Genomic DNA, 288358 nt, shown 5'->3' with positions numbered 1-288358 from the left:
TTTTCTAAAATGGAAAAACAAACGGTAAGTGTTTTTTTTCTATGCTTCAATTAATAAGATTAGTTAAGCATCTACGAATTCGCCATAGACTTAGATAAAATTGCGTTGTGGCGAACGTGGATATGATATTGAGGATGATCGAATTTTGAAACATAATTGTCTCTCTCAATATCGGGAAGTTGAACTGATGGGCTTTTACGTATACCCCCCTCCTGCTAGAGGTAGGTACATATCAGTACTCTTTATAGAATAAAATTTTCTAAAATCAAATGCTGATCTATCAATATTTTAGGATGTAAAAAAAATAATGCATCTTATATATCTACTGATTCCGAGACTTGGATCAGAGTTGAAGAATCTCCAATTGCATCTTGTAATTCTGAACCGGCTAATCCACGACAGGAAGCTGCAGAGTCGTTGTTAACTCCTTCAAGTCCAGTTGCAGTATTCAGTGATGTGACGAATTTAAATCAAGCTAGTACATATGGTACAACTAATGACAACCAAACAGATGGTGATCAAGCTTTCTTCAAAGAGTCTAAAATCTTCAAGTGGACAGATAACAGCGTAAAACTGTTTCTAAACTTATTTGGCCAGTATCAACATCTTTGTGATCAGTGAAAATTGAGTTAAAAAAAAATGTACAAGAAAATAAGTCGTGCAATGTTTATTCAAGAAAATTATACCGTTTCTGATGAACAAATTGCTAATAAAATGAAATTATTGAAAAAATCTTACAATAAAAAATTGACAGCCAGGGGCCTAAAAAAAGTGGAAGAGGAAGAATAGACATTCCTTCTTTAAGTATATGAATATAATCAACTGTAATAGTATTTTAAAATAAATGTTAACAATTTTACTTATGTACATTAATGTTCCTTGCTAGTGAACTACAAGATCTTTTCGGTGAGAAACATGCAGTCCATCCCTTTCATCTTCTCACTCAAGATTGGGAGCAATCCTTAGATGAAGAGGAATCAACGAATTTTTTGGATGAGTCTATAGATAAGTAAGTCATAAATTTTATTAAATAAAATAATATACATTTTTTACTTCTCTTTATATTGATTTTTAGGTATAATGGCAATCATGACAAAGTACAAAATAAAAAAGTTAAACGAACCAAAGTCAACATAAATCTTACTGAATCACAAGAATCTATAAAAAAACGTAGATACCAGGAGCTGCTAACCAGACAAGATGCCTTTTTACAATTGCAGTCTAAAAAATTACAATTGAAGAAAAAAAATTAAAGTACAAAGCAAAGTACAAAGTTAGTGTAGAATCTGATGGAGATACGGAGTAGATTTGTTCGATTAAGGTGTTCGGAGTAACTCAAAGTGTCTTTTTCTGTAACCAAGTATTACATTCGTTTGATCAAGGTGTTCGTAGCATTCCAAGGAATTTAAAAGTCATTGAGGTGTTTTCGTACACCGATTTATGGCCAGTATAAAAAATACGAATATGTATCTCAACGGCTTCTGGATTGATTAGAGTACTCTGAACAGCTTAATCGAATAAATCTGTTATAAGTATGAGCAGTCAAATAAGAAAAACATAAACAAAGTCTTTTTTCTGTGATTAAGGATATAAAGATTCTACATTATTAAAGTTAGTAGTTTAAGAAGTTGAATGGTATAAAATTTATATAATATTTATTATTACAAATTAATACTTTTGATGTATGATGATTATGAAAAAATTGTGTTCAATTGAGTTCCTTTTTTACAATGTGATTTTAAGTAATAATTAGCTTAACAATTAATTATTTGCTTAACTTTAAAAAATTATTAAGTAATTATTTTTTTTTTTTATATTTTAATACCTTATCGCTGAAAGTACATTAAGCTACATGTAAGAATATTTGTGTTCTTCAAGATCTCATTGAGCCATGATTGTGGAAATAAAACTCTTCATATTTTGTATTTACTTTATTTATTGCAAACATTCTTAAAAAATTTTTACAATGTTAAAAATAAAATAAATATTAATACATATCAGTAAAATTTTTCAGTGAGCATTCGCCTTAAAGCAAATCCATCAGCACAAAAATCTTCAGACTCAAATTAGTCTGATGATTCCTCAAAGAGTTGATCATTTTGATACTCCTCACAGTCTCTAACCGCACTTTCGCTATCTGCAGAAGACTCGAGATATTCTACATTTTTCTTCAGTGCCATATTGTGTAAAACAACGCATGCTCGAATAACTTTGAGCCTTTTCATTCCAGGCTTCAGTCGAATGTGATACAGAAGTTGAAATCTACAAGATATTATTCTTATATGCATGTGTACGTGTTTTTATATCCAAACGATACTGTACTTAATTTCTGTAAGACTTACCTCTGCTTAAGCAATCCAATAGCGTGCTCAATGTCAACTCTAGTTTTTAATAGAGCCTTATTAAATCGTCACTCACATGGTTTCATATGACCATTATCTTTATAAGGCACAAAAAGGTCTGGGCGACAGGGATAGGCAGCATCCCCCAATAAATAATTTCCTGTCAAGTGAAATAAAAATTATATAAGGTAATCATCAGTTGTATTATTCCATAATTTCTGTCATACCTATTGCTTTTTCGACCATTCTCCTATAGAGGGGAGAGTTTCTGAAAACCCTTGAGTTGTGGACACTTCCTGGATATCCAAGCACAAAATCTAAAATCTTAAGATCTTGTTCACAAACAAACTGTCCTTGAATAAAAAAGTAGCATTTTCGGTTGTAGTAACTTTGTTGGCTCACTGATAGTCTGTCTATTTTAAAGTTCGTTCCATCAATGATTCCCACAATGTTCGGTAAGCCGAATTTGTCTTTGTAATGCCTATTACTCAGTGACGTTCCACTTTCTGTGGGCCACTTTATGTATTCTGAAGCTTTGCTTCCAAGAAAATCAGAAACTCGGGTGATAATAGAGTGGAGAGCACTAAGGGACAGGTCAAACCTGTCTGATAGTACTCTGTAACTCGAGACTTGGTGGCCCACAAACCACAAAAAAACATACCATTTGCTTATAAGGAAGTGTTTCTGGTTTTCCTGTAAAACGAAATTAAACAATAAGATAAACGAACATTTTAACAAACTTATCATTAACCTTTGACAAAACCTTTGTAATATCCAGATTCTGAATATTCCTGGATCAAAAAATTGACAGTGTTTCTGTCTAAGCGAAAATGCCGAACGAACTCTTCATCACTATACTCTTGTACTGTTTTTTCACAAAAATTCTGTATGCAAACTCTCTTTTTCGGCACGATTCCTTCATGTTCATCTTCACTGTCAAACTCTAATTTTGAAAAACCAAAAAAATCAAAATATTCTAACTCTTCCAAAGAATTATCTGAGCAACTTGATGAAAGGGATTTCGATGATCTCGATGAAGGAGACGATGATGAAGATGTGAATGACAATCGCTCTCTTTTTCTTTGCTAAATCTCAGAACGGGAATTTTACTTTGAAAAATTTGATAACATGCAAATACTTTTATATTTCCATATGAAGTTTATATTTTTAAACATTAATATAATACTAACATTTTCTGGTGTCATAAAAAACAATAGAAAACCTTCCGACTATGCTATCAAAATAAAAAAAAAGTTTGTTTACTCGCGATTACGTTGAGCTGAATCTTACACGGCTATCCACAGGCAGCCTGAGTCACGTGCGCTTGGAGCACTCCGAGAACTCGGAACCTCTTAATCGAACAAATCTAGAATCTCAATTCTAACTGTACTGTCCGAACTCCTTTTATAACCTGTAAGTTGTACCAGTAGTCACGTAGGCTACTTGTTTGCCATAGTTTGTCCTTGAGTTCTCTTGAACGAATTTATTTTGTCTTTTTAGAAATCTTCAAAGGTACACCCAAGGGAAAGTGATTCTTTCCAGGCACTGACTCTAAATGGCAACATCGCGTATTGTTTCTCTTGGTTGACCAGAAATGGCGTTAGAGTCTGTAGGGTAGCAAGTCTTTTGCCATAAAAGCAAAGAGAGAGTAGTGCACCTTTGCGTCGTCTGCTAGTGTTGACGTTTAAAAGTTTCTGGAGTCATGATAATCGTAAACGTTGGTTATCTTGGAATTGGAGTCAGCATATTGAGAAGTGAGGGTACACTAGATCTGCTGCAAGAAGAACATACTTAATAAAGTTGCTACCGAGTGTTCAAGGTTCTCCCTTTATAGTGGCTTGATGTCAACGATAACTGTCAGATAAGTAACAATAATTATTTGTTGTAAAGAAATGCACCAGAATAATTTGATACTTTGTGTGTGTGTTAAACTTTTTTTGTTTCAGGATTAAAACCATGTAACTTTTACTATTTTATCATCGCAATGCACAAGTTATTGACAAGCAATAAGATACGCTGAGGAACAACTGTCTATTCATCTAGTGAGTTGCCAGCAAGACCAAGTTATGTTCAAAAAGCATGACTATTCTTGACAACATGCCTGTTTGCTCAAACTGTTTCTTTATATTTGTATAGTAATAGGACAAATAAGAAAAAGGAGAGTCCTGAAACCTATGCAACACAGTTTCCTGATTTTCCTGTGAGCCAATTATTCGTTTGAATCCTGCGATGGAAAGTCTCAACGCCTTCTTCGTGCAGCAGTCAGTTGGAATGCAAATAAAATAGTGTAGAGTTACGAGCAACAACGATAAGTGGTATTCTAGCAGTCTTGGTGGTCGTGGTATTCGTCTATTTGTTGCTCGATTCGACAACGCCAATTTTTCCATGACCATGCTCCTGGTTGCTTCACCGTAGTTGAAAATAGTGCTTGTAAGCAGGTAAATTGTTACTGGGTAAAGATTGTTTAAGAAATCTTGCACATTTTACTTGGTACTCATTCATCGCTTTCATCCACTTTTTGATTTATAATAAACCACTACATTGTATTTGTGTGACTATAGTTCATGTTTGTATTTGAGCGAAGGTTAGTAGATCACAACAGAAAAAAATCTTTTCCCTAACTTTCTGTAAATGATAAAATGTTGCATTTTATTCCCCTTCTACAGTTGCAGTAAAAGTATTACCAAAAGGTAGCTGTATATCCAGATCTTAAGTTATTAACAACGATGGAAATGAAGTTCATCACGAGTAAAGGAAAATACTTTAAAGACAAGTGGGCATCTCAGAGAGGCTGGACTATTTTCTTCAAGGCTAGTTCCAGTATAACCAAGAGTCACCATTTATCAGGGGCTGTTGAAAAAAAAAGAGCAAGTGGAATGGCATTAAAGTGGACTGCAAGTACTTCTGTAGTGATCGACTCAGGTGATGCAAAAGCCTGGACTAGAACCAGTAGCTTTAATAAGCAAATAATTACACAAATTTTTGAATACTGTTCAGGGCTTGTATCCTACACTAGTATTTGTTCAGGGAATTTTTTTTATCCGTACTTATGGATCAATATGTAATAAATTCCGTACATAACGTTGAATCATTAAATAAAGATAGGAAATGAAACGATTGAAACGTAGAAACCGATTCTCTCTGTATTAAATTTTTATTAATGAAAAAAAATCCTAACAATTTTAATGATTTTAACTTCTTAATAATTATCAAAAACTGTGTAGAAGGTACACAATCAAAAAAACATAAGAAACTCGTATAGTTAAAAGATTACAAACCATACTGTGGACTCTTAACTAAAGCAATCATTTATTTTCTTATAAAAAGCATTGTCTATCATTGACTTAATACGATAACATTTAACTTTAACTGTACTTATTTAATAATTACATCTCATATAATACTTAGCTTACATGATTGTAACAATAGAGAATTTTGATCTATTAAATAATAATCCGATAACACATCATGTTGTAAACAACTAACATGGTCTTATAAAATGAAAAAACTTTAGCTGGATTAATGCATAACAATAATAGACAAATAAAAGTAACATGCCAGATTGTAATAATATTAAGCTTACCCAAGACTGCATGATTCACCTACATGTATTTCTGTTCTTTACTTAACAATTTTGCTTTATTAATAATTTATATAGCCTCCTTCTGCATTAATCACAGCATTCAAGCGAGTTGGCATTGATCGAGCAAGAGTCCCGAAGAATGCTGGCTTATCGGTGAGGTCTTGCCAAGAAGCTGTTACTAGCTCGTGCAGTTCATTAGCATTTTGTGCCACGCCAGGTCCCCATTCTCTCACCATGTCTGACCAAATGTTCTCGATGATATTTAAATCGGGCGAGCGAGCTGGCCATGACATTCGCTGAAAACGTGGATGATTCTGGTACCAAGTTTAAACTGCACGAGCTGGGTGCACCGCACTGTCTTCGACAACTCTGATTACCTCTTCGTTTGGAAAAAGCGGTATTACAGACCCACAAGAAACCGTTCCAGGATCGCCACGTAACGATCGGCATTCATATGCCGACCGATTTCGACGATATTACCAGCACCATGCCCAGAACACCATCCCCAATATGCCTCGTTGATTCTACCACTATGGTGATTCGGAATAACACATTGCGGCAGATACTGGGAATTCGGAGGTCTATATAATATATCATGTTGTAAACAACTTACATGGTCTTATAAAATGAAAGAACTTTAGCTGGATTAATGCGTAACAAAAATAGACAATTAACAGTAACATGCCAGATTGTAACAATATTAAGCTTACTTAATAGTCATATTTATTGTCAGTATGTAAAATGTAAAGTAGTGGAAGTTTTTAATCATAATTTTGGTATTATATCTTTAAAGTCGAGAAGAAGATGTTGTTGAATTTTGTTGAGCCAGTCGCTCTTGACGAAACCGAAGGCAATATCGCTTTTTAAGCGCATATAATCCTGCTTCATTGTATAATAAATTTCACGTACCATCCTTGCTGTAATTAAATAAAAATAAGTTTAGAACTAACAAAAATATACGGAAAATTTTTTTTTTTTAAATCGCAGGATCACTTCGTTTTTCTTTGAAGATTTTAAAACAAATTATTACTCACTTACCATGATTTGGAAACCAAAACAGCTATTATATTCTGAAGAGTTTAAGTCAAATACAACTCCTTCCCATAGCCGATCTGGTAAGTCATTTGTAAGGTCAACTACACTACGCACGTTGAAATCAGATCTGAGCTTTGACATATGCACTCCAACCACCTTCGGTATATAATTTCTCATGTTCAGAATTTGTTGCTCAGAAAACCCTTTTGCGGTGAGCTCGATTGAGTAATGGTCCATCTACAATGTGAACATGCGTCTCTATTTTCATATATTTTATTGAGCGAACAATAATGATTTTTTACTAGTACTATCATGCAACTCATGTAAGCTAAATTTGTGTTATTTAACTAACTTACGTTAATGCAAATTTGATAGTCAGCTTGGCCTTTACAACAGTTGTCTTACGTTTTTCTCTACGAGACTGTATTGAAATTTTTAGTAACGGTATATTTACTACTTGGAACACGTGTATTCACAAAAAACAAACGTGCGCCCTCGTAAAACAAAGAGCGAATACTGCTATGAGAACTTGTAAAACGTGTTAGTGTGAATATTCGATTAGAAGGAGACACTAGTATATCTTATATAGTCACAAATACTTTAACTATACTGTAATTTAACGCCAGGCAAAACGCGTTTTTTATACAGAACTCACGATATTGTATAAACAAAGGAGAGTAACCACTTCTACTTACGAAAGTTCTTACGTCGTATTTAAAGACGCCATACAATTAACTATTACAAGTGTTTTTATAGAGAACATTAATTTGTCGTAATGGCAGTCGCATTCTCCCCTCTCCTACGGAAGTAAATATAGCACGCATGAGAACCTTATTGGAAATAGGTGACAGCATACAAGTGATTTCTCAGACAGTGAATTGCTGCCTGACGACGGCAGCCAAGTAGACGCAACGGTTTGAAATTGAGGAAGAAATCGAGGGATATGTAGCTAAAGATCAAAGACGTAGTCAGTATTATGTATTCGTTTAAAATTGATATTTTTAAATTTCTCTGTATCATGACTTGTTTTAATTTTGAAAAACTTATTTGTGTGTATAGATAACGGATCAGTTCGAAAACTAAGTCAACAAAATCTTTTGCAAGTACTGAAAGAATTATTTGTATTTAATTGCCAGGCTTAAATTCGCCAATAATCACCTATACCTTACGCCTGATCAGTAAATAAACACCGTCTTTTTGGACGAAAAGGTTTTCTCAACAAACAAGGATGGCCGGTACATAGAATGGAGACGAATTCCCAGTATCTGCCGCAATGTGTTATTCCGAATCACCATAGTGGTAGAATCAACGAGGCATATTGGGGATGGTGTTCTGGGCATGGTGCTGGTAATATCGTCGAAATCGGTCGGCATATGAATGCCGATCGTTACGTGGCGATCCTGGAACGGTTTCTTGTGGGTCTGTAATACCGCTTTTTCCAAACGAAGAGGTAATCAGAGTTGTCGAAGACAGTGCGGTGCACCCAGCTCGTGCAGTTCAAACTTGGTACCAGAATCATCCACGTTTTCAGCGAATGTCATGGCCAGCTCGCTCGCCCGATTTAAATATCATCGAGAACATTTGGTCAGACATGGTGAGAGAATGGGGCCCTGGCATGGCACAAAATGCGAATGAACTGCACGAGCTAGTAACAGCTTATTGGCAAGACCTTACCGAAAAGCCAGCATTCTTCGGGACTCTTGCTCGATCAATGCCAACTCGCTTGAATGCTGTGATTAATGCAGAAGGAGGCTATATAAATTATTAATAAAGCAAAATTGTTAAGTAAAATACAGAAATAGATGTAGGTGAATCATGTAGTCTTAGGTAAGCTTAATATTATTACAATCTGGCATGTTACTTTTATTTGTCTATTTTTGTTATGCATTAATCCAGCTAAAGTTCTTCCATTTTATAAGACCATGTAAGTTGTTTACAACATGATGTAATATCGGATTATTATTTAATAGATCAAAATTCTCTATTGTTACAATCATGTAAGCTAAGTATTTAATCAGATGTAATTATTAAATAAATACAGTTAAAGTTGAATGTTATCGTATTGAGTCGATGATAGACAATGCTTTTTATAAGAAAATAAATGATTGCTTTAGTTGAGAGTCCATAGTATGGTTTGTAATCTTTTAACTATACGAGTTTCTTATGATTTTTTGATTGTGTACCTTTTACAAAGTTTTTGATAATTATTAAGGAGTTAAAATCATTGAAATTGTTAGGATTTTTTTTCATTAATAAAAATTTAATACAGAGAGAATCGGTTTCTACGTTTCAATCGTTTTATTTCCTATCTTTATTTAATGATTCAACGTTATGTACGGAATTTATTACATATTGATCCATAAGTACGGATAAAAAAAATTCCCTGAACAAATACTAGTGTAGGATACAAGCCCTGAACAGTATTCAAAAATTTGTGTAATTATTTGCTTATTAAAGCTACTGGTTCTAGTCCAGGCTTTTGCATCACCTGAGTCGATCACTACAGAAGTACTTGCAGTCCACTTTAATGCCATTCCACTTGCTCTTAATTTTTTTTTTCAACAGCCCCTGATAAATGGTGACTCTTTGTTATACTGGAACTAGCCTTGAAGAAAATAGTCCAGCCTCTCTGAGATGCCTACTTGTCTTTGAAGTATTTTCCTTTGCTCGTGATGAACTTCATTTCCATCGTTGTTAATAATATAAGATCTGGATATACAGCTTCTTTTTGGTAATACTTTTACTGCAACTGTAGGGGGGGAATAAAATGCAACATTTTATCATTTACAGAAAGCTAGGGAAAAGATTTTTTTCTGTTGTGATCTACTCACCTTCGCTCAAATACAAACATGAACTATTGAAACAGTTATATATAGTCAAGGTATCAAATGTGGGTGAATATATATGATTATGTATTCTTTTAATTAAATTTGATAAAAGGGGAGAAACAGGGCTGTACAGAATAGAGGGATGATAATGAATTTCTTAAACTCATTTATTCATTTGAAACATAAACTTTTACAATAGAGTTGCCATTTGTTCGACTGAGGCTTAGGCGATTTACGCATTTGGCCGCCAATACTTAATAAAAAACAATGTATAGAAATAAAACGAATTTACAAGGCCGACCGTAGTCTTGGCTCTCGCGTCCCTTAATGCTTTTCGAATATTTAAATTTTAAGAACGTCGGAGGCTTACGCTCATGTCACGATCGAGTTTGAGGAGGGCGACCTGGAAGGCGGTCCCGTGGAAATCGGCGTGTTAGGCTCGATGTTAGAAGATGGCTCGACGGTGTTTAGCGCCCCGCTGGCGCGTTTCCTCTCGTACCCTTCTCCGGCCTGCCCTGGTTGGGGCAGCACGTTGGCGAGGTCCGGTTTTTCTTTTGAGCAGGTTGGGGGGCACTGCTCGGGACACCTCTCGGCTCGGCCTTTCTTCCGTCTTCTTTTGGAAGTGGCCTTGGCTCTCACCAGACAATGCTCCCAGACAACGGTGTTGTGCGGACTTGCCGGTTACGGGTTGGATGGACGGCGGTGCCAACCTTTTCGACTCGATAATTAGGACGAGGGCCCTTCTCTCTTGGGTACATTCGACGACTACCTTCTTTTTCCTTCTTTTCTCCTAACGCTCGCCTCTTCCCCACTATTTGCCACTATGGCGTCATCGTCTTACCGCCGATTCTCTCGCGGCCTGACCAATACCTCCAGGCGCCCCCTCTCACACATACACCGTCACACTATAGTCACACAAATACAATGTAGTGGTTTATTATAGATCAGAAAGTGGATGAAAGCGATGAATGAGTACCAAGTAAAATGTGCAAGATTTTTTAAACAATCTTTACCCAGTAACAATTTACCTGCTTACAAGCACTATTTTCAACTACGGTGAAGCAACCAGGAGCATGGTCATGGAAAAATTGGCGTTGTCGAATCGAGCAACAAATAGACGAATACCACGACCACCAAGACTGCTAGAATACCACTTATCGTTGTTGCTCGTAACTCTACACTTTTTTATTTGCATTCCAACTGACGGCTGCACGAAGAAGGCGTTGAGACTTTCCATCGCAGGATTCAAACGAATAATTGGCTCACAGGAAAATCAGGAAACTGTGTTGCATTGGTTCCAGGACTCTCCTTTTTCTTGTTTGTCCCATTACTTAACAAATAAAAAGAAACAGTTTGAGCAAACAGGCATGTTGTCAAGAGTAGTCATGCTTTTCGAACATAACTTGGTCTTGCTGGCAACTCACTAGATGAATAGACAGTTGTTCCTCATCGTATCTTATTGCTTGTCAATAACTTGTGCATTGCGATGATAAAATAGTAGAAGTTACATGGTTTTAATCCTGAAACGAAAAAAGTTTCACACACACACAAAGTATCAAATTATTCTGGTGCATTTCTTTACAACAAATAATTATTGTTACTTATCTAAAAGTGTTCGTTGACATCAAGCCACTTTAAAGGGAGAACCTTGAACACTCGGTAGCAACTTTATTAAGTATGTTCTTCTTGCAGCAGATCTAGTGTGCCCTCACTTCTCAATATGCTGACTCCAATTCCAAGATAACCAACGTTGACGATTATCATGACTCCAGGAACTTTTAAACGTCAACACTAGCAGACGACGCAAAGGTGCACTGCTCTCTCTTTGCTTTTATGGCAAAAGACTGGCTACCCTACAGACTCTAACGCCATTTCTGGTCAACCAAGAGAAACAATACGCGATGTTGCCATTTAGAGTCAGTGCCTGGAAAGAATCACTTTCCCTTGGGTGTACATGTGGATGTAAACTCAAGTCTACGCTTGTTTTTGTTAACGTTGATTCATGCCACAGGCTGAGCTTGTTCATATTAACTTGATTTCGGCAGATGAATCTCCTGTTAACTTTGAAAATAAAGTAATATTTTTGATCCAACTTATGGTGATTATCATTATCGTAACTATCCTAAGTATAATTGCCATTTAGATATTCAAGTCTTCCCATTAGAATGGGAAAGTAATAGTGTCGCCAATGTTGGTTTAGACGATTATCTCCTAACACTACGGCTTACCTGGTTCAATGATCTGGTCACTTATTTTCTGGTTCAGGCATTATTAAGAGCTGGAAAGATTCGTTGTATTTTACTCAGGATTCTTGCCATTCTACCGTTTTTTTCACCTCATTTTCCAACTGCCTTTTGACTGCACTGCATATTTATGTATTACCTGACGTTAATTCATTTGCATTACCGTTCTCTGCTGCAGTAGTTGGGGCGTTAGGGTTAAGTTGGTGTATTATTTTCAAGTCATCGAGTTTTGTGTAGGTTAAGTTTTTAATTTACGTGTATATTTTTTTAACGAGTACTTTTTATTAATAACGTACGTTCGAATATGTTATACAACGCAGACACCCCTGTTTAAATTTAGTTTCTTTTTATACTCTCTAGTTAATTTTTAGCTTTTATTCAATTTATTAAACGTTTGATGAGTTTAATTGATGCACTTGTGATACGCGTGACGCGCGATATTTTTTTGTTCTTTTCGAGCGATTGGGCAGTAAAAAAGTTGCTGGTGCTAAAAAAGAACACCATTGATTTCTTAAATTTTTCTCTAGTAGTCGTTTCATCGGCTAAATTACCTAAAATAGTTTTTGATGACGTAAGGTGCTCTTGGAAAACTGTTGCTCAAAAAATACTCAATCGTTTGCGGCTAGCTTTTCTGCTGCTTCAGTGCCATGGCTAGCATCATTTACTTATACTATCACGTATTTGTCACCCTCTGGGGATCTATACGCATAGTTTTGTGTTGTTTTTTTTTCTTGTGCCAAAACTACACGCATTTATCACGCTAAAACTAAATTTAAAACTACTAAAGAGACTTAAGATACCGTCATAAGATCTACAGACCCTATTGTCCTTATTAACATGAAAGTATCTTACCTTATCTGGATGATTGTGTTATAGTTAAGAGTCCAGCGATTAGTTCCTCTTTTGTTGAAAAATCTTCTTATCGTTTGAAATCTTGGGTTTTAAGTTGAAGCTTAATATCAAGCTTTTACCTTGAACTTTTATGTATCTAAACTCTGTTGACATCAAAAAGGATGAAATTCTTAGATGTGTGCGTGAATAAAAGGAAAGGAAAGCATCCGTTGATTCCGTCGGAGCTGTCTTCTTATATCCTAAAGATAAAAAAAATACCATTCTTGCGTGTTGGAGGTCAACCAAAATTGTTGTATTTGCTTTTTTTAAACTTAGTTGTGTAAGAATAGGTTGGAATCTCTGTCGGTCGAGGGGTCATGTTTTGCTTTTTCGATACGTTGATTTCTGAAGTTCCAAACATGTAGCCAAAGATTGCAGTAAAAAAATTCTGTGAATTTTGTGCAGGTCATTATTCTGGTCATTATTGCCCTATTACAGATAGAAAATTACATAAATGTAGAAATTCTTCAGATTTTAAGTCTACTGCTGTAGCACATGCAACTTCTGATAGACCTACATACCCTACTCTGCTTCTTATGATTGATCACAATCTCTGAACTTTTTATTTGTTTTTCCCTTTTTTTATCGGTTTCGTTTGATAACCACCTTTTATTTTCTTGTTTACAACTTTTATTATTATTACTTATTTTTTAATTATCTATCATTTTTAAACAATGTAATTTGAAAGCATGGAACTCAAGCGTGAGTCCAGCCATTATCTGCTATTTGTACTGCAATCCAATGTTTTCGGACCTTGAGTCTTTTGTCGTCAATAAAGCTTTAATCTGCTCTACTCAAACTTTTTTTTTATAATAATAGAATAATGTTGCTTGAATAATTTGTTTTTTAACAACTGTTTATTTTTCTAATTTTTGATGTTTTTTTTATTTTCTGTTTAGCTTTACTTTTTTCCATATATTTTATTTAGGTTGACTCCCATTTAACAGATTTTATAGCATATAATATCTTATTAGTTATTATCTTTTACTTTGAAATGTTGTGTAAGAATTAAAAAATCACTTATTTTTGAACGAGCCAATAAACGTTTGCAAGATTAGTCAAGAACATCATATTATATCAATATTCATATTAGTATCATAGTTCTGACTTTCTATCGAAGTATATATAAAATACCATTTGATACAATAATTAGTAAACTAATTGCCATGCCATACAGTGAAAACGCTTCTCTAGTCAGGATCTCTATTTGCGACATGAGTTTTTGAGTTTGTTCTTTGATACAAACCTTATTACAAAAACTTTCTTTCTTCACCTTAGCCATACATACATACAATTAGGTTGTACATGGCAACTGCTCTGATTTATGCACAAAAAATATAAATTAAATATTTTGGTATCGTTGTTGATTACTTAGCTTGTGCATGATATTTTGTGTACAAAAGTTTATGCAAAACGAAACCACACATACCATGAATGCATTGGACGTGGTCTGCCCCCTTGATGAAAAAATAACGTTTGCCACTTGTGATAATTCACCCAGATCAACTGCTTAGCCCAAGGGTACTTGGATACATCTTCTTCTGGGCGATCGCAAGTGTAATTGAGCTTAGCAATGATATCCTGGAGGAAGTTTTCACTAGTTAAGAAAACTATTATTTCATCCTTATTATGGCAAGTTCAATATTATACAAGTAACAGAGTTGGAATTTCAATTCAAACACAATTCATGTAATAAAATTAATTATTGCAGCAACATGTATTCTCTCATCTAGTTGTACAATACAAGCATAATAATATCGATCGTTTGCTCCCACGTATCGTCAGATATGATTGAAAGCATAATTTATTGCGAAAAAGTATCCCACCCAGCCATCTGAAAATGTGTCCACGTAGAAATAATTCCAGCTCTGCTCCTACACTCGGAAATACAATTTGCGCGGTACCTACGAAGAAATAAAAAAAAAAAAAAAAAAAAAAAAACTCAAGTTAAAAGAAGCATACAGAGGGATACTGGTCAGTATAACGGCAAGTCGATGCCAAGGAAGTAGGTACCACGAGCCTCAGTCACATTAAATTTGTATTTTTACGCTGATTCCACGGGGTTACCCGTGCCTACGTGCTGAGAAAGAAAATCACCCTGGCCGATTAACGATCGTCGGTCCCCCAGGGATGAGCCTTCCTTTCCCTTTTTAAGCTAAAAATTCTAGCCATCTCTGTATGATACGTACGTATATACATAAATATGTACGTTTGGACGATGGAGCAGGTGATGCGCGCCCTTTGAGCTCTTTCGACTCACGAAAAACGGTGCCCTTTTACTTAAACTTTTAGAAACAGCTGGATGTTTCCAGCCTATATACTTCTTTCGCATAATATTGAGGAACTATTAATATTTCTGGATTCCATGCCTATAAAGGTAACAAAAGCACAGAAAAATAGAAAGACTTTCTTGTGTAACTGTTCGTGATTTTAATGAATGGTACACTTTTTTTAACTTACGCATTTGTGTGTGTATACCTAATAAATTAATTCTCATCTATATAAAATCAAACATATGTAAGTGTATTTACCTGGTTATTTGAAAGTGTGGTGGACAAAACTAAGTATGTAAGCAAATAAATAGCAAAATCAAATTGACTTGGTAAATGTATGTATTTTATGTGATTATTGTAGTAATATGGTCGTAAAAATTTCTTACAAGATTGAAATTTTATTACAGAAAACCATTTTGATTCCGGTAGTAACACTATTCTACTACAAAAACATCAAAAAGCTTGTATTTGGAAATAATATATCAGCGTTTGATATGTTTATTTAAACAATGATTTATTCCACCTCTTTACTTTGAACCAATAGTATCTTATATCCAAGCTATTACAATCTAATACAAATACAAACACGCATTGGCAGATTGTACCTCTCCATATTAAATGATTACACATTTGTCAGAGCAAGAGAGGGAAACCAAGGGAGGGGGTGGTAAGTCGAGTGGAGAGAAGAAATAGAAATTGCGAGTACACAAGAGAAAAAGACACTGGGAATTCATTTGAAACTTGACGCATTGCCATAGTGAAATACTGCTAATTTATTCGGAGATCGAGAAAGTCGCAGCAGTGGGGAAGGAAAAAGAATACGGAGAAGGAACTGCAGCGATTTATAACAGGAGCGAGATAATTCATGAAAGAAGAGCGCGTACGGGAATAAAGAAGCTCACGCTGCAGGAGGAGAAGAAACAAGTACGAGAGACAGCGCGAGCGTGGCTGAAATTATCCCCTCGTGTATTGTAAATGCCGCTCGTCTGCTCGCGAGAAAAAGATGCGAGTCGCGCGGATGATTATATACCAGCACTACTACTGCACGTCTACATACGATCACGCGTCACTTGAGACTGCCTGCAACGATCTAGAACTTATGGTGGTATACATCTACCATACGATTTGGTCCGTGGAAATTTAATGATATTTCTTACTTTTACTAGAACGTATGTAATCTGAGAAACTTTTCATATATAAGTATTGATAGAAAGTTAAAATGATGGTGATAGTAGTGGCCGTTGCATCTATTCTATGTAAAAATATCATAGTAGAAAACTTATCAACACTTTTATTTTTTGCGGTCGAAGTGGTGAGAATAACCGTTCATTCCACATGAACTTCGTAGTTTTACCGATAACTGACCTGCTCTGCAACACTACAATTTGCATTAATACAGAATAACATTTTGTGTATACCTACATCCAGCCTAATTCAACTTTTCTGAAATAGTGTTAAATTATTACCTGGGAAGGTGCTGATATACTTTATACAGCCCAGACGAATTCATCAATTCAGAGAAGTAAAAACCATTAACGTAGAAAGTTCATTATGAACGTACTGTTATTATTAACGTACTACGTTGACTATCACATTTTCTTTTCGACGAGTATTATATTAGTTTGAACTCATAGACATTAGGATCACTTAATGTAAATGATCCCACTGATTGTATCAATGTCAACTATGAAAATAATTATACAAGTCTCGAAGACTTTTGGATACCCTGTATTTTAAAACTAATCTACTTAATTAAATTTTTAGCAAGTAGTACCCATGATCCGATGGTTCGGAAGCCATGTAAAATAAGGTCCCCAGTGCTATGTGAGTGATTGATCATATCAAATCTGAGGCGGCTTTTTAATATGCCAATGACGATACCATATACATACAGAGTAGTACAATAATATGACAAAATTTGTTTTCTACATATTCAATTTTGATTGTTTAAATCGCTCAAAAACATACTACTTAAAGTTAGTAAAATTTTGGTGCACAATATGACTATATTTGTTTTCTTCATGTTCAATTTTCATTGATCAAATCGCTCAAAACCATAAGTACTACTTAAAGTTAGAAAAACTTTGGTACACGAGAACGTTGTAAGTATATGAAAATCTACAGTCTCTCTTGTATTAATTTGCTCCTTTCTTTTTTATTGGAATAAACAACTGCATCCAATATGATAGCGAGAACAAACCCTTTCTCCTAATCTCTATACTTTTTACGAATAAAAACTCTTTATTCCGACGGTTCATCGGAGTCAAGCCCTTACACTAATAGTCACTAATGAATGTCTTCTTGTACATGCTGTTACCCACACATTAATTGCTTAACGATACAATTCAGTCTCCTTTCCTTTTCTCTTAATATGCATACACATGCACTAAAAATACGTACATGCAACTCTCAGATGCATGCTTATTTACTTTTTATCTGGAAATAAAGCATAAACAAGTGAAAATCGTAACTTAACTTTTTTTATCTGATACTTCCCATTGTACCCAGAGAAACTTCCGTTTAAATCGAAAACGTATCTCGGACGTATTTCAAAAGACCACGATGGCAATCGAAAAGGCATTAAACGCTATCTGTTTGCGGTTTCGTACGTGTAGAGCTGGACAGGCTTTTGAATCCCCATTTTAATTTCTCTACAAGACCACTTAATCTCCCTCTGTGTCCCCATCGTGGTCGTCGTAGATGGGGTGCTGGTTGTATTATTCAAACAAAGCGCGAGGGCTTGACCACTGACCCACTTGATTTTCATTGTTGGGAAGAGTAAGAGAAAGGGGAGGGGAGAAAAAGCGTTTCAACCATTTAGAGCTGGCCACTCGGATGGAGAGACAATTGTATTATACGATCCAAAGTCATGGGATTAGATAACGATTAGGGATACATCCACGTTTTGTAGGTAGTTGAGATTTTTAACCTGTGTTTCGATGTTTAGATTGGGAGTAGATATGATATCTGATGAGACTAACTTTGCAAAAGAATCGAGCCGTAAGCCTATATACCATGGTTGTTACGAATCACCTTTATTTTAGTACAAATTTTGAACGTTGAGAAAATTACACATACATCTGTTACTTTCACGATATATAAAAGAAGTAACCGACAAAACTGTGATTAAAATTATTTTTAATAAAACAACTATAACAGCTGTATTGAATGCATTTGAAATATTAATATAATCATCACACACTGATACCTCACTAGTTATACAGTTATTTCGTCACAATTGTCTAACGTACATGCTATTAACGATGTATGAATAGAGATCCGTAATTATATATACATTTTAAATGGATATACTATTAAAGTTCAACAATCTGTTGATTGAAATATTAAATTAAAAAAAAAAAAAAAAAGAAAATCCCAAAGTCTAATTTCTACTGGAATAACTGCATTAACTGTTAGTTACCTAAAAGTAAGTTATAAAAACTTCTTCCAAATTTAACACCCGTGACAGTTAAATTGAAAAAATGGGAACATCCATAATTAGCCCATTTAAGGTAAGATAGCAACACGTTCTTATTAAAATTTTTCCGTTATGAAACGTTTCCTGCAAATATTGGAATCACAGTACACTTTAATTAGACATAGATAAGATAATGATTGTAAAGACTACAAGTCTCAATTTAAAAAAAGTTTTCGGGTTCCTTTTTCTCTAAACGCAGCAAACAGTCGTAAAAAAATGCGACTGAAATTACGACTGCGAAAAGTCCATACCATTTGTTCTTCCACAACTCGTGGGCCAATTTATTTGAGAACCCTCGTGTGTACACTCACGAATATACGTCAAACTAACGTATGAGCCTAGAGAAAAAGAGCCGCTTGACCAGGCCCGTCGGCTTTCTGTCGTGACGCTTGGGCAGATATTGTGAGAGGTAATGAAGCCAAGAGAGTAAACGCCGAAATATACTCGTGGGCTTGTAGCCGCAACTTTGGACGAGAGGACAGTGCGAGAGAGAAATAAATAAGTTTTGGATACGTGGGTGGGTGTGCATATATAGTCCCTTGACCCGTGTCACCAGGATTACCTTCGGCTTTAGACGAGAACAGTGCATGTGTGTTTACGGCTTTTGGACTTTGATCACGCGATTTGGCTCTTGTTTGGAGGACGAAGGCGTATGTGACATGCGAGGGGTTGAGCCGAAATATTCTAAAAGTGTATGAATTAGTACGAGATGTTTGTTGAAATAATGGGAGGATTGTAGTTTCACTGTTCTACGAATGTAGGAATTAAAACAAAGGAACATAATTTAATACTCTTAAATACTTATTGTCTTGCATACCATGATAATTAGAAGATCATACTTAAAACTTTTGTAATGCAATAGTTCGAAGGGCTTTTGTTTGTCATTATCTTTACAGTAATAATTAATAAGAAACTATAGCCTTTAAGTATATAAAGCTTAATGACATAACAAAAATTCTACAATACAAAATAATCATTTTTTAAAATACTTAGTCTTGATCTAATAATTGAAATCCTCTACTGAATAAGATAAATATAGTCATGCTCTGAATACAAAATTGTTATTGTACGTAGGGGTAGACTGTAAGTATTTTCTTTAAATTTTTTTTTTAGATTGTGTCTGTATATGTACAGATCGAGCAATGAGTATTTTTCCTCGTTATAATATATAAATTAGTGCATAATAGGCAGTGGTTACTTTTGTATACAGTAAGATATGTTGTATTTATATGGTAACTTTTTTTTCAAATGAGTGCGGTAGATACGGTTGTAACATACTGCCTGGGTACGGTTGTGACACAAGTAAAATTCGTTTTTTTCTTTTCAGATGCCTTTTGAACGTTCCAGGAGAACGAAAAGAGGTGCGTGTAATGTTTAAAGGCATACAATGATACAAAGCAGGGGATTTTTGTACGAAAAGCTGCAGAAATGCACCAAGTAAATCACATGACATTATTGCGATACGCTCGTAAACGTGATGCAGCGAATACCAACGGCAATAATGGAGGTACCATCAGTATAAGTTGCGTTGTTCACAACAAAGTCTTTTCTAAGGAGCAGGAACCGCGGTTGTCGAAATACCTACTACGTTGCGCGGATATATACTTTGGGTATATAATATCTATAATAATAAATTATACTGTTCAAAAGTAGGTATAAGACATAAAGTGTTCCAAATTTGATGCCTTTAATTAAAAATTGATGTTAAATTTTCCAAAAAGAAGGTGCTGTTATGTTATGTTCAACATAAGATACAATAAAAATGATTTAAAACGGGTTTAATGTATTTTTTTAACCTGTCACCGTCATCCCCAGGCATTGTCATAACCGCCCCTGGGGTGTGGTCGGTTGTGACAAATTTTTTTTTTCTAACAGCTTGTACGTGTAAACGGCTGTTTCTGCAGTCACAATTTTTGTACACATGTAGAGGAGTCTTCAATTTATCATGCCTAGCAATTTTCATTCCACTGAGTATCATACTTTTAAAGTTACGGGCTCTCAAGTAAAAATTGGCACAACCGTACCCAGTCTCCCCCTACTTTGTTTATTTCACAACAAAGGAGCAAGTCATGTTAGGAGACATATACGTACATTGATAAAAAAAATTTACTGGATTAGCTCACTGTATTCATCAAAGTATTAGACGCTCTATGTGTACAATAATTATACTTTTGATATTTTATAAATAATAAACCAAAGGATCGATTATTCCTTTCGTAGCATCAAACTACAAGCAAACCGAAAGCATCTTAAAGAAATTCTATACCTATAAGCATTGGACTTATATATCTAAGAGTCGTCTGGCAGTAGAAAGCTGTGTAACTTACGAAAAAGAAGGGAGCAGAGAGATTTTACCGCAAACTCTGAGGAAGACAGTGGCAGAACCTAGCAGTTACTCACAGAACAGCATCAAATATGCATTTTTATAGCTACACGCGCGCTGTCCCTTAACTCAAACGAATTACTCTCCCAAACCTCCTTTACCTGGGAAAGTGCGCTCCTCCTTGGTCCGATATCTTTATGTGTACATACACTTCCACGACTACGTAGCTCTTACAAGCTCAAGGGTCTGTTTTGCTATACTTTTCATGTTTTCCCGAGTTTTCGGAAAAACATTAAAACGAGCTCACGTAAAGCATGTAAAATGTCATATAGCAGCGTGCAACTTGTCATTAGAAATATTGTTCATGGTCATGCATAGTGATATTCAGACATGCACGAGGAAGAGTAAATTTTGTAGATGATTATGTTATATGTTTGCAAGATAAAAAAATGTACAATTATTCGACAAACAAATTCTAGAGCTAAGAATCTTATTTTGCAGAGTTTGAGTATTACATCTCATGAATCGAAGCTTGTTGAAATACTAGCACCGGACACCGTAGGATCTTTAAATATGCACAGGTCTAACTTCGTCAAAGTTATGCTCAAAGTGGGCATACAGAAAAGGAGGGTAAGATGCAACTTCGTCATTGCGTCTTTCCCTTTCCAGGAGGAAATCGATGATGAAGAAGATTCCCTCATCCCTAGTATACGCAGGAGTCAGCTGCTTCGATGGAGTAACCACGTCACGTTACCGCGTCCTGGCATAGCTGAGCTTGGTTGCACGTCCCAGTTAAAACGGAGATACAGCAAAGCAGACGAGGTCAGCATAAATAAGCCTTGGACTTTACGACTACCTGCCACCGCTGCTACTGCCGTTCACTTCGCTCTTTGCCATTTTGTTTTCCCTCTCTCTCGCTCTCTCTATATGTTTCTGACTTTTGGACCAAACCTTAGTACTAAGGAAGTAGACACTGCCTATATTTTTGTGTATACAATGTGAAGAGGGAGATGGGGGATAAGAACTCGCGTGACCAGGAGTTCAAGAGCTCGTAAAAGCTTTGTTGCTTGTACTCTTCACGTGCAGACTAACTGCAACTCATGCTTTTTGTCGTTGAATAGTTGACTCCCTCCGTCAGTCTACTTTCTTTATGTGTACATACCAAGTTTTTATAGCGCGGGCTAATCGAAACTTTTTTACTTATTTGAATTAGGAAACGGAGTGAGCGACATAGTAGGTGTTGATAAGATTTGGCAATATTAAAAATGATAAAAGAATAACAAAAATAGCTTGTTCATCGGCTCGTTGGGTTAGTAACTTTGTTGTTTTATGATACTTAGAGCTTTTTTCCTACGTAATGCTTTTATTTACTTTATTTTATTTTAATGTAGGAATGACATACTGCTCGATTCCGATAGAAAGATGTACGAATTTAATTAAAACTGGGGATACAACTGAAAACTCTAATGTTTTATGCTATTAATTAAACATTTAAACATAAATTTAAACTCCAACAATTCATGAAAATTTAATTTACTTTTGAAAAGTGAAAAATTCTCAATGAAATGTTACCATTTTTTGGATTTTATTGAGATAAACATTGCTTTTTAATAAGAAAATTTTGGTATTGTAGTTATATTAAAAGAATACAAAAAGTAAAATTATCGTTATCATAAGTATCGATAGGCAAAATAATAACAGTATTCATACTATTATGCACAGGAAATTTAAAAATGCGTAAAAATTGATGAAATATAAATAGAGTCGACTTTGTACAGCCACAAAGTAGAAATGGTTGATTAGCCTTTAATGACTCATAACCCAGCAGAGTTGTGAAGTCGTTGCCACACTCATTCAAATACCATTAGACTAGTTCAGAGGCACTTTTAGTTTATGGCTGATCGTTTAGTCGATCGTAAGCTTTTTGTAGTCTTTTACTTTTCCAAGATTTCTACACGGATAAAAAGTACTACTTGTATTAAAGACCAAGTATGGACTTATTTTTAAGGAATGTGGACTTAAATCTGAGCAGATTTTTGTTCATTGATGATTAATAAAAGCTTGTTAATAGTTAAAAATTTGAATTAAAAGCCACCTTACTTTTCGTTAATACTAATTCAAAATCTTAAGCTGTTGTAGATACATGATTCATGATCTACAAATTGTCCATTTTTTAATTAATTATAATGACGAAAATATTTGATATCATACATGAAAAAATCTACTGAAATTTCTGCCAAACATGTCATCCATTTGAAAGAAATGTTTTTTTTAATTGACGGCACACCCTTGAGATGGGGCTTATATTACTCGTAACGTCATGTACAAACAACCGAATGAGCAAGGCATAGAAAAATAGCGAATAAGCCAAAGTGAGATAATTACGAGGAACGTGTTTTCATCGCCTTAAAATATGATCCCATTATTGGGACTAATAGTTTTGTCCAACCAAAGCGTGTCCTTAAATTTTTATCAAATACTAAAAAAAAACAACTTAGTTTTTTTTCAATCTTTTGATTGTAACTTTTTTCCTTGCAGTCAGATTTGAAAAAAACCGAAATAATTAGTTCTTTGTTTAAATTATCTATCAATCTGCGTTGGTTTGATTATCCAAACCGTTTTTTCCAAAGTTATAGTGTAAAAATGTTTAAAAATTGTCATTTATAATTTCAATTTTTAAGCATTCATAACTTCCACATTTTTTACGAAACTTAACCAGACTGGTAAATTATACAGATTTAATAATTTTGCAAAATATTGACATGTTTTTCTCTGTTATAAAATATTTACCTTATTTAAGTATTTTAATAATTGTTATATGGATTTAGGATGGTGTATAAAAAACTTGACTTTTTTTGTTGATCTCATTTACTTTGTGAATATTAAATTTTGTTGAATACTTTCAAAAAGTAACATTAGGAATATTATTCATCTTTAAAAAGGTACTTTATATTATTATGGTTTCTGATATTAAAATTATCATACTGTATCACATACCACTGTATTAGATCATTATTTTTATAGTCTTGATTTTTTTTTTTTTTTCGATGGATACCGAACACAAAAAATCCATCTAAACTTTCACTTTGAAAAGTTATTTTATGGTATAATATGTATACGTTATTATTGTACGCAATATAACTCTGCATGCAACATACGAAATGACGAATCACTCCTAAGTGTTGTATTTTTTTAGAGATAGGATACCCGATTATTGTGATAAACTCCCTTTACAGTGCATCGTTCACAGGCATAGTATAAACTATGGCTTTTGATGCACTCCATGAATGCATAAATGATCGAACAGGTCTATCGCAAATAAAACACATTACCTTTACAGTATTTTTCTTGTACAGTGACTTCTTTTTTCAGTAAGTTATTCAACTTTGTTATAAAGTCTGCCAAATATTTTGTTATCGGCTTCGGTTTTCCAATTCCATAGTCAACAGCGATAATAAATAGTTTCTAAATTACTGTTTTAGTAAACACTTTTATCAATAGTGGCCAAAATTCAACAGAACTTGTTTAAAAAATAGGAATACCGTTTACATTAAACTGTTGTTCTACAATTTTATCTTGATGATAAGTAGGATTGTGCAGGGATTGGCTTGTGCGTTATTTAATTTATTTTCAATAAATAAAGCGACTCGTACGCGCTCTGGGTTGTGCGGGGATTCGCGCTTCTGTTAATTGATTAATTTTAAGTAAATAAAAAGATTAGTAAGTGACCCGGGTAGCTCGGAGATTAATGCTCGTGTTATTCGATTTGTTTTAAATAAATAAAGCGACCAGTAGACACCCCGGGTTGTGTGGGAATGAGCGCTTGAGTTATTTAATTTATTTTAAATAATTTCAGCGACCAGTTAGCACCTTGGTTGTGTGGGGATAGGTGCTTGAGTTATTAGATTTATTATAAATAAATAAAGTGACCAGTAAGACAAACTCTAGCAAATGTCTAGTTACGCTTAAAAAGACAAGTTGAGATTTATCATTTTTACCATCCAAATAAAATGTAGTTAATAATGATTAAAAATGACTATTACTTTTTAAGAAAGTTTTTGATAAAAGTGGTGCATCTGAATGGTGGTACTTCAATATTTTAAGTAACTTTATAGTTTACATTTCTGTACTTATACATGTAAGTAAATTATAATCAAGTAGAAATTGATATCGTATAACGCATACTGGTATATTAGGTTCGTTGATTATAGTTTTGACCGGATATGGTAATGTGATATTAATGTTACAAAGATTTTTTACAAATTTGTCTTGATTGTGTTCACACTACCATAATATATGATTCTAAATTTTTCTTGGGCTTACCGCTTTTTCAAAAGGGATCTTTAACAATTTGAATACGATGAAGAGATTCAGCTGAATTGTAGTGATTTAATTTAGTTCTGCTTGCAGTGGTAATACATTTTTGAGGAAGTTTTTGGTTGTCATACCAAGATTTTGTTTGATTTTTATAACTATTAAAAAATATAATACCATTTGATGTTATGCCTTATGTCGTATTAAATTATTTGTTAAATTATACATTTGGCTCTTAAATTTTTCAGAAAGATCAGTAAAAGGTGTTTTGCAAATAACAAGAGAATTTTTGATGTTGCTTGTTTTAATAGTTCATCTACTTTTTCATGACCTCTGATTTTGATGTGGGATGGTATCAGAAAAAATTTTATGGAAAAAATACGGTTTTTTCTAAATATAGATGATACTTTTCTTTTATTTCAAATACATAGCTGTTAGTTTTAATTTTGAGGTTGGGCAATTTTAAATTTAGTAGAGCCCTAGGGGAGTGAGAGGAAATGTTGGAATGTGTCAGCATAAGGAACACGATTTTGAATATTTGCTTCTAGCTTCTACAGCGTTGTTAATAGTTAGGCATTCACCTGTGTACATGAAAGCCTGCGGGAATATATTTAAAGAAGGGCAACTGAACGCAGAGCCTACAAATTTGGTGTTTGTTACTTTTCTGCTATCAGTGAAAAAAACTATTACTTAAATCAAACATTATATAATCCGTCTCATCTTGGTTTGTTCCACTTCTATTCTTACTATCAAGCTTAATTCTTTTTTCCTTTTTTTTAATGACAGTTTCAAAGGGTGGAAGACTTGACAGCATTAATTTTTATCGGTAGGGATCAGAGTATTGAATGCAGATTTTCAAAGACGGAGAGTTAGACTTGAATAGTTTTGGAAGTGAAGAGCAGCGGAGGTGAAATAATTAATCCACTTGCCTTTCAAAGAGAGGCTTTGGTTTTCCGTTTTCTAAAGATGAGCTCCACGTGACTGTTTTCCAAACACCAGAGACTTATCAATGTCAGTGTAAGAAGAAACGTTTCAGGGATAAGATCATAGGATCAAAAGGTCCAGAAAAATAAGTTAGAATTGAGAAGCAGTACGGTAAAGCTTATTATTATCAGTATGGCGGTCATCTGTATCAATGTATGACTTGTTCTGGATTCAACAAAAAGTAATTTGAATCGTTTTCATAATTTTCAAAGTAGATGTATGATAAATTCTACAAATTTATCAATAGAGTGTGTACCATTTAGATCAAGTTTTTTTTCAAATTTTTGGTAAAATTATTATTTCGTCATTGTACAGTTACTGAGATTTGTAAATGAAAAACTGAGCCAAGAGATTCTTACAAGCCTCTTTTAAAGCCAACTTCAGAATATTAACAGAGTTTTGGGGACTGAAACAAATGATAGTTAGACAATGCCTTTTCTGTTGATCAATTCTATTTGTTTGTTTTTTTTAATTCTTTTTTTCTAGTCACCTACTATAATCACATTAGTTATTGATAGTAAATAGTTGAATAAATGGTTTGTCCAGGTTCAAGCAGCTGATGGTGAACAATACGAACAGTTTATTCTTAAGAGGTTGTATAAATGTATTAATTGAAATACTAAGTAAGATAAATTAGTATGCATCTTTCCATCAGAAACCCCAATCAAATGGTATATACAAGCCTACACGCATCACTCGGCTTTCGTTCCGCATTCATTGCAATATTCCAAAGCACACAAAATTACGTAGGCAGAGCGTACAGGAATGCGTAAATAGGCTTGCTATGTGGTATCAGGGGGAAAAGGGTGGGTAAGATATAGTACGCACAACAGTACACATACAGATACGTTATGTTAGGGGTTGGCACAAACGAACGCAATTGCAGCCGCACGCGTACATGGACGTTGTATTATGCGTTTGCGCGCCACTTTATATACCCGAACCTAATGCAGGTTCTAGCTGCAATTGCGCATCACAGACACGCCTTGGTGTGGCGGCACCTGCATGATTGTTTCGTATGCTAATTTCTCCTTCTCTTTTGGCTTGCGGTGAAGCTCATCTGCTGTATTACTACAACTGCATGCTTACTATACTTGATATACCGACGGAATGGCTAAACAGTTCCTGATCGAAATTCCAGTGGCTTTTTGCTCTTTCCCAGTTTATGTATAGTTTTCCACTTTTGGTGTATGCCATGGCTGTTGGTTTGCTTCATTGCAACGCAATCACTTGTGGGTGTGTTTTTGCATTTTAATACTACTACATGGTTTAATTTGTATTCTCATGGTAATTATTAATCTCTAAGAATGAAATAACAGCAATTAAAAAAGTTAAAGACATCAAATTTAAAAAGATTAAGCAATATATTTTTAAAGTCATGAGATTTTAAGTAAGACGTTTTGTTATGAATTTTAATGATGACTTATGTAAAACCCTCCAGCTAAAGCAGCAAAACTCATAAGTAATAGAAAGTGGAAGCGCTTTAACTTATTTAAGTTGGCAAAGGAGGTAACGTTTGATGAAATTACACAATTAAAGGTGCAATTTTTCTTTAGATTTAAAGTCATAGTGGAGGAAAACAAGGTATGTTTGATTATTTATTGACAGTCTCTAAAATCCAATCTCTTTACCATCGTGTTCTCGATCATATTCTTCTGCTCCTTTTTTAGTACCTTGATAACAAAGAATTTTTCGTAAGAGCTTTAAATACTTTCGATATAACTAGAAGATTGAAAGTTTCAATATAAAATATTCGTATTGTTTTGTACCCCACTTTCTCTGAATTCTGTCAGATAGACCAAATTTTCATAGATGTATAATGTATATGATAAATAACATATTTGAAACATACTTTCTTCTACTTTAATTACATATTTTATGATGTACTTATTACGAAACCTCATAACATTCGTTAAATTAATACAATAGATTAAACAATGACATCATAAACACAACGCAATATTTTGAATAACTTTTCTAAAATTAAACCTGAATAACTAATGTTTTACCAGAAGGGCCGACGCTCTGGTATTGTTTCTGATAATATAGCTCAGACTTTCTTTTATATATATATGTTTAATAATATAGTTTCATCCTATACTCAATGTTTTGTGCGCTCAAATAAATGTGAAATCATGTTTATAAATTATATTAAGTCCTATATAATCCTATACTACAATTTTTAGATGTCCCAAGTGACCGTGTAAAAACTAATTTTAAAACAGAGGTAAGGTGATACTTGTATCAACCTATCAGAAAAATTGTGAAGTCAATTTCTTTAGTAACTATAAACTGTATATAACTGATTCTTTACAAATTCTTTAAGATCAGAAGTCAACTAGTGGATCTGGGTTATTGGATACAGAGAATATCATGTTCACATTTAACGACAAATAAAAAGCACCAGCCAGTTGTTGCTTATGGTTTATTTGTTCAAACAGGAGGACGATGAATGGAAAAATAAATTAATAAATAAGGATAACAAAGGTTAGGGATGTGGGTACGTTAAAACCCCGAAACTCAATACACGTTAGATTTTAATACTGCACTCTACTTTACTACTTTTGTATATTTGAAAAAAAAAATTTGTATCTGTATTCATAAATTAAACAGACATTTAAAAAGTCAATCTTTTAAAAGTTACGATGAGCACAGCAACAGGTCTTGCTGGCCATGCATGAGTTTCCCCTTGTGTGTGTGCTAGCTAAATGAAGCTGTTTGTTTTTCCTTTTTTTTTTATTTCTTTGTGTTTATTTATATTTTTAAAACGTTAACGCCAGCAATATAAAGGTCTTAAGAAGATCCCTTGACTACAACAAGAGTTTATCTGATGGATGTAAGTGTTTATAGGTAGGTATATATGATCTTTATATTTAATAGAAGTATTACCAAGGACGCATAACTTTAGAACGTTTGCTTATCGTAGCGTTAAATAGATTTTTTTAAAGATTTTAAAGGTGCTGAAGAGATTTAATATAGTATTATTGGGATTTAATATGATATTAATATTCCAAATCCAAAAATCCAGTGTATAATAAATCTTATGTGAATCAAATCCAGTGTATTTGTATTCATGATACGTGGTACATAAGATCCGTTTATAAACATTCATAAAAAATAATGAGGTCTTTATGAGCCACGTTGTTAACAGTTGTACCTCAAGGGTGCAAATAAAAACTACTAACGTAAAATAATTTTATTCCATCTTTACTTGCGAAGTGCACAGAAAAATGAGATAGAGCAAAAAAAGTATTTTGAAAAATTTAAGAAACCATCGTTTGCTCGAACAGGAGAAATATTCATCTGTCTACACTTTTAGTAATTTATTCGTAATTTAAACTGCCTTTATATGATTAGATAGAGAAGATACATGTTTCATATGTATAAGTTAATTCCTTCGTGTGCTGGGTCTCAAGAAAAAAAATACATATCAAGGAGTGGCACTTGAGTGATTAAACTTTCTGATACTAAAAAAAACGTTTCTAAGCATTTTTAGATCGAATGTTTACATAGTAAAAAAAAAATTTGTAACGATTCCTTGATATTAAAATAATTTAGTTTTTAAGATTTTCAAAACCTTTATAAACGATGGCCGAAGTATACTAGAATCATACAAAATATCATAACTTATCTGTTAGTCTTTTTTATATTTAAAACTTGATTTGATGAAAACACAAGTTATAAAATAGAACTTTATACGTATAAAAATAAATATAAGACCATGAATTGTAAAAAAATATCAAAACTGGCTCGATTATCAGTGTTATTAGCTCTGTTCGTCTGAAAATACGTAAATTAGTATAATAATTTATTTTTTATTTTCAATTATTATCTTTTTAGTTAACTAGAAAGTTTTACAAACGTGCATAGCTTGGTGGAAAAATGAATAGTCTTTAAAATTAATTTAACAGCTGCATCATTCCGTTGTAACAAATTTGAAAAACTTTTTAGTATACTTTTACAATATTTCTGAATAACAAATCATCAACAATTATTTAGAAAAATACTTTATCACATAAAATGCAGTGAATGTCAAATATTGTGAAGAACAATCAAGTGTACTGTATATTCTTTTTTGTACAGTCTAAATCGATAAAAATTAAAAAAATATTGTTCTGACATGTTTTTTTTCTCCAGCGATGAGGCTCACTTGAAAAAATTTGTAGTTGAATTTTATAAATAGTACATGAGGTGAAAGAGAGGGACGGTGGAAAGAAAAAAAAATCATTTTTTATGTATTTATTTTAAAATCAATTATTAAAAAACATATGTAATGATTTTATACGACAAAATTCATCTTAACCTTATACTGCTTGATACTAAGGGCACAAAAGTGCCTTATACATAATACACACTTCCATTGCTACTTAAAATGGTCGAACGGCACTGTAAAAATAGATGCAATACAATTTTGAACACATTATTCAAAACATTCTGTATAAGGGAATCAAATATTAAGACTGATTTAATAACTCATACTCTTATTAGCTTCAAAATAAATTTTGAATCCAGAGTTCATTGGAATTTAACTGGCATGGCTGAATTTCTAAAATTTTGTATCATAAATAAAATAAAATCTTTCCAACAAATTTTTAAGAGTAAAAATATGGCTTATGTTTGTCGTAAAAATAATAACAGGTACGATCCACAACACATTTAAATAGTTCAAATGTTACAAGAATAAAATACCTGTTTTGTACCGATTGTCCGACATTTAAGTGACTTAAGTTTTTTGATTATTTAATACCCTTATAAACACGGACGAAGTATACTCAAGACGCATCAAAAATTACTACGGCACTTAATAAAAAAAAAAAAAAAAAAGAAATAGACCCTCAATTCACCTTGTAAGTAAATATATTTCCTTGTATGTAAATAAAATAGGCAATTCCTATTAATATGTTCCTTGACTGTCACAAGTACCTCATAACATAACTTGGAAGTCAGTCTAAAAAAACAACGTTATTGTCGCTACGCTGGATACTTTATTGTTTCATACTTTACTTTTTGGCCTCGTTAAAACGATCGTCGTGGAAGAAAACGTATTTGGAAATATCATACATTCTTAAATTTTGTAGTTTCAAAGCTTCTTAATAACGTAGGCTACAGACAATAACTTTATCACTAGAAATCGTTTTCTAATGACCAAATCATTATAGCTCTATCGTATGAGCACGAAGCGTGCAGTTCCTTTGTTGAATCCAGTTGTACCAGGTCGTATTATTTATAATTCATAGATACACGTCCTTTTACATAATTTAGTCAGTGGGTTCGATTTTTTTAAGCGTTAAACGAAATTCTGGCTATCAAAATTGTTTAACCTGTTTGTGTGGAGAAAAAGAATAAGCGCTTGACTACTATTAAAAATAAAGTGGAAATACAAACTTAAAAGATGGCTGAAAGGAGAAGTTGTGAATTAAGTGCATCCACAAAAAAAGAGCAGCTTGAGGACTTGAAGGATTGTGACAAAGGTAAAATAGTATTTGTGATACTTATAACATATACGCTGATAACTCTTGGTACTTTTTTAAGTTTTAACAGACTCAGACAGTCTCAAATTTTTGTTATATAATTTTTTTTTCTATTATTACTCATTACTGATAAGGTAGTGAATACATACATTATATTATAGACAACTAAATATTAAAATCGGTAAAAACTTGTCTACTGACCTCTAAGTTGTATATCACACTATATTTATATTATATATTGTGGCGTGTGACTTGCTAAACACGTGCAAGCAAAGAAGAAGCTTCGATTCTTTGCTCTTACAATATTCGTAAAATACGTTTATTTAAATAAAAGATACATATGCGTTTCTCGAATGTATCCTATTTAATATTTTTGTACGTATAACAATTCGCGCCAACAAAGTAAAAACATTTTCACCCTATAAATATTGATAGCAGCAAGGAGAGAGAAAAATTAAAATTTAAGCTACTGTTATCTGGAGTGAAATTTCGTACTTAATTTTCAGACCTCGAGTCGTAAATATTTATTAGCAATATAATAGCAATTTTTTAAATCTATTATCTGTTTGTTTGTTTTTTATTACCAACACCCTTGTGAATTTTTTTTTGTTCGGTGGCATTCAGAAATGGGTACTCAATTCACAGTATAAAAAAATTTTTTTTTTTCTACAATGTTATTAAGAAAATATACAACAGCTAAAAGTGTCAACTTTTTTATGATGAGGAGGACATACTTTTTTTACAAAATGCATTGTTAAGTGAAGGTTTGTAAGTTTGTATTGTCCTAAAGTATATTAATACTATACGCTTGCGTGAATCTAAAAAACAGATTGTAGCGATAAATGACTAAGCAACAGCCACCCATACCTAATATTTTCTTTGAATAGACCGATAGGTGCGTATATATACATCTATATGTATGTTAAAATCATATGTATAAATATCACTTGCACAGATATAATTTTTACATGTATGTCGTGTAAAAATGGTGTCACCTTTACTGCAACCCGTACTTAAAATTTTTTCCTCAAAGTAAATAAGATTACGTGTAAAATGAGACCAGTTTAATGGGTATGCCTCAACAAAATAATATTGTCCCAAAGTGGGGGCTAAAATATTTTTTGTGGATTTTTTCAATTAAATGTTTGTGACTGTGGATGGTTGGCACATATTATATGGACGTTTTCTAATGTGTGGCTCCATTTGTCCTTAAAAAAAAGAAAAAAAATTCTCACACTTTTCCACGTACAAGTAGGCTTGATTGTGTCACCATTCATTGAGAGCTTGAGCAAAAGGAAGAAGCTTCCTTGACTGTGACGGGACAAGTTCTAGGAATATATAATACTTTGAAGAAATAATCAGCATGGCTTTGTTTCCCAAATAAAAAATAAAACTTTCAAAACTATTCAACACGAAGACAATCCAATAATATGCCTTTTGTTTGTTTCCTGTTGATAATAAAAAAAATCTTACAGCCGTACTATTAGCATATACCTGAACTTTTATATACGTAAATATTTTTATGCCATGGACGCAAAGTTTAACTTTAGCACCCGATGAACACAATCGCTGTACGTTTATGCCGGAGTTGCAAGGGATGTTTGTTATGTTAAGGACGTAAAAAAATAATCTTTAGTTCTGTATATGAATCCTGACAAGTTGTTGATACAAAGGGCACAAAAGTGCCTTATACATAATACACACTTCCATTGCTACTTAAAATGGTCGAACGGCACTGTAAAAATAGATGCAATACAATTTTGAACACATTATTCAAAACATTCTGTATAAGGGAATCGAATATTTAGACTGATTTAATAACTCATACTCTTATTAGCTTCAAAATAAATTTTGAATTCAGAGTTCATTGGAATTTAACTGGCATGGCTGAATTTCTAAAACTTTGTATCATAAATAAAATAAAATCTTTTTAACAAATTTTTGTGAGTAAAAATATGGCTTATGTTTGTCGTAAAAATAATAACAGGTACGATCCACAACACATTTAAATAGTTCAAATGTTACAAGAATAAAATACCTGTTTTGTACCGATTGTCCGACATTTAAGTGACTTAAGTTTTTTGATTATTTAATACCCTTATAAACATGGACGAAGTATACTCAAGACGCATCAAAGATTACTACGGCACTTAATAAAAAAAAAAAAAAAAGAAATAGACCCTCGACTCACCTTGTAAGTAAATATATATCCTTGTATGTAAATAAAATAGGCAATTCCTATTAATATGTTCCTTGACTGTCACAAGTACCTCATAACATAACTTGGAAGTCAGTCTAGAAAAACAACGTTATTGTCGCTAGACTGGATACTTTATTGTTTCATACTTTACTTTTTGGCCTCGTTAAAACGATCGTCGTGGAAGAAAACGTATTTGGAAATATCATACATTCTTAAATTTTGTAGTTTCAAAGCTTCTTAATAACGTAGGCTGCAGACAATAACTTTATCACTAGAAATCGTTTTCTAATGGCCAAATCATTATAGCTCTATCGTATGAGCACTGTGCGTTCAGTTCCTTTGTTGAATCCAGTTGTACCAGGTCGTATTATTTATAATTCATAGATACACGTCCTTTTACATAATTTGGTCAGTGGGTTTAATTTTTTTGAACGTTAAACGAAATTCTGGCTATCAAAATTGTTTAACCTGTTTGTGTGGAGAAAAAGATTAAGCGCTTGACAACTTTTAAAAATAAAGTGAAAATAAGAACTTAAAAGATGGCTGAAAGGAAAAGTTGCGAATTTAGTGCATCTACAAAAATAGAGCAGCTTGAGGACTTGAAGGATTGTGACGAAGGTAAAATAGTATTTGTGATACTTATAACATATACGCTGATAACTCTTGGTACTTTTTTAAGTTTTAACAGACTCAGACAGTCTCAAATTCTTGTTATATAACTTTTTTTTCTATTATTACTCATTACTAATAAGGTAGCGAATACATACATTGTATTATAGACAACTAAATATTAAAATCGGTAAAAACTTGTCTACTGACCTCTAAGTTGTATATCACACTATATTAATATTATATATTGTGGCGTGTTACTTGCTAAACACGTGCAAGCAAAGAAAAAGCTTTGATTCTTTGCTCTTACAATATTCGTAAAATACGTTTATTTAAATAAAAGATACATATGCGTTTCTCGAATGTATCCTATTTAATATTTTTGTACGTATGAGGCTCTTTTACCGTCAAACTTGAATCAGATGGCGCCAGGGCACGTCGCGGCTGTCATGGCCGTCTCACTCACACAACATTACTTTTCAGTATTGTATGTACATAGGAAATTAAAGTGTAGTGGTGAAGCGCAATATTTGAAATTTTAAATTGAATAAGGAAGACAAGAAAAAATATTATGGGAGCTTAAAAGTTTCAGAATTGAAAAAGCTATTAAAAGGAAAAGGAGCAAGAGTCAGTGAAAGAAAAGCAAAACTCGTGGTCAGGTGAGCCATGACTTGGGAACGGCAAAAATGTTGGTCTTCCAATTGCTTCGAGCCACTTTTTTTATCACACAATCAGAAGGAAATTTAAATTTCACTTTCTCATCGCAGGATATTACACTGCACTTCATTTTCTCTACTATCTTTAAACGTAAATGCAAACAAAAATTGTCTGCAAACAACAGCAATCATTTACAAAGGTTATGTCTTCTGCTTTGCTCATCACACAGATAGGCTTACGGACACAATACACAACTGTAAATTTGACGGTGTGTAAGTACGACAGGCGCGACGTGCCCTGGCGCCATCTGATTCAAGCTTGACGGTAAAAGAGCCGCATAACAATTTGCGCCGACAAAGTAAAAACATTTCCACCCTATAAATATTGATAGCAGCAAGGAGAGAGAAAAATTGAGATTTAAGCTACTGTTATCTGGTGTGAAATTTTGTACTTAATTTTCAGACCTCGAGTCGTAAATATTTATTAGCAATATAATGGCAATTTTTTAAATCTATTATCTGTTTGTTTGTTTTTTATTACCAACACCCTTGTGAATTTTTTTTTGTCCGGTGGCATTCAGAAATGGGTACTCAATTTACAGTATCAAAAAATATTTTTTTCTCTACAATGTTATTAAGAAAATATACAACAGCTAAAAGTGTCAACTTTTTTATGATGAGGAGGACATACTTTTTTTACAAAATGCATTGTTAGGTGAAGGTTTGTAAGTTTGTATTGTCCTAAAGTGTATTTATACTATACGCTTGCGTCAATCTAAAAAACAGATTGTAGCGATAAATGACTAAGCAACAGCCACCCATACATAATATTTTCTTTGAATAGACCGATAGGTGCGTATATATACATCTATATGTATGTTAAAATCATATGTATCGATATCACTTGCACAGATATAATTTTTACATGTATGTCGTATAAAAATAGTGTCACCTTCACTGCAACCCGTACTCAAAATTTCTCCCTCAACGTAGATAAGATTACGTGTAAAATGAGACCAGTTTAAAGGATATGCCTCAACAAAAAAATATTGTCTCAAAGTAGGGGCTAAAATATTTTTTGTGGATTTTGTCAATTTCAATGTTTGTGACTGTGGATAATCGTTATGATTCAGAGGGATTACCGTATATTAAAATAATCCAGAAATGAGAAACTAGGCAGAGTAGTTCAAGTTATTGAACTAAACGTCATCCGACTCGCGGTAGACACACACATAATTCATTTGTAAACATGTATTCCTCATAATTAATGCATTAAGTTTGCAATTAGAAGAAAAACAAATTAAAAAATATTACACGCTCACTGGTGAATAGTTAGAATATGTTATCTGATGTAATGTGTATGTAGCGAGAATTTTACTCGTGTACATCGAAATGTAATGAGCACTTCTGTTGGCACATATTATATGGATATGTGTGTGACGTATCATAGGTAACTAAAAGCGATAAGCAACTTTTCTGGACATGGCTAAGTTCTCATATCGTTAAACTTTCTCTTCGCTTACTAAAGAAATAAATATTATTTCATCTTCAGAGTTTTCTAATGTGTGGCTCCATTTGTCCTTAAAAAAAAGGAAAAAAAATTCTCACACTTTTCCACGTACAAGTAGGCTTGATTGTGCCACCATTCATTGAGAGCTTGAGCAAAAGGAAGAAGCTTCCTTGACTGTGACGGGACAAGTACTAGGAATATATAATACTTTGAAGAAATAATCAGCATGGCTTTGTTTCCTAAATAAAAAATAAAACTTTCAAAACTATTCAACACGAAGACAATCCAATAATATGGCTTTTGTTTGTTTCCTGTTGATAATAAAAAAAATCTTACAGCCGTACTATTAGCATCCACCCGAACTTTTATATACGTAAATATTTTTATGCCATGGACGCAAAGTTTAACTTTAGCACCCGATGAACACAATCGCTGTACGTTTGTGCTGGAGTCGCAAGGAATGTTTGTTATGTTAAGGACGTAAAAAAATAGTCTTTACTTTTGTATATGAATCCTGACAAGTTGTTATACTCTGTGTTTTGTGCCACCTTTTTTCCTTTCATTTATTTTTAAGCATAATTAATTAACTCATAGAAGGCCTTTGTGTATAATTAATATTCTATTAAGACCTTCGAGACTAGGTTTTTCTTTTTTTATTTATTAGATTTTTCTTTGCATCTTATCCCGTGTTGATTTCAGTTTTTAAATATATATTTTACCGAGGTAGCTCATGGTTTGACATCTTTTGTACTTATCAACTATTAAAGTCTCAATCTAGACTAGTGTCTAATATATTGCTCCTGGAATTTTATCATTAACATCCAATGAAGGAACATTAAAAAAATTGTACGAAGTGTACGAAGTTTCAATTTTGCAAAGTTATTAAAAAACTGAGTATTTTAAATCTTTTGTAACTTTCGTTATCACACAACATACGCACGAAAAATATTTTTATCTTCGTAGGCTTCGAAATAAACGAGATATTAAAATTCAATCAAAAACAAATATCGTAAATTTTTTATTGTTTTCGTCATTCAAGCTACATCTATATAATTACTTACAAGAATTTATCGTGTGCGTGATATCTCTTAATGCTGCGTTTATGGATAGTAAAATAAATTCGTGTTGACACGCGTTTTTTAAAAAAAATCTTCGTATGTATGTATTGCGCGGACTGTTGTATCAAATAAACTGGTTTAACAAATGCTTTTAAAATAATCAAATTTTTCCTTAAGTTATTCCACTTTGTATGATTAATATATTTCAATGCCTTTGAATAGTGTACAGTTTTCTTAACATTTTTAATTACCACAGTCAAAGATTTTAAATCACCAGAATTTTCGATTCCATTTTGTGATTTTTTCTGAAAGACTAGAAGCATGACCTATCTAGATTTTATTTTATTTATTCTCAGTAAGGGCCTCTGGAGGCAAAGGGAGAGTAATTTGAACTAGGATTTTCTAATGAATAAATTAATTATCAGCAATAAACGTTATTATTTTTAGTAACAGACGTAAATTATTACTCGAACCATTTTGCTGTCTTCGTAGACAAATTAATTGTCGAAAGAGTTTAATTATTTATAATAAATATGAAATACGATGATAAATAATCAGTAATCCAGAGAACTTAATTATTTTTCATCTTGAAAATGAAATTATTTTGAGTATTTAGTTAACTATCTAAATTTGTTAAAAAATTAACTGTTTCATTAGAAAAAGAAATATTACTGCTGAACTTTACCGTTTTGCATATTTAATCAAGCCCATATTTGGCAATATAATTTAGTGCTCAAGGAAAAAATAACATGTGAGATGATTGAAATATAACCTTATTTCTCATTTTTTTTAACTGTCAAAGACGCAATCAAGAAATTAAGTGATTTATGTATCGTTCAATAAAATAGCTATACTTTAATAAGTCGTGTTACACCGCTGTAATTTTATCAACATAATCTGATCGATACGATAGGAAACCTCAACATCATCCTGGGGTGCCCTGAATAAGATGCTGCGTAAACCTAAGCTTCATTAAACTTAGTGATTTGAATGGTTGATAATCATACAAAAATAATTTATTTTTAAAGTAGTAGAACGAGAAATTGTTTAATAAAAATAATTGTTTAAGTAACTTATACATCGCTTTTACGGTTTTCGTACGTATTTTCGCAATAAACAATTCTTTGTTGTAAGAATTAATTGATTATGAAACAACTATAACTTTATTCATTATTATGTCTTTTTAACAAAAATAAAAGATTAGGTAATTTTGGTGAAGTGAATTAATATTTTGTAAAAATTTTTTAAAGCCTTTAAATATACTGACAATAAATAAAATCTGTAGCCCTGTAGATCTCTCTCTCTAAAAAATCTGTAGCTCTGTAATGTTATGAAATCAAAGTTTAAAAAAGATCAAGTTTTTTTTTTTTCTTTTGGCGAAACATACATTTTGTAGGACAGTCTTTGAATAATACTGTCTAGAACTCATATTTTAACAAAATCAAACTAAGTAATATTGACTGTTGACAGGTACTTCATGCAAGCCTTACATCAAATAAATTAATGCCTTGCTATGTCAGAAGAATATGAAAGTATTAGGGCGTTACTTTGAACCATTTAATAAAAGATTTATGTACAGTCAATTCTTCTTTTGAAGCTGATAAAATCGCAAAGAAATGTCTTTATGTAAACCGAAATCAACAACTTTTTAAAATTACAACGCTCGTCGCTTACAATATATTTTTCGTATTTTAGAATACATACTGTGACGTTCTCTTGTGTTTTTGTATAAATAATTGCCGCGAAGAGAGTCACTATGTTGACTATTAGGAAGTCGTGGGGTCACGGTCGCACGTATACTATAACGTTCTGCTTTATAAGTATATTTTGTGATGATTTAATCGCCCGCTCTTCTAATAACCCATGTAAAAGTGATAAGGTAGAAAAATATGGAAAGTTTTGGTGCTTTTCAGTCCTCAATATCACGAGTACATCAAACAGTTCAAAGAAAGATTATAGAATCCCTCACCCACAAACCTGAAAATAGCATCTTTAAGGAATCATGATCGTTTCATCTTAAGAGATGGCATAATATTAATAAAGTCTTTTAGAAATGAAATAATTACCATAAAAAATGTATGTAAAAATCATCAAATCTTATCCTAAAAGAATGACTATAACGTGACTGTCGACGGGATACGTCGTGGTCTGATTGGTCGTGAGTGACGAAAGGCAGTACGTTTAAATGTAGGGGAGATCAGGGCACGCAGGGCACTCTAACTTTATTGAGCTGTACTTCTTAAAGATATGAGGATTAGAGTAGCTGAAAATTGTGTTGTAAAACTATGATACTTGTGAACGTAGCCTACAAGTTAAAAAATTATTGTGCAACATTTAAAATTCAAAATAAAAAAAATTTCTCTTTCTCAAAAAGCTCTACTATGCCCCATGGGTGGAGATGGTGTAGTACAGGCAGAAGCATTCGTAGCGTAAGGGATACATAATAGTTAAAAGGTGTGTGCTATAGAAAAAAAAGTTAAGTAATTTAATTTTTTATTTTCGAATCTTTCTTTACATTGTAAGTGAACTTATTACACTAAATCATGAACACATTAAATTTCTGTAATAACATTCTTTGGCTTTTGAATATGTTATTTACCGCATTAAATCAAAGTAAATTATTTAATAAATTCTGTTTCTCTGAAAAATCAGTAACAAAAAGGGTTGGGCAGTCTGGAATCGATATATTATTTCGATTGCAAATAGTAGCATTCGCACTCCGATGTTCATTTAATTGTACTATTTTGTTAATATTTAAAGCTTTCAGTGAATTTCTTCGCGTATTTTTTGTAATCTTAACAGGTAAACTACATATTGTTTACGTTGTTCTGCAAAAAACTTCACCTTAAAATCAGCTGTGTAACGCTCGCGCCAGCGCTCGCACTGCCGTGGCCAGGCTACGCTCTGCCCCAGCCAGATGCTACGCTGTGCCCCATATGACACGCTTGCTTGTTTTTGTTATAACTTTGTTGTTTCTTATTTTCTTAAAAAAATTAAAAAAAGGAAATGGTAGCTAACGAGTCCAGCTTTCAATTAAGCCCGATTGTAAAAATGTTGCTATAATAGGCTATATTTAAACAACTGTTGAAAATGATAATCCGGTCAATGTAAATACGACCAATATAAAACTTTTTTTTAAATGGATAAATACTCATTATAATGCCTAATAATATTTGAAGGAATTAAAGAGACATCAATATAGGTGTTCAAAAAAAAAAAAAAACTTAAAACTCATCATTAGTTTTCTTTTTATTTAAATGCCACGCAGACCCAGACTGCCACGGTTACTCTGGTCTCCCCTATGTATGAGATTGAGTAGACAAGCGCTGGCTACATCTATCGCCCTCAAAGACTAATCAAAGTCGTGTTATTGCTTGGAATTATTTTTAAAATTCAATCATTCTATGTGGATTAAATAATCATTGGAAAAATGTTTAATCAAAAAGTTTGGGGGGTTGGCACGTGGAGCGCGCAGTATGCGAAGCCCCCTAGTATCTATATATATATTCTAGAGCATGCAGTGGCTTAGTCGGCTAAGTCGTGGATTGGCACACAGGAGACCGTGGTTCGATTTCTAGCCAGTGCAACTTTTTCGGGCAAGTACCTCTGTGAATTTTCACATGTGCTTTTTCACCACGCAATGCTCCTCAAGGAAGGCTTAGGCGACCTTCTCGCAGCAAAAATTGCCTAATTACCCCCAACCCCCCTCCCAGTAATGGGAGGCCTCCTATCCCGCTTCACTTCCTTCTCCTAAGTGCTAAGCGCCAATAATATTGCCCTCATCAAAGGAGCCGGACGTAGAGCACTATAATATGAAAAAAAAAATTATTGTACATTCAATTTGACAGCATACAAGAAAACGGATGTTTCAACTTACATCAATATTAACATAAGATGCTTATTTGCAGATAGACTCATAATTAAACGACTTAATAATCATCATATTACAGGTACGATTATTAAGTCAACGGGTTAAAAGGATAGTAATTAACTAATAGTTATAATTAAATAACTTACATTGCCAATCATAATTTTACAACAAAATCTAAATATTGGCGTAATGCGTACGCTGAAGGTTCAAACACAATGTTTTACCAAGCATGTCGCTAAAGGACAGTAATAAAGCATGAGATTAGAATAGAGTCTGAGAAGCTAGGTAAATTTTACCTGCCAGACAGACGATCCAGAGCTGAATTTGGCGTTGCTACTTTCTGCTCGTACAGCAGACCTTGGTTCTTCGGCGGCTCGGTAATTTGCGCCAGGCGTGCAATGCATATGTTTAGTTGTCGCATTTTACATACTAATTCAAATGCATAGTTATAGTCGTAGGTCATGCGAGAACTTAGTTGAAAACCTCCGAGAATTATCCCTAGAAGTTTTGAGAACCAGACCTGTGCACTTCTTACTCAAGGAAGTATAGTATATAGTGAGGAGAGTCATAACGACGTTGTCGCACATTGTGAAGTGAGGTTCAATTTGAGGATAACCTATGTTAAGACTACGCAAAACGCTGACAACTTCTCTATAAGTTAGAAATATACAAGAAAATATTATCTCCCACGAGTTCCGTTAATGCTGCTCTCTGATTGGCTGTCAAAATGATGAACAGTGGTTGCTGAATATGAGAAAAAATATGAGAAAGCTTTATACTCGATGCAGGGAGAAGCTGTTGGATGGGTCTATTTATAGATTATTACGGATAGTTTTTTAAAACAACATTCTTAAGGAATTTAACGAATGATCGAGGAGCACATTTAAAAAAATTAAAGCACGACTGATTTTGGATAATAATCTATGACTGAAGTACTCCTTTCAATTAATAATATACATAAACAATATAATTATTTATTCAATACATATCATTTAAATAGCGAAAATAAATCTTTTGGGAATTAAACATAATTTTAAATACTATTAATTATTTGGAAAACAAAGGTAACTTATACAACAAAAAAGGTATAAAATTTAATATGCATATATAAATTTTAATATACTAAGAGCTTAATCATACACATAACTAAATAAAAACTTAAATACAACAACTAATTTTTCTTATTAGAAATAAATTTTGCAAAATAAAGTAGAACATAATGGTCATATGTGATCATTTGCATCAAACGTTTGTTCACCACAAGTCTGGCAGCAGCATGCGTGATCACAGGGTATTGGCTAGGTGCAAGTGACAGGAGAGGATAGATGACTCGGCGCCAGCGTGCGTAGTGGCGAAAACAGGAAATCCGGGGTACCAAATTACTGTTATTTTTGCTTAATTAAAGAAAGAATGAAAGTATTTCGTCAAATTTACAGATATTATCATCGCGTATGCATAAATAGTATCAATATTAGGAAATTGCAGTTACACAAATCTAAAATTAAATAGAAAAATATAAAATAAGAAAATTAAAATTAAATTAAGGAAACTAAAAAAAAAGAAACAAACTAGGGGGGAATAAATGGATTATAGGACCCATGGTGAGAACGAAGTTCTTTGAACATGAGATGAGTGCCGAAAAATAACTAAACATGAGATGTGTGTCGAAAAACATGAAATAAAGAATTACAATTTTTCAGGTAACAAGGTGGTCACGAGACCTATAGGAAGAACGAAGCTTTATAAAAATAAGAACTGCATTCATGTAGTTCACTAAAACAAGAACTTGAAAAACAAAAAAAAATAAGAAAATTTAACTATCGTAATTAACTATCGTGAGTACTGAACTAAATTTTCTTTTTTTTTTTTTACTCGTTTTTCAAGTTTTTGTTTTTAGTAAACTACATGAATGCAGTTCTTATCTTTATAGAGCTTCATTCTTCCTATAGGTCTGGTGACCCTTGTTACCTGACGGATTGTGTGACTTTATACTCATCTTGTGTTTACAGAACTTCGTTCTTTCCGTGGATCATATGACCCATTTATACCCCATGGTTTGACTCTTTTAATTTGTTTTTTTATTAAACTTCCTTCACTTTATTTTTAATTTTTTTTATTATTTTTTTTCTATTTAATCTCCTTTTTTTCATTTACTTTTTTTGTATTCCATTGTATTTTTTCATGTCTTTTTTGATTTCATTTCATTTTTTTTATGTTTCATTTCATAACTTTTTTTTCTTTAATTTTCGTTTATTTTTTTTTTGTATTTCGTTTTTTTCATTTTTTAAAATTTTATTTCCTGTGTCTTTATTTCATATCCTTTTCCATTTCATTTTATTTTTTATTGTCATTTCTGATTTCATTCCCTTTTTTTAATTTTATTTTTTAATTATTTTTCATGTTATTTTCTATTTTATTTTTTTCATCATTTGATATTTATATTTATTGTATTTTTTTTTTTATTGAATTTTTTTATTTTTATATTAGATCATTCATTTCATTTTTATTTTTACTTGTTTATAATTGCATTTTGTTTGGATTTTTTATATTGAATTTCTGTACATGAATTTTTTTTAAATTATTTTTTTTCTTTCTTATTTTTTTGCAATTCTATAGCCAATTATTACAATTTTTATTTTATTTTTATATTGTTATTTAATTACACTTTGCCATTATTTGTTTATCAAATTCTAAATCAGTGCCCTTAAAAACTATAAAAGCAATATGCAACTCAAAATATTCATATACAATGATCTTGCATATTGATTTATTATTGAATTAATAAATTACTATATTTATATAATTATGAGACATTGTATCATAATTTGTTTGTCGAATTTGAAATAAGCGCCCTTAACAACAATTGATACGTTCTGCAACTATATTGTATATATTTATTTTAATAATTTATGTATTTATCAAATAATTTATTTATTACAGTAATAATTAGCATTATTTCAATGCCAAAAAAACATCATGTTTAAAAAATATCGGTGAATTTCATGCATAAAATACTAATGTTTAATGCGTAATAACACGCCTTATTTGATTTAATCTATATAATCATTTTAAATATTGAGGTAGTTTAATTTTTTGTTTTTTTAAATTTATTATTTAGAAAAAAAATTTTTTTAAAAGGAGGAAGAGACTTCTCATAAGCGACTTCTGTTTTCTGGAAATTTATCGTTTTTAAAATTCCAGTCCCCCAAGCACGTGACATAAAAAACTTCGTTCTAAAAATGAACTATGGGGTGCCAAGAACAGTTGTAAGATGTTCGAATGTAACATTATACTTTTTTTTTTGAACGAAGTTCTTTATATCACGTACTGGGGGAACTAAAATTCTAAAAATCCTCTTCCAACTAAGTTTCCCCCCTTTCCCATAGTCCTCACCTTCAGTTCCCTACACACTTCCCCTCACCCCACCATATATCTTCCAACCTTGCCGCGCTACTCTCCTCCACACTTTGGCCCACCATTCCCCTTCACACTCTCAAGAAATTTATTTTTAATTAATTAATTTTAATTATTAATTTTTAAAAAATTTTCATTTGACTTTCAAATTTTTTCTTTTACAATTCTAAAAAAAAAAAAAAAAAAATTCCAATTAAGAAATGTGAACCCTCGATCTCCTGCACATCAGTCGAGTCTCTTACCCACTCTGCTACGAGCACTGCCAAATTGATATCTTTCGGTTTCTTCTACTTACAGTATGGTTCGTAACTTATTTTTTATTTTCATATGCATACCCTGATAATACATTCAATTAATGATGAATTATTTATTTGATTACTTAGTAAAACGAAGTTCTTTATGTCGTGTGCTTGGGAGGCTGGAACTTTAAAAACGACAGATTTCCAGAAAACGACAGTCACTTACTAGAAGTCTTTTCCTTCTTAAAAAAAATTTTTTTTTTTAATACTAAATTTAAAAAAACAAAAAATTTAATTACCATAAATATGGTTATGTAGATTAAATCGAATAAGGTGTGTTATTACGCATTAAATATTAAAAGCATAAAATACCGACCGATTTTTTTTAAACCTGATGTTTTTTTGGCATTAAAATAAGGCTAATAATTACTGTTATTAATAAATTCTTTGATAATTAACTAAATTCTTAAAATCAACACATACAATAGAGTTGCAGAACGTACCAATGGTTTTTAAGGGCGCTTATTTCGAATTTGACAGAAAAATTATGTAACAATGTCACATAATTCTATAAATATAGTAATTTATAAAATTGATAATATGAAAAATAACTAAAAAATGATATAAAAAAAATAAAATAAAATCAGAAAAGACATTAAACAATGAAATAAAACAAAAAAAAATATAAAAATACAGGAAACAAAATGTTTAAGAATGGAAAAAAAGGAATTGCATTAAAAAAAAATTGAAGAAAAAACAATAATGAAATCAAATACGAAAAAAAATGAAATAAAATACAAACAGAAATAAAAAAATATAATGAAGTGAAAAAAAAAATTAAATAAAAAATGGAATGAAAAAAAAAAGATTAAATAAAAAAATAAATAAAAAAATGAATTAAAGAAAATACAAAAAATAAAAAAAAAATTATGAAATAAATTATGAAACAATAATGATTTGAAGTAGGAAATAAAATGAAACAAGAAATAGAAAAAAAAAAAAAATTAAAGAAACTAGCCAGGGGGTATAAATGGGGCATGGGACCCATGGTAAGAACGAAGTTCTTTAAACATGAGATGAGTATAAAGACATACAATTTCTCAAGTAACTAGGGGGTCACTAGACCCATAGAAAGAACGAAGCTCTATAAAAATTAGTACTGCATTTATGTAATTCACTAAAATAAAAACTTAAAAAACGAATAAAAAAAAAATTGAGTTTAGTACTCACGAAGTTCAACCATGAAGTATACTCATCTCATGGTTAAGGAACTCTGTTCTTACTGTGGGTCTCATGACCCATTTATACCCCCTGGTTTGTTTCTTTTGATTTTTTTTTTTTTTTTTTTCATTTCTTGTTTTGTTTTATTTTATATTTTATACAATTATTTTTTTATATTTCATTTCATAACTTTTTTCCATTTTTTTAAGTTAAAAAGAAGGTCGTTAAGAGTGAATGGACCAAATGAGTCAGTGATTTTAGTGTGTCTTATGTTAGTGTACAGTAATAAATTTTGTTTGGTGTTGTCATGTGTACTACAAGATTGAAAAAAATGAAAATATAGATTGCGACTGAGAACACAGCATATTTGAGTGCATATACATGCTTACACTTGTGTAAAGCTAAAACAACACAAGTAATCCATGGGAACGTAGTATAAATGTGTAAAAGTTAACCTAACCTGTCATTAGTATTAATTTTTATTGAACACTGTGTTGTGAGAAACAGATAAATGTAAGCAGTACTTGTGTTTCTCAAGCTCCATACAAGTGCAAGCATGTATATACACATATGTATGTTGTGTTTGCACAGTCGCAATCCATGTTTATATTTTTCCCAATCTTGTAGTACATATGACAACACTAACCAAAACTTATTACTGTACATTAACATAATACACACTTGAATCACTGATTCATTTGGCCAATCCATTTTTAATAAACTTTCTTTTAACTTATTCAAAAGTTTTCCTATAAGGCTCCATGTATTCTGGCGATTTTAGCGAGGGACAATTTCTCTCACTCGACGGCGCCACCTGACATAGGCGCATAGCGAATTTCCTTCATTTCATTTCTTTTTTTTTTTTTTTATTAGAGTGGTATACGTCCGGCACCTTTTTAAGGGCACTACTATGGGCACTTAGTACTTGGGAAAGGGATAAGGAATGGGATGGGAAGCCTATCATTACTAGGAGGGAGGGTAAAGGGAAGTTAGGCAATTTTTGCTGCAAGAAGGTCGCCTAAACCCTCCTCGAGAAGCATTGTGTGGTGGAAAAGCACATGTGAAAAATCACAGAGGTACTTGCCCGAAAAGATGCACTGGCCGGGAATCGAACCACGGTCTCCCGCGTGCCAATCCACGACCTAGCCAACTGAGCCACCGCGCGTTTAACGATATATTTATTAATGAAGCCGCGTTAATTTTCGATCCAGAACACACTCTCAAAAGCAGACAGCAAAAAGAAAGATAAATACGCGAAACAAGACATGAGCGTTGTGATTTCTATTATTTAAAGATTTATGAAATATGGGTGTAAGAAAGTGCTGTGTTGTTCAGTGTTGCAGTAGCGCAAGGACATATTACAGTAAAATTACATAAATTTCGATGATTATCCAACTGTAAATAAAAGTAATTTTTATGTGCGTTGCAACTTAGACAATATTCAAAACAATCTGAATAAAACGTACATGTAGGTTAACTTTGCAGGGAGCTGAAGTAAATGAGGTCTGCGTTATTACGACGGCAGCTATTAAATTGCTCACTCCATCACTTCGAAATTCTGTAACATCGCACACATGACTATTTTTAACTAACTATTTACCTTTTTTTAAGGCTTCAGAGTTAAAACAAATTGAGTGTGTGATATTACTAAAGCCCGTTTTTACGATAACATATATTATCAGATGAATAAATATACTAATTTTTTGCTAATTGATTGATTATTACTAAAAGTGTGTATTGGTGTATGATGTTGACGTATAATGTGGGTACCCGCGGTTGCATCGTTGCATGATTTGGACACCAAGAGTGGCGCTGCATAACACGCACCTGGCCAATATGGGTGTTGTCATGCAGTATGTGTCTGGACAAATGATATATCTCAATCTTTTGATAAATATAAAATAAAGTTTCTTATGTGAATGCTAGAAATGCTAAATTATAGTAATTTGTTAGGATAGAACAGTATGATTAATAATTAAATATTTTACTGTCATTGTCATGCTCATATTGCTTTTGTCTTGGTAAAGCTTGCTTCTATATTTTTTATATTAGGAGCCGAAGGAGCTTGTACATTGTTTTATAGATGAATAAGAGGTGCTATAACTAGAATTAATGCATTCACCTGTTCTTGTTATTTTTGTTGTCGGTGAATTCAAGCTGCTGCAACAACTTAACCTTTATTTTAAATGTTTCGTTGTCTTCCTGCTCTTTGTCTTCGTCCACCTTTTTTTTGTCTAATACGACCAATTGGATAATATTTAGATTACAATGATTACGATGATCAGCTATTATTAGATACTCACGATCTCGTATATTGTCTGGAATATAGAAATAATTAAGAAAATGTATACATTTACTAAATCAACTCTTGGTCATGTCTTAGGTATATTAGATGTTTATTATACTCGTGTTTATTAAATAATAAATATTTACTATTGTTATTATTATTATTATTATTATTATTATCATTTTTGAACCAAATATTTGTCCATATCGTTATCACAATTCATTATCAATTAATATATGTTCTTAAATTTTGAGCCGATTTTCACTTTTTAAATGCCCATAGCAGAGTAGGTACGGGCCGTAGCCAGAAAGTAAGAGGTTGGGGGTTCAAGTGTCTTTGGGAACTGTATTTTATTTTTTACAATTGGTTTGAAGAAAAAGAAATAAAATTTAAGGTAGTTGTTCAGTTAGGTATATCGTGTGGCATACTGCACTATAGAATATGCATTGGTTATGCAGTCCTTACTGTATACGGCTGTCATTGTCCCTCTCACGCAACTACACAATAGTTCTTAACTTTGGAAAGCTGAAATACAAAAACTATAAGGCTAGGCTATTTGAGACGAAGTATTTAGTTAATTTATAATATCACTTATAACATATCGATATTTTGAAAGGATTGATGGTTTTGTTCAGGAATTATGAATGATTTTGTTTCGAATCCTACCCCAAACCAAGCGCTTTCCTATCTCTCACGTATTTAAAAATCAACAGTTTAACTTTAATACCTCCGAAACTACACGGCAAGGCTACTCCAAATTTGGACTCGTGATGAACTATAGCAAACTTAAGCCACACGCAAAATTTTAGAAAAATTTATTGTCTAGTCGTTTTACTGAACTACTACCTTAAAATGTGTGGCATGCTGATTTGATGTGACATCATGTGGTGTAGAGGAAACTGGAAATACGTCACGAGGGGCGAAGGGGGAAAGGGGGAGTTCCACTTCCATCACACTTTTTCACAAGGTCAAAATCTGAAATCGTTGATTTATTCCCACGCATAACGTGTCTGTAGAAGTATAACTTTGAAAATCGGAATTACGCTGCACATACGCTCTTATAACCACGCTCTTTTTAAACAGTGTATACCTATAGGATTACCTGGCGCCAATGCTAGCCTGTACATTGCCATGGTTCTTACTTTCTTTCAGTAATATTAGAAGAATCTCGAAGTTATACAACATGTTTTCTAGGGTGAGAAAACAAAGTTCAATGAAAATGCTGGCTATGTACGATGATTGTGATAACGGATGGTATAATGTAAATATTTTGTAATATAATTTGCTCATTTATTCGAATTTTTCAATTATTACGTATTATTTTTTTAATTTATTACGTCTTATTATTGGTCTCTTTAGCAATTGCTACGGTTCATGAAAAAAAAAAAAAAAAAAAAAAAAAAAAAAAAAAAAAAAAAAAAGATTTAGGAGGAAAACAAATAGAAGAAAGACAATCAATTAAAAGCAATAAATCTTTTTCTTCCCTGTTTAGATGTTAAGGTTAGCAGCAACGATCACCGTGTGAATTTAGAAGATTTCGATTTGTTGAAGATATTAGGCTCTGGAGCGTATGGCAAAGTCTTTCTGGTGCGTAAACGTTCAGGCATCGACGCAAACAATCTCTATGCCATGAAAGTTATAAAAAAGGCTAAAATTATCCAGGAAAGTGATACGGTTGACCACATGATGGCAGAAAGACAAATTTTAGCGACTATTAGAAAAACACCATTCATCGTTTCACTCCAATATGCTTTTCAAACTCAAGAGAAGCTTCACCTCATATTGGGTAATTTCATTATTAATATATCAATATCCTCTTCAGAACAATATAAAGATTAGAAAAAAAAAATTTTTTTTATCAATTCCCAGATTACGTTAATGGTGGAGAACTGATTACACATCTCCTAAGAGCAAGCAGGTTCAATGAAAATGAAACTAGATTTTACATAGGCGAGGTAATCCTTGCCATCGAACAGCTTCACAGAGTAAGTATACCTACTAGAAAATTAACTATACTTACAAATTATTTTTTCATTTAAATAAGTTTGTGTCTTTTTTTAGTTTGGAATTATCCACCGAGATATAAAATTAGAAAATATTCTGCTAGATAACAAGGGGCATATTGTATTAACCGATTTTGGTTTATCTAAGCAATTCCTGATGCAAGAGAAGACCAAACACAGGACTTACTCATATTGTGGCACACTGGAGTATATGGCGCCTGAAGTCATTGAAGGCAAAGATGGATATGGCTTTGTAAGTATTTTTTCTTCATGTATTATTACAGTGTTACTTATATCTATTATATCTCAAATAAAACAAAAAATCTGGTAAAATTGAAAAAATTCAATAAGTAGAAAAGGGCAATACTAAACTTTTTTAGACTTATTAAATGACGGTATGCAAACTTATTTTAACAGTAGTATATACTTAAGCTTAGTTAATGCCGTGTTATATACGTATCAAAAATACTAACGACATAGTTATATTACAGTAATTGCTATCATATAAATATTTCACGACAAATCGTAAAATCTTTTTTGATTTGTTTTATTTTAACGGTGGAGCTACATAGTTGACAAATGTCACCTAATCCGCTCCGAATTGTCGAAATGTCAAAAAGTAACTAACTAAGATTTAAGTTTTCTCTCACGTTGATAATTTTGCGTATACAAAAAAAAAAAAAAATTAATTATACAGAAAAACTTATAGTCTAACGTAATTGCCTTAAATTTCTGTTTACACATGAAATCAAAAACAGGCAGTTGACTGGTGGGGTATCGGCGTTTTAACGTACGAGTTGGCAACTGGAGTAATGCCATTTTCTCCAGAGCCGATTGAAAAACGTGACAGTGCGGTGATATCTCAGCGGATCGTAAGGTCTGAGATATCATATCCAACAACGATGAGTGAAAGTCTTGGGAGCTTCATTGCGTCCTTACTAGTAAAAATTCCAGACTACCGACTAGGAAGTGGGCCGAGGGGTGCTGAAGAGCTAAAGGAACACGAATTTTTTAAATGTGTTGGCTTTAACTGGGAGAAACTAGCGAAGCGTGAGGTGCCACCACCTAAGGTGCCCCTGATAAATCATGAACTTGACACAAATAACTTCTGTGTGCAGATTGACAACATTAGCGTCCTTGGATATAGCTGCAAAATTTTGAGGAACACCTTCAGGGTAAGCTTTATCACTTAAGTTGCTTACCTTTACCTATTCGTATTTGTATTATTATAAAATGAATAAAAATAAATGTCTTTTTACAGGGCTACACCTACAAACCACCTGTATCAAGTAATCTTTCGCTGGACAACTTTTCACAAATGTTGCCACAGCCTTCATTAAGCCCCCGGTGCTCAATCCTTGAAGCACATCTTTTCTATGAAGAATCTAGATTTTTATTAAAATATGAGCTTGATAAAATTGACATACTGGGGAATGGTTCCTTCTCAGTGTGTCGGCGTTGTAAAGAACGGACGACAAACATCAGCTACGCCGTCAAAATACTCGCCAAACTCGACAATCAGTATAGGAACGAGATTGATATGCTTAATGCTTGTCAGGGTCACCCCAACGTGGTGAAATTGGTTGAAACTTTTGAGGACAGCAAGTATGTGTATATCATAACTGAGCTGTTAGAAGGTGGTGAGCTGCTGGCGCCTCAAAATAAACCGAGGCGGAGCACGGAGGGCCAGGTTGGCATGATCATGGGGCACATCGCTTCAGCCGTTAAGTATATCCATCAGCGAGGTGTCATCCATCGAGATATAAAGCCTGAGAACATTGTATTCCAGAATCAAGGTGAAGATCTCACAGTCAAGGTAATTATTATTTTTATTGCTTTTCTTGTTTTTTTCTTTTTTTTATTGTTGTTTCGGTTTTTGTTCTTGCTGTTATCGTGTTAATTCAATGCTGTTGTTGTACGTGTAATGATTTTCTCACACTATAATATATGTATAAACTTTTTTTTGTTTCTTAAATAGTTAATCGACTTTGGATTCGCCCAGTTTAAAAACGCCTGCCACCGCACTAGCACACCTTGCTTCACGATACCGTACGCGGCACCAGAGGTGACAAATAGTAGCACAGGTTACAACGAGCATTGCGACGTTTGGAGCCTCGGGGCCGTCATGTATGCAATGCTGTCGGGTGAGACGCCATCGCAAATAATCCGAGACAGCGACTTAACCATCTGTATTCAAAAGCGCGATGTCAACTTCAAGTGCCCGAAACAGACGCACAAGCTTTCAGCCCACTGCCGTGGTATACTCCGGGGCTTGTTATCCCCTGACGCCAACAAACGAATGAGCCTCCACGAGCTCATGCAACACCCCTGGTTACTTGACAAGTGCTCTCAAAAAGCTAACGACGACCAACTGTCACAGACAGCGATACTGTATGATCATAAAAACTGGAATCAGAAGCAGTACAATGGTAAATATTAAAAATAAATTTTTTAATGATTCTTACTATGACACAAAACAATGTAAGTGTGTGACTAATGTAGTGTCCTGTATAATTGCAGCAAGAGCAGTGCAGCCAAACAATATGCGAAAGCGGAAGAGGTCTGACTCGGTGGTGTTGGCAGAGGAGAAGATACCAAATTCTTTTATCGAATCTGCCAGACCAGCAGAGTCAGGACGTTGGAAGAGAAGGAGAGTTTCTGACTCGGTGGAGTTGGCTAAAGAAAAGATATCAAGACCTTTGATGGATTCCTTGAGACCAACAGAGTCGAGAAATAGAAAAAGACGGAGAGACTCTGACTTGGTAGAATCGGCAGAGGAGGTAACATCAAGTCCTTTTATCGACTCTCACAGACCAGCAGAGTCGAGAAGTTGGAAGAGACAGAGATACTCTGACTCAGTTAATTTTAAAAAGGAGTTGTCACGCGGGCCTTCTATATCTGTAACTAGAGCAGCTATAGAGCCAATGGGGACAAATAAGCGAAAGCGTTTCGATTCAATCGAATCGGAAGAGGATCGAGGATCTAGAGCTGTGACTCGATTGCGCAAAAGGCGCTTAGATCCATCTTATTTGTCTCTAAACAGCGATCCTTCGCATAAAAGTAGTGATTCTTGTGCCTATGTGGTAACAAGGTCACCTACCACATCTCGACCCATAAAGAAGGCCCGGGTTGATGTTCCAACTAACTAGTCTGTGAGGGTAAAAGTATATTTTAGAAAATTGTATAAGTCTGTATTTAAGTATACCACCAAACCTTTTAGTTAGAAGTTATTAGACACAATTCCAAAGGATTTTACTGAAAACTTATTTCCAATTTATGCAAGAAACATTGTAAGTGATAAAATTAAATTTAATTTTAGACGCAATAAGTTTTAAGTACATGATATTGTTTAAAAAGGTTAGATACACTCTTTCAGACGGGAGGTGGAGCAGGGTAAAGGGTGTGGGAAGCTCATAGCATTACGGACAGAATGTAACATTGCTTATTCTTATGGAATACATGCATCTATTTTATAAACCTAACCAAAGTTTTCACTTTCATTTCAAAAAATCATGATTTTCTCTTTAATTAGTATGGATACTGATAAAAATTAGAGGATCATACGAATCTGCAGTATTTCAAGGATCAAAATATATTTTTTGTCGATTTTTTAACCATTACTAAGGAATGTTATTTTTAGATCACAACATTGTTTTCATAACAGCCAGTGTTAAATTGTTCATTTTTTATTTTGAAATATCTCAATAACTACATGGCTAAGATTACCCAAAAAAAGTACGTTCATTTTTTATAACACATAGAATGAAACAAAAACTAAATTAGAGCCCCTCACTATTGTCGATGATATGTATCCAACCTTCTTAATTGAACATAGTCTTAATTATTATTATCATTAATTACATTTCAAACATATTTTAAATTATAGTTTTTCTCACTTTACAGAAATAAGCTCCCAGTACTTTGAAATCTTGACTTTTAAATTGTCATAACATTTCAAATTTACGAAGATTAACTTTAATATTAATGCTCGAAAACTCACAAATAGCAATACTCTGACGAAAAAAACCATACTTCTAAGAATCCGACAAATAATATCACGAATTTTTGCACTTTAGCTTAAACAATAACTTATGGTAACACTACGACAAAGAAAATCATATGCCCCAGAGTCTTATCAAGAATATCACGACTTACTGCACTTAAATAAAAACTGTAAGGAATTAGCAACATTCTTACGGAGACGTATCGACTTAATAAATCGGCTTCCACACGCTCGCTCACCATAATATAGGTTATTTCAAAATTATGATCATTTAGAGGCCTGGTCTTACTCATTTGCCTCGCACCTCTGAGAATCTACTTCCTCAAGTGCGTATTTTAAAACTGTAATCCGATGGTTTGGAAGCCATGTAAAATAAAGTCCCCACTGGTGTGTAAGTGACTGATCACATTAAAATCTGAGGCGGTTACTTAACATGCTGATGACGATAATATATACACATGCAGAGTAACACAGTAATGCAGAGCCTATTGGACATATTTCTCAAAAATTTCTTAAAATATATATACAAAAAAAAAAAAATTTGATCTTGAATTGAAAGTAACGATCTCAGTCATCGGGCACTTAAAAATTTACATGACATTAAGTATGATGGTACACAATGATCACATTAATTTAATGTAAACTTTTGTACCTAATATAAACGAACGAAATTTTTGTAATGCTCAAACGATTGCTAATAGTTTAAGCTCTATGGTGAATTAATCTTTCTGTGCCCTCTTTATTGTTCAACTCATCATGTAAACTAACCTTTTGCTTTTATCATTGTCTTCTTGACATAAAAAAGCTTCACTGACTAGCGTCTGTGTGTAATATGAAGAGTTTCTTTCGATTCGGATGACTTAAAAATAAATCGTCGTGAAACAATTCTTGTACGCGGTTGAATGCCGGCGAATGTCTGTCTTTCCATTTTCAACTTTTATCTTTTCGGAATAATTCCAGCTGTAGTTCCATTTCTTCCCAAAGAATGAAAAATAAACCACAAAGGGCTGCTTCAAAGCTTTTCTTCACAAACCTTAAAAATATTATTCGCTGAATAACCAAGAACTACGTAAATAAAACTGAATTAAATCGAACTCTTATCATGATAAATTTTAAGGTTCAATGTACAAGCTAACTAATGTCGAAAATGAAATGTAAGTTTTACACTATAATCACTGATTGACAAGTTAACGCAGGTAGAATGTATCACTGTCTTAAATTCAATTCTACCTTTACATAGTTTACATAATTCACATAAATTACTTTAAATCACAGTCCAAATTTTCATTTACTAATCCTACAACCTTTTCACTTCTTATACAGTAACTTTCAATACGCCATTTATCTTACTTGTTACTACATACATATGAATATTCATTCAGCGCTTATTACAGTTTTCAGCCCTTTTTTTCTCATACAAATTACTTAATCTACCCCATATTTTTGCAATTTTACACTCCTTTAACATTTTTTGTACATCTAGCTCTCCGTTTATTAGATTGCATACCTTGTTTTCCTTAACAACTCTACATTCCTTTACTAAATGTTCTAAACTTTCTTTTTTACAATTACACAATTCGCATAGCCTTTTCTCCTTTTCCAACCAATACCTATTTCCTCCATTCAGATTCTCACATCTGGCTTTTGCCACATGACTTATACAAATCCCCCTGATTTACTTGCTTAAATACTTCTCCCTTCCAATCCCCATAATATTTTTATACCGAAGATTTTACTTTGAGTTTTTAATTTTAGCTTCCGTTACCTGATTGCTTATATCACTCATACGCTCTCTTATCCTATCCTCTACTAATATGCCTTGACTTCTCCATATCTCTATTAATTTTTCACTATACCCTAGATTGTTTAGAAATATATTCCTTTCCTTTTTTGACACCCCCCCCCCCTGTTTTGTTTTCATACGCTTCCTTATAGCACAGTTTCGTGAGCCTCTCCTCCCCTGCTTGTAAATTTTTTCATTAAACCTTGTTGCTACTTTTCTAAAATATACGCTTTGCTTTTCTAAGCCTATCTCTTTCAATAAGATGTATCTAGGCGTGCAGAAATCCAACCTTAAAACTCAATGATAATAGTCCATTTGAATTCTTTCCAAAACTTTCCACTCTCTCCACTCAAAGATTTCAGCCCCGTAACTTATTGTACTCCTAACTAGATAATTGAACAGCATCCGTCTCCTCATAAAATATTTCTTACACAACCTTTACCCTAATCCGCACACTTTCCTGACCACAATAGTTCCCTTCCTTTTGAAGTCATTTATGTGATCAGAATAGTTCCCTTTTGTGTTAAATGTGAATCCTAAATACTTAAAGCTTTTTACCTTTTCTATTGTCCCCTCTTTAAATATTCATCCTTCTTTATTTAATTTTTTCTTACTGTTAAAAATCATTACCTTTGATTTCTCAAAACTTATACATAAATTCCTTTCCCTGCTAAATTTTTTTAACGTATCTGTCATATCCACTAGAGCTTCTTTGTTCAAGGCTAACAACACTATGTCATCTGAGTATACTAGCAACCACACCCTTACCTTATTAATCAAAATTTCTCCTACATTCCTCTCTTTTAATACATTTTCTAACTCCGCAATGTATATGCAAAATAGAGCCGGACTTAACAGACATCCCTGTCTTAAACCTTTTAAAGTCCAAAATTCATCTGGAAGACCCTCGTTACCCCGAATCCTTACCTTTGTCTCAGTTAATAATTCTTTGATTCCACTTATTAAATTTTTACTAAATCCCTTCTGCTCAATATTATCCACAGTTTTTCCCTGTTCACCGTGTCAAATGCTGCATTAAAGTCCACAAACAGAACAAATACTTTATCTTTCCTTCTTATTAAGTCTTCCCTTTGCACTATATGATTCAAAATGAGAATATTATCCAAAGTCGATCTACCTTTCCGAAACCCCGCCTGCCTCTCCGGTAACACCCTCTTTTCTTCTATTTCCACTAACAGCTTCACTTTTAGGATCTCTGTATACAACTTATAACCCGTAGGAAGCAAGGATATTCCTCTGTAGTTTTTGGGGTCACAACTGTCCCCCTTCTTATACAAGGGGACTACTACCGCTGTTTTCCAAGCTTCCGGAACCCCTTCCCCCCTCCATACTTTATTTAGTAACTCCTTTAACTTATCCTTAACTCCTGTCTTAGCGTAGATCCAAGCTTCGTTCGGTATCCCATCGTGTCCAGATGCCTTTTTTCTATTTAAATTCCTAATTGCCACCTCTACATCTGCGTTACTTATGCCCTCTTCTTTATTCCTATTAACTCGTTCGTTTTCCCATAAAACTACACATTTCTTTATTTTGCCTCCTGTTGACGTTTTAAGTCAATCGAATTATTGAATATCATACGCGGAGCAACTGCCACAAATTTTGCCATGGTTGATAGTAAAAGAAAGGAAAACAAAATTAACTGCAAGAACAATTTTCTTAACTCATGAAACGAAATTGACTTTATTTGTTTTACCTTTCGAAAGGTCTCGAATAAAATAGTTGCCTGGCCGCTCGCAAAACACTCACCTCCTATCTCTTCTTAGTAAATTTACAAAATACCTGCGCTGTGTTACTAATCTCGCTCGCAGATGTTGAGGTGAGACGAAGGCCTTGATTTGACATAGAAAAAACGATGTATTTGTCAGTGCCTCTAAAAGGCTGCTCGTTGCTGATGAAGTCCATGGCAATTGATAAGTTGTAGTTTTGTCGCTCTCTCGAATCTCCAAGTTTGAAAAAGAGTCGACTCCGTGGCTTCCCAGTCGCTTGCTCCGGCCGAAACAGGACGAAAAACTGAACTCGAATAAGCCTCGCACCACCGACTACCTCAAGAAATTTTCCCCCACGCATAAGGAAAAGCGAGCTATCCTTGTCTGGTTAATACCTAACAACACACAGACTCACACGGAGAGAGCATACCTACTACTCAAATTACAAATTTACTCTCTACTCTTACAGCTCTCTCTCTCTCTTTCTCATACATTCGAACTCCTAAAAGCTCCCTAAAATGTTCTTCCCATGCGCTCAATTTTATGTGATTGATAACATTCTCCCTGTTTTTCTAAATTTATTGAGATATTTCCAAACATCACTCTCGTATTTAATGTTTCTCAGCTCCTCGGCCTGTCTTTTTTTGAATTCTCTTTCCTTTCTCCCACACATTTCTTTCCATTCTTTCCTGGCTTTAAAATATTTCTGTTTTTCTACCCACCCCTTTTTCCACCTACTTAACAGTTTTTTTGCCTTCCTCTTTTTATTTTTTACAGTCTCTGTCCCACCAAATCCTGCAACCTAATTTCTTTTCTCTGATAATTAACTCTTGTTTAATCATGGCAGTCGTAACAGGCTTGTTTAGTTTCCTCCACAATTCCTTCGTTCCTTCTGTTCTAACACATATACTTTCTTCTGTTCCTACCTTGTATAATTCAATGCTCTCCTCTGTCCATGTATACACCTCTTTCTTGCTAATTCTTTGTTTTCTGACTTCGTTAGCTTCTTTGCCGTCTATAACCCCACTCTTGACTGATACTTCTAGCGGAATATGGTCCGACTCAGTCCTTTTTCCTACTTTAAGTCCCTGAACAAACTCAAACACTTTTTCATTTATTAACACATAATTAATCACCGATTTTCTCCTGGCACTTATATATGTGTATTTCCCTCTATAATCCCCCTTCATTGAACCGTTCAACAGAAACCATCCTTTGTTATTTATCAATTCTTTAAGTCGTATGCCTTCGTTACTTATCATGTTATCTTTACTACACTTTTCCTTGCCCGATTCCTCCATTTTTTCTACGTTACCACAGCTCACGTTTCCTATTCTTATATCAAAATTCCTACCTATTGTTCATCTATCTTTCACTACCAGTTCCAATTTTTCTAACGCTTCTGTACTTAGTCCTGTCCTCTCTATTATATATTGAGAAAACTATATATTGAGAAAACATTTATCCTTTTCCCTCTCCTCCCAATCCCATTTAATTCTGATTTAATTATACCATTATCAATTACTTCAACCAGCTTGCAATTTTTCCTGTAAAAACACTTTTTCAGCCCTATAATAAAACCGCCTTTTGCTCTCCCCTTTATGTTACATTGAACCGCGTGCACTGCCTCCCACACAAATTCCCTTCACAGTTTTTCTTTCAAATTAACCCAATCCTTTTCTTCTATCCAGGTTTCAGACAGACTCACGAAATCCGCACCTTCTACATAGTCCTAGAACTAACTATCCTTATACTAACTCCCACCACATTCCAAAAAATAATCTTTCTCATATGATTACTTTCTTTCTTTGCCTTATTAGGTATCACCTTCCGTTCCTGGCTTATGCAAAAATCTCCTGTAAAATTTCCTCTCCTACCTGACCTCCCCCCGTACCTCCTTCTGTCGCTCTTTTTTCACCTACCCCTCCTCTCTTTTCCTGCACCTTTTCTTTTACAACCCTCCCTACCTCCACTTCAGTCCTTTTAATGCTTGCTTCCGTATCCTTTACACCATTACCTTAAAAAAACATTTTCTCACTCCATCCATTCCAAATACCCTTAAATTTTATCTTACCAAACCCAGTCTTCATCTCCCAACCATCCTCTTTTTGCCTTTCAACCCACCTTGTTATCAGCTCTGGCCTTTTTCTCTCATTAAAAGACTAATCATTTTCTATAGACATATTCGTTCCTTTCAACCTATACTTATTTCTAATAATATACATTTTATCTTCGAAGCAATTCAACTTAACAATTAATACCAGGCCACTCACTCTTACACTAAAAATTTTCATTTTAATTTTCAATACATTTTTAAACAAGTTCTCCACCCACACTTTCAAATTTCCCCCATTAACATTTCCTCCCCTTATAATGAAATTATTCGCCCTTTCTTCTTTGTCTCTTTCTTGTACCAACCTTTTAACTCGTAGAACGTCGCTAACTAACAAACGGCTCACCGCACTCGTGCCTGACGTTCTACTCTGCCTTGACGATCTCTCGATGCTGCTGGCACTCGAAGCCCCTCCTACTGACTTCTCATCTTCAGAGTCCACCTCCTGCCATCTAGCGGACCACGCTTCCTCCAAATTCTTCTCCAGCCTTTCCAATGTGCTTGCTGTCTGCAGCTCCCTCTCCTTAACATCGACTATTTCTTTCTCCAACCTCAACATGTTTTGTTTTAATCTCTGTATCTCTTCTGCGTAACTTTGCCTAATTCTTATGATCTCCTTTCTCTTGTCTGCATTTCGTTAATTCTTCTTTTAACTCCTCATACTTCTCTTTTTCCACTGCTCTGTCATCAGTTTTTTCGCGATCTGCTTTCTTTCAATCCTCCATCCTAGTCTGCTTCCAACTCACACTCTTCTCTTTCTTTCTCTTAATATCGTCATCCTTTGTCTTTTCAACAACTGCCTTCCTCGATTACTCCTCTTTTTCCTTTACCTTGTGCTCTGATTGAGATTGAGCAGGTTTCAAAGCTGATTTCAAATGAGTGGTACCTACACGACCTCCAGTGCGTGCGTTTAGCCTTTTGGATGCATTTTTCTGCCTTGATGTCGCCTTTTCTTGTTCTTTCTCCTCCTCTATCGGCCCCATCTCATACTCGTTGCCTATATACGACTCTCCCGTGCTTTGTAGCTGCGGTTTTCTAACCTTCAATTGCACTCTGACTTTTCCAGCCTCGTAACTGTCTTTTTTCCTTCTCCGCCTCCTACGTTCTTACTCAGGATCCTTTCCCTTGCCTTTTTATCTTTTAACCACACTTGTATCACTTTTTAAGCCACATCACACCAGTAATATGCACTCACAGCACGGACACTATTGCCGGGACGTCCGTACGCTGCGGCGCCCTCACACTGAGTCTTACTTGGAAATTGAATAAATAAATTTCTGTACTTCTATTATAAAAAATCATCAAATGATGTACAGAGCAAGACTTCTCACTTTTCACTTTATTGTTATGTTCTAGAACAACACCTACTAATAACGGTATTTTGATTGAGTTAATCTAATTAAGTTGCATTTAAAAAAAATGAAGTTAAATATCTAATAATTTTCAATAATTAAAACTAGCTTTTTTAATTGAACTGTTATATGTATTAAAATTAAATTTTCTTCTATACCCATATATTTGTTGTAGTATATTCAAAGTTTGATCAACTAAATAATTATTTTCTGGTGTTTACGGCTGAATTGCTCTGACAAAGATTGCAGCCTACTCAATACCTATAAAGTTTTTCAAACTTATTACAATTTATTTATGGCCATGCTATTAGTATATTTAAAAAATATTCTTTGTTGTAAAAGAAAAGAAAAATTTTCATGACAGGTAATGCTACGTCACTGTGAGTTCTACACGAATGATGCTTTTTTTGACAGTATAAAATGGATCATGATCTTCTTAAAAATAATGTTAGTTTTAGCTACGAACAAGATCGTTGTACTAGTACTCGTAAGTACTCTTAAATGGTCTTTGTTTTCATCATCCACTGTGATTTAAGTTTGTTTTCATTGTTGCTCATAAACTATGTTGTGTTAGTCTTCGTTAGGGCTGTCAAAATAATGTTACGTTAAAACGTTTTTTTTATTTTTTGTGTGGCAGCCATAAAGTGTAAAGAAACTGGTGCCTTTGCCACGACATAGAGCTCTGAATATATGGTTATGCATCGGAAAAGTACCTCAAAATTACATACTCTGCTTCACTTTAGTAAGGGCTTAACTATTGCTTAATCTTGTCACTCCTAAAACTAGCTTCATGTAACCAAAGTTTTATTGCATGGCAGAGATAAAACAAATCAGCAAAAATTTCCTTAACTCATTCTCTTCATTGATGAAATACTTAAAATTGTAAGATAAAAAAAATTGAATGTTTTTAAAAGCACTTTAAATGGTTCATTACGTCACTAGAACACAAAGGAAAAACATGAGCACTCGAAAGCCATGGTTATTGTAACTATGTTGATGCCCGAGTTGCGTATATTGTTTTTCTTACCATAGGAGCAAAGTGCGATTTTGTGTCCCTGGGCACACTTTACGCCTAGTTAATCATTTTCTGCTCGTGGACACAAAGTTATTGCAAAGTCACAAAGTGTGTCTCGAGGTGCACTTTATGCCCATAGTTAGGCATGGTGCAATGGCGCTTATGTGGTAAATCCTATATTCTCTACCAAGGGCACACGAGCCTCTCAAAAATACTCGAGGTAAAAAATTGTACTTATATAAGTTTAACCTTGCAATTATGATTTTTTTTTGAGTACAATACGCCGAATAGTCTTCGTGTGTTTGTTATCAACCATAACACTATTTTTAAAGACTCTGAGACGTATGTTTTTTCTATGTTGGAGTATTGCCATACGTGATAGTTTTCGTTCAAATACACTAAGTCATGATATTTTTATGAGACTCTGAGACACGTGATTTTCTTTATCTAAGTCTTGTCTTACGTGATAGTTTTCGTCGTTTTGCAGTTAGCTATGATTTATCTAACTACATTAACTATAATTTTTTTCATAAGAGTGTCACTCTGTGAGATTTTCTTTGTCAGTGTACAGGTGTTTAAGTTAGTTTTTGTCAGACTTTGTAAGCTGTTATAGCAGTCGTAAGAAGCCCCAATTTTAGATTCTTTTCATTATCTAAATGACTTGTGATTGTCTTTGTTAGAGCCATAATAAACGTGATACTTTTTGTAGTATGTTTATTACATATTTTTATTGTACAAATTTTCAAAATATTTATTGTAATTTAGATAAAATTTTCATGTACAAAAATTTTTTTTTTTTTTTTACTCAAAGTTGATCAGTCATATTTCTAGAGTTCTTACATGTAATTTATTTAAATGTCATGAAATTATTGTCTATACATAAAATGCAAAAATGAGTGCAGGGTAGTTTTGCATAAAATTTACGATATTGTTAGCGTATATTTTCATGTATCCTCGATTTATTAAATTTAATGCGGAACTTAATTATTAATGTTCTTCTTATCATAATCTTATGATGATTTATATTATTTGTAGCGTATTAATAAGATAATAAAAAATGTAGCTATGGCATTTTATATCGTTTTGACTTAAATTTTGTGTGTTCTAATGCACAATCTAAAAAAAAACTATTGAATTAAATAAAGTTCATTTTATTTACTTAAGACTTTATAACTGTTATATTAAATACTGTTACTGAATGTAAATCATGCAATTTTTCACGTGATTCAGATTGGATAAGTATAAAGTTTAAAGATAGTTTCAACAAATAAGCCTTTTTTTAATTCGAATCTACACGCCGTTCGGATGTGTAAAATCACCTTAACGGCGGACTAAATACTCTTCGCATTTAGCTTAAGTCGGTAATTACTTGAAAAGCTGTGATCTTTTGTCAAAACCTACATTCGAAATAAATATGACTTTTGTTACATGTATTTATTACAGATTTTTTTTTTTTAAAGTAACCCAAGAACGTTGGCAAAGTAGACAGCGACAGAGCTTTTGCATGTCCCCTAATTTTCCTGTATTCTCGTTAACATAAGTGAGGGAATGACTGAATCTCTGGGGCAGTGCGTCCTAGGGGTGGTTCTTCAGGTAAAAAGTTGTTGCCTTGGCTGATTTTCTAGACAGTATGTTCTGGTCGTAATTTTGAAGTAATGTTGAATTATTGTACCTACGTGCAAGTATGAACATGAATTATCTTCTTATATAAAAAATACACCCTGCATAACCGAATCATCTAAGCATTTTTTTTCAAAATACTTACTGTTATTGTTTTGATAGAATGCCTGAAATTAAATAAGTACGATTCACGTGGAAATAAAGATACAATATAATTCAATCCACATAAAGGATACTGAAAAATGTAAGTTGTAACTAAATGACTTCGCAATATATCAAAAGCCATAGATTAAACTAAAATTATCAATAATAAAAGTTTGTCATAAGTACAGTCTTGTATTGGCCAGCCTCCATATTGCTTATATTGTATTGTGTCTCAATATATTATTTATAATTAGTTAGTTATTAACTATAAAAATATTAATAAAAACCATACTTAATCAACGTAGGTATTTCCATTCATACGATAATTGCACCACCTTTGTACACAATATTATTTCATAGGAAGCACATTCATATTTATAATTATATTATCAGCCATACAATTTTATAGAAGTGTAACTTCTTACTTGGATGTTCAAGCATCCACTACCCACAGATTTTTTTGATTTAAAAATCTGATTTTTTTAATTCTGTAAATTTTCGAGGTTGAGAGAAATCAGAGGAGCAATAAACATTACATTTTTTGCATTTATTTTTTCAACATTAATACATAATTTGTTTCTTAGTAATAAACATATTGTCTAATTTTGTAAGTAAATAAAACTTATTCTATTATTATACAAATGGAAAGATTTACAGTTTCTTATGGTATGACGCAGCAAGAGTAAAAATTGAGCCCTGATCGTTGGGGCAGATTACTTGTTACTTGCTGCATCAGTTTCTAACATAATCACACAATATTTTAGCTCTTAAGTTATTGGGCAAAGTAGATATTAAATCTTCAACGAAACATTTGTAGAAGATAAGATTTTATTAAAATAAGCTTAAAAAAGTTTTTTTTTTTTAAACCTGTGTACTTCAGAATTTTCATTGTTATCCTTTCTATCGAATCTGAGTACCTACATTTTTTACCACCATTTTCAACCCAAATAAAATCTATCATCAGCTATAGAAAGTTTTATGCAAAAATATAGTACTTAAAGATAACAGCATAAGCAAATTTGTATCAGTAAAAAATATAGTAACGTTACAAATATTACTATGAACAAAAAGAAATTTTTTATTTTTGTTTTTCGTTAGAAGTCTGGATTTTTCCAAAACTGTGTAAAATTTCGAAAGAGACATTGATAGCGTTAGTAGTATGGTCGTATACTACAACAAGTTGTACTAATATTTTGTCAAATTTTATGCGCTGTTAAAGTATCGATACCCAACTTCTTTGATATTAATAAATGTTATACTGGGTGTAGGAAGAAATATATTGTCATGGTTTGCTTAAATAAAACAAAAGAACTAATTTAACCATGTACTTTAAAGACGAGGTGACCAACTTAACCGTACGTCTTAATCACTATACTAAAAACAGAAAAAAAACTTTACCGTTTTTATAATGTTTGGAATCAGTTTGACCAGGACCCAATTGATAAAGCAAATCATATATAATGAAGTTATTTCAATTCTCAATTTAAAATCAGGATGAGCATGGTCCTAACAATAGTTAAAAGCGGATCTACCGTATTAAAGAAAAGTTCAATCAGTATTGGTACCAAAATCAGAATCGGGACATACATATTTACAAGAAGTTCTGTTTTCTTATCATAATTTTAATCTTCCATATCTAATCAGCTACAAGACTATGTCCAACTATAAATAATTTTAAAGAAGCTTCAGTTGAAAAAATCAAACATTTTGAAACTAAAACAATGAAACACTGCGTTAACTAAAGATATATTTTCAAAACTTTTTGAAAAAATTATGTAAAAAAAGCTTTTATAGTGTATCATTGCTATGCTGAAGTTGCCCTACATATTTCTCTTTTGTAAAGTGATTCATCAAGTTGTTCTTTGACATTCGTTGTTAGATAATATACTGGCACATTTGGAAACTGGTAAGTCATTGGTCCTTTGTTTGAAACTTTTTTCATTCCTGGATGAATTGAATATTGATATTCAATGAAATAATGAAAGCAAGCCTTTCCTTGATGATTAGTTGTGTACAGATTTGCTCCAGCCTTTATCAGTGATTTAACCAAAGGAACATTATAATTTCTTACAGCATGTATCAACGGAATATTACCATACTTATCAGCATCATTGATCAAAGCTCCACTTTTGATAAGTATGCTGGCAAGAGAAATGTTATTGTTTTTTACAGCATAAATTAACGGTGTCAATCCTTTTTTATTTTTAATGTTGACTAAAGCTCCAGCGTCGATGAGCATGATTGCCACAGGAATATTATTTCTTTGCGCAACATATGTCAGTGGCATATCACCCCGTCTATCTGCCATGTTAACATGGACCCCACTATCAATCAGCATTTCAATGATAGCTTCAGATACTCCAAAAAATTAATATTGTTATGTCTAAGACCCATTTTCTTAATTGAACTTCTTTTTTTGATAAGTATTTTTTTAAGATAAATAATAATCTTAAATATGTAGAATAAAATAAAACATGTACTTCTCAATGTTAGTACTATTTTGAAGAAGAGCGTTCATTAATTTCGGCCTTAAATGAGTGCTAATGGGGGGGGTTAACGTATTTACCAAGTTCATTTTAATTTACCATTGAATATACTGTATTCTGCTGGAAACTAGCTACGAAAGCCTCGATTTTTACAGTTACCTTACAATTGTTCAATAACAGCAATTAGCTTTTAAAATTTTGAAAATTTTTTCAAACTTATATCGAATATTATAAAATTTTTTTAACTTAGAAATTTTTCAAACATATCCAATATCTACATGCTTATTGAAAGAGATAAATTTAATCTGTTGAAGTTAGAAGAAATGTTGAAAAAATTTGTAAAAAGTTAGCTTTAAAAAACATTTAAATACAAACTAATCTAATACAAAGTAAACGTTTTAAAGCTAATTTAACAATTTTCATACTTCTTTAACATTGAAGTATGACGAAAAAAACAGTTGATTTGTTAAAACTAAAGATTTTACAATCTCCTACCTCCTCATTCCCCCTGCTCTTCTACCCTTTAGGGCCCAAACTAGAAGGGGTGCACAGACACATCGCTACATACTATCGTACGTAAAATTAGTAAGAAAACTAAGATTGTATTAACTTTTCGAGTGATTCCAAATTTAATAAGCATCTTAACTTGATTTATGATATTTATTACAAGATTATGATTTTTTTTTTGTTGATACAAAATTACCTGATTTCTCCAATGCAATCCACAAAGGAGTGTTACCGTTGTTATTTGAAAGATTGATTCTAACCTTTTTGTCCAATAGAAATCTTACAATATCTGAATTGTTACACGCTACTGCAATTAAAAGAGGTGTGTTCACTTGGAAATCTCGTGCATTATTATCATATCCATCTTTCAACAAACGTTCCATCACAACTGTGCTTTCATTTCTGATGATATGTCTGGAAAACATTTCCTTGTTTGTTGTTTCATAGTAGGGTTTGATATCTTTTTTAAGTATAACTGGACTTCTGTCTAAAAATTTCTATAGTATTTCGAAAACAGGTAAAAACTGCAAGATACAAACAAATCTAGATTAAAAGGTATCTTAAGTATCTGAAAGATAAGAAACGTGATCAGAAGTTAAAAAGTCTTCTCAATGTGTTACAAATGAATTAAAAGATATTCTGGAAACAGCAGGGATGCAATTTTAAAAGAAAATGTAGATTAACAGTGAAGTAAGACACACCTACTAAACATGTTTCATTGCAAAAAATAGTGTTTTAATTAGAATTCGTTATTCAAGTAACGCTTTTTGAGCAGCATAATTTTTTTAATGGCCTTTTTTAAAGCATACGTAACGTACAGCTCCTTCGTTAAGTTGTCGATGTACAACATTTATAGTTTTTTCCATCAGAACTGGTCAATGATATACATAAACATTTATTTGCATGTTAATGTAACATGATTTCTGGTGCTGGATCGCCAGTATTTAAAAAACAGTTAACTCTTCTTTGACATATACATGTTTAAAAGTTACATTCATTACGCAGAATGAGTTACATTGATTGTAAAAAACTGGATACTCTAAACTTGGTAAGTTCCAGTTTTTGAGCATACTATGAATATTACGCTAATCACTAAGAAATTAAACACCAGTATTGACGTTAGAGGTGATGTTAGTACCATATTTAGAAAACTTTGTCTTACTTTCATGAATTCTCATCAGGTTTTTAGAGCTTGCCTGTTAACAAACCAAAATTTTTTCAAGACTGTTTGGTTTATTTTATGCCGAAATGATCCCCTGTAATTTTTGGCAAAATGTACGGTGAACTAAGAAAAATTTATAAAGTTCAAGGAAATCGCGCGCGGGCGCACACACACACACACACGATTTTTTTGAACTTTGCAAATTTTTCTTAATTCACCGTAAATTTTGCAAAAAATTACAGGGGACCTTTACGACGTAAAATAAGCCAAACAATCTTGAAAAAATTTAAGTTTGTCAGAAAATCAATTTATTTGTAAGGAAGGGAGAGGGAGAACCCATACGTTAAGTAAAATAAGCACTATGTACTCAATAAAAATATATTAAAGTCCTTTGTTGGTAACATTTGTAAACTAATACTAAACACAGTAACTACGCAATTGATCAATCATGAAAACTAAAATGGCCAAGCACTAAAGTATACAATTAGACTGCAACATAGAAGCAGACTCAAAGTTTTAAAAAAACGAAAGGGGACATGAGAGTCAGAAAAAGATCGAAATAGAAAAAAGGGCCAAAGAAATAATAGAAAAGGAAAAAAGGAAAAGGGGGTACAGTGTAGGAGGGTGAGATAACAGTGGAGCGGGATCGGAGGCTCGAGGATAAGGTGCATTGCTATACCACGTAGAGTATAAGGTAACTATACATATATGCCTATTTACAGGGGCTGGGGGTTGGCGAGAGAGAAAAACTCGCGCGATTCGCGATGCCAAGCACGTCGCCGACAGACGAGCGTACGTGCGACACGACTACGCTTTTACGTTGCACGGCTCTTTCTCTCTCTCATCTTCGTTGCTTGGATGCTGTCTCTTTTCCGGATTCGAGGGCAACCTTACGCTCTCTCACTCTATTCTTTAGCTGGAGAAATTCGCATTTCCCTTGATCCCCCTCACCACCGTTTTTCCCTTTTTTCTCTTTTTTCACTGACTTTCCTTCTCGGTTTTTGAATTTCAGTATAGTTTCTTCGATTTTAGATCTATTTTGCTTTTTTTTCTTTCATCACAAAAAATCAATAGAATAAAAGTCGTGATGTATCTGAAAAAAGTACTGCAATAAGATGTTCATTAATTTTCAGGGGTTTATTTCTTGGAATGCATAGATCCCCAAAAACGTTAAAACCCACGTTTATATTACAGTAGCATAACTGTTACCTAAATTGATTAAATACCAAAAACAATTTTCCAATCCGCCAGAAAAAAATTTTTTTTCGAAATAAATCAATTATAAAAAAATTTCTATTATTATAAAATAGTAAAAAACTGTTTTGATTTTTTTTTTACCATCTAAAGTAAATTGCTTAAATCCTTTTTTTACATGAAAATGTATTTAAAAATTTATATATATATATATACTTTAAAATCGAAATCCCCATGTGACACCTGTAGGTAATGTAGAACACATGAAACTAATGTATGGTATTATTTTGAATCCATTACCGTAACTTGGTATATTAAACATTATAGTCTCGATATTAGTTTGTACACTATATCAAATATATACAAAATTTTTTAAATACTATACCTTTGTACATGGCTTAAACACGCAGAGCGTAAAAATAACGTAACATTCTTGGATATCTTTTAACTGTCACCTGTGTGAAAGGCTAGAAATATAGATATTATATTGTTCCTGAACTGACTTTCACATTATAGCTACTGTAGGCTGTATGAGGTCCCTACGGTCCATTAACTCAGCATAGATTTGACAATAAAATGTACTATCCGTGATCTTCTGAGGTCAGCGTTACGAAGATATTGTCACAAAAGTACGTTTGCATTACAGTATGTTGTCATCACCAATATAGTAAGAGTTAGTCAGATAGATAAATAGATAGTATCTTTATTGGCATGAAATATACATATACAGCCAGAGTAAATTACAGAGATTTTTACATCAATTCTTATGTAGTACGGTTTTATACAAAGTCGTTCGCTGGCACTTAGATATAATTTGTAATAAGCGGAAAATAAAAATAATAGTAAATAATAAATTTTTTTTTTTTTTTTTTTTTTTTTTTTTTTTTTTTTTCCTCTTTTTTCCTTTCTTTTAAATTTCACTAAGCAAATAAATATGTAAGTAAGCACATTGTTACACTTTCATGGAGAAAATTAAAGCTTAATTTATAACATAATTAAGTTGGATTTGTAAGTTATTCAATTATTTGTTTTATAGCTAATTACAAGTAATTTATATTCTGATACTGATCTTAGTAATAAAATTAGCTATTATGTTTATAATAGTTGGATTTAAGTCAGACAAAAAAGCATTTAATGAATACGGTCCATATAATTGTAACTTTCTTAAATTTTTAAACATTTCTTTTCTTTCTTCGTCGAACAGTTCACATTGCCAAAAAATATGGTCTATAGTTTCTGAGCTTTTTCCGCAATCGCAAAGATCAGAGTTTACTATTTCGTACTTAATAAGACTAGATTTCATAGACGTATGATTAGATCTTATTCTACTTAAGGAAACTATTGCTTTCCTTGACAAGTTGAAGCCGTTGAACCAAGGTTTATGACTGCTATTGAAAAAGTTTTGAAAATACGTGATACCTTTGTTTTCTGCTTCAGCAAGAAGCTTTATTGTATTTAATGCATTGGTTTCTGATTTAAAGGTACTTATTACGTCAGAGAAGGAGATTCTTAAATTTAATAGTAAGCCATGTTTAGCAGCTGCTTTTGCATCTCTATCCGCCATCTCATTTCCATGGATACCTTTATGAGCTGGTATCCATATAAGATCGATTGTTTTACCTAATTCTATCAATAATAAATAAAAATGTTTCAATTCCAAAATCAAAGAAGAAGAAGAATTATGTCTGATTGCTAAGAGCACACTGAGAGAGTCAGAGAAAATTCTGAAATGTATATTGGGGTTTTGTGCTATAAGTTTGAGTGCTTGGATTATGGCTAGACATTCAGCAGTAAAAATTGATGACTCGTCAGGAATATTGCGAGCAAAGCATAGGGAATCAACTGAACTGCATACGGAAAATTCTACTCTACTAATGTTACCTTCTACAATTTTAGATCCGTCGGTGAATACGTTTATATACTTTGACTCTGTTGGATTGTTGAACATGACATGAAAATCATAATTAGGCAATAATGATTGCATCAGAGGCTTACATATATCGAGATCTGTTTTTATATTTGTTAATAAATTTTTATATTGAGTCGAATATTTGTAATGTAGTTCACTGGATTTGATCAATCCATTTAAATGCCAGCTGTTTTGGTAACTTGTAATGAATAAAGATTTGTCATAGTTGTTTTCATATGCAAAATTATTTGATATTTCCATTAGAGAGTCAAGACTATTAATAATTGGGTTATTATCGATTGACAAATTTTTTAGTATATATTTGTAACTAAGTAATTGAAATCTAAATTGTATATATAAAGTTTTAGTTTCAGCAGTTATAACATTAGTAGGCGTACTCATTCTGTAGCCCATTGCAATCCTTATTACACAGTTTTGTATAGCCTGAATTTTATTTAAATAAGTGGACGAGCAAGGAGATAAAAGGAATCCACCATATTCTAATCTCGATCTGACTAATGAGTTATATAGTAAGATTAGTGTTCCAGGATCAGCACCCCACCAGGTTTTTCTCAAGCAGGAAATAACTAAGTTTTCTGACCGTCAGACCGTAGGAGCCTTGTATAAGGTCACTAGTAAGCATTAGTAGTTGACCTCTGCACAGATGTTGCCAGGGAGATAATTTTTTAGTAAATATCATTTCCATACATATAGTAATAGATTTTAGGCCTCGCAAAAAAGGCTTTTTGGTACAAATGCCGATACTAATGTATGATATTTTAGCCCAACAGTGATAAAAAAAAGGTTTGATGGTACTTAATCCATTATTAAGACCAACGCGCGGAGAAGACATGGCCGGAAAAGACATGTCAAGCTTTGTAAAACTCGTACAGTGCGTAGGCACAGTGTGGATTTTTTCCCGCCATTACTTTCTGTACCAATATATTCTTTATTTAAATGAAAAACTAAAAAATTTAAATTTGAATTTTCGCGGATAAAAAGGATGGGAGCTTTTATCTACGCACAATTCGAAAATTCGAGCTTCCGGTAACGTTAGAATTTTGAACATGGACAGATAATGACGCTGCTGATTGTGAATTTGTATACTGTAGTTTAAAAATTTCTTATTATACACTGTTATCAAACGACCCAGAATTGTTGCCAAGGCCTAAAGCATGGTGCACTGCTTTTTCATTGAATTTGGGGCCAAAGTGTACTCATACTTCTCGGATTGTTAATAAAGGAATTGGATTGCAATATTGGTGGCAATAAATCGTTACTACTCCAAAGTAATTACTTTGTACCCACAGTTAGGTATCGATTGGATTTGATTTGATTGATTTTTATTGAGGCCTTATGGCTATATGTCATGTCTGGCCCTGAGGTAAATATACAGAAAAATCATGAACAGTAAATATACATAGAATTAAGGTATAAATAAAAAAGTACAAAAATTTTTATAGATAAGATTCGTAAGATTAAGTAACGCTGCGTAAGCTGTGTATTTAAAAACATAGAAATAATTTGATTTATGCAGGTTGTTAAGAAATTGTGAAGAAAAGTGGTAGAGAGTAAGTATATCAGCTCGATGTCCACACGGCGAAGGTCGATATAGGTGCCAAAACTGTAAGGCAGCACTCAACGAAAAAGACGTTTTGACCGTTTTTTCGTAAATTTGACCACCATCTAGTAATTAGTTTCATAATTGGAACAGAAAAAGTAGAACTTTTTGACATAAATATTATTTTTTACATTAATGCATTTCAGTGCATACGAGCCGAAGACATTGTCTGAGTCAGTTACTGTGGAAACAAGTAACTGTACGTAATATAACTTCCATATAATATTGCACTTATAAATAATTTCATAGCATCTGTGGAAATTAATTATTACCAAATAAAAGTATGTTTAAACAGGAAAAAGAACACGATTCATTTAAATTGGTTGAAGAAATCTTGAGACACAATGTAATGATATCACTTGTAAGTTTAATAGCCAAATACTCACTATTTTTAATACTTTTATTACTTTTATCATCAATTTTCGAAGTAGGAACATTCTTATGTACATAAGATTATGACTAAGTAGCATCAATTTATTCGATGAAAATAAGTGTAAAATTCATTTAATTTGTTCAATGAAAAAAAAAAAAAAAATATAAGATTGATCGACAAAAAAAAAATTTAAAAGGCAATATTTTCTTGCTACAATAAAAGTCATGGATGTATTTTTTTGTTTTTATAGCTACATATTCATACAAAAAAATTAATTCAAGGTTATACTTTTACCTGTTTTTATACATTCATATTTTAATACATCACGTATTTAATTTGTAAAATGGCAGAAGTACAATTATTTTTAATGTTTGATGATAAGGTTAACAAATAAAACACAAAACATTCTGAAATATACTTTTATTATTTTTGAAAAATTGCCAAAAATACAATGCGGTATTCCGTTGAAGTTGAAAAAGAATCGCTCAAAATCTTTCAGTACATGGTTAATTCTAGTAAGCATGCAGTTAAAATCATGAGAGAATGGCACGGCGTAAGATGTGTGGGCGTGGTCATGATTGATGAAGCTGTGTGTACTCTAATGCATGAATAAAGATAAAAAGAAAAAAAATTCAATGATTAGATAAAAAAAGTAGATACATTACGACAGCAGAGAAAACGAAATCTTGAAACTATAGTAAAAGCAATAAAGTACCGGTGAGATGATAAATAATTAATACTAGGAAACTGGCTAAGGAACAAATGCACATTGCTTAATGCTTAGCAGCGTATAGATTAGATGGAAAAAGACGCTGGGCGCACGACTACGGATGCATCTACGGTGCGCTTGTACAGTAAAAGAAAGCGATACTAGTCATCTACTTCGACTTTATAACTATCTTATTTTTCACGTGTGCGAAAATTGTTTCGCACTTCCAGCAAGGCACATTCAATAATGCGTCAACATCATACAGTAGAGCGCATCGACGCAGTTTGCGTTGTGTACTTGCTGCACTGAAAGAACTATGAGTCCTATGAGCAATTCCCCGTACACTCGTCAATGAGATTCCAGTCCCACTTGTATGAGCACCTCGGGTGGCATGTGTAACACACCATGCCTACATCGCTCGAGTTTGCGATCACCGCAGAGCAAAACTAGGCCCTCAAGCGAAGACTAGTTCAACCCTTTGGTGTAGTCGGACGTGTCACGCCTCACATGTAAGTATTATGGTGCTCACCAGTAGTCCACCCGAAGTGCATTTACATCACCAATGGATTTGTGGCCGGATTGTTCGTTGCTCGGGTTGCACATCTTACGGACTAGAATTTTTTCAGCGCGAGCATAACATGCGCGTGCGTCCTTTTTGATCGAAGCAGGTAAAATACGCTCGCGAGAAGTAGAATAGTCAAGCTTGGTGTACTTTATTTTTTCTCTTTTCGAGTGTTGTTAAACATCAGCAGGAGGCAAAGCCATGAGTGCAGCGTGAAATCGTTATTTTGGCGCCGAGTGTGGCCTTTACCCCTTTGCATGTGAGACAGTCTTGGCAATAGTCGAAACGCGTCAATTGGCAGTTGTCGGTTTTTGTTCGTCGATTTTCGATTCGAAGCGTCATCGCTTACCCCCGTGTCTTCGCGTCGCGCCAAGTCAAGCAAACCTTGCGTGAAGCCGTTGGGCTTTTAAAAAATGCTTTTTCAAAAATTCGGCAGTGAAAGCAATCACTCGGTACGTGGACGCGTAATCTCGAGGGAAGCGCGCGTCGCTGAAACGAAATCGTAATCGGCGGCGATCGTCATAGTTTCGGCACACGCTACATACGACTGCCGATCACCGCCCTTAGATCGATGGATTACACGAAAAAAGAAAACCTTAGGAGAGAAGAGAGGATATTAATTTTCCAAGCACTATAGTCGAGAAGTAATTATTTACAGATGGTCGAATACGAATGCTTTCACCCACTGCAATCGAATCTTCGACGCTAGATCTAGCTTACTTTCTTTTTGTTAGAACTTGTTTACTTTACTTTTTTTTTTTTTTACAAAACTCTTAAGCTGAAGGAAAGAAAACGGATTACCACTAAATTTTTACTTATTTTTTTTTTTCTTTTTTTTTTTTTTTTTTTTTTTTAACATAGTAACTTCTTTTTAACCCTACCAACGAGATATCGCGCCATGAAATTGTGGGGCATGCTCGTCAGTGAGGGACGTAAGAGTAGGAAGAAACTTAAGTGGTTAGGGCATGCAACGCTTACGTAGATGTGCTCAACGACGCAATATCATGGCACACTACTTATGTGATGATGGTGCGACGGTGCGCCGCTCGCTTTTCATCTTCATTATCTTACGTACGATGTATACTCATATGCTGTATAGGCTCGATCTCGAACCAACGACGGAGCTTTTCTAGTATTATTTTTGGTTTATCAAAGGTTCCTGTCGTCGTTTCGAGATCGAGGCTTGTTAACATGATCCTTTTTTTTTTTAAATAAAGTTTTAAAGTAACTGATATCAACAGAATAATTATAATAATATTGATTCACTGCATGCAAATTCTCATGCTTCGTATATAAACATCATCTATAAAATAGTAACTAAAAAATAACTTTCAATATATTCAGGTACTTTATACACACAATATCGTTATAAATAAAGTAGACATTGCGCCTTGCAATCTGCAACAATTAAAAGGTAGAAAATATTTTTGTCAGTTTCATCATTTTTTTTTTTTTTTTTTTTTTTTTGGTTTAGTCTCAAACTTTACAGCACTTTAGAAATTTTGTTTTTTCTTAATTGACACATTGTTGAATTTTGTTCCCAAAATATATAAAATTTTTGCATCTACACGATTTAAAGGCAAATTCCTAGCTCTAAGTAAATTATCAAATACGATTATCAAAAATTGTATATTACAATCATATATTGCTAAGATGTAGAAAAATTGCTTATACAACGTTCATATCAAAAGAAATTTACGTTTAACACTAAACTAGTGCCTTTTTCAAATTTTACAAACTCCATTGAAGCTCGTGGTACGAAAAATATGATTATTTTGTGTAAATATACATTTTTTTAAATATTATTTAACAAGTATACCTTAATATCGTGTAGTTTTATTATTGTTCCAAAAGTACAAAAGAAAATCAAAAGATTAAAACTGACAAATAAACATTGAACTAAATATAAATCAGCAGCTATAGATAAAACTCATTACAGGCAACGATAAATCGACACCACAAGATTATTATAGCCCTAAAATATATTTATTTACATATATATATATATTTTTTTTTCTCTTGATAACGACGCAGGTATATATCCAAACGATTACCACGCGATCGTCAAATAGTATACTGGTTTTTACTCGTAAAGTGCAAATATGCAAAATACGTAAGTAAGTACTCTCGTTTTTTTTTCTGTATCTCCGAAGAGCTGTCCATTATCGCAATGGCTACAACTCTTGTGTGTAAATAGTTTGTGCACTCGCTTTCATAACATCTGCGTAAGTCATATATACGCATTTCTTTTTTTTTTTTTTTTTTTCTTTTCCTGAAAGGCAGCTCCTTAGGAAATGTCAACGTTTGGATCCCTACATCACTGCAAAGTTTAAAATTATAATAGAAAACAACAAGATAAAATCATACAAATTCATCAATATGTATATAATATATGCATATAACTTTGATTTCAAGTATAAAAAAAAAATCTTCGTCAGACTCTTAGTCATATATATTGGCTCATTGTATAAATGCCGTTTTTAAGTAGCAAGTTTCAGTTGAAATCTTTTATTATTGCGAATCGATCGTAATGATGATTACCCTTATATAAAAAATCGTATCATCATGAATCGGATGCTTCCGAAAGCTATGTATGTACAGCACTATGTTTACACGGTAAACATTATCTCTTTTTGCTCAAAATACATACAGATATGTTTTTAATGGAGATAAAAAAAAAATTTTTTTCAACTTACAATATGAAACAAGGATTAATTCGATGAATCGCGGATAAGTTATGCGACGGCGAAATCATCACGCGAGAAAATATTAACAATAGGAGCACGAAGGCCTTCTCTCTTCATTTTGAATGACTAGTTTACGGTTTCTCTGAACACAAGTTTATGTTCTGTTTCATTTTATTTTGTTTTTTTTTTCTTTAACAATTATGGTGCAAGGTACTTTTTTCTTATCCGACTATTAACGTGATTCTTTTATTACTTTTAATTGGGATTTTTATAAAAAATACTGTCCCAAAAATATCGATGAAGCGGATGGAAGAATCTATTTAAAAAATATTCTATAAAGCCTGCGTGCCGATAGATGAGAACTAATTTCAAAGAATAACTGCAACTAATTTAGCATGCAATTGGCTTCCTGTACATTTTTTTCTGTAATCACTCAAAAATAGATGTACATCTTTCTGACTCAACGAAATTTGCAGTGTACACGACAAATGTATCTCTTAATGTTATCAGGGACAAAAACTTTGATACATTATGTACAGCGAGAGCAAAAACTGTTTTCCTTTAGGCCACATTTTGGAAAATATCCGTGAATCAAGGCACTTTAGCGCATCATATTGAGCCACTTGTTTCGACTTTACATTAAAATTGGCACGGATTCATAAGCTCAAACTTATTGCTCTAGTCCTATACGATACATATATATAGTTCCTTACTTTTACTTCGTAAAAAAATGCCCCTGATTTATATTTCTTTCATAACTATCGTACGTTTGCTTATTTTTTTTTTCTATCTCACTTTTCTACATTTTCTACATTTCTGCAAAAAATCATTCTCAATTTGCCGTGAATAAGTAATCGATTGATAAAATCAGTCCATCAACTCATCACTGACCAATCGCAATTACTTGTTCATGACAAACGATTAACATAACGTGTAGGTATAACACGACGTCCCGATATCATCGACGCCACACCTAAGATCCGCACTTTCAGGCTCATCGACAGACCAAAATTCGTTTCCCTCAAAATTTTCACTCCCACACAACAAGCGGTACAGCTTGAGAATTAAGTCTCTAATGTTAATATGTTAATCATCAGTCAGTCTGAAAATGCGAATTCGACCGGAAGCACGGCACCCCCAAACAGCGTGACGTACCTCCGGGGGCTGGTAAGATTCTCCTCCACCAGCCAACCCCTCACTCTCTTTCCCTCTACGCCTCCAAACAAAAACCTCGGACCCCTAATTCAAAGGCACGTAGACATTCCACATGGAGCTCCGTCTGTAAACTTCCTTCTTCCCACCATCGTAATTGTAGGCACAGCAGCTCTTGGTATCCTCGTGCAGTGAACGAGCATACTTACCCCCTTTTGACCTGTACCAAAGACCCCAAAGCTCTTCAAAGCCAAGAAACTTGGTTCGAGGCTACCACCTTCACCTCCATCGTCAAAATCGCCAGGCGAGGGCGAGTTGCGTGACTCGCCACATCGGCGACATGAGCGTACTCGGGACCAGGTGTAACCGTTCAAACTGGAGGTGGTCCACGGACGTAGCGTAGCTGCGGAGTCAGCGATAGGTTGAGCGAGTTGCTGGCCTCGCAGCAGTGCGGCTCGAGTAGACAGGCGGCGCAGAAGAGCACGACCAGGGCTAGCTGGAAGGGCAGGGCAGCGCGCAGGATGCGCCAGACCCAGCTGCGGGGCACGCTTGGCTCGCTGTCTGGGTCGTCCGTGGCTGTGGCTGTTGTCGGACGGGCCTCACTCATGACTTTTGTTAGTGTCAGAGACTCGAGCTGCGGGATCTTTTTGCGTTTGCTGCAAGTGATGAATGGCTTGAGTCATTTTTTTTTTCAGAAAAGTTGAACGCGTTGACAATATTAATTTGTAGGACTTCAGTTTTTAGGACTTTTTTAAAAACTATGGAATTTATAATTACAACTTGTTTGGCATATATAATACGCACGCACAGAAGTGTGTACGTAAGCCGTTACATAATAGATATCATCGGTTATCGATATTGACAGATGACATCACAAAATTGATAAAGTGTGAACCTTGTATTGATTGAAATTATGGTTCCCTTTCATTTAATTTAATTCAAAATTTAAATGCCCATTAATCAATAGTTTAACTTAGTTGGGAAGTACCAATCGATCTACAATTCAAATTGATTTGTTGATTAAAATTTAATTCAATAAATAAATAGTTAACGGTTGAAATACGAGCGAAAAGAAGATCTTATACTGCAGAAGAATTCTCTTCTCAACTTATATATTTAGTTGATGCAATTCAAAGGTAGAACTGGAGATTAAATTTGTTTTATTGAAATCTTCTGATACAAAATTAACAAGATATTCGTAAAGTCGTAGAGAAGGGGCCCTTCTGGGCGTAGTAAAAGCAAACGCCAATTGAGTGAATTATCCCGAATGGCTAATACAAATAATGAAAATTGTTAGATTATTAATTCAACGTTAAAAAAAATTTATGTAGAGATTTGGAAGTTCATTACTTAACCGTACATAATATTTTTAAGTTAAAAGTAAAGTAGTTACTATGGACATTTTTACCCTACGAGTTGAGCGTATTTGTTCAGGTGGCTCATTTGGCACGGGCAGATTAAACCAGTTACGATGATGAAAAATGTAATCTTGCATTTATTTGTTACAAATCAAATGAAACTTTTAATAGAAAACAATTACAATAAAAATATAGGGTTTTTGGAGAATCTTGATTATTTATAATCACAGAAACATGTTTCTTATTCCATTCGTTCTCAGCCATTGTTTATGGTGGTTTTGTTTGACCGTATTCGAATAAGAGCAATAAATAGTCATGTTCATCTCTGTCATATACATTGTACACAGTTGACCAGTACAAATGTATAAGCATGTATACCTAATGTATATTTTTGACAAAAGTCTATGAAATTCAGAGATTACGTTAATAAAGTATGCCAAATTTATTTGTAATTAACAAATACTAAGGCCATTGACATAATTTACGAGAATATTACTTTCAAAAATTCACGAATTAAACGCTTAGACTTATGCGGGAATCGTCAAGAAGTTGACTTTAACTCTAAAAGTATGCTATAGACCTTAAGCAATTAAGTTTATATGCAAACTGCTTTTTTAAAGGAATTATTTGGTATTGTAAAAACTATATTTGAGAAAGTCGAGAGAAAAGTGATCTGTCGTATTTCGTGTCCACTAATCATTTCACTAGTGCATTGAAATGAGTAGTAAAAAAATGAACAGGACAAAAGTAAGGTAGAGGTTCTTGTGAAATTTAGTCTACTGTCCAAACCCTTGTAACACGATATATAAGGATTCCCACGTAGGTATGTAATAATCTGATAAAAGTCTGACCCTCATGTAAATAGAAAGGACAAACCAATCAGCTTGTGGCTTTAATCAGAGTAAGGTACAAAGGACTAACCTGGGCACGGGGTGGTTCATGTACACGCTGATGGGCCTGGCAGCATTGGCCCTGGCCTCGACACTGGCGGCGGTGCGCACGATAAGCTCGCGGCATTGACTCTGCAGCTCCCTGAGATCGGCCTCAGCCTCCTCGACGCGCCTCCAGAGCTCAGCCAGTATACCGTCGTCGCTGCTCTCGGGTGCCAGCTGCGACTCCAGAGTACGGGTGAGCCGACGCAGGGCGGCCAGTCGGCGCTCGCGCTCGCTCAGCTCTTGCTCACTGCCGCTGTCCGAGATCCCACTGTCCGAGAGCGAGCCGCCCTCGTGACCCACCAGGACTATAGAGTCGGCGAACGAGGTCTGGTTTTCACCACCGGTTCCACCCGGGGCATTGGTGTCCGTTGGGACGACTGATTGCTGGAGGGGAGAACGAGCGTTGGGTCAGAAGGGTCGTTCCCATGGTTGGCTTTGCCGATAACTTATTGGCAATTCTCGTCTGGAAATGTATACGCAAGCACGTCTTACCTGATTGTTGACCTCGTGCTTCTCCGAAAGTAGCCGAGCCACGTCCTTGACCGAGGAGGCGACCTCCATCGTGGCTCCGGCCTTGAGAGCCGCATCCAGAACGGCCAGCGTGTCCTTGTCCCTTCTGAGGGCGCTCTGCAGCTCCGTGAGGCGCATCCCGAACTGCTGAATCGCTTGTAAGGCGCACAGCTGCTGGTTACCCCTGGGAACGGATTTTTTTTTTTTTTTTTGCGTTCTTACGTTCTTAACCAAACTGTTTCTTTAGTTTTCATTCGATTTGTTTGATTTTGCAAAACGACGTCTCGGTAAAATATTTCTGCACGGTAAAGTTTAATCGTCTCGTATCTAACCCTGCAATAGTAAGATGAGAGCTTGCATTCCCGGACCGTATACCGTGAATTGCCTGCATACGCCAAACGCCTTTTGTATTGATCACGTTTTTGTATGTTTAAGTGGAATGTGAACAAACATTAAAAAACACGACTCGCTAGAACTTTTACTTCACCGTGAAATGAATATGTGCGTTTATTCATAGGTGCGGTCATTTTCAACAAATGATGGTTCCTATATGTCGCGATGAAATTATGTGCAGCGAGAAAAATTGAACTCGTGACTCACTTTTGGAAGGCCTCGTCCCAGAGCCTGTACAGATCCGCAACTCCATCCTTTAGGGCGGCAAATGTAGGCGACGTCTTTTGACCGAGATCCGTGATGAGACGATGTGTTGAAACGTTCAAAGCCAGCATGGCCGGCTTTCGATCTCTTAAATTAGCCAATTCGTTCTGAAATCATTTGAGCACAACATTTGTTTATAAATACCTACGCTTCTTGTCTCCACTACCGCTCGATCGATCGATCGACCCTTGCGTATATTTTTTAACATTGCTCGCATGTGCTCGTATTTTTTTTAATCAAATGATGTTTATAGGTATGGAGGATAGTCTAGCGTGTCCTGCCGAATAAACCTTTAGGACGTTCACTCACGTTGCCTGATTGTAGGTAAACACTATGGGATATAAATGGTGAGCTTTAATCCACGAAATTTTAGTTGGTTTAGTTGGTCAATCAGCCAGTGCGCACGATCACTTTACTCGGTTCGTCTGGCGAGTATTATGAGTGCAATGTTTGGGCCTTAATGGCAACTTTGTCATCAGACCGATCGGAGATGAAACCGAGAACTTTCCAATTGAAATTCCTAACCAGAGTACGCGTACAACAAAGGACCGCGTAAAACGTTCGCTATCGCGCATCGCAGCTACCGAGATCTCTTATCCCTGCATCGCGCGAATCACCCAACTCGCGCTCGGCTCGTCAAACTTTCACCGCGAGCCGGTCGTTAATCAGCCAGTCGCTGCGGTAATCACCCGATCTCCGCGCAAACGAAACCATCTCGACTGGAGGAAAAAAACCACGCACGCATCCCCCGTTGGTATGGATGTAGGATCGCGTGAGCGCTTCTGGTTTTTTTCTTCATCGCGATCGGTGCTTTTCGGCCACTTTTACGTAATGTGCGACGTCTTGCTTTAATTGCCAATGTGGAAGGTCTGGCTCTTTCTTCCAATCGGTGAAAAGAGAAGGCAACGAGACACGCGACTGCACATTGTGCCAGCGAGTTTTTCTCTTTTGTGACGCAATACTTTCTCCTTGGACGAGTGATTCGAGGAAATGCGCGAGCTCATGTTTAGAAAGTACAATATCCACTCGCGATCCACCGGAATGCTAAATTCTGTCGATAAAAGAAAGCCGAGTCCAAGGTATAAGTGATTGTTCCTTGGCAGGAATACGCGGAGCTTGAACGAGCGTTTCACCACGATTCCCCTCTAATGATAATTACGTTCTGCAGAGTTTGGCCATGGACACGACTTCAAAATTCTCCAAAAGGCGCATCAATCACGCAGTGGGGTAAAAAGCACGGCATCGCGAGATCGGGTGTGCATCCACGTGCCGATGCAAGACACAAGTGCGAAATAACAATCCCACCTGTCACGAATCCACATGTTATTTCCCAATCGCAAACACGCAAAGTCCGGGTATTCGTTTCCACTCGGAAGAAGACGCGCCGAACTTTCACTCGCAAAACACCAAAGTCCCACCAAAGAAAAGACTTAAACTGACGTTAAGGAAAAGTCCATAAGAAAAAACCTCCTTCGTTTCTCTGTCCCTTGTTCTCGAGATTGGACAACGCGTCAAACCAGTTGCTCCGGTCTCGCCCTTCGATCATCGCCACCTGTTCTCGGAAACCAGTTTTTCTCCCGGAAAAATCGTCGAGTCGATCGCGAGCCAAAAATAATCGCTACATTAGGGAATTCCTCGGGATTCAGTTTTTTTTTTTTCGAACACGTAGTGTACATAGGGATTCCACGGACTCGTAAGGGTCGTATAGAGCAAGAGATTCGAGTTCTAGGTGACTTTGATTAATAACGGAAAACACAGGAAATGACGAGTAGGCGACTCTGATCGATGGATAACCCCTCGCATAGTAAAGCAGATTCGTGTAATTATACTTGTTTGCTTGAGGATTATTATAATACTGCTCAAATATGAGATGCAACTATGTGCAAATGGTCGTCTTTTATCAATGATTCCGGAAATACATACTGACATATTAAGATTATGAGGTTAGGCAAAAAGTAAGTAATAATAAATTTTGGTTTACTTGGATCAAATGAGTCGGAAAACTCAATCTCATCGTGTTGTTTACCAGGAAATTATACTAAACTGTGGTCTTACCGTAATCCGACTGATGCGATCTTCGATGACGTGCGGCTCCTCGAGAACAACCCTGTGAGCCATCAACCGATCGTGCGCCGCGCAGAACTCCATCTTCATGGCCGCCATCTCCCGGTGTATCGCGTTGACCTTCTGTGCCTCCTCGGCTCTCAGAGAGAGCGACTCCCATCTTTCCATCAAGTCTGGAACCACAGAAAACAAGAGCAAATGTTAATCGGACGAGCGTGGCTTTCCCTTCTATTCCCTAAGATTGAGCGCGAGATCTAATTCTCACTCTTAGTACCCCTACTCCCTTGCCTAAAATGATTTAATTGTTACCCATTGTACTTGAGATTGGATAAAAAGGCGGAAGATCCTTAAATACGTACTCTCAGAAGCGAATCTGGGCTAACTTCCGAGAAGATTCGCAATGCGAACACTCTGACGCTCTGTTTACTCATTTACAGTTTTCTTTGTCGCAATTTGCAATGTGATTCCTTCAGCGAATCATAAAGTAGGCGAGTCTAAAACGGGTCGCCTACAGTCTTTGACGTAATTGCACGCGAGTGTTTTGCAACAACAACTAGCGAAACACACGTCTAATTGTTCCTTCTGATCAGTGAAATATAAATACAAGGAGCGCAGATAGCGAGCGGCCAGTTATAATTGCTGACCACCACGCGCTCTATTCTCGGCGGAGCGCGTCCTCAGGCAATTAAGGAAACGTATGCTTAGCTGCAAAGCGTGCATGCCGGAGTATGCGAGTTTTTCCTGACCAACATTCTAGGGGCAGTGCATAGAGGTTCCCGGGTGTGTATGATTTTTTTCAGAGAATAACAGCTGGATTGGCTTAATAGCACATTTACACAACTGCACAATTCCTACGTTGGCTGGGTTGCGTGCACGCTCTGATTTTTGTTGTCGAGTACACGTGTACACGATACACTGCGAGCTCGCAACTCATTTTCGAACCAATGTAAAATGTTTATTTAGGGACGATTTGTAGGAATTTTAGTTTTTCCGCGGTTTCTTATACTTCCCTGTCTACGCTTGTTTCTCAAAACCTTTGCTTCGGAATTACCGATGCGTATAGGAAATTCGAGGTTGTTGTACTGGCACTGCATTTCATTTTGCTTTGGAGGAGGTGAAAATACCATCATGTTGTCGTAATTTTTGTATTCAATTTGAAAACATTTTAATTTGTTAGATGCTATATTTTACATACCAATCGACAGTCAGTTTTATTGTTTTGCCGATACAAATCAAGTTGTTAGACTCTATGTTGCCAAGTTTGATGTTTACGTGGAAAAAATTTGTGGTATGAAATATAAAATATTACATTTAATGTGTCAATCAAAGTTCAGAAGTTTTTGAGAAATATAATTTATATCACTTTGCAAAAGATCTCGTACTGTATTTTATGATATAAATGGTTATAATCTTAATAGATGAATAGTTTTCCCGACAGATATAATGCAACAAACCAACACCTCAGTTCTTATAACGGACAACAGCATACTACGTCAGAACCAATAAACAACATAATGAAATTAATAGTAAACACAAAGAGAACTTTTTACCAAAAAAGAAATACTTTATTATTCCAATTATGAAGAATAAGCTGACGAACTTATAAAAATCATTGAAGAGAACAGCGTATTTTGTTCATTTTTCTCTTACACTTTCCTCGTAACCGTAAACACTCAAGGTGCACCCGCCTTTAGATGACTACGCTCATTATGCAAAAATACCCATTTGCACACACCACACAAGACGCCTGACCGACCTTCAATCCCTGTTGTAGACCCACTCAATCATCGCAGCCTCCCCAGACGTCCACGACCGCTGGCACAGAGCACGATATCAATCCGCGACCTCATTCCTACCCACCTATACCCAACAGTACACGATCCACATAAATCCCCCTGATTGCGAAATCACCGGCAGAACGCGACGTAACAGTAAAATCGGAGGCTCGGCGAGTTCTCCATTTTCCTTCCAATACTCCAGTAGTGTTTCTCCTTCTGTCCATCCCTTCGCACGTCACGGACGAGACAACGCGTCTGGGTCAGCGTACTTTCCACGAAGCCGACCAACGGGAAAACCACTCGGCGGAAGTGCAACACGCAATCTGGACCTTCCCGCCGACCACGGCGGAACCACTGTACATTATGGTGCGCTCGCGAGTGCCAGACGTAAATTGGAATATTGGTACCTCACATGGATGGGAGACGAAGGGGGATATGGGCTCAGGCCTCTAGAAGTAAAAGTTTCTTCTCACTCTGGCGCAGTGCCTGATGACAAAGCTTCGATAAACCTACAATGATGGAAAAAAATGATCTGCATTTATTCAATCGTTGCGTGTATACAGGTGGGACGGTGGAACTTATTCAAGACGTTGGGCAAATGCTACAGGGATGCATATTCTTAAACATCTGTCGAGATGTTTCTGGTCGATAGCAGAAAGTTAAAAAGGATGAAAGTTTGGTAGTAGCTTTTTTCAGTGAAACAAAAATACCGTCTTTATCGAGTATTCACCTGTTGCCCGGATGTCGGTGATTGCCAGGAGGCATTATTTCATGTTTATCGCGTACTTTGGGAGTAAAGTGACTCGTGGAGAGGAATTTCGCGTCTTTGGGCAGTTGCGGCGATGATGGTTTTTAAAACAGGTAAGTACAGGTGAGCGCACGAGGGGAGATTTGCATGAGAATCGGAACGCCATGTGCGTGCGAAACTCACTTTTTACAGTTACGAAAATTTTACCCGCAACGAAAGTCGGAACATAGGGCAATTAAGTTTTCCGTAATAACCGTATGACAGCGATAAATGGTCATTTGCATGCGTCCGAAAAATATCGAGCGATTAATTACGCGCGTCCTCGGCGTTGCCGTTTTTAAATGAGAGCCCATTGTGCCAGGATTTTCTCTCGAGCGATGCGATCTTTCATCGATGCAGCTTTTCTAATCTCGTGAAACCGGTACAGGATTGCCGTTTGGCGCGAGCTTGTCATTACAAAAAAACAATTTTGTAAGCGAGAAGCACGCTCAACGTGATTACTTTTCGATCTCTAATTATGCATCCACTCCTGCTAATAACACGTTTTAGATATTAATCTTTGTCACATACGCTTTGTGTGACCTCCACAATTTCATTTTTATTTGAAATTGAATTTAACAAGGTAAACCGGAAATAGCACGTATTTATCTGATTACTAGTGGTTCCTTAGTTTCTACTTTTAAAATTTTTAAAAATCATGCAAGATTTGGTGCTAGATAAAATACATAGTGTTTTTGTATATTTAAATTAATCTTTATAAATGTTCAAGATTGGCGTAAAAGCTCACTAACTAATATAGTAGTACTGATACCTTAACTGACGTTCAGATATCCATGAAACTAGTAAATAACAAACTGTTTATTGAACTTTTTTTATCGAACGTAAAGACTCCAAAACGTATTTACGGAGTTTAAATTGATAATGCTAATTAAAAAAATTCTCAATTCTCAAAACTTTATCATTTACTTATTAAAATTATCATGGAAAAAGGTCCCAAAATTTTTTGTGCAAGCACACAAATTTTTTAACTTTTAGCAAAGAGCAAGTGAATAAATATAGTGAACTTTTCCTATGAATTTTTGCAATAATTTTTTATTGATGATTAAAGTATGATTATTTTTGGTACAACTTTCGATTGAGTTTTGAACGAGATTATATACACTTACATGCCAATATACACTGATATTACTGCCTTAAATAAAATTGGAAAATAAAGTCATGAAAATATTTAAACAATGTTCATATCGAATAGAGAGAACATGCTCATTAATCAATGGTTATCGGGAAGACTTGATAATAATTTATGAGCTAAGATCAAGCCTCATAATTGTAAAAGGTATATCGTACGTTAAAGATACATCATACCCTGCATCGATTTGCTTAAATTAACCCACCTACGCTTCCATCTAATTCACGTATGAATGTGAAATTTATCATCCCCACGCTGGATGCTCGTTTTAAATGACATGTAGGATGTATGTGAATCGTATGCTAATCCGTATATGACAAGTACGAAAATGGATGTCTCTCATAGCCAACCTTTTTATTGCGAAGGAATAAATTATATCGATACTCGGAAACTCGCAGACGTCACCATTAAGATTTTTAGATACCTCGTAAAATCTAAGAAGTAATCTTAATCCTTGGTATAAGATCAAAGGAGTATCACATCATCTCATATCACAAACGTGATACTCTCTGGTATTACGCTCATGATTAATATGTGACAAAGTGGAGATATTAGGAAATGATAGAAGATCCGATGAGAAGCAGTTTCAAGCTGGCACATCAAAATGATCAAAGGAGGCGTTAAAACCACGACATGCATACAAGCATTTCAAATGACAAAGAAGTATTTTATGTCTCATAAACAACGAAACACTTAACAATTGGTTCTAAGACTTTAGTCGTTTAATCGTCGAATTTACAAAATAAAACACGTCAGTGCTAGGCATCAAAATATTCGGACTCACAGCAGTAATCAGTTGTACACAACCAGTGAAATGCAAAACAACTGGTAATACGCGACGAAACCTGAAAACACAATCGAATCAAGTGTATGTATATTTGTCTTGCGGCGTAAGCAGGTAGCTACAAAATTATGCCACACGCAACCCACCGAGAGCCAAATTTATTTGATTCGCAAACAACACGTCTCAATCACCTTCCACCAGCCAAATCTTCAAGAGGTAAGTAACGTGACACCGGCCCGTGGCATAAATTAACGCGCCACTTCCACGATTCATCGGACGGTGGCTTGAATGGCTATCTTGGTTGTGGCGCGAGCGTAAACACACCGATCAAAAGAGTCGGGGCTGACGTCAACACTAAAAACGAGCCACAACCTCAAGTGACGGTGGTAGTGCAGGTAGCCAAATGTTAAGTAGACCGGTAAGATACTCTCGATTCATCTCTCCCCCTTTTTTCTGGCTCATCTCCCACGCGAGGCTACGAAAAAAAAAAAGCAGAAAAAAAGCTCCCTCGACCAGTCGAGGACGGCCCTCCATCCGATCCCCAAAATCCGGTTTAGCCTTGACATACATACCGCACGGTTACAGCGATCTCTTATGACGCATGACTTATACGAGGGTAAACATTGCGCGTCACGCGAAAAGTCATTCAGATCACAAGGTACATGTACATTTTATGCGCGTGTAGAACAGAGCCAGGGTTTTCCTGGGGCATCGTGTCGTACCGATACACGTTGCACGCATGGCACACAAATAACGAGAAAGCCGATTTTCGTACTGCACACCGTTTGGCCAGCAGCCTGCAGCTAAAATTTACGGGCGCGGTGAGCTCTCGGCAAGTTTATGCGCGCGATATACTTAATGGTCGGAACATCTCATAAGCAACCCAAGTAGAGCACGATCTCGATCCGACGTTGCCCATGAGTAGGTATACAGGTATCTTCTAGGCTCGTTTTTCGTGGATTTTTGCGCGATCAGGGTCGTTAGTAGAGCACCGCTATGCAACACCCATCCACCCATCCATCAGGTCGACGAGTTGCATTCCACCATCTGACTTTACAATGCTCGCGCGGGCGTGATGGAAATTGTACATCCGTCCTATATACACAGCCCACAGGTATAACAATGCAGCGTAGCGGTAAAACTTTGTGGGCCAGATCGAGCAACGAGAATCTAAAACGCCGAATAACATTAACCGTGCATGCAACGACGATAATCTTGGTGTAAATGTGTATTATGGACTTATTTTGAGAAAGTCTCCGACGATGCGGCCACTATGGTCGGGATATTTTGGAACAAAGTCAGTATTTGATTCGTGATCGGTTACCTTTGGGCTATGTGTACAAGTACAGTGCAGAAACGATTGTTGCATGTGCAGAAGTTTACCACCTCGCGCAAAGTGTTTTTCTGGATATAATGACTTGTGCGATTGCGTGCAAATGACATGAAAATTGTCGTGCCAATAGCAAATACTGCACCGCTCGGTCGAATGAATTTGCGCGTCTGTGGAATCGGTTCGTCAAAGTAATGTGTCCATGAAAAATTTTCCTACTACTTTTCGCGTCCTCGACGCTTTTAGGTATCGCGACTAAGTTGGATGATAATGAGAGAAACGCGGAGGTGGAGGCAGCGTTTGAAGTATAGAAAGTCAACCGATTCTATTCGCTGAGATCGGTACAAAAAAAGTTAGGACTGCTTATCGCGTTTTTAATTTATGAAAATGGGTGACTTTCCTACGAGGCATTTGTGAAAATCGATCTCTTTAATTGCCCACGCGAGTGCAGTGAAATCTCTAGTGCTAAAAACAGCTCGGGGGATTAACGCTGCGCAAACGGTTTGTTTTTACAACAAGGCTTGCGAGATTTTGGTAGAGAATCCGCGTAAAAATGTCAAGGTAATAGGTATAGATTAAAAAGCTCATGCGCGAGTAAACAATGAGACTCTTGTTCCATGAAAGTTTCCTCGTACAATCGACAAGTGGAAAATCATAGAAACGTGAATGCAATTATGTATCGTCGCACATGAGCAACAGACCGAGCTTGTGCCTTACCAATGACAATGAAAGCCATCACAGCATTGGTAATTGTTATTTAAACTCGAAAAGTACGTACGATTGTCCCCGACGGCAGTCCCTGCACTGATGTAGTCAGTTTGCACGGACATGTCACGCAGGTATGCTCGGCGATCCTTGCGAAAACCACAAGACGCACACAGTTCGCCACTCGCTTACAAACTCATGAAGCCAAAGGCGTGCAATATCGACGTCAGAGATTTATCAGATTTTTTTTTCTTTTCTTGCGACGTGACAACTACGTACAGAGGCTTGTTCGCGAGATGCAGCTCGAGACAGTTCGCCGTCGAGGCTGTGACGATACTGCCGCCCGACTGCCGCTGGCGCGAGAAAGCCGGAGTCGAGCCGATACTTACACCGCAGCGCTCTCTGCTCGCGTACCTACTTTTTTATTACACCTAGATACATGGTTCATTTCACGAAAAATTCAATACTTTCACGTGTGATGTGAGATTTTTTCAATTCAACATTTAGAATTTTCTCGTTATTCGTAAAGTCTAAACTAGTTGATAACTTTTAGTCCCAATTCTATTATTATTAAAAAACCCATGCTTATTTCAGTAAATGTTTTTTTTTTACTGTTGAAGAAGTATTACAGTCACGATAGGTAATAGTACTTTTCTGAAAATTTTTAAGCCATAAACGAGAGTTTTTAAATTAAATACATAATATTGTTTGTCACACATGAATTGTGGTCAAAAGCTTTTTATTCGGAACAACACTGCAACTAACCACTTTTGAATTTGAGGCTACCAGAAAATTTATTGTGTTTTCATTCACTCCAAAATATAAAACAATTTATTCCAAGTATTTAAAAACCGATCAGTTGGGCAAATTAATAAATTGGTTTTGCGCATTTCAAAAGTGTTTAAAGTTGGCTTAACACCTGAAAACGGAAACGTCTCGTACTTTTTCAACAATTAATTTTTTATTTTTATAAACTGCTAGAAAACAATCTCTAAGATTCAGACCTTCACTTAATAGGCACAGTGGAAAAAAATAAGAAAAAGTAAATGCCTTGGCACCAAGGAGTTGAAAATAAAGTATTCAAAATCTTCGCGTTACGGTAATATTGGCCTGTTTTTCTCTTCTCAAAACCACGTAAAAATAATTCCGATTGAATTTCGAATACGTACATTAGGGACAATTAGTTTACACCTTTTTAAAAAACTCTTACTCGAAATAATTAAATCCACTGTTTTCAAGCATATAGGCTCCATGAAATATCGCGGTTTTTGTGAAATGACCCATGTATGTATACACGTAAGTGCATTGCGATGGCGAAGAGGCGATCGAGCCAAATGCCATATGTACCTGCCATCAGCCAATTAATTTGCATGATACACGCGTCTGTGTGTGTATTGTACGCATGTAAGGGAGTAAGTACAGGGAGATAACGATAGTGGCTATTCACCGTACGATATATATTGGACTGGTTTGCGAAACTGTGTAAAACTCAGCTGGTGCTTCTGTCAAGAGGTTTTTCTCCTCTGCAGAAGATTTCTCACTTACTAGTTTCAAAATATTTCGCACAGGTGTGCCACGCAGATGGCCCATAAATGGTTTCGAAGCTCGTAAAAATCGTATGATTTTATCATAAAATACGTGCTTGACGTAACTATATCTGCTGATTACGATTGCATGAAAAAAATGATTAAAGTATTAGTTACAAGATAATCATTTTTTTAGAGTTTTTACTCGTTCACGTCGATAGTCTGTAGTGTTACTGACCATAATTTTTATTTCTACAACGAGTAATAATAATAACATGTGCTGAAGCTCCTTGCTTACGAGGTATTATCGACCCACGCCAGATAATTTGCTGCTCGTTTATTTAGCAACTTGCACTCCTACGCTGCGTTGTGCTACGACTTTGATTAACGTCACTACTTTTTCTGAGCTGGCCATATTTGCTAGTGACATTAGGCATATACTTGAGCCATGACTGGTTTACTTACATTGTATGCAACAGTGAAATTTAAAAAGAATATGACCACAGTGGCATGGAAAAAGAAAGATGCGTGATACTGAATAATGATGTACCTTAAAAAAATGTGCGTAGGTATGGCTTATTTCGAAACGCATGTTAGAACGCGCAGTTGTAGGAAGACGATGAATAAGAATTAAAAACTAGAAAGGAAGCATTAGCATTAAATGGTGGTAGTAGTATAAATAACAGTAACAAGTACAAGACCATAAAGTAATTTAAATTTTTTTAAATAGAAATTAACAGGGAATTAATCATATGTGTATTGTATACAAAAAATATACTAAATTGGAAAGCTTTTTTTGTAATTTATTGTAAAGTGCCCTAATTAGTATGCAATCTTTACGAACAGAAGTCGTACTAAGTAAAGATCATAATGGAGATAATGGCTGATGTAAATACGTAGATTTGCTTAAAAAAGATCAAATTAATGTATTCAAACAAAAACGAACTTCCAAACCAACAGTTATTTTTTAACTTTATTTTTACTAAAAATTTTATTTATTTACTTATATAGGGAGAGATGAAATTATCTGCGGCTGCATAAAAATTTTTAAATTTAATAAAAGTAGGTGATCTCAAATGGATTGGGTGATTAAAAAACCCCATTTCATACGGTACTTTTCTGAATCGCAGTTTTTTTTATAAATGAACCAGTTTTTTCCATGCCGTGTATCGCTATTTTGCAAGTGCTGGGAATACATAATTTGTACAGCTCAATTTTATCAGTTATTACATTTCACTAATGAACAATTTAAGCACCAATTTAATTACATTTTATTAAACCAGTACAATTTACTATATAAACTGAATTTTATTTCGACTCATAGCCCAACTTAATTGTTGGTCAAACTCTTATTTGATCAAAATAAAAATTAAATCATTTGTAAGTTGTTTTAACAATTCAGAGTAAATTTTAATTGTAAAATTACACGTTTAAACTTGGAATTACATTAAACAACAACTAGGAATATTTTAAGATATTTCAAATGCTTCTGGAGCGGCTCTTAGACTTATAACTTTAGTTACAACTGATAGGAAGAATAGGAAGAAAAAGTGCATTTTCAAGATTAATTAAAAGTAAACAAAAAACGTTTTCAGAGTTTTATCACAACATTAAGAACAAGCCACGACTGCTTTCTTTGGGTTATCGTGTGTAGTAATATTAAAAAATTTATTTTGCACATCCGATATCCTCCCTCGACAAATTAATTACTAGGCCTCGAATATTGTGACTAAAAATCAGTGTACATGTATTAAAATGATCAGTACAAAAATGAAACGAGCCTACTTTACTTGGAATTCTATTGTAAAATGTATGTAAATGGACCTATATAAAAATTGTGTGTAGAGTTGTTTGAATCAATAATTATTAAAAATCAAACAAGAACTTGTATTGTAACGGGCATAATCCATTTATAAAAATCATCATTTCTCGAAAACTATTAAAACTTTGTATACATTACGCTGTCGGGACACCAAAAGGCAAATTTTTTTTTAAGATTGTTTTCACATTACATAAGTTGTGTACTTTTACAAGACTTTCTTTTAAATTTGTATATTGTTTTTACACAATGATTACTAAATGTAATTAGCTTACTTTGTAATTAGGATTTTATAAAATATGGATTACTTGTCATAGAGCCAATATAACGTAAAACTTTAACATAGAATTTTTTTAAAACATTTTTTTCGTGAAACTGTTTCTTTAAATTCTCACTTTGCAAGATCTGTAAATGATTTTTGAAAGCACAAATTATCGCATTCCCAAAATCAAATGGTACGTGTTAAGAAAATGAGCTCTCAAAAAGCACTTTCCTATAATGTCTAATGCCTAATGTTCAAACCATAATATGTGCTTTGGCCTAATGCTGTCTCAATAACAGACTTATACTACTTCATATTTATACTTTTCTGTATCACATTATTACCGTATACCACATCATTCAGTTCAGTTTTAAATAACTTTATCATGACTTAGGGAATAACGTGAATTTTAGGTCATGCCGATGAACGGATCATTTTCTAAACTGTTCACTTGATGTTACAAGTCACTAAACTTTCAAGTGATATCTTTTTAAGAACCATCCTTCCTTCCAATTGATTTTTTTACTAATTTTTGAATTATCATTTAATGTAAATAGTAGTAATAATTTTTTTTTACAGTTATATAATTAATATTCCTACAGATATTTAATCAATAAATATACATTATACAATACAATTATTTTTCAAGACAACTTACCTCGTATTTGCTTGCTATAGCGGTCACTGTGGCGGGAGCCGCACCTCGTTTCTGAGATTGCTCGCAGGCACCTGATGTTCTCTCGGCAGACGCGTGCCAACTCGATCTGAAATAAAAAATTGAGATTTCTATTGTCAGTCTCAAAGTCCTTTATTTTTATTATTACTCTCGTCTTTACGCAAGGAACATCATATGGTTTTTATTTTCTTATGTAGATTAAAAATAAACGTGATGCAACTTTGTAAATTTTGGATGGAAAATTGTTGACCACAAGTTAGTAAAAATATTTACAGTCAATATACTGCAACTCATCAAAGCTGTCAACAAATAAGGCACAAGACTCTCAGATTCAGTCAATTCACAATATTCTTTTAGTTATAATGCTGTGGTGTGGTAATAGAATGGACAAACAAATTTATTAAATGTAAAAAATATTCATGAGTCTGAATCGAAAAATCTTCATTTAAGACCGGCTTGGAAAAATAAAGAAAAAAAAAGTCAAAGATATGAGTCATACTACGTTTTAATATAATCACGGTATGGATTCGAATGAATCGTGAAATTAATCATTGTATTGGATTTTTTTATCTGGGATAGCTTTTCAAACAACTTTTGAAATAAACAAGTTACAGAGTACAGAAGAAAAATAACTTTGAAAACGACATGAAAACTAAAAATTTCCATGTACGTTGGAAATAGTAAAACCTAAATAAAATTCATAGTACATTTGGACATCGAAAATGTTATAAAATTTAAGTATTTCAAAGTATTCTTAACTTGTGATGTACACATTCTGGGAGCGGTTAAGACTAGTGTTGTAATCATCAATAAATATTTTACTATTTTGTTATTCAAGAAACATACCACACTACTCTAAAAGAACAAAATTTGGTTCACATTTTTTGTTCATTTTTCGTCTCTGCAAACGCACGTGTTAAAAACCTTATGTATGCAATTTTTATTTTGCCAACGATTGTGTAAGCACTTTTTTACGTAACTTTTAATTTTTACTGCAGCAATGTAAATAGAAAATAATATTAAGATTTCTTTTTTTTTTTTATGAAATAAGGGTACAAAAAAAGTTAAAAATTCCAAAAAAAACGTCCAATTTAAACATTTTTAATGTGTCAAAGTAAAAAGTTTTTTTTCGATACAAGTGATTGAACATACGTTTGTGTATTCTAATACAAGTTTTTTAAATTATAAAAGTAAAAGGTACTTGAAAATACATCAGTTGGAGATAACCCTTTTTTTGTACTACAGGTAATAGTTTTAGTTTAGTTACTATGAAGCAATGTCAACACATGACTTTTATTGCATCAATGGTGAATTGGTGAAACTTTGCACAACCATTTGACTAAAAAATTAGTGGAATTAGATATTCAGGCATCAGAGACGGCTATCACCGGGTAAAACCCGTGATGAATGAAAAACTCTTCAGTGGCACCAAAAATACGATTCGCTACTATCAGAACAAAATTAACGATTTCTCAAAGACTACTAGATTCTCGACAATAACCAGACTCCTGAAGCTCTGAATCCTATTGTTCAATTGACAGTTGTGAAATTCAGACCCCTGATGAGCCACCAAACGATCGCCCGGGCAAGCGCTGACAAGTAGCGCGAAACATGAGCAAAAGGAACAAAGCCAGAGACGGCAGTACTCACAAGATTGTTGTCGGCGCACCCGGTGTACCGGGCCTCGGTCAGCATCAGTTGGTTGCGCGACATCTCGGCCAGCCGCTTGAGCTCCGAGTCGCTGTCGCTCTCCTCGGATGCCGGCCGGCGTTTCTGTAACGTCGATTCACACCGTATGTTGCTGCGCCGTCGCTGTTTGCCATCTACCGATCTCGATAATTGGGTCGGACTTACGTTTCTGTACATCGGGCCGAAACTGCACGCGGACGCGTCCGACTGGCTGTCGAAGAAGTTCCGGTAATCGTCGCCAAACTCCAGGATGCGCTTGGCCCCCTCGATGTCGATAGACTCGCTGTACGGCTCGCTCGAGTACTTGTCCTGCAAAGACATTAAACGTGTTCATTTCAAACTGTACATAAAAAATCAGAATAAAAAAAAATGGCACCAGTCAAAGGCTCACCTGGTAGCTGTCCCAGCTGGCGTTCTCGGTGTCGCTGTGGGCCACGGCCAGCGCCGCGAGTACCGGTTTTCCAGGGGAGCTGTCCTCGCGACCGAGGTACCGGAGACTCCTGTATCGACCATCGGCTAGGCTGATGGCCGCGACCGGCTGGGCCGTGGCTCCGGTGGCGACCTCGTCGGCTTCCTCCTCGGACTCGGAGGATGATCTGAGCGGTGGTTTGCCCTGGGGGTCGCTCCAGGAGCTGTTGGCTGGCGTCACGGTGTGGTTGTGGCAGCTGGAGAACGAGCCCGACTTTGAGAGGACGGACGGGCCCCGAGAGGTGCGCGATCGGCGTAGCTTGACGCGCGACAGGATGCTCTCCTCGCTGCCGCCTTGGCCCTGATGTTGGTGGTGCGGCTGCTGGTGGTGGTTGTTGCTGCCGCCGCTGTTGTTCGCGCTGGTCACGTTGTCGGAGCCAGACTCACTTTTGCGACTCTGAGGGGACACGTGGATTTATTAATTTTGGGACATCTGCCGATTTATTATCAGTGGTCTCGAGTTTCAGGAAGATGGAGGGATAACTCATGCACGATCATACAGTAAAATGTGGCGTCTCCTACACTCGATAATTACTATTTCCAACCAAAAAACGACTGTTACAAATACATCCCACTGGATTTTTAATTAACCGGTGACGTCGCGTTGATTGTGCTAAATTGTGTGTCATTTTGAAAAGTTGATTAAAATGAATGGAAATTAAAGAAAAAGTTTTGCGTATCACATAAAAAAAAAGACACGTAATTATCGTCAAAGAAAGCACACGTTGCAGGCATGCAATTAAAAAACTCTTTTACGTACACAGGGAAAAAGGTTCGATAAAAATTTCGCATCTACGTTTCCCTATTTTATTTGCTCTATAATGGCCAAGTGCTACAGCCGAGTGTCATTTCCAAGAAAGCAGGGAAACGAGCCCAACCGTACAAAGTAATTTCCTCTCCTTCCACGCGCTTAAAAAATTACCATCACGCATAACTACTCTCGCGCGAAATCGCTTCCTAATTATCCTTGGATCTTGCATCTTGGAAACATTTTCTCCCGAACCCCGCCCTATTTTCCAGATTCCAGGTATCGGAAAAAGTAAAAGCTACCTCGATTCCCCCAAACTCGAAGTAAAAAAACGCCCCGAGTCACGCGGAAAAGAGACTCTGCGCGCAAACGAGAGGGATAAGCAGGAAAAAGGGCCGGAGCATACAGGCACGCGGGCTTACCACATTCTTCTTGCGGAGCCTGTTTTTCTTGCGGCGCAGCGAGCTGTTCCTCGCCACGCGAGTCTCGTGGCCGTTTATCTGTTCCCCCAGCAGCGTCGACGTTGAGTTATTGAAGGGTACACGTGACTCCCTGCAACAGAGGAAAAGTTGAACCAAAGGCACGTACGACTGAAGTAGGGCGTTTTCCAGGCGGACACGCCGGTACAAGCCCGTCAATTTATAAAAACAGAGACGCGGGTAATTGCTCGCTGGATTTTCTATCGCAAGTTCTTTATAAGAATTATTGTACCCGCAACGAAACCACTGTTTTGCTCCACGATTTTTCTTGATTCGCGAACATGGACAGAACTGGCACAGCCGAGACGGTTCGATTCCGTTCAAGATCGCGTGACCAACAACACAAATCGGAGCACATATTGTTGGACGTTGCGAGACAGGTCCAAAGATAAAGAAATGTCAAAAAAAAAACAAAAACAAAAACTGTACTTACGCCGAGTCCATGGACGACGAGTTGGTGGCGGTCGGATCGTCGACGAGTTTGTTGAGGGCGGTCTCGGAGATGGAGTGTTGGGGGGGAACAAGCTCGTAGCCACAGCCGGACGCGCGCTTCTTGAGGAGGTGAGAGAAGCCAGGGAGGCTCCAGGGCCTGGCGGCACTGGAGCGCCGGTGCTTGTTGCGCATGACGACCTTGGGCGAGCCGGCCTCGGACGAGCGGCTGTTCTGTCCCGGGTCGTCCTTGTCGCTCGAGCTGGTGCGCTGCACGTGGTAGCACGTGGCCATGCTGGTGCTCAGGTCCTCCTGGAAGCGCGTGTACTGGCGCTCGACCTCCGAGTCGTCGGTCGTGCACTCGGCGCTCGCGTCTCCGCTGTCCAGTTGGAGATCTGCGTCCGCAGTTGTCAATCGGTAGCACGACTGTGGAACAACGTGATTTCTTAAAGACGGCTCTTATACTTTTATTCAGTTGGGTGATTGAATAAAAAGGAGTCAATGCGCGTCGTTGTTTCAATAGCATCCGTATGAGTTGAATGAAAAGAAAACAATTTTCCTTGTGCACATCAACGCTATCATTTCAAAAAATTGCAAAACATACGACCCCTTTGCTCTTGTATAGGTACAAGATCATTTACAAATCAGTAAATTTAGCAAAAAAACTGCAAATAGATCTCGATGTACCATTGAGCGAGGTCCGAAACTGTTCATACACAAAATACTGCTTTCGAATACTTTATAGGCGATTTGTAAAAATTCATGCTGCTAACACGCACCTGCGAGGCATTCTTGACGTGGCTCTTGCTGTTGCTGTTGTGTATCTCCAGCCAGCGCCTGATCCTGGCAACCTTGGCCATGTTGCTCTGCGGGCTCGGCATACCCTTGATCTCTTCGTCGAAGGCAAGCTGTGGCACTTGGTGCTTGCCCTGCGTTCCTTGGCGCACCAATTGTTCCACCTGCGAAACGGAACAATCCTCGTTAGCGATGGGTATTTGTTTGATTCTTTTTTTTCCCCCTCGATTCACGCGCGATGATTGAGCTTGAAATACTTGACCTTGACGTGCAAATATTTATCAGCAGATCCGTAAGTAAACAAAACAAAAAACAAACTACAGACACTGCATGAAAGAAAAAAAAAACACTCGAGGCTCGTGTGCGCGAGATAAACAAGCTAACGTCATCGATGCCATCATCGCGGCAAAAGCAATTGCGTTGAGTGCGTATTTTTATTGCCAATCGGTAGATCCGATGCCCCGATCGGCAGACTAGATACACCTCGAAAGTCCACTACAGACCGAAGAAAGAGAAAAAAAAGTCAAATCTTCTCACCTCCTTGACGAGCTTTTGGATGCGCTCCCTTCTGAGCACCCCCTCGTCACTGACAGCTCTGGTATCGACGACACCTCCAACCTCCTCGTGATCATCGAGGACATCCACGTCACTCGTTGGCTCAACAGCCTCTCGAACAAACTCCAATTGCGTCCTGGCATCGGCGATAGCCAGCGTGCCCTGTTGGTAACAGGCCCACTCCTCTTCGGTCTCCTCCTCGGTGTGGTGCTGTCGCTGCCCAAGTGGATCTTGGTTGTCACGCTCAGGCGGCACCGCGTTGTTATTGTCAGCTTCGGAGTCCGTGTCCATGTGTTTGAAGTAGAAGGTCGCGCAGTTCTTCGATTTCCGGTTCGAGCTGCACAAAAGAGGATACGGTTACCGTGGGAAGCGCGATACGACGCTATTCTTTAAACGTCTTTTACCCGTGGCGGCAAAAGTCGCCCGAGCAAACTCCTGTGAAAGACCGCGTGCCAACCCGAAAAGTGCCCATCGCGTGCTCCCCCAAGATTAGCCAAGAAGGGAGAGAAAAAGAGGCCTCAAAACTCACGTGTTGAACCGCTGGGCGGCCTCGTCGAGGTCGGTCCTGCGCCTCTTGGGACTGTCGTTGTTCGCCCCAGGTTGGGTTGCGAGGCCGGTGTCGACCTCGTCGCGCGAGCCTTCGTCAGGGATCATCGCTGGACCCTTGGCCTCCGTCGTGGGCACGGGTTCCGGGTTCGGAGTCATGTTGGCGGTGCACCAGCGATCCTTGCCCGCGTCGGTCTCCTCCTCGCTCAGACCGGCTTCCTCGATGTCGGCCTCGGTGCCCTGGTCGCCGCACAGGGCGCTCGCCACGTACGACTGGGCTGCGATGCTTGGTTTTAAGCTCACCGTGGCGCACAACTCCTCGAGATCGTCCTGGGGAAGGGAGATGAGATCGTATCATTTTTTTTACAAGGTAGCTCATGCATGATTATCCTTGGGAGCAAGGATTATGGGTAATGGCAGTGATTGACGTCGAAGCGACGGCCGATTCGTGGAAGTGCAATTTAAAAACGCCGTGGTAAGTCGCCAACCATATCACCGCGAGCGCAATTACATCGGACAGGAGTAGCGAGCAAACACTCGCTCGTACACGATAACAAAAGGATGGCGAATCGGTGGCGAGCGAATAACGGATTGTTGCTTGCGCAATTATATCCACGCGCGCTCGCCACACGGCAGCGAAACAAAACTCGCTTCCTTGCGATTTTTAATGAATAATAAACGCGGCCATCAATCTTCCCTCCGCGCTGCCCTGATTACTCGGGTGTTGAATGGATCACGCAACTACGAGGGGTATACACGAGGGAAACAATTTCCCGCCCTTGCCTTTCTTCGTTTCCTTTTTCTCTTTTTCCTTTCGCCAATCAATCCCGAGCCATCAGCGGTGCTAACGGCCGTTGAAAAGACACGTACACACTGTTGCCGGACCCTTCGTCCACACTGAAGCGTACAATACAATAATATACATATATGTACGTGGGTGTAGGTAGATAAGAGACCGCTATATACATGCTAATGACTCTGACGAACACGGACGATCGGGTACGCGTGAAAACAACTCCATTTTCTTTGCGATCGGAGGGAAAAAGAAATGGACTCTTTAAGGAGGCTTGGGCGATTTTGAATTAAATGCTGGCTAGGTCTGAAATTCAGAGATTATATAGATAAAGTTTGCTAGATTTTTTTAGGAAAACAAAATAGGTAGGTCAACACATTTATTTTCGAGAAAATCGCTTGTGAAAATTCGTCATTTTAACACGCAACCTTATGGAACCCGAAATTCAATAGACTACCGTACCGCAATAAAAAGCTGTGGGCCCACACATTAAATTGGTACATGTACTTGAAAGTATAAAGAATCTATTATTTAAAAAAAAGAATAGGATCAACACGTTAAATTTTGAGAAAATAGCGAGGAAAACATCGAACATGAGAATTGTTTTGTTCAGGTACTGTAAGTGCGCATGCGCTGTACATTCATAAACATACAAGCATGAAAATTTAAGTCTAACACAAGTATAGGTATATAATAGCAGATGAGAGCAAGAGAGTACAGTGTTGTCAGCTTTATCGTGGCAGGGCCGTTATCTTTACACAAGGTACCTTGGGAAAACTAATAAATTTTTTAATATCGATTTTCCGAATGACTTTTCCGCGTTTTATTGCTATTTTGTTTACACATGTGTATAATCAAAATGATTATAAAAAAAATATTACAAAGGATCATTTGTATGACAAGTACCCCACAGGGGCCCCTCAATAGATACGACACCAAACGCCCAAGCCTCCTTAAGTTGTTAAAAATCTGAAAGGACAATCGGTATAACCGACTCTTTTCTGAGCCACGCGTGCTTCAGTCATTTCGATGATGTAGGCGTACTTGGGAATATGCAGCGACACGGGAGCAGTGACGCAACGCAGTCCGGTAATCGGTTGTTAATCGCGATGTGTTTGGGTACGCAAGACTCACCTCGAAGTAGGAACCATCGTCAGCGGATCTGTTTTCGCAAGAGACGTCGCTGTCGGAGGAGGACGACTGTTCACCAGCCGAGGACGACGACGATGACGTAAGGGACTTGGCCTCGAGTTTGCCACTGCTGGTCTTGGGCGGGGCGCAGCCCAAAGTCGACAACTGACCCTCGGAGAGCGAGCGCTTGCTCTTCAGCCGGCGCCTGGAGCGCAACGAGTGGCGGCGCCTGCCGTTGTTGATTATCGCGAAATGGCCACTGCCGCTTGTGGTCCTGGCCTCGTCCTGCGACGACGACGCCGATGAGCTATCGACGCTGGTTAGGGACTGTCGGCGGCTCAGGCGCGGCTGCTTGGTCACCGGCTCCTCGTCGTCGCTGTCGCTGCTGCACCGGCTGCCGGATGGACACTGAGGACAGACAAAATGCGTTTAGGTATATATGTGGGTACTTGTAGAACTATTGTCTTGATAATGATGACGTGGAGGCTCGATTATCGCGAAAATGTCACTTGGTGTGAGTAATTTGGTGGAAAGCAACCGCTCGGATTGATTTCTTTTCACAATAACTTAACGAGCCATAAATTGACTCACACGACCATTAAGCGAGTCAGCTTGATGCTTTTTTTTTAAATTATTGTAAATTGTAATTGACACCTATCCGAGTGTAGCACGTGGGTTTAAAAAAGTTAAATAACTCTACACGCGACTGAAGTATAGTCAATATATAAGGGGTGGACAGTATAGGTCTATTCGAGTTTAAATGCTCGCGAAAATCCTGGCAACAATGAAAACCAGCAAGGAATAAAGATGTACCTTGAAATGCTAAGCGATCAACGTGATTGACGAAAAAAAAACACGTGGTTGCGAGACGTGAATACACTTGCCGAGCGTCCAACCTGTGTAGTGCCAGGAACTTTTGTGAGTTATCTGTGGACTGCCTGCTAACTCCCGTACAGTGGCAACTGTCCCCTCCCCGGTGTACTATAGGTATACGCATGTGCATTGTTTATTCGGAGATTAGAGGAGAAACGTTTTCGTTCGAGCTATTGTCTTGGCTGGCTGATAAGGAAGCTCATTACGGTAATAGTCTTGAAATCGATGGTCGCTTTGGGAGCCTCCGCCTATGCTTTCGATGTAATAAAAAAGAGACTTTCAACAAATAGGTTTATGTTTGAATAACCAATTATCAAGTACGAGGAATTGACACGGTAGGTAAAGAAAACGATGACATCAGAAAATATGTCCACTATGCGGTCCAATTCTTTTAAAAAACTTATTTCAGCTTCAATTTTTGAAATCAAAAGTTTCTTTTGAAACCACGGAAATGAGTCCTTGTTTTTCTTTTACGTTATAATTTATTAGTACAATTCTTTGTCTCGTCATAATGGAAAAAAAAAGAAAAGCATTTTAACTATACATTAAATTCATTCTGATAAAATTTATAGTACGAGATAAATGTTATTACAGGAGAAGGATAAAAAAATTTTCAACAGAATTCGAAAACTGTAGTATCAAAAAAACGAGTTAAAATGTCTGTGGGTACCTCTAAAAGCGCAATATTTTCTCGCCCTGAGATTTTTTCGATTCAACGTTAAAAATTATTTCATTATTTTTTCCAAGTTATGTGAGATGCAAACTAGTTGAAAACTTTTAAGCCCAACTCTACAGTCATTTTTTTTAGATTTAAAATAATTTAAATGCAACTTTTTTCAATTAAAAAAAAAAAATACGGTAATGACATTTCTGTACTAATGGTACTTTTTTGTTCGGAATTTTTTAACGAAATTTCGTTTGTCGCATCTGCTCCCTGTATCTCTTTGTACGCAATGGTCATCTGGTTGATAATTGAAAATCTTATTGGCGACGACATTACAAACAGAATTTTCAAATTTAGGGCTACAAAAAAAATTGACAGTGTTTTCGTTAACTCCGGGGTATAAAACGGACACGTCCAAGTGTCAAAAAAATAATCACTTGGTCAAATTAAATCATTTGTGGCACGCAATTAAAAAGTGTCAAAAGTAGGCTTCAGAATAATAACGACCCGTACTTGTATGTATGAATTATAAAAAAAGAAAAGTTTTCTGAACTTGTTTTAATTTTTACGAAACCAAAAATGGATATTGGATTATAAACTTACACGCGTGTAAACACACAAAATAAAGCTACTGCTTCGATCCACTTTGAAAAAACAGCACATAATTACCCGATCAATGCAATTGATGTTTGCGTTGAACAATACAAACGACCCATCGCTAGCACAAAAAAAAGGGGCATAAGGAGGATGCGTGCACCTTGCGGTGCTCGAAACGGGGGCAAAAACGAAATCGAAAAAGTCGAGAAAAGTTAAAAATACCCATTCAAACGAGAGATAAGAGCCCCTTGTGGTACAAGAGCACGGGTACACAGCTCCCTGAGGTCACGCGCACATGTATACCAACGTATACAAAATTACCAAGACCCAACCTACTTTCGCCGTTATGCCCGGGTGAGGAGGAGGGTCCGATGGCTACTGGTGTACCTACACACTCACACAGCAAAGACAATGAGGATCCCTCGATCGATCCCCCTCCCACTCGTGCGCGTTCTTTCGGGGAAAAAGATGCGGCGCGCTTCCTCGTAAAACGATAAAGCATTTCTGTGCGCATCTTCTCCCCCCACCCTGGTCATCTTCCATGAGAGTTGGGTTTGAGGTTCCGTGTGCCCCTCATCCAGAGAAAATGAGAACCAAAAAAGGACGCCAAGGAAGGGAAACAGGCGTGCGTGGATGTATCTCCTTCACGAAAGTGGAACCGACATTAACCCATATATAGCGCGAGGTGGGAGGAGATTCGCTTTTTCCCTTTTTCTTTCATTCTTTATAGTACATGTACCCCGTTTGTCTCGCGTTAGATCGACGCGCGATAACCGGGGCTCCTAACCGATTTAATGTCCTGCCGTCACGGCGTGCACATGGTTCCATCCCGTAATTACCACCGTAGCACGGACCAAGCCTTATTTCTCGGATGATTAGGGAGTTTTGTTTCTTTTTTTCCTTCCGCGTTTTACGGTCCATCGCGGGCAGTACAGCCGCTTTGTTACGGAAAACAGGGACAAAAAGTTTCATTGCGCTCCTCTCGTCCAAAGGGGATCGGAGAACAGTCGGTCACGCAATGAGACGCGGATCGTACACTTTCGAGTTTTAGTAACTATATGTCTTAGGCAAAAAGACGACCATCCAAGGGGCATGGTTGTACACGCGACTCGAGCTCGAAAACCCCTTTCCCTCTGCAACGCTGCACGTCGACCGTAAAATATTTCAAAAAAACCCGCTCAAGCGAGAACATACGACTGGGGGGGGGGGGTTAGATACTCGCACACCAACTCCCCGCAACCCCCGTCCATCAGACGCCACGCGGCAATAAAGCAAATGGATTTTTCCACGCGCGCACGATGCTCAAGGAAGCCGACCATAATACCCGCTCTCGGTTTCCTTAAATCACGCCCGAAGCCCCTCAGATGTTGCCGTATACGAGTATCTTACAGCCCGGGTCTTTAACCACGAGTCCACAACCGCCGACGCGACCGCAAACACGTCGAGAGAGGAGGGGTGTGCGAAAAACCCGCAGGATCGTTAATTTGATTTCCTGGCCCGATTCCGCGGCGGTATAAATCCTGGGTACCCCCGGTTCTTGCACCTGCAAGTCTCCCTCTCTCTCTCTAGCTCCACACTCGGGCAACGGTGGAGATAAAGAGCCGGGGAGGGTAATGAATGCGCGGATGTTAATAGATCGGCGGGCATGTACGGTTCTTTGTACCCCTGATGTTTATGCACCAGTACTCCCAGGATCCGCGGGAGCTGATGCTCGTGGATATGGTGGGACTGGTTTATGCGATCTGTGCCTATACTCTGGCTGGAAGACTTTATGAAAGTCGTTTACGTGCATCTCGTGTGCAGCGGGATCGGGCGATCACAAAGATTCCGCGGGAACGGACATCGAGAAAGGCTTCTTGGAGATGAAACTGTTTTGTGAAGGCTTCATCGACTCGTGCGTCGAAACAAACCCTCTCTTTTTTGCGCGATGGTGATTCACCACTCTCTTTTCAACCATTCAGCCTTTATGGTCTTGTTGGAGACCATTGGTTTTAGAATGGATATATCTATGACGATTACCTCGAGGCCTTTCCAGCCATGACCAGGACCCCGCGATTGTTCCGAATTATCAACAAGTTGGAGTATCAGTTTTATCGCGGACGTCCATCATTTGAGATATAATATATTTAAGAATCGAAACGAGTGGCGTGCTGATCACTCCAACGATGTAATAGGGATCGGTTCAAGCTCGAGAAACAGTTAGACGACCAAAACTCTCGTCTTTCGGAGGTAACGCAAACAAGAAAAAGTTGGGGCAATAGTGTAAGGGTTGAACATGTTGTGCACAGGGGGAAGCGTAATAGCCTCTGAGGGTATGAATCTCCCCCTTAAACTCGCACAACAGAGAGAAACGAAGTGGGCGGTTTTTGTTTTTATTTCGAGGTACTTCTCATGTTGAAACTGAAAATCAAAGTGTTTCGGTGCATCTAAAAAAAAGCAGATATTTTTCTTCATGACTCACATCGTGCATGAAACATGGAATTCCAGACTTATCCCCTGCAACTCTAATATGCTGAAAGTCCCGTTGACCAAAGTTAATGGCCTCGTTGCAAGAAAATAACTCAGTGCCAAACATTTATTCCAACTGTTTTTTCTCTCCTCGGTCACGTACGAGGTTTTTCAGCTAATGAGTTTTTCAGTTAACGCGAGAAACAGGAGGCTAGACGGGGATTGATAATTTTCTAGCTATCCGATCGCTCGGGAACGGCTCCCCTGCTGAGTCACTTCCATCGTCGCCCTCCCGTGGACTCGGCGAGACCGAGTTCTACGCGACCTCCAACACCTTGAAAAATAATACTTTCTCCCCTCCCCATCCATTTTCAAACGTAGTTACGGCAGTCTTTTTTTTTCTGTGAAGTGAATCGTGCTTGCCAATTAAATATTCTGAAATTCAATCGTTCAATCATCGTGGCGACGGTTTAATGACAGTTTTTTGCCCCTAATCGCGAAAAGGTTGAAAACGAGATCTCATCCGGTGGAAATACAGATGGGACTTTATGGCACGGCAAAAAATGCATACCGCAAGAGCACCAACGTACACACACACACACACACACACACACCGATGCGCTCTCGCATAGACGATCGTTAAGGCCGTGATGCGGCACGACGACTCATTGTTCCGCGATCGAATGAGAGCTATTGTCCCGTAACGGAGAGTCGCGGGGAGTAGAAAAGTGGGAAGGAGAGGGGCCAGGAACACGAGAGGAGGAAGCAGACGAGCAAGAGGGAGAGGGATAAGTATATTCATCCGAGCGTGTGGGCGACGGGGAACTCTCCGGCAATTATTATCGGTATATGGTGGTGCATCGACGAGTACACATATAAGTATGGGAGAGTCGAGGGATACGTTGTTCTTCCATATTATAGGAGAGGGTGGTTGCGTGGCGATGGCAACAAAGATTATCATCAGAGGAGACCTTTTTCGGCGTGTATTAGAGAGACCATTCACCAGCTTGTTACCGTAGCTGTGTTCAATTATTACGGAAATCTTACGCTCGTTTTGGGCATTTCGTTGAACTTTTAGGGTAGAGATCTCAGCCAGGACTCACCTTAGGTATCAAAACAAATAAGCTCTGCTAAGACTTGAAGCTGATACTTAATTTTAAACAAACTTCATTAAGTGTGTGATCGTTTCACGTAATTTCATTTCAAATTTGACGCGTTAAGTTAAAGCGAGTCTTTGTAATATCATAGTTTATAAATATATGACGTCGTTGACCGTATATTGACAAATTGTTTCAGGTACAAAAGGCCTCTGGCGTAAGTTCCCACGTATGATAAGGATGGATGTTTTGTAGTGAATGATTTTAGGTGATGACGATTTGTAACGTTCCGGAAGTTAGTGACGAAATTTTTTTAGAGATTAAAGCTTGAGATTTGTGAGGGGGTTTTACTTATAATCTATTAATAATTGAGAACGATTACTATGATCGTTTTTAAAGTGTACGACTATTTAAAAATGTATGTCTTGAACACGCCTATCGTATTAAAATGGATTTAAAAATCTCACGTATGAAGTTGTCGTAGAACTTTGTGTTGGAAACGCGCAAAACACTAATGGTTCATCATTTTTTAATTTCCTTATTTACGGGATCATTATTCAAATATTCCCGTTTTATATGATTTTAATATTAATTTTTAAATGTGATCTATACGTAATTCAAAAAAATTGTACATAATGAAAAAAAGTTCAATTATATATTTACTGTCAAATTATATGAGGTTGAGGACGATTGTCACTTACACTTATTTAATAATATAACACTTGTAAATAAACGAATAAAGACAATGCCCTTAGTTGTTTGCGAGGATGTTTGATTTGAAAATGAACTCTGCAAGCTTTAATGAAAAGATACATGTATTACGAGTTCACTGATCTATACTCCCGTGACAAATCATTGCGGAAATCGCGTTCCCTTATCAATATCTTTCTACCAATATTTATTCGCTATAATGCGAAACTGTTTGTTTTTGGTGATGTTATAATAATTTCAGACGTATAAATATCAAAGATTTTTTAAATATGTTTACGGTCATAATGATTAATGGTGCATTAAGAAACAAACTTATAAGAAACACCGAGATTCTTAGTTAATCCCTGATGATAAACCTTTTCTTCCAAAAAACGTGACCACCACTCTGTGGAGCAATGAGATTAGGTACGTCGGAAAATCCTCGAGCAACTGGAGCAATGCAAGTAAATGATAAAAAATAAAAAAATCAGACAATCGAGTTGGATTTGATAACGAAAATTCTTTTCAAAGGACAAGGTAATGGACAATGTCACGCCATGCTACGTAAACGGAAGAGCTACATTGAAATGCGGAGTACTTTATGTCCGCAAATCGAAAAAGAAATTAAACAGCACAGGATCCAAGCACGAAGCAAAACAAAACGCGAGAGCCTGAGACGAGTGCGTGCACGAGTGGCCTTTCAATTTCGCGGTATCTCGAGGGAGGGAGTGCCTCGGCATTTTTCACGGCCACGGAACTTCCGCCCGGTTCTTTCGACGCGCGACGAGGGGTTCGCGTGCAACGTCGTCCGCCGAGACGACGTCCCGCATACCGCGAAGCGTTATTTCCGCGGTTGGGTACAAGTCAGTGTATACACGTAGAAAGGGGGAGACGCGGTCGCGCGATAATCCAGAAATCGAGTTGTTATCGCGATGACGCCGCGAGGGTGTGCACGCCGGATGTCACGTGACGCGTGGCTCGCTTGGCTTATCTACCCTGCAATAACGCCAGCACCGGCCGAAAAGGTATTGTAGGTAGGTATGGGTGGGCCCTGAAGGAAATGAAGGTGGGTGATGCACGTGTAAGACAAAGTGTACGTTTCAAACAATTTCATGTTACTTTACGACTAGTCGAAAAATCCATGTACAACCAAAAGTTCTTCACCCGGGGTTGGCAACTCTTGGCTTATCACGAAGAAATCAATTGGAACACGGAGCAATGTAATTGTTCAGCACGAGCATAGGTATTACTCATAAAATCAGCGAAAGCTCGCTTTTGATGTATCCTTCTAGGATCTAAGGTTTTCTAGGGTCTCGCTAAATTCGACAAAGTAAGTATATTTTTTCATGCATTCCTCCTCCGTTCGAGACTATACTTATATTTTTGTTCAACAACCAATCAACTCATGGTCGATTGGGCTCCTTAGTACATTACATTAAAATAATAAATTCACGATATGCTGTACAAACGTTGATAAATATACCTAGCGTTATGATGCAGTTGGTACACAACTGAAAATAATAATACAAATAATGATGGTTGATACGGCATTTCTTGAGGCTTAAGGGTTCAATTCATATAAATTTATGAAGCCCAATGAAAATATTCGTCAATACAATGCGAAGGAAGCCGAAAGACTTTGACTAGGAAAAGTGCGACGCTGGACCTGAAAACGAATGTATTTGGGTACAGAAAAAAACCAAGATCAAATTAGCCTTCGTCTCCTAAACAACACGATCCACATCTTCGAAAGGACAAACGAGTATTATACATCATGCTACCCTTAGAAATTTTGTGCCACGAGGAAATTGCAGCTTTTTTATGCAACAAGTCTTCCTTCGCTATCATTCATTCATTGTATTGTATGTCCGCGATGCATCAACAACAGCGATAGTCTCGTTGATCGATACTTTCAATTTCGCCTCATACCAAAGACACGCCCCCTTATTCATTAGAGTCACGAACAAATTTCACTTGCAGCCCCTGCGATCCCAACGATCAAATCAATCCTCGGGATTTCCGCGGAGAAGTAAAAAAAACCCGCGTGCACACCAGCCTCCGGAATCGATGGCTCTCGGCTCCAGCGCTGACAGTCCTTTCGATCCAAAGGATGATGAAAAACCATATCGCTGGTGTATGTATAAATTAATATACTCGTGGTACTTGGACAAGTTACGGCGAGCCTCATCCCGTGACTAATGACCTCGTACACACACAGCGATGTATTGAAACATCCATTATACCACCACGCGAATGGCCTGAGCATCACCCCCGATCGACCAGCCCGTTGCCCATTGGATCGCAAACAACAAGGAGGGGATAAGTGATTTTCCTCTCGGCTACTCGACACTCGCGCGTAACGATCCTCCCGTGATAAATATAACCGCGAGCGACGTAGGTGTAATGGCCAGTGCACACAGGCACACCAGCTCGGATTTAATGAAACACTCCCGTATGTATAATAGATACGCACCACCGTGCGCTCCTACAGTCCCTCGGAGCGAGAGTCGTGCACGAATGTATCTAGCACTCGCGGAGCAATCGCGTGGTACACATTGCACGCCCCGGGGGTAACTTTATCGCATTCCTCGGCCAGATGTACGCATGTATGCCTACCGATGCAGCTAGCGAGCAGGAGGAGGAAGAGGCAAAATTACGCCCGCGGGAACGACAAGACGAACGAGGGGGGGGGGGGGAAGAGGAGCGCTGGGACGACGCGGTGTGTTGGACAGCCCGCGGCAAAAGGAAGCTCGCGCCGGGAGATAAGAGGGATATACGGTACGCCACCCTTCGTGCGGAGCACTCGTAGCTACAGGGTATAGGATGTATACATATGAAATCAGCGCAGGAGCAGTAAGGTGCGTATATGTTAGCTACACGCATATGGCACATATGTGTGTAGGCACAGGGAAACGTAGCCGGTCGCGCTTTTCGTCCGTCCGTTTGAACGGATTTATGCGCTTACGCGATACGTGTAGTCCCTCCTCGTTACTGTGTTATTTAGTGCTCGCTTTGAAATGATGGCCAAGCAGCCATAGTGTACTTATACTAGGCGTAGGGAAACTATGCTTTCGTTGACTTGTACAGCAGCCAAACTTATAGACTTTCGATGCGACTTTTATTTTTTCACCGGATAGTTATACAAACGTCACGGTTTGCGGTTTTGGAATAATTGGCTTTTAGGGCAAAAGTGGCGACTGCGTTTTGGCGCGAGACGTGCTATACGTTGGTTGACGCGCGCGTTTGAAAAGTGGCAGATTATTGATTTGTTGCCGTCCGAGTAGGTGCACGACTTAACTGTTGCGCGCTGATATTTTTTTAAAATTAGTTTCATTGGTCCCGCTTCGCGGTTAAAATGCTATGGGATACAGTACTTGCTGCACGGCTTGGGATATATAAGTTTTAAACAGACCATTTTCACTTTTGGAATACGAAAAAAATCAGAGGACAATGGAAGCATAGTAACAGTCATCAGCTACGATTCTACATTAAAACCCATGAGATATTATTTTATTACATGCAACAAAAGTTGATGACAAAAAAAAAGAATTTTTCTCGGCCTGCGAGCATCGTTCCGTGACCACACGTTCACGCATCACGGCAGACTGTATATTATGCAGTACTCATATGTTGTACTTGCGTATTATGCAATACACGAACTTCAGGACACTTCATATGTATCACACACACATGTATAGATATCACTTGTATATATACTCAATTAAATTTAACCAAACATCTATTAAGAAATGTAAAAAGTGTGTGTGTCCGCTAAATAGGAAAGGTAGAATAAGATGAAGTGTAAACTCGCTCGAGTAGATTTGTTCAAGACGATCGGTAAAAAAGTAAAATCGATAAAAGAAGAAAATATCATCAGCGCTAAGTATAGGCACCTGGTACCTTATTTTAGTGTATGGTGTTATAGGAATACATCTGCATCGTAAGGGAACGCCAAAGGACGAGTTGGTGGATAAATGCAGATCTTTTTATATCGACTGACAATCCCGACTGCAAGCGTAATTTCGTTATGCAGTGTATCGTAGGGATTCCGCGAAAATTTTTAACAACTTTCACTCCGTGGAAAAATTACGTACACGCAACAAGAGCGAGTAAAAAAAGTCTCATCATTAACTTTTTGCTCCTTGAATGTTACATTTACCATCCCTCGTGTCCCTATTCTATATACTTCCGTTTTCATTACGGGAGTAAAAGTGTTGCATTTCCTTACGAGAGATAAAAAAAATCGCATTCTTTTCTCACATCAAATATTCCGTAATCTTCTGCGGCGTTTTCACCCTCGCTTTCACCAATATAATGCACAATGACATCCAAGACATTTTTCAGTTTTAAAGCTCGAAGAAATTTTCAACATTATTTCGATTCAAGATCACCTTTTGAGGGAGATACTCCGTGCGTCCATGTACATTTACGATGGTACACATCGTGTCGCGAACAAACAGATAAGAGACGGATACAAGTAAAGAATCGATAAAAAGGACAAGGAAAAAGAAAAGTATTTCTGCACTCCTTGGTGGCACTTAATTAACAGCTCCACCCTTGTCAGCGTTTCATCAGCAATCCTTGCAGTGCGTGCGCCAACTCGACCATTATCGAGTCTCGGATCCTACATTAGCGACCAAACAGGAACGGTCCCGAACCAGGTACCCTAAAAAAAAAAATCCCCCGAGAGAAAGGAAGAAAGACGGAAGGATATGATCAAGACCCAACGCGCGCGCAATCATTAATTACCGGGAGGAGAGTCCCCTTAAAAATCATCTTCAGGAGAGATAACGATGTATTCATCGATGCCACGAGGATTGAGATCTCAGGCCGAGAGGAACCCTGACCCCGACTTGTGCATGCGTAAATTATCCCATCACCTCTCCAAACATCGGCTCGAGCAAATACAACGTGGCCATCGCTCAAAGTCGGGTTTCACCTTCCCCCCCTGATGCAGTATGAATGAAAGGGGGAGAAGAAAGAAAACCCAAACGCGCGTATGCATCTCCGCTTATACGCGCATGGCCTAATGGAGAGCGCGAGCGCTGAATAATGGCTATGCGGTTGCACGCGCGTGCGTTAATGCGTATAATCGAGGAGCGCGATTCAATTAACGGTCGAACAAAGAGCGAGCGTGTACAGATCTCGGATTGATGTATCGGCAAATGGATCGTCTAAGAGGTGTACATTTGGAGGAGGAGGGAAAAAACGTGTACATGCTCCCATGTTGCTGCCACTCGTTGGAACATGTGCGTGGTCCGTGTTTGTCCGAGGGACAAGTAGAGCCGGGCTCTCCAACAGTGGGCCATTAATTAGAAAGACAATCGGCCGGTGCAACGTTGAAGAGGCCGACAATGAGCAATAGAAACTCCTCGTCAAGTCGCCATTGGTGCACGCAACGATGTTATATATTTCAGCTTTCATAAGTAGAAACTGTGCGCGCATACGACTATGTACGTGTTTGTGTAGTTTAGAGTGGAGCGAGAAATACTTGCTGACACGACTACCAATTTTCTATGGTCGTATAATTACATTAAAAGCATTTCTCTGTTGCGCTCGTCGGGTTTTTGTGAGAGGGAGACACCTTATCGCTCGAGTTGCGTTGCCATCTGAAAATTCAAGCTCGCGCTTTTTTGGCAAGCACGTGTCGGAAAACTGTCCCACCTCCTCGGTGCCGATAATTACCTATATACCCATTTTTTTCGCATCCATCTACCGTGAGAAAGTCACAAGTGGGTGCATACTTGATGGGCGATGACACGGAAGGAAAAAAAAGCACCAAATTTACTGGATGTACGCGGGTAGAAATTTTCCTCTCGCGTGTGCGCGCCAATGGCAGACTGCGTTTGCAGAAGAGCAACTCGATCTCTAATTGCGGCAGGCAGAAGTGTGGGTCTGTGCGAGCTTTCATCGCTCGGGTGTACCGGAATCGCCGACTTTTGCAAATGCAGACGCATGCAGGTAATCAAAACGCGAGTAGCGAGCCAATTTATCTCTGCCTTCGTATGCGCTAATTCAAAGCTGATCGAGACAAGACCAGGGGAAAAATCGCTGAAATGGAAAGTAAGAATCGCACGCGGCTCTGGATAGCGGAGAGGCTGCATATAAATATGATAAGGCCAGCCAGACAGAGAGTGCCTGTATATATAATATACCCACACGCCGGGAGTCGGACGCGTTGCTGATGCTGGTTTACCATTTCTCGTTCTCCCGTGCCTACTTGGTCTCCGTTCGCTCTCGTTTCGCTACATTTACGCGGGCGCGAGCTGTCTCGGGGCACCGTGAACTTGACGTGGTTTATGCGGACACGCGCTAACAACCCTGTCAGCTAAGAGTTGGATCCCGACGCTGGTTCATTTAATTACTTTCTTTCGACGCGTGTACTTGCACCCTGATACTTGTTCTTTTTTTTTTATCTTTTTTTTCGCCACAGGAGAGAACAGTCGATAAGACAAACGCGTGTTCGCTTTCAAAGTACACGTTTTCGGTATTATATCGAGGAGTGCCGGGGGGAAAAGTTTCCGATCGAGCGTGGATATTAGGCGCGTATATGTGTATTTATGCGGGATACATTTGACACGTCGGGCTCTCACTCCGTGTCCGCGTGTATATTTCATGTGTACGCAAACCGCTCCGCGGCTTGTAAAGAGAGAGAGATTAGATAGAGCGGGGCGTTATGGCGCGAGATTCGATTATTTTTCCGCTCCGATTCGCGCGCTCCTTTTTCTTTTATTCGTGTAAGCGCAGAGTTTTTTAATCCCCCTTTTTTGGCCGGGGAGCTGGTCGAAAAACACTTTCGATCAAGCAAGAAAATCGATTTTCAATTTCTCGGCCCGATTTCTCTTTTCGTGCTAGTAAGAAACGCACCGCCAGCTTAACTGTTTCTCCCGGACTTTCGATTCATTTTCGTTGCGCGCGATCCAGCTCTCCTGAATTCGTTACGATGATCTACGATCTTGCGCCAAACTACGAATGAATTATAACTCAAGTCCCACTTTCGTGAATGAAAACAGCCACCGCCGATTTTCAACCGAACCGAATTTGAATCCTTCAATGAATTGAAAAATAAAAACAAAAATGCAAACCATCAGGATCATCTTGAGTCGCGTTCGACCATGTCGAACGAGCAGTAAAAGGCATGTGTGTATCTTATTCAAATAATTGATCATATTATCACCGTATTCTTATATTTTATACACGGGGGACTGACATAATGGTTCATTTCTTAAAGTCTTGTTGTACCCTATTCTACTCTATTTTATTCCAAAAGATGAACTGAAATCTTTTGTTTACTTTGGAGCTGAAGAAAAAAGTCTCCGACTTCACCGAGTACATGTGCAAACGCTGTTAGTTTACCCAACTTGTGGCGTTTTTCAAGGAAAAGTGTGCGAGGTCGGAGGGGTAAGAAAGTCGAGATTTTTATGATTTCCGTTGACAAACGTTTCCTTCTTTTTCCTCAAAGTACAGTAAATCGAGCGTCGGTGGTGGATAGTGAAAGAGTCGACACTTTTTGGAGAGTATAGATGTTCGATACCAAGTACATTTGATGCTTTTTCGTCACAATAAAGAAACATAGGAGGATCTATCACAAAATGAGAGCATTAGCATTGCCTACACCAGTCTCTCGATTGCTCTTCATCATGAACAAATATAGCATTGTTCTCAAATTGAAAGAAAGTTGTTGACAATATTCGATCACTTTTTCTTATTCCACTTGAAACTTTTCCAAACAGTTTTGCATACGTATAAGGTAGGTTGATAATATTATGAAACTCGTACCGTACCAACTGCGAGCTGTGTCCATTCATAAATAAGTCGTGTTTTTAATGTTCTTGCTGAACCAACTGGCATGAAATGATTCCACTCATTTTATGCTACACGGAATCACGGAACGCAAAGATATCCTTGACTATAAACCAGGTAATAAACAGGAGAAGTCGCAACGAGTACTTCATCTCGCGCACCGAGCTTAGAAAAACTGTAAACCGATATTTTCACCCCCCTCGATCAACACGCCCATTCGACAGTTTAATAGCGACTCTCCGCACCAAGCTCACACAATGCACCTCATCGTAAATGGAGTGGACTAATATATTGTACACAGTGGCTCTCCTCCCCTACTCTCACAAAATGTTTCATCTCAAAGGGCCTTTTTCGGGCACTTATACCTACACATGCCTTTCTTCTCCCTATTTCATCCCTCCTCCGAGCGCGAGTGGTGTATATTATTCAGAAGAGTATGCAGGCATAGGAGAAAGACGCGTACGCACACGACTGTTGCCACACTAGAGCCTCTAAGTACACCCAGACAAAAGAATTCGGTCGAGCGCGTGCACTTTTGTCCTCAAAGTGCACAGACGCGGCGTGCGCGTAAATAGTGGGACAGGTCGATCTACTGTACATACGTACATTGTGAAATTTTCTTACATTCTTTTTCTTTGTACTCCGTCAGCACCCTACCTGCACCTTTCTTTTTTCCATATACCGCGGAGTATAGCGTTGGAGCCTCCGGCACGCGGAATCTCGATAGATTTTCCTAAATTTACAAACATAACACACGCGCATACTTTTTCCTTCTGATGAAACCCGCACGATACCGGAGTATCAAAGCCATACCCAGAAAGTTCCCGAAAATGCTCGACGACCCGCGATAAAATTAATCGTGCAGGCTACCAGCTTTTATTTTCCACCTCCTACGATCGATCCCGCAGCCCCCCCCCTCTTTTTTTCAATTCACGGGGGGTGATAAGATCACCGTTTTTTGCCTAAACACGTAGTCTCCCCTGCTCCCGGCTCACATTATTATCTACCGTTCGAATCTTCCGGCACAGCGTGTGTATACGCGAACCACGGAGGGGGGGGGGAGCCCGAGGATTCGTTGTCTCGCTCGAGTCTCGTTATGATACTCCCGTTGACGGTTTCGTCGCGGTGAATCGAACGAATACATATATCTTTATACGTCCACGTCGCGCGGCGTTGATCGTATTTATAAAATATCCCGCACAGGTATGCACGATCGCACGGGCGCATTGTTTTTCCTCCGTGGATAAACCGACGCGAATAAATCATAAACTTTCCAAATGGCCTCGTCGACTTCCCCGCGCACGTACGGAGCGGGAGGGGGGGGGAAGGAGGAAAAAAGATCCGCAAGATTACAATATCCCATCTGGTCGCGAGTGGAGGTACGTAAACACACGTACTTATACATATATGTATGGCGCAGAGGTGGCTGATAGCAGACGTATACAAGGAAGCGTCAGCGGCACGATGAGGATCTAGAGAAAGGAGCGCGCGGGCCGAAGGAGAAAGGGAGGTAGGCGAAATAATCGCGGGTGTACATTGTCATACCTATATACATATAAAAACACGCGCAGCCAGCGCAACACGGTAGCACGTACGGCCATTCGCATAAATACTCATTACGCGGAGCGAGAGGACAATGTGGGCAAAGCACGTTTTAGGTGTAATACCTACTTACTTGCAGTGTATGTGGGTATATATATATGCATATAAATTAAATTTAATTTCGCGGTTTGTTTGCGGGTCGAGTTCTTATACTTGAATTTTTTACCGCTATCCCCGCTGTTGTTCTTATTGTAAGCAGCGTCGTCATTGTTGGATCTCGATAAATCTTTCTCGGATATAATTACAATACTCGTCGATGGTTCTTTCCGAGTAAGCAATTTTCTCGGCAAACGCAATTCCACTATCATTTTAAGGTGGCTTGGGTTATTTTTACTGTAATTATAAAAATCTTTATGCAAATAAAGTATGCCTTATTAATTTGCAACGAAAAAATACTAGGGTTAACCACCTTCTTTTCCCGAAAATCGCCATTGAAAACTCACCAATTTAACACGCAGTCTTGTAGGATTTATCATTAAAACGATTAGAACTCTTAAAGTAAATGACAAACCTCTGTATATAAAAATTTCATTTTTACCTTTTTATATAAATAACCTTTTAGAATTGTGAGAGTTATATGCGAACTTAGAATTTAAGAAAATTAAGTGATTTATCGTCTTCGGCTCATGCACAGACAAACATGATGAGTTCTTATTATTTTTTTTATCGATATTTTATAACTTTTTAGGCCAATAAGACTCTTGGATTCGAATATGTCATTTAGATGTTCAATAATCATGACAACGAACAAAGAATATTTTTAATAATCCATAGAACCTTAAAAGGTCCCTCGCTCGATACGGCACCAAACGCCCAAGCCATCTTATTAACCATTTACATCAAGAAAAGGGATTACATCTAAAAAAATTCTCCTTTTTAATATAAAAAAAGGTTAGATCGAACCATACTCTGATTTTCATGGTATACATTCGAGCCCCAATGTCAAGCCGCAAGTGGTAAAAAAAAAGCACACTACTCACCTTACTGCGAATCCTCGCGGCCAAAGCCTCGATGTGACACTGCCACTCCAAGGCGCGCAGGAACAAAAGATGCCAGCGCCGCTCCAGGGAGCCCACGACCCTCAGCGCCTGTTGCTTCTCCTGCCGGCGCTCCTCCGACTGCTCCCGGTGCTGCTCCTCCGCGCATCGGCTGCTCCCGGCTGCAACGCGCTCCCCGAGCTTCACGACCGAGCTGACGATCCGGCCGTGCGCCTCAATGTCCCTCTGCAGTACCTGCGCCCACAAAGGAAAATCATTACACCCGTGCCTTAAAAAATAGATCGTTCCGTCTTTGCACCAGGAGACAGCTGCCACGGGACCATACAACCACTACCATGCGTTATTGGGGTGATTTCGTATGGAGGGGGGGACAGGCACGCTTTGTTTGTTTTCGTTGCTCGGCAGCTCATGTGACTTTACGGGTATGAGTCTCGAGGGGTTGGATGACGATAGCTGTGGGTCCCCCGTGGATAGAGTCGAGCAAATGTTTGGGTATGAATTAAGGGCCGTGAAATCTCGTCGAGAGCTCGGAGTCATCTGTCTCCCGATGCTATTCATTGGAAATTTGATAGGGGACTCTGTAGTTCGTTTTCCCCGACTCCTTCTGGGGAACGTACGAGGAAAAAAAAATTATTTTTTCAACGCGTTGTACCGGTAAGTATATATATCGGCCGGGTCGATCAACCTCCGTTTGCATTATGGCCCGTGACTTATCGATCCAGTTGTTATTTCAGGGACCTCGGCTGCGCGGGGCTGTTCTTTTTTCCCCGGGTTTCCCGGAACAGGCCGATAGAGCCAGCATGAAAGTGCATATTTCAGCAGCCTCGGCCTCAGTCCACCCCTCGATTTATCATTTTCTGCTTGTATACGGCTACCGCGGTGCTGACAATGCACGGAGAATGAAAGAAAAGAAGAAAAAAAGGGTGGACAAACGACGACGGCGACTCGTATGATTAATGTCTTTTTACCCTCTACACACCACACCGCAGAGAGCCCAGGTCTCATTAGAGCAAACTTAAGCAAATGCAAACACGATCTCCACCCCCTGCCTTTATCGCTCACGCCCATCTCTAGTTTTAATTGCAACCATATTCGGAACCCACGCACGTACTTACACTCTAAGAATCGGTACATTTTTTACCCCTCCGTACACAAACTGTGCGCTATTCGTGGAAACACTAATGTAGGTACAGGCGTACTAAGCTCCTTTTTCGCAAGCGTGAAAAATTATCTCCTCTGCCGATCGGAACGGCACGTACAATGTATATATACCCAAGTAAAGCGCTTGCATGTCGTTCGCAGAGGGGTCGCGCCTGCTGACAGGCGTAAATGTTCCATTACCCCAGCGATCTTTTTCAAATTACACAACTAATTGTTGTTGTTTTTTTTTTGTTTTGTCTTCTTAGTTTTGGTTTTACGTCCCCTCGTATGGATATTATTTGCCAGAGGGAGAGAAGGGACGTGGAGGTGCTACCCCGAGCGCAAACATAACTCTCTCGAGGTGGGCGGACACTTAGCCACTAATCGATCAATTTCAGCTCAATAAAACGGCAAGCGGCTAAATTGCTCGATCGCAGGCCGCAATCATCCGGCCACTGCTCCCGTTGTTTCTCGAGATCGCGAAAACTCGGCCAGCGCCGATGGGTATACAACACGGGAGAGATCGTGGAAAGTGGCCATTAATATAAGCTCCGCGCGGAAATCGAAAGCTCCCCGACCGCGAGCGCAATGTACTGGTGCCGTGTGGAAATTTCGCTGGCTATCCGAATCTAATGTTTGTACACGCGTACGTATGCCCGTGAATTATAAGGCCACGGTTGCCGTTCGGGCGGGGTGAGGTAGGACTACGTCACTACTGCTACCTTACACCTCGGGCTTCAACGATCCTTTAAAATACCGCGTGGTCTAGCCTTTTAACTTTCACGGAAAAGCCGCGGTATGGGTAATTGAGAGTCAAGGGCTGCGGTGGCCTACTCTGTGCTGGCTTCGTCGCGACCCCCGTAACGATGCAGAAAAAGCAAAAACAAACAAAAAAACCGCAGCGGATGGACGGGCCAATAGGTTACTCGCGCGAGGGAGGAGGAAACTTAATCTCTTTCTCGAAGCGAGACTAGTGGTGCCCCCGCAATGAGCCGGTACAATCTTAGAGGCCTCGCGATAAAAACGCCCTAGAATCAATTACGGGAGCGGGAAGGGCTGTGCGTATATTGTCCATCCATGGCAAGATATTTATGTGGATTGCCCAATTAGTAGAAAAAAGCATGGTCATTTTTGAAAAATTGATGTCAAAAAACCGGCTATTTTTCGTTGATGTTGAAAGAAACGACATTTTGGTAGGTTGTAGAATAACTCTCTGCAAGTAAAATGCTGTTTGAAAAATGGCAATATGTTGAAAAACCAGCCACGTCCGACTTTTTTGCGGAAGGGCCATTTTTTGCTTCTTGCAGATGTTTGCAAAAAGTTTACAAACAATCATAACTTAACTTTGGTGTGGATGTTAAGGGACATAAGATCTACTTTGTATTTAATTTTAAAGTCTTATTCCACCGGAGCTCATTTTTTTCGTCTTGAAATTAAGCATCTTTTTCACCACTATAACTTTTTTGTCCGACTCTCCAGTTTTTTTCTAGACACGAAAAGCCATTTTCGACCATTGTTACTATGTTTTTTGGACCGTTCGCTGACACAATTTGGAGTTCAAGAATATATATTTAAATTTGTTTTGAAGCCGCTTAACCACAACCCAGATTTTTTCGCGTTAGTAGGAATTTTTTAAATCAAAATCTAATTCTATCCCACTAAATACAGAACTATTTGGTGTGTGGCACGTGACCATCGGGTTGTGAGAGAATCGAGTTACGTGTTAATTTTTATAGATCGTCGGGGACGGCCGGGGACGGCATGGGGACATTTTAATCCTTGACGTGACTTCGCGGGCAAGAACCTACCCATGTGCGGTCGGTTACGTTGCGCGTCATTAAAATTCAAAGCTGGACGGAGCCGCTTAATCAATCGATCGAGTTTCGGAAAAATCGCTCCGAAATACGTCTGAATCTCGATCCTTCCGACTTGACGGGTTTCGAAATACCATCACCGATTTAATCTGAATAATCATAACAGAGTACCGCAGAGTCAAACCGTCGTCTCTATGGCAAAACGGCAATTAATCACGTCCTCCATCGGCTCGCGTTATTCAAATGAATTTAAAACTGAAAATCGATCGGTACGGTGAAAGCACGACGACGAGAACACGTCAACGAGAGCACTCGTTCCGTAATAAACTGTAGGGCCAATGGCTTTCCGAGGAGTCGAGCGCTGTTCCACGTAAGCCACGCCGAGAAAGAAGCAAATACACATGTACACAGTGTACGAGCAGGTATAATACCCTCGCAGAAGAAAAAGGGCCGAGAACCGCGCCCGTCGATAGCTCGCGGGTTTCACGTCCTACAGCCCTTTTTTTATTGCTGTTGTTGTTTCAACGTCCCACGGGGGCGGGTTTTTCAGTTGTCGATTAGTCTCCTGTTTCCCTTCTCCCCACCTTTCCACATTCACGCAAAGGACTCATTATGTCATTCCTGCATAATGTGCCTCCCCGACGGCGGTGGAACGAGTCCGCGTTTCCGTTCCGAGAAACGGAGCGAGGGCATTTGCAGCTGCCCTACACACCCGTGCGAGAACTCGTATAGTACCTACTTACGGTGGGGTTCGAAGGAAATCGAGGGGGCCGAAGGGCTTTTTATGGAGAGCAGTTCCAAGAAGCGTTTATTTCCCCCAGTTTTACTTGGCGCGTGCACAGAGGTGCTTTTTTTCAATACCCATGAGTGGTTCATAATGCATTACGCACAATTCACTTGTATGGGCTGCAAGGAAAGTTTCAACCTGTCGCCGAAACACAATTTACAGAATTGAGCAAACCGAAGCCAAAGATACGATCTCGTGACGTTGTGCCACGTGTGTATATGTATACGTACGGAGCACGCGAGGTAATTTGTAAATTATATACGGCTCGCTGGGGATTTTTTGCGCTACCGTGCACATATTTTACGATGAAAGCGTACACGTTCGAGTGTACACTAAACATGCGCGCGGTATCCCTCAAATCGCAGCTGCAGCGGTGGCAGTCTCACTGTTTTACGTAACCAATCAAAACCGGTTCGCGCAAAAACACATCCCCTGTATATACCCCGTGTGCGCGTAGTCGCTTATCTCTACCGATGATCTGGCGCGCTCGCGCGCTAACGACCGTGTAAGTATATCGATTGGAAAATGTCTCGATTTCGGGGAAGGCTCCATGCGAAATTAATATCCTTTCCCCCGTCCTCTTTTTTCCCTGTCCGTGTTTACATAAACGGCTTGAAACTGAAATCTTCATTTGCGAGCGTGTACAGTCGTTGGGTGCCTTGATAAACAAAACCAAACACCGATGTGACTGTGGTTTTCGGTTCGGTGCTACTGTTGCTCGTTTCGCGCTTGTGTAATAGGCTATCGATGGGAGGTGAATCGAGTCACGCGACGATTTTTCTTGACCCGCGACCGGTAGGTTATTTACATCGAGATTCAGTGCATGAAAACACGCAGGTGGGATCTGGATATATATCTTTTTCAGAGTGCGAAATTCAAGGGGAAAAATGAATACGACCCGTTTGGTTGAGCGTCGGGAGGTTGGAATAAAGATTCGCCAAGCGATTTAACTAACCAAGCCTTCTCGCTCACGTCCAGGTAACAGGAGCCTAATATTATCTTCCGAAAAGTTTGCTAATGAACCGCGTAGCGATACGTCCCCTTAGATACGTCCCCTTCGTTGTATATAGGTACAAGTCTGAAAACTATACTCAATATCTCAATTTTAAATTGTACCGTCAGCATCTGAAGAAACCGGTCAACAGCGTCCCATCCACGATCGTCAATTAGACCCCGACAAGGCAAGTATCAAGTACTCACGAGTCGCGTTCGGGTTTCCGTGGACAGAACTCCATTTGCCGAAGCTCACGTGCGCGAGCGAGGAGCCGAGGAGAAAATAAGAGAAGCGCGGGTAGGCGCGCGTGCACGCATACGTGACCGGGGCCGTAAACTGCCCTCGGAACACTGACCTAACCCAGTAATTTAACGCGCGCTTATGTATCCGCGTGTTGTGTTTTCCATGCAAGAGCCCGTGCGTGGTATATGCGTCCCTGGGTAAGCGTGGATTTCTCCGGAACGAGAAAAACGTCCCCTTGTCCAGTGCGCGGAGATCGGCGGGGATAAGGACAGCGAGAGAGGCACGCGCGCGCGAGTGGCCATTCCCCTCCGCTTCGGCTCTCGCTTGGGGCCTCGAGAGCCACGTGCAATAATTACACGGAGGCACCGTTGCGTACATCCTGCGCCCCCCCCTCCTCCCTCGAGGGTCTTTTTTTCCTCATCCCTTCCCCTGCATTTGCCTTCGAGGTTGGAGACCCCGTACATCATTGTGTATTTTTTCTCCCGTGCCGTCTGGATTTACTAAAAAAAAGTCTCGAATGTTGCATTGAGGAGATGATGTTTTCCAGGTGCCATTATACTGTAACTCGGGAAAAGGTCCTTTGTCGTAGGGGTTGAAATTGTAATAACTTTGAGATCTGGAAAATGCAAGGAATTTTTTTTCCCAAAAGATTTGAGGAATACCGTACGTACAGAGAAAATGTAGTGTTTTCTGGGTCGCTATTCGTACCCCGGCTATTGAAGTTTGTGCTTCTGCAAATGAGATGATTTGTTTATCGCGGATCCAACGATACGTGCCTTTTGGATTTTCTCCTGGGAAATGCAGTGTGTATGTACTAAGCTTGTTTCGCCGCTTTCACAAACAGGAGAATCAAGGCTATCAGGTGGTGCCTGTACTTGATGAAAATCCTCCTGTTTGGTGTATTCGGTGGCTGGTGGTGAGACACTTTAATTGCACACGCCTCAATGGCTGATGAAATTGCTCTTACTCGCTGGGAAATTGTCCGCTAAAGTGTTTTTCTTTCATCACTGCGGGTACTGCTTTGATCATAGTCAATGAGTTTCGTAGGGAGCCCCCCTTTTTTTTGCTGTTGGAAAAACTGGTTTATTTTGTTTCGCCATGCAATACATTAATTTTTAATAATGTATAACAAGTGGCCCATTTTTTACTCCAATTATCATACATTTTTTCAGTTTTTTATTTTTTTATCACAAATCTAAACAAATTTAACACCTTTGACGAGACATTTCACAAATCCACCATAAAGGTATGATCAGTTGGTATAATTAGATTTATTATATTTTTAAATTAGTATGTTATTTTTCAATAAGTTAATTGGGACAAGATGGTAAGGTGGCATTCACTTTAACGTAGCTATTTTCGCAAAAAGCAACGACTACAGATGCCATTACGACATCAACCATATTATTTCAGCTGCAATCCTTACGCATCGGAGAAAAAGAGAGATCACGTCTCATAACGCGCAGATGCACCGCAAAGCTCAAAGCAATCGACTCTCGTACCGCAAAGAAAAAAAAAAAAAGAGAGAAAAATAATCAACCGTACAACAAGCAGACAAGCTAGTAGCAGTGGGCGCAAAAGCCGGGGAGAAGAAAAGAAAAATCGCGAGATAATGATCGTAGTTACAAGCTTACTTATGTATATATATATACGAACCTCCTCCTCCCCCCTGTATCCCGCTCCCAATGGCGTCTTAATACGTGTACCAGGGAAGAAAAGATAGCTCCTGATACGCGTGCACGAGCCGCTCCTTTTTCTTCAACTTTTTTTCCCCTGCATTTGATTTTCTCCGAAGGGGTATGCCCCATTTATATATATACATCGACTGATCGCTTCTCATCCTTGCCGAGCCCCTCCGTACCCCTGTATACATGCCTATACAAGTATATCCACCTCTAGCTAGCCGCACGCGCATTTAATTCTCTTGGGGTTCGCTCCTTCGAGATATACCTGTGACGTGTATATGTATAATGTACACCACTGCAGTACGTGCGAACGCGTCATTACACGCGGTGGTCAGCAAGAGGGAAGACGTTTTTCTTGTTTTTCCAGTTGAAAGAGAGAGAGAGAGAGGGCAGAGCTTGCTCATTGCAAGTTCATACTCTGGCTGATGAATCAAAGTAGCAATAACCCAGCGGCCGATTGAAATTAATGGCTTCTAATACCACAGAGAGTACTCGATACTTACAGATGAGAAGAAAAAGAGATTGGAGGAAAAAAAACAAAACAAAAGCCGAGAGATGGGCTATGCGGTGGAGGACTCTCGTCTTTGTGATTACACTGCATCGAAACGAAATGGATGTAATTACGCGAGTGCACGGCCTCTCTGTCTTTCTCTCTTCCTGATGTGTAATGATCGCTTTCGCATCGAGTCCGATTATGACTGTACATCGTACCTGCCCACTGCAATTCCCATTGATTGAGCGAGCACGCATGGTTTTTATTTCACAGGACATATATATACAAACACCGATATTGGGGTTATCACTGTTGCCTCTGTCTTTATTCATCCTCCCTACTGATGCTGCAAGTTTTTTAAACCTTGGATATCGACAGGTTTTTATAGCATATGTATCAAAGTTGGGCGAGAAGAGGGTGAACGTAACGTTCACTTATTAGACGAATCGACTGGAAAAAATATTGTACTTGGTTACCTTATTGCATGGTTATACGAACACTTGTTACACAATGTGCAAGAATAATACTTGATACGAATTATAAACTATTAATAAACTAAACACAACCAGTTGAACAAGTGAGAATGATGTTGTAGAATGGACGTATAAATCAAGACAATGTGCGTCAGGTACTTGGTCGGGTGTAATTCAAAGAATAGATGAGTGTACGGAGACTTCACGTAAGGTTTAATGACTATTTAATTGATACGTTGCCAAGGTACAGCCATCCTTACTGAGAGCAAACAATTTTGTTGGTTTTTATGGTAGAAAATAAGAAAGCGAAATGATTTTGAAATTATAGCTCTAAGCTTGATCTCGACTATCCCGTAATTTTATTACATCTAAAGTAAGCCTTAAATTGCGGGAACATGTACATTTTCTATGCCTTGGGCGTACTCCGTTATTTCTGCCCTTACACACGTCTGTGTCTAAAATATAAATTTCAATTCCTTTTTATCGAAAATCCATCGGATGGATATTAAATTTTGTAGGTAAAATTTGAAAGTTGTGTTTTTCAACTATTGTACAAGCAATCGCATAAGCATACACTTCAAACTAAAGATTGACAGCGAAAATTTATTTTGATCAAGGAGTTTGAAGGTCCTGTAGGAAGAATATGATGTTTTTTTGCCCAGACAACTCCACACTCCAAATGGCATCCTTTGTGGGGAATGACAGCGTTAGGTCGATTACACCAAATGCGCTTAATAATTTTACTAAATATATAACTACACTGAGGTGGACAATACGTCAGCTGCCGAGACTATGGAAAAACACAAAAAGTGTGTCGCAAGAAGAACCGCTTCACTTGATGCAAGGAACTTACGAGAGAGATTGAGTCATGTGCACTTGGGTAAGAAGTGAAATAGTTATCCGATAACATGAACTTCATTCAAGAGGAAACGTACCTTAAAAATTAGCTTTCCAACGCGTAAAAGTAACATTGCGAGAAATAAGCGTATTCTTCGTTGAATACATATATGTAGATACTCCAGCTTTTGGTCCGACATTGATGAACCAAAGGATCGACGTAACCTTACCAAGGCGATACCACAGAACTTTTCACCTGATAGCTCTCGAGAAAAGAGAAAAATCCAAAGCACTCCATGTACTGTCGGATGTAGCAAGCCTCTTTCAATTCCAGCAACTCCATAAATCAGGTACTTACTACATTTTTAACTAGTGAGTTTTTCCATTTCACAATTTCTCATACTCTACTCCAGAGCTCACGTACATCACTGCAAAAATTTCCCATAATCGCAAGGAAGCACTGCACGAGCCACTTTTTTGCTCCTCGGATCGGTCTTACGCAAACACGCGGCTGGCACGACGATAAAGAAAGGCAATTGGGGAAATTAAGTGATTATCGAGTTCCCGCTCGATTGGAGCGCAATTTTTTTTTCCACCTCCCATCATCATCCTCAAAACGCTCTCCGAGCTCTGGTACAGGAGAGCCACGCTCGGAGAGCATCGGCCAATGGCAGCAGCGTCTAATCATTTCATTAGAGCCATTATCAAAAGCAAACAGCCGGCACGAAAAACAAACACCGCGAGAGAGAGAGAGAGATAGGGAAAAACCGAGGAGAGAAGGGGGGCAATTTACATCCTTAACAGGCGTTGCAGGAGAGGTGCACCTCGAGTGAAATAGAAATGCCTCGCGAGTCTCGTACATAAATCGAGTTAACAGGGCGAAGGGTATATATACGGGGGAAGCCGGGCGCGCGAGAGAGTAAATTATACACGAGCGCTCGAACAATGGACTCCAGCGAGCCGGCTTGGCTCCGAGCAGCGGTTTCACTGGAAAAATAATAATGAATCGATGAGCCGCGGCAGCCAGCGAGCTTTGAACGGCTGCGAGAGAGCTGACGCGCGACCAGCCGTGGCTTTTTGCTCGGGGAAAATGAAAATCCAATTTCCTCGCTGCGGCCGAGGGGGAGGGTCACGATGAGCTTGGGGTCAACACTTTCTTCTTCTTCTTCCTCCTCTCGGCTACGCGATCTCTCTTTTTCCCCCGCCGATTTTTCGGAATTGACTACGCGCCGGTTCCCTTCGATCCAACTATTTATCCGTAGCTTATAACGTTTCGTAAGTATAGCGTACATGGGCGCGTAAGCCATCCCGTTGGGAGACGCGCCGTAAATAATATACTCACGCCTGCGGTGGTAAAGGTGCACTCGACGTTACACCCTCTCGGGAAAAAGTGGAGCTTACGCCCGCTCGCGTGATGTATGTGTCAATTAGTACGTACACGCGGTCGAAGCTCGCGCACTGTACAAACACACGCGACGGTATAAGCGCAGCTGTGAGATGTGTATACATGCATCGAGCCGCGATTGACGGAGGAGAAAGTAAGCGCACCCACGAGGGCCGATTTGGTGTAATTACAGGTGATGCGCATCGACGCCACGACGGACGGTGTTTTGGTGAAAAGTGTGCACGTGCGCTCACACATCTGGTGTAAATATCGTTAATAGTCGAGTCGATGCGCCCGCTATGTTGGACCGATCGGGAGACGGGCCGCGAGTGGCAAGTTTTTGTACGAGGTTTAGAGGGAAATCGCGAGCTGGAGTGCGAGTACGCGCCTTATCGGCGGATGCAAGTTGTTTATGAATCGCAATCATACACGTCGCCACGCGAATCTTCTCTGTTGATGCGGCTACATTAAAGGTAATTAGGATGTAACCCGTGAAATCAAAATCATCGTTCCCGGTAAGTTACACGAGCATATTGTAGGTACACGAGGGAGAATATTGATGCATGAAGTTGTAAAGGTATAATGGCAATGAGCGTCATCAACACAGCCAAATGGCCACTGGCTGTGGGAGCTGTTTTCAAAAACGCTTACGCCCGTTACACGGGCTCGAGGAGAAATCTGTCTCTCTAAGCACCCGCGGTGACGGGATCATGAGTATACCTACGCGCTCTATGCTCTTACTTTTACCAAACGAGACTTCAAAGCGACGCGGCTTCGGAGTCCGCGAGAGAAAAGTGGCCGCACAATCGGAGAAGGAAAAAATCTCGTTGCATTGTACGTCAAGCGCATTCATGTAGTAGCCCCCTCGGTGAAAGTAGCCTCCGTATGTTTGAATTTGAATTACTCGAGAGAGGAATTGAAAAAAAGATGTATCGCAGCCTTGGCGCATAACCGAGCATTAATTACCCCCTTGGCGGTCCATCGAGGATCGCGATCGGCCTGCATTGTGCCCTGCCTTTGACAGCCTATAATTTGATTCTCACTCGCGTGCAGTATACGACCAGAGTACGTTGGCGGTAGCTAGAGCCTTTTTTTCCAGAGGCTAATACGCCCGTAAAAATTGATTTACGCGCACCGTGATTGCGAGAGCCTGTCCTTTACGGCATCGTCTATTAAGTACCTATGGAGCGAGTCTCTAGCGGAGTGGGTGCAGCCACGGGAGACACTTAAGATGCTGCGCGTCTCGCGAGGATACAGATATGTAGGTTGTGCGCTGCACGAAATCCGAACGTATTGGCTGAATTGTAAACAAGAAATCGGATATTCTGGTAGGAAATTACAGTGCAGCCTCCCCCTCTCGCGTTTAATTTCTGCCGATAAGGGACTCAACCTGCATCCTGTTTCCATTCCCCTCCCCGCCTCCTCTTTTATACGTCGTAAATACTCTCATTTTTTTGGTGGCTATTTATAAGTGCATACGATACATGCTCTCCGAGGCAAGTGCACCTAATTCACCGTGGTACAGTTGTACCAATCGTGGAAATTAAGTGATCGATGATGTCTCTCCTCGTGCTATAGATGCTTATATATATATAGTAACTCTTAAAATGATTATTTAATCTTTTTTGACCCATCGTACGGCGTGAGTTGTGTTTAGATAAGTAAAGTAAATGTAATTTTTCTCGAATCAAGTACAACAAGGGGATAACACTATAAATTTTTTCATTTGGCTACCGTATGTCCTCGATACGTTCAGCCCCACACATCAGTCCAGTTATCTGAACCACTCAATAGTACGTAAACTTTTTTTATATTATAGTGCTTCACGATCGGCTCTCTTGTAGAGGCACTACTTAGGGCAGCACTTAGCACTTGGGATTGGGATGGGATTGGAAGGGTGGAGGGTCCTAACAAACTGCTCCGCATTCGCCCATGACGATTGTCACGTGGACCAGGAAAACCACGGGAAATTTCCCGTAGGAGAAACCTGATCCGGAACAGCCCGGTGTATCTGCCTTATTTCTGACTAGGTGTCCAAGCTGCAGACTTAGACAACGGGGCAGAAATTTGGCACACCTCCCCGCTTACGTTGTCGAAGGGACAGACAAACAGATAATCGATCCACGAAGCAAACGGCAAGACTTGAACGATACTAACTGCTCCAAATGCGGCTTAACCTCAGTGATCGACGGGACTGCAACTCTTTACCTCTGAGCCACGTGTCGGTCATAGTACATAAACACCTACCTGCCCGATTCCGGTGTAAAACTGAACCTACCTGTTCAAATCACTAAATCATCAAAAACAAAATTTTACTTGATGGCAAAACATCTCTTGAGGTGGTTCCCAGTGGGTTTGTTGACAGTAGTAGCAGCTCAATATTCATACATATACATCGTGGCACCGCGCTCTCGTCTTTGATTGTGCGGAGTCAAGAAACGTATAACGTTGGCTATGCTACATAACTATATCAATGAAGCTAAAAGACGTCTTCCCAAGCTGAGCACGCGGCAAATCAATAAACAGTCGACTTTTCCGTTAAACATCTCAATAAAATCCACGCCAAGACCCCACTATTTTGAGTACGAGGAGAAAGCTCGTAGCCTTAGCTGTAAATCTGTCATTTTTATTTCGCTATCGTGAGAGTTTTTACAGTTATATTTATCTGGTTTTGGTAAAAATTCATTTCCATTCTAATATCATTCGGCCTGTAAGTACGATGATTCTTGCAGAGCTTTTACGTCAAATTTTTCACGCTAAACGGGTCTGGAAGTTTGAGTGCATAGGTATATTGGAACTTGAATAACAACCTCTCGAAATAACATCCAATTCGCGAGACATTTGGATTTATCTATTAGCGAACCACCTAAACTCATCCGACAACTCCTCGACAAGTACCATCAAGATGAGAATAGTTGAATAATGCTGTGATCTTTGTTCTTTGTCCTATTTTGGAAGCCACACGTGCGCGTTCAGATAACCTCGCGCTCCCGGTCTCTTGGATGGATTTTCATCACCATCAACAGTCCATATACACGAGGCACGTATGCACATCGCACGAGCCCATCCAGCCAATAAACGTCCGCGAACAAACGAGGGAGCCCCTTCAATTATTATCGGTAGGTATATTCCAGTAGCGGGGCCCCATAAACCCATCAGCGTCCATTGAATTACAAAATAGCCGCCATACGGCGATACGAAGCACGAGGCGCGACGAGGAAGCTCGAAAGAGTTTTTCAATCGTGCGGATGGCTGTAGAGAGGGAACTCATTAATGGCCCGCAATATAAGAGCCCGTACGAAGCCGCCGCTGCCGTAATATTATATACACCGTATAATATCACGTACTTGGGTGCAAGGTATATTATATAGTATGGGCTATAAAACCGATGCCTTCGACTACTCCCGGTCGTCGCGGTCGGGCTCTTCCTTTTTGTTCTTATTAACGCGGCGCGCGACCGCGGTAATAACAATATATAATGCACCCGCCTCCCGTGCATGTAACCATATACATGTGCATGTGCCACGTAGTAGCGCAGTAGCAGGGAAGGCAACGACCCCCTGCGCGGGCAGCTGCACGGTGGCTCTAATTCAACTGTTGAATTTACTCCGAGGACATGAACGACGCGCGCTCGTGCTCATATAAATGCATCGTAGGTACATTGTACTATACCCTGCAACATTGGCTGATGCACTCGAGCTTTTGATACTTTAACTGTTTGACTTATGGGAAAAGACGAGCAAACAAGTGCGAATGGCGCAGCTCGGAGACGGAGGAATATATATGCTCAATATGAGACTGCTTGTATTCATGCGCCGGCGAGCGCGTCGAACAGTTTGTCGGTCGATTATTTATCTGGCAGTGGCGTACACAACGTACCGTAAAACGTAGTACTATATACGCGCAAGTAGACTCTCGTCTATACATTCAGGAATCAAAACGTATACCGTATCGATACGCGCTACAGGTGGTACGGCTACCCGCCATTTGAATTCAATGCACGATGGAAGCTGCAGCGCAACAACAGGCAATTTGGCTCGTGTTGGATTTTCATCGCCTGTCCCCACTGTATTCATATACGTTTCGGCTGTTTTGCAACCATAACGAGCCACTGTCTCGTATCGGTCGGGGGATGCAAAATCATTGGCCCTCGGGTTGAAAATCCATGAATTTATAAACAATGTATCCATCATATAAGCGAGAGGTATAGGTAGCCCTGTCTCTCTCGTTTTGCAAATTCAAAGTTACGCAACGAGACGGCGCGTCACCGAGTCGTCGGGAATAATTGGTCAATTCGTTTTCGGGGCTTTCGCCGACTCGGGACGAATTTTGTTTTCTCCCGAGGATCGCTGCATCGGTGCGCCTTGGGAGGAAAAAGAAAACACCCAAGTTGGGCCGTTAACTTGAGCCCTTTCAAGGGGGGGGGGTAGAAATTTACAACCGCAAAACCAAAGCGCTCTCGCGAGAGGACTTAATTTGCCTGCAACGAGCGCGCGGTTTCAGAGAACGGCCCAAGTAGGTTAATACACTCGGGGTTTTTCGGGGGGGAGGGGGACTTTAACGAGCGCGAATCGACGTCGCGCACGTGTGTCCCTCCGCGCTCGGTGCTTTTCGCTTTTTAGAGACTCGCTCTCGTTTCCGCGAGAACTTTCTTCCGAGAAATTTCGCACCATAAAAACCAAAGTGTTTCTTCTCCCCGCGCGACGAGCCTTTTCCTCCGCGGACGTAACAATACTCGCGACGAATGGCATTTGGATGGGACCACCTTATTCTCGTACGCCTATACGTTCCCTTTTTCAACCCATGCAGATTTCTTCTTTCACACACGTGGCGCAAGGTTTCTCCTCGAGGGCAGTCATGTACCGCTCCACGCCGTATTTTCGGAGCCACCACCGCGCCTCGGGATTGCTTTCCATACATGTTACATCCTCGAGTAAATCACTTTGTACTGAAACCCATGCGCCGCGGATGGATGAACAATCACTTGTGTGTTTGTGTGCAGAGTAGCCGGCTTTCCAATGAGCGTTAATACCGCGTCCGTGGCGATAAGTATTGTGAAACGTTGGCGAGATTAGAGAGAGATAGAGAGACAGTAAGGGCTATAGAGAGGGCGAGCTAGTACCTTTTCCGCTGGACAATCAATGGCCGGCAAAGGTCAAGGAACGCGGGGAGGAAGAACCAGCCCTATGTGTGTGTGTGTGCACTTTTGGTACAACGACGGCGACTACGACGATACGTTTCGTCTATCACTTCATCTGGGTGAATCGATCTTTCCCCCTTTCCTTCTCTACCCCTTATCGTCCATCCATCTTTTTGTATCGAACGGGTACACAGACGCGCCTGCAATGCTTATCTTAATCATCTTTATGGCCGAGTGAAGCGCCTCGGTGTGTACGACCCCTTGTAGCGGTAGCCTTACAAATTTCATTGAGTTATCACAGCAAAAACATCATTGTGGGTACCTTTTTTCCCCTCCAAGAGGAGCAAATACCGTATTGATATACCTATACACCCTTTTTTGTCTCGAGAAATGGGTGGTCGAGAAATGGTGGCCCAAACGTAACCGTCAAGATGATATCTGCGCATCAGCCGCGGCAAGACACGAGTGGGGGGGGGGGGAAAGCAATTTTCCAGTGGTATGGACATTATACATACATACAGGTATATTGACGAATTCATAAAGTTGCGTTAGCCCGTGCACGTGATTGCGTTTGAGGGTTTGAAGATTGACGAGAATCCTTTCCCGAAAGATTAATCTATTGATTGTCACGTAGCTTCGTCTCGTCATTGGCTGAAACTCGTGACGTGGCTTTCTTAGTTGCAGCGGGAAAGGCTAGATTTTTTGAATACTGGTGGAAAACATTAATCAGCTGAAGTAACGCGTTTATTTATGATCGTTACAATGATCCATCACCATCAAATGCAACTGTGCTTTGCCTCGTGACAAACTAAAAAAATTACATTTCGTACCTTGGACGCTGGTGTAAGATATTGTGATGTGCCACGTTACCCATGTAGAAACGGCCAAGTCAAGTTAAAAATGTCCTAAGTCTAATAAACATGTAGGTGTCGAGGTGTCGTCGGAAAACGAGGGCACGTACGTTGTCTTAATGGACTGTCAATATTAATTGTTCGGATGTAATGCACTCGTCAATGACGCTGATATTCTGGTGTTGCTCTAATAGAAATCATGTACACATACATATATTATACCACCAAGGCATCACCTGAGACGTTGTCTTTGTGTAATTTCAGTCTTATTATTTCAGTCTTAGTACATATAGACGATGTTTTTGGCCAATACATACAGCTGGACGAAAAAATTAATATGACGGCTACAGAAGAAATAATAAAAATTACGTTGCTACAATGGTTGTCTGGTGTGCCACTCTGCCGTCTAGGGACTTTGTACTTTTGCCAACCTAATGTTTACCCATTGTGGACATTAATTTCTATTGCACGACCAGTAAAAATTACTGTTCTTAGCATTAAAAATTATTTTTGAAATATTAAAAAGATCCAGATTACTATTCATGGGACAGTCATTTTGACCATTTTTGTTTCTCTCGGTATAAGAATCAACTCTCTCGGGATAGAAAAAGTTTACGGATGATGTTGGTCATGTGCATACAATCGTACACATTTGGAAAGAAAAGAATTATTCATGTAAGAATAACAAAATTATTCCGCTGGTGCCACGTTATCATTTGTTATAACCTTTGATGAGAAATAATTAGGAAATACATAATAATTAAACCCTTGGACGTATAAAACTCACGCAAAGAGAAGCCATTGAAGAGCATTTGGGTAAAAGTGAGTTGAAGCTATACACACTCATCAGCATTTGCAAGTAAGAAGTGGATGGTTTAAGGATAACGATCAAAGCTACTTTTACTGACACGCATTTCCAAGAAAAAGTCTTTCATCCCCTGACCGCGAAACCGTCTTCGCGGAGAAACGAGGTATTAAGAATGCACACGATATCGTACATCCTTAAATCCATAAATACGGTAGCGCTATCTCTCCCGGGGCACCATCGAACAGCGCTTTCCACGCTACATAATATATCTCCCTTTCGAGTGTAGGAAGTATCACCGAACGAGAGTACATCCTCTTTTCGCGCGCGCGGACAACCAGCCCTCTTTGCATATAGAGAAGCACATACCTGATGGTTGCACTCGGAAACGGTACTCGTACGAAAGCGCTCGCTGAAAAAAAAAAAAACTAGGTACGTGTACTCGGGGAGCTGGAAGAAAAAGTGAGCTGTACACCGAGTCGTCGTAAAAGCCACACGAGTAGAACCGGGCGCCCTACACCTGCGTGTAACTGTACTTCCGGGAGCATTCAGTGGTGCGATAAAAAAAAAAAATGGAAAAAATTAGCATTTCAAAGTACCAAGTCCAATATGTGTGGGTATATCGTCCATTTTTCCCGGAACTACGGGCTCGCGCGGCGATGCGCAACCACTGACGAATGGTTATTATTCACCCGAAGAGAGTAAAAGCCAGGAGCAGGAAATCATCGGGGCCCCCGAAAACAATGGACTGGTCAGAGCCACGCTCGAAATTTCACGACTCCCTCCTTTCCTCCACAAGTAGAAAAAAAAATGAAAGTAAAACGCCGTAGTTGTGGTGCGCGTTACTCGCAGCAGGTACTTTTAGCTAGGCTCTCCGCTCGATTTTTGACGCTACCAGCGCAAGCTGGAACACATTGGGAGAGAAAGGACGCCAATTGATGGCTCACCATGGTCCAAGCTACCGTACTTTCGATCCAAATTTCGGGCACCCACTGATCACCTTTTTTTTTTATCGGTCAGTCACCATACCCATATGCACACCTTACTCTCCTCGTTGCGCGAAGGCAAAATCCATACGAGCTGTTGTTTTTTTATTTTTTTGCGCAGGTGAACCGATGAACGAGTCACAAGCGGGAGCGGAGAAAGAAAGCTCGTAAAAAGGGGGAAGAACAATAGCACCCGCGTAGTAACTCCCTATATATACTCTTGCATGAGTGAAAATGACTAAAATTACCGGAGCGGACAGTCACACACGTATACGTATACCTACATGTATAATATGTGTCGTAAAAGTACGGAAGGAAAACCATAATAGCGTACCACGTGGCAGGATGTATAACACACGTGTACAGCTCGCACCTGCCCTGCTGCCCCCATGAAGAGTAAATATACAGAGCACAGCCTGCAAGTACGACCTGCCTGGGGGTGGGGAAAGAGGGTCAACTCGGGGAAACACTGGTAGTTATACTCGTACGAGTACTTTTCGAGCAACACTAGGCGTGCACTACCACCGGAGAGTGCCCCGTCGAGTAATACACCCCCTGTGGCTCGCGCTACTTTGTTTTCACGATCTTTCCGTGTGGTGTTTCCACGTATCGCCCACTTACGCACCCAACAAGGTGCACAGTGACGCGTCAGAGTGCAAACTATGCCCCTGTACAGCTGTGTACTTTTACGCAGCAAAAAAAAAACAAAAAATAAATAAATTGAGCCCAGTGCTTGGTTGAAGTCTGTTTTATTGTTTTCCGCGCACCGCTGCTCCGTAATAAGCAGGTAAGCCTCGATGGGCCCGAGGACCGTTGGAGTTTTCGTTACGCTCGAGTACGGAGGGTCTAAGTATAGGTATAAGCAAGCTTTTCGATGATGATGATGGTACTCTAGTTTTGACCAAAAAAATTCGCAGTTCACCGTTTATTCTTTTGGAAGAGAACAACTGTATAGCGGGTATTTTTCTTTTTCACGGTACATTATTACACATCGACCACGTTTTAAGTATTCAAGCGGTGGGCATAGGAGCCACTTACGGGTTTTTTTTTTCTTTCTGTTTTGGATGTAGATGCGTGTAAAATAATGTGAACCGATGCTATGACGTATCGATCGTTTCGTCAAGTGTCACGTGAGGTTTGTGTAAATTTACCGTATCCGGTTGAGGCACCGGTGAGAAAAACCGTTTAGTAGTGACAGTTTTATTTCCTCCACTCAATGGGTTAATTTTCCGATGGAAAATAATCCTTTGAGATTTATACCTCGGGGGACAGTGTGGCTCGAGATGGCACGTGAGCAGTGCATCATCCTCAGCTACGTGAATGGACATTAACAGCGCGAGTCCCGTTTTCCAAAATACAGGAAATAAAAAATCTCTCGAAAGCGTCTTTTCCAGGCAACAACTGGAGAAACCCACCGCGCGAAACTCTTAAAGCCTCGAATCTTTACTGCAAGAGAATAAAAAAACAAAAATTACCTACTGCTATAGATTATCCTGCCTCTCTGCAATCATACTACTATAGCCACTCCCATGACAGTCCGAGAGAGTCTAAACGAGTTTGTTGTCTCGTTGCAACTGACGACTACTCGTCGCAAGAAAGTCCATTTCTCAAAGTGTCCCAAAGACCCCCGCGTACAATACACTTTTGAGGGAAGATGGATTCCTCGTAGAAATCGCGAGAAGCGCTCATTGTCTCGCGATGCTCGAGGTATCTCGTTTCATTTGCCAGACAGATAAGTATACAGTTGATGGACAAGTGTGCAAACCATGTATGTATGACCGCGTGGATATGTGGAGGTGATTATTGTTCTTCCAAAGGAAATCAATATTGTTGCCTTGGCACTCTTTGCTCACGTTTCTTGGTGTGAGCGTACGTGCGTTTATTTCTCTCTCTCTCTTTTTCTTCTTAGTTCTCTTTGACAAATACCTTGGACTTACGTCGATACAAAAAAAGGAAACACTCGAAATTTCTCCGATCCGGGAAACACGCCAACGGCATACTTCAAGTACAACGGACATCCTCAAAAACACCTATCTCCCTCTCTTGCGTTTCTTGTACTTTGACCACACAAGGCATTTCGCGCCTACGCTTTCCAGTAGGTATACCCCGGAATTTTTACCCTACGCGTTACTTTTCTCGAAGCGTTTGTTTTCTCTCCTTCTAGGTATCATATTTTCACTGGCGGGAGGGGGAATGGTTCTTTGTACGGGTATGATTCTTCCAGGAGCTTTGTACTGGTCGATTAAATATTCCGGCTCGGGTGCGTGGGAGAGGCGCATTGAACGGTGTCGTCGATCATGGGTGTTTGAGTTACAAGTGCTACGTAGGGTATACCCACATTTCTCGTACCACGCGTGTACATTATAGATACGTCCGACCGGCTGGACGATGTGTTTTGTGATGTGCGTCGTTTGTTGCCTGCCTTACGTGGTTATCGAGTGTTGCTGTGTTGATTTTTTTTTTCCTTTGCCTACGCAGTGGGTATTGTTCTCGCGTACTCTCCAGTTTGTGTCGACTGGACATGAGAAATTAAGGGTTGTTGCGGACTTCCCCCCCCCCCCACCATCACCGTACCAACCATGTGATTTGAACAAGCCAGAATTGAGTGGTGGTTGTATCACACCCTGTACCAACGAATAAAACGAGTACAATCAAAAGTATTCCGATTTCGCCGAGCGAGGCGCCATATTTGCATTAAATTCCGAGGTGGCCGTACATTACGTTATCGCAATTTATGAAACCATCCGCTTTCCGTCGTGATAAAGCAGCGCCGATCGGATTTACAATCCGATCACTTAGCAATTCTAATTCCCTGCCCCGCGAAAGATCAATTATCCGCCAGTCGTCCTTTTTTTCCCCAAAGCAAAATTAGCGCTCGGTTTTCTCCCGATACGTGCGAAACGCGTCATGTATACATAAATATACTCACACGTTGTGTTACATCCGAGCGATTTTTACGCCAAAGCCAAGCAACGTATTGTGACTTTCGAAAACTTTCGCGCTGTAAACGTGCAGCGGCGGCGCGAGAGAGGCGCGCGCACATTTGAGGAAAACGCGGGGTTTTAATCGTTAACGCGTATAAAACGAGTTTCTACGAACGTGTATACACGAGCAGCATTTTTCCGCTTCTCGGGCAAAGCCGCAAATTATTATCACACGCGCGCGCGAGCCGTGGAAAAAGAGTTACGACACGCTGTACATATATACACCATGCATTACAATACGTGCACGGCTCGTTGGCGTAATCACGCGAAATTATCCTACCTCTCGCAGAGGTAGATGAATCACGGGCCTCGCTTCCATTTGTTTTTATTGGCGTTGCCGCGTTTGCGCCTCGGAAAAGCCATCGGCATCACACCTCCTACAGGCCTCTTGGCTCTCTCACACGTACTCTCGGGAAATCGGTCGTTTGGCTTCCTGATGATTTTACGCGCGTGTATTATATAAGTTTCAGTGTACATATACAGCGATCTCTTTTTTTTTCAACTATACGCAGGAAAAATCAAACAACAGGTTCTAATCAAGCGCCCCGACAACATCGCACGCAAAGGCGCGATTATAATCCTGACAAACGCAGCATCGAAGCATGGACACGTCATCAGCCATACAGAAAACAAGACTCTTAGTTTAAGTCACGCTATACCGAGGAAAAAGTGATCTAATCCCTCTACAAAACATTCGAGTGCAAAAAACGAGGTACCTCGAGATTCATCATGGCTTCTATTTTTTCGGTACAGGTGCGCTTCTCCGCACAGCTTCTGGCTTAGCGCGTCCCGAGTTTTTCTTCGGCGCGGTGCACTTAATACTCGAGAGCCAGACGCCAATGACGAGTTTCAAATCGGCGACAAAAAAACCAACACCGTTACATCGGGGGCCTTTTGTTTCCAGGACTCCATATAGTTTGTACCTGCACTATTCGCTCCGAATAGCGTGTGCGGCTTTAGTTCCTCCCAAAGTTTCGAAACAGCGGCTCGAGGAAAAAATAAATCATAAAACAGAAACGAGGCGAAGCCCCGCGGTGATTACGCGTGGCTATTGTTATTATTAAAAAAAAAAAAAAAATAGCCCCCGAGTAGTATAATGGCGCTTGCGCAACCGATTGTATACTCCCGTGTATGGAGTGGAGGACGACTGCGGAGCACAATGCCACGAGAACAATACGGTCGAGCGGAGAACAAAGAGGTATTACTTGCAAAAACCGCTTGTTTTCAATATGTACCGGAACGCCGGGGTTTTGGTACCAAAGAATGCTGCGTCGGTAGGTGTTTCGAGAGCCCAGGAGCCGGACAAGGTGTACCGCGTGTTGACACCTCGTTCGAGCCGATATCTTATCGGTGACGACGGCTGTTGTAAAAATACGCGTCGTCGCGCGTGTGTCCCCTGTATACTCGTGTACAGGTTATACCTCGAAGCTCGCAGTGTCGCGCAGATAACGAGATCGAGCCATTCCACGTCCAAGGAGCGATAAACCCATGCGTTAGACTCGCGCGTACCTGCGGCCCAGCGCGGAATTTACGAGGTGTCTAAAAAATCTGTGTAATGGGGCGCGCGATCGAGGAGATGGGCAACCGCCGATGATGACGAGGCTGATAAGCGAAGCGTACAATATACGCGTAAGTATACAGAGGGCACTCGATCTCCCTTTCACTCCGCGGCTGATGGTGGCGACTGGCGAGAGCTGCATAATGTAACGACACGAGTTTGCGCACCGCCAACGGCTCTCTCGTCCGTGTAGTGTGCTCGTCGTCGCTTTTATTCAGCGATATTTCACTTGCATGTACGGATTGTACGTGTACTGGGCACCCCCCTTCCCTACCGGTTTAAACGTGGGATTTACAAATTTTCTCCCTTTTTCCATCTCGCGCCAGAGATTCATTCCTGTACAAATCGAGGTTTCGCAACCTGCTGCTATCCGGAGTATATATATGCCGTTGGAGGCTTACCTCACTCCGCGCGCCGAGCCATTCGCGAGGTTTACTGCTTTTCGGGGGAACGCGAGAGATGAACGTAACACCGGTGCTCTCTCGCTTGCCTCTATACTTCGAAATATCGTTCCGAATGGATCACGGCGTCTCTCTTTGTGTACACTCCACTCGCGCCTGTTGGACTCGCGGCCGCGTCTTTCGATGCGCGGGAGATTTACCGTTCATCCGCTTGAGCTCAACTTTTTTTTTTTCTTCCATTATACAACATTGTGCGGGATTCTAGCATGTTTCTTTAACCATTTTTGGGTAATGAAAGAGTCGGCGTCACCGAACCCCATTTAGATGATAATTACACGTTCTACCTCAAGTACATTTGTATCTAGGTTAGATATAGATTTGGACGCGTCATTCCATATTCATGTAATTGGCTACAGAGTCAGAGACGAACTTTCAAACACTTGTGATAATTATATACAGCAGTGCCGCTTCATTTGCCGTATGAGCTACAATGACAATTAAAACCCTATTTACAGTGAAATGAGCGACACACCATATTACAATAATCATACATATTAATGGAAATCGAAAGTCGTTCCACCTGTATTTAATAAGCACTGTTGACCACTTTTTTGTTGTCGTCTACTTCAAAAACAAAGTAATTGTAACGTTGCGTGTCCCTAATAACTATTATGTACTTAAATCGTACATGAGATGTTTACATACAAGTGAGTATCAAAAAATAAATAAAAATAATAACAGTGTACGAGTTTTTCGTGATCACAGGAGCAAAACAAACACAGCCTATTTCGCACGGTGTAGGCCGTATACAGTTACAACACACCGGACAAACATCACACGGACGAATCAAGCTCGTGAGAAGTTGCCGTGAAACCCTAATGCGCCGAATCGCCGCAGGGTCCTTATCATTCATTAATTGTACGTCCATCTATCGCCCCAATAGAGAGGAAAAGGTGTATATACCAACGCCACGAAAAAAAACAAACGCCTCCCATTGTACCCGCGTATATACATTAGAGCAAGCAAACACGTGGCGCGTCCCATCATTACCAGGCTGCTTTACCTAATGATGTGTACCTACTTACAAATACAAACTCTCTATGGCGCGCGATGTCACCCACCCGATAAGCACCGCGCTTCGCTTGGCACCTACAATTCCGTACAGACAAACGAGAGTCCCCATGCAATAAAATCGTAAAGTGCTCCTGTAAATACATCGCGCAACAACAGCAAGACACCGTGTGATTTTTTACTCATATGTTTTACGCGTCGCCACTTCCGCATGATATGCTGTATACACGCACTCCTCCGTGATCTAGCTGTCAGTTGCCGAGTGCAGTGCACACAATTGTACGTATATTTATACGCTCTCGACAATAAACGGCGTCCCGTCGTATTTTTGCTTTCCATATTGATGTAGGTATAGGTGTAAGTTGTGCATCGACCCCGCAAGCAAGCTCGAGAAAGTGATTGTTCCACGTCCACTGATATATAACGCAGCTCTTGTCATTCGCCGGTGGGCTTGCTCGGTACTCCAAGATGAACCCACTCAACCAATACCTACAATACTGGCTTACATAGATTCGTGACTACGGGCGATTAACAATACAAGCATGTATGTATACTACATTCGGCTAATCGGCGCACTAATTGCACGTATAGATGCATGTACGTTGCATGCGTACGACCTTCACCTTTTATAATACGTGCCTACGTATATGTGTATAACATATAACATTTTTCGCAGCAGGTGTCAAATGGCACTTCACCTCGGGTGTTTATTTGATTATCGCGGCTCGCGCGGCGCGGTAATTTGTACAAACTATACCGCTGCCACTGCTGTGGTAATGTATAGGCGAGTGTCCGATGCGAACGTGTACATATACATATACAAATATAAGCACAGCAGTGAGAACAGAAAGCTAACACTTGCAGTATACTTATCTATACATACGCACTTTCCCGGTTTCGATTCGGGAGTACTTAAGGATATTAGGTATTTGTGACGACTCTCCACGACTACTGTTGCATTATATTATATTGTACGCATTCGTTTAACTGATGTATCATGCGAGACTACAGTTCGCAGTATAATTATCTACGTGGGCTTTGTCCGCATTTGATTCACAACACGGACTCTTTGAAGTTGCATTACCATAAAGGCACGCACAAAGACAAGACGAAATTAAATCAAATTTAATTGTGCGAACACCTATTAGAAAAGGATATACTATTTTCTAGAAAACACACACACACACTTTGCACGTTGCGCAGCGATATCGGCTCGATCAAGTCGTACGGGTTCTAAGAGTGACGATTTATAGAGGACGACGTACAGATAATACTGTGCCATTCGTACAAGTGTGTTATTTTCACGTAACACGGGTGGTGCCCCAGTGGAGGATTAAGGCTTAATCATTTAGGATTATTGAGTCAGTATAACGTTGTACTTTATGAGGGTAAGCTCCATGGGCATTCGTGCGGTACGTTCGTCATCATCGGTGGATCGATCACGACGCCGCGTCATTCCAAGAGCATATCAATCAGCTTCAAGACGAGTAGCAGGAAGGTACCGAATAACCACACGTTAAAAAACAGCCCAAGCTCAGAGCTATAACGGCACTCGCGGCACACAGCCTGTCGAGTCAAGTGCGCGTACACGGTACAACGTCTCCATTATCCCGTGCCTGCCACGCGTGCGTGCCCAAAACGTGACAGCAGATGCTCCTCGTGCCCCCTCTTGAAGAAGCGACATGTGCCTCGGGATAAAAAGTCTTAAAAAAGGCCAAGCAGGACTTCTCGCGCTTCTCTTCCCCAGCACGGATGGCGCCGATCGCGGGTATATGACGTAGACCAGAAGTGACAGCTGTTCGAGAGCATGTAGAGGCTCTTGTGAGGATTCGGTGCACTGTCCATACCTCCTCCCTCTCCCAATTCCCACCTGCTACGTCTCGTGTATCGGGTTATTCGCGATGCAACGTCTACCGGGTTGCGGCCTTGATTCGCAAAATACGGGCCAACTGTATAATTATATGTGAGGTAACGCGTCGCGCGACGAGTAACATACGAATCACTTTCTGAACGTGTCGTTAATTACAAGCGATCTTCCGAAAAGCTGATGATCCTTCCACGCGTCTCCCTTTGGTATAATATATTTTCCTTCGGGCCCAATTACCCCTCGGCAACGCGTCTTGTATACTCGTTACGCCGCGAGATGAAACTTTTCAGGGAAAATTGGGATCGGTGCACTCGTATACGGTCAGACGTTCGCGTATACGGTTACGAGGACAGAGGCATATTAATATCATTCGAAGCGTTTTCTGGACGTGCTGGAGGGGACAGTCGCACGCCGGAACTTGACCTACTGATCGGTGCATGCGTGACGCTTGTATAAATGCACCACACGCGAGCCATACGACGTGGCAAGGATAATATTCCTCCGAGTCGATCCATCGGCAAAAGACATGTAGGTGGTTTGAGCTCCCGCTGTAGTTCTTACCCCGTGTATATTGCCTGAAACATACGCGAGCTCAGATTTTCTTGTTTTTCCAGCCAACGTGTGGGCGTTGAATTGAATTTCACCGGCTTTCGTACGAAATAACGCTCATCATCATTACTCGGCCCCTCTTTTTTCCAGCTCAACGGGTGCACGTGGGGTAAGACAACCTGCACTTTCCGTGCGACGATAGCCATCTCGGGCAGAGTCCCTGGCGCTTTCCCAGTTGACTCTCGGGCTCAAGAGCGGAGCCGAGAGAATATTGTAATCGAGTCCTCGAGCGGTGGGAGTGAACTGATTTTTTTTCGAATCGAGCGTCGACGGCGAGTGTAAATTGAGACGCAGACAAGCGCGCTCTAATCCACGAAAAAGGAAACAAGAGGCCCTGAAAAAAAAGGAGATCAATCGATGCGCGCCTGCTCGTTTAATTAGGCCTTTCTCTCTCTGACGAGTTGGTGCAAGCGCGCAGCTTCCGTGGACGAGTATATGTGAACATATACGTAACGCGAGCAGCTGCTCTTCTGCTGATGTGCTGTTACACGCGCAAGTGCGATTTATATGCACATTGGGGTGCGTGCGGGCCTTTTTTTTTGTCGGAGAGATACTTGAGTATGTTCCACCGAGATCCAGAAAGGCAGATTAGACGAGCCGAGTTTCCCTGGATAAGTAGGCACCTACAGACGAGTTTTTCGACTCCTTAATGGATGCAGCAGTGCAGGATATTTCTGCGATTTACACAGAACCAGGGGAACGGGGCCCGGGGCCTGAGGTCATTGTTGTTGCCGTTTCACAGCTCAGAGCTATAGGGTATATTGTATACTTTATCCAACCACGGGTGTAATAACGGTGTTTGGGATCTAATGCGATTTAGCTCGATGTTAGATGGTTCATCGTGAATTGCACTATACGTGAAACGGCGAAAAGCGCGTTGGCTCGTTTTATTTTTGCAAAGTTATGGAGAGTTTGATCGCGTTGGTGTGCCCGTGTACAGGGATGATATTCGCATGCGCAACGAAAACCTATAACTTTGTACTTTTCGTCATAAAAGGGCACAAAGAAAAAGTGTCTAAAGTTGAGGAAAAACGCCCGAGGTGGGGAAAAGAATCTTTCGAACGCATGGTCTCGGTCTACGGTGACAAAAGAAGGAGACGAGCATCCTCCTCCAATTACCTATGCACATGGCAGGTATACATATAGGAGAAAGATCGTCATTACTCTCGTTTCGCGACGCCGCGCTGCTGTCGCGAATATGAAAGTTGTCCTGAAAAATATCGCGTTGCAAGAAAGTACCGCAATGTATAGCATACGTAGACGCGCGAGAGATGACTAGACGCGAGGCAAATTAACTGCGAGCAAAAGAGTATAAAAGAGAACTCAAGTGCATCGCACGTATTGTAAGGTACAAGTATCATTTAAAAATTTGGTCCCTCACATAAAACAGGAAGAAACAGAGATCTGGTCGATTGTTTACGAAGTAATTATTTACGACACGTATAGTTTTGTTAAGTGTAAACTTCTAGAAACAGTAAGAATTTTTATTTATTTTATGTTCTGGTGAGAAAAAAGAAAGATTATCGTGGAGTGCCGTATCAAATAGGGCCATTTCAGGAACATCACCTGAAACATATGACGCCCCCCGAATGAAACACACTGAGTACATGTAAAATTCATGTGTATCTCGTACGGGGGACGTTGGGTTTCAAAAGTAGGACAGAAATTTATTAACTTATCATTTGACGGACACAAACCGTCATTGAAGTTTCAATGAATAAATTTAAAACATTATAAGCGGATTTGAAAAATTAAAACACTAATTATCAAGATTCAGGGCTTTCGGAAGAAACAAGATTTACGCCGAATAATTCAATGTTTTTTTTTTTTTTTTTTTTTTTTTTTTTTTCATGAGAAAAAACTTGAAGAAAACCGTTCCAAAGTGGTACTCCTACTTGTATCATCATGCGAGGGGTGTGTTCTCTACATATATGCGTACCATATAGTTTGTCCATAATCGGCAATTAGCGCGAAAGTTGCGGCTGTCTCCCTGTACCCGAGACACAAAATTATCTCGCAAGTGCAAATAATGAGTAGACTCTCGCGTACATTTGCATGAAAATACACGTATCTGCCATCGTAATCTCAAGCGCGAATAAACGATCGTAATTTACGTGCCGTTTTGAGCCGGTGATTTCAAAAGTCGCGTACTGCGATGTATACACCTTTGATCGAACGAGCGGGGACGTGCACGTCTTCATTTTAATAATAACGTGCAATTGTTGCACAAACGCGCGCAAGAGATCGAAAGTCCGCACGGCCATGAGTAATCGGCGACGAAAGCAAAACAAAATTAAAAGAAAAAGAAAAGCAAAATATGCAAATTTAACGCGCCAACGCGTTCGCTAAACTACCGTTTTTAGTTGGTATATATAGAGGTATACAATAGACAGTAGAAAAAGCGGTAGATCGTCGGCTTTACCCCGTCATCAAGCCCCGTGGGATCGGATAAGGAGGAGCGCGCTTACGTGCTATATATACCTACTCCAGCGGAAGTAGAAATATATCGTTTCGATCCCTGGGGATGTGTGGGGCTGGCCCTGATTAGCATCGCTCTGAAAAATGGTACTTGACGCCACGCGCTGAAAGTCCCGTAGGTGCATCGCATACAGTATTAATGTAATGTACCTGCAGGTCCGTTATACGATGGGGAAGAGAGGAGAGGGTGACTCATACCTAGGTGTATACTTGTGCCCTGTGGATATACCTTTGTGGACCGATGCTGCTACCACTGCGCGTTTTATATGCATGAAAACACGGTCCCTGTGGGCGCGATTTAAGATACGGAGGAAAATGAGAGGGAAGAGATCGAGGTCCAATACCGATATGGGTACATATATAACTATGGCAATTCCACTTTCACCCGTATACGTTTGCCGATATCTAAAACTGTGCAAGTAGGTGTACCATGCGCATATTATATGCATGAAGGGACGGGTGTGTTTGTATGCGCGAGCATAGGGTTCATCATCGTCTACATTACATCCGATATTAAAACGCTACTATGTACAACAGCGATCGGCAGGGACGATTATTTTATTGTGGAAAAAGGGGGCCATTGGAAAATCAGCTGTAACTTACTGCTACCACCATCACCAATGCCTTACTCTTTCGTTTTAGTTCGAGTATGCATCCGTGTTCCATTGGTGATGGTATTGGTGCTTAGCGTATCCCTATGCACGTATATGCATAATGCATTATCGCTACGAGTTGAAAATTGCGCGAGAGAGCGAACAAGCGAGCCGTTAGCCGGCTACCGCTGATGCTGCCGATCGGCTCTGATGAACAGCGGTGACCCGCTACAAGGTATACCCGCTTGCTTGCATGCGCATACATAATGCATATGCAGGTACTCGTGTGTATCTATACACGCGATGGCTCGCGTTATTAATTTTCCAGGCAATTTAGCGCGCGAAGCTTACCAGAGCTTTTACGCCGCGCCCGAAAGCAGCACCGCTCAATAACATCCAATCATAGACGCATTCGCTCAGTTTTTTCTTTTTACCAAAGTCCGGCAGCCTATGCACGTGTGCGCAGCTCCTCTGGGCGCGAAACTCGAGGTATGGATCGGTAATTTTCTCTGGGTCCATGTAGCGCTGTACTGATTTTTCGAGGAGAACCTTAAGCTGCTCCGTCTGGTTGGTTGGAAACGGGAAACGCTTGGCCGCTTCTTACGGATGGGCGTTCAGGAAGTATATAGTATTTAGTTCTTGTACGATACGTGGACCGGGAGAGATGCTTCGTTTTAGCGTCCTACATCGCGGCTAACTGTTGAAGGCGATAACACAAATGGCAAAAATGGTAATAATTTATTGTTCACGAGCGAGCTATACGCGGATTGGAAAAGCTTAAAAAGAAGGTCGCGTTATCTATTGTGCATGAATTCCAATCGCCCGAGAGAAAACCTCCGCTCCCCTCCTCGTCTTTATTTATACACGCGGCTACTTTCATCCGGCTGAACTTGATCTCGAATAAAACTTTCCTTCCCTCGCGTACGTATTATATTTTCTGGACATATACATAACATACGGAGACTCCGGAGGCTCGTTATAAACGTCGCTCGCTTGGAGCTACGGCTGTGTTGGTGGTTATTAAAAACTGCGCGACACACGTGTGTCAGGCATGCTTATAGTGACGTGTGTACACCGTACACGCCCGCGTGTCATTGAGTAATCTCGCGTGGCGCGTTTCCCTCCCGAACTGGTTATGGGTACCGCGGGGACCGACTGTACGGTTCTATCCGCGAGTTCTAATCTCTGCAATGTACGTCCAACGCCCAAACTGACCCTGAACGAGGTGTCGCCGGTGGCCATATACGCGGATTGATATACTCGCGTTTCTCCTCGTGCAAGTTTTGCTTTCGGAGTCGCTATATTTATACGTACTCTCGGTTTCTCGTGTTTTTGCGCTTCGAAACTAGGCCTTAGCTCAGAGGCGTGCCTACAAGTATACAGTGGCACGGTAAGGCTCCAGTGACGCGAGATGGAAAATCAACGAGGAGGTACAGTTTAAGCGACACCCGACAATTGATTCGTCTTTATTATGAGTACCTACCGCGATCATTTGCAATTTTTTATAGAAGACGTGTTCTACTTTTTCAGTGGTGTGAGCTGCATACTTTAGAAATCCATTTTGTTTTCTTTGCTTTTTACAATGATGATGAACATATTTCTTTCAAGATGCGTCTTTGCAAATTGTCACTTTAAATTAATACAAACGAGATTTTTACTTAAAAAAAGTGTAAGATCGAGACTTAAACGAATGCTGATTTTTCATTTACTGTATCGGAACACTAAAAGATTCGTCTACCGTCAACTTGTGTTTCCACGTTAAGGTATACACTAGATCGAAAAATTTTTCCCTTTTTCAGCGTCATCACTAACCGGTGTAATTTTGTCAATTAAATTTTTTTTGTATAAAAATACGTTTTAGTACTCAGTGTGGCAATAAATAAGTATATACGGGCTCATCTCCCGCGTAAGCAGCAGCTTGTTGCTTCCCCGTTTACGAGTAACGCGATGTACAGTTGATACTGATATTTTAACGCTCACGTGTACGTATAAATTTAATCTTTCCAATGGCCAATTTTCTTCCTAAGGAAAATAAACGAAGCAATCGAAAAAAGGGGAAGAGGAGCAACAAACCAAAGACCGGGTGGATGAAAAACAAACACACCGTACGCTCGGCTGATCTTTATTTTTCCCCTCAACACGTATATACACGTACCGCCTTTGCAGTCAACGAGAACGGCCTCTCTCATTAGGATTGAAAATTTCATCGTAATTCATTCGCAAGGGAAAAACGGCGAGAAACGAGTGTACACCCGGTGTATACAAAAATAAAGGATACACAAAAGTAAAGCATCGCTCATACTGTGTATACGTAAAGGCTGTTTGCTCGGTATACCAGCTCGGCTCACTCGTTACAAACCTAACGAGCCTAGGCCGCAAATCTCCGGAGTGCCCAGGCTACCCTACGGACACAATCGCACGTGTACTACGAAGCAACGCAAAACCCCATCAGCCGTGGAGATAGGTGTATAACGTATACGTAATCTGTACTCGCACCTGCATGCTTTGCTAACGAACAAAACGTGTACGTATATACCTGTACAGTGTGTGTATAGGTAATACACGCGCCTCCCATAAAACCTGCACTCTCCGCGTGCAGGAGAGCCAATCTCGAGAGAGGAGCCTTGGGGGAAAGCGAGGAGCAAAAAACGAGCAAACGAATAAACAAATAAACAAAGAAGGCACGCGAAAGTGTGAAAATCGATCGGGAGGATGACGCGTATGTATTTGCGCGTGGCTGCATGCAGAGCTTTTTATCCGGCCAAGTTGCGCGGCGGTAATTGACTCGCGCGATTTTGCCGATCTCGGACTGAAAGTGTATACCTACGGTGTGTAAAAAAAAGGGGGGGCTCGTTCGGGCCGAGAAAAATAAACCGACTTGCGCACATAAGGTGCATTTCACGGAGGGACTTGAGAATATACGTATACGTTATATAACAGCAGTGCAGTGATGGACGTCGATCGACGGCCTCCACATTTTTTATCGTGGACCCCAAGTTGTTTGCTTATGCTTCTCTCTGCTGACACTGTATATATACGGTATACGTAAGTATAAGCTTCCGACGGTAAAAGGAGATTTTCAATATGCAGGGGTCCCTCTCGTGCTCTAGTATGGTCATCTCACTTTCGATCGGCCTCTCCTCATTTCCGATCTACGTCCAATTTTTGTTTAACTCCCTTGAATGATTTATTCGCTTGTAAGGTGTCACTGGGTAACCAGGAAAAAAAAACCGCTCCCAATACGGAGGAAGGATTTGCATACACAGTCGCGCGGACTCGCGCTTGAGCTCACAGACCGAGGACAGCCTGGGGCATGTTGTGTCCGCACGTATATGCATATACGAGTTGGCTTCCTCTGGAGCTCTTTGTAATTGAATACCGATTTTGCAAATGTTTTCGCTCGATTGTTTTGCCGTCTCAAGGAGGATATGCCGGAAAGTTTCCCTTTCGAGTTCATCACCACGAGCAGTATACATAACAGTTGGATATTGAATAAATCCGAGCTTCACTCGGTTATCATATAATATACGGTGGATATCGTGTGACTATGAAATCAACATTTACATTGCACTCTTACTTGGAGCTACTAGGAAGCAGCGCGCTTTCCTTCGGCACAATGAAATCACGGTGAATTACGTAAACTGATTAGATTGAAATACCCGGTGATTTTTTATAATGCACGTGTATTTTTCTTGAAGAACCGAGCGAAGGGTGTATGTATGTGTATGCATAAGCATCGAAAGAATTAATTAACTGCTGCGGTTCGGGCTGCACGATTTCTCTCCCAGGGGTCTCCAAAGTCCTCCTCGCGCACACGGTACGTAAGAGCGTGTAATGCCATACATTTTCTCACTCTCTATAAAATAATACCGATTTTGCACAACAATGGAGAATTACCCACCGGCGTCGTCGCCGTCGTGATCGACGAGTCTTATTTTCGACGGGTCGTGCCTCGAGCTTAGGTACCTGCACCTTACGTATATATACCTACCCGTGATACTCGAGGTAGTGAAAGGAAGAGGCCCCAGTACAACCCGCAAGAGCCTCGGTTATGGGTGTACGTACGCGCATCTGTGTGTTCATTAAATGCCGTTCACGAGTGCGGAATGTTGTGTTAGGTTTGCATACAAAATATACCAAGGGTTTCTATACCATCTCACTGCGAAGGGGACATAAAAACGAGAACCTATAAATACAGAGAAGCTCATCGGTCTGATGGTTACGCAACGTGTAGGTTATATATATACTAGTGGGGCTTCGCCCCTCTGCGCGCTCTACGCGCCAACCCCTTACTGTTCTAACTTGAAAGGAGAGTCTTTAAATTTTATCTATTAGTGGAGAGAGATTGATGCCCAGAATTTCGTGAGGAAAAAGAGTTTTTGATCTACATGGTTAAGCATTAGTTGCATATTTATCAGTAAATTTCCACACCATCCAGAAGGTATACTATTATGGTTCGTGGAGAGTTTTTTTTAGAACTTTCCTTTATGTTTAGAGTAAAAATGTTTGATATAATGTACATTAATTTAAATCAAGATCAAAAGAAAATTTTTTAAACTATTTGTGAACAAGAAGAAAAAGTATATTTTATAGATGGTCCTGGAGGATCCAGAAAAACCTACTTACATAAGACACTTATTTATTATTTTCTTTCTAGAGGTAAAAATATTTTGTCAATGGCTTGGACAGGAATTGCATCTGTATTACTACCAAAAGGTATGACCAGTCATAGAACTTTCCGTTTACCTTTAGATTTAGATAATATTGAGTGTGTATTTTTAGAACTTGAAACTAAAAAAAAAAATTAAGGGAAGATGATTTAATTATATGGGACGAGGCTTCTATGATTCGGAAAAAAGCTCTAGGAATTGTTGATAGTACGTTGAGAGACTTGTGTAATACAAAGCTTTGCTTTGGTAATAAATTAATAGTATTAGGAGGAGATTTTTGACAAATCCTTCTAGTTATAAAAAACGGTAATAGAACTACGATAATAGAAGAAACTATTAAATCATCATTTTTATGGAAGTATTTCAAAATTTTAAGATTACAAAATAATATTCGTTCTAGTGATAAAGAATTTCCGAAATTATTGTTAAGAATTGGAGAAGGGGACATAAAAAACATTTAACATTCCTAAATCCTGGATAACAGATGATGTCTGTACTAAAATATTTCGTAATTACAACAACCGTTTTGGTAGTAACGTAATACTAACTTCACATAATGAATATACTTGTTTTTAAACAATAAAATTTTAAGTAAATTAGATAGAGAGACGAAAACTTATTACAGCATCGATACTGCAACCTATAAGGTGTTGATAAATCAGATGATAATATTTATATAAATTTTCCCGTAGAAATGTTAAACAACATTCGTGAAGGCTTGCCACCTCATGAACTTAAATTAAAAATAGGTACAATAGTAATGTTTATTTGAAATTTGAGTATGTCAGACAGATTATGTAACGGTACACGATTGCGAATTACTAAATTACTGAAGTATAACGTAGAAGGCAAAATAGTTACGGGAGAAAAAATTGGTAATAAAGTTTTTATTCCTGAAATTACATTAAATACTGGAAATACTTCATCATTACCCTTTATTTTATATAGAAGACAATTCCCATTAGTTGTAGCATTTGCCATGACTATAAACAACACTGTTAGAAAAATATGTATTAAATTTAATATTTATGTATTGGAAGCAAGTTTCATAAACCAGTTTTGAGGTTTAAAAACACAACATTGAAATTTAATAAATAGTTTATGGGTTTAATACCAATAGAATATCGTAATTTTAAGAACTATATCTAAAAAATTAATAAAAAAGAGTATTAATTATTTAGGTATCAATATGTAAAAGTAATAATCATTTGTATAGTAGTTAAAAAACATATCTTTTAAAATAAAGATGTAGGTGTTTAAAAAAAATTATTAAAATATTATTAATATTTATGAAAAAAATTTCCTTACGTTTCTTATTAATGCAATTTTGTTGATAGCTGTAAACGTATGGACACTTAAGTATTTCTTATGTATTTATGTATTATGCATTTAAATAAGTCATTATTGTCGAGAATTTCTTAATTTTTCAAGTATTCATTATGCATTGTACTATATATGTATGTATACGCAATAATTAGTTATAAAATTCGCATTTGATTATTTATAATAATATGAAAATACCAATTTCATGACTGAAACAGAAAAAAGGGGTGGATTAATATTTGTCGTAGCGGGGGGTCTTGAACCCCTGATCTCTCGCACCGTAGTCCAGTACCTTAGCAGCTCACCTAAACTTGAACATGAGCGAGGAAGACAAAAACTTGTACATATATAATCTAGTTTCATTACTTTTAAAATTAATAACTGTATTGCAATCATTCCAAAGAGATATTGACAATTATGTTTTAATAAATTACTACATAAACACCAATGTTGCCAATATTTAATATGTTCATCCATAAAAATATAAAAATCCACTTAATGTTTAAATGTTTTTTTTTATTAATTTTTCTGTGTCTTGATATTTTGAAGTTAGTAAAAAATTAAAATTCATTAAATTTTACGTTCGAAGTATAGATATTTTTATAAATGTCAATAATCGGTAGCCAAATTTCATTTTCAGTTAAGTTTCATCGATTTTAATACATACTTTCATCAAGTTTCAATAAGTTCCTCTAAAAAATGTATAATATCCTGTATTAAATTATTTTAAGTAACTAAATTATGAAACTTGTGTTAGAAGTGTCTCTTAAATATCTTTTAAATTCAAGAACTTTTTTAATAATAAATAAATTTTTTTATGAATGTTGATAATCGGTAGACAAATTTTATTTTCAGTTAAGTTTGATTGATTTAAATACATGCTTTTATCAACTTTCATAAGCTTCTCTAAAAAATTTATAATACCCTATTTTTAAATTATTTTCAGTTACTTAATTATGAAACTTCAGTTACAAGTGTCTTTTAAATATCTCTTAAATTTAAGAACTTTTTTAATAATAAATAAAATTTTTTATGAATGTTAATAATCGGTAACCAAATTTTATTTTCAGTTGAGTTTCATTGATTTTAATACATGCTTTTATTAACTTTCATAAGCTTCTCTAAAAAATTTACAATATTGTATATTAAATTATTTTCAGTTACTTAATTATGAAACTTAAGATACAAATGTCTCTTAAATATCTCTTAAATTTAAGAATTTTTTTAACAGTGAAGTCTCAAGGTCAAAGTTTTGATAACGTAGGATTATACTTGAAAAAACCTCTATTTTCTCATGGTCAATTATACGTGACTTTATCAAGATGCAAAAATAAAAATGGTATTTCCGTTTAAATCGATAAAGAAAACATTTTAAATATTGAAAATATAGTTTGGAAAGAAGTTTTGGATTATAAGTAATGATGTATCTAATAATAACAACATGATTTTGATATTTCTATATTTTCTATATGTATGGACAAAATTTATTACTTAATGATATATATCATAAATCTATATTATGTTGTACCAATTCTACCAATTGTACCAATTTCAACATTGATTTAAAACAGAATAGGAATAGACCTAAGTCTTCGTGGTTTGATAGGGCTTTATAAGTTGACACATAAAATGAGTCATCTTAATGCGAAAATTCCACGGTTTGTATGAATGATAAACTAAATGTAATTTAAATTTTTGTATGTATTGGTATTATTCATTCGTATAGAAAATAATATAATACATACACATACAAATTTGTATGTAGTACAAATTGCACAAGAAAATGCGCAAGGGGGCTGTGGGGGGGCAGTGGGTGGTTTCAGAAAAAACTGCGATATGTCAAAATAAGGAAATTAATGACAGGTTTTTACCTTATTTTGTGGGGGGTGAATGGGGGGGGCAGTAGGGGGTTGTGTGGAATGCCACACCAAGATAACTATATAATATAGGAAGATATATTCCTCCAAGCACACAATTTTTGTAACACTGTCCCTTACGGCACTCGTTGCAAAAGTTAATCCTTGAGTCGATCAACAAGTAGGTATTTACTTGCTAGAGGCAACACGAGAGCTGCCCTGCGCATGGCGTACTACACCGTATATGCGGATCAGTTTTCGTCAATGGTATAATATTGCTAATCGCGATATGCAACTGTACTTGAGACGAGAAAGAATCGCAAACCAGAAAAATAATAAATTGCAATGGGCATACACGATTAACACGTGCATCATGCTTTTCTCCACTCACGCGTAAATATTTTGCACGTATAATGAAAACAACAGGAGTACACGAGCTATGGATACTTATTGCGAGCACACGTAAAAATCGGCGCCGATTTTGCGCTCATTTTTCCATTATATCCGCGTGAAACCAGATAGCATGTTATACGTGCGCGATACGCAATCGTTACGAGCGAGCGAGTAGAGGTGCCATTTCCCCTGCTGTGCAACAGGTACCCAAGTATTATTAACAGTGATATGGTGATAATGATGATAATATTGTAATATAGTAGAGAACGCGGGGTCCCAGGCAGGGGCGCTTGGTAACGTAATACAGAAAGGAGCGGGTTTAACAATCGCGACGACCGAGGCATTCCTAAAGTCCACCCGCAAAAAGACCGTATGTGGCTTTCGTCGAGGTCGGGGGCGAGGGGGGAGCGTGTCTGCCGTCAATTAAATGTGCGATTATGTCCATTACTTAATCGCCGTGGTGGCCGACTGCGCGGTGTGTGCGGCGGTGTATGGCTGAAGTATGACCAACGCTGCGGCGCCTTGCACGCACGATGCTAATATATGAGAGCGAGTTTTCACTTTGGTCGCACGTACATGTGGGTGGTGGTCTCGTATTTTTTTTTATTTATTTTTTTTTTCAATTTGTCAAAATTTGAATTTCATGCTGAAATAAGAAGGGTGTCGTCTTGTTAGGGTGGTGTTGCAGAGTGTTACGTTGTTTGATCGATTTCGTTGTAACAGAGCGAATTTTTTGATTAAAATGATAAGACTTTAGACGTATAAGTAGGTGTATTTGAATTTTTGGGATATTTTAAAAGTAGAAAGTCACATGAGCTTACCGTTGAGGGGGCGGGGGGGGATACTTTTGTTATAAACACCATTAGTCTTACCTGTAACAAAAACAAAATTAAACATAATTAGAAATGTAAGCAAATATGTAAACTAACAATATTTAATGATTTTTATTTCATTTTCATCCTTATTTTTACATTCTAAATTTGTATATATATTAATTGAGTAGCCTGATACTTTTATCAGAATGAATATTCCAAACAAACAATAAGTGCACTATACACATATATTTGGGGGTTATATGATTAGAGAGTACTTAATAATCACTTTTTTAAGAACACAGAACTCTACTGACTGACGGAGATTTGCAGGACTCTTGTGAGAAATGAGTTCTTTATTGTTACTCCCTATAAACTTAAAAAAATTATCAAATTAGAAAAAACTCTTAGTACTGCCCAATAAGGCATCCTTTGTGCTGAAGCACTTTGACTTTTTATAAATTATAGCTCTTCTGTTCATTTTTTCATTTTTATTTCTACATTACTAAACTGCCAATAAAAGCACAAATCTACAACCAGAGATGGTGAACTCATGTTGTGTACGATTACAATAATAGAGTACAACTATTTTTGGAAAATGATAATTTTTTTATCGTAATAATTACAAGCTTTAGAGATTATTATAACAAGCACCAAAAGTACTTTAATTAAAATATGTTAAAAACACTTTACAGAAATAAAAGATGCTTTAAATGTATTTATGTTGTAACATAGAAAATTATAAAAAATTTTGTATAAAGTACTGCTGTATTTACACTGTTTTTATAACTCAATTTCTTTTCCGAAATACTGTATTTTTAATAAAGCTATAAAAAAAATTCTATTAAAGTAATAATACTTTGTTGAAAATAAAATGTTTTAATATGGTCGTTTAATAAAAACGTTGAAATAACCGTATACGACATGATAAATTTGCAGATGTTGTTTTTTTGATGAGTTATTTTGATAACAAGAACTTTAGCTGTAGTAAAAATCAAAGATCTCATTGCACCGTGTTAAAAACATTTTTAAGGTGTAATCCAATTTCTTCTAAACACGTATTCAGTTGAATAGAAATAATTTTTTGTCGCAACAAAATGTCACCACCGTAGCTTTATTGCCATTGGAAACTACAGAATTTCTAAAAAACTTATACCACTACCGTAATGCTCTTTGATCTCTTGTTTTAAATTCCCCATTCAAATTAATATAATATTTGGAAAATGACAAAGTTTCGTGCTAACAGTAGTTTTTACGTAACATGGAAGAAATAATAAAAAAAAGTGCCCCGCCGTTGATAAATCATTTAATTACGTGCATTCTGGCAAGAGGTGTAGAATGTCGATAGAAAGAAGCATAGGAAGATCACCCCAACTCGCGACTGCCTTCGATAAAGCCGTTCTGGCATATATTACGTGAGAAAGACGCGTATTATACAAGGATATACAGGAAAAATGCGGAGCAACAACTGCACACGTGTATATAGGTACAACGTCAACAGGCTGTGCTTTGCCCTCGATGCACGAAACAGCATTGCGCAGACAAGGCTGGAAAGATAGTTTGGAAGGAAAAACTTATGAAAGCTTTGGAGCGGGCGTTTGCGCGCATAAATCTCAGATCTGTCCAATCGAATGCCGAGCGAGCTCTGTTCTATAGATAAAAGGAGCCGAGGGCGGAAATGCATCATACTCTTTTACTCACTGTTGTTATCTCGTTTTGGATTTTCATTTTTGCTCAGTGCTGCTATGCGAATTGTTTTTTTTTTTTTTTCGTATCACAGAAGATACCATCGAACCATTCATCATAATAAACACTCGTTTTGTTGTTAAGATGTCTTGTATTTTTTTTTCTTCCTTTAATCAGAGCGAGGGTTTTTTCAATCGAACGTATACTATAGGGTACAGCATTACAGGCGTTCGGAATGACGAAGCTGTACCCAACGCGCGTGTGTCCCACACATGGGAGAAAAAGAAGGGAGAGAGAAAAAAAAAGTCTCCCGTGTACCGAAATAAGCGGCTTACCGGTAAATCAAATACGTATACCTGCGATATAAAATGGGATCCCGTACTTGGTACCACCATACATATGTGCATGCATATACAGTCAGTGGGCACAAGCTGACTGCCGTACAAATAAAACGTGTTTGTGTGAGGGCTAATAAGATTAGGGATGGACAAACGCATTGCCGAGTAGAGAGTACAAATTGCGAGGCCACGAGGGAGTCTGTCCTCCAGTGTTTTGCGGCTCCATACGTGCAGTCCTTTTTCACAGCTCGATAAGGAGATAATCTCCCTACGTATCAAGTATTCCAACGATATAATATATCCTCCAAGAGAAGATCCATCTCTTCAGCATGCACTCGATGCAAGACTAATCGTAACGCTGCAGCGAGCCCAACTTCGTAATATCCCCAGGCTAAGCTGTCCTCCTCGAGACGAGACCCAGAGCCCGATGTGTGCAAATCTCCGGGAGCACGAGCTCGTCCGGGCAAAAGAGGGGAGTGCCCTGCACAAACAAACCACTGTATTATGTACAGCGGGATGCAAAGAGAGGGAGAGCGAAGCGTAGGTTGTTGATTCGAGAAAGTCGACAACGGCGGGAGAGTAGATGCTGCAGGATGTGCATATCATGTGGCAAAGAAGAGAGGAGGGGAAAGGGGGCGCGAGCAATGATACACAATTGGCGCGTGTCTGTCTGTAGTGCTCGTACGGTGATGGGGGGCTCTTGGTGTTATAAATAGCCCCTAGGGCGACGGATGCTGGGGTCTATGGTCGTATACGTGCAAGGGAAGAGGGGCCACTTTGCTCTCCTGGGCTCGCGCCCTCAGTTATACGTACAACGGATGTGAGGAAAAAAGTGACTGTGGGCACGTTATGCCGATTGTTTTTTGTCTCGGCAGAAGCAAGAGCGGGAAATCTGAAAGTGTAGCGGCCACGCGAGAAGGGATCGATGTGGACTTCAATGGGCTCTCTATTTACGGGGTGGTTTTTTCGAGGGTATACTCCTATCTTTTCATGCACACATGGTGTTTAAGTCTTGTAACTCTTTTAACTGTATACGTTGGTTGGCTTTTGTTATCGCGGTGAAAACGGTGCCATCATGTTTTAATGGTATGGGTCTTGTGATTTAGCCCCTAAGAGCAAGCTAGGATCATCTTGCTCTATCCTGAACGATGTAAATATGATTAAAAAGTTCAATGACACGACTTATTGCATTCACATACTCGTTTATTATGTAAACAAACGTGTCTCGTCCAAAATTGCACGATGCTCTGCGATAACTATACACTAGAAAAGTGTTGCGATGGACAATTTTTGTAGTCTTAAAGAATGTGGCACCCTTACGTATACATAGAAAGATTTATTGTGTCACAAAGTAGTTTTTACCATGCGTAAGAGTAAAATTTCAAATTCTTTTTCAACACTTTATACGGCCAATGAGGTTATTTTAAAACATTGACCTAATCAATAAAGTTATTAACTTTATTATTCTATTGTACCTGCAGTCAAACGACAAACCTGCAGCTCATTCACTTTTACGCTTATAGAAAGGATTCCTTGTATTGAGTCTACAGCATTGACTAATCAACGAGTGTGGATTTTAACATAACCGAGTAGATCAACCGCTCACTATTATCGAATCAGCTGTTTGACAATTAGTTTTCAAGATTGTGAAAAAAAATATGCTTATGACATCAAATGCATGTTCATCCCTTGTCACTGATGGTATCTCAATCTTGGACAGATCCAAAGCTTTAAATTATGGTCCCTGAATTGTTCGTTAACAATCGGGTAATACTTTCGATCGGTAGTGTAGGCACATCTGTGAATAACAGAGCTGCTTCTTCGTAAAAATAGTATTTTTATTGTAAAAACTGCCCGTAAGTAGGTGTTTATTGCAACAAAAGAATCACAGAAAGTCCTGTCAAGTACCTACAGGGACACTTGGCAAAACAGAAAGGAGAAATAAAATCCACGCTCCTCCCCTGTTCCCCGCTCGTACTCGATACCACGATTCCTAACTGTAACGTCCTCAGCTGAGCACCACGACGCGATAGCGCTAATCTCGTGGACTACAAATTGCACCGTACAGCAGAGAGAAAGAGAGGATAAATTGCAGTAGCCACGGAGAGCCAATAATCGTAACGAGCACAATTACACGTTTTTATTCCCTCATGGTTGCATCGGCACTGCGCGTTGCCCCCCCCCCCAGTCTGATCTGTCCGCGTATAGGTATACGTACACACACACACACATTATGTGCTTGCAAAGACCATCGTTGCGGGAGCTGCAGCAGAGCACGAAGAGACCTCGGCACGAGTCAAAGCTCCCGCGCGCAGATGTCATGGAACTGCAGAAAAGGGCAACCACACCACAGCCGATCGGAGCAGCCTGGCTTATGTACAGAGAGAAAAAAAAACCAAAGGGGGAAATGGATAGCGCGCTCGTGCTCGTCCGTGGTGGTGCAGAAGAAAAAAAAGTGCCCTGCCATGGGATCGGAGGGTGGGTGGGGAGGCACGGGTAAGATTTCAACGGATTTCGCGAGGGTCTTCCTCCTCCAGCACCTTCTCGCTGTGCAGGGAATAAGTATATATATACTAGTGGGGCTAACGCCCCCCCCCCCCAACAGATTGAGTAGACAAATTAACGACATTACTCGTGTATTTATCAATGAAGGCTGAAAATTAGTTTACAACAGCAGAATACGTGACTCACAAAGGAGTTGATAAAACATATGATTAACTTAACATAATTAAATTAACATAAATATTAATTTTCCAATAGTATTTTAAAATAATATTAGAGAGGGTCTTCCATTACACGAATTAAAATTAAAAATAAATGCTATAGTAGTGTAAATAAGAACTTTAAGTATATCAGACGGTCTCTGTAGAGGCACAAGATTAAAAAGAACAAAATTATTTGAGTATAATATAGAAGCGGAAATAATTATGGGAGAAAAAAAAGCAAAGTTTATATTCCTAGAATAACATTGAATACTGGCACCTTATTATCATTACCTTTTGTCTGCTATAGAAAACAGTTTCCCTTTGTATTAGCATGTTCTATATTTATTAAAAAATCAGAAAAACAGAGTTTTGATTCTTTAGGATTGTATATTAAAAAACCTTTATTCTCTTACGGACAATTATACGTTGCTTTATTAAGATGTAAGAATTTAAAAAGAATTTTTATTCAAGTTGCATCCGAGAATAAATCAGAAATTAAAAATATTGTTTAGCTAGAAATTTTTCAGTAATTCAAAAATATGTAACTTTGAAGATTGTCACATTAAAACAGATGTATGTTAATTCTTAAAAACCATGAAAAACAAATATGTGAAAAATGTGGAAAGGGTTTTAAAAGAACAGATGGGTTAAAGCGACACATTAAATGTCACAACATTAAGCTAACAGAATAAATTGTTCTTTTAAAAGCTTAATTGTGTTTGTCTATTTAATTATACCTCCTTCTAAATTCTGTCTTTTACTTAATAAAGTCCTCAAGTAATCAAAAATCTTATACTTGCGTAAAGTAGACATGGACCACAAAGAGATTTGAAATGTAAAAGTTCAATCAAGTTAAACAAATAATGGTACTTTAGAGACACATAGTGAGTAAGGGGAAGCGAATAGACAGAGGAATACCTATGATCAGTGACTTAAAAAAATCCTAAAAACGAGGTATGACTTGGGTACTAAATTGCGTATATTTTTTAATATTTATGATGGTGAAACGTTAGATAAATAAGTATTTTATTGGGGGGAGGGTGGAGGGAGAGCGAGGGGTAGCGGGGGAGGAGCTCACTCAAATACAATTTGATTAAAAATGACGTTAAAACAAGCAAATAACTACGTAAATCGAGGGGGAGCTGAGGGGGAGGGGGGGCTGAGACTCACTTTCATCAATACAACAATATAATATAGGGAGATATATACATGTGACACGCACCGCATTTACCCAGTACGTATATATATGGTGCGCGTTAGTTCTCCGGTGGTGCATCGCGGACGGGTACGACGACGGTGATGCTCTTTCACGCGAGCGCACATGTGTATGTATATACGTACACAAATGGGGGGTACGAGTACCTGCGCCATGAGGGGTTCACGCGAGCGCGGCTGTTTAACGAGACGGAAACTTTCTTCCCCTGCGCAACTCGTGCATTCTCGCTGCTCAGAGAGGACTTTATTGTTTGGCTCTCGAATTGGCTTTTGTTTTTACTGCTCGTTGGCGTGACCCACAATTTTTTGCCCCCCCCCCCCTCCCCTCGTTTCTCTCCTCTGCTTTTATTTTCACGTCGCGTGGCTTTTAATTTTCGTGGCGACCGACAAATCCGACGCAATAACTCCCTCAAGAGGTATACACATCTCGCGCACTCGCGCATCCTGTGTTCTCCTCGCTTTGGCCTCGTAAATGGTTTATTATGCAGAACCTTTGTGCGGGGAGAGGTGCTCGAAAGTGAAGCGCCAATAAAAGTTTGAGTGCCTTTGAACATGACCAAGTGAAAAATGAGCCCTCACCCGTGACGTATGGACCATTTGGAGCCTTGGAGAGGGATACGCGGATACCTGCGTGAGGTTTTGCGGAAAACATGCGGTCGATAAGTCTCCCGGCAGCCACGGCATTTTTGCCGTGTTTCCTGTCAACTGTACTCACGGCTCTCGAGACTGGAGGGAGAGACAGGGGGATTGGAAAAGTTATTTCGGCCCACTCCCACGCCACCGAATTTCTGTGTTACGTTAAAGACACGCGCGTGTACATTGTGCGTTACAACTCTTTAGTTGGCGAGGCTCTGAATTCCGCGCCACATTTTACACCGCAAACACGGGCGCGAGAGCTTGGCTTGTAAATCAAACGCGGTCCGGCGCTCGATCAATTTCCGAGCCGAGCCCGTTGTAGGCATACGTGTGTTGGCTATTGTATGCATACCACGAGTGTACCTCGAGGGGACAGCTGGAATTATCAGTCAAACTGAAAATCTAATATGCACGGCCAGAGATGGATAGTCGCGGAAAAACGAAAACTCGCACCATTGCGAGGACTTAAGGTGCGTACTTGTACACGGCGGTGATGACCATAGAGATACATCCACGCTTTTCCGTAGAGGTGAGATGAGACAAGGTAGATTAAAGCTCCACGCACGTCCCTTTCCCCCTTCCCTGTCTTTCGTCTCGTATGATTGCGCAGGTTGTGCAGTGTTTTCTCCGAGACGTATGAGAGATGAGGAGAGAGGAAAATTAGGTGGTCGGGGTCAGGGTGGGCCCTCTCTATTTCTGTGTTTTCCTGCTTCGTCTATTTTCGTCAAGTCCAAGGGAAGTGGTGGCACGTGTTACTGACGAGCATTTTACATTGTTTCCCGTAAAAAATGAAGATTGGCAGTGAACGTGAAGTGTACCTGTTCATATTTATAAGACAAAGCTGGACGCTTCAAAATTTATGCAATCATTGGAGGGTCGACTGAGTTTAGGTATGGGTCTCTCTGTTTTTCATTACTTTTATACATTGGTGCCATTAGGTATTTTTTCAATTTCACCATCCTTCGCAAGGAAATGCGATTCCGTGTGTCTATTATCCGATCAACGGATCAATAACAGTGCAGGCGTCTCATTCTGTTTCGAGATGACGTTTTGAAAGCCATATCTCGCATGGCTTTTGTAAAAGTATACTTTTGAAACGTACGCGGTGTGTCTATCGACACTTTGCTCAAAGATCCCCCTACACGAGAGGCGAACGACAACACCGGAGTGTCACATTAAAAAAATAACCATATTGTTGGAAAAAAGACGTTTGTTCCCTTAACATACCAAAAATAATACACGTGAGTTGAAAATTCACGGAACTTTCTATACTCCATAGTCCCATGTAAAAGGATAGCAGTAGTTTCACTGAAATGTGAAAGACAAGTTTATAATATCTGATAGGCTAATGGAAAAACCTTCCAGCAGAATCCTCGAAAGAGATAGTCCGTATCCCCTTGGACACAAAGGCGCTTCGTACGGGTATCTCTATATTCTGATCGACGATTGTTTACATTTATGCATGGAATATATATGTACTGACTGCTATTATAAGTACAGAGGAAAAATCGTCGGGATCGCTTCGTAAATCAAACATCGATGAAAAGTGTGCGGTGCGACGATTCTCTTCCGCATAACGAAATTCAAGAGAACGGGAGAGAAGCTTGGGGGAGGGGGAAGAGGAAGCAACCGCCGGTGCCCCCTCTCTGTTTCTGGATCGCCATTATTTATTCCTCAATCGCTCGACGCGCTCTTGGAAGTATAGGGGAGCGAGAGAGGAACTTTGCTTCCTGTATACCTTATAACCTGCCCGGCTGTTTGCGACTCGCGCCAAGATAAACGAGCACTGCACGAGTCGTCTCTCGCTCTTCCACGCGTCGGTACATGTTCCCCGAGTACACTTGGTTACACATATTGTGCATCTGTTACGTATTTCACCCCCTCGGGCTCCCCCTTTCTCGCTCCGTCCGGTCGTTGTGTCCTTGTTCCTTCTGCGCGTGATGAGCGTTGAAAGGAAAATCTAGCTGTGGAATCGTCGACATTACTCATGCGCAGCTATACTGGCTTATGATCCTTCGCCACCTCTCTTTTCTTATCTTATACAATATTCATGGTACCATCTCACCAAGGAACTCGCAATCATAACGCAACTAAGTTTTTCAGTTGCTCCTCCTCGAATTACTCAAGCATTTTTTAGTTCAGTTGGACCTGTGTAATTCAGGGAAGAAAAATATCACATTTAAACATACATTTGAGAAAGAAAACATATAATACGTGATATGTTTGCAAGTACATTCACTGCAGTATCTTCATTTAATGAGCTGATGGAAACAATTTGCGTACAAAAAACTTTTCGGATACCACATAAATAAATTATGGCCTGTCTACTAACAAACGCGCTTCAGCTTGGCAGTTTGTCATTGTGGGGTGGATGCTTTTCTTTCTTAAAAAAATATTGTTTTGTCACGTGAAAAAACCTGTTTATTTAAAAAAAACTGCTCCTTATGAAGTCATGCTTGAAAAATTCAATAAACCCAAAGGTTTGATCAAAGCTCCGGGGATTGGCACGCAAAACGTCAAAAATAGTTGAGATATTATACTGATAAGCCACGTATAGTTACCATAAAAAACCTTGCACACGAGTGCTCAAACTTTAAATGTCGACCAGTCCTATGGGTATATGTACCAATGCGACAGTTCAGACCCAGAACGAGCGCGGACAATGCGGTACGGTGCATTGAAAATTTTTATGATAAATTCTCCGCTCTCGCGTTCCGTTACGGGCCACCGTACGGGCTCTGTGTATCAAGGGCCTCGTACAATACGGCCTATCTTCGCCCCCATCTCGCGATAGAGACAGACAGACAGGCAAACACAGGCCCGTACTCTCTGGTTCTATAATGTACTCTTTTGCGCGCTGTTCCAAAGTACCATAGCGATACATGGATGTATTTGTGGGCCCATATGGAGCTGCTCCCACGGGACGAGGACGTATCATCGATTCGTCTGCTTCGGGCACTTTCACTCGGGGGGGCACTTACTACGAACGCGACTATGGAGCACTTCCGGGTGATGGTTTATATCGATAAACCCTCGTCGCTTCGTATGTACACTCATGGGGTATCCTTTTTTCCCCCAATTGTTTTTACATGCATGAATATATTAATATCTCTACATGGAAGAGCATGGCGATTATCTTGAGCTACAAGTTGAAAGTATCGCGTGGTATGCGAGAAACTATTTCGCAAAGGAAGACCATAATATACGACATTAATGTCGAGCAGAGTTTAATACTCCACGAGATGATCGCTGAGAGTGACGCGTGGTCACATATATATTATACATGGCACATGGGGGTACACCAAAAGCACGAAAATCACCAACTTTCACGGGACTTTCGAGAGAGGCAGTTTTATTGTTTGGGCAATGTCATTGTTTCGAAGGTCTTGGTGGACTCTCGCGCGTAGAACGGGTCGATCATTGCACCTACTACATGCATGTGCGGGGTACACGTAGCATCACATGTTTTAATGCGCACAGGCAGAAATACAAGTGTTCATTGTTACGAAAGTGTGCTGCGCTCCGAATAGCTTGGGGGCAATTTACGATTGTAATTGCCGGGAATGCAAGGACGCTTTTGAAAGTCCGGGGAATAGAGATATGACCTGCGTACGATATTGCATACATGTACGTTCACGGATCGCGATAGTTGTACAAGTCATTTCGTTTGAAAAAATTGTTTGACTCACTGCGCTTATTATTCGTTGAACTGTATTTTACATTTTATAGTTTTTCATGTTCCACATGGGATTTGGATATCACAATCGAGCAGGTGAAAGCTACGCGATCGCGTTTCTGTTTGTATCTGCACGTAAGTTTGCTGCACAAAGTGCATGAATGTACTTCAGCGCGATACATATAAACAACCGAAAATATCGGCGCACGTAAAAGAAACCAGAAAACTTTGGCGCACCCAATGACCTAATAAAACCAGAAAAAAGCTAAATACGGAAGATAAGTGTTGTTGCTCCCAGGGGGAGTTTCACTTTCTCTGATTGAATGCCGCAAAGCACGCAAAGTGCCGAAAATCGGCCACTGTGATGCGCATCAATAAAACTGCCTCGATGGGAGGATCGGTAAGAAGCGTAGAGTCAGAGTAAAAAAAAATTTTTCTGTAGCCATTCGTACACAGTACCCACCAGTGTAATGGTGTGGGAAGCAAAGTGTAATCGATGGGACCCGTTGATTTCGCTGATGGTGCTGCGGTAGCTACTCTCCTTTTCGCAGGAAAATACAATTGATCTTAAAGTAAAGAGTATCCGTGCGTGAACGATCGACAAAATATTATGTTCTAAAAATTCTTCATCCATATTGAACGGGTAAAGTGTTGGTGTTGGAAAACAGACGTCACGTGTACTAGTCTCGGAATGAGATGGACTGCAGGTTTTGAGCACAGTGCTCGGTGATAGTCGTCATTGTCGTTGCCTCTGCTGGTAGTGCTTATTATAGTTGATTAGCCCTTTGTTGTGTCGTTGATGTCATGGGGTTTAGGCAAAGCAAAGTGACTTACGTTCCACTAAATTGGACTAAAGTGAGATTAAAGGGGACGGGTCAATGGCTTGGATGTATTTTTAATTCCTCGTGAAGATCAGTGAAACTATACTATTTTTACTTGATAAATACACACGAGATCACTGCCACACCGAAAAAAGTTAAAATCGTCAATGCTTTCCGAACAAAAGGGTCTTTCATCCTATCGTTTTGTTTAATTTCAACTGCATCCCCCATATTTGTCCTCGTATTTGTCGAGATGTTTTACGCGCGCACCCATACTCATAGTTCGAGAGTAAATTTCTCTAGAGAGAAACCAAAACATCCAAGACCGAAGAGCCATCGGCTTACTGATTTTTAATCGGCCGGTTCAAAACGCGTGCAGCGAGCCGTGAAAATCGGTCCCATGAATCTGCCAAGTCAAACATGCGGAGTGAGCGCAGTTCCCACCTCACATAAATCATGATCCATCGGCATAGTTGGGCAACGATTTGAGAGATACGCCGAGGGGGGGGGAATTTCGCAATGAGCTGTTGGTATACGCGTTCAACAGCGATTTATTGCACCATCGATACTTTTGATACGATTGTTTATTATTTTCTCGAGCTGTAATGCGTCGTTTTAGTGTTTTCAAAAAAACTCGGGGCGTTCATTCATAGCAGTGGACGTATATTACGGGCTATCATTTTCGACTTACCGAGTTTACGAAGGAATGGAATTTTTGACACTTGAAGTATTGTTACTCACCTGGAACAGAAAAAATAAAGTACAATGGTTAAAAGGGCTCTTGTAAGTTATAAATTCGACTACTCTTTATCACATTTAAATTTTAGTAATCGCAAGAATTTTTTGAATGGTAACTTGAGATTATACGCATGAGTTGTATGATTTGACCTGGATAGATACTTATCGCTAAAGTGCAGGTCCGTAACGATAAGAACAGGATTATCGTAAATGAATCTTGTAATATCGTTCGAGACGGATTTCCAAGGAATAAAAAAAAATCTTAACCAATCCTCCCGTTATACATTTTAGTAGATAATTGACTTATTTACCTTTTCTGCTAGAAACTATTTTCAAAGGATCGAATATGTCGTATCAAGTGGATAAAATGTAATATGAAATACGAGTAACTTTCAGCTCATAAACGTAAATCGTGGGCTATGCTTATGACTAGATTCATTTACCGTAAAATATCAGGTAAGGTAAAGTAGCCCATTAGGGTACGATTTCAGGCAGTATTTTTTATAAAAACTAATTTACATGCAGTCCAAGTCTAGAAATCAGCAATACACATCAGTAATCTTTGTGTGGAACAATTTCTTTATCGTAGTAAAATTCATATAAAACTGCTCGGTATTTTTATAAATTTGAAAAGATAATTTTGTAAAGATGTAAAATCCATACTTTATCTCTATTGTTTCAAGTTTCGATAATCCAAGTACTCCTGGAGTTTCGTAATAGTATATCTCCTATTGTCAACGTGTTGTAATAGGCTACTTCACCTCAAGGCACAACAAAATTCAACTCTATACAGCCACTATTAAAATTCACGCTCGACAGGTCGGTCCAATCATATTTACACGAATGAACATTGCACTCGACTCCTTTTCCCCTTATTTTCTCGAGCGAAAATCTTTCAGCGCTCCCCAAACACCGTACCCATTTACACACTATACAAGCAAAATAAAAATCTCGCGCCTCGAGGGTATCCCATGCATCAAGCCGGTCTTTCGGTTACAAGTGCGAATACCATTACTCTTTCTCGTTGGCGCTTTACTCACGCGCAAGCACACGTATAGGCATATTTTTCTCTCCTCGCGGTACAAAGTCGCGACCGTACACCTTATACGCACACGCGAAACCAAAGCAGGAGTATAGAAAGTCGTGAGCACGAGGCGACTTAATCGTCCACGCTGCGAATTTGTCATCCGATCCGAATAGGTAACACGGAAAAAGGACGATCTCCGTAGCGTTAATGCGCTCCGATTGTCATTTCATATACATTATATACGTGTTTGCCCATTGTGCGGTGGTTTAACACACGGTAACAGCGGGAGGGGGTGTACGCTATACATAGTGCCTCCCCCCCGGGGCTGTGTGTACTACAAGTTCAACCTACAACGCGGCTGTGCCGATTTATCACCAACATTGTGTAGGCACACGTATATATCGGTACCGAGCGCTACAATGACTGTACGAGATACCTGCCCGCGATTTTCGCGAGGCTTACTTTTGTTTTGGATTTTTCTCTCGCAAGCGTGTGTGTACCTACTACTATTGCGTGTATATAGAGGCAAACGCGTGTACTTGCGGCTGAAGGTCGCTCGGTATCGCTGCGCTAGTCGCGTACGTCTTTGGTGTATTTTTTTTTTTTTTTTTTAAGAGCTTCAACGCGAGATAGAAGGAGTTTCCTCTCGTGTTTGGAATTTTTTCTCTCTGCACGTGATATCTACATTACGTGGTCGCCCATGAAAATGACGGGGAGAACGAGGGGATTGTCTTTACTGCGAGGCTCAGAGTGGGTTATTGGTTTACACACCCTTTGGATTGCCGGGTTGCAGTGTGTGTACCTTTAAAATGAGAGATATACATACGATACAACCTTGCACTGATTTCAGTAGAGTAGTCTATAGGTATATACTTGAATACCCAATTATGTGTACATGTGATGGTTTCTCGGTTTCAATAACCATGCAGTTTCAAGAAATTTTTACATTATCTTAAGAGCACCAAAGTTGTTTTTTTCCCTTCCTTTCTTTCTTTCTCTGCCACTCTAGCTTTCTACGGCCACTTTGCGCACTGCTTAATTATCCGTGTCTCATTGGTTGGGGGAAAAAAACATCACGCAGCCATCGTCTCGCAGAGATAAGCATTTACATGTAGTCCACGTAACGCGGGTCTCCCGGTAATGGTCGGATGCAATTATATATGTTTAAGGTACTAATTCGGGGAGAAAAAAGCGAATCGCCATACAATTACAACTCGCGAGAGGAGAAATTGACAGGGCTGGCTGCATAATCGCGCGCAAAAAGAATCGATCCGAATCGAGGCGAAAAAAGGGCACGTCCGATCGATATGTACATCCGATACGTAGAATTGGCTCGAAACCGCATTGGGAGCGCAAAATAGAGCGCAAGTATATAAGTGTGCACTTGGCGAGAGGCAAAGTAGAGAGAGAAAGAGAGACAGACAGATGGACCAATCTGGGCATGGAAATGGGTTTAGTTCGAGCGTAGTAGTGCGATCGCCGACTCGCAAAAATTTTGTGGTAAATCGGATTGCTCGCCATTACACGTATATACAAAAGGCGCAGCCTACTCTGTTCATACCATAAAAATCTCGGCACTATAACCGATCGGCGTTTAGCGTAACAACTTGCGGTGAAAACTCTCGCGTTTTCAAAGTGGTACCGATGTTTTTCGCGCTGCCACGTACGAGGGACCATATATTATACTGCAGCTTGGTTGATCAAGTCCGAGCGCTGCTGAGCTCGATCGATTTACGCGTGTACACTCGCGTGATTTTTGCAGATCGAAAGGTGATTCGACATCAGCGTCGTGATATATCGAACGATATTACGGAGTCCGTGGATTGTGACTACACAGGTTTTGGATTACCGCGCGGAAAATCGGTTTTATCGGGCTTTGGATCAAAAACGACTTTGCGACCGGTTACTTTGGTTGTCGTCGGGGATGTGGTGTATAAATAATGATGAGTGTGTCCAACCCGCATCCGTAACTTCAATCGCCCACGTGTAGCTTACCAATTAGCAGCCGAGCTGTTTTCTGTTCCGTTGGTTTTGAACAAACGCGCACATGGAAATAAAGTGAAAAAAGGTGGATCTTTGAAACTGGTGCGCGTCGAATCGTTTGATACACGCATGTGTATAGGTGCGTTTGATATACGCACGTGTAGGTGTATAGGTGTAATACCCAATTGGCACATCATTGGCGCGAGTGTGTACGAGCTAGCACACGAGGTGGAGGCTCGTTTCGGAGGAGTAATAGCCCCCGATAAGAGAAGAGAGGCCTGCCTCGTGAATTGGCCATGCCCGTATCGAATAGAACATTGAAGCCTTCTTTCGAGCACATCGTACAGATGCGTGCGGAGCACTTGGCTCGCGCGTATGATTTTAATGGCGCTCATTCGTTTCTTTTTGATTTATTTCAAGGCTCGATTGCGTCTTCCATACATCGCCGATTGCGATCGGTTTCGAGAAAAGCTTCGAGCCACCTCGAAGATACAGTCGCTGCATCGCACAATACGTATCTATGTACGTGTATGCTGATGAGGGGGGAGATCGTTAAAGAGTAGAATACGGGGGATTAGCGAGCGAGTTGGTTGCGCGCATGCCATTACGTGTACCAAGCGCGCGCGCGTGGAGCTTGATCGGTTCTTCTCTTTGCCGTGTGTGTGTGTGTGTGCACGGTATAGCGCGAGGATGTGTATTATTATTGGATTTTGTTTGTTTTCAGTGGAACGGGTAGGGTGATGCCGATGCACTCGATTGCGCGAGCCTCGGAATGGCAAATTAAATGCCTCTGAGAGTCATTTTCTTTAGCTTTTTTTGCACAATTAATACGGACTTACTTTTTTCTTCACCAATCGTTCATTATGGCACGTAAAAGTTGATTACTTTTGCGACTGCAGATGTGGCAGTTTAATAACCACTGGAGACGTAACTACTTGTTTCTTTTTGTTCTTAGTCTTTCAGTCAGAATGTCAGTGGATAGTCAAGTTTGATAAATTTTGGTGTTATGGGTTATCTATATGATTTTACTTATTGTCAAGCTACGTTAACAGTGAAAATCATCCTATCCATGTAATTGAGTCAACAGTTCGATTTGAACCCAACATTTCGATACTTCCCCAAGACACGACTTTTTCGAGATGATAAAAATCTTTTTGGTCTCGAAGCACATTGACGTTAAGTTTGGGGTGTGGTTTCATTCTATTGCAACAGTCACATCGATAAACTTTATCGTCTCTACGTCGAAACTTGACTGATGTGTCATTAAAAATTCGTTTACTATTTCACGATTTCCCAGCACTGCCGAAAGTCATAAATACACCTACCTTCCCACCGTACGGCCGTCGATGTACAACTGCAGCCGCGACAATAATACCACGCAGTCACCGGAAGTATCCATTACACGCGCTTACGTATACACACACACATGCTGTATAGTGTTCAGGCTCTTCGCTCGTGCCAAAGCTCAATCGAGGAAGGGAAAATTTACTTATACATTGGAGGTAAGCAAAGGCATATAATGCACCAGGAACCAGTTGTGATAGCCAGTAGGGGCATTCGCGCGGGGTGAAAGACATTCGTCTTCCGCGCACCAACTCGCCCGCAACACAATGCCGCGCTCGGCGGGCGTAACAAGCTACCTATAGAGGCGCGTTCGGGTGAGCGTTGGCCGATAAATCGTTTGCTCTCTCTACTGTGCGACAAGCCAAGTGAGCAAAAGTACCATAAAAGAGCTACAGGAGAAGCGATTGCAATGGTGAGTTTCTGCCGTTGTACTTTATACGCCTTGGTGTCCATCTACATACTTTTACGACATTATTCATATCTCATGCTGTTCTGAAGAGCTGCTGGTTAAGTGGTAACTCTGGGTACGACTGATTATCCGATGCTCTTTTTTTTTTTTTTTTTTTATTCATCCAATCTGCAATACTATGGACGCTGTGCGTCAAGTATACGCGGGCACAGTAGGCCATGGAAGAAGGGAGCCGCACGAATGGTTCACCTATGTAATTTTGATTACTTTCTATACGCGAGTCGACATACACGGATCTCTGGGAGCTCGAGCGGATGGCCGCCAGTGGGTACACAGTCAGAAAGAGTCAAGTGCAGGTAAAGTCCGAGTGAGCCGTGAGCCCAAACAGCGTACGTTGGAAGCTTTGAAAGAGAAATTTAGTCGACATAATATTATTTACTGTGCGCCTTTATGAATTCATCGGGCGTGAATGGGCGCTCGAGGCTTAGATACCGTCTGGTGCTCACAAGTCGAGATCTTCGGCTACTAGAGAGCACTGCCTATGCTTTTATCGCCAGCTCGATTGTTTGCGCTTCCTTTCAAAGTTTTGAAGCTGCAATCGACTGGACTGGGGACTATACATGGACGTCGATTGACAAACACGTATACACTCGTGGTACGAAGTGATTATCCTGCTTTCGAAATCGTTAGGGTGTTCAAATTCCAGTCCAAGGATATTTCAATTCACCTATGGAAGCTGAGACGAAACAGCGACTCTGGGACGCAATAAAACGACGTTGCTGCCGGCATGCGGCGGACCAAAATTACGCAGTGTAGCCTGTGATGCCACGAATCGCGGAAACAATCGGTCGATCCAACCAGGGAATGGTGGAAAAAAGTGAAATCTTAATTGCACCGAGAGTGGATCGAATTCCTCTGATGGATTGATTAGCTCCACGTGCGCGTATACATCCGGGGTACAAGCGAGCGCATTACCACGCGCGGCAAGTTCTAAGCGCCCGAGAGCGGTAATGATTTTGACGGCCGGTACTCGTGCACGACAATCCCCCAACGATCCTTTTAAAAAAAAAAACGCGTTCCATGGAAACGATGGACGGGAGTTTGCGTGTTATCGATCGAGCCTACACAGATGCGTTTGAATCGCGGAGAGCGAGACGTGCATAGAACCGTCGAAGGTTGCCGGGAAGAGGTGAAAGGGACGGCCGCAGGTGCATTTGCAAAAACTTTTCTCAGCCAACTGCCTGTGAATACACACGTAGAGACCAAGACGGCGTAGCACTAGATTCGCGCGCAGTTTTCAAGCCTTGGAATTTATCGACTCGGGCGATTGTTTTTCCCAGCTACAGATATAAATGCAGGGGGTACAAGCCATCGTCAAGGGCTCTCCTACGAGAAAATCGCCCACTTGGCTGTCCGAGAGGAGTCCTCGACGCGACCGTGGCTTGAGTGAAAATCAAATAATTACAGAGCACCGGGGCCAAAGATGCGGATGCGGCGAAAAAAAATGTCCCCTAATCACTCTCTCGTGGAATGCACGTTTTTGCACAATTACGCAAGCTCCGGGCCCTCGGACTGAAAATCCCATTCAGCCGGACTAAAAGTTGTAATCATCGCGTGATGGGCAAAGGTACCATGATGGCATATAATTTTTGAAACGATGGTGCATAATTTTTCAGTGAAATTGCCGGAGGAATTAAAAAATGTCAAGTACGAACGACCACTCCTTTCTTCATTTCCAACGCACGTGCAGATGTCATCGTGCCTCGTTGACCCTCTTTTTTCGCTGGACACGTCTCGAGACGTGAGTTAACAACCGCGCATTGTATAGCTACAACTGCAGCTGGTACTCATTTCCGGGCTCGTATACGCGTGTACATAAGTAAACAGTGAATTGGTGAACGAGCAACTTCCGCTCGCTCGTGTAAACTGCGGTCAAAGAGTTGTATTGACCAGACGCCAGCGGTATCGTTTGGAGTAGCCAGACCATACAGTCATCGGAATCATTGGTATTAATAGTTTGGCACTTGTGTATATTATGGTGTGGCTCTAGGGTCAGGGCTGAACTTGCAGGTATACCGAGTTTTTACGCAATTACAGTTCTCGGGGGACCAAAAGTTTCATCATCCACATGACGTTTTTCATCGTCCAAGTGCCTATTCACACACACAAGTGTTTGTTTAATCAGCTCCTCTCGTCTTTAGTGTGTTTGTGTGTCAAGAGCATGGGTTTTCTCTCGGCAGAGTGTTTTGTTGAATAGCCCCCAATGGTTCTTTCGAAAAGAAAAAAAATCCCCTCGAACCTTTACATTCGATAATTGCAGCGATGGATATTCTTACGAGCCGCTTTTTCCTCAAGACCCGTGTAACCATATCCTCGAAATAATTAAGCTTTGAATGATGCAATGCGACGTACAAATTACCACACGCGTCACGGTATATTTTAAATAGTCAAAAAGAGAGGCGTACACTCGAGTAGATAATACAAGTAGCCTTTTTTGGGCCATAACTGGAGCATCGCTGGAAGGAGCGCCGATGGAAGACTAATCTCGTGTGGTTGGGAGTCTCCGTGATTGCTGCTATTATTTTTCGAGATAACGACCAAGTCGGTATATTTTAAGCGAAAGTGAAACGCCTGGAAAAGGCGCGCCTCTTGCATACCATGTAATATGATATCGTCACGGGTGAGAATTTGACACCTGGGCGCGACAAAACTTTGGTTACGTATAGATGTTTTTCATTTTCACCCGAAGAGCCCATTTTGTTGGGATTATCTGGGGCGCATCTGCGCACTGACTTTTCTAGAAAGAGCCGCTTATTTACGTCGAGCGGAACAAGCCGTACAATATATATTAGAGAAAGTCGGACTACAGCGCTTCGTGGCCCAAATCTACTAATTTTACGACCCTCGTCGTAGAGGCTTCAAATTACCAATGACCGTATCACAATGGGAGTGCACATGGAAAATAAGTCATCCATAGCAAAAGTGACACCCAATACACAATAATATGCAAAAAGCAGCATCAGTTCCGAAACACACTATTATCTGACTAGTATCCGAGCTAATACCTTTCGCGGTGATCGGTACACCGATTACAAGCACGCATGCTCCACTTTTCGTTTAACGCACGACCCATACACGCACACACGCACTACCATGTGCACGCTCGGATGGTTAATAATTACCGATGCTCGAAAAACCTCTCTGAGAGAGAGAGAGAGAGAGAGGGAAGGAGCAAAAACGCGGACCCGCCAATTTTCTCCCTCCGAAAGGCTCCGCAATATCCGCAAAATTCCAGGGGGGAAGGAAGGGGTGGGACCTACATTATAATACATTGCTCCGAAAGCGGCACTTACGCACGCGGTAGGTAAGTATATACATGTACAGCACCTCGAAAGAGTTTCGTGCCAAGAGTCGTTGGCGCGAGAGCGAGAAGCCGAGCTCTCGGACGGGTCACTACTCTCCCCCTCTCGGATTCCCGAAGCACGCGACGCGGTATTTTCGGAGCGACTCGTTCTCGGTCATCGTCTACGAAGCGCTCCATGTGATTCTACGAGCTGGGAGCGGCAGAACCTCTACTATTTTACCAACTCGCGGTGCAAGTGCTCGGATAGGCTGATTGCCTTTTTGCCTCGTTTTTCTCTCGGATCGTTGTCTCTCCGCTTCGTTGCTTCCTCCCCGACGACGACGCCCCCAGAAACAAGAACAGGACAAGGTTGTGTGACGAGAGGGGCACTTTGGAAAAAAGGAGCAGTGCGAGCGACGACGGAACCAAAGGGGGGAGGGTACGGAGATAGGGACGCGCTCGCTAGTCGCGTGGGTAGCGGCAGAGACGGGCGCGTGTACCTATGGGGTGTCTGTGTGGTGCACCGGAGCCAAGGTCATTATGAATGCACGGAGCGGAAGATCTCCGGGCTGAGATAATCGACGGCTGTGCAGCTGCGCCGTGACTCGTACTCACCTACTCCGGGGGATGCTGCGTTTGTGGCTGCGGACGGACCTTACGAGAAAAAATGTGGACCGCCTCCAGTGTCTTTCATTGTTTTTTGTAATAAATGGCTTGGCACGTGTTTTGCTCTTGACGTTGCGTAATCGTATATATACGATTGTATACCACCGTACAGCGTATGTAAACCGATTGAATATGTTATACGTGGACAGTTTTAATTTGACTGACTTTGTGAGAGCAGTGCATAGTAACAACTGGACTATTCTTATGATACAACTATTACTTTCTGTATATTTTACATGTGAAATAACAAAATCAAGTGTGAAAATTACCACTCGTCTAGGCATGAGACTAGAAAAATACGATACATACGATAACGCAAAGCTAGCAAAAAATCTCGGTCGTGGTTTTAATATTTGTATACTAATTCAAAATATCATTAAACTCAAAAAAAAATGTATCCGTTGTTTTTTCAAGTCCCCAATCATATTATTATACACAATAACTACAACATCTATATAAGACAAAGCGAAACTCGAGCTCTGGTACAGTTGTTACTGTGGAGAGTTGGAGCTCGATTTCCTGTACGTATACTTCAAAAGCCGACAAAAAGATGGCTGAGCGACAATTTCTCTCCTTCTACACCGCTACAGTGCACTGCAAGGAATTGAATAGAAAAAAAAAGTCCAAATGGTGACCGTATCCCACCAACCGCGTAGTTAGGCACTAGTTTTCCCCTCGTACGAACTCTCAATTTGCTTCGATCCCTTACCGATCGCCGACCAAGACGGGAGAGCCTTTCCACGCGAAGAATTTAAATTGCCAATAACATAACGAGAGACGAGTTTCGAAATTTTTCCACCGAAAGCCCCGAACGCTCGAGCGATTGTAATAAATCGGCTTTCCGCGCGGACAGCGAAAAAACCATTACGGAGCCGCTGCATTTTCCCCGGGAAAGTGTCTCTCCTCCTCTCCCTGCGACTCCCGTATGTATATACGTATATAAGCTGACGCGGCAGGCATACGTGTATTTGTGTATATGTTTGTGCACTCGGCAAGGCCATTAGCAAATAGACGAGAAGTTCGATCGGTGGGTAAAAACGGCGGTGCACGAACAACCGCGCGAATCTAGCGAAAAAGGCGCACCCACTTTGTGAGGCGCCTGTACCGCGGCACGCGACCCCGGGCGTCCATCATCCTGTTAGCTTTTGCGATTTCGTTTTGAAATAAAAAAAAAACCTGCATACATGACCGGTGATCGGTCCGAGCTCGTCCTCCGGAGTCCGGACACACCCACGAGACTGAAAAGCTCTGCCCCGCGGGTATCCTCTGAAAACCCACGCGCGTCGTCGCCTCTTTATTTGTACTCCCTACGGAGCGTTCACGGGGGTTGTATAATGACATCGAACCAGCTCTCGTTCATTGCGCGTGTATATACACGGACCGACCGCGAAGGAGAGTCATGAATCTCATTAGCAGTAAAATCCAAACGCAATTTCCGAGCCCCATGCCCCGCGCGAGCCAAGGGCGCACTTTGGATTTTCATTCAATAAGCAAGGAAAAAAAGCAGAAAATGATAATTACCACGTGCCTGGAGCGGACCTTGTGATGCACACAAGCTTGTAGCTGATGCAGTTGGAACTGTCGGAGGGAGAGCGAACGGTGGCAGCTGCACGATTGTGTATATACGTATATGTGGGTATAGAGGGCCGCATTCCAGCTCCAAAACACACCTGGAGCCTGTGACGTGCAGGCGCTTCGCTGCACAACCTTCGTGCATCATCAAGGGGGGGGGGGGGTATTGATTCTGGAAAAAAGGAAAGAACCGGACTGCGGCACGTGGTAGCAGCCGGTAAGGGACAAAGCGAAGAGGAGGCATAGAAGATGGAAAAAAAGAAACCGGTAGAATAGGCACACGGAGGCAGGGAGCGATCGCCGCACAAAAACGGCACGCGACCGCGGCTCACGACTTTCAGGTATGCCGTAAGCCGTACACAGCAGAGCTCCGAGCGTTATATGGAGCGCACAAGTATATAGCATCAGCGATGACACTCGACAAAGGCCTGCTGCTGCACCACCCCCGCTCATCCTCGTGTGTGGGATACAGGTATACAGTCCTACCTATGTTATATATACCCTACTGTCTAATACACGAGCGACGTCCTGGTTTCACGGGTGATGCGCCGCTACACGCTACCGGGAACTGTACTGTGCCAGACGTCGTTTGCAACCTCGACCTCGTCGGGTTGTACACTGCATATCCACTGATCCTTGGTCTACTGCACTGTGGAGGGTAGGGCCCGATAGATTGGTTTTCATTTAAAATGCATTGAATCGTTCTAATTCTGGGCAAAAAAATTGTAGTAGTTGATGGTTAACTGTATCATGGATTATTTTTTGTGTCGGCATTACAAGTGGATGTACGATGGATCGTACATTCAACTGTTTTTTTTTTTTCATCATATGGATGTTTTCTGACCCTAAGGTAGGAAACGTTGCGCCATTTGTCCCGCTGTTTTCATAACTTTACGGTGGTGAGGAAGAAAATTATAAAATTTCAATGTTTTGGAACGAACGCATCTTATTTAAAAAGATCATTACAATGAAAGTAAATGGTATACTATGATCAGGCTGAGCTGTTTGTCTTATGGATGTACGCTAATTTGGTCGCAGAACCACAATTGAACGCATTACTTTTTAATTTAAATAATGTGGATCAGCACGTCCAAATTGAAATATTTACTTATCTTGGGATCAGGAAGTAATGAGGTCTTTAGATATATTTATATACGTGTATACGTCCGATCGATTTTCTACTGCGTCTTGGCAGTATTAATATATAATCATGCAGTGATTAAGTAGGTGAGAAATGCGACTCACACCAGTAAACTCTCCCCCAAGAGTGAGATGTGGGAGAAGGAGAAACAGAGGGTTGGGTATACCTCAGAGTATATAGGACGTTTACCTTGTACATGACATATTAGAGCTCAGTTTTGCGATCCACGTATAACATATGGACAATTGTTCGTTTATGTTTTTCTAGATAGAAATACGTAATTCTATTGTTCAATGCCCTGGCATTTGTATAATGATCGGCTGCGTTTAACTGCACTGTCCAGCTGTTTGTACGCTTTGTTACCGGGAAAGCTACGGACCATATGGCGGTTTTGAGGCTTCTTTTCTTTTTTTTTCGGAGACAACGATTGATTTTGCATTATTATTACTGTCGATTTTAAGGCTCGAAGAAACCTTTCGTTTCTGGACTTACTTTATACTACTGTGTAGGTATTTCATTTTTAAAAAACGGGGCAAAAACCTATTTTCGATTCCCATAGACTTAGAACTAAACATACGGTGACCGCTGGCAATGGAAAAAAAAAGCAAAACAAACGCAGCGATTAAGGCTTGCACGACGAACAGGTGAGCTACGACGACCGATTCTCTCGAAAACGTAATAAAATACGGAATACCAGGTCTCGGTGTCTGCGCGAAAATGGAGGAAAAATTTGTTTTTACAGTTAAGTCGTCCTTATACGTACAGTACCCCACGTCTGACGTGCCCATATACCTGTACCCAGAATCGAGGCGCGCTTCGAGTGAGAGACACGCATGACAGCCAGTATCACAGCCGACGACGCATAACTGCGCTAGGGTCTCACATATATATATATATTATACCTACGTATAAAATACGCGGTCTCTGGTGTATAAAATTTCCGCGAATCGGTTACCCGTTCGCCGTCACCATGTACAAATATATACATACAAGATCAGCTCGACCATAGGTGATGTGTATGATAAACGAGACCGAGTCCTCTTCACCTCCTGCTCCTAATAACCATCGGGTAATAGCGTGCACTCAGCTCGACACCTCTACGAGTGGCAAACCTATGAGTATACCATCGCCACGCGCGAAAAGAGAGTTCGCGGGAACGGAGGAAGAGGTTCTCTTGGTGCGCCGTGGCGAATTAACGACGCTTAATGAGATTGCCACTATAAAGTAGAAACTAGGGGATCCCTCCCGTACCAAGTGCCGGTGCAGCCGTTTCTTTTTTCCGCGCCAGCCTTCCTGCCACCAGTACCGATATACCATGTACTCTTGCATCGCATGATCGCAGCATCCTGTATATTATACTCTTTTATAGTGGTATATACGCTGTTTCCTCGATGTTTCAGAGCGTAGTATAATACCAGCATCAGCCACATCCTTTCGGCCCTAGTCTGTGCACGTGCACCGTTAAAAGCATGGCTGTACCTGTATACGACAGAGATCGTCTAAGCCGTATAGGCACAGCACAGTGCACAGGTGAAAAAGCATCGGCAGCTGCCACGTATGAGTATAGGGTGTACTTATACTTGCAGAGGCTCGTTCGCGTGTGTGCCGCGCCTTTGGAAACCACACGTCGAGGTGTCTATGGGTGGAGATCGGTAAGTACCTATACCCACGTGTTGCGCTGATTTATTTTCCGGGCGCGAGAAGGATGGAAGCCTCTATGCAGTATACCCATGGTTTATGAGTATAGGAGTACCTTAACTCCAAGGCGTGGAGAAGAGGAGGAGACGGAGCTCGACTTCCACGTTGCTGATGGTTAGTTTGCCTTGTGATCCTAATTGAGGTGCCGGGAACTCGCTAATGCTCAACCCTTTGCGTCTCATTTCCCAAACTATGCTTTCATAACCACATACATGGTTTTACAACTTATCCTTCCAGGTATCGGACAAATTAAATTTTTACGTGTCCAGTTTTTGCTGAGGTGTATACAGCACAGCTACGAGTCGTGGGACCACAGAGTGCCGGGCTATGGGGTTGTTGCAGTTGCGTCTTTTTTTCTATTTTTCTTTTTTATCACGTAGATGGTAATGGGTTGTTATTTATTTTAACGTGCAAAGCACGATTTTCCGCAGTCGACGTGGGCCCCGGCACTGGGTGCCAGTCAAAGTGGTGAAACTTTAATGTCGACGTGGGCACAATATCAGATAATCCCAAGTCACGCGGAACGATTTTGCTTTTTGAAATAACGTACCTACTAACAAAGAGAAACTGAACCTGTTGATGAGTTTTTTTTTTCTTTTATTTTCAATTTATAAACATGACGTTGTGATTTTCCAGCTTATCGGAAAAATTGCGCTCACTTTAAATAGTGTCCAGGTCTTTTTCCTTCTTTGGTAATGTTCATCAGCAGTGTCATACGGAAAACTTAACTTATGTATACATAATATGCTCGTATGTTTTTGTTGCTGAAAATGTATGACATGTTAAAGGTATACAATAAAAGTTGTGATTGCCGAAGAGCGGCATATTTGGTTTTTACAGTGAGGAATAAGATAATTGTAAAGAAGAGAGGAAGTAAGACAATAGCAGGAATGCCGTTCAGTGGAAATGGCGGAATACGTGACTAAGGTGGATAAATAACCTGTGGTTTATATTTTTATCGGTCATTCCTGGAAGTGGAAAAGTAGCAGTTTTATCGAGGGTAAATCATAGGTACTCTGCTTTGCTTCAATTTTAATGACTGCCTGTACGCTTTTGTTGAACAAAGGGGGTCGCATTGTGGGAACGAGAATAAAATTTGTATTCGCCCTCAGCGACGAAATGATTTATTCAAATGCGTAAGTACGTGGAAAAAAGTTTATTTTGCGCGATGAAAAATAATAGCGACCTAGTATTGATTTGTATGGATTCTCAGCTGTGGTACGTGCTAACACTGCCTATATTACGTTATAATGGAGGATGAAATCAAAAGGTTTCAATTCAGCAGCTGCTGGGGGGATTAATCCTTCGTGATAATTTATTCATATTGGGTATTTTTATGTATAGTCGAGAAACTACTTACTTCTCGACGTTTCGAGGTCGAGTTATTCAATCGTTTCGTTGCAATGGGAACACACCTGAACACAAGCAAAGACGGATGCGATTACGGCTATCGGGGGCATATTGTGTCAGGCTTTATTTAATTATTCGTTGGGATTAATAATGAATTATTTTTTGGTAATTTGGCTAATTCTTTAATAAGAAAATGTTGGACGCGAATACTCGACGATTAGTAAGAAAAAGTATGTCTTTGATCATATAGATAATTCGGTATTCCACATGTTGCATGTGTTCCAAGTACCGAGAGCTTCTCGAGCAAAATACCAAACCCTCGATCCTCGTCACCACAAATAGCTATCGAATTTTTCGGCTCTCGTCTACCATCGGCATCCCAAAGCTTCATTACCACGAAACGATAGCGTCCACGATACACGGTGTATGTAGGCATCGGCACTTGGTTGAAAACATGACCCTTTAATCTCTTTTTTCCGCAAATAATACATCTCCTCTGGCATCTGATACACGTAAGATGCATACGCGTGCACATCAGGTCATACTCGAAAATCATTACGGCGCGCTCGTGTACAACAGACGGACCGTGGCACAGACAGCCAAACGGTGCTGCCATTGTCTCGGCCACATTGTTCTTAGCATCGGGAGACGATTGAGCCCACTTTGCTTAGTGTCTGCGCACACACAATACACATACACGCTCGCAACCAATGCGAACTCTGATTTTTCGCGCACCACCCTCCTTCGCCAGAGGAAGGAAAAAAAAAAAATAATAATTGCCCACAACAGCCGCGCACCTCTGAATCATCGTGCGCTGCGACCTCCTTTGCCGAATCGTCTTGCTCGTTCGAGCGATTATGATCCCGACGCCCACGCGTATAGTCGTCTCGGCGATTGTTCGCCGCTCGCCCGGGCCTCGGGTTGAAACGGGCCCCGCACCGAGTGTGGGTCGCGCACGTGGGGAAGATGCACACAACTCGGTCACATTATACGTTTTGTGCAAGCGTGCAGTGTCACGGGGACGCGCTTTGTCTCGCGTTGCGTATCCATACTCTATTGTACGTTGTGGGTCGATGGTCGTGATTGTCGGAGTTACGTCAATTGCATACCCCTCGAAGCATTGTTATTGAGCACCTCGTTACGAGCTTCGCCAAGCGGGTCAACAATCAACCAATCAAAGATGTAGTCTCTCAGCGTGAACGCGGACTCGTGGCGCGAACTATACGAGGAAAAAAAAAAAACTATAATTCCTCTTCCGCGTCCTTTGCGTGCAGCACTAGTGCCTCGAGTACGGAGGGTACGGAGGGGACACCCACGCGTGTAATATAACGAGCCGACGCACGCGGGCGGAGAGAGATAAGGCCCACATCGCCGGTGCTCACAGGCAGCCGTACGACCCGCTCGCTTTAATCATCGTCCTACGATTCGATGCGCTTGTTTCTCTTTACGATTGTTTCGGTTATCTCGTCGTCGATGCACGAGACTGTATATATATATATATGCTTCGGAGTGAAAATCTTTTCTCGTCTCCCTCGTGCGTTGTACAATTTCGACTCTGACGGTGGTCCGTTTCGTGCATGTTGAATGTAGCGCGCCCCGAGTGTGGTTGGGGGTTCACTTTGTACTTTGTACCTGGCGTGATGAGTTTCCTTCTTTTTTTTTCACCTTTTTTCCAATGGAAAAGATGGGCGTCCACGAGGGTTTTGTCGAGATGACGCCGGTCGTTATACAAAAGCGGGCTGTGTATACCCTTTGATGCGTCGATCGAACTAGAATGGGCTGGGCCTAATTATGGATGGGTATTGTGCTATTGGGCGGCTGATGCGTGTATTGTTCGAGGAGGGGCTGTTTCTTTCTTTTTGTTTCCACTTCATCGCGAGATGGCGATGCTACTTTTGAGAAAATGATGCACGCGTATGTGTTTATGATAATGAAGTGGATGGTGCTCGAATAGGAGATGCGTGACGTTCCAAATGGGTTTGTACGGTTTTGCTGATTGTTATTTAAATTCGTTGGGACTCGCTTTCTATGAGTTTAGCGAAAATTGAGGAGAATTTTAATTCACTTCGTCGTTTTTCGTTGTAATTTACGGAGAAACGCGAGTGAGACGAAAAAAGTGAAAAGGGAACAGAGGGCCAATTTAACGTATTAAATTTCACATATTCACGCTTCATTGTTTACAATGTCAAGCTCTTGTTCAAATTTATTTGATGTTTACACATTCAAATGTCGGCTTCTCTCAGTTACACAAAAATTAAATGAAAAAAATTTAATGTCTGTTTACAAAGTCTGTTGTTTTTTCTTTGTTTCGATATCTTACAGATGACACTTGCAAGTATTTACGTCAAGAAAAAAAATTGATTCACTGACAAAGCCTATAGAAAGCTACTCAATTTGAAATATCGCAGCGCGTACAGGTACATTTTTGGAATATATACGTACGTGTACGTACCAATTTGTGAAAAACAAGACCTAATTAAAAACCTCTCGACTCGAGCACCCCAGGCCCGAAAGTTTCTCTTCCTAAAAGCCTCGCGAACCACGTGCCGGCTAATTATTATCTCATTAGTCTCGCGAGCTGCGTTACATCACGCGCATCCTAGCCGGCCACGTATATGTATACCACAGAGCGTATGCGCTAAATAATCCCAAGTTCCAGAGGATGTGTTATGCGCGCCACAGCCAAGAAGTCCAAATGTGGGAAATAGTTGAAACGCAAGGGGAGCTCGTTAGCCCCGGCCATTGATTGATGACCGCTGGGGCACGAGACTCGTTAACGACAAATGAAAAGCTCTTTGCGCTCGCACTCATCGACACGGTCTTGGGTGAGTATCCCCCGAGCCGTCGACGACTAACGAGGAAATATGGAAACACGTCGTTGGCTCCTTTTTCTTCCACAGCTCCGGAAAAGCACGGCGCGCACGCGATCTGTCGACGACGTCTTTTCGTTGATTTTTTCGCTCTTTCTACCGTGAATGGAAGGTGCTGATATGCACTGAGAGAAAAATATAATAAAAATTGCTGTGCTGGAATGATAATCTAGTGTCATTTTGCTCAGTAATTCATTCCGGACAGCAATGTCTCTTGTACAAACAGTAAAAATCACTATACTTACAACAAAAATTACTCTTCTAAGCACTGAAAATTAGTAAAAAGTCTCTAGACGACCGAACACTACCCGATTACCATTCTAGCACAGTAATTTTTATTATTAATTTTTTCTCTCAGTGTGGTCTCTTTGGATGGTGTGGATTGATAAATAGATCCGACTCATCGTCGCGGTAAAACTACAGTCAACTCAGAATTCGAGCAAATAATATGGAGGGATTTCTTTCGTCTCTGCACAGTTTGCCGGTATAATAGCTGTATCAAGTTGCTACAAACCATAAAAGTTTGGAAAACTTGAAATTAGAGAGACCATCAAAGGATATTGTAAAAAGCAGCCCCGGCAATAATCTACTATACTAGCGTCTAAAGCTCAGAAGCGAAGCCAAAGTCCCGAAACCGTTGCGTCAGTATAGGTGTCGTGCCATCGCGAATCTCTGCTATTCGGATCGCGCATCTCCGCTCCAATTATACCCACCTCCGACCCGCAGAACCAAACGAAAGGGGGAGAGAGAAAGAGCCTCTCAAAGATGATTCTTTCTCCTTTAGTCTCTTGTACCTATACACACGCTCTCGCTTCTACCTCGTCTCTCCCTGAAATATATATTTAGAGTCCGTGGAAAAGCGGATGTATCGGGTACAAAGGTTGCACGCGGGCGTGCACAAAAACTCGACCCTAACTCATACATGCACCACGCGTCCGAGGGGAGGCTCCCGAAATCGTAAACACTCTTTGTACGATCTCCCCTTGGGCAGGACCTAAACATTTACACCGAAGGCAGTAAACGCCCGCGCGCGTGCAATCCTCCTCCAACATTACATACGCGTTGGGCACTATTTTACGTCGCGATCCGGGAGATTCGAGTAAATCGTGAAAACGATTTATTTTTTGATGGTCGCCCTTTTCGAGTCCCTTTACGCTTCAAGTACAAGTAAGGCATAGCCATTTCTCCGTTTGACAGCAACGGCCAAGTTGAAAATATCGTAAAACAAAAATCCCTACACGAGTCCGGGTAAACGTGGGGAGCTTTTTCTTTTTTGTTCCTGGTGTGGGTGAAGTAAAAAAAAAAAAAAAAAAAAAAAAAACTTGCACCAGCGTTTTCTATAACCACCGCCGGCAGGATAGCTAGTACACTTGCATCGACAAAGTGTAGTTGCGATACAGTAGACGCAGACATGTGATATATTCCGAGGTACTGATAACGACCAACGCAAACGATCACACCAACAAAGCTCGGGAGCGCGCATACGGCCAGCGCATTATCTCTACGGCGATAAAAAAAACGGAGCAATCATTCACGGATACCCAAGCACGCAATAGTCTTTGGTCGAATACGTGTACTTGTGCCAAGCATTGAAAATCAAAATCTCAGACGATCGAGCACCCGTTTCCTCGCACACTCGTCGAACCTAAAATAACCCCGGGGGTTTTCTCTCCCTCGGCTCCACACAATACTTTGCACTTTCGGCGAGAGGAAGGGAGGAAAAAAAGAGACACCCCATTTCCCGCTAAACCACCCAGAGAGTTTCCCGTGAAATAGTTCCAAGATCGCGAGCAGCTGACCCACAGCGCGAGAAAAGAGCAGCTCGACTCACCAAATATAATCCAGGAATCCAGCACAGGGACGGAGGGGCAGGCGACGGTGGCTCGCTTGGACCGTTTGGTTATACCGAGCGCGTGTCTCGAACCATAGTGTAGTGGCTTGGCCGGCACCGTTGGGTTACAGGCTGCACCCGCCGCTCTTCATACACTCTACACAGCTTATTCTCGCGCACATTTAGCACCAGATTTCACATATACATCACGTTGACAATCATCAGCAACCGGTACCAAAGATCGGTACTCGGAGAACAACTGATGCATGAGATGCATGCAAAGTTGCTCTGCTCCGGTGCACACAACTTATATACGTGTATTGGAGAGTCCCCTTGGGCGCAATCGGTAGTGCGCGACAAACGATCACTCCAACAAACGCGTAACAATTGCAATTCTCTTGCGTGGATTTTCCAAACAGAGCACCAGTAATTTCAAACGGAGCAGTCGCGTAAAGTTGCAGGCGCGATCCGATCGGCGGAAGGAGAGAGGGATAATGAAACGCTCGCACCGAGAGACGCGCGCGCGGACGATGAGCTCTCGCCGGCAGAGCAGCAAACTCTGGTGTGGTTGGCGTCGAGCGAGGCTCTCTCCCTCGGCGGTCCCTCGATCGGTCTCCTCTGGGCTCCCTCCCCCACTGGTTGTTGTACCCTGAGCTCTCTCCGTGTGTTCTATACGGTGCACACGTATATACCTACTCGCCGGCTGCCGGTTTAGTTCCCCACTCTCTCGAGGCGCGCGTCCGCGCTACCCACTGGTACGCCGCGCGTGAGTGTATAGTCTACGGAGACTACACGTATTGTACACGGGTCGGTTTACAAAAAAATTCAGTAGCTTTGAGCGTGACATTACTTACATTTTTCAAACTTGATGTCTATCATTTTTTTTGTCTGTGCTTGGTAAGGCCCAAATTGTACCTGGAACCTTTGCCTTTTTTTCAAAAATCCACGTTACTTTCAATCCGATCTTTTACGAAAGATTTCAAAGAAAGCTACGATGTTCACAGGTGATGCCACTATTTTCGCAATTATAAAGTCCCTCAGTGGAAGTTTTGCAAGAATACTTTGATTCAGAATGTATTATTTTACCGACGACACAGCAAAAGGGACTTATTTCGAAACGTGTGTTTATTTTTCGATTGTCTAAAAATAAATTCCGTGACGAAATCCAATCATGTATCAAATGACAGTGTCAAGAGTTTGCTTCACAGAAAAGGTACTTGAGACTTTGGACAATGCAAAGTGAAAAAATAAAAACGTGTACTTATTTAGAAAACATTAGTTTACATCATTAATGAAAACAGAGTTTTGACTGGTAATGATTTAACCCTTTGGTTTTAAACGTAGGCTACGTGGGATATCGTGGGTTTTCTTGAAATGGCCCATATACATCGTCAGTTCCATGGTAGCGACGAATACTCTGCTGCTGGGCCCATATCCATACACACATTTGCATATGGTAGTGTTCCAAGAGCGGAAGGTACATATACATGTATATGTTACGTTGGAGCAGATGTACATATATAATATACGGAAAGAAGAGAAAGAGGAGACCCTCGAAACAGAACTTTGGCTGCCGATGGAACGAGCGAGAATTCGTATCTTCTTGTTCCTCTTTACCTCCTTTTCGGTCCTTGTTTTTACTCTTTGGAGTGTGTAAGACGACGAGAGAGATAGAGCGAATACTGTGTATACACACAGAGGAAGAAATTTCGGAGCTCGTAAGTTTATGGTATTATAGTGGCGAAGCCGCGAATTCACGATTTTATTTCAGGTCCCTCATTTGAGAGACATGTACTTTACTGTTATTCGAAACGATCCTCAATTTTAATTAAGTCGTTTTGTAGTTAACAGGTCGAAAATCGTCTCCCCACTTCCCCCGCGAATGGCGAGATAAAAGTCCTTCGAAATCGGCACTAATTAAATACGACAAAGGACCAAATATAATGAGCTCTTTGAGGAAATGTACCTATCTGCTTCTCCCAAACTACCGATGTTTTCACACGCGCGTGGTATGGTGCCGATCGCGACACTCGGAGCCGACCATTGTCGACGCGTCATCGGTATCGGCCCTCCAACCTGAAAAAACTCGACAGGACCGGCAACAACCTGCAAATATATTATGAGCCCCTCTACTTGATGATGCAGTTTAGGGCTCCTCTCGTAGCCCTCGGAGAGCGAGAGACGCTTTGAATGGCAGTGGTGGCGCGTGTCGGCCAGCTTAAAAAGTCCTCGGACGCAAAGCAGGTACCTACGTGTATATAAAAGAAAAGAGCGATCGTTTCGCAGAGAGTCTGCGGACGCGACTCGTCCTGTAGGTAATATATACAATAATACGTGCGCGTTCCTCACTTGGCTCGGGCCCTCTAACAGCGCACTTTGTTAGGTCCTCTTTTCTCTTTCTTTCTTTCTTTCTTTCTCCCCTCGGTCGTGCCGTGGCGTCAGTGGTGGCGACGACTCGCCCTCCCCCCTCGAAATGGCCCACGAAAGTCTTCTCTTTCTCCCAGCTTACGGGTGCCGTTGAAGCAATAGCTCTGTGTGTGTGTGTGTGTCGCCCACCAACTTGCAGACATGGGGCACAAAGGTGTAGGCCATCAGGGCCCGAAGGACAATCGTTCTCCTTGCCCGTCCCTCTTCCTTATTCCCTGCCACGGTTGCGAGATGCCGCAGCCCGAGGAATTTTTTCGCTCGCTAGTCTTACGATCTTGTTTCTGCACTGTTGGCGCATCCCTTGGAACTGCACGTGCCGTGCCTCGCCAAGAAGTGCTCTGTGCGTACGGCGTTGTAATTTTTTTTTTATTATTTCTTTGTACTTGTGCAAGTACGTACATTAGGGTCTCGAAAAGTGTTCGTTGTCCGTATACAGGTACTAACCCGCGTAAGCGTATACTTCAAGTCGGGTGGTGGTGGTGCCGAGTTATTGGCTGTAAATACACGCCGAAGCGCTTGGGCTATTGGGCAGATTTTATGGACAGGTGCAATTATAGCTGTGCGCTCGTGTTTGTTTGCTGTGGAGTAACCAGCGAAGAGGCAAAACAGTGGTGGACCCGAGCGCGTGAAAGTTTTGCGACAAGCTCCGAGCCAACTAATGGCATTCGTCTCCTGGAGCCACTGTCTGGAATCTACATTTTTTTTTTTTTTTTTACGTGACAAGTCTTTTGCGGAGCTTGGGGGGTAAAACGTATCTGCTGTAACCTAAATTAAATCGAGACCATCATCGATTCATTGTGACAAACGAGAAACCAAAAAGATGACGCGCTCGGGTGGATAATCCATCAGTTTTGCTTGCATCCACTCGCGTGTATGGTGTATATTATAATGTATATACACGCGCCCAAAATCGAGAGCACATTGGAGGTAGTATAAATGCAAACAAAGGAGGCCTCGGATCGACGACACCCAACATTAACAAAAAAAGTTACCTCGCGTGCGAGGATAATACATACGGAGCATATACATACAGTCTCGCAACTTAATCCAACCACGGGATGCGTTGTCACGAATTCATTTCCACGGCAAGAGGACAACGACGGTGACGAATACGTGCAAGGATGCAAAGAGTCCCTTCCTATCCCTCGGATCCTCAATGGATCCCTCCTCGGCTTGATCCCGTGAGTTATGATACGACCAGCGCGAGACGCTGGAGAGAAAAGACACGCGATTCCCTTTCTTTCGTAGATCTTCCTGTGGGCTGTCTTTTCCGCGATTAGCGAGACTCCGCGCCAGGGACGCGGGGATAAAACATACGACGCCAGATTTATCGAGTGATGGCTCGATGCACGGCCTCGGGTACTGTTTGTTTTCCTCCATTCCACGAGGACGGCGCTAAATCGTGCCACCGTATGGATCATAATGTACCTGCGCATTTTTCCTCTTTGTCGCAAGAACGCCGTCCACACAAGACACACCGCGATAGTCATCGAAACAGACACTCATCGTCCAAAAATCCACATCGCCGCCACCCTCGCGCCATCAGAGGAACAGCCAATAGCCGTAGCCTCGGTTGGAAGTCACATGACATGCCACTACATGGACAGTACCTCCCCTGCACACCGCGGGTTCAATTGATGAACCCATAACCAAAGGACCGACAACTGGCGGCTTGAGTTACCTCGTTAATTAAACGGTGGTGAAACCGGCGCGTTTAATCAACACGTCCGCCAATGGAGAGACGGAGAGCCACTCTGCCCGATCGAAAACGGTGCAGTCGAGGAGCGCTTTATCCCAAGACGTACTTGTGCACGAGAGAGAGCATCTGTTATTCTTATTGATACCGCGTTGTATAGCGTTGCGCAATGATACTCGTTATCTTCGGGCTACCGCGGATTCTCAGGTTTGCGCAGCAAAAAAAAAAGATTATTTTTCATTATTTACCAACACCATGGATGTGCTTTCAATTCCCTATATTCCCTTTTTTTCAAGCCATGTATACATACGTAGGTGCGCCCCTTCGAGCACCGAGGTGTACACACACGTGCACGTAATACTAGGTATACCGTAAAAGCTCATTACCGGGGCGTAAAAAGGCCGTGTAATTGCAGTATCGCGGAGGGGAGGGCGCGAATGAAAATTTCCTCTCTCGCGGTTGGGCCGATCGATCGGTGCATGTATATGCGCTTTCTCGCGCGTCCCTCTCTTCCGTGTATGCGCGCTAGCTTTTGTTTTATTGCCGGCTCTTTCCCTCCATACTCGAGTGGAGTATGGGAGCTGGAAATCCTGCGCGCGTGAAAAGCCAAAAAAACACGCCGACCCATCACCATCATCGGAGAGATCGAGGCATTACCGCACTCGGGGTATTATTGCTCGTTACACCCGAAGCCGTTCCCCGACGCGTACGTATGTGTACGTTGTTTTTCATCGTGAGGTATTAATTGCGCTTCGATTTTAATAGCGCCTTTAAAACGAGACCGGGAGAGAGCGCGCGGCCAAGTAGGTAGATCCGCGCTCTCTCTCTCTATACTATTTTTCGAAATCACTGACCGTAACGCGGGAGTTCCAGACAAGGTTTGATCAATTCTAGCGCAGGGAATTAAAATTGTTGTCGGGCATTATAATTATTATTTGCCGCGAGCGGTATTACGCGCAACGTGGATTTCATTTTTTTTATTTTTTTATTTTTTTTTTTTTAACGATTTTATGGTTACACATTAGGTCTCTCATGTGTACAACCCGATGTGTGTGCGTTGCGCGATGTTTTTTACCGTGTCGGACGCGTCCGTACTTTTCTCTTTCATTTTTTATGACCCCCTCGAAGTGAGATATTCGAAAGTATATTTTGCCGGATGGGTTGCCAAACACCTGCTGGTGATAATAAAACAACTTTGATCCTTAGATATCGCCCATACGTACCTGCATCACTGAATATTCGAAAACGTAAATATAGTTGTACGCCTCCGGCACGCGTTGTCCAAACGGTGGCTGTGGCGGTTAAGTACACACCTCCCGAGAACCAGGACGCCGTTCAAGCATACAACCCTCTCGACTGGGCTGGCGCATCAACCACCTCTCCGCTGCTGCAAATAACGCTAATAGCTTCTACATAGCCGGAGAAAAAGTTACCTCTCGGGTGTACCTTGATCAATAGGCACACACGTAGCCCAAGGAATGCCGAGAGCCTCTTGCATCGGTGAACCTACTCTTCGCGTGTAGGTACACGATAGTACGAGCGCCTCGTGTGTGCAGGGTATAAGAATATCAGCCTCCTTCGATGTGGTCAAGCGATGCACGGGTATAATGTGTGTATAAGAAAAAGGGCCTAGGCAAGAAGGAGAGGGTGGATGAAAAAAGCGAACCAACGGCAGCTGGACGTATGGATGAGGTAAAATCGAGCGGGAAAGGTAAAAGGAGGAGTTTATCGGTGAAAAAGTAAATTGCCTCGTCTCTGGACTGTATGGACCATGTACGGGTCGTGGAGGGGCGTGCACGGAGGCGTGAAATCGACGATACGCTCGAGCATGAATAAACACCATAGAAGAGAACTACGCAAGTATATACCTATAGCTGATGGGGTATTGTACGGGTGGACGGTCTGTGGATGCGCGCCGAGGAATTCATATCGAAGGGTGGGCAGGGTAGTGGCGGCTGTTTTTGTTTGCGACGCGCGATTCTCCTTTTTCCCGTTTTCCGCTGCGCTAGACTACATCGTTATGCGTATGGTTTGACTTTTTTGTCTCGTTGAACGCGTGTCGGTGTATGTGTGACCGATGATGTATACGTGGAACTTTAAAGTGTGACGCTGTTGAAAATCTTGTCTTGTTATAGAAGGATGAGTTGGAATATATATCCCGATGATGTTGACCAGCTCCGAACAAACTTGTTTCGTGGAGGTCCTTCAACGCGAGGTAGGCACAGCTCGAATCGTTACAGGAATCGGATTATGAGCGAATGGAGTGAAATGTATTGCTTACAGGAGCAAAGGCTTGCCAGCTGGCTGCAGAGCAATATTCGAGAACAAGTTCAAAGCCATAATATTAGATGACAATAGTATGGATGGTACTTTCAGTCTATACTGATGACAACGACTTTTGACAGATTATACAAGTATATAAGCTTGTTTAAAACATAGCACAGTCTTCAGAGTATCGATTTAGTTCTAATATATACGTCGATAATTGATAAAAACAGTGTAAGTCCAAAAGCAAAGTAATCAAATTTGAAAAATATAGTTCGAGTGTGTGACTGTCATTAAGTACAATGTGATAATAATTTCACTGCCCCATTCAGCAAATATAACTTAACAAAACTGTTACCTTTAGTTGACAATCATATGTTTAGGGACAGGGATTATAATGACCCTACGCTGATGTACTTACGATTAAATTGGAAAATCACACGTGTGTTAGCTGTTTAGCGAGCACTTTGGGTGCATGATAGTGATATACATATACAGTGAGTTATTGAGGCTTTTAGGCATAATTATTTTGTCGTTTTCAACATTATAGTATGCAATGTTATCGGCCATAAAATCATCACTAAAACTATGTCTATAGCGCAACGAAAGGAAAAAAAAGCGAAATATATGCAGTTGCAAAAATTTTAAGAGGAGGAAAATCGACGCTTTATGAATTACCCTTGCAACTTCTGTGTGGACCAATTGACGGAGATAAATTTTTAAACTCGCTCGTGTCAGTGGTGCGAATCTTACAGATATTTGTTTCTCAATTCATCACTCGTCTATGGAAATACCAAGTGCGAAAATAACTTTGGAAAAAATCTATGACCCTACGGGAGCCCCTCGCGCTTATCCATTAAAAAATCGTTTTCACTCAACTTTCGCGACTCGCCTCGATAAGGATCTCCCTGTCGGACGTCACTGTCACTCGATTCCTCGACACAAAGTAGAAACGCATCGGCAAAACGGAAAGAGCCAACGTTTTCAAGTTCAAGCCTCGAAGAAAGCACAAGAGCTCCCCCCACATTGTCTGTCGCGGATAGAGTGTCGAGCGTCCCTTACCCTTCTCCTCCTCGGCGGACGTGTAACGAGAATGATTGTTTCTCTCCTCCGCTCACGCGTCTCTCAAACTACTCCACGCATGATACAGCGCGTACGGCTCGCGTGATGCGTGCATATTCTTCAAGTTGCCTCAATTGGTCAATGAATGCGGCTCGTCTCGGTGGAGAGTATTATTTTACTCATTCGTTCATTGTCTCCGCGAACGGTGAGTCATAGTCTATCCCTGACGCGGTCGCGGTAGCTTTTACCACCGCGCCGGTATTGCTATCCGACCAACTTTCACTCCTAGCCGGCGTGTACGCGTATGCTATGGAGACAGTTACGTGGGCTATACCCGGTGTACAATGCAAAAGGTATATGTATATAATGGAGCGCCGTCCGAAGCGTCAAACAATCGGCGTCCGATGATTAGTCGATTTCACTGCCGCCACCGTATATGCGCTCATTTGCCGAAGGATATATTGTGTACTGTCTCTGCGTTTACCGCGACCTGCAGGCTCTCCGAGCAGAAAGTCCAACAGGGCGCTCATAAGGGCCTTCTATTGCAATCTTGTCTGCTTTGCTGGAGGGTGGTCACATGGCGAGGCAAGCTTTGGTTCATCTGAGACCCATCACGCAAGGCTATATAGCCGAGACAATCAAAATCTACCCTACTGTGACAAATCACCTCATACGTGTACTTGCATATACCATGGATTTGTTTTTTTTTTAGTTGTTTCCCAAAATTTCCGCCATGAAAGTGATCTTGCGTAATGCTTGTTCATGTTTCACTTTTTCACCAATTGTGATCGACGTCAATAAATTTGCATTTTTTTTTGTCATGTACGTATTTGTTTCATGTATTGAGACATGGAAAAAGAAAAAAACGTCATAACTCACTGATTGACTGCCTTCGTAGATCAGAAACAAATAGTACAAGTTTTTCCACCCCTCTTTCGTCGGTTAATCCCTACTTCGATGATTTTTTTTTTTTTTTTTTTTAAACATTACCTTTCAGAACTTCTTGTACTTTTTTGTTGTAAGTTTATTTTTGATGTCACAACCTTTTTTTTCAATTGTGCCTTTATCACATGGGGTACTTGAATTACGTTTAGTTTCTGCCACAACTCGAGGTAGGCTAGCCGTGCAAGGGCACATCTGGATAACTTTCTGTTTGGGAATCGTTACCTATGCACCTTTTTTTTTTTCAACTGCATATTCATACAGCTCGTGGGACAAAAAGTACTGCGAGTCCCTTTGAGATATCGGGACATCCAACAGATTCAGGTATTCTTACCGATCGCACAAGGTATACCTATGTTCGCGGGATCTCGAGCGGAGCGTCGCGTGTCGCGAGACTGATGCAAAAACGCAAGTATCGTTCGAACGAAATGGTCCGCTCTCGTGCTCGAAGACGATAAATAAGTGGTAAAATATATGGGACTTGCTACCACGCGAGTATATGCGTATATGTACCCCGTATCTCGGATGTGCGTCGCGTCACTTTCCTCCGAGGACTTTCGCTCTCGTTACTTGCAGGATTCGGTTTCCCGATTATACTCACTCGATGTGCGTGGCTGAAGCGCACATTGTCGAGGATCGGGGCAAGTGTGGGTCCCGAGGACGTTAACATGGGGCACACGTCTAATACGCCGTCGTTAGGGTACCTATTTTTTTAATCCCTCCGGGCTGTCATTGTGATTTACGAGATACTTCACTCCTGATAAAAATAATCCCAAGAGCCGCACTACCTGCGAGAGATGGCTTTGACGCACACGTGGGTATACACACACTCGCCGTAAACATCGCATTCCCCGTGATATTCCGAGCAAAAGTTTCTCTTTCCGATGTTATATTATAAGTGCATCGTGTACGCGCGCGAGTGAAAATCCTCAATCACAATGGGCGAAAAAAATCGGAGCAACCCGCGGAGGTAGAAACCAATGGGCTGTGCGCGAGGAAAGGGGAAAAAATAAAATTGCTCGGAATACCTGCATTGAATTCGCGAAGCAAGTTCGGAGCGAGTTTACGAAAGTGCATATTGTCTTTGTCACGCCAGTCATTGGCCGATGCGTAAAAAGTGTAAGGACTTTGTTGTGTATACATACGGGCGGCAGTGAAAAAGAACCGCAGACAATGAGCCCAATTTTCCCGGGGAATTGCCTCCCAGCCGAGGGAAAAATGACCGAGAGTTCCCTAATTGGAGCTCCGGAACTGACCATTAACTCCCTTTCGGATTCTAATTGCGCAAAGAGAAATTGTCCATTCCCGCCGCGAGGGAAACGCGAGCAACAGCTTCGTACGGACACTTTCGAAGGTATATAATGGATGAAAAAGGGGCCTTATCGCGATGTCGCCCACCCGGCATGAATTAGTTTGCGTGCAGGAAACAAGAGAGGGAAAAAAATGCTTTCGTAGATCAGAGGGATACGATATTATTCGGTGCGTGCGAGGGAGGGTCCGCGTATATCGATTTCCTCGCACTGTTTCGTCATAACGCTTCGTGTGCGTGCGCTTGCGAGTAAAACCCGCAGTAATGAACCCGAGGGTCTATATATATGTATATACCTGCATATGTAGAGGTGGGCACTCGTTTGCATCGGCAATTTCGCTCGTTTCGCAATGAACCCCACGTGCTGGGCGTCCACAGATGATTTTCGCGCGAGTGCGCGTAAAAATGTCCGATTTTAACGAAAGGTATAACGCGCCTATCACGCTTGCGATCAGATTTACTATTATTCCCTGGCAGGGTGTATATATATGTACAACCTTTGTGGCATGTTTCATTATTGCGAGAAAATCGGTGGGGAAAAATTTACAACGCCCCGTGGTTTTATGACGAAATTTGCCTGTAGAATGGAACAATGTGGTCGCCCATACTTCCTATACGGTACACCTACCGAATCTACCATGGCTTGGTGATCCACAACCGAGCCTACGTCGCGAGACTAATGATTTTTTAAATAATGCGCTCTGCTGTCGGACAGCCTCGTTACTCGTAATATTTTCAGCAAAGCAGAGTTTTTGTTTGATTACTCGACTACAATTAAACAAGTCACCCGCTGGTTGGTGTCATAATCGGAAAATAATGCCCTCCGTGATATAATTGGGGACACAAGAGTTTAATAGCAGAATGGATCCACACAACCAACGTAGTTGTTCTCTCTATTGAATACACCAGGTTACGTAGGTTTATAATTATGTTTGGTTTGAAATACCTGCTCCTACGTCATTTCGTGAGTTTAATCAAAAAGCAAGATAAAGACGAAGGACTCTGGATTACGTAACTGCAACGCGTTTCTATTTTATTCGCATACGATCAAAAAACTTTTTCCATGGTCTAGTAGGTTTGTACACCTTTAAAGTGTACAGTTGAAATTTTTGTTTTTAAGGTGGTTCTTCACGATGGTGCCATATCAAAGCGACACGGGACCCTGTGATTTTCTAATTTTCGATTAGCTTCTTATTTGCAACATAAAATATGTTTTACTGGCACTTGACTATAATATCATTGCATTTACATACAAATAAACATGCTAATAAAGTCAGAGTAAGAGTTATGAAAAAATCTTTTTTTGACGCAAGGTTCTGAAAATGGCATGTACGCTCCTACTCAAGCAGACGTTGCCGCCGATTTCTGCATGATCGATAACTGATTACGTTTACGATTAAATATCGTATACTATTTCCCTGATTAGCCCATACTTTTATTATATTATTAGAAAGCTGAAAAGTTCTTCTTTCACTACAAACTTTTTCTATTACGATCTTAAGTCTACTTTACGAGATATTACATGATATCGTAGTATGGAAAAGCAACCTACATAAGAATACATGTTAAAAGTGCATTTTTTGACTGACTTGTTTTCAAAAATTTGCCTGATAAAGGGACTTGAAATTTTAAGAGAAGATGTCTTATAACTTTAATAACAATCCCTCCAAGTTTCCCTGTAAGTTTAAGTAAATGGGTTAGGTGAAGAACCACCTTAATAAAGCTCATTATGGTGGCATGGATAAGAATGCGAAGATCAATTAAGTCTATGGTGCACCAAGTGGTTAGCCAGTTTTACTAAACTGGACACGTTTTAATGGAAAAAATTAAAGTAGAAAATTTGTAGAGTGAAAAAACGTGGCAATCACTGATTTAACACGCTTCCAAGATTTGTGTAAATCGTTGAAGAAAATAATAGTTTAGTTTAATAAAATAGGTGAAATAGTTTAAGTATTGGTTCAGTTTTTCTTAAAACATTTACCAATACTACTATAATGCATTTTAAAAGAACAGAAATTTCGATGACACGCTTTAAACGTGTACTTTGAACACACTTGAATTTCATAGTGTACCTACCTATAGTCTTTAATCCGTCGCTCCCAGGGAGTTGGTACCTGGTATTTTTCTCATTTGTAGTGAATCGTAAGTGCCATTTACACGTGTGAGAAAATTTAATGCTCCCGCATATACTTACTTAGCAGCATATCGATAATATAGAGAGATGCTCGGGGAAGATTCCTCGTTACATTCATAAAGCACGAATATTGCAGGGTACGATGTGTGTGGCACACGCTCATATGGACATCAGTATACAATGTAATTCATAATTGTGGCTTTCGGTGCGAGATGCACGGCCGATGCGTTACTCGTTAAATATATACCTCTTGCGTAGGTTAATGGTATCTTGACATTGCATCCCCGCGTGTGAGCATATGTATGCGACTACAGTGCACGCGTATACGCACCAATGTGGAGCTGCAATTATTGCGCTCTCAAGAAAGGGGCAGGGTATCTACATGAGAAAGCCACCGCTGCGGTACTCCTGTAATTACTCGAGAGAGCGCCGAGCACGAAAGTAAGATTGCGCGTCTTATTGCTGCGTATACTTATTGTATATTCGGATTAGTGCATATGGGTACTGAAACAACACAGCTCAAGGAGTCGCGGATTCGATTCCCGGTCGTGGCACTCAGATTTTTTCTGATGGTCTTTTCCGGTATCCAATTTATGACACCGACTTATAGGATTAAGGATTACTTTTAAATGAAAAAAATAATAAAATGCGTACGAAAAGAAAAATTAAAACAAATCGTGATGAGTTCTCGATATCCAGTCATGCGTGAACGGGGAGATAAGATAGATAAAATGTAAGAAAACAAAGAATAAGTTTATAAAAATGTAAATGACAAACGAAAAATAAAAGTGATTATAACATGTAATAATGATATGACACGAATATATTCTATGTAAAAAGTTTATGTAAATGTTCTGTGAATAAAGGAAAAAAAAGTATACATAATCACAGTTGGTCAGTGCACTTTAGTATAAAAAAAAGGTATGTATACTATTTTGATGTAGACGAGGTAAAGTTGTATGCCATCGATGCGATAATATAGTGAAGGAAAAGTCAATCGCTCTCTATCGGAAATTGCAGAAGCGAATCGTACTTAGTTCTTTTTTTTTTCACTTTGGTTTGGGTGATTGTGCAGCTGTATAATATACTTTCGTTTTTCAATCTAATGGTATGTGTATCATTAACGAAGGTCACTAGTATACATATGTACCGAAAAAGTTTTACAGTGAATGGGCATTTTTTTTATTTACCATAGCCATAACAATTACTAGATCAAGTAATTGTTCCTCTTACAAACGGGCAATGCAATATTTCTTTTTATCCTTTCATTGCTGCTGATCAAATCGTGGGAGCAAAGATTGCATACGGGTTATGGGCATTCCACCATCACTTCATGGGATTAAAAAAACACTACTCTTGTTTCGTTGACGCGCATTGTCACTGCTTTAATTTTATAATTACTTTGTTGACTTTCGTACGGCTTGGAAGAAATACATTTTTAAAGCACTCATCTATGATGTTACTCTCCTTTTACTTAACATAAAATGACTCTTTTCTTTCACATAACAGAGTCCTATGAAGCTAAAAAGTGAAGTTTGATGTACTCTTGCGGTAATCATTAGACACTTGAGCGGATGTTAGCAAACACTACTCGCAAAGCAAGGACGTGTACTCAAATATCACGCCTCTATTCACGTAAAAACTTTTTTTTTTTTACTTCCTCCGTCAAAGGAGAAGTGATTTTTTTTGTTTACAGAGCCAACATCCAACCATAGCTTCTTGGAAACAAATTGCATTAATTACTTACGAGGAAAGTAATTTAACGCTCTCTATCGCGTGAAAATTGTGGCCTCCTTAGTTGAGGTTGACCAAAAACGAAAATGGCAACCATGTGAAAAATGATAAAACATTTCCTGACCATTGGAACATGTATTATATAACACGCATAACGAATGGAAAAAAGATTTATAGATTTCCCTATAGATGTATACGATAAGATACCTCATTAATTACTTTTCCGTCTATAGGTGCGTTATTGGGTTATTTACTCTATTTCTGTGAGCAGTGCATGGAAACTTGGACCTCGAAAAAAATTTTGTACTCTTGCTGTATCCAAAATCTCGAAGGAATAGAAATATCTTCTTCAGATTAGGAGGACAGAAAAAAGAATTTCAAGAAGGTAGACTAAGAATGTAAATTTATGAGTCAACCATCAAAACATTAGGACAATTCAGGTTCCCCTAATTTGAGGATTGTTAGGCCCACCGCTTACTGTCCCTCTTTTATATATACCTTTGGAGGTTCTGGCTAATGACTTTGAATTCCCGGAAAAGTGAGCCAGGATTCCAGTAGCGTATCTACCCTACCAGAGCAAATTCTTTGGAAAAGTAAAATTATTCTTAGTAAAAAACGATTTCTCAGTAACGCGGGGAGTCGTGCTCTTTTTCCCTGTATTTGTTATTCCCTATTTTATTGTTGACGCAATGATGCGAAATAAGAAGAGCACATGGTCTCTCAACGAGCGACACTCGAGCACGTATGTGCAGCTCCTAACGAAGATTGGTCATGCTCTCGGAACATAAATCGCTTAGCTAAACCTCGTAGACCAAGCACCGAACGACACTCGAATGGAACAGTCACAATGACAAGGCGTATAGGTACAGCGCAACGGTGCTGCGGATCGTCGTCGGAAGGAAATAATTTTCTCGGAAGTCCTAAACCCAGTTAGTCGGCGTGGCGTCGGGCGGAAAAGGCTTAAATTCATAGCACCTCAATGCCTCGTAATTGCCATCGCTGCTCCTGTTGTCTGTTTCATTGTGTGTGCTTTACAGCGTTGCTGTTAACGACTGCTATCCGAGTCGTTTCCACATCGTGGTACTCGAGTGAATCCGGAACGAGGCCTTTTACACTTTCGACGCTCCATTGTTTTTTTTTTTTCTTTTTTTTTTTTTTATCTTTCCACTGCACACACAACCAGTGGCGCTCTTGCGTGGCAAATCCTTGGATATTTACGTGTTCTTTTGTCCACGAATAAGAGTAATGGTTTTCTCGGAATGGTCTAGTTTAATGTTGCTGTGGGGCACGTGACGCATGTCCTACAGAGGTTACTCCTTCTTTTGTTCTTCCGAAGCAGTAAAAACTTTGGCTCAATTTTTTTTCAACGCAACAAAAACACGGCATATCTCTTTTTGGATTAACACGCGCAGGTATAGCGCGTAACCCCAGTGGCAGTCGATCAAACCATGAGGTCTCGAGTGTCATTCCGAGCATTTCCCGAGTCGCAAAGTTGGTAACCCAATACACGGGGAGGGCGCGATAACGCCTCGCCCAGCCATTTGCTTTGGGAATTCCAGTTCCCCGTCTGCATTTATGGCCACAGATATATAGCGAGAGATTTCTCCCCTCGGCAGGTACGAATCCATACTTTTTAATGTATACCATTGGAGGAGCTTGTTTAAGCGCGACAGCCAACTCTTGGGACTCGTATCGGCAGTGCAGAAAAAGGAGAAAAGAGGAGGTGTCGAATCGACTCCTGTTGATTGATCACACGTATACACACCTTGGGTCCGCGTGTGCACGCACGTCAATCGCCTTACGCTGCAAGCAAGAGAAAGTAGGTATAGGGTCGATATATTGGGTATGTATTTATGCACACGCGGTACAGTGCGCGGGACCAGAAAAAACAATTCCTTCGTAACCCTTTTTTTTCCCTCAGTCATCCCGAGTGTAATTCACTCAAAAGTGGGAAAAGTCACTTACGCAACTCCGCACGAGGAAATTGAAAACACTCGCGGGGCTCCCTGAATTCCGGGACAAAGAGACAATTTTTTCCGCGCCTCGTTAGCTGGTCCATCCGAATAACGAGAGCAAATATTATCGAGTGTATCCCTAGTCGAGCAGATGCCGGAGAAGGCTCTAAACACTCCTGGGTGAGTGTGCACGTAGGGTCGACGAACCCTCGTGGACATGGTTGCGCAAGCCTTGGCCCCGGTTTTTCACCCGCGTCACCGGTACGCTGATTATCAACAAAAGGAGCTCGATCGGAGGAAAAAAAGGCCCTGCCATGTGTACGGGCCGATGCACCGCTTTCTAAAACACTCGGTAGCCCTTTGCGGCGAGTCGTTACGTTGCACGGCAATGGACGAGGCTCGGATAACCCAGGGACCCTTTGTCATCGCGGATAGGCCCTGTTTTTTGCAGTATTATCGTATCTCGCCCATCACGTCGTCGGACTGGTTGATAGCCTTGCTTTTCTCGCGCGCGTATCGGAAAACTCCACGTGGGGTTTTCCATCCACCGGAGACAGGACTTTAATTTGCGAACCGTCGAGTAAGCGCGATGAGACAAGTGTGATGCGATGATGAGAGGTTGGTTGGAGGGTCACGCGGCGTATCAAACGCGGCGCGCTGTGTGTACATCACATGCGCCATGGCACGTGTGCGGACTCGACGACGCACAACTTGTGTGGAGGAATGCGGGACCTTCCGTGCCAAGTCTGATGGTTATTGACGTTGTGTATGCGCATTACGGAGGCAAGGGGTATACATGATGGTTACAATCTGCGAGCTCCAACGATATAAGTAGTCACTACCGGGTTGCGGGGGAAAAAAAAAATAAGCACACGTTGGTGAGCTTGTAGGTCGCTGCCCTCGAGCTTATACGTATCATAAAGTTGTACGAGTTGTAGATGACTATTTTTTCGATTTCCGTGGGCTTTTGTCGATAGCGCAGCTGCGTTTTTGAAAGTTGAGTGCAACCGCGTTCACAAAGAGTCCATACGGTGGGGGTCTGTGCGAATAAAATAGCCGAAGCAATGGCAGAAAGGCATTGTACGGATGTATATGAAACAATGGAACACGTGAAATTTTTCTCTTTAGCGATTCCTTTTGATACAGTGGATGCACTTTTATCAGCTTTTTATAAAACCCAAACGAGTTGACAGGCACATAGACATTATTGACACCTTATACAAAAACTAACGAATCTCATGATATATGCGATACACCCGAAAAGGAAGCCAAAATTTCGCATGACATGATGTAAACGTAACTTTTTAAACTTGGATTCTATTACAAACGATGTCTCAAAACCACACGACTTTATCGCATATCGTGAGTTTAGCAATTAGGCCATTCTATAACTGTCACAAAACTTTATGTGGTGACCATAGTTTAGTTGTGTGACTGTCAAATTGCTCAAACTCGCGCATATTTTTCGATTTATCGAATGATCTCTGAATAGTCTGAATGTGACTCCAGATCTCCTGGGAGTCCTGGGGTTCGATCGAGTCCTTCGATATCGCGATAGAGTTCAAGTTTTTACTGTTACTTAAGTTGCGGAGAGGGAGGTATGTCACATTTTCGTCAAGTTTTTGTAACGTCTAAGGAAATGTGACTACGATATACCTGATCGAGTTCAGATGTGACTGTCAAGTCATCTGCGAGGTGGAGGGGGCTTCTCATTTTGATGTGAACAGTAGGTAAAAAGACAGTAAATCTCGAAAGCAAGCATAATTTATCGAAGATCGAAGTCAGACTCCAGAGATACAATTGTTTTGTGTACGACACATTGAGTAGTCAAAGTATGATGATGTCAACTAAACATCATATGAGTATAAATTAACACGAATGACGTCTCGATACCGATACACTTTTAAGGTTAACGCCATATTATATCGATCGACATGATCAGAACCCTAGAGGTTCGCTGGTAATAAAAGTATAACGACCGACTGCATCAGGTATATCCCCAATGCATTTAGAAGTAAGGTGCAGCAGCAGGCAGCAACACTTTGAGATGATTGTGTTACTTGGCAGTGCAAATACCTGCATTAGGTGCACATACTATGCGCATATCTGACGTAACCGCGAAACTCGCATTGACTAGAGAGAGATACCTATGCATATCGGAAAAAGGGGGAGTTTAACAGGAGGGAGTGGACCTCTGGGCGCAACCTTGACGCTGCTATTAGGAGTCGTATAGCGCAACAACGATGCGATTGCTGCAGCTGCATTTTTCGCGGTTTGTTTTACACGGCTGCAAACGAGCGTTGTTGTGCGAAATCGGCACTCGTTTTTTCCGATTCTCGTGCACGAGCTCGATCGGAAGGGAGGGAGGGGGCGTTTAATGACTGGTGTGGAAATAACAGAGCAATCGTAATTCTTACCAATTCTTACCACACCTTTTTTTCTGTACCAGGTACAGTCCTTATGTAAACTATCTCGGCACACCAACAGAAGACTAGAGATCCTTCCAAAAGGTCACACCAACTGGATGTTTCCAATTGTTTTAGTCATAGTTACCTAAGACGGTTCCATTAAAACTAGTAATTACAATCGACAGAGCGTTTTGACGCGGCTCGACGAATAAGCTCATACATTATTGCATCCCTCATCGACGAGGATTAGCAGACGCTTTCCAACTCGTGAATACTATACTTTCCTCCAAGCTCGTCCTCCCCACCGTCCATCATAAATCATCCAGCTCAAGGGTTTTTTACAGCAATTTCTTCGCGATCGCGAGAGTCGATAAGTACACCTGCCCGCATCCTCGAAAGACTTACACTCGCGCCATTAGTGAGCGCCAGAGGCGTCATAATCGGCAGTCGATGTCCCGAGCTGTGCTTGCCGATGCACCTACGGGTCGTCCGGGGCGTCGAGAGGCGGATCGCGGTAATACATAAACATCAAATTGCAGTCGAGAACAGGAGAGAGGGGCGCTCGGTGGGATGACTTTCACCGGCCAGGCGCAAAAGTTATGACCAAAAAGCAACGGAGGGAGTGCAGAATGATACCTGGATCGCTACCGAAGGAAGCGCGATCGGGACACTGGATCTTGCGAAATCCAACGCCCGTCGGGCACGCTTTATCGCACTTTCCGTCCCGTCTCCTAGCGCGCGGTGTACTTACATGTGTGCAGGAATAAATCGAGGATATAAGCGTGCAGTCGCAAAAGTAAACATCGAAAAAGTCTCCGCGTGGACTGTCTACATCTGTATATTATACGGTCGCCGGGCGATGTATATCTCAATGCGCAAATATCGTTTTCTCTCCCCAATACACCTTTTCTCGAGATCTTGCTTCCAGCCCGATTTTTTCATCCGCGTCTGCGGGACGGATATGTATATATACCTCTGCAACACCGGACCGAGCCAACAGTTACAAAACAGCGCGTGCGCGGATCGGTAGGGATAAGAAACCGAAGCAAAAAACAAAAGGAGAGAAAGAGATTCGGAGCGTGTACTGCATGATGTCTCGGTCCGTTACAATAATTACTACCGTGGCGATCGGTGCCGATTGAAAAATCGAGGCGCCGAAACGGGATTTATCGGAGATCGGTGCCCGATTATATATATACTCTTCTCGGTTTCGAAACGCCCCGATCGATGCACGTGTACACGTGTTGATGTATATATACGTGTCATGCGTCGTGCGTGCGTATACGAAATAAAGAACCGGGTGTCCGATACGCGCGCGGCGTATTTACACACGCGCGCAGTGTATCAGATTGACGACGTAATCGACGACGCGTGAGACGCAGAATTTCATCCGAATCGAGAGGGAGGTGTGTTGTATTGTACCAAGGGCCACGGGGCGCCGAAAGGAGATCGAATCGGCAGTGGCGAGTGAGAGCGGGAGATAATAATTTGTTTCCGCGTGACGCGCTCGAGTTCGAGGGTTTCTTTTTTTTTTTTTTTTTTCACGCCCGGATGAGAGCGTGCATTCATCACACCGGACGGGCTGATGGGATCCGAAAATTGACATTTACTTTCGCGCGAAATTAACAACGCGCGTAAAGAGCGAGGGAGGGAGAGGGTAAAGTGCCGGAGAGCTCATACTCGGGTGATATTGCCCGTCGCGCTAACGACGCGTCCGAGCGAGGGAGAGACAAAAAGTCGAGGTGCGACGATGATGAACGAGCAGATATATATATATATGTACACCAGAAGCTCCCAATGAGATGCGGGAAGGAGCGCTTTCCTTTCGATGGTCATATAATTTCAATGGAAATCAGAGCAACGACTTGCGAGCTGAGAGGTGAGTGCGTGATCTCGTGTACATCGACGAGTTTCACTTCTTCTCACACTGCACGAGCAACAGGGGACCAAACTTGGTCAGAGTTTTAATGTCCTTGCCAAATGAACGTGTGGATTGTATGGACCTGTCACGATTGATACCAGTCGAGGCGCACCCATTGAAGTTTCCCTCTTGAGAGCCAAAAAAAGGCCGCGTGTAGGTACTCGCGCCAGTGTCATCGGGACCTCCGTTGGATGAAATTCTCGAGCTCCGGCTCGCACCCGAGAATGCACTTTCTATGGTAAGCGAAGCTTATTGGACGGCGGCGCGTATGAAAAGCGCCAAGCAAAGTTCCACGGGGAAAAAACGGACGGGCGTGTAGATGGGGGTCCCGAGATACGGCGGAAGAAATGAGCAGAGATAAAAAGAGAGGGATTCCCGGGGGTACAAAGATTCGAGGAGGCGAGCGTGACGCTTAATCGTCAATACGAATGGACTCTGCTGCTTCTGTACCTATACTATACTTACTGCTCGGCTGTGGCAATGAGAGATCCTTTGATTTTCCTCTCTCTCTTTCTTTGCTGGGCATGTTTTCCTACTTTCGTGCAAGGCTGCTTTCCGATCTCTCCTGTGCAACTGAGGGGGTCTACCGTTTTCACGCCACCATCTGCTGTTTAATGGTACAACGCGGGCTTCGGGTAGCTAGATGGAGTTCCAAGGTGCAAATAGATTTGGGGCTACGGGAACGGTCAAACAGAAAAGGGAAATCAAAACAGTGCAGGTGCGAGGCAATGGTACACAGTACACTCTGAAGACATTTGGTTGGGTTGTGCATTAAATGTGTGAAAATACCACAGGTGTACGTTTGAGATGTTCCTTTGTTCCCCGTCGAACGAAGGAGGGTAGTTTGTCCGGAGGATCTCATGCGTACTTTTACGAAAATCTTGCTTTTTCACTTAGTACAGTGTATAACATCGTGCTTTTTGTTTTATCACTAAAAACACATTAAAATGTGACAACTCGCTTGCTTCGATTAAAAATGCGTTTTGGTGAAGCCTCACACGTGGATCACGTAGAACGAAATGGATGAAATTTGGAAATGGCAGAGTAGTTTTATCGTCACATGCAGGTATGACTTTTACCGGATACATTAACGTTTACAAATACACGACTATTTTCCAACCTGGAGGATAACCAAAGTCATAAAAAATGTACACCCATACATGGAGACAAAACACGATCTGAAAAGAGTAGAAATTGTGATAGCACCATAGCATTAATTAAGCCCAATCGCACAAGCAGCGGCAAAGTAGCGGAGGGGATAATATCTCTTCGAATTAGAGACGGCACTCCAACAGCGAGCGACGTCAGGCTGCATCAGTGGACCGCATCGACGTATGGGCTTTTCTCGACGACGACCAAAGAGAGAACTTGCATGCCAGGGTACAGCGTGTATATCCTATACACACATCTGCGCTCGAACGTGACTACTCGTCGAGCAATAGAGTAGAAAAGGGGGAAATGGGGGGGCAGAAGGATGATGGTACACAACATGGGTACTGCCTGCTCTCGCGGAACCTAAAAAACAGCGTCATTCTCCGGATTCCCGATGTTCAACAAGCAGATACACCTATACATATACCTTTATCCTCTACGTGCACATACAGTTAGATTATCTCGAAAAAAAAAAAAAAAAATCGTCACCACTGCACAAAGTTGGGGAGCGAGGGGGGGCATGGCACGTGACCAATTCTGCAGTATACGAATCTCATCATCAGGTTTTGATTCTAATCTCGTATAATGTACGCACCGCGCAAGCCAGGAAACAGCCAGAATGGTTTGCATTCTCCGCGGAAATTAATGAATCTTTGAAGCCTCCTCGTGATTCGCTAACACGAGTTTCCAAGTCTCATCAAAGTGAAGTGAAAGGGTGGAAAAAGTAACGAAAAAAAAAAAAAAAAAAAAAAATCTAATGGCACGCGCATAGGTGTACGAGTGTCCCTTGCTACAAACACTTGAAGTTTTGGCACAAGAGTACGATTTAGAGGCATAATGCGTATGCAAGAGTCATGTGTGCAAACACGGCAAATTAGATCCCACGGCGTATATAACGAAAGCCTCCTCTCGGTTCTCCCCCTACACAGTTTCTTCTTGGTCTTTGATGTTGATGTTGTTGCTGTTCATTAATCGCAAACGACGAGCACACCCGTTAGAGAGTGATGAGAGAGGAGCTTGTCTTCTGAAATCGCGGAACATTAGCAGAAAGACGGGGGGCGAGGATCGTTTGCACGTACCTACTACATAATGCCCCAGTGACGAGCAAGTACACGTGCCACACCGTGCAGTGTCTTGGCGAAACCGAGAGAGGGCCGAGAAAACACTGGTACAGAGAGAAAGTTGGCTGGTTTAATAATGCAGGTACATCGCCGATCTAGCGTGGCGCATCTGAGAGGCCATCTAATCGAGTTGGAGCCTCGTACACCGAGATGTGGATGCTGTACGTGTGCCCCCGTGGTGAGACCTTTTAATAATTTTCAACCCGGACGTTGGAAGCTAGGGGGGAATAAGAGAAAATCGGGACCCGCTTCCACGCGCTGTGAGTACTTCGAGTCTCTCATTGTATACGTACGCAAACACGCGCATCGATGCTGCACGTGGTTTTCTTTCTTTTACCCTTTTTCCATTCAAGCATCCTCCGGACGGCCCTCGTTGGCATCGTTGCCCAGCCGGGGAGAAAATTACGGTGCCTTTGTCTCAACCTCCAGCTGAGCCTCGTAATGGACTGCCGCGCTTCTCTTTTCCCCCGACCCCCTACCCATACACGTACACATACTGCGCCAAAGTGTTTTTCCTCGGGGACGTGTACTTAGTTTATGGAGTACGCCTCGGCCGGGAGAGTAATTTTCCAATTTCGCTACCGCGCATTTGTTACGTTGATCGCCGATTGTGCATACGATATGCATGAGCACTAGGGCGACGAAAGAGTTGACTTACTCGAGGGCGCACATTGCAATTTATTACAGTGGGTATACGTATAACGAGATTTTTCCATAAGAGCACATGTGTCTCTATTAGATCTCGCGCGCGTTTTGAGCCTCAAAAATCGTAACTTTCGAATTCCACGGGCTCTCCGGCCACAACACGCGGGATTAAATTAAAGTACCGCAGAGCCACGCGTGTATATTATATTATACAGCTGCAATTTGAAACTGCTGCTCCCCGATCGTAAGTGCACGTGTATATATAGGTACTGTAACCATGCGTCTTAATTTCAATTCGAGTTATAATTGTTTGAAAGTATATCTCATACATGTACAGGTACATTGTACCACCGGCATTGCACGCGGCCGTGCAGGCTCCGTGTATATACTTGTACCATGTGAGACACGAAAAAAGCGCACTATTGTGAATTATGGCCCGCGCGCGCGGTATCATTCTCGTGAGCGCGCACTGGATTGTTAATTAAAATTTCTACCGCCCGTGCTCGTGTCCGCGTGGTGTTGCGCAGCCATGTTACACAGACGGAGGTACAGAGCTCGTATCTCACGTTACACCTCCCAAGTGCATTTATATTTTTATGTAGGGTAGGGAATGCGCGTGATCCCTTGAAAACCTGGCGTACAGCAGTAACGCGTGGTGAGATTAGACGAGTGATAGAAACAAAAGGCAATTCGATTCCCGAGCGTTTTGGTGCACAACTGGAAGAGCGCCCGCGGACTTTCATTGCTGCCCATATTATATGCATACAAGACAAAGAGCCGCACGTACGGTGGGTCGGAAAATTTCCATGCAAAAATCACAACAGCAGAGAAGTCGGGGAAAAGTACGTTTTATCGGCGCAGAGGTTGGGCCGCGCAATTATCTCCCGATGAAACTTTATCGAGCGCACTTTTCTCTTACCCAAGCTCCGAGGGATATGGTTTCCCACAACGAACAGCCACGTAATTGCGGCACGTTAAAATCCCACTTAATTTCCCTTTCGTCTATCCTGTCCTTTCTTCAGATGTTTCTGCGAGTCACGCGCGAGTAATACACTCATGTTCGCAATATAATATGCGATGGAGCAAATTGCAAAAAACGAAAGAAAAATGGCTTTTTTGGTACCTTTTCACCCCCCCCCCTTCGCAATATTGCAGACGCAAGCTCGTAAAACTCTTTGGAAATGGATTACCTTTCTGAAAAGGGCACTACTTACCGGGTCTATTTAAAATCCACGCGCACAACACCCCCGTAGTAACGAAGGTATGGCTCTCTGTTGTGCATACTCGTTTGCTCGCGAGTGTAGATACGCGACCGTTCACCCCCTCGCCCGATTTTCTCCAGATAGCACGGGCGCTCGATATGTTTATGGTTCACGACACGGCAAAGCTCAAATAGTCCTTTCGTGTTCTTCGCGACTCGTCGATATTCTGCCGTGGTCGCTATATATACCCCCGTTCGAGGGAGAGACTGTCGGTAGGAGCATAGCAGCAATTGGTGCCATAAAACTACGGGAACGTGAACACGTATGGAGGAGAGAAGCAGTGCTGGGAAAACGTGGCTGTATCTGATATGCAGGAATATGTATGCGTGCCAAAGAAAAAAAAAAAAAAAGATTGTCAGAAAGTAATTTGTAGGTGATCGTTTGCTCCACGATAAGTAATTGCCTCGTTGCACAATCGCACGCTGCCTCCGAGTTAAAATCCTCAATTATCCATTAACTGAGTTTTTCTCTCGCGTTTTTCAATTTGCTTGCCAACGAGTCTTGGCCGACGCTTGACGAGGGGGGTGGCTACGCTAATCTCCTCGGCTAGATTGCCGATCAACGCTTCCCAGCCGTGATCGATCGATAGCAGTAAACACACTCGGTACCACGTACAGCTGGAAGTTAATCGATTTCGGGCCCACTAATTAATTTCTAATTGCAGCGTACCTACATGTACAAGTGCGCTGCGCAACGGGGAAAGGCGCGCTGTGGGGTACGTATACGTGTGCCTTTTCTCAAAGCGCCCGCGAGACTTTGGGCTTTCAAAGTCTTTACAACCCACTCGTGTCGCACTCGGTGAGTGTTTCCACGGAGATTCGCATGGACGATAGCCCAAGGAGAGTGTTAAATCACGAGGTGCTTCGCAGACCCTATTCCTAGGGCTCATACCTACATGTACTGGCTCTGGAAATCATTTCATTTGTATTAGCAGCGCTGGCCCTCCGGGATCAGATAACCGGACAGCAGCTCGTTCGGTGCAACGAGAATGCAGCCTTTGTGCGAGAAACGGCAGCGATTTCTCATACATCCACTCGCTCCCTCCCCGATTGTAATGATCGGAGTAACGAGTGTAAATCATGTACACGCTCCGTTATTGCCTGATAATCGCCTCGGATCGTAGTTATTAAAAACGGGTATTGCGAGAAGGAGAAAGGGAGAAAAAGAGGAAGGATTTTTCGCTGCCAAGTCGATAGATCGACTCGGTTTGATTGGCAGGGGAGGTAAAAAACGAAGCGAGCACGCACATGATACTTCTATCGGGGGGGATAGGCGAAAAGGCAAAAAAAAAAACTGGATGTACATGCATTACGGAGATGCTTATCTAAATTTGCCGATAAAAGTCGCAGATATGTGTACGAGCGCGCGCACACCCAAGCCACAACGAATTAATCCAACCGAGAAACGCAAAGCCGCGCGTATAGGCTGTTTCATCCGGGAGTGTTAACCCGTACTGCAGGAGAAGTACACGAGTTCCACGGGTGGGACAAAGATGTGTCCATCTAGCCATGATGGGTGAGATAATGACACGCAGAGTTCTGTACACTATTACGAATGAGGCTCCGAAGGTGGTCCACTTTTGAGTCTCACTTTAAAAAACGATCAGAGTGTTTGTTGTACCCAAAAGCACCGACCTCGAAAAAAAAGAAAACCCTATCCTTACAAACGACGATCGTCTCGAGGGCCAGCGACGTAATTAATCTTGAGTTAGGAGTAGGTATACGTCGGATAATCAGGTCAGTCGGGTGTGCACGTACCCCCGGGAAAGGATCTCGTTGCACAATGAAAAGTAAAATTGTCGAGGTCCCTGATCGCCGTGGCTGTACGTGCCTGATATTGTAGTAATGATTTATTTGCTTGTTGTGACTGTGTCCAGAACTTTAAGAAATAATGAGATACTGGGAATGAAAATTAAAAACAATCGCTTCACGTTTCTTCAAAGCTTAAAATCCTACGTAGATGTGCCGTAGTTGTAGTCATTGTTTGGTTTGATCTATCTTTTCCCACCTGACTTTCAACGTATTCCATCATTTCACAGTGGAAACGATTATACCAAGAAAGCCGATGGTACGAGAGATTAATATTTCGAGAGTAATTTCGAAATAAACAGCTGCTGCCAAGGATAATGCAGAAACTAACACATTTAATTTAAAATTAGGCCAATTCCATACCGTCTATTAGACAAAGAGCTGTCATTACATATTGAAACTTCATTCACCTGCATTTTTGTTTTCCACAGTTTTTTCTATCTTGTTCGTGAAGATTTTTTAAGACATTGGGGCATACAATAGACACGCAACCAAATAACGAGGAAGAAGGAACACAATGAGGAGGGAAATGAGAAAAAAAGGCCTCAGATATCGAACGTTTATCGATACCGGCTCACCTTGGAAAATGGTAAATTACGGCACTCACGAGCCCGTTAAGGGGTCGATTAAACCGCATACGAATACGCACGCACCACCACCACCGCACCACCAACAACATATCGCACGTACATTAAGTGCTTACACGTGTCCAAATGCTAGCGCTCGAGATCATAATACCTCTACCCACGAGACGAGAGAGTGGACTTTCTGGCTCCTCTCGCTCTTTCTCCCACGGCCGACGCAATACTTACATCGCCAACCCTGTTTTCTTTCTTCTTTTCCCCCAGCCCGGGATGCATACGGAAGCGCCCGCCATTAGGTGACCCAGTATCGACTCGCGCTCTCGCAGGTGCGTGTATATTTATAGGTATACCTATGGCCGAGACGCATAGCGGTACATGTCGGTCGGAGGGGCCGTACTCTCCTTTTTTTTTCCCCCGATCTCACTCCTCCGTCCTCTGGTGTACAGATGTAACACAAACGACGTCGACGATGACGGCTCACTGTAAACGATTCATCCGTAAGCCGTGGTGATCGGTGTTCTCGGTACACGGACGATTAAACGTAGCCCAGATATAATGCAGACAGAGTGATACGACAAGGGGGCCATTATTCGTGGAAGCTACGTAGGCGTTTCATGCGGGCACCATGCGGAGTTTCAAAGGGTAATTGCATCGGCGAGTGGAGAGCTCGTCTATAAATACGTTTGTCTAACGACGTGCCATTTTTTTTTTTCTATTCTACATGTGTACACCATAGCTATACATGTTTATTTTCATTCCGCAAATCAGCCAATCCTCAGCTCCTATCGGGACGTGTTTGTCTCGCAGCAGGAACGGGGCTCCACTGTTTTTATACGGAGAAAGCTGCAGGATCCACGCACGAACGCCCCTATTGTACCACCTGAATTATAAATTATCCGCGGGTACAGTGGCACTCGGGCGTTGGAGCTACTTCTTTTTCTCTTTAAGCAATTTCAGTAAATAGGTACCTATCGGTACTCTCTAGAGATAGGTGCACATTCATCCTTGGCTTTTGTTGCGCCGCTTGATTAGTACGAATAGAGCAACGGAGGGTTATACACCGTGTACCTATCTACAACAGGAAGGGCCAGTTAGGACACGACATCCCATTACTTTCGGTGGACCGTCATGCCTATAGGGAAAATCTTCTGGGCACTCGTGCGCGGAGAATCGAAAAAACCTAGCCTGAACCGAGTACCGTTTTGGTTCCGGTTTCTGACCATTTTACTGCAGAAACGCTTTCCACTTTAATACGTTTACAGTCTCGGTACACATCGCGAAGGATAACGAGTAGGAGGTGGAGTACAGGCTACGCGAGAGATGTTGGCTGGTCCATCGAAACACCGGAAATGCACTACAGACTACAATGTTCTCGACCAGCTTGGTGTACGCCTTGTACACGCAAAGACAGTAACAATTAATAATCTGCTGGGAACATTTACGGGGCCCCAACACCAACGACCAGACCAGAGTCGTAGACAATGAGGCCAGACGAAACTCCGACAAGGGGAGAAAACAACGACAGCTCGAACTTGGAAAATAACATCAAAACACATAAGCGTGTACGTTTTGTAGGTATCAATAATGTTTGTGGTCCATTATCGACACACAAAGACGTTCAAGAGAGCTAAATCGTTTAGGTTTTTCTAGGTGCAACGTGGGACTTTCGATCCACGCCCCCACAGGAGTCGCAATTGTTCAGGACTCTGGTCGCACCAGGGGACCCACATAACGCGCCCGTACACCCATCATGCACACTTCCTCGGCGATAAATAATTCATGGAGCTCTCCCGTCCAAGCAGCGACCTCCCTTTTTTTTTATCTACTCGTGCTGTGCAGTCCGAGAAAAACCAGCACGTGCGTGTATCTATGCACCACGCGGGGCGGGTACAGGCTGCCCTGCCGGTTTTCTCTCCGGAGGAGCTCCGGTTCCATCTTGATTTTTCCTTTTTTTCCCTCGTTTGTTCCCAACCCACAAACGATGACGGGTTAATCGGACTCTGCACTCGCGGATGACAAGACGCGGGGAGGGAGAGGGAGATCTAAGCTCCCGAGGCTCGTGCTTCCTATACCTACATATACGAAGTGGCCCCCGCAGGGCTCTACGATGCACCACGCGTCCCGGCGCAAACTGGTTTTCTCCAGAGAGCACACGTAAGTATACAAGCAAATAGGTATACATTATATGCGTGTACTCGCTGGGCCAACCGATTCGAGATGGTATCGGGCCAGATGGAGGGACCGCGGGGAAGTTTGAGTAACTATTACCCGGGACACTTTTCTTGCCGTGCTTACACGGGCTCTCTCTCTCGCGCGTGTCCACGCGCGTCTGCCTCGTTTCTTATTCGTACCCGTACTTTGTATACTACTTACTCTCGCGGATCTGCGTGCGGCGCGTGTTTCGCCTTTTTTCGAGCCTTTTTTTTCGTCCAAAGAGAGAGCGCGCGGTGATGGGCTCGGCTATGGAAAAGCCGGCGGACGGGGCGCTTTTTTTCAGCCCGTGATTCACTGGCGCTACTGGTGTCGTAAAGCCACGATCCACCGGAGAAATTTGTAATGGGTAATACTTCTTGTCTCCCTTTCTTTCTGGATCAGTGTCACAGCTTATAAGCTGCTGTTACGCGACAGGCTTTAGAGAGCTATTCGAGCTTATATATTATGTCGCCCGTCAATCGTAGGGGGCAAGGGAGGGTAGTATGACTTGGAGCGAACCTTGATGATAACTCTGGAGGATCGATTTCGAGGCAAACAAAAAACTGCAAGCGAATGATCCTAATGAGCAAGAACTCGTTACGCGATAGGTTGACGCATACTTGTCACCTGCAGTTAATGTTGATGCGTCATAAAATTAATGACGAATGGTTGGCGAACGGAGAAAGTTTCCGGGACGTGATTTCGTCCCGAAGCGCTGCAGCGTTGGTGGAAAAATGTAGCTTAATTTTCTTCTTGCTCTCTTTGGATGTTGCCAGTTAGCCAGCGGCAACAACGGAGTGTACTCGTCGTACCTATCCTTTTTCGAGATCTCCTGCATGTCCGAATTTTCGTTTTACCGGCGCGTGGGCTCGTGATCCGAGCTTTTGTTGTGTCATCGCGGAATCGAGAAATCCGCGCGGGCAACAACTCGTGTACGCGAGCCCCGATGGTAAGCTTATTATGAAGCGCGTGCACGTACATGTACACGAGGTGCATTGCCCGTTGTCACTCCACCGAGTTGCAGAACAAGGGGGAGGGGAGGAAGCGATTCCCGATGCGGATACAGTACTTACGATTGCGCGTGTTCGTGTATGACTTGTGATTCGCGGGGAAAAAGTGTATGCACGTGCAAGTTTCTTGTTCCCTGTTCCCTCCGATGGTGCGAGTCGTGTGTCGTATATATCTGTTCCCCGTGTCTTGCGTTTCACTCGAGTGGATTTTTTCAGTCGTGTTTGACGGGATTATTAATAACAATGTGCGCGATGTTGACCGATTTCTCAGAGGGATACGTGAAAATTTTTGGTTCTTGATTATGACGAATTTTTCGATGGTTATTTTTAATTATAATGACCTCGATTCTACTGGCACCAAAATAAAGAAATGATAGCTGATGTTTGACCAATTTTATAAATTGTATTACTTTCTAATGGAAATTTCCTTTAGATCCCTTTATTAGTTGGTTGAGATATATAATCTCTTAACAATTCTTACGTTCCCGAGTTTGGGACGTTTTTTAAAATTTTATTTTCGAGAAGAGTCGTAGAAGTACATATGAAATTCGTCATTCATTTAACGACTAGGATATAAAGAGGTCACGCATGAAAAACGCAACGAAGGAATTACCAAGATAATAGGTAGCCGCGGCAGCAGAGCAATAATAGTTTGGTGTTTCTGAAATGTTTAGCAACAGCTTTAAATCTTTTACCTCTCGCATGTTTTCATTATTTACTGTTTTTTTTTTTGTTTTTTTTTTTTTTTTTTTAAGTACTACGGAACTGTTCTCCAAAGAGCGCGTGCCGCTTGTTTTTCACAAAGTTAAAGATGTAGTACCATAAAAATGACTGTTTGAGCTGTAAAACCAACTTTTGACTGAAAGTAACTGTGACACATTGATCTTACGGTACGTGTTTATCGCATGGACGTTCGAAAACTTTTTACCTCGCATCGGTATACTGACGGTATACTGATGATGCTCATCGTTTTGATCGCCAGCAAAGCTGTTTAAGATTAATTTAGGAATTAAATTAATGTTTTTTTTTTATTTGCAAACATCAAGTTCTTCTTCAACAAAATCTGTGGTTATTCTCGCAAGAACTTTCTTGATATAGGTTCAGTAAAGTATGTAAAACTTGTTATGTAAAGTTTTCAATACTCTTGCTATAGATAAGAAACGTAAATTTAGCTATAAATATTTCAAACAAAATATTTTACGCTGAATTCAATTTCTAATGCTCTGATGTATATTATTGTCACATTTTTTCTTTGACGCTAATGGTAGTACTCGAATCTTACTTAATATGTACAAAAGGTTTTCGCAAGAATTTACAAGTTTTCGGTTTGTTTCTTTTCAATTGCGATAATCGTTTCGTGTTCTTTACGTAATATTAGAGCATAGACGAATGTCATTAGAAATAGAAAGTATTCTGGTAATTATTTCGTCACTAACCCAAAATTTTGATCCATTAGGTCTTAAATTGCTGTCTTACTTGTTTCAAAACTTGTTTGGAATCTATAAAAGTTACCATATCGTATGTGAAAAGAAATGAAAAATCCTGACAAATGACATCTGTCACTCTCCACGTACTGAAAATGGTGTATTAGTAATATCTTTTTATAATAGTTATTATAGTCGTACCATATTAGCAACCTTACTGTGAGCTTTATATTTATCATGATATTTGTCATTGAACATGAATGTGCAAAATATTTTCTATTCTTACGACAGCTAATAATCATTTGAACGAGATAACGTTAATTTTGTTATTCAGCCTTCTTCAATAAGTTATGGATGCAAGAATAGGAATTTAAAAATGTAGAGTAATAAATTACAAAATACAAGCATGCTTGATTTGTTAAAAATGTACCTACGCCTGAAAAAAGCTTTGTCTTATGCTGTCGTGTGCTGATTGAATTTGTAGTGAAAAATCTTAGCTCAAAAATAACAGTGAATAAAAATTGGAAAAAAGTTCAACACACTATCTGAAAAATTCACTCGGTTAAATAGATTTAAGAAGATTCGTTTCTATTATCAGACGATTGAAAATTTGATAGTTATTTTTTAATGAAAAACAAATCATTTTGATACTCTTTTATGGACAACAACTGCAATGAATGTATTAAACTTTAATTTAATAAATTTCAAATCTTGGGTATGTGTTGTTGTCTAAAACAAGGGATGAACAAATCTACCTGTCTCTTTGCAATATGCTACATGAGTATTTTTAAATCGAGCGGCAAAATGTAACATATAGACAGCAAAGATTAAATCAATTAGTAGTAACTGACATGAAAAAAAATAAATAAAATGGTTGGCAAGATTACCAGTTTTTTTATTTTTCTTGTTAGTCCATATCTGCATGCCCAATGGAAAAATAAAAGAGCGATACAAAGTATATAGTATTAAAAGTATGAATAGCATTATTCACAAAGCAATAATTAAAAATGCAAAAGTACAAAACAAATGTTTATTCTAAAGTAAACGAAGGTCAGTAGTTACTACTATTTCAAACTTTTTATCAAATTAGTTTTTTTTTAAAGTCCTTAGAAAAATTACAATACCTGAAAACTTTAATACACAATCTCTAAGTTTGAAATAGTGATGAGTGTAAAACTTTTTTAAAATAGTCCATATATACTATAAAATAGTGAGTATACACTATTTAAACAGTAAAGCGGGCAATTTCACTATTTTAAAGTTGTATACTTATAGCGTATTTGAACTAATAAATATTTACAATGCTACACTCAAATTGTTTAGTATATTTGAGGAAATCCACAAAAAATATCACGTTTTTGCCCCCCATTTTTATAAAAAAAATTTTTTTGAGGCACACCCTTGAAACCAGGCTTATTTTACTCGTAGTGTAATGTACTACGAGAAAAAAATTTTGAACACGAGGTTCAGTAAGGGTAACATTCTTTTTCCACGATGTACATGTTAATGTTTATGATGGGGTCATTTTTCATATTAGCCCGAAAAACACCAAAACTCAACTCGATGTAAAGTTTGAGGTTTTAGGCTCGTTTTAATGCCCTGTGTACCCTGTGCAATTAAAGGACTATATATAAGTGATGTTAACGTTAGTACTGTGTGTGCAGAGATATACATATACGTGTACAGTTTAGTGTGAATCGGTAGGTTGGTGGAAAAATAGATGGGTTGACGGACTGTAGCGATTATTGTAATTATTGATTGTATTTTGTACGTGTAGTTAAGGGGAAGAGCGAGACGTGTGCGAGCTGAGTCGTATGAGAGAAGTAGGGGAAAAAAAAGAGATGGAAGAGATTTCGAGGCAGTAGGACGCGAGCAGCGAGACTGAGAGGACTCCTAGACGGGCCTTCATGAGGGAAGGATGTTGAGCGTGTGCGCCATCGAGACGTCGTTCAACTTACGTCCGTCACCAGCTCTTGGCGATCTACGGGAGGCATCATCTGCAGCCTGGCTAAAGACTACGCAATCACGAGGAGTAGGATGGCAGTGGGCGACATCGCGAGGACACGACGCTGACAACTTCCTGGAGATGGTGGCCTGGAGGTATTTCGCGTAGTGCGTGGTAAGGGTAGCGACTAGTGGAAAAGTGAGGGAGAGGGACATAGTATGTGGCGCCGAAGTAAGGTTGTGCGAGTGTAGGATGTTTCGAGGATAAGGTATGTGGTTGAAGGTACTAGGGATTTCGTTGAGGTTGTGGAGCACAGTAGGAAGTGTAAGCGGGGGGATCGAGATTACTAAAAGAGTGAGAGAGCGAGAATTCGTTGGTTCGAGAGGAAGACGTTCGGGTCAAAGAGAGCTTGGTGGGCGTGATCGCTTGAATCGCAAGTAAGTCAATGCATTCGAGAAGACGGGAACGGTAGCACCGCGTGAGAGAGTGCGAATTGCGAGTTAGCGCCGGAGGTAGCGTCGATTCTTTAAAAGTGTTCATCCTTTGTAAATGAAATAAAGAGTAGTCTAAAAGTGAAATCCTTGTTAGTGTATTTATTTGTACGAATGTGAGATATTCACATCCTAATTATTTCCCTCGGGAACTGTCCGCCTCCTGACGGACAATCCACGGCTAGTTAAGAGTCTACATCGGGAGAGCTGAGCCAAGCCAAGGCGTTTGAGAGGGTATTGGGTCGTAGAGTTTGTTTGTTTCAGGTGTTGTATGTAATCGGAGGTGTTTTAGTGCGTTGTACCGGGACGGCTTCGCGTCGACGTGAAAACGTCGATTCGAGCTGAAAATGCAACGTTACATGTTACATAGCTATAGATATGGTATTAAAATGCAAATCGCGGAAGAAGGGTGTCACTCTCACTAAACCTCGTGTTACAAATTTTTTCCTAATAGTGCATGGCATCACGAGTAAAATGAACCCTATCTTGAAGGTGTGCTTTAAACAATTTTTTTTTTTTTTATTAAAATGGGGGACAAAAACGGGATATTTATTGTGCATTGCTTCATTCATTGTTAGTGCTACTTGGAATATCGTGTACAGGTTGTACAACTGTCTTCATTCGGATCAAGATCGTCCAGTGGATTGCTGATAAATACTTAGAACTGAAATTTATATCAACTGGGAACGAATAAACGTTCCTAATTATTCACTATTTTTCCAAAGAATATACAATAACATAGATTAAACAAAAAAAATTTTTTTCCTAGGCTCAAATGATTATGAAAAAAAAGGATAGATCAAAAGTGACATCAAGCTCCTACTGCTTTTTTAAATTTTCAACTTTTACAGGTAACTACTAAAATTATCTATAAAATATTGTAAGCCTTTTAAAATAGTTACATAAATTAAAATCAACTATTTAAACAATATATCTATGATTGAGAGCATACCAATTTCTAAGGTTTTATTTGAATCCTGGATATTAATAAAATAACAAATTTAAATAATTGTTCTTGCTACAATTTGGGCACCCTTATGTCTTAAAGAGCAAAGAAAAAGTTTGCAATTTCGCATTAAATTTTTTGTTTGAAACATAAAATATACGTAGGGTAGTAAAGTTTTGAAGAACAAAGCCAAACCATTAATGCAATAACGTTAAATGTTGATTTAATGCTGGCTTTTTGGAAACGCTTCTAATAGCTCTAAATTGCATTGTTTGTGTATAATAGTGTGACATATTATAACTTACAAATATTTTCAAGTACTTTTTTACTGCTTGTGAACCAAAGAAAATTAGCCACAGAGACACCTATATTCAATAGCATAACAACAGCCTGCATACCAACATATTTTCTCGTAACTAACCATCTAGAAGTAAGGCAGGAATCTCACTTACCTTTAACAGTTATAGCTGGCTCGTTCACTTACCAACGTTAGGTACAAACAGACACGCAGTGGGTGTTTTCCGCAATCGTCGCACTAGCAAGTAATTTGAGGTTGCGCTCTACGTTACCATCAGGTTGGTAAGTCAACTATACCTTGAATTAAACTGGCGCTCTATTCCGTAATCTGGCCAGTTTAAACAGCAGACGACGTGAAAGTCGAGAAAAAAGTGAAGATTTTATTGCTGTTGACTGTTATCTGCTGTTTTTACTGGCCAGATTACGGAACAGAGCACCAGTTGATTCAAGGTAGTTGACTTACCGATCTGACGGTAACGTAGAGCGCAACCTAAAATTACTTGCTAGTGCGACGATTGCGGAAAACACCCAGTACGTGTCTTAACTAGCAAACCGCGAAATTTAATTTTATCAACTGTATTGTAACAAAAATGAGATCTATTATAATATAACAAACTTAGCAGTCATAACTTTGTTTAGTGGTTGTTTATGTGATTTATTTTATTGTTATGGTTGTTCCAAGGGTTTTAATGTGATGAATAATATGAAGCATGGAATCTTTATACAGATTGCGAGTTAAGACACTGCCCGTTACAGATAATACGACACTTGTTTTTTCATATTATCCTACTATAATGATAAGTACGTACAGAAATTTCATTAAATGACTCACCATATGCTCTATAGCTTTTTCCTCGATCTCGGTCCTGTTCCAGTCGACTCGGAAGTTGAGCGGCTGCAGACGAGCTTCCATTTCACGCAGCCATTTTCGAAGGCACTTTACTTCATGCTCAAAATCTGTGGGGTCAAAGATATAAATATTACAGTACAGAAATAAGCTTCCCATTAAATGTCGTATGCGTCTCGCAGACACATAGGAATTCAAGAGCCAGACTTATTCGCTGAGAGTAGCTTTTCATTCATGTTTAAATTTTGCATTTCATACTTATAAAATTTTTAGTTGACATTAAAATGATAATCGACTAATAGTTATTTAAGTAAATTATACAGTAGGGATTGCAATGACTGTTTAGGTACAAGTTGTAATGATAGTACTTTTATTAAGTTTTGTCTTTTGAATTATAGTATCGCAATCAGTACGATACGTATGGCAAATTATTGTATTGTTACTTTGATGAAATGATGGTTTGGAGGGTAGATTATACAAAGGTTATTTTTTTCTCACAAAATCTTCAAAACAAGGTAATACAAATCTCCAGGATAGTCACACATAAAAGTCTCAAAATTTTTAACGATTCAGCTTCACTTTATCTGAATGTATACATTTGAACTCCTGTACTATTCCGAAAATATATGTTTTTTTCAATGATTAAAATACTTACTACGGTTTTAATTTTTTCAAGAAGCTATCATAAAGGGGTTCATGTTCATCCGGAAAAACATTTTCCGACTTACAAAAATAACTTACATGTCGGGTAATGTCTAAGTTTTTAGTAAATCTACAAAATGATAAATGTACATCTCCTGAATAATTACAAAGCTTTTCATTTTTCGCTTTTTATCATCTTTTCTTTGATATGTACAATAATTCAGTCATTTTAAATTGTTTTAGTTAGATTAATGCAATCAGTAAGTACTCAAAAAAATGAAGCATGTATTCTTAAAATTGTGTAGTTAAAAAAAAATGAAGTGGTCATTAGCCTAAAGCAAATTTATGGTGATACATCAAAATTATATCAAAAACTATTTTTGTATCAAAGATAATTTCATATCGTCATCGAATTCAGAATTGATCACCCGCAAGCAAGCATTTTTATACACTTTTTTTGTAGCTACTTTACTCCTACAGGGTTATTATCCTATAGCTGCTAAGTTGCTTTCAAACAAGTACTTGTTCCTAGTTTTCGAGAAGCATTTTTGTAAACAAAAAATATGTAATGCAAGGTGTTCAGAATGTATCAGAAATGGTGGTTTTTGTCGGATAAGTGGCCCTCGATAAGAAAAATAGACTCTTCACGTAAGCGCTATCGCTCCGTGGCTACATTACGTCCCTTGGACCGCAAAATCGCCGCGGATACGATGGTACTTATCCGACGAAAACTACCATATTACAATGCTGGAAAAAAATTTAATTATTTTTGGTAAACTTGTGATGATAAATCAATATGTGTCTTCCAGTCTACACCTGTATATGAAATGAAATGTTTACATACAAAAATGAGTCATCTGCCAAGTATCCTAACTTATTCCTAAAAGAGCATGTATGTACAGATTCTAGTACATGAGTGTATAATACTACCACATTAGTTATGCAAATGTTTTTTAAAGACTTTTTTGGTGCAAAGACTGATCATTTTTCTCTCAATATGACATCGATTAACATTATTCTTTTTTGGATTTTACTTGCTTGAACTAGTCCGTCACACTGCATCATATAGTTACAGTAGTGTAACATTCTAAAAAGGACATCTGACGGTAAAATAAATCTTTTAGAAATTGGATTAAAAAAATAATTTCTTATTTTATAAGTAATATAAACACAGCCTTGCAAATGCACAGTGTATATTAAAAGTTTTGTGTTAATCATTTAAAGTGATGTATCACGATAAAATACAAATTATCTACTCACAAAAATCATGCATTGTCTCGTTAATATGCATGACTTTTTTTATGCGTTTATATAACTGTTTTTTTAACAATACTGAACGATTGCGATATTTCATAGATGTATGTTTATAAAACATATCTTACGTAATTCTTTATGGAAGAAGTATCAACGGAGCCTTGAAAAATACAGAAGACAATAGATCCGTTTGATTAAGTATCATTTCAAGCATACATGCATGTGAATGGATTCAAGAACCAAGTCTTGTTATTGATACTCTATGTGCCTATGGTTGTGATTTACATAGGTATTTGATTCTTGACATTATATTTCAAAAGCAACAAAGACAATTTTACTGCTGCACAATCATTTTTTCTTTCTTTTCCACAAGTTTAGGATTTTTTTAGTCGAGAGATTAAAAGGACTTTGCAGCAAGTATTTTTCATAAAGTGTCAACTAAAATAGTCAAAATATAGTTTACTTGGGAGACAAGGATTATCGATTATCGAAAATCTTTAAGTAGGAATTCAATTTTTATCTGATACGTTGTTCTACAAGTTAGAGCTAAGTACGAGAAGAGATTAGCTAATTTTGCAAGAAGAAACAAGCTAAGGTTATTCTATTTATGTTCTACTTCTATTATTTTTTAATACAATAAAAACTTTATTTCTCATTTAGTTGCAATGCTGTAAACTGAATGAATAGATAAATAAATTTTTCAATTTTTATCAAAAACTGATCGCCTTTCACTTACTACTTTAAAAAGTTTTTCGTTTCACTTTGTTTACTGAAATAGTACAAATGTTATAATTTAAATATTTGCATATTAAGTTTGGACCCAGTTAATCGGTATTGCATTTTAAAGTGCTTAAAAAAAGCTCCAATGTATAATAAAGAAATATCTTGTGATTGTCAGATTTTCTGAGGTGTAATTTTTTCCCTTTCAATGATTTTCTAGATTAATTTCAAACATTGAGATCACGTATTGAGGTCGTAACATTTTCGTGACACGCGATGAAAGACCTAGGCATGCAAACGTGCCTGAAAAAGGCAATTTAGAAATTTAATTTCATGCAACTTTAATTAATTCATTCATCAATATAGCTACCCATTTACAATCGATTTCCTGTTCTAACATTGTTTATCGTATGCATAACCAAAATTTGCCAAGAGAAAATAGTTAAAAAGTACAAAATGTCATGCGGCGAGGTGCAAAGCGTCCAAAACCAGGGCGCGATAATTACCTGCGGAAACATCTTGATTATCGAGTTCATCGGGTCTTTGCACTGGTGCCATTATCTGCTCAACGAGATCCCACTTGGCGTTCAGATGATCAACTCTCCATGAGACTTCTTCCTTTAAGGAAGGAGCCCGAGCAATTAATTTCTCCGACTGCTCGTTGAACAATCGTCTGCGGTAAGCCTTACGGCGCAGCTCCTCTGTGTGAGCCTGAAAGTGAGCATTAGGATTATCATTAGTGTCTTTCAAGTGCTGATCCGTCCTTTGCATCAGAGAGCTATTGATTTCTTACGCGGTAAAATTTGCTGAATGTTTAGTAATTACAAACGTTATAATTTTTATTTTTCTCCCTTTATTAGCTATTTGCATTTTTTTGGACACAAAAAATAGAAAATCTCCGTAATCGTTAAATCTTACAACGTATTGCACGTAATTCTTACGTAGTATGTGTAAACCTTTGTTTTTTTTCTTAATGATGTAAAATGTTAACAAAATCTTGAAAAAAAGAATACTAAATAATTTTGGACATCTTTTTTCATCGTTATCCGTTATTTTTACGAATGATTATTTGTTAAAATTCTGTGCGCATCAAAAGCACACATTGTACAACAAATGTGGTTGTCGTAAGTTTACGTGAAAAGTAAAAGCAAGTCCAGCGAATGAGGTTGCGTAATGTAGGATAAAAAAAAATATAAAAGTTACAAGACAAGTTTAAGTGACGATTCTTCTGTTTTATAACATTACCTTATAAGATTTTTAAAACGAGGAGGTATACAACTTTACGTAAGAAAATATTGTGAAGAATTTGTGGCTTACGATAATATCGATTTTTAAGAAAAAATCTTTAGTTTTTCTTACGTGTTATTATTGTACTTAGATATTTTGAAATAATAAAAATTTCTTTTCATTTAAAAAATCATAGTTGGATTTCTGTTTTGAAACTTTTATTGTATGGAAAGTTAAGGTACTTGTGTAAGCTAGATAAGAAAATTGTAAAATTAAATTATTACCTTATAGTTTCTAGAAACATTTTGTGTACCATACGTTATTTGATAAGAGAGGAACTTAAAAAAAAAAAAAAAAAAACGCTTGACTTTTGAGGTAAGCAGCAGCTTAATCATTTTAATTAGTTTGTTAATTCCTCAGCCAATAAGTCATAAATTTTTTCTAAACGTCAAATCAGCACTGGCGTTTAATTAGCATAAGCTTTGCATGCAACAACTCTAACATTATTATAACGAATCGAGAAAAGAGTCAAGTTTCTCTTATCACTCCACGACACATTTATTCCGAGCAAACTTTGTTACAACAAGTGCTCTGTAGGAGTACTCGGTGTAGTGGAAGGGAAGCAGGCGTCGCGTAGTATTAATTATACAAACATTCCTTGAGCCGAAGGCTCGTATTTCGACTACACGTGTGAATAATTAGCCGAGAGCGAATTTAGCCGGACTCGAAAGCACGACACACTCGCACACGGGCACGTACCGCGCGTAGGCCTTTATCCAGTAAATTTTCCTCCTTCGAGTAGACCAGCTCTTGAAGAACTCGCAGCCACGAGTAAAGCTCGGAAAACTGACAGCTGACTTCCTTCAGGCCCCAGGAAACGGTTGCGACGTCGCCTTCGTCCCATGACAACTCCCCATTAGCCTCCTGTTGATTCAAAAACATGAGTTATTTTCACATTTAAAATCTTTGAGATTGCATTCTAAAAATATGTCTTTCCTCCAGTACGAAAGAGTTGATGAAATATTTCAACTAGAGGTCACTCATCTTTTTACGAGTATTTGCAAAATTTTCACAACTAAATTACATGCAATTTGGTAACTGTCGTTAAGTTCTTACGCGAGGAATTGCACTTTTTTTTCATTACACTGACTTGTCTCGTTCAACTGATTGAATGTAACGAAATAATTAGCGGTTTCAATAACAGTGATTTCGAATAAACAGAAATTATTCATCGTCCGATTTCACTCGTAGTTTACATCCTATGATCACACGCAGTAATTTCTCCGGACATGCTCACTTCGTTATTATATTAATTATATTTGTCAACAGACCAACAAGATTTCACATCAGATTTAACTTTAGAATGTACTTCCTGTTTATCTTATGGGAACTAAAAACGCTAGGTTTTTTTAAAACAGTCATGTTTTCCTGATACTGTGACCACTCGAGATTTTCAGTAGTCGATAAATCGATTTCATTAGATGACCTGATAGTAATTTGTGAAGCAAAAGAATTTTTTGATTGTATTTAGAATGACCTAAAAATTTTCCAACTATTTATCAACTCAAATGTACCTTTTCACTAGAAAATTTATTGGTGATACAAACTTTGACGAAGAATATAAAATACATTGTCCAACTTTTACTTTGTATGGGGATCAAATACTTTGTATGACGTAGATACTCGCATACTTGTAAACTAAAAATAAAAATCTGTTTACATCTACTCCAACTGCTTAGTCAAATCATAATGCCTAGGTAAAAAAGCAAAACTTTTTCACATGCAATCTCTTACTAACATAACTTGTATCAACTGCAAGAACTTGTATGCGCATATATAATTTTAAAAAAATTCGTAGATGGTTAAAATAAACCGCATCTTTCATGTTTTCTGGTATCTCTTGCAACACTGATGAAAAGATGGCTATGACGATTACTTATTTATTCATCCAACGAGTTGTATCGCAAATGTAGGTTAAATATACGTGCGACAATAAATGTTTTCTCAGGCAGATGCAGAATAAAAACAAACATAAATAGTAGGGTGTCCGATTCTTCATAGTTTCTGTTTCAGTCACGTACCTACTGGAATCTCTTTATTTGTACCTACCCTAAAATAAACTTCCTCATCATAAAACCCGAAATAAAAGTTAAATATACACGTGTCACCAGATGTTTTTCTTTTCCATTTAAGTAACATGGGGTTTTTGGCAATCCTAAGAAATAAATTTTTTTTACTCATCTAACAGTTTTTGTTCAATCAAAAGCAAAAATTAGTAGCTCTTATGCAATAAAATCACTCTACAAAAAAAATTATCGAAAATCGTTGAAAAATCAAGTTTTTGCCCATAACAGTAAAAAATTCGCGCTCTACGATAAACTGACAAACATAAAATCTGTAGATCATACAAAAAACTTCAAGTCTTTGCGTATATGTTTTTCTCTATAATGTAATACAAATACTGTTTTACTTTATTTCCTATTTTAAACAAAATATTCCTCGTACGAAAAATTATTTAACACGATAGTTCTGGATTGGAAGCAAAAAGATATCTTTGTGTGTCATACTTTGTAAAGTGTACATCGTCTTTCTGATGCTCTTAACAAAGAAAAACATGTTTTAAATTGTTTTAGATTTTTCTGAACACTTTCAACGACATGAACTACTCGAAATTCACTAAAAAATTTTTAACAGTTAATAATGCATTAGTTGATATTTTAGGCAAAGTATTTAACACAAATTTTTTTAAATCTACAAACTTTTACATACATGTCGTATGATTCAATTTTATTTTTTTCTCTCGTAATAAAGGTATTAGTCGTGCCTTATATACAAGAGCGTAGTCTTCATTAAAAATGTATCTACTTGTAATAACTAATGTGTTACTCTTACCTACGGTAAATGATTCGAAAAATCACCTATTTTTAAATAAGGGGTTTACAACTTAAATATATTGTCACAAACAGTTCCTCATATTTCTCCTGAATACATAAAGTAATACTAACCTTACAAGTATCAATGAGATTTGTATCCATGATGTAATCATAGTTCGTACGTATTGCAGCCCAAAAGTCGTCTTTGCCATCTTCCGCTCCAGACCAGTTCTTAGCACACTGTTCTTGCATTGGTTCCTTCCTGTAATGAGGAAATCAATTTTATGTCTTGGTATACCTATAGATGTATCTGATTGCAAGCAAAATACAGAAAGTTGAAAGTCCGTCTTGATAAAGATCTTATTTGTTTATGTCAAGACATGTTTGACTATATTTCATGCGTACTCCAAAAAATGGTAGCAATCTTTTGAATCTCTGTAACTACAAATAATATTTTTTCTGGTCTATTAGCTGCCATTAAAAATCACATTATGAGCTTAAGAAAGCTAATCAAAGTTTTTAAACAAATATGAGCTTTTCATCAATAAGAATTAACAATCCTACGTATTCTGAATATTTTTCAAATGCCTAATTGTAACATTTTCACTCTTAGTGTCCATGTGCTTAAGTGTTTTAAAATGTTGTTGTAAAAAAAAAAAATAGTATTTACTAATGATTACTTACACATACAGTAGTTAAAAGCATTATATGTAAATACATACTTATGAATACTACAATTCGATACCATTCTTACAAATGTACGTCTTTATAACCACAACTTTAAAATAAAAGTTGAGTATACAAACCATAATTAAAAATTTTTTTTTAAATAAAACATTTACTTTTTTTATTTTGATATGTTTTTTAAATTTAACCATTGAAAGACTATGACATATTAGTACAATGATTTTTGTTTTCAGCATATGTGTATGTAATAGACAAGGTAATTGACACACTCTTATCCACAGTAATTGATTGCAATATTTCACATAAGTATATAAAACAGCTGTAGTTAATGAGTCTGAATTAAATTGTAATACTCGTCAGACTCCTATCAAATAATTTTTTTAAATGGGATTTTTTTCTTACTTTTAAATAAAACGGATGTACTAACGTTATTGAAAAAAAGGTTTGGAATGTGAAATAAACTTAAATGTGAAAGTAGCTAGGTTGATGATAAAAAGTTAAGCTTACAGTATATAATATATGTTACGTAACACATTGATTCTTCATGAGAAAAATAGTATTGACTTGATGTCATTAGTATTCAATATCAATATTTTATTTCCTAAGTAGCCATTTTAGTTAAAGCTGTAACTTTTTCTCCAACAAATAAATATATGTATCGAATGGTACGTGATATGATAAATTATTTAAATTACAGATTGTAAACGAAACAGCTTGCCTCTTTTACAATAATGATTTGATTAACTTCCCAATTACTTGAACTGTTTCAAATTTCTAAAGTTATAGAGATGAACAAAACCGTGATAAAACTATTTTCATCAATTATTAAAAAGTAAATCATAACTGGAGGATTGATTACTTGTAAATATTTTCATTCTACGGGATATAAAAATCTTTAGACATAAAACAAAAATAGGATTACACTGACCTTTTTTTGGTAAGGCTGTTGTAAGGTCGATCCAATCTCATCCTCGCATGCTCCGCTCGCTCTAGACTATCGCTAGAGGGCTGCAGCGAGGACAGCGAGAAGCTCATTTTCATCTTTGTGCCCTGCAACAAAAATTATAAAAAAATTATTATCATACTATTAATAGTTATCTACTTAATTTCATGCCATTTTCCCGTTTATAATAGGTAATTAAATGCGCTTTATACAAATATTAGTTAAAAAAAAGAAAAAAACGCGCAAAGCAACAATAAAACTCGCCAAATCATGCGACTGAAACTCGATTCTCACGGCTATTAGAAGTCAAGGCTAAGGAAAAGGAAGTGTGCTACGGCGGCGTCGACTTCCCACCTTTTCATCTAGAATGCCTGCACCTGATTATTTACGCTCATACAATCGAGTTGCACACTATAACTAAAGATTCGTGTTTACAACATTCACGTGTTAGTAGGTCTCCGTGTGTCAATCCGTAAATTTTAGGACACGTGCTTACTCATCGAATGTTGGCTCATCATCAATGGACACCGAAAGTTATATATTACGGTAAGGATGGGCTGTAATTATATCAATTGACTGGAAAAATAAGTGGGTGGTGTGTGGGCTGTAACCTTTTTCTTTTTTTGCTGTTTTGTATCCAACGATTGTGTAAAGAGGTTTGGGTCATTGCTGTGTGATTGTAGTACAAAAATAATTTTAATACTAATCGTAGAAAGTGTCCCAAAATTCGAAAAATAGAGTTTGTAGGCCACGAAAAAGAGTTTGCATTGGTGGAAATAATAAATAATAAAATCATATGACTTCAAACTTTTTAAATAAAGTGCAATATTTTGACAAAAAAATTATACTTTTTAGAATAACATACGGACAATATTTTACAAAAGAAAAACATATATATATATATATTTGATACGTATCTACAAAGTATTAAAATTTATTTATATAACTGGACTTTGATAGAAAATTTTTTTTTTATAATTCAGTGTGTTAATTACAATTATCCAAAAGTAAAACGTTGTATGGTTATATATTTTAAAATTTTTTTTGAATTCGAGACTGAAGTCACTATTATTTAATTATAATTTACGTTGTAAATCGTAAGAGTCACACAGACGTACATAGTTTAGTTACTCAATTAGTTATCCTTCTTGAATTACCACAATAAATTTTTATTCCTTGCGAAAAAAGAAATTAAAATTCGTTTCTCACGAAAAAATTGTGATTCTGCAAAAAAAATACGACTCGCAACGGAACTCTCTGCGGTTAAGAATACGATCCGAGGCTCCCGCAAAAAAAATACAAATCGAAATACTAAGGAAAAAACATACACTTTAAGCGTCCTACACAATTGAACACGTTTCTGAATATTTTTGGATGATACTTTTTTATGATCCAATTAAGTTTTCATTGTGAGAAGCTTTATGATAACTAATTGTTAAATTTAAACGGTGGTGGTTTATTCAAGTACACCCATAAAACAATTTTTTTCTTTCCATAGGCGCAAACTCATTGCGTCCTTAGGTCTCACTTTACATCACCTTTAACCTACTTTGAGCCCACGGGTGAAAAAGTGTTTTGCCATCTCAGGGCAGAAAGTACGACTTTACACCCTCAAAAAGAAAAACATCATTCGGATCTTGGGAACTAACACAAAAAAATTCCCGCGCTTTGGGCGAGATTTTTTAAAACTTTTGGTGCATGACCTCTTGCACGAGTGGTGCGAACAATTTTTCATCACAACGTGCGTTGGGAAGGATACTTAGAGCCATATTTTATGGCTCTGCAAAGATCTCGATGTAAAAAATCAAGATCTGTAGAGCCACAACAGAGTTATACTTTGTGCCCATACTAGAAACAAATAGTTTTCATTCTTTAGGCGTTTTTTTAACCTTTGAACGTTTACTGCACCCTCAGTAGAAAAAATTAGTTTTGCACCCGTGGTGCATCTGAGCAGGGCAAGCATAAGCACCAAGTGCTTCACAGGTCTCTCGGGCTTGGTGATTACCCTAGCAACATGCGCTACCAGGTACGAAAACTACTAGTATACAAATGATAGCATATGTTTTGCTAAATAAAAATATTGAATTAATTTTTTTTTTTGGAAATATTGAATTGTTTCGCAACAGAACACCAAATGTTTCCACGATTGTTGCAGGACATTGCACTTGTACGTTTCACTAGCTATAGATTTAAATGAAAAATTATGTTCAAGTGTAGTATTTCTGCACAAAATAACAAAAAAAAAGTTGAATGTAATGAGAAGCTTGTTTATTCGTAGAACTATGGTTGAAAAATAGTAACGGCACTACATTTCATTACTTCTGTCGTTAAGGGGGTAATCGTGATAGGTTAGCTCGCGACGACCTCTCTCCATAAGAGCCCATGTATAACAGAAAAACTTTAAGATTTTTTTTCTCAAAAACTAAAGAGCTAGTTTCTTTAAAATTTTAATGTGTTATGTGTAGTGATAAAATGCGTGTCTCATAATTTTTTTTTTAATTCTATAGAAAATGAAATATCACGATAACCCCCTTAAATATACCTAGTTTTTTATGTAAGGAAAGGTGGGGCGGAATAGACAGGCGGATAATATAGGTATTTACTGTTTAGAGTACCATCATGTTTTAATATTAAAAAATGTTTTTACTTGTAATGAGATGATTGAAGGAGAAATGAAAATCAAATAACTGTACTTATTTTGGTTATGAAACAAATGAATAAGCCATCGTGTTAATTTGACGGGTAAAAAAATGGAGTATTCGAAGGAAATTCGTCTTTCTGTTCGGAAGGCTGAGCACTCAACATTAATTTGATGTAAGTCAGTTGATATTTTTTACAAAACTTATATTTGACCATTAAAGATTAACTGATGCATTTTTATGAGCAGTAGTTTTTATTCTTATGTACGCTAGAAAATCGGATTGACTCATCAGAATATAGTAAACTCAGTGGTACAACGACGTGGTTACCCTCTACCATACCAAAAAACACTCAAGAGTTAATATTTCTGTTGCTTTTTTCACTTAAGACTACGTAAATTTCCACAATGTTTATAGAAGTTCCTTGTCCCTTTGATATTTTTAGTTGAAAGTAAAGATGAGTGAAACATTCGACGATAAAACCATCCCTTAAGAATTTCTTGATGCTGCCAATTACACCACAAGTAAATCTTTGCCTGACTCTTCAAAAGAAAGATATTGAGTAGCATATGATTTATTTATTGAATGGATGAATGGAAATAAAACCGTTCAGAGTTAATAATAAAATTGTTTCCATTCCATCATCACAAGCAAACAGCTAGATGTGTTTAAAAAACTTTGATCGTACCATCAATACATCGTATTATTGTATGGATATACGTACATTGGTTTTATCCAATAAAATTGAATATATTTTTTAAAAGATTAGTTACCATATAATTTGTCTGTTAAAAAAATCTCATAGGGTTATTTAAATTGTAAGATGACATTACGAGTAAATTAAGCTTAATTTCAAGGGTGTGGCTCAAAAAAATCTACTTAGTTTATTTTTTTTATTCAAATAAGAGATGAAAACGGGATATTTCTTGTGAATTTCCTTATGTATATAAATGAAGGTATAGAAACTGCATGCTAAGCAAGATGTAAGATTTTTGACACAGTACAATTGCTTCACGTGTTCAATTAGTTACTAACATTAGAAGCTGACATCTCGAAAACTACACGTACAATCGTGTAAAAATTCCAACGGATTTTTAACCGTAATCAAATGAGGTTTCGGTCCACACTTCTAGAGAATCTGATTTATATCAGATTACTTGAGGAACTTTTTTAACGAATCGATTTGAAGGTGAGCCAAAAATTAATAGGACTCGAAGCAGTTTAATCAAATGAAGCATCTCGTATAATTGTTTTCATCATCGATAACTAAAACCGACTATTTACAAGTACGCATTTGTATATAAAATAACTAGCAGCCCCCGTCTCGGCTTCGCCCGAGACTTACTGAATGGAACACCGTAGTGTGTTTACATGTAATGTGAAACGTTTTCAGTTAGAAATTTTACATTTATTCCTGACACTTCTCAAAACTAAAATCTTCTTATTAAAAGCATAGTTGTTCGCAATCCATACAGTTTATTTGGTCAAATAATAAGCTGTAAAAATTAAAAAATTGTAATTCTGCTGAAAAGTACCGTGCGTTCCTTATGCCATAAAATAATCGTTAGCCATAAAAAGCGGTTGATTTGCAGTTTCTCCCGTATAATTTACGAAAAGAGCTATTTTTTACAGCTGTTAAGATCTTAAACTCCCAAAAAATATATATTAAAAAAAATTTTTTTTCTCTTATTTCACAACTTTATTACCAGAGCAACAAAGTCCTGGAGCTCAATCTCTACATTTTTATTGCCACAAAAATACAAATATATTTTCTACTTATTTAAAAATTTAAATTTAGATCTTTAAAGATTTAAGAGATTACTGTGAGGGTAAAATGAAAAGCCGATCTCTCACGTAATAGATTCTTTACTTGGCGATTTCGGCTGTTCCAATCTTGATAAATTTTCTGCGTCAGTTTCTTGACGCCTCAAATTGTATTCATTAGATATATTTGAAGTTTTCTTTCCAATATATCCTTTTGCGACTATTGGCATGCTTACGACTTTTGTGACCCCTAAAAGCTACTTTCTGTCAACTTTGTTAAGTTCTAATGTATTTGTTGGCAAGGTAGTTCGACGTCCGATTGCCCTAAAAAAGACCGGCGAGCTTCTTCAGTAAACTCTTTCTTGACTAAAGTTTACAGCAATTGTGACTGCCTGGATACCTCAGGGTGATCTTCTCTGGCCTGCTATTGAAGACCCAGACTGATCGGGAGAAAAATTACAAAGTCCGAAGCTTTGGGGCTAGTTGTAGTGCTCTTTTCTAACGTCTCCTGATATAACGTCGAAGATGTTGGTGTCGAAAGCACTTTTTTTTGCAGACTCAGTTGCTTTGATGATCTATGGTGGAGAGATTAGTAGAGATTGGTTCGTGATGCTTGCCTGTTGGAGACTTCCATTGGCTCAAATTTTTTTTCCCCTTATAGCTGTAAGGTTCGCCCAGCGCAGACCTTGAAAAGGATCAGTGATTCCTGGTTAAATGCTTAGAGTTGAGAGGGTAATATAGGGTCGTCGGTCATTCGAATCATCTCCAGAAATCGAAGTAACAATGTGTTTGCTGTCAAGGTAATCTAAACTTAGGTGGCCCTTAAAAGGACCGATGAGATTAATGGTTGAGTAGAGAACGTAAATGCTTCCATTGGCCCTGAAAAGGGCCAGTGGTAAAATTTCCAGTCATTCCTTATTATTATTCTTGATGATGGAGAGCCAGCTGCGGGTAGCTTGACTCTTACCCTTGGAGTCTCTGATGTGGACGGAGACCGTACATAAGAGAGGTATGCCACTGATCAAAAAATATCTCGTCTTTGGGTTGTTTCCTGGATCACCAACTGCTCATCGTTAGACGGGGAAATGTGGGGATGCCGTTGGGGACACGAGTGACACGACCACTGAGAAGGAAGCCGTTATGGCTGCGCGTGCCCCTCAGGGCTGTTTACCCTGGCTTACATTTGGAGTATAAAATTCTCTGACGGCACCAGGCCAGATTGTAGTATGGCCATATCACCCTGAAGGGTTGGAGCAGGATATGGTCTGGCTAGACACGTCTCCTGGTACTCCACCGAAGACGTCATCGGTTGGAATGATTTTTTTATCGGTTGCACTCGTCAATTCAGGAGGTTCAAGGTGATAGTAGACCTAGATCACTTGCCTATTGGAGAAGAGCGTTGTCGGTAACCGGGGTACCCAGCTACACGACGATCATCTACTTTCTCGATACAGCCCGATGAACTGCTGGTAGACGAATGCAGAAATTTCTGCGACGCTCCGGCGTATTATAACCATACTTATTCAATTCTGTTGCAGGTAGCTTCGATTTTATGTCGATGCCACCTACCGAACTAAAGTGAAAAGCTGGCGTATTTTTGCAAAACTTTGAGCTTATTTGTTGCTATTTTTATTAAATTTTTCAAGATAAAAACCAAACTAAAACTATCTAGGAAGTGTCAAGAATCGGTATGCAAAATTTCAGCAAAATCGGTTCAGTAGTTTTCGCGGTTAGTGATTACAACGGTTTTAGCGACTTTGCTTTATATATTAGTAAGATAAGATAAGATTGACACACATATATTTATTTGAATAAAATGAATAATAATTTATTACATTATTTTTATGTTTCATTTTAAATATTAGAACTTTCACTTTCTACCATTTTATGTATTTGTCAGAGACCCCCATCATGATTCTTTCCTATCAAGCTTATGTGCATAAAAAAGACATAAATATATATTGTTGCAGCGGTCCCTCCATAATATTCTTTGTTCCATTATTGTCCAAGCACGCAAAACTCGTCACTGCGAGGAACCTAGTCGCTAGTTGAAGTTCAGCTCTTGGTAGAAAAATCTCTCCGATCGCAAAACCTACGCGAGAGCAACAAGGAAAACAACCACTAACTATCCATCACACAGTGTCCCGAGTCTGTGGGTAATCTAAATAACCAGACGCTTGGTAGTTTCGGTTGAAAATTTTTCACCTGCGGTTCACCATCGTCACTCCTCGACAACACAAAAATCGGTATATCTACCCACGAACAAAATGCAGCTGTTGCTGACGATGCACAGAGCGCACAGTTCGATGAGCTAGTCGTGCTTTGGTTTGACAACCCTCTTTTCTGCACCAACTACTCTCAGAACTCGAGAGAGATGGTGAAAGAAGAGAAGAAACGAAAGTTTTACACAACAAAAAAAAAGGAAAAGAAGAATGGCGAGACTAAAAGAAAGGGAGGCCCTGTGTTACGGTCGTGGAATCGGTAAATATTTTTGTGTGCGCCACCTGCGCTCCGATCAATGCACGCGGGACCGAAAAAGGTTCCGTCCAAAAGATAAGGTGGAAAATAGTGTACATAACTGTAATAGGAGCTGAGAAGTATGTACTTGTATGGTACGTGTATATACACGCAGTTCTTGCGTCTTGCATCCACAAGTGAGTCATTGAGGTGGCACTGCAGCCATCTAATTGCAGGCAGCGCTCATACATGTGCGTACTGTATGCACATACGCATAACTATATGTTTGTACGGTAACGAGGACACAATGGGAGACCCTTGCTTCGGTCATGCACTAGTGTTATGTTATCGTATTTCGTAAACACACGAGTCTTTCCTCTTTTTTTAAACTTAGCTTCCGTAGGACTGATAAGGGTGATGATGATTACTCACAAGTGTGCGAGTGCCCGTGAGTGAACAGTCCTCTAGAAGAAGTCTATTTTGAAATGAAAAACCGTTGCCAACGATTGTGACCGCGTGCGCTAAAGAAGTTTGATAAGATAGACAGCTGAACAAACGCACACCATTTCCACGAAAAGATTTCTCTTGTATACGATCTACTGTAAAAGTTTTCGCTTTGTACTGGTGCGTTATTAGCAATGGCGTTTTCCGATGTCTTTCTCTCGCTCTTTCATCTTTATGACTGTACAAGGCTTGATGCTATTTGTTGATGCTTTCAGAATCACCAAAACGTGAGAGGGTGCCAAGTGAATCTTCAACTGTAGGGACGTTAATTCGAGTTCCGCAGAGCCCATTTTGACCCTTCCGCGTGTGTTCCTTGGAAAAACACTCATACGTGCTCCCTTGCAGAATGTTTGAGACTCCTAAAAATAGTCTTCCACGTTATTTTGCCTCGAAATAAGCAACGCACGATTAAAGAATGCGCCGACTCTGCAGTTGGTTAAAGGATGGTCTACTTGGAAATGTAATTTTAAGCCAGTGGCAGTCACGATGGAGTCGCATCAATTACTGTTCTGACAAGCTCTTTCTCTTTCACTCTTTTTCTTTCTCGCAACTAAGGAACACCACTTTTCACTTTCGATCCATGTGTGTGTGTATGTGTGTGTGAATGTAATTTTCTTGAATGATACATTGGTTCCGAGTAGGTGTGCTGTCTACATGATATACTTCATACGATACAGACCAGGTAGTTTATACAGTTTCCTGTCTCTAAAGTCTACCCTATTTTTCAAGTTTGTTGTACGCTATTTTTTAGCAGAACCACTGAGGACTTGATCTTACAAATACATCATGTAAGTTTCAATTTAAGGAGGATCTTGCAACCTGATAATACTTATTATAAAAACATTAGTCTAACCGGTTGAAATCATCAAGCAGTAGACGACTGCACGTTTTTTACATGCATTTAAAAATAGGGACTTTTATAGCTACTTACTTCTCACGCAAAGATCTTAATTTTTATCACGATAAACTACATTTTACTAGAGAAAAGTTGAAGGACGAGAAATGGTATTTAAAAAGAATGTTACGTTGAGCGAACTTTGGCATCAAACATCTTGAAATTCTCCGCAATATACTGAAACATTGACGGTAGATTTGTGTATAACGAATAAAAAAATCATGTTAAAAATAAGTAGTAACATATCCATGAAATTCCAATGGGGTGTGCTGATAAACTTTAAAAACTCTTTCTAAATTCGTTAAAATAAAGAAATTTACAATGGATGTCTTGTAAATAAATGAAAAAAACCACAAATACAAAACGAATAGTATACATACGAGAGTGCAGATTATAAAATTTTGAGAATTATGCTCCAGATTTCTGATAAGTGAACCTTAAATCAAAGAAAATATTGTACAGCAGAACGAGTATGTGAAAAATCGAAATCTTATATCCATAAGATAATAAGGAGGGTGTAGACGATAAAATAATTGAATTTATATTCCTGCAATATCTGATATTCGCATTCAGTGACCCAAAAAATAATTGAAATAACGTTTGGTGAAAAAAACTAATGATTTCTAATCCCACCAGTAAGCAATTACTGGTACTGATTTAATGGTTTTTTGAGTATTTGTTAAAGAAGTTAATAGTAGTGTCTAGTATTACTTCTAGGTATTCAATAATTTTTACCGGTTTAGTATAGATACCACTTGTTTGCGTGTGAATACTATATAAGTAGATACATTTGTTCATGTTTATGAATTAGTCAAGAAGTAGGGTATTTCATTGGTTGATTAAAATTTTAATCTATAGTTGTCAGGTGAATGTATAAATTGACCTCAAGAGACTGTCTAACGTAGTTCTGTACTTGGTTCCTTGGTTGACTATATTACAAACGTTCACCATCTGGTAATTAAGAGCAACATAAGTTATACATTTAAATACATGTTTGTACAGGTGTATTTAGTTAGTTAGTTTATGTATAAAATAATACGAATCAAATGAATAATTCACATTTCACAAAAATCATACCTTGAATGAAAGATGAAAGAATCTGATAGTGCAAATATGTGTTAGAAAATCAGCAGTAATAAGAAGCTAGATAGAATTCAAGATTGTGAAACTAAGTGTTTGAAACCAGTAATTATTTAAAAGACCGTTATACATGAAACTGTGGAAATAATAAAATAGGAACCAGCTTAAACAAATATCAAAAGTCAAGAATATCCATGTTGAAAGATGACAACTAACTACAGGTTCAACCAATTAGTGTGCATAAATTAACGGAAAAAACTGTATGAGATTAACAGTTTTAATGCTAAAGAGTAGTTTTCGTTATAAGTCCTAATTTGTTTTATGTTAGAGTGTGACGGACAAAAAAAACTTTTTAAGTATTTAGTATCATCTACTCTTAGGCAGCTTGTAACGCTTAGGGCTCAATATATCAAGAGTTGCGTAGTTATAAAATTACGTATGTTGATTCATTTTGTGCTACCAGACAATCTAAAATATAGAAAAATATCAAAATTCACAAATAAATTTTCTGCGAACATTTTTGTAGCACCAAAAAGCCATAGTTACATAGTTTGTGGCTTAGTTTCATCACTTCTCACGTATGACATTTTTTCGTAAGGTTTAGATTAAAATTACTATACTAGATATTACTCAGTCTTATTTGAAAAGACAACAGTGCGATTAAAATGAAGATAAAAGACGCTGTTAAAAATATTGTTAACTCAGTAAACACGAGAAGCAATGGAAAATAGAGAGAAAAAGGTGGAACACAGAGGCACAGATGAACCAACCTAGAATGAATGATACATTATAAATTCATAACAAAATTGAAGAAAAATGAAAAAACAGCTAGTAGTGAAAAAGTAAGATGGTAAGGAATGATTCACAAGATAGAGAACTAGTGTGAAAGACACAGTCAAGATCCTAGAAATAATTTCTTAGAACAAAAAGATGAAGCTTATGTAAACCAGAATAATTAATATGCCATAAAAGAAACGTAAGATTACTTCACAGGCAGTTGATGATATTGAAAACTGAACGTTCAAAGAGTGTCGTATAGAGCCGATTAGATAGATTACGTCGTCGTGGGGTACATTTTTTGAAGCTAAGATTGTGTCCGTTAAAAGCTTTATTAGCAGTTAGGATTAGTTGTTGAGATAAATTATATTTAATACAAATAAAATTAAAAAAGCTTTTTGTTTAAATCATCGGGGGTAAATGTGTAAGTAATAAACTTAAAAAGTAATAACAACGCTTATTTACTAGAATGTGTGGTCTAATAATGAGAAAAATGAAACATGTATATATATTTGTGAACAATATTTTAAACGGTAAAAATACATCAAGGCTGTTAATTATGAACAAATAAATGAAAAGAAAAAAATAAAATGAATCGACAGTGAGGGTTCTACGCCTGGTAAAAATTTTTGAGGATCGATTGGTGTAAGAGATGTAGAAAAGTCATCAAAAAAATTAACAATACAAATTTGATACAAATTGGGTTTTCAAAATGTGAGATATTAGCAAACATACGTGCACAGGTTTCTGTAGTAGGACATGGTAGAATGAAGTGATGAAGATGAACACCTTTAGAATTATCTTGGGGTACTGTATATTTAATAAGCTTAATTCTAAAGTTTGCACAACTTTGTTATAGTATGTTATCTTGGTACGAGATTTTGTGTCTATTAAAAACGTTTATTTAAGGAACGAATAATTAGTTTATATCAATGACCACCAAAAGACTTTGAATGGGAATAAGTACCAGATCTATGGGCTACTAAGGAATATATGATAAAATGCAGTTCTATTATAGATGAATGTTGAAGTCATGGCTGTAGTTTTTCAACCAATCTACTGACTGTATCCTGAAAAAAATTTAACAGGTGATTTAAAAAAACCAAAATATGCAATTGATAGTTCTTTTGAAGTTAAGAAAATGAAAGGTAGTTTAGAAATGTAAATAAGTTAACGACAATAGCAGATAATTTTTGTGCAACTATATTGAATAAGCCTTAGTCATTAAAAATATTTCGTTAGAACTGTGTGTGAGATTAACTACACAAATATTATCGTACGTCTTAGAACTAGCAAGTTTTCCTTTAAAGCAGGGAAAAGTCGATGCACACCTAAACTATACAACGTTACACACGATTCATTGAAAAACATAAAATATACGTAATTTATTAACTTCCACGTCAATCCAACTAATCTAATCTCACTGTAAGTATATCAAAGTGAACTTTGATTTTGAATAGTAAAAAAAACTTTATACATGAAACTTTTCACTTTAAATTAGTTCAAAAGTGAAATAAACTAAGCAAACTCTGATTACGTGTATCGGTCTAACACTTGACTGTAAATATCGGATTGATGCCGAGACGAAGAAAACAGTGTAATAGTCTCTTACTCAATTTTTTGCGCGTGTTTATTTACGTACATACCATTCGGCTCGCAAAGAAAGATGATTAGCGCCATAAAGCCTCTCGGCTCTAAGAAGTTAATCTCCAAATGCTTTGGGAATTGTAAATAAACGCGGATTTATGTAGCGTGAACTCCCAACACGTGTAGCGTACATACTGACACGTGGTAAGCAGAAGTCTCGAGTGGACAATTAAAAGGCGCTTTAAAAGGTTCCAAGTGAAAGTTTCTCGAAATAATGCACCTGTAGAGGTCCAGTAATTAATATTCATGCAAATGCAGCTATTCCCACGTCTGGCTGGTTCTATCTCCCGATACGCTTGCACCACTCATCCGTGCACCCATCAATTTTCTAATTTATACAGGTACCGCAGAAAATCTCCATGTATTCACGCTTGATTTATGACCTTATTATTTCACCATTTCAGCGCGAATAAGTAAGTACACGCATGTTTATGAGAAATCCCTTCTGGCCAATACAAATTTGGACGGTGTACACGTGTATGCTTGCAGACGTATCATCGGCAAAAGAATTTACTTGAGATACATTTAATTACTACGGAAACCACTTTCGTTGGATCCCCTCTAAGCCGCTCGATGCATTTATTTATGCGGGTCACTGTGTCATCGGCAATCGAATCCAATAAAAGAGTGAGTCTTGATTTCATTAAGAGTCGGATCCACCGCGTGTAGCCGATCTCTCGATCCGATTGTCATTTTCCCCGGAAGAAATCGGAAAAACCGTTCAGTTCCTTGTTCGGATAACAAAAAAAGAGTCCACAGACCACCTCGCCAGTGAAACACGCGCTCTCGATGCCGAACAATACACGCTCGTTGACACGAGAATAATGTCCCTGGGGCAAAGTAAAAGGCCCACTCGTTACGTGGGTAAGTACAATACGGCAGCGGGACGCATCTTTGAAAGTCGAGCCTCGGAGAGAAAACCTCATTACATCAAAGAGGAAAAAAAAAGAGGCGCGCTGTGCCCACCCACATTGTTCTCTCTCGGACACCCAACCCGCAGAGAGCAGTTACACATCACGAGCGACAGCCGAGAGAAGAAGTCATATACGCTCCAGAAACGCGGTAATAGCAAACGGGAGAAGTAGAAGGAGAGGAAAAGAGAACGGCGGAGCGCTTGGCTCGCGCCGAGAGTGTCGCCCCGGAGAAAAGCGCCGGACCGCAGAAGACGCCTCGCGCGAGCCGTAAACTGCAAAAGACGGGAAAAATGAGACTCGCGGTGAGGCTGGAAAACAACGACTCTTGCGCATTACGCCGACGTATGTTCCTCTCGCGCGGACACACAAGGCCGGGAGAGAGAGGGGGAGGAAAAAAAAAGGGAGCGGAGGATGCGCGCGGGGGTCAGCCGGCCAGATGGTGGACGTATCGGGTTTTGTCGGCCTTGCGAGGCTACGCGTCTCGCTTTTGCCGCTTTGATTCCCAGACGAAAATAATAAGCCGATACGAACACACGCGCATACACGCGAGCGTGTAATAACCAAATTGCTACCCCACGGTTCGGGGGCTGGGTGTGTACTGCTTCTCCCTTTCTCAATCGTTCGCGTGCGCAGAAGTATAAGTGCAGCCTGTCAAAGCGACGTTTCCGGCGATACTCGCTCGAGAAAGGGGGAGGGAGAATTATACTTTGAGTACCTGAGAGTGTTTTTTAAGAGGAGGCAAACGGCACTTGAGAGGGAGAGATTGATTGAGCTCGGGCGCGAACGCGAGAGATACGAGCCATTATATCGTATGTACGCGCGTACACGCGTCCCGCGAGAGAATATACGCGCGTATACTACAACACACAAGTGTATGCACATACGAGAGGGCCTCCGCGGCGCCCTATTATTAGCAGCCCCATTACTGCCGTCTGTTGTCATAACGACAATCGACTCGGTCTGCGCGCAAACACAATTCCACGCAAAGATGATTTTGCGGTAAACGGCGAATATAATACATTATTGTAGGTACGCGGACTTATATATATATATATATATCATGCGCTCGGCGTGTGTGATTTCATTTCTCGCGGAATAACGCGTGCGTGCGCCAGTCGAAGGAGACCCCGAGAGTTTTTTTTACGGAAGAGGAGGAGAAGCTTAGCAATAGTACTACTCTTAGAGTGCAGATGTTATAGAATATGGTGGCCGCGAGTAGTAGGTATCTCTTTACTTGTACCACCGGTCTGGAGATGACGTTTTCAAACGTATACGGTGCTTCCGCAAACCTGGAAACGTGCACGATACCCCATTACGCCCGGCAAAACACGTCTCGTACCTTTACACATGTACATGTATTACACGGGTACACACGTGCGCAGAGCTTTTATTGCGACTTTGTTCGTTATAATCATCGACATCTGTCGAAACTCGCTTCCGTTCCATTTATTTTTGTTCGATCGGACTCGGTCTCTCGCTTAATTGAGCGATTTCCCGGTGATGACATTTTTTTTATTTTTTCCTTTTGCCTCGATCGCCTCCTATGAGCCAACTAATGACGCTACAAGGACCATACATAAGTATACAATGTGTCCGAATAAGCAGCCAGTTTCGGTACACGAGGCGCGTATACCTGAATTTCCGAATAATCAGCAGCCGCTATTTGGGTAAGTGTTACGGGCACTTTTACCGATTAATATACGCTTATCAAAGGCTCTATGCTAATGCCGTCCAAGAGGAGTCGAGTGAAACGCAAGAATTTCCGTGCATCCACGAGCAATGTACCCCGCGCTGAGTAGCTTTTTACCCCCCGATTCGAGGGGTTTCTTCAACATAGTTAAATTGCACTCGCGCGTTGATTCACGGCCGCGCTACGAGCCGTAAATAACGCTCGGCGAATCCAACGGACGCGCGCATCGCACGTGGTTGGAAAATTTTCCTGCGGGAATCAATGAGCTACCTCCGATGGAGGCTGAGATTAAAAATAACCCGCGCAACGAAGTCGTAGCGTCACTATTATCACCGGCAACGGCGGGATGGAAAAAAACGGTCTCCGCACGTGACCATATTCGAACAACAGGTGACACGCGGCTATTATCGCTGAAATAAACACACTCTCAAACGGACTGTTAATAACGCGGTCCCAAGTGTAGCCCCTTACTATCCCCCCTCCCCCACCCAAGATCTCTTATTGGACGTTCCAAGCGGCGCGAGGAGAAAAATCCAATAGCCATCGGACAAGAGCGCACGGCACTTTCCACGACGTATCCATTGGAGCACAGAAGCCTCTCCTTTGCAATAAATTCTCGTTCGGCGCGAGATCCATGCGCTCGATGACGCATTTTTCCGGCCACGCGCGCGAGCTCCGTAACGGCAACAAGAAAAAAAAGCCACCTGCAGCAGCCTCACGCACCTATATGACGCGTATATATATATATATATAATATCTCCCTGGCGCTCGAGACGCCTCATTGAGCGTAGTTTCGCGTACAACCTCCTCATATACACACACAGCTAGCTGGTATCACATTCCTCGGCGACTCGCGTCTCCCTCCTATAACGTAACCTTGAACACCTGACGCGCTCTCACCAGTGATGTAAAGCAGAGGCAACGGGGACACTCTCCGCGCTCGAAAAAACCAGATAGATGAGCCAGACAAAGTCTCGTAGGCTATACATACATACACATAATATCTCTTGTAACTCCATACTCGCGAGCGTCGGCATTACACTTCTCTATACATGCGTGTACGAGGCGAAGCACTGCCAAATCGGGCGTATAGTCGATCCACGCTCTCCTCGGCAGTTTGCGATCGTATATAATATACGGAGAGCCATCCGCGCGTGCGAGCGAAAGCCGCAGGTTGACGCAGACAACAACTCGTTTCCTCTCTCCTCCTTTTTTTTTATTTTTTTTTATACTGCAACGCCGTCAGCCGGCTGGCGGACTTCCTTGTTGCGGATGCCTCGGTCCTAACGCAGTCGAGGAGAGCACCAGCGGCAAGTTCGTCTTCCGACGTGGGGAGAAAAGAAGCGGAGGAGAGACCGTTAGCTCGGCAGAGGGAAAACCGCGCTCGCGCGAGAGAGAGAGTTAGGGAGACGCGCACTCACGAGTGTGAGAGTAAACTATAGGGAGGAGGGAAAAAAGGGGAACAGCAAACACGGAGAGAAGAGCTGTCGCCACAGCGTCACGAGTATCAGTGGAGAGAGAGAGAGAGAGTCCCTTTTGTCGCCGGACTCGCTTGCTCTCGTTTCCCATTTCTCTCGATGACGAAAAAGAAAAAGAACCCGTCTCTTTGCTCCCCGGGGCATCCACACCGGAGGAGGGGGCAGCTAGCGCGCGTGTGTGCACGCCCGAGCCCAATGTTGCGTCGTTTGTCGAGCTTCCGGGAGCGCGCCCGGCGTTAATGCACTTTACGGGGCTTCACCCCGCTGCAGGATTATCCGAGGGAAAGAGAGAGCGAGAACTCAAGGGGGCCGCGCGACATCGCTCTTGCACGCCACTGGGCGCAGGCCTCGTTTCGTTTATTCCGCTCTCGCGGCTCTTTTCTGCAAATGTGCGTGAAGTGTGCACCCACCCCTGCACACACGTGTATGTATAGAGAGAGATCTGCAGCGCGCCGATACATGTACTCTCCCGTCGCGTCCTCTCTCTCTCTCTCTTTGCGCTGGACGAAAATGAGAGTTGTTCCAGTTTCGCGATCGGAGACGATCGATTCTTGCGAGATCGGTTTTGTGCACCGTCATCGTGGATGACGGCGACCGTTGCAGCGAGATTTTCTGTATTTGTACCAATACCAGATCGGGGTGCATTGGGATGATGGTGCTCATTAGATCCAAATGTTTTTGATATTTTCAAAAGTCATCGGGTAGGCTATAGTTTCTTCCATCAGAGCACGGGATAGCGTATGTTAGCCTCGGGGATACTAGGAACCGATTAGCTCTGTCGCGATGTCGCGCTAATGGCTGTTACGGAGTTGTGTGTTTGTATCAGCGTGAGTTATCTCGGTTGTCATTTTTTCGGTAAGAGACAACTTTGGAAGGATTTAACGATCGGTCAACTTTTTATTTTTCATGCAACAGTCATTCCTCGGGAATTTTATCTGCGCTACGAAATCAATGAAAAAAAGTGATTTTTTTCCCAACTGTCCTTCCGAATTTTTGAGTGAATTAATTTACAGTTGATCATCGGTGTTGTTTATACAGTCAAGGAGACAAATCTCATGTGTAAAACGTTCCTTATCCGTGAGATCTTGGTATCGATTAATTTCATTTTCCAGATGATAATTACATTTACTATGCTCTGTGACTGGATTATGGTTTAGTATGACTGATGGGTACCGTTACGGTTAATGACAACGCACATATGTTACTTCTTAATGAGAGCAACACGAAATTTCACATCTTAATCAGTGAACGTGATTTTCTGTACAATACTATTAAAAAATACTAAATTCATTTGATTTAAGGACCTTCAATTGTGACGTAACCATCAAAAAATAATCTTCGGTGAGTTGCAGTGATGTAATACTGCACTTTTAAGAGAACATCTTGACCATGAATAAGTGGCTTTTTACTGTCTCGACAGATACATAATTTTAAATACCTCTTTAGAAATAATATCTTAAGTTTCGAAATGCATGCAAACCATCGAGTGAAAATACAGAACACAAAGTTCTTTCAACAAGACTGTTCTGAAATGTTATTTAGAATATTTTGATCATAGTTAGAAATTTATTAATTTAAGAAATCAGAAATTCTTTTTTCCCCATTTCGGAGAATTTTTCGTGACATTCGAAAGTTCATTGCATCCTCGGCAGACAACAACCCTTCCATCTCTCGAGTCGAAAAATAGTCCCAGTGGTGATGGCGATTTTGTGACGAATACTTCTAAAGCGAAATAACTAAGTGTGAGTCTCAGGACCCCTGTCAGAAATAAGATTTAAAAACAGTCTTTTCCTGAACACGATTTGAAAAATAAATTCAAATCATGTTTTGTATTGAAAACGGTTGAAAAGTTGTAACTTGTTTTTTAGTTTGAATGTCTTCGTTGCTCTCAAGTAAACTTACAATAATTATTATTTTTGGCTTATCTTGTTTTTTGTTTGAGGTATAAACGTTTTTTCCTGTTTCTTTTAAGGCTATAAAATAATTATTTTAAATAATTTTTGCTCGTTTTAAATATATTACTGTCAGAATCGTGCTGCAAGTTTTTTAAAATTTCACCGACAAATTTTATGAAGATACAGCCCAAGTACAAAAAATTTAGGCCTTTCTATTCGTGCTCCTCGACACTTTTGTTCCCCGTAATGACAACTTGGAAAATCATGCTTTTAAGATTCCATAGCTTCAGAATAAACACAAGATGACACATCCTTCAAAAGTCCAGAGAAAACGTTTATATCTTTAAATAAAAACAAGATAAGCCCAAAATAACCATTTCCACACTTCCCCTAGAGAGAAACCAAAATATTTAGATTTACAAATAAGTGGAGATTCATCTACATAAAAGCTTTACCAAATTTTTTTTATAACTTATTTTTATCACATTGAGGTTAAAAATTTTCAAACCCTCTAATTTTTCTATAACATTGAGTTGAGTAGCTTTGAAATTTTACTTTGGATACGTAGAAATTATTTGTATACGTTTTTTAAGGTATGATTCTTAGTTAGTCAACATTTTCTGAAAGGATCTTAAATTCTTTGTTTTTATGTTAAGTAATAAAATGAAGCAGTATCTTTTAGGATTTGTTAAAACAGTATGCAGTATTTGTCTTTTAAAAAAAAACCATCATAAACGAAGGACTTCATCTTCGATAGATAAGATTCACTGCTACGAAAAGCCGAAAAAATCTCCAGCAAACGGAAAAACTCCAACTGTGTGTGTGTGCGCGTTTGGCATGCGGTAGGAGATGGAACTATAAGGGGTGATAGCACATCTTCTCAAGTCGAAGGAGAGTCCTTGGTTGACCAAAGGCTGATGCGCATCTGGAGTGCTTGGAAGTAATAATTTACAAAATGTGTCGAACGCGTGTGTCTCGGTATCTTCGTACATCCTTCGAGGTACACAAATCTCGTAGGCCCGTGAAAAGTAAGTAAAGGGGGTCACTTTGTGCGAACTAAAACAGCTGGCGTAGTAGATCCTTACGTGTTTCTTCTACGGAGCGACATTTTGGAATAAGTTCCCGGCCATAGCCTGTTTTCTTGCGTTTCGCAGTATTACTTTACCGCCATAATGTATGTTACATGTGAAATTGGTGTCAGTGGCAGATTCTACCGTCGAGTATTTTAGAAGCATAAACTTTTTTATCATGTACATTTGTATGTATTTGTACAGGTATACATATACATGTATGCGTGTGTATGGCTGTATTAATGACGTGAGTGCCTCTATGAACAAATGTCTCTAAAAGTGTGCTATTACACCGTCCTTACAAATAACTGATAGATGTAAGACACATTGATGAAGTAAAGTTTATTTTGAAAATGATTTGCTCATAAAATCATGTGATAAGCAAACTTTTGTTTTATTACCTTATCCATTTAGGTTATTGTATTAATTAACACGTATCAAAAGCTATGACGTTCGACAGGTACATGTACATGAGTTTTAATGACTTTGTAACTGGTAATTCACAAAAATTATACAAATATAGATATCATTTTAATCGGTCTACCAGTGTTTCTGAAATGCAACTTTTTTCAACCAACGAACGGCTACATTTATACAAATTGTTTTTGCATGTAAGACCTAACCAATCTACAATGTGCCAGAGAAAAAAGAGGTATCAAACAACAGAATTCAATTTTAATATTATTCCGTTATCATACGCAACCGAGTGTTAGTGTCAATATGCTAGCTTTGAACTTAAACTAACAAACGCTTTTTCAGCCATATTGAAACGTTTTTCGATATTAAGTTTCATTATGACAACACTATTTTGAAATAGTGTAATTTTTGAAGATCTACGGCTTTCGTATTAAACTCTTTGTCTAAAAATGTGATGTACAAAAATTATGTGGTGTCAAATGATTTTTTTATTTTTTTGATATTTTGAAACGATTTTTGTCGATTTTGTAATCGAGACAGCACTTTAGAAAAAAACTTGTTGTAAAAAGTTTCATTTTGATGAGCTCTACACTTTTGTACTTAACATTTTGTTATAGAATTGGAATTTATTTCTGTAACAGGCAAAAAACGACTTTTTCGCAGTTTTTGCATGTATTTTTCTTTACAGAGCGCCTGCATTAAGATCTTGAGCAAAATGTATGGTACAAAAAAGTTGTACATCAACGAGATCTACAACTTTGTCTTTTAACGCCATAGTTAAAGCTCTGCACTAAAAATGCTGTAAAAATTTTTCCTTTCAATGAATCTTGTACAAATATAAACCATCACCTTAGATACCTACGAAAACACCTAACTCCAAGCTAAGAACGAAATTTTAGATCATTTGGATCATAATTATTTTATTTAGTCAAAAAGCGTAATACCGTAAATACATTGGTCCCCACATAGACCATGTGACCAACTCGGATCACCCTCATACAACGTTAAAAATTTATTTTACAAAAAAAAAGACGATGTATGAGTGGTTACCCTTTTTGCTCTGACAACATTATGAGGCGCTCCCATACATTGGTCACGCCTTAAAATGAAGATGCTACTTATTTCGTCGAAAAAAATTGAGATATCATGTACCTTTTCTTCCATCGAGAAATAAATGCATTCACCAGAAATCGTTCTTTCACTGTTGGCGAAAAGAATTAATTACGTGAGGAGAGCTAAATCACTATTACCATAATATTTATGTGATTTATTTGAACTTAGAAACAGTGTGTTAAACCTTGCTATCCAGAATAATTGCAGGATTTCTTCGAGTAACAAAGATTAGAAAGTCGACGTGAAAAAATGATAACGTTGATCGGGAGACAAATGTCTCCGTGCATTATCTTTTTTCGAAAGGAAGGTAAGATGTATGGCCACGGCTTACCTAAGACGCACGTGAATGTAACGTTTCTATCGCGGTGCCAGAGTTTATCTCGAATAAAACCAGACAACCCACTAAAGTTGTACCGATGATGTGACGAAACGTGTCAATTTGTTTTCAACGGGATAACCAACGAAACAAAACAGATGAACGAAACGGCGCCAAAAATGAAAGTAAAAGTTCGAGAGCCACGAGGCACAACACACGGACCCGGTGTAATTGAGTAAAAACAAATCAGACTAATCTCAGCCGACAACCTTCCATTTGCTTGTATATGCAGAAACTAAATTACAGCATGATTTACTCGGATTGCCGTACTGATAGATACAATTATATGTCCCTACTATGTGCACGACGACCCGTACCAACTACTACTATACGACCGGCAGATGTAAAAGTTCGTAGTTTCGACAATTAGAAAGCCATATAGGCTTGATTATAAATTTTACCTTTTTGTCGTACAGTGTCGGGTGGTAATAAATAATCTTTGCTAGAGATGCAGCTTTTATTTTTTTTCGTTTTCAACTTTGAATCAGATAGAGAGAAAGGCAATTATTGTACATCCATCCGTGAATGTAACCGTAAACACTTGTCCTTCCATTTTGGGGCTCTGTTTTGATCATCTCATCTTCCCATGTTTTTAATGTTTTCTCTATTAATTCTCACCGGGGAAAAAAAAACTGTAAAACACCCAACCTCTCGATCGGTTACAAAATCACAACCTGGTTCGGTTCGCTGGATGCATAGAAGGAAAAAAAAAAGTTCGTGTTACCCGCGAGCGATACGAGAAAATTCCCTGCTCGTACACGTGATTTCTAATTTGAATATCGAATCTTCACTCGCACGAAAAAAGCCAACCCTGCCGCGATACACCAGGAAATCAAGTTAGATAAGCCAACTTCTGGGAATATTTTCAGGACAGCGGCTGCAGTGAAAGCTCGCTCGAGAGCACACGCGTGTGCGGAGCCAAGAAAATTGGTCTACATCCAGATAAAGTCCTCGTGGCGCTCTTTACGTTACTGGAAATCAAAAGAAGAAAAAAAGGGACTCGATTACGCGACTTAAATTATTGCCATAACGTAATTGGCTTTCTCTGAAGAAGACCGTTACTTATACACTGAAATATCAAGTCCCGTATACATTACAAACTCCGCGCGGTTGGATTTACTCCAGCAAATTGCATTGGAAAACAAAATTTTTTTAGAAAACTCCGGGCAGGCTTCTATTGTCGTTTTCGAATCGAAAATTGAGTTGCTCGCCACCTTTCTACCCACCTTTTTTTTGTTGAGCACAGTAATGTTATTATTATTCCAAATAACCATAATTTCCAGCTAGAAATGCATAAGCCGAGAAACCACAAAAAAAAATGCAGTGTACAATCAGTCCCCGCTCAAGTTGAGAAAATTCAAGTCCCCTCGAAAAATATCCTCGCAGAGATTAATAGAAGCAAACGGCGCTCGGCGGACGTGAGATACGATTTCCCGTCGAACACCACTAAAGCGCCCCACGACCATCGAGTCACCTCGTCAGCCATCGGGTTATACACGCGCACCTTGTGCATCTCGGAGGGGCACATAAAGTAGTCGCCGAGGGCAATTTTAGCGCGACCCCCTCGAAAAATCTCAGCCTTCCGAAAAACTCCTCCCTTCCCTGCGCTGCACGTGGTCCTCCGACGGTGTAGGTATAGAATATATACAGATGGAGGAGGGCCGCGACAAAACGCCAACCGCTAAATATAAAGCCAAGGCGCGGCGACCCGGCGACGACCGCATGTGCACTTTCGGCTATGTTTATCCTCGCGGGGCACGTGACGCGCTAATCGTCGCCACGCGTGCACACACTAGAAAGAGCTGAAAACTCTGTTCGTTCAACCGGGCATTATTAATCGCGCTCGGGCCGCTCGATTGGGCGGATTGCCAGTTTTTCCGGGCCCGGGTCTCGGAAAATGAGCCTTTTCGGGGGTGTTTTTAGCGCGGGTTCGGCCCCTGCCGGTGGTTCGTCGCCCGAGGCCAGGAACCGATCCATGAGCATTTTTTTCCGAAGCACCGCTCGTTTTTGGAAAAAAGGTGGAAAAATAGAGGCAGCGATGGGCCGGAGATAAACGCCCGAGAAGCAAATACTTACCCACGGCGCGCCGTTATCTCCGGCGCGGGATCTCCCCGGGAGAGCGAGTTACATTTCCGTGATGTTATTATCGAGGGAAAAGAGTATAAACGCGTTACGCAACGCAGGGGATGGTTTGGTGCGTCGTGGGTATACGAAAATTACACGTATAGCCGTCGCGTAAAAAAAGCACACGCCAAATGACGTATGGGTGTATACCCATGGGCATCGAAAAGTACAAGTTTCGAAACTACGCCGAGCTTTCGAGATTAGATAGTAAATAATGACAGCGTGATACGATTGTTTTAATTATAGCTGGTGGGATAATAGTCGGGTATAGAGGCTCGTTCGGGGGGATTTCCTCTGCACTCCTCCTTTCGACGATGCTGCAATCTGTGCATGGATTACTCGTATGCGTTTGTCGCGACGATATTGTCTCGCGATCGATTATTCACTGCTGTATCCGATGCCACGGAAAAACAATCGAGAACGAGAGTCCACCGAGTCTTGCATTATGCATGTCGTGATTTCAAAAATACTCAAGTCCTGTTAAATATAGGCTGTGAAATGAATGAATTTACAATAAATATATTCCGTGTGCCGTTTACCTATATTTTAGAGATAGAGGTATCGGGCTTTCACAGCGTTAATTGGTACTTTTGGTGAGAGGAGTTTTTAAAATTTCATCCAACTCTTTTCGACGTTGGTTAATACTTGAGGTGGTTCCTTGCTCGGTTAGACAAGAACACAAAACCATACCGATGGACAATGTTTGGCTTGCTAGTGCTCGAAGAATTTTCATCATAATATTACAAAAAAATCCAAGGGTACAATTCATATATTTTATTTTGCCACAAACTAGGAAAGTTTTTTTTTATGAAAAAAAAAAAAAAAATTTTACTCGAAAAGTGAACATTTCTAACGTTTTTATTCGGCAAAAGTGTGGGATTTTTGATAAATCGAACTCATTTGATTTTTCACTATTCCCGTATGCCTTAAAAGTAAGTAGGTACACTCAACTTTGGTATTCCACAAAAAAATTGCTAATCTATTTAGTGAGAAAATTAATATTTATGTTTTCGCACAGATGACGTGAATTAATTTTTTTTTAAACACTTAAACTTGGCAAAAGTTTTATAAATATAGTTAACCTTGTTTTAGAGATATTTTATCGTATGTACAACTTTGAATAATAATGCCTGTGTTTCAGATGTTAAGAGTTCAATCAGAAAAAACTCGGCACGAAAATTCTCCACGAGTAGTAGTATTTTTCTGAGACTCTGCAGATCTATTTACGTAAGATGCGTAGGCGTAGATATAGATAAACGGGAGCATAATATATGTATTACCTAAAAAAGATGCAAGAAATTAAATATTAAATACAAAAAATCCACTTCTTCCTGACATTTAAAACACCAGATACAGCGCTTATGTGCTTGTTAAAATGAAATAAATTACAACACTGCTTATTACTACGAACATTGTACGTCATGCAAAAATTAACACTTTGACAAAGAGTATCGCTTTGGTTTGGTCATCAACACTAGTTGTTTTTCTTTCTTTAGTTGATAGCTAACGACTAACGATCTCTCCTTCCGTGCCATTAGTTAATTTTTAAGGTGTTTACAGTGTGCGGATAGTTACGTCCATATTTATAGCTATACATATTGAGTGTGATTTGTGTAAATATCATAAAGACTGTGGTACAGAGGATCCCCTTCGAAAGTATTTTTTTCAATGAGTGCCAACTACTTTCTATGTACTTATAGAACCTCTTTAAAAAGCCTAACTGGTTGAAACTCGACTTTAGGACAATGTCAAACGAATTTTAGAACGTAATCTTTCACCTGTGTAAAGCAGAGAAACACAATTATGTATGAATGCCAGCAGATTCAGTGGACACCATACCTACTCGTAACATTTTTACTGAGCCGCTCACGTCCCGGAACTCTATAATGAAGACAGAAAATGGCAGTCTTTGAATCAAAGATTTCTCTCACGTGCTCAGGTTCAATGTACTCGATTAAATAAATGACTTATGAGCTTCGAGAAATCAAAAGTCATCTTGGGTTGTGGCCTCAGGTGTTTGAGTTCACCAATGGCAGATTGTTTTAAAAGGATGAAAATAATCCATCAGTGGTAAGAATCGATGTGAATCGTCGATCATTCGAGTGACAAAAGCAATGATAATAAACCTCGTACAAACGTACCCCGATGTATTTGCAATTGCTACTCCATATAAATTTTGCGACTCAAAACTGTCTACATACTCCGATCGTTCGAAGGAGGGAAAAACAGCATCGTCCCAACGAAACGAGCACAGCTTTATGATGTTTGCGGTTACGTGCGGTGCTCCTCGCGTGGCAAGTACAAGCCCCCGCTCGCGTGCACTTTCCTTGCCGATTTTTACAGCCTCGCAAGTGTGAGCTTCACGCTCGCCTCGTTAAAGGCAGACGGCGCCCGACTTTTTTTTCCCCCTCCTCCTTTCAGGACCTGCTCTCCGACGCGTGTTCCGCTAACGACGACAATCAACAAAAATAATTTACAAGCCGAAATTTCACTCCTGGCCACGCTTCGGACAGTAATGGCCCCGCAACCGAGAGCACCGGCCGTAAAGGCTCGCACGACGTTGCACCGCCCGATGCTCGTCGCGGCTGAACCACCGGCTCCCACCAAAATAAATGTATAATTTCACACGAGCCCGAGCGGTGGTTCGAATAATTGGGAAACAACTTGATGGAGCCCTCAATCGGCAATTTCCCTGATACGTAGTTTCCTCGTACGCACGCGTCCAACAGGCTAATCTCGCATCTCGAGCCGAAAGCGCCCGCAGTATATAAACGCGACGAGGATCGACCGGGACTCTTTTTTTTTTTTTTTCTAGCCCTGCCTGGAAAACCCATCGGAAAGCTGCTCGACGCTCACGACTAATTGAGATAAGCGCTGCCTTCTTCTTTGCCCGCAATCTCTCGCGGGGGAATCTCCGCGAAATCGATGCGCGCGCTCCTTTCCGCCGCGCGAAATCGGTCGCATGATCACAAGGAGAGTCCGCACGCGAACCGGCCGAAGCTGTCGTCGCCACCCGTGGGATTGAGACCGGCGATTTCAGCACCGCCCGTTCGTATAGGGAAAAGGGCTCGTTGGTTTCTCTGCTCTTGCGCAATTTGATTGCTTGTCTCTTCTCCAATCTATTTATGAAATTGTTACCAGGTCCAATCGCTTACTCAGTCAGATTCATTTTTTGATAACACACCTGAATTTTTAATTATCGAAATTGCCTGGCATATGTACACCTTGTTATTCGCAGTCATTTACCATTTAACAAGGCATTATCTCACGACTCTAAAAACAGTTTAAAATTATTTTTAATAAAAACAAATTTATACAATCTTACAATAGTGTTAAAATAAGTCTAATATATTACGTTAAATTTATTTATTGCCAAATTACACGATTATTACTATTACCAATTTTATTTATTATTTTGTCAATTCTAATTATATGTATATTGCGAACTATTACTTTTGTCAACTGTACGGTATTTTTAATCCATTATTATTAATTATGTTGATTAATTGTTATGTATCCTATTATTCTATTAAATATCTGTAAATTATTTGAGAACCATACGTGGTTATACCACAAGGTTTGAATAAAGAATTAATCTAATCTAATCTAACCCTCCCTCGGACGGGCGGTGCTTCTTTGGCGAATGCTCGACCCCGAGAGCGCACTTTTAGCGCTCGGCGACACCGTGTTTCCGAAACGCAGTCGCGACACGCACCGATTCGGAGAAAAGGGGGAAAAACAAAAAAATAACCTCGGCGAATTAAAATGCCGTTCTCCGCAGCTCGCACTCAATAAATCACGCGCATTGTATACAAGTAGGTATATATTATAATGGCACCCGAGAAAAGTCGCGGCAATATGGTTGAACAACAAAAACACAAACTCAAACACAAACGACCATTTGCTCAGCGCCAAAGCCATGCGCCTTGGCGTTTACGTATGCATAATATTTTGCTTTCGCAATAATCAGCCGTACACACACGTATACACGTATATCTGGCAATTTGATTCAATTTATAAATCACACTTGCACAATACACGCGCCCGCGGCCCCAACAACGAAATCTTTCTCTCTTCGCGTTATGTGTACGTGTGTTTCTGTGTATTTATATACTTACAGTGTATAAGCTGTGCGGAGTGCGTGCGCGCGAAAATAATAATGCGGGAAGTCGTAAATAATTGTCCTCGCTGAAAACGTGACTCTAGGAATGCGCGATTTTACTGTCACACACCGGGTACGTGGAGGCGCGCCGAGCAGTCTCCCTCGCCAGGCGCCTTATCTTCGACGAGAGAGAGAGAGAGAGATAGGTATGCGGCCGTAATGAGGCGTGACGCTATCGCGCCGATAATTGTTCTCTTTTCCCCCCGATTGTCCGAACGGTACTCTGTCGTCGCGCTCGGGGCGAGTGCAGAAATACACGAGAAAAAAAAAGAATCCAAGTCGAGTCAGTTTGCATTGGAAGGGTGGAGTATTTTTTCGCTTGAATCCCAGCGTCGTATTATGCTAATAGGGCACACACGAGAGCTGAAAATAACAGCTCACGCGGTGGGTTTTCCAATGGGGCGAGAGGTTTCCTCGCATATAATACAGCCACACGTGCGTCTCTCTACTTTTTTTTTTCTCCCAAAGGAAGATGAAAAGAAGAAACCGAAGGAAATCTACTACCGAACTTGGGAGAGGGAGGGGTGGGGGGAGACCCATCGATAACGATGGAGCCTACTTCTCCGACGACAATGGCAATGGGGCCAATAACTCATCTCGAAAGCAATACATTGTAATTAAGACACTCGGGCGCAAGCGAATTTCTTCTTCTCTCGCTCTCTTCTCAATAGGTAGTGTACACACACGTATACATATATATAAATCGCGACGCGACGATGATGAAGCGCCGGCGAGAGTCCTATCCTCGATCGTCGTGTTCGTGCAAATGCACGTGCCTGTATATGTATATATACATATACGTATCCCTCGGTACGCGTGTACACGAAGGGAGCAGTGAGAGCAGCGCTGGCTGTGGGCTGCAAAACGTAATTTCTCTCCCAAGAAAGTTCCAATTTCCATTCTCGCTCTCGGGTCTGCTCCCGCTGTATCTGCACGTGTGTGTGGGTACCGGAGGCAAAAAGAGATACTGAAAACCACTCTCGACAAAGGGAAACCGATCCGGCTCTCTCGCGGTGTGTACCTACGTACTGTCGGGCGACCGAAAAGGGGAGCTCGTGCCGTGACATATACGTGACTGCCTATCTGTCCGGGTTTTGTTGTCTCTTGACCTCCAAATTAAAGCTTCGATCGGCAGTACTTGCTTTGGCGGAGTACCGGCAGAATGGAAGAGAAACGAGAGCATTACATATAGGCAATACTTTTGCAACGCTTGTGAGTACCCGAGAATGGTGACTTCATTAAACGATTACACGCACTGCACCGAGGAAATTATTGTTGGGTGGTTGGTTACGTTGGTGTTGATCAATGTCGATGGGAAAAAGGAAATTCCGCGTTGTCATCGCTTGTGGGTTCCGAGAGAGGAGACAGTTCTGCTCGCGTTTCCAGGGTAGTGAGAACCTTGTCATCGAGGGGAAAACAAGACTTTCAGACGGTGAAAAGGAGCAATCAGCGGAAGGACGGAGGGGAGGTGAAAATAAGGAGCAGGGAGAGACGGAGCCTTGAAATTGTACCTCGAGATCTGTATCCGTCAAGATCTTTGAAAATAAAAGAAAATGGAAACCAATTTTGTAAAAAATTTTTACGAAATTGATGATTAAATGGTAGTTGGTAATGATAGATAAGCAAAAAAAAAGACAAATGTAAAAAATAAAATAATCAGCAAAAAAAGTCGACAGTAAAAAAAAGGGTTAGTCACGGGGTAAGCAACGGTAAGGGCACTTGTGACTTTTTTACCAAGTATCGTCAGTGAGCTTGCCCTTGACTTCCAAATTTAAATAACACAGTGTGAGCCAGAGCTTTATGTACACCAAAAAAAAAAAAAAAAAACGCAACCGCTGATGTTGTCGTGTGTGGCATTGACGCTTTTTTTAGCTTGCAATACTAGAATAAGTCATTGACTCTACTGAGTAAGAACGCCAAAAGACCATTAATGGCTTTTTTTTCGTGAAAAACTTTGCTAGATAAAAAAATTTCAGCCCAGTAACTTTTTTTTTTCTTTTGAAAACCGATTTTCTAATGTGAAAAATAAGATCATGACAGGTTTATTATACAAAAAATTTTTTACGGTAAAAAATGTCAATCTCAATTGAACACAAAAAGTTTTTTCCTACCTCAGGCATTTTCGAAGGTTGAGTGTGCCCTCGGTAGGAAAAACTGTGTTTGGCACATAAATGCCATCGATCCGGGACTGTCTTACAGCCCCCAAAATAGCCCGAAAGGCGATGGCACTTTTGTGACGAAAACTACCATTTCTCAATTTGGCCTTGGTTTTACTAACGTTTCTTTTCCTCCAAGACGATCATGATTTACTTTTTCGGTTTCACTTTTAAGTTGGAAAGTAGGATCAAAGGCCTTTTTAACAAGATTCAAGTTGAACATTAACTGTGCATAACAACAAAAGATTTTCTGTTAAACGATTTATTTTATGAAAAGTTTATAGCAGTGTTGGATTTTCACAACTTCAAGGCTTTCTACTACCCTTCATTTTCCCAGTTACTTTAGCGTTACTGCAGATGTTACGTACTAATGTCTGTTGCATGCACATATAAACATTTACCTATAGATTGGATACTTGACGACTTGTTTAAGATTTTTAAAGTAGACAAGGATATGAGAAGCATCGGTTGGTTGTTTCTACAACGGGGGTATACAAAATTTAAAAAAGTATGAATAATCGGAAACAAATCGAGGATAGCGCTTTCTTTCCTCGAGCCACGGAAATACTGATCAGTTTGAAAGTTTCGGGCAATGGAAGTGAGTTCGCAAGTTCAAAAGTAAGAATCTAATAATTCATTCGATCGTCGATGCGATCACGTTTTTGATTAAAATTCAAATTAGCCGTTCCTGCTGCCAACCTGCGCTTTCAACCGCATTACCGGTAGAATATATGTATTCTAACTGTGTTTCGAGCAGAGTTATAATTGAAATAAAAGTGCCATCATTACTCATACCGACTGCGGGACCACCGGTCCTCCAACCCTACATACGTTCAACTCGCGAGTAGTAGACGGCCCGCAGGACATTCCGCACGAACCAAACGATGCTCGAGGCAGTGACAACACCCACAGTTCACTAGTCATCGGGTCAAGATCGAATATATTTTCCAAAATTTCAGTAACCTCCAACCGTTGGCTTTGACATTGACTACGTCAGAAACAGTCTACCCCCACACCATGTATCTCATTGCACCCAGAGTCCCCGATAAAGGTATCGATTGATCGAGCGAGTCTGCCACCAACACAAGTAACACCGGATCGGATCGCTTCCCACCACGTTTCAAGTGAATTCCAGTGCGATTTCATTCGCGTGCCATTGAATGATGTATGGGTTTCAGCCGAAAAGTCCTAAAAGGTCTTTTGTTTTAACATATCCACCGTCTATGTACCTACTCTAAAAACAAAGCAGCTGCCCGTTGATAACAAACAAATGATACATAGAACCTCGGGTCTCCCGCTCCGATACTCCCCAATTATCGGTATAAGGCCCTAAAGTCGATCTACTTACAATAGATAAGTTTTCTTTTTCACACAGCTTAGGACAAAGTGCATCGCCAAAGCGAGCGGTGGAGAGCAAAAGAGAGGCACAATCGAGTTTCAGCGTGGCAGCATAACAGCTCCGTAGGACGAGAACAGCGAAGCGGTTGGGTGTGCTTTGCCGCCGTGAGGACGGTAAGATGACATTGGAGAGTGCAGGGTTTCACGGAGGAGACCTCTGCGAATGGAAACGCACGAGGCAAGAGAACATCAGCCTCTTGGAGGGTCGGCGAGAGAGAGAGCAACGCGAGGGGAAGGGGGTTACCCTCTTCGCGGCGTGCACGGGAGGAAAAAAGTGCGCGCGGAAACCGCAAAGAACCTCGCTCCCGATGCACCGCTCGCTCCGCGCAGGACACGTCCTCCTCCTCCTCCTCCTCTTCTTCCTTCTCTTCTTGGACTTTATATATATATTTCAAGGTGGCACGTACAGGCATATGTACGGCATGGCGCCTCGAGCACCGTGCATGCACGTATATGAGTGTGTACACCCAGTGACTCTTCCCCCCTAAATGTGTTGTTTCTTGCACACCCCCGTGCGTCTATCGTGGGGACGCGAATGAAAGCATTCGAGGGGGGTCTCGGAAAGGACGGATGGGCGAGCCAGTATGGGTGCATTAGTCACCCCCGATAGGGCATGCAACGCGCGTACCCGATACCATCACTCGTTCCTTCCTTCCTTTCATCCTATATACTTAAGTACCCTATACCTTTTGCTTGCTCTTGTCCGTCGATTTCCCGTTCAAGGCGTGCAATATCCTCTTTTGATATGTGTATACATGCGCTCAGTAAGTACTTATGCATGCATGCAAGTACACACATCGAGAATGCCTTGCAGCTTACGGTGTCTCGAGAGTATATTAGTACACAAGTACCCGAGCGTATATTTACATGCACTTACGATAGTACGTAATACCTGCATGCATGCATGCATACATGTGCCTGAACCGTAGGATATATAGAGGATAAGCGAATGTATGCACATACGAGCGCGCGCTCATCTGCCTATCCGTACGAGTTCTGTGCCCATTCGCCATTTCCCAGCTGTCCGTGTGCGCCCATGTGCACGAATCTCCGGGTATGCCTATACGGTATGCAGTATACTTTATACGTGCGTGTGTTGCGTTTACGCGCAGGTAAGTGCATTTTTTATGCCTGCATGCTGTGCATATTCATATGCAAGTTGTCGAGATGTATGCGAGTGGGTATAGGTAACTGCGTGAGAACGGGCTGCTCCGGGGCAAAAAAATTTGGAGCTGGCAGCGGGAGAAAGGAAAACAGAGAGAGAAAGAGAGAAAGAGAGAGAAAAGTTGCCAAGCGACGACGACGACAAAAGAGCGCGAGGGAGCAAAAAGTCATAACCGAGAGCAGGTTGCAGCCGGCTCCAAAGTGTGTTATTGACGCCCGGTGCCCACTTTCTCCGCTCCTGGTCCGGAGACGAATCTCCATCGCGGTCCTTATGCATTTTTTTTCCTTTTTTTCCTTTTTTCCTTTTCTTTTTTTTTTTTTTTTTCTTTATATAAAACAAACCGAGTACTCACGTTTTTGTTGTCCCCTTCCTTCGTTGACCGATCGTCTCCACCACCACCACCCCTGGCGGCCCCTCAACACTCGACGAGCGACCCCGACCCCATTACCAGGACCGATCTCCCGATGCAGGACGACGAGGACGGTAAACAGTTGCCGCCGATCTCCGCTTCGGCTCCGGGTCGCTGCGACAACAGTGGTGCACTTGGTGCCGACATAACCTTGCGTCAATTCCGCACAATTACTCCAATCGCTTTTTATCCACTTCGTGCCCAGCCGATCTCAACGAGATGACAAACGCGTGTATCTCGGGCACCCCACCGCACTTTGCCAACAAAAACAAACCATAGGTATATATTATAACAACCGCGCATATATTATATACACCGAATACACGTACACCGTTTGGCAGTGGAACACGTACACGCGTACGTATGCAAGTAGCTATCAGGCACTGTTATACGGGTTGTTGCAGTGGCCGATCGCCGCGAGGGACATTCCACGTAGTCCAAGTTCGCTGGTCGTGGCGCCTCTTCTCGCCCCGTTTCTCCCTCGAGTATACTTTTTTTAGAACAAACTCCAAGTCGAGGGGGCACGTCCGCGAGTCCCTTTGCACACGCTCGCCCCGTATACAGTTGAGACGATCGCACACAATACAAGCTAGCGTATAGAGCGCTTCCTGTGCTCCTGGGGTGCCGTGAACTACCCGCTACGACTCGGCTGCTCCTTTCCTCGCTAATTTCGATACCGATTTATTTGTATAGGTACTCTTGGGTAATCTCCGGAGGGCCGTGCACTATGCACTCGCACGAAAAACATGAACAAGTCGCACTTACGAGGCGCATGCACGCGCGCGCGCTCGCTCTCGACAGCAGGTTTGTTTTAACGCACTGCACGCACGTCAAGATCGGTGAAGCGGAGGAGGAGTTGGTCGGTGTATATACACACACGGTAGAGGAGTACCCTCTCTCTCTCTCTCTCTCTCTCTCTCTCTCTCTCTCTTTCTTTCTTTTGCCGCCAGTGCACACCTCTGTTGATTTATACCTGCAGCGGAGCAGAGAGGGATACAAGTATAACGATCTCAATGTTGCAGTCCAGCGAGGCACGCCACCATGGGAGTGAAGCCGGAGCTACGGCCTGTCTGAGAGTATCGAGTATTCCCGAGTCGTGCTGCCGCACGCGAGTTTTAGCGCTGCTGGTGGAGGAGAACTTATTGTACCGGTATATTATACGCGCCTGCAGAGTGTAATCCTCCACCTGCGCCTGCGCGGCAGTTTGCAGGTTTCCCTGAATAAGGCGGCTCTCGGGACTCGGTACACTGGAAAAACAGAGCTGCCAACTTTAGCTTTTGAACGCTATGTTGGAGGGCAAATTTAAAAAAAAATCGGTATGAGAATGATGCTGCCGATTTTTGTATCACCACTTTAATGTGGCTTGAATCGTCAAGAGACGCTGGTACTCATCTCCTTACCGATTTTTTCGGTACTTCACATGCATACAGGTACTCACGATTTGTAATCGCTGTTACCGATCTTCAATAGTGAGGCTTTTTTGGCGTACTTTGTATCGGAAATTTTTTTAAAGTTTCAACCAACCATAGCTGACACAAAGATTTGCACCATCACGATTTTCGTAAGTGGTATTTCGTTTAGATTAAATGTCGATGGCACTACCTGCGCTCAAGTAAAAGCGGAATAATTCAAAACGGCAGCTGTGGGATTGGCTCTTTTTTGTATACATTTTATTTGAAAAGTTTTCCAACAATATGATTTGTGAGAAAGAGTAGCTGAACTGAAAATCCACACCAAAACGTTTTCTTGCGTTCATACCAATATAGATTAAAACTAAAGTATACTTACACCTATTGATCCAAATAAAAAGATTAAAAAAATATGACATGCATATTTTCTTTTTTTTTTTTTAAATCATAATTATTGTTATCTAACAAAGGACACACAATAAATCAAGAGGGGTGAAATTAAAAGCCACTGTAAAAGTAATTTTTTAGCACTTCATTATATTTAAATTCATGGTAAAAGGATAAGAACTTGCCAACACCAATTAATAGCCTCAACTGTTTGGAAAGAGTTTCACCGTGTTTATATAAATTTCCACTCCAAACACAGTTTACAAATATAAAAAATCCAATCCGTGTAATACAAAAGACGCACGCACTCACGTGTACATTTATCATCACAGCATTTTAAATGAAGACACATTATACGCTAAAGTCGATTAAAAAGTGTTATTCATGAATAATCAAATATACGATTTGGTGTTTTGCGTTTCATCATCTGTTAATACTAAATTAATATGTTACAGGTATCAAGTATGCACAAACGTCAACATACATTTAATTCAATTTTATTGTCTCATTTACGTTTTGAAGAAAACAAAAAACAAAAAACTAAACAGTGATTATTGATCATGATAATGTAACTGCGAGTAGTAATACTATACAAAGAGAAATCTATGCAGCCTTTAATTTGTTACACAAATTAAAGTGGCACTTACAAATTCATAAATTTAGCATCAAAATTGCTGTTATCCACCTAGATGAGTCAATCCATAATATTTTTTCTTTTTATGACGCATAAAATAAAAATCTCAATCTCTATTTTAGTTGGTAAAAAATTTTATCCCTCGAAAAAGTTGATCCTTCTCTTTCAATACAATTCTTCTCTTTGTATCCAAGTCATTAAACTATTAAAAGATAAAATACCTTGAGAACGATTAACGTGGTGACGTTTAACAAAAATTTATTACCCCACTGTAAGTGACCAACGTTATCATAAACACAATATGAAAAAGATTCCAGTAGAATGGATAACGGATCACGCAAAATGAGTTAGTCTTAAAACGAGTCATAAAATTCATGTGGTCAAATTGGGCATGTCATTACAATCAACAGTTACAATCGATGATAGAGGCGAGGGATGAACTTCACATTGTCAAAATGAATGAAAAAAAGATCAAGTTTGTGCAGTATTTTCGCAATAACGATGTTACAAGTGAATCAAAATTTACATGTGCACAAGTAGTCCTGGTGTTTCCACAGTAAACCAAAGGCCCTCCACATATCTCTCTCGTAAAAAACAAAGGTTGGTTCAACGCGACGGAGATAAGGTGCCCACCCGCTCACTCAGCAGCCTGCAGCTTCTTCACCTGGATCTTGATCTGCTCGTAGGTGACCCAAAGGACGATGTTCCAGGAGACGAGTCTCGTGAAGCTCGGCACGAAGCCCTTGTAGAAGGCCATGGGCCCCTCGTTAGCCAGCATGCGGTAGGCCGTGTCGAGGGCGCCCCTGTACTCGCCCGGGGCACTGTTCATGTAGCGAGTCTTGACCACATCGACGGGGCTGGCCGCGATGGTCGTGCAAAAACCGGCCGCCACCGCGGCTGTCAGGTGGCAGGGGATGCCGTCTCGCAGCAGTCCGGAGCTCAGGATCTTCTCCTTGATCACGTCGTAGCAGACTATCTCGGCCACGTTGACGATCGCGTTGCGCGAGACGTTCGGCATGGTACCTGTTGGGGGACATGGGGTTATTAGTAGATGTGTGTGCCGATCGATTTGGCTGGAGGGGCAATGGGGGTTGGTTTTCGCTTTCGTTTCGACGAAGCGGGACGGACACGTGAGGGGGAGAACGGGCTCTTCGACGAGGGTGGATCGGCGCTCGCCCTCGACGCCTTTCCACGAATCGGTAATGGAATAAGAGTCTTATCCGAAGGGGGATCCGGCCTTTGTTTGGGCTCGCAGCCACGAATTCGATTATGGATTTTTGCGTCTCGTCGGAGTGAACGAGGAGGCCTCGTGGACGGGAAAAATTTTACTTAACGAGTGACAAACTGTCCGATATCACAGCGCTTGTCTTTCCCGGATTATCGAAAGACAAGAGAATAAAAAAATGTCTCATCGTGATGGTAACTTTTTCTTTTTACTCTCAAGCTTGGTTTGGTACGCGTGACCGTTATTTGTGGAAGTGAGGCTCGTGTAATCCATCTCTAAAGATAACGTGAGTATGGATGGGTGTATGCCATGTGCAGACGCACTGGAGTTTAGGTGTTTAGTATACCGCCGATAAAAAGAATAATATGTGATCGATACTAGTTCGTTTGTTACGGTGTTGAAAAATAAAATGAACTCTAGATTTTTTTGTCCACCTTTGAAAGTGATCTTGATTCGTCCCTGATATCAGATGATAAGTGACAAAAATAGTGGCCAGCTTTCATAGATAAAAAGTCAATGTGGCACGCTTTTTTTGCACCGTTATAAAATACTCAACTTAATTTTTCCTTCTCGAGTAGATCAAATATAAAGAATTTAATGGAAAATCGGTAAATGTTTGTAACGATCACGATTTTAATGCCTCGTAGCATCGAATTACGAAAACACTTAAAACCGTCTCAACTTTTATGCAATGGATAATGCAGATCATTTTTATGGCGGACCACTAATATATTACAATACAGTTTCTTTATAAAACGTGAGTTAAATATATGTACTCAAATAATCGAGTTTTGCGGGATTAGCTTCTATTTCTTTATCGTTTGTTACAGTGAGAAAAAAAAATTGATAGTGTGATGGTTATCAATATATGATAAAACTTGACAATAAAAAAACAATGCCATGCTGGGGATGAATATTTAATGCACGAAAAAAAGGGATATTGTCAAGTATCGAACTTTAATTAGTATTAAAATCTCAGACAGTTGCTTGTAAACAGATAAACCTTACTCCTGCACAAGGACTAGTTTAAAATGTCGTTCTGGAAAGTGGTAAGATAAGAGCTTTGGACAACAGTTAAAATTCAATGAAAAAAGGACGTTCAACTATTTTTATCAATCTGTCCTGATGAATATTGAAAACATCAAAAACGATTGTTTGTATAACGCGTACAGAGACTCCAGCAAAACTAAGCCATGCGTAAAAAGCGTACGAAGCCGATCGCCGCTAGGCCATCATCAAACAACCGTACAGGATGGAGTGGCACGTGGCGTTGCAATAAAAACGACGACGATTTCATTTCATCCGTGGCTGCCTCGCCGGCCGCACGTGCCGATAATGCCACGGTGCATGCACGCATGACAAGTACAGGGTGGAGGCCCTCCTCGACGACCCCTCGAACATAGAGAGAGAAGGAGAAAAGGAAAGGGGAGTCAGAACAATTACCCATACACACACGGAGAGTTGTCGTTGAACTGCAAGTACAGACGGGCATCACTGCACGCATTACGGAAAAACACGAATGGCCGATATATTCGTAACGGTATCGAGTACTGTTGTCAGTGCATCTCATTTCCCTTGTTTATCTCTCCCAGACTCATATAAAAAAATGCTACCGACAGGACAATGATCCGTGCGCCTAATCAGCGGCGTTATTTGCGTGTAACGATGTTAATGGCTCTTTCGACACGAATGGGCAAAGGGTGCACGTGGAAAGACACGCGTGCGTTCACTTCAAAGTAATAATAAGCGCATCAGGGAGAGAGTACCCACTGCATATGAAAAGTGGATACACACTCTGCGTGGCTGTCCCACTTGGCCGAGCTGTTTGCTTGTGATTTTAGTATATAATTCATCATTAGTGGCACAGCTCTTGGGAATTCAGACATCCGAACGTTGAACAATGCGCAAATGTATAGGAGATGAAAAGGGGGGAAGGTTATCTCAAGGACGGATAGGAAGGGAAAAAAGCCAAGTTGTGTACATCCGTGGTGTGCAGCTAATGGGAGCGCGTGCGCGTAATGAGTTTGTGAGATGATGTGCGAGTACCTTTCCATAGTCCACTGGTGCCTTCGTTGACGGCGATACTCCGGTAGGCTTGAAGAGTCGAGGCGTACCGAGTCCGGCCGTGCCCGTTGTTACCGGCCTGCAGGCGGACCTTGACCACGTCGGTGGGCTGGGCGAAGAGCACCGCCAAGGCGCCGGTCGTGATACCGGCAGCTATGCGCACGCCGATGTTGATGGAACCGGTTTCTGGTGGTGAGGACCCGTGCCTACGGTTACCTGTTGACGAGATGTCCCAGGTCAGAGAAGGCGCGATAGTTTTTTGGAAGTTTTTTTTTTTTTTTTTTCTTTCTTTAGATCGAAGATTTGCATACAAAGAGGGTGTTTTTTTTCTTTTTAAACTCAAAACAACATGAGATATTTTACGTGAAATTGAATGGTAATTTACGTTTGCAAATGAACTTGGTTTAGGCGTGATCTCTGCTGCGAAGGAGAGACTTTCGATAGGTGTAATTTGTAACACAAGGTATAGCTTTGGATGAAACACACCGTGGTTAAACTAATACTTAACTACGGATTATATTCGATATGATAATGAGTTATTGCTATATTATTGTCTCTAAAAATCAAGCAAACATTTTCATACTTTCTTAATTTTTTCGAAAGTAAAAGATCAGCTTGAAACCTGTATTAGTGAACGACCTGTTTTTTCGATTAAGAAACAGATGATTCGGAATTTCCCAATTCCTTATCTCTAGTAATCTTTTATAATGTGAATTGTAAGTTTTTTATCTCATTTATTGACAAATAAACAATACCAACTATGAATTTTCGACAGGAGAACATTTAATTTATTGTGACTTTGGTTGTACAGTCATTCAATCTCCAGCATTTTTGTTTTAAGCATAAGGCCGTCATTCGTCTTCTATCGTTCCAAGAATAGGGAAAAAATTTATCTCCAAATGGTGATACAACATAACTCGCTTATCTCATTAAGGCTATCTCGTGATCTACCAACTAAGATACCCAGAAAAATACTTACTCCCCTGCTAGCCAAGGAACGAACGCATGAGAGCACAAGCTTTTTCTATTTTTCTCTTGCATTTTCAGAAGAAATATGGCATTCTACTGTAAAGTTTGAATATACTATCAAAAATACATTCGTAAAAATTGCAAAGTAGTAACAGTAAAGACAAAGCAGTAGCATTGTTGAGATATTTAAAAAAAAAAGAATAATTACATATTTAAAGACATCTTGGAAGACCCCAATGAAAAATATAGGCAAGAAAAACTCGAGACAAACAATGGAAACCAAATGGAAACAGAATAAGAAAAAGTCATTGAAGACAGGCAACATGAGTTAAAAAAATAATACGATTATGAGCTAATTAAATTACAGGTGTATGAAAAAAAGAGTATCTCGAAGCAAAAAAATACTTACTATTATCTATGGACATAAAAACAGTTACCCGTACCCAATCATACCAGAACCGAGGGAAATACTAGTAACCTCTTTAAAAAAATAAGATGTTAAGTAAAAAACATAAAAAATGTAATAGAGATAAGAAAAAACTACAAGTCCTACCAATATGAGATTATTGACTTATGCATACAACAAGTTGTACATGGTCAATACAAACGTTACAATAACTGGTATCGAGAAGTAAAAAGAGATGATTAAAAAAAAATTTTGGGACTTAATTAAGGCTCATTTCGTTCATCTTTCTAGGTTCATTCACAGAGATAGAAAATTTACTGTCCAAATTTTTCATGCAGATACAATGGACTCCCTCGTGTTTTGTCCAATAACCTTCGTATTGAAAACTCAAAATGTACTGCATAGATCTTATAAACCATTGTTTAATTTCATTTTACTTCATCTACATAATCAAAATTTAATGAGGTATTATTTTTATTCAAATTGAAGGACTAACACCATGTCTTTCGCCAGGGCTTCAAGATCCATGGTTTCCAACCAAAAATTAAAATAACCTTATCTTCTGTATCTTTTACAGTTTACCACTTTCCTTGTGTCTTTATTATGAAATTTCATAGCATCCATCGTAAATCTCTAATACTCTGATTCTTTCCAGATGGTGGGCTAACACTATTTCCTATTACCATCTCGAGGTTTGGACTCTGGTAATAGGCTCATTCTAGATACAGTCGATCTCCAACTAAACTCAACAACTTTATTATCATGAAGTAACAAGGTGTTACAGAACTGGGAGGTTATGTATGTATTAAAACCTTTGTTTAATTTTGTTTCGAGATAATATATTAACGATGTTTAGAGTTGATAAGTAGAGGGTTAAAGGCTTAGGGTTTTTCAGGTTTTTTAAATGATAGGGCTATAAAGATTAAATTTTAAGAATTATTAAGAATTTATTGTGTAAATTTAGGGGTTATGGAAAATTCTGACGTAATGGGTCAAATGGACATTGAGCTCAGTGACCTCAAAAATGTACACTATACGAGGTTAAATATCGTTATGGAAAATCTTGATAAGAAGAGGTTAAATGAACTGTTGGTTCGGATTCATTGCCTTAAACACTTTCTTGACATACACTGTTTAATTTAAAAGAGTAGATGGCAAGTTAGAAGGAAGTAAAGAAATAATAAGTTTTAAAGAGAGCACAGATCATTAGTCCAAGAATATCAAACAGAAATGTAAAAACAAAGATATCAAGACATGAATAAGAGTTAAAAATATATACAGTTACTGGATTTAAAAAATATAAAAATGAAAACACGTATAAACTGTTGAAAAAAACCTTATTCACCTAAAAAAATAATAACAATTTTATGTAAAAGGCGCAAATATTTTAAAACTCATACAGATGAACAAACACTTTTTAAGATATTTATAAAGAACAAAGAGCCAGAGAAAAATCAAGATAATTTAACAACAAAAACATGCGTATGCCAGTATAGAAATGATTGCAAAAAGATAAAGACATATGAAATCGACTTATAATTTTATGTGCAACTCTCAGACCACTACTAAAATACATAAAGATGGAATATATCTTTTTATACAAGTATAAAAGAAGATACACACAAATGGCATCGTGAATGAAAAAAAAAAAAAAAAAGAAAAAAGAAAAATAAAAACAAATAAACAAAAGAATAAAAATAAACGTAAGTGGTAGACATCTGTATGTAAGACTGTCAGAAAAAATGCATAAGCTTATTTAAAAATGTCTGGTGTAATAAGTAAAGATAAAAATTGAAATACAGAAACACAAGATTCGATATGTCTACAAACTACAACCGTAGAGATTGAGAAAAAAAAGGTAAAAACCGATTTGTACGGTTCTTATGACTAAAAAATAGTCTTCAAAAAAATTTAGTGAACGATTACATTTTTAAGCAACTAAAAGTTAGAAACAAATATTAACAAAACAATAAACATGAAAATCATCAGACAATAAAAGATAGAAAAAAATTGTATGTAAAGAAATAAAAGAATGATAAAATAAAACATTTTTTAACATTCTAATGAAGACTCAAACTCACAAAAAAAAAATTTTTTTTATAATGTGATCGAAAAAGTATAAATAAAAAGATAAGAAATACAAAAAAGGATCGTAGATAATGAGCAAAAACAACAAAGATGTTGAGTCTTGTGTTTTTATTTGTATAAGCAAAATGATGTGGAGATAAATGGAAATGTTGGATAAAGTATCTTAAAATAAACAGTTACAGATACATGAAATCAGAGTAACCTTGAATTAAAGATACATATGAAATTATGGATGGGCAGAGCATGAGCAATAATATAGAGTGATGCAAGTATAAATAAGATAATTTTGAAAAATTGGGGCCAATTTTCGTATTGCGATACATAAAAAATTTATTCATTAACGTAGGGTCACTTTAACACTTCAACATAATAAAGATTTTTGTTGAATTAACACATCAATATACTTACTTAAGGTAAAGTACCCTATATTCGGACAAAAGTGTTGTTCGGACCTAAATCCGAACAGCAGCGATAATTACATAATTTTTTTACAATTTCTGAATGAAAAAGTTTATTTGTAATCTACAGTATCGAATTGATTTAAGATAGTTACAACATATGTCGAATTAATTTGATAATTCATTAAAAGAAATGTTTTTTCTTGCAAATCGAGGTTTTTTGTATTTGGCTGCTGTCCGGAAATTAGATACTACGGTTCAAACTGTACCACATTTTCGGACACACATAATCCAGCAATTCACTAGCTTACAAGTGCAAAGAAATGGTATACAAAGTAGTAAAATACAATAATAATTTGTTTTTTGCATTTCTTTAACAAATTAAAGCCATTAAAGTAAAATATAACTGTATATAAAGATCTACCATAACCTCATTTTCTTAATGTTCACGACTGTACGGATTATGGTCCCTACGTCGTAACGGGACCTATATTTGGACTATTTAGGAATGCATTGTCCGAATATATGGATTTTGAGACTGAATATTTATAACTATTTTAAACAATGATCACACGGTTACAAAGAACTTTTTTTTTTCAAGTGACAGAAAAATTACTTTATTATCTATATGTCAACCGTCTTTTTCGCAAAAACAGCTAATTTCTTTGTGAATTTAGAAATAGTGGATTACCTAAAATTATGTGTCCAAATAGAGGGTACTTTACCTTATATGCTATTTCTTGATTATTTACAGAGCGAGTAATTCATTAGCTATGACATAGTTAATGAAAGATTTATCAAATGGTTAATGAAAGATGGAATTGACATCAATAAAAAAGGGTTCTATTTCTCGTAAGTGACAATCCAATTGATCTAAGAAGAAAAAATCGAGTAAGAAATATTTATTCTGCGTATTTATAAAACAAAAAATTTTTTTAAATGTCTTGTGTACACTGTAATTAGAAAAAAAAAAAAAAAACTAATTTAAAAAGACAAAAAAATTAAATTCACAGTTTCAAGCTGACCTTTCACTTTCAGATGATAATAGTAGAAAGCGCGGAAATAAAAAAAACCAATCGGTATGCATTCTTTGCTCATTTTTTTCAATTATCTGGATTTTTGTTAATAAAACTCTTTGCAGAGTCTTAGTAGTCATCAGGAAATACCGTCGATGATTCCAGCGTAGAGTGTCTTGACGCTGTCGTAGAGGCCCAAGCGTACGCTGGCGAAACACATCTGTCTCTGGAGTCCCGCGGATAGACCTCCGTACAGGCTCCTGCAACCACCCTCGCTCAACAACACCGAACTCTCAACAACCAATTGGTTGGAGCTGCGTAATGCATGGCATTACAGCTCCACAACTTTTTCTCTCTATCTTTTCCTGTCTATTTCTTTTGATATTCTCACAATCTTTTGCGCATCGTTAACTTTGTCACCAGGAGCAAAGTCATTCAACTGATTTTCTTTACTGCTCACACAAGTATTGCTTTGCCAAATTATCTTCATCTTTATCGTACAACAAGGGATCAACCTTTTGTACATCTCGTTAAGAATAAAGACAATTTAAAAAAAAAAATTTAATCGTACATAAATAATAAAAAAAGAAAATTACTTAATTTTAAATTGCAAAATTTTACTCTTAAAATTTTAAATTATAGTAATTTTTTTTCTGACTGACACGTATAGCTCGAAAATAAGTAATTTATATGCACAGCCAAAGAGTTTGAATAAAAAAAAATAAAGTATCAATTAATGTTCTATAACAAACTTTGGTCAAGTGAAATATTCAAATGTAAATTCAATACTTAACAAATATGTATTATTTCCGAACACTATGTTGTTGTATCCGTTATTTCCACTAATGTAATCTGTAGCAATGTAATTGCAATGCTAATTTTACTTATTGAATATTCAATTTCGTTCTTAATGAATTGAGAAATGACATTTCTTTCTATAATACGTATCTGCTTATTCAGATTATACCAAAGATTATCATAGAGTTAGAATAAATAAATAAAAGCCAAAAAAATGAATAAATAAAAAAAGAATAGATAAAAAAAAGAGCAAAAGCATTAAAAAAGATAAAATAAAAGCAATCGCGATTGACCAGTTGAAATAAAGTAGATTAAGATGTATACGAAATACAGTTGCAAAAAATTATCGCTCTCGTTAAATTAACAATATTTGTAGCTAGGCTAGTTAATGCTTGTGCGATATCGTGACCTCCATTTTTTTTAACAATTCAAAAAAAATCCTAGACTATACCTACCACTTGTAAAAATAGATATTGGAAAATTTGAGAACGTACCTCATGCCTTCATTACGAACGATGTTGCCCATGGTCTGCATCAGTCCAGGCTGTACGGCGTTGACCGCCAATACTGCGCCCTCGCCCGTAGCGACCAGTATCGCTCGCCCTTCTCCTGCGATCTGTTGTAATAAACATTTACTGGTACATACAAATGGCTTGCATAATATTAATAAATTCAAAAGCCAGCACATGGTTTGGTAGAATCTTATAGTAAAAATTCTTTAAAAATGCTGCATTACATCTTGCTTTTTTACAAAAAAATATCTCTACTGCAAATGTGATCAACTTTGAAAACTTTGGAAGAATAATGCATACGTGCATTCATTCAGTGATTTATTTACCTGCATCCTAACTTTAGCCGTGTCCAGTGGAAAGGTTGCCAGATCTGCTATGCAAGCTGCAGTCCCGGCTGTGAGGAGCTTGACTCCGAGTGACATATCGTTTTGAGCGTTTGTGGTCATGATGTTTGGTTGGCTTATTGAATTTTTTGTTTCAAAGCAATTTGACAATTCAACAAAATTCAAATAAAAAAAGTTTTAAAATACTATTCCGTATAAACTTCCAACGTATCTACACTATTTACACGCTGCCAATGGTCATTGGCTGCGGGGAGAGCTCAGCTCAAATGTTCGACTGAGATTCTCTAAAGTGATCTGGAAATGAGTGCAGTCCGCGCGACCGCGGCTCGTGTTTAATTTCCTTGCCACGAAATTCCTTGTACATAATATTACTCTGCAACAAAAAAAGTAATTTTCATCACGACAAGATTTCTTTATTTTTAAATTTTAGTTAGTAAAAGAAATACCAACAAATTATCATGGTAAAAAAAGTAGTTTTTTTTGCTGGACCGAGAAAATAATATATGTTAAAAGTATTGTGATTATAATTTTTTCATTAATTTCATGAGCCCAAGGTCTTGTCCTTCGATAGTAAATTGATATCTAAACTGATTTCATCTCGAATCGAACTTTTTCCTATAATCTTAGCTTAAATTCGTCTATTATTTTGTTTTTAATAATCTACGAGAACTTAATTTCTTTCAGGTGATGACTTATAAAGAATAGTAATGTAAATATTTTTATCATTAAATATTTTTATTTCTCATGTGAATGAGTACAATAACTATGGGCTATGGGTTTTAACTACTGATGGTTAGCTAAAGTAAGTATTTTTATTTGGCTAGTCTTACGATGGCTTTAAGTGTCGAGAGAAAATAACGTGAAACTAGTTCTTATAATAAATTAAAAGTAATTTGGGAATAATAAAAAGTATCCATGAAAATGCAAAATCATTTTAAAAAATGAGAAAGTGTTCATTCATAACTTCTCTAGTAGACTATTTAAATAAAACTCAAATATGACACTTAACATTTCCTCAAGATTTTATTAAATTTTATTTTTTAATAAACAGGCACTTGTTTTTCTTGTCATGCCAATAAAATTATTATAGATTTTTCCTTCGTCATCCACTAGCATTCGACGTGATATAATACATAGAATTCTTATGAAACAGTGAGAAGCTTAGATTCTGACATTATTAATCTCACTACATACGATTCATCAATCCACCTTGAGTGATTGTGCGGATTGTTCTATTTTCCTGTCTTGCTTGTAATATTTTATTGATTAGCTGTAATGGCCAAGAATCTTCTAGTAAGACACTGTTAGTTATGAGTAAATGTATCGATATTACAAATCATGGATATAAAGCCAAGGTGAGCCAAGATCTAGTTATGTAGAAGATGTAATGAAGAAGTACACACAACATTAATGAAAAAAAGTGTACTCATGTAAAGTCTAGTTAGTAAATTGCAATAAATAAGAAGATATGGTAATAAAGAATTAATTATGCATGGTGAGCGTTCGTTCGTAGTGGAGTAGATGTCAAGCAAGAATAATAAATTTCTGTAGCCAATGACTTCTAACTTGTTTTGAAGTATTTTTTTTTTTTTTATTATTACATCCAGATTTGACCCTGATCAAATGCTTTTCAAATGACTAGCTAGAACTTGATGACGCATGATTGTACATTCTTTTAGTGTCTCATAGTCAGCATAAAAGAGGTATAAGAAAGATTTTAGGGAATAATTAAAAGTGATTGGGCTACGCAGTAAAATTAAAAAAAAAATGTGTAATTTCGCAGTTGTTTTCTATTAGCTAACAACTAATTTTCAAGTCAGCAGAAAAAGCCAAACAAAACAATGAATCGTGGGGGAGAAACTACGTCAAAATTCGTTGGAGGCTAACAAACAAAGTGTACAATCAGACTGAAAGCTTACTCAGAGTTGTCCAATCGGCGAAAAGCGCATATTTAAAGCATTGGAGTATAAGTTAGCGCAACGACACTGGAAATATGACCAAGTTACAAAAATGCCAAAACAAAGAAAAACGAGCTCACGTCAATTAGCGAATTTTTCCAACTTTGCTTCCCTTTAGTGGATACACAACACTCACTCGGAATCGAGTGATTTCTCACTACACCGTACACAGCTCCTGACGACACGTAAACATCGTGCACACTCTTGCTGAATAGGAAAAAAAGGTGACGTGTAAAATATCGCTCCTACTACTGAAGCATTTACAGACTATGCTACCAAGTGTCGTAGAGAGAGAAAAAAAAGAGCGTATTGCAGACACCGTTCATAAAAATAGAGACCATATGCAGACAATTGGAAGCCAGCCAAGCAAACCTCGCTAGCTGACTTTTTCTTCAAATGCACGTGGTTGCATGAAACGCAGGGAGAAAGAGTCCATTCAGCAAAAAGATGCAGGTGCGCATCTATTTACGTTAGGCTTCATCAATTGTGAGAGGAGACATGGAATTAAATCTCCAGAATGGGGAGACAAATAAAAACTTGTTGCTTAGTTGTATATAAACTAAGAAAAAAAAAAAAAAAAATTATAGAGGAATTTCAGCAAAAACTATCATTCCGCACATTACATCGGATGCAAACTGGCAAAAAGGAAAAAAATTTATTATTTTTAACGGTAAAGATTAACGTTTTAATAGTATAAATTACAGTTTGAATAGTAAAAACTATGGTTGGATTAGTAAAAATTACTATGCTGGAACAGTAAACCTTAACAGGATCGATTGGTAAATTTTATTTTCCCTTACAGAAATTTTTACTATCCATAATTTTAACTGTTAGAACAATAATTGTATATGTTTCTCTATAATGCTTAGTATTTTTTCTCCCAGTATCCTGAAATAGGATTGTTGTTTTTCAAGTTGAAGGGAAATTGCAACTACTGTCAGAAATAAATTCATAAAAAAAACTTATGAACTATAGAATCCTCATCATATCGAAACATTCTTATATGATTTTTGATAAATTTTTTTAATAACATTGAAAGAAATAGATTATTAATTTTAATTGTTTCTTTTTATAAATATTCTACGTGTGATTACCCTTTTTTTTTTCATCCAACCTCAAAATTTTAATCATTTATATCATTGTTTCAACTCAAACTTTTGAATTTTCCCGCCAAGAACAAACCACGTGGTAAGCCTATACGAACAAAATATTAAATAAACAAGCCGATGAACGCATGAAATTGCATAGCAAATTTTTAAGAATTAATACTTTTAAATGCGTTAATTGTTAATATGTTCTCTCAATTTTCTTGACAATATTTTGTTTTATTCTTAATGTACAACAGTGATTTATTCTTCTTAACCTCTACTTATAACTAAAACTATTAATATAAAAATTACCATTAGCTTAAACTAAAGGTAGTATAATTAGTAAACTGTAAAATTCTAATTCTTTAACTGTTTTATTAGAATTAGTAACCATAGAACTAAAATAAATGTTAACTGATGTATTGAGCTATTGCTTGTATTATAGCTGTGTATGTTATTATTTTACTATGTGCTACATTTGAATGTATTATTCAAACTCTACAGAGAACCCATATGAAATCTTCTCAACAGACAAGACATTCTAGCTTTAGAGTAGACTTTACAGGCATAATTACTGTGTATACCTAAGCTTCTTCTTGGTAGTAGTAAAAGATAGCAATGTAGGAGAGGGCTACAGTTTTACGATTCTTAAAAAGGCACCTTTGTCTTGAAGTTTCTTTTGGACACGAAAAATTTCTATAACGAACGAGAGGTAAGGCGACTATACAGTTACGTTCACGATGTGTTGTACTCAATTTTAAACTTTTATTTAATAAGCTGATAATGTTTAAATTTTGAACCAATAAATAAGTGTACGTAGAATTAAATTGTATTTTTTTTATATTGAGTTAAACATTTGTTGGTTTCTTTAATTCAAAATAACAAACAAGCTTAATTAAACCATTATACACTATTTTATCGTTGTTATGAATTAGTTTATTTTATACTTAGCTGATTATAAATTCGTTTTTACCAACTAATTATGATATTCGAAATTCATACAAAGTAATTAATGACCTGAAAAACCTTTCTTGTTCATCGAAGTAAAAATTTTTTTTCAACGCTATTAATGTTCTATGAGTGTTGACTACAATTAGATGGTTTAAAAATAGCATGGATTGACAAGGATTTGTTTTAAAAGTCAAATAAACTATATCATTCAACCCTGTCTTAAAAAAATTTGGATCGCTGATTTATAAAATATTATTCATTGATAATTTTATATGACACGAAAGCTATAGTTAAATGATATTTGAAATTAATTTTTTCTATTTGTGTTGTCTTTACAGTACATCTATTACGTGGGTTAGATCTGGACCTATTAATTATATGATTTAATTTAAGTACTCAAACACTATTGTGATCCACACAGTTGGTTTGTACGGAAGCGCTGAAGCGCCACCTAGCCAACTACCACGGAGCTAGCTTAATGGGTTGATTTGCATAGCTAGCTACTGGCTAGCTAGGTATACCCTAATCATATTATAAGTATATATATATACAGCAGACCAGGCACAGAACGCAAAACAATCAACGTTTATTTTTTTTTTGATAATTTTTACGTAAAAACGCGATAATGCTGAACAAGTATATAAATACATACGTATAATATGTTTATAGCGAGCCAGTAGCTAGCTATGAAAATCGACTCATGGAGCTGGCTATGTGAGTTGATTTTCTTAGCTAGCTACTGGCTAGCTTTAAACATATTATACGTATATGTTTATATCATTTGACGCCAAAATGATTTATTTGTTCAGTATTATCGCGTTTTCACGTAAAAATTGATGTACATCTCTAAAATTATCAAAAAAATGTAAACGTGGATTGTTTTACATTCTGTGCATGGTCTGCTGTGTGTATATATATATATATATATATATATATATATATATATATATATATATATATATATATATATATACTTATAATATACATACATATATATATATATATATATATATATATATATATATATATATATATATATATATATATAATATAATTATAGCTAGCCAGTAGCTAGCTATGCAAATCAACCAACGCAGCTAGCTCCATGGTAGTTGGCTAGGTGGCGCTTAGGCGCTTCCTGACATCTTGAGATTAGCATAAATATGAACTATTAGTTGCTTTTTGTTTGTGTTACTTATAATAAATATAAATTTATGACGGTTATTATCCTTTAGTCTTTTGCATTTTAATGGTAGTATTTTGCGCACAATCAATAAGAGAAACAATTATTATAAGATTTATATTATTGGATGTTGGTAATTAAAAATTTTTCAACTTTGTTCATTGATATTATATAACATTATTTATGTTCATAAGGGACAAAATTTGTTATTGGTATGCTACAAATTGTAACTAGGGAATAATTACTACTATATTTTATTTTTGTCAGATAAATATTCATGATAAAATACCACTAAAAGCATTCTTATGAGTATACATGTTAAAAATACAAAATATGTTATAGTTACTACTGACATAACGGTGATAATATGTTTGATCACTGATTTTATGTTTTATTATTTTGATTAAAGCTTTTGCGCTTTATATTTTATAAATAAACTTTTAAACAGTTATTACAACAAAATCAGCTGAGCTATCATTGGAAAATAAAGTGTAAGCAATATAACAGTAACATAATCAAAAACTCATATTTAACTATATGTTACCTAGTCCTTAGAGTGAGAATAAATAATCATATTTCACTAACTTAAAAAACCGAATGCAAAATAAACGTGATCTAGGGTCAGAAATAATGTACGTAGTGATAAAAAAATTTTAATAAATAACTAACTTAATGTTTTTGCATTATACGCGTGATTTTATAATTACAATTAAAGACAGTAAGATAATGAATCATATTTGTGAGCCTTACGAGTACATCATATGTCTAGTATATTCACAAGGTAAAGCAGTTAAAAGTTGAGCGGAAAATCAGAAGATACAACGTAGTTAATAAATTTAGCAGGAAACGATTGGATTTTATAAATCAAAGCTTTTGAATCACGGCTGATTTTGACTTCACGAGAAAATGCATTCTTAACTGCAGCCCATGCAATGTTAATAATTGATAAGCGTACCACTTGTACAATCTCATGACTAACGTAAAAATATACACATGCATCGATATCAAAATGAACCCAGTAAAGTTCATTTACGATAAAAGCACGTTAATTATATGCACACGTGTATAGTCTGGGAATTTTTCTTTATCAATCGTCTTTTTATTTTTGTTAACGCGTCATGCTGTCTGCAAAAACGAGATTGGTACTCTCTTTACGTTATCTTTCGTGTATTGTGCAGTCGAGAATCCACGTTATATCACTGTCTGCCATTATTACCTCAAAATATACAATAGTAAGGACTAGTGATTTCTAGGACATAGAATTGCATATGATTACATTATAATATAATGGAATTTTTTGGCTTTGTTAAAGAAAATCATTTTGAGTTTTACTTATAAATTATAGGTATGCACAATATTATCTGGGAAACATTAAAGTTTAGAAGCTTTTTATAGATGTGCAACATTATACGTGGTGAAAAAACAAATTTGATTAACTTTTTCTTTAGGTCAAATTCTTTAGAAAAATTAATTTTTCTTGTAGAATTTGCATGGATAAAACTACTACATTATTTTTCGTGGTCAAAGTTTTTTTTTTCGTAACTAAGCCGATCTAAAATTGATGAAGTTCAAGATATTCAACATAAAAACCTCAACTACCTTGTTTTTTAAGTTTATTTATCTACCTATGATTAGATTTCACTACAACTCTTTGTTATAGTTCCCACAAAATGCTTTGAAATTCCTGTACTGGTATGACTCATGTTGATTCTGTAAACTAGGTTTTAATTCGCTGTATTGACTATTGTACCGATAAGATAATGTTCGTTTCCGGAAAACAAAAGTATGAATTTTAGATTTTTCGTAGGATTTTAAAGTGAAATTGTAAAACTATGTTTGACATTTGTTCAAAATAGGAAATATTAGAAACATTATTTGAGACTTAAACTTAAACTTTCAAGAACAGTGTAAGCTTTTTTTTATTTTTAATTTCGTTATAGAGACTATAGAGAGCACTTCTAGCAATAAAATTACTCAATAAATAATGTCCACGTTCTATAGCTGATGAATGTGCTTTTTTGTTCATGCAAATGCAATTTATGAAGTGAAAACGTAATGAGACTTTTAAAGACCGCTGAAATAAGTAAGTACTCATTATGAAGAGTGAAAGTGAAAAATAAAATGGTTTGTTCTAGTCCGACTTCGATTCCAAACGGTGATTTAAAAAATGATTGAGAGAAATCGAGCTCAAGCAATGTTTTGAGATTTCAAATTAGTCTTAAGAAAAATCTTATAACGTTCTTTTCTTTAATTAATAATATCCAAAGTTACACGATTCCTGTACGTTACAATTAAACTCGTCACATTCTCTGGAATTAGAGCAAAGGGATAATCTGCTCTTGCGCATAAGTAAAAGTGACGCGGAAATATCGATCAGCCACCTTGCCAATAACAAAACAAAGATTTTGTTTCAAGTCGTAAGTTTTGGACCGCAGTTCTATTTCGTCACTAAATTTAATGCTATTTCGTGCATTGGACTGTTTAAAAATATGATCATGACACTTCGCAAAATCCATGCAACGAAATAGTTAAAAAATACTCGTGACAGTTCCCAAGCTTTCTTAATTAAATCACCCATTACACTTAAAATGATATTAATATTATGACAAACCTTGACCGTACAATCATGGGAGTTTCCTGTAAAACGCAGCCACGAAATTCAAAAAATTAATGAATAAAACGCACAAGCAGACCGAATGGACTCGTCGTATCGATCGGCGACTAGTCAGCTGTTTCGCCTCTCTGTTTTCAAAACAGAAGCGAACAGAGAAATAAAAATAGCAATGGTTCTCGTCGTCATTACACACTAGGTTCGAAAGGTAATTGATTCGATTTTTCTTTTGCAAGTAAAACGTTCAAAAACAGGCAAAAATTATAACAAAAATAGCAGGAGATGGAAATTTATTTAAAGTTAGGTTTAGGCACTTACCAAGTTTACAGTGGGTGAGTAACAACAGAACTGAATTCCCTCACGAGGCCTGGCACTGCTTATAGTGAGCTCCGACCAATCCGGAGGCGACTCAGCTGCCTTCCACCAACACAGCTGCTGTCTCCGTCTTTAACGCTACGTCACGCTCGCTCCGCGTGCTACCTCGTGCTCCGCATGAACTATACCAACGCACGACAATAAGCCGTAAACTCGTCACTCGAGAGCTTAGATTTTTCTCTGTCCCTCTTTTTCGCCCCTCTTTTTCTTGGAGCTGCGTCGTCATCATGTTATCTAACAAGCTTTTTCGTTTTCCCTTTTTCTCGTTCATTGAGCTGTTTCACTCGGAGAGAAGGAATTTGAAAGGCGAGATTAAAAAGAAGGCCAAGGATCGGAGACGCTGTTGGATCGTCGCACTAAGGCTGCATTTACATGGCGTCTTCAGCTTGTTAGAGATGCTTGAGCTGATTTGCTTGAGATGCGAGCCTTATGATTGGAGCAATTCAAGACACCCTCTTCAATTTATTGATCGTACAAGTATGTTGCCACATGGTACGAATCTAGTAATGTAGTCTCTAAAAATTGCAAACAATAATACAGATTGTTTTCTTACGAATGAATATATAAGCTTGTCTTCCAAATATTTTTATTGCTCTTCAGAATTTTATATCTAGGGATAAGTGTGAATAGCGAGTCTTAAATACATTTGTAATTTGAATAATACTATTTTACAAAAAAAAGTTCCTTTACGTCTTGGTTTTTTTGTAAATATTTGTAGCAAAAATAACTCTTTTATGAATTTTGAATAATTCAAATATTTCCAATGTGGTATCGTGAGATCACAAAATTTCATGGAAAAATTTTAGTAGCTATATTGTAAACACTTTAAACAATACATTGACAGTAGACAACTTTTTCCATGTATTTTTACATAGAATAGTGAATCAATTATTTTCACGCTTTGATGGCTTAGTCACAAGTATGCTTACCTCCTGGCTGAAAAAAATTATAGGTTGCGGGTTTAACTGTCATTCAGGAGAAATTTCACATGTGGTCAGTCTGTCGGTAACGTCGTTATAAACTTTGAAAAGTTGGTACCACGAGGTAAATGAGTAGTATAATATTGGGAATGATATCGGAAATCGTAAGTTGGCGATAAGTAGGCCCTACCTAGGTAGCCTAGTTAACCTACCGAGGTCCTAACGAGGCCAATGTACAGTGTTACATGACACCGTGTAACGGGGCGCTAGGTAGGCCCTACGTAGGTACTCTCGTTAGGTCATTTTTTATATAAGGAAATATTTTCATCAGAGTAAAAATGACTTAGTGTTATAAAATACATATTATAGCAAAAAATTTTCTATGAAAAATTAATCAACTCAGCACCTTATAAAAATATAAATTAATTTTTTTACAACTAATTTACGGTTAAGTACACATAGTATATAAAATTATAATTAGTATTATACATTAGAACTGCACATTAAATATTAGATTAAGGAGTTTATTTTTTGTTTACTCTGGATACTCTTCCACTGGTCCGATCCTTAAAATATAAAAATACAGTTTCAAGACTACTTGAAACATTTTCTTCAGATGTAATATGTTTCTCTTTCAAAGTGTTGCTGACAGCAACTTGCTGATATGTATAGGAATAAAAGAATCTGAAGTTCTGACTATTGGATCATTTTTTTTTGGTAAGTTATAAAGAGTGCTTTCACTAATTTCTCCACAATCATTCAACTGATAAGTTCAGCTATTTTCAGTTGAACATAATGCAAGAAGGTTCTATTATATGTTTTGATAAATATACCGATTTTAGGATACATGAGAATATGAGTACTGAACTCAAAAAATGCAGTAGAGCAGAACGCATCAACGTATGCAGATTCATACCTATTCACATGTGTACATATATACATATTATACGTACTCTCATACTGATGTGTGTATAAGCAGTAGGAAGAGGATCATATATCTATACATACATAACCTAGCTACCCGAACATAAGTTATAAGTAGGCGATTAGTAGCGCTTACTTAGACTGCCTCGTTAGCCTACTACGGTCGTATGTTGGCAACGTCAGGGGGCGCTTAGTAGGCCGTAAGTAGGCTGCCTCCATTCACGTAAAATAACCACCTTTCAATCGGTAAATATAGATATGTACACATGATAATACACATTGTATTATAATTAAACAAGTTATGCTTCATTTTAAACAAATCATATTTAATTTCTTCATGAAAAATTTTTATCATGGCATTGTTGATTACGTGTAGTTACAAAAATATAACCCTAAAATGAATAAAATTCTTATATAACTGAAGATATAAATGGAACCTTAAAAATATCCATCATTCACGAGTGACATCAAGTTAACAACATGAATATATTTATGATTCGTGAGCTTACTCTAAAGAACTATTAAATAATAACCAAGTAAAGAATACAAATTAAGTACTCATACTGCAGTTTACTTTTTTTTCATACAAAAACATATGACTCAATTGAATGACAGATGAACTTGACTTGACGGTGAACATCTAAATGACTGCAATGTGCAAAGTGTTGGATGTGAAAATTTTATAATCTTAGTACGGTTTTTAAAAAGTTTTTGTTAAAATTTTTTGAAGTGACCACTATTGTTTCTAATTCAGTACTTTGAGAAACTTTGTTTAGTTGACAACAAATTTAATGTCGTCTGATTCTGTCAGTCTCATGTTTATAGAAATACTCATTAATCATTTGAATAGGGTTAAATATAAACACTTTTAACTTGTGTACCTACGTATAATTTTATGACACAATTAATACTGCAATAATAGCTGTGTTTCGTATGTATAATAAAAGTAATAAATTGTCTTAGATTCTAATGAAAACTAATAATGAATCAAATAAGCTATTTTGATAGTCTATGGTCCAACTTCGTTTGTTTTACTAATGGTAAACCACA

General features: G+C 39.2%; 3 protein-coding genes across 4 annotated transcripts; 1 reads left to right on the top strand and 2 right to left on the bottom strand.

The window, feature by feature from the left end:
• The first annotated feature begins 50065 nt into the window (after positions 1-50065).
• Positions 50066-53119, top strand: LOC149373659 (ribosomal protein S6 kinase alpha-5-like). The gene is made up of 9 exons (XM_089596058.1): positions 50066-50084; positions 50323-50616; positions 50700-50815; positions 50892-51086; positions 51592-51903; positions 51952-52008; positions 52095-52649; positions 52812-52977; positions 53052-53119. Exons 1-9 carry the CDS (start codon positions 50066-50068, stop codon positions 53117-53119), a joined length of 1782 nt encoding a protein of 593 aa, XP_089452184.1.
• A 23989-nt stretch (positions 53120-77108) lies between these two features.
• LOC106637219 (uncharacterized) lies at positions 77109-265072 on the bottom strand. Of its 2 annotated transcripts, XM_089596133.1 has the most exons (22): positions 264992-265072; positions 232904-233025; positions 231421-231550; positions 229175-229339; positions 227695-227899; positions 224558-224682; positions 119681-119932; positions 102930-103334; positions 100986-101332; positions 100439-100793; positions 99886-100065; positions 99111-99532; positions 98621-98750; positions 97374-97847; positions 97148-97291; positions 96944-97066; positions 95276-95381; positions 84468-84649; positions 82356-82519; positions 81738-81939; positions 81232-81629; positions 77109-79608 (listed from the first exon to the last, which is right to left on the bottom strand). In XM_089596133.1, exons 2-22 carry the CDS (start codon positions 233014-233016, stop codon positions 79323-79325), a joined length of 4908 nt encoding a protein of 1635 aa, XP_089452259.1. In that variant the 5' UTR covers positions 233017-233025; positions 264992-265072; the 3' UTR covers positions 77109-79322. The 2 variants fall into 2 exon arrangements, with proteins under 2 accessions (XP_089452259.1, XP_089452258.1); XM_089596132.1 differs by having other exon boundaries at positions 96944-97291.
• Positions 265073-266691: 1619 nt separating this feature from the next.
• Positions 266692-285577, bottom strand: LOC106637218 (dicarboxylate carrier UCP2). The gene is made up of 6 exons (XM_014349926.2): positions 285408-285577; positions 277281-277671; positions 276937-277058; positions 275795-275904; positions 270750-270983; positions 266692-268501 (listed from the first exon to the last, which is right to left on the bottom strand). The coding sequence occupies exons 2-6, from the start codon at positions 277398-277400 to the stop codon at positions 268116-268118; spliced, it is 972 nt and encodes a 323-aa protein (XP_014205412.2). The 5' UTR covers positions 277401-277671; positions 285408-285577; the 3' UTR covers positions 266692-268115.
• Positions 285578-288358: the final 2781 nt, after the last annotated feature.

This window comes from Copidosoma floridanum, unplaced genomic scaffold, assembly GCF_036245765.1.
Source record: "Copidosoma floridanum isolate Cflo_tuat_1 unplaced genomic scaffold, Cflo_Japanese_pri ptg000029l, whole genome shotgun sequence".
Classification (NCBI taxonomy): domain Eukaryota; kingdom Metazoa; phylum Arthropoda; class Insecta; order Hymenoptera; family Encyrtidae; genus Copidosoma; species Copidosoma floridanum.
Note: the sequence above shows the minus strand (reverse complement) of the source record. Positions and strands in the feature narration are given on the sequence as shown.

Excerpts from the sequence above, each read along its gene's own strand:
- LOC106637218 (XM_014349926.2), bottom strand. The coding sequence starts at position 277,400 with ATGACCACAAACGCTCAAAACGATATGTCACTCGGAGTCAAGCTCCTC. Across the intron at positions 277,059-277,280 it reads CGGCTAAAGTTAGGATGCAG|ATCGCAGGAGAAGGGCGAGC; the intron begins GTAAATAAATCA and ends TTATTACAACAG. Across the intron at positions 270,984-275,794 it reads CTACGCTGGAATCATCGACG|GTAACCGTAGGCACGGGTCC; the intron begins GTATTTCCTGAT and ends TCTCGTCAACAG.
- LOC106637219 (XM_089596132.1), bottom strand. The coding sequence starts at position 233,016 with ATGAAAATGAGCTTCTCGCTGTCCTCGCTGCAGCCCTCTAGCGATAGT. Across the intron at positions 100,794-100,985 it reads GCCGCCCAGCGGTTCAACAC|CTCGAACCGGAAATCGAAGA; the intron begins GTGAGTTTTGAG and ends TCTTTTGTGCAG. Across the intron at positions 99,533-99,885 it reads ACGTCAAGAATGCCTCGCAG|TCGTGCTACCGATTGACAAC; the intron begins GTGCGTGTTAGC and ends GTTGTTCCACAG.
- LOC149373659 (XM_089596058.1), top strand. Across the intron at positions 50,617-50,699 it reads GAAGCTTCACCTCATATTGG|ATTACGTTAATGGTGGAGAA; the intron begins GTAATTTCATTA and ends ATCAATTCCCAG. Across the intron at positions 50,816-50,891 it reads CCATCGAACAGCTTCACAGA|TTTGGAATTATCCACCGAGA; the intron begins GTAAGTATACCT and ends GTCTTTTTTTAG.